General features: G+C 50.5%; 3 protein-coding genes, 1 long non-coding RNA gene and 1 pseudogene across 43 annotated transcripts in view; 4 read left to right on the forward strand and 1 right to left on the reverse strand.

The window, feature by feature from the left end:
• Window positions 1-9477: 9477 nt before the first annotated feature.
• EPB41L1 (erythrocyte membrane protein band 4.1 like 1) lies at window positions 9478-135902 on the forward strand. 30 transcript variants are annotated; one of them, XM_060284586.1, is made up of 26 exons: window positions 9478-9614; window positions 26833-26883; window positions 80523-80713; window positions 81594-81758; window positions 83675-83779; window positions 84386-84428; window positions 87759-87834; window positions 93256-93474; window positions 95810-95897; window positions 96421-96573; window positions 97837-97934; window positions 98203-98378; window positions 101006-101154; window positions 101989-102024; window positions 104402-104584; window positions 107165-107269; window positions 111233-113233; window positions 113740-113847; window positions 114897-115307; window positions 117065-117169; window positions 119213-119296; window positions 123799-123885; window positions 124649-124732; window positions 126730-126810; window positions 127116-127232; window positions 132601-135902. In XM_060284586.1, exons 3-26 carry the CDS (start codon window positions 80537-80539, stop codon window positions 132607-132609), a joined length of 4860 nt encoding a protein of 1619 aa, XP_060140569.1. In that variant the 5' UTR covers window positions 9478-9614; window positions 26833-26883; window positions 80523-80536; the 3' UTR covers window positions 132610-135902. The 30 variants fall into 30 exon arrangements, with proteins under 30 accessions (XP_060140569.1, XP_060140574.1, XP_060140572.1 ...); XM_060284591.1 differs by having other exon boundaries at window positions 123802-123885; XM_060284589.1 differs by having other exon boundaries at window positions 119216-119296.
• On the reverse strand, window positions 59889-64909 carry LOC138842327 (uncharacterized). 3 transcript variants are annotated; one of them, XR_011376725.1, is made up of 4 exons: window positions 64782-64909; window positions 64251-64435; window positions 60635-60686; window positions 59889-60011 (listed from the first exon to the last, which is right to left on the reverse strand). It is a non-coding gene; the product is annotated as an uncharacterized lncRNA (long non-coding RNA). The 3 variants fall into 3 exon arrangements; XR_011376723.1 differs by having other exon boundaries at window positions 64251-64897; XR_011376724.1 differs by having other exon boundaries at window positions 60635-61795; window positions 64251-64897.
• A 3130-nt stretch (window positions 135903-139032) lies between the features above and the next one.
• AAR2 (AAR2 splicing factor) lies at window positions 139033-204711 on the forward strand. Of its 3 annotated transcripts, none has more exons than XM_030830695.3 (4): window positions 139033-139088; window positions 142173-142981; window positions 146654-146883; window positions 158859-161728. In XM_030830695.3, the coding sequence occupies exons 2-4, from the start codon at window positions 142225-142227 to the stop codon at window positions 159024-159026; spliced, it is 1155 nt and encodes a 384-aa protein (XP_030686555.1). In that variant the 5' UTR covers window positions 139033-139088; window positions 142173-142224; the 3' UTR covers window positions 159027-161728. The 3 variants fall into 3 exon arrangements, with proteins under 3 accessions (XP_030686555.1, XP_060141430.1, XP_030686554.1); XM_060285447.2 differs by lacking the exon at window positions 158859-161728 and adding an exon at window positions 204172-204711 and having other exon boundaries at window positions 139034-139320; XM_030830694.3 differs by having other exon boundaries at window positions 139034-139320; window positions 158859-161727.
• A 2990-nt stretch (window positions 204712-207701) lies between these two features.
• The window catches only part of DLGAP4 (DLG associated protein 4), a 210106-nt gene continuing 133881 nt past the window's right edge, over window positions 207702-283926 (forward strand). For all 7 annotated transcript variants that reach the window (XM_060284115.1, XM_060284114.1, XM_060284116.1 and 4 more), the window contains exons 1-2: window positions 207702-207818; window positions 267327-267542. The gene's annotated coding sequence lies outside the window, so the exon portion shown is untranslated. The remainder of the gene's footprint in view (window positions 207819-267326; window positions 267543-283926) is intronic.
• LOC115839212 (inositol polyphosphate 1-phosphatase pseudogene) lies at window positions 250191-251470 on the forward strand (annotated as a pseudogene).

Genomic DNA, 283926 nt, shown 5'->3' on the forward strand with positions numbered 1-283926 from the left:
TGTCTGCAGAAACTGCTGGGCCTGTTCCTACCCTGATGTTTACTTGGCCAGGAGGCCCAGCGTGATGAAACCCGGCCCTGTTGCCGAGCACCTTGGGAGGCCTCCCTCCAGGGTCCCTCTGTGCTCAGACAGTGGCCCTTTGTGGAGCAGAGGAGCAGGACTGAAAGTGGAGCCGCTGGAAACCCTTCCTCCTCACGCCACCCCCCCCCGCCACCCGCCCCCGGCAGTCATGGACCATCCTGCGCCTGGGTGGCCTCTGTGCAAGTCCACGGCTGGGGAAGTGAGGTAGGTCCTCCAGGCAGCCAGCTAGGCTGGGAGGGCAAGGAGGGGTCCCGCCAGGATGGCCTGCTGAAACACAGGCTGCTTCTAATGGAGCTCTCCAAAGAGGAGACTGGTCCCCCTGCAGGCCAGAGCGACACTTTCACCATTCCCACCACTGCCAAATATGCCCCTAGGATTTAGGGCTGGCCCTCCCTTCTGACGTGGGTTGTCCCTTCTGCCCCTGTTTCACTGGACCCTGCGCTCACTCGGGGGTGGGGTTTGGGGGGTGGGGGATGGGAGGGCAGATTGGGAATGCTTAGATGTCCTCCCAAACCTGGTGGGTAGGAATCAAGGGGAGGGACTAGTGACCACAGGAAGGAAGGTCACGTGTGGCGTAGGTGAAAGTGCAGTCACTGGTCGGAGGTCAGGAGGCCTAGTACTCTAGTTCCTGCTCAGCCACTGACTTGCTGGGTGACCATAGCCAGTTGCTTTCCTTTCCTGTGCCCCTGTGTCACTTTCCCAGCTGCAAACTTATGGAGGCAAACTTATGGAGAGTAGATGAATGTCAAAGACTTTTGCAGTTCTGATGTTTCAAAATTCTGTGATCACAGGCAGGAAAAGGAAGAGCTAGGCGTGGGTTGGAGGTAGGTAACTGACACAGTACTCTCCGTGGATTCACCAGCAGTCGCTAAGCAGCCTCTTCTCTGCCTCCAGGATTCCTTCCCCGTCTTGTTTCCACCCCACTTTGAGGGCTTCTTGTGATGAGATCTAGAAGCTGTTTGATTTGGATTTGTTTTATCCCATATTTTGCCCTCAGAGGGAGGGGACTGTGCACAGAGCAGGAAGGGGGTCAGGAAATAAAAGAGAGAAGAAAAGAGGTAAGGGTGGCGGGATTTCCTTGGTGGCGCAGTGGTTAAGAATCCGCCTGCCAGTGCAGGGGACACGGGTTCAAGCCCTGGTCCGCGAAGATCCCACATGCCGCGGAGCAATTAAGCCCATGAGCCACAACTACTGAGCCTGCGCTCTAGAGCCCATGAGCTGCAACTACTGAAGCCTGTGTGCCTAGAGCCCGTGCTCCGCAACAAAAGCCACCACAATGAGAAGCCCACTCACCTCAAAGAAGAGTAGCCTCTGTTCACCGCAACTAGAGAAAGCCTGCGTGCAGCAAGGAACACCCAACACAGCCAAAAATAAAATTAAAAAATACAAAATAATAAATAAATAAAATTTAAAAATAAAAGAATGACATAGCCATAGGACATGACAAAAACTAGTTAGAACCAAGTAGGTCCAAGATGGTGGAAGATTCAACTTCCAGTAAACCTTGAGCCTCATTATATGCTCATTGTAACATATTAGCATACTAAATGACACACCACTAGCACCAGGACAGTTCTGAGGTTAACCATAAAAGGTCAAAACATGGGCGGTGTCCCAATTCCTGGAAATCTGCACCCCTTCCCTGAAATAGTTGGAATAATCCTCCCACTCATTAGCCTATGAAATTACCCAGCCCATAAAAACTAACCACCCGTATTTCAGGGCCTCTTGTCTTCTGAGATGGCCCATACTCTGTCTGTGGAGTGTGTTTCTCTCTAAATAAATTCACTTCTTGGACTTCCCTGGTGGCGCAGTGGTTAAGAATCCACCTGCCAATGCAGGGGACACGGATTTGATTACTGGTCCAGGAATATCCCACATGCCCCGGAGCAACTAAGCCCGTGTGCCACAACTACTGAGCCTGCGCTCTAGAACCCGTGCTCTGCAACAAGAGAAGCCACCATAATAAGTCCGCGCACCACAACGACACAACTAGAGAAAGCCCGTGCACAGCAACGGATACCCAAATCGGCCAAAAAAAAAAAAAAAAAAAAATCCGCTTCTTACCTATCACTTTGTCTCTCACTGAATTCTTTCTGCGATGAGACATAAAGAACCTGAGCTTCATTAAGTCCAGAGACCAAGTGTGTGATCTCAATTAAGAGATGGTAGGTTGGGCTTCCCTGGTGGTGTAGTGGTTGAGAATCCATATGCCAATGCAGGGGACACGGGTTTGAGCCCTGGTCCAAGAAGATCCCACATACTGTGGAGCAACTAAGCCCGCGAGCCACAACTACTGAGCCCACATGCTGCAACTACTGAAGCCCACGTGCCTACAGCCTGTGCTCCACAACAAGGGAAGCCACCACAATGAGAAGCCTGAGCACCACAGTGAAGAATAGCTCCCGCTCATTGCAATTAGAGAAAGCCTGTGCGCAGCGACGAAGACCCAGCACAGCCACAAATAAATAAAATAAATAAATTTATATATATAAAAAAAAGACGGTGGGTTCTGGCTGGGTTCGAGTCCTGGCCTATGGGTTCAAGTCCCATCCGAGTCGCATGGTTTCATAACCATAGGAGTCAATTCCTTATAATAAATCTATCTATCTATCTATTGATATAGACATAGATATATAGAATATATATGCTACTGGTTCTATTTCTATGGATAACCCAGAGTAATACAATTTGTGATTTTTATGTCTTGTTTAAGAAATTCCTCTGTACCCTGAAGTCCTAAATATGATTTTCTTTAGATACTTATAAAGATTTTAAGGTTTTGCTTTTCAAATTTAGGTCTTTAATCCAACAGGTTATTACTATGTATGCTATGAGGTAGGAATCCAATTTAATTGTTTTCCAAATGAATAACCAATTGTTCAGTATCACTTAAAAATAATCCATCTGTATTAATTTCCTAGGGCTGTCATAACAAATTACCACAAATTGGGTGGCTTAAAACAACAGAAATTTATTCTCTCACAGCTCAAGAGGCCAGAAGTCCAAAATCGAGGTGTGGACAGAGTTGGTTCCTCATGGGGGGAGGGAGAAAATATCCATGCCTTTCTCCTAGCTTCAGGTGTTTGCCAGCAATCCTTGGTGTTCCTTTGCTTGTAGACACATCACAGTAGTCTCTGCCTCCATCTTCACATTGCCTTCTTTTTGTTTCTACGTGTTTTCTTATATGGATAGCAGTCATTGGATTTAGGGCACACTCTAAATCCAGGATGAGTTCATCTTGAGATCCTTGACTAATTACATCTGTAAAGATCCTATTTCCAATAAGGTCATATTCTTTTTTTTTTGGCTGTATTGGGTCTTCGTTGCTGCACACAGGCTTTCTCTAGTTTCAGTGAGCAGGGGCTATGCTTCGTTGAGGTGAGCAGGCTTCTCACTGTGGTGGCTTCTCTTGTTGTGGCTCATGGGCTCTAGAGTGCAGGCTTCAGTAGTTGTGGAGCTCGGGCTTAGCTGCTCCGAGGCATGTGGGATCTTCCCGGACCAGGAATCGAACCCGTGTCCCCTGCACTGGCAGGCGGATTCTTAACCAGTGTGCCACCAGGGAAGTCCTAAGGTCATATTCTGAGGTTCTAGGTGAAATGAATTGTGGGGGGATACTATTCAACCTGTGACACCGTCCTTTGCGAGGCTTTTGCAAATGTCGTTTCTGTTGTATATCAAATGTCCATATATGTATGGGCAGAGTGATCATTTTATAATGCAATTTCTGATGAAATGGTTATACATTTTTCACAAGATCATCTTATTTAATCCTCACAACAGTTTTATGAGGTAAGTACTACTAAAATCACTAGGTTATGCTAAGTTATGATGTGATAACAAACAACCCCCAAATCTCAGTGGCTTCCAACAAAGTTTTCTCCCTCAGATTACACAGATAGCTGTGGGGCAGCTGTGTGTTGGCTACAGCTCTGCTTTCTGCATCTTTTCATTCTAAGGTCCAGGCTGAAGGCACAGCCCCCATCCAGGTCATGCCATTCCAGGGCAGAGATTAAAGAGTTTGATTTTAGACTAAAAACATGCAATGGTTCTTCAAGTTTCTGCCTAGAACTGGCATATATCTCTCCAGCTCAAATTCCACTGGCCAAAGTAAGTCATGTGATCAAGTCTGACATTGGTCTGGGGAAGTGTACTCCTTCCTCTGGAGTCACATGGCAACTGGCTAGAATGTGTAAGCTTACTGGGAAGGGGGAGAGCAAATAATAGGAGACAATGATATCTCTCCCAGAGGGGTTAAGTAACTTGCCCAAGGTCAAATAGCTGAGAAGGGACAGAGCCAGGATTCAAACTCAGGCAGTCTTTCTCAAATCCATAGTGCACTCCATACCTCCCTATTGCCTGCTAGATGGTGTGCAAATACATCTAAGCTTTAGCGCTTCTGCCTGTGCGTTCCTGCAGCCTGGAGTGCCCCTCTACCTCTGCATGTTCAACTTACCCTTTAAGACTCCACTGTGATCTCAACTCCTTTGTGAACTTCTCTCCTTGGAATTCGTCACCACGTACCCCCATCACTTTTTATAAATATATATTATTTTGTACTCACTGTCCTATCCCCTCTGAAGGGTGGGAATGCATTCTGATTTCTCACGTCTCCTCTGCCTCCGGGGTTTGCAGTATTTGGGGATGAGATGTGGGGGGGGGGGCCTGAGCTGCAACTGGGCCGTGCTCCTGGGGATGAGAACACTTGGCCTACTTTTCCACCCTTCTAACCTAAGCTTAGCACCTGATGCTCCGGTGACTGGCAGGTCAGCTCTGCGTGACTCACTCTAAGCCTTCAGCACTGTCACCTCAAGGCCCTGGGCTGGGGTGTGTGTGGGCTGGTGGTGGTGAGTGAGGAGATGGGAGCTAACTTTTACCTTTCAGAAATTCCTCCCTCCCCATGCCCCAGAAAAAGGACAAGTAAAAGTCCTTCTCTTAAATGGTCTGGGCAAGTACCTACCGATCAGGCCTAGGAAGACTGGGGAGGCCCTGGAAGGTGCAGGGAAGGAGGAAAGCACTGCTGGGTCATAGGAGAGGAACAGAGATCAGGAAAGAGTGTGAACTGCACATTGAAAGCCTTTACTAACTTGTCCAAGTGACTTAATTTAACCTTTCCGAGCTTCCGTTTTCCCAGCTGTACCCTAGAGACCGTACTCATCTTGCCCTCTTCCCTAAGCTGTTGTAAAAATACATAGTAAAATGTTAGAAGCCTCTAGGAATGCAGCCTTGACATCACACAGACCTGTATTGGAATCCCCTTCATAAACTATGCAACTGTGGGAAAATTGCGAATCTCCATGAGCCACGGGTGTCCTCATCTATAAAATGGGGATAATAATTAGAGCTACCTCCCAGGGTGAGAAAGCTATGTAAGTGCTTAGCACACAGTGCTCAATAATATTGGCTGTTTTCATATGCGTAGATGATACTTATTATTTAAGGGAAGGACCACAACCGGTGTCATTTGGGAACATTAAAAGGAGGGGAACAGAGTCTAACTTTTCCTAGAACTGATTGCTTCCCTTAGCCAAGTATGAGGTGTGGCTCAAAGGAATGAGGAAGCAGTTCATGTGGTGACAGCACACAGCACGCTGTCTTCACAGATCTTCGGGGAGGAGTAGAGAGGTTAGCTGACGCTCCCCAAAGATCAGAGGTCCTTGTCCCCTGAGCCCACGCCCTACACATGCAGTCCATTGACTCCTTCTTGTCCATTCCTACCAATCTAGTCACCAAGTTCTGGGGAGGCAGCCTTTGTAATAACAATGATAGTATGAGCCTAGTGATATTGTTCCTTTGAAGTGTATAAAGGCTGTCTACTACATTTTCCCAGTTAGCCTTCATAATCTCTTTCCCATAAACAGAATCCAGAGTTAGCAGGGACTTGGAGATTATTCTGCATTTCACAGATGGGGAAACTGAAGTCCAGAGAAGGGGAGGGATTTACCCCATACTCCACAATAAGTTAATGGCAGAGGCAGAACTAAAACCTGTAGCTCCTGACTTCCAGCCCAGGGCCAGTGCTTCTGTCACCACACACCTGTCCTTGGCCTTCCATTCCCACTGCCACCTAATGGACCACTGCAATGGTTCCTAACTGGTCCTCCCTGCCTCTGGTCCCTTCATATCAATCTGTTCTATATATACAGCCAGGTAACTGTCTGGAAGCATGGCCTTGATCTTGTCTTTCCCCTTCTAATAGAACTTGCTCATTTTTCGGTTTGAAGGGTCATCTGATTCCTAGTTCAGCCTCCAGTTGAAGACCCAATCTTTCTTTGAATACATTTATTGGCAGGGAGTTCATCACTCCCAGGGTGGTCCATTGTTTTCTTGGATCGTGTTGACTGTTAGAGATCTTTATAATAAGCTGAAGTTCTCCTCCTGGATGTCCACACACCTGAGCTGAGTGGAATTCTTTCACATCCATTTGTCAGCAAATCTGTGTTTAATATGAGCCAGGTCCTGGGTGGATTAAGTGCTGAGGGGAACAGAAAGAGGAATTAGACATGGAGAGGGGGGCTTAGGGGTTCACAGAATTTTTAATTTTGTTTACTAGACCTAAATGATAAGAAACAAATCAAATCCCCTTTCTGTATGACAGCCCTTCAGACGTTTGGAGACAGCCACTATATCCTCCAGTGCTTTACCTTCTCAAGGATAGTTAACTCATTCACCACACAACATGGCATCCAGGTCCTCAGCATCTGGTCTCTTCTAGACTTGCTCCAGTGTGACAGTGTACTCCTCAGAACGTGGGGCTGAGCTGAGCCCCGTGGTCCAGGTGTGATCAGCCCAGGGCAGCATAGAACCTCTAACAGAGGCTAACAGAGTTAGAACCACAGAGGCTCTGCTCCGCGGCATGTGGGATCTTCCCAGACCAGGGATTGAACCCGTGCCCCCTGCATTCGCAGGTGGATTCTTAACCACTGCGCCATCAGGGGAGTCCCTCCTCTTCTTCCTTTTTTCTTTCCTCCTTCCCTCCCTTCCTTCTTTCTTTTTTTGCAGCCACATTGCATTGTTGAGCTTGAGGTCAATTCAAACCTGTAAGTCATTTTCACCGGAACTGCTCTTAATCTGGATTCTTTCTACCCTGTATTTTGGGCACTTGTCCAATATGGCAGCCACTAGCCCCATGTGACAATTTACATTTAAAGTACTTAAAAAGAAAAAAAGAAAAAAAAGTTAAAATTTTAAAATTAATTGAAATTAAAATTTTAGTTTCTCAGTTGTAGGAGCTACATTTTAGGGGCTCAACAGCCACAGGTGTCTAGTGGCTACTACATCAGACAACGCCAATTTAGGACATTTCCATCATCCCAGAAAGTTTTGTGGGACTGCTGTGGTTTGGACTGAAGGGCAGGAGTTTACATTTATCCCTTGTGGTACCTCATCTTGTTAGTTCCAGCTCAGCTCCAAGGCTGCCGAGACCTTTTGGAAACTAATTTTGGTTTCTGGAGTGTTTGAGGGCCCTCCCAACTTCCTGATGGCTGTAGATATGATTAGCGTTTCATGCCTTATTCTGCTTCATCTAAAACCACTGATAAAAATGCCCAGCACAGCAGACAGAGCTGCAACCAAGCCCTGCACACGGCCCTCTGCACTCCAGCCTCAGTCATGCAATAGTTTAACAGATGAGCCTATATTCCAGGCCCTGTGTACTGGGTACACATAGCGAGACAGAAGACGGCAAGTAAAGAGTCATGCTGCGGTGGGTGCCCTAAGAATTCAAATGCCTTTGCCTCGCATTCAGGCCTGCTTCTCTCTGGCCTGTGGTAGTTAAGTGCAGGCTTGGGAATCAGCTTCCTGGGTTTGGATCCTGGCTCTGCCACTTTATAAACTATGTAATATCTTTGTGTTTCAGTTTCCTAAAAAATAACCTCCATCCCACAGTGTTGTTATAGAATTAAATGAGTTAGTGCAAGTAAAGCTCTTAGAACAGTGCCTGAAATACAGTAAGTGCTCCAAACACATTAGCTATGATTAGTTCTCATGATTAATTATAATTTTCCCCTGGACAAGCCATACTCAGTCCTGCTTTGGGGTCTCAGTGCCCTCACTTCTGCCCTCTTTTAGTTTGTGGAAGTCTTTCCAGGCCCAAACTAGGCCTGCCCTCCTTGATTTCTTATGTTCTTAGCTGCTCACCTGGCACTTAGTATCCTATACTGGAGGGGGGATCGCAGTGAAGAACTTGAATAATTGTTGGGCTTCATCTTGGTTCTGCGCTGCCTGCTGGAGAGACCTAGGACACGCTTTCATCTATAAAATGGGGATGATCACAGCTGCTGCATAGGACCACGGTCAGGGCTAAGTGAGACAAAGTAGGTGAGAGTTCCTGCACTTAGTAGGCCTTTTCATCCAGTAAAACCTCTGAAAGTGCTTCTTCCACGTCTCTGTGTTTTATGTAGTATCTAACAAAGGAGGTCAGGCTCATTATTCCCTGCAGCTCTGGAGGGCCTGTCCCTGTCCCAGGAGCCCTGGGCAGGAATTCCCCGTTTCTTCTTCTATGTAATGTGGATACCTAATCTGTTCCCCACCTTCTCCTCGCTGCTATCTCAGGCTTGCTGACCTTGGGGTGGTTCCTCCCCGCCCCCCAGCCTCAGTCTTTACTAGGACCTGAAGGAGCACCTATAAGGGCAGTGGTGATTTTAACTCTAATTTAGGAAAGCTCTTTACTTTGGGCGTGCCTGCGATTGTGGAGAGTGGGCGTCGGCGCCCAGAGCCAGGGTCCAGCCCTTGGGGGTCCCCTCCCCAAGGGTCCAGAGGTATCGCCACCTGAGGTGGGGTTGGAATGCGCGGCGCGGTCTTCCTCGAGCTCGGGCCGCGGGAACAATGGGAGGGCGGCGGGGAGGCGGGTGGGCGTCGGCCAGGTCAGGGCTGGAGGTGGAGGAGGCCGGCGAGCTGGGCGCCGGGCCGTGGGGTTAGCCCGGGGCACCGGGCCGAGAGCCGAGGCGTCTGGGCCAGGGAAAACCGAGGTTGGCGCTGGCTGGGACCAGGAGGGGGCGGGGGGCGGGGCCCGAGCCCACCGGGCTGGGACGGGAAGGGCAAGGGGGCCCAGGGTGGGGTCTCCTCTTCGTCGCCCCGCCGCTCGCCCCGGCCTCCGAGCTCCGCGGCGACACAGGTAGGCGCCGGCCCACGTTGGGGAGCGGGCGGCGGGTCACCAGCGCCAGGCGGGCTCGCAGGGCTCAGCCCCCTCCTTTCCTCCTCTCCCCAGGGGCCCGCGCGGCTCCTCCCTACGCGCGGCCCCGGCTCAGGCGGCGCTCCTCCGGGTTGCTCGCTCGCTCGCCCGTGGCTGCCGCGGCGGCCGGGATCGCCGCCGCTTCCTCTTGGGGAGCCGGCCGGGGCGGGGCGGAGGGGGGAGACCGGGTGAGGGGGGCGGGCGGGGAGGGGGCTGCGCCGCGGGAGGGAGGGAGCTAGCGAGCAAGCGAGCGAGCGGGGCATTTGTGCGCAGCTCAAGTGCGCCTCGGAGCCCGCCGAGCGGCCGCGGGACAGACCGACCGAGGACAGACAGCGCCCGGAAGCCGCGCCGCCGCAGCCAGGTTAGCCGCCTCCTCCGGGCCCCGGGGACCCCGCCGCGTCTGGGCTGGTGTGTGTGGGGAGGGTGATCACCGAGGGCTCCAGGCTCGGTTTCCCGTCCTCGAGCACTGACAGGCCGGCGGGCAGGCTCCGGGGGGCTGGACAGCACCGAGGCGGGGGGCGGGCGCCTGAGCCGGGAGGCGGGGAGCGGGCGCCCGAGCCGGGAGGCGGGGGGCGGGCGCCCGAGCCGGGAGCCCCGGGCCTCGGTTTGTGTGTTTCAGTGCTGGCGCGGTATGTGTGTCGGGGTCCACGTCGCCGGGTGTGTGCTGGGTGTGAGCGCGCGTGTGCCCGTGGGTCTGTGCAAGTGGATGATCGGTGTGTGCGCGCGTGCGTGTGTGCAGCGGGTGTGCATCTGTGTGTGTGTGAGAGGGTGTGTGCCCTGTGTGTCTCCGCGCGTCTGGGCTGGGCGGTGTGTGTGCGCGCGTCTATGCGTGAATGTGTTTATGAGAGGGTGTGTCTGAAAGTGTAGCCGAGTGTGTGTACATTTGGATGAGGGTGTGTGCCAGTGGCTTCGCTTGTGGCTGGAACCTGTGGCGGAGTGTGTGTGTGTGCGCGCGCGCCACTGTGAGTCCCCGTGTGTGCGCGTGTGAGGGCGGGTGTGCACCCGCGTAGCCCCGCGTAGCCCCTGTGTGCGTGTGCGCGGCTTTGTCTCCGCACAGCCTGGAGGAAGGGGTGGGGGCGGCGGCCGAAGCGCTGCCGTCGCCGGGAACCGGGCACCTGGCCGGGGCAGAGGGCGGCGGCAGCGGCGGGAGCGTCCCCGCTGGGCCTAGACTCCTTGCCGGCAGGTGGGCGGCCACACCCCGGGGGCCGGAGGGAGCCGGGCTGACAGAGGGGCCCGCTGGAGCGGAGGGCGTGTCCTGCCTGGAGCCCGGGTGTGTGTGTTGGTGATGGTGGAGACAGCGGTCCCCAGGCTGGTGACCCAGTCGGTTCAGGGATCCATTTCCTGTCGTGGTGCGGGGACAGTCGGCCAGAGCCAGACTGGGCCTGGCCAGCTCAGCCGCACTCCCATCCTCACCCCTCCCAGCTCCCTGGGGTAGAGCGGCACCTTAGGTGCCCTGAAGGGAGGAGGGAGAACCACTCTCTTAAAGGGCCAGTGCCCCCCCTCCAAGGAACGCCCCCTCAGATGTCTACTTTGAGAGAGATCTCTGGGTGTGTCTTACTCCGTTCTTCATGTATCGGTGCAGCGCATGCATTTGGAGATGTGTGCATGTGTGTGTTTCTTGTGCATTTGGGGGTGCAGATGTATTTTATCAGTGAACAGTGAATAATGCATCTCTTGAAGTCTATGTGTATGTGTTTCTTAATGAGTTTTAGTATATTTGTTTTTATGTACACATAACTGTTTGTATGTTAGTGAGTCTGTGCATGTGGGTTTGCAAGATAAGTGGCATTTTGCTGCCAACTGGAATAGGATAGAAAAATTTTGTCCAGGGCCACCCTATTTTAGAAAAACTGGGTGAAAAGGTGGTTTGGAAATTTAGCCCCCGGCTTTGTGGGTTTCAGATGCTGGTACTGAAATGTAGGTAGACTGGGATTAGACTGGATATGAGGATAGAAACCGAGACTCTTACAAGAGGAAGGAAGTGTTCTGGAAGAAGGCTATCCAAGTGTAAGAATTCACCCTCCACTTCCAGTTTTTCTTCCCTAGAACTTCACCTCCCCCTCTGCTACTCAGCTTGCCAGGATAAAGTGCACAGGATTTGGAGTGTAAAGGGAGGGAGCTGGGAGTGTGAAAGGAAGGAGGGTGGATGGGTGATAGGATTGGGGGCCAACAGCAGATTTTTGCAATTTTAAAAATGTTTCCCTACTGAAGGCAGCAGAAGCTGGGGGAAAGCTGAGCTTGCTGTCCCCTTTCCTGAATCCCTTTCCCAGGGTAGGAAAGGCTCTGGTCTGCAACTCAGGAGCCCTGGAATTTGGTGCAGGGGTTTCCTTTGGACTTTGGTCAAACCTTTCATGTTTTTACCTGTTCACTCAACACATTTTTATTGAGCTTCTCTTATATAAGGGTCTAAACCCCCTAAGCCTCAGTTTCCCTAGCTGAGCAGCTAGTAGGCTGGATTCTGAGACTTTGAGTCCCCTTCCCTTTCTCAGAGTGCTAGAGTTTGTCTCATTGTTACCCACATTTAGGAATCTACCCTTTTAGCTCCCAAGGATCCTGGCCATGGGCCCCACTCACCACTCCTCCTTGCCCTCGTATATTCTAGTCTAGAGCAGTGGTTCTCAAAGTATGGTCACCCCACCAGCAGCAGCAGGGTTACCTAGGATCTAGTTAGAAATACAAATTCTTGGGGCTCCCGCCAGATCTACTGAATCAATAACTCTGGGGGTGGGGCCCAGCAGTCTATGTTTTAACAAACACAGGAAATCCTGATTCACATTAGAGCTCAAGAGAGGTGCAGGCAGGGAGCTGGAACCTCCTATAGGATGAAACACCTGGAAAGCATCTCCTGCCCCCTTCCACACACATACCTGAAGTAGCTGACAGCCCTAACCTGGCAAGTAGAGGTTCTGGCTTCAAGTCCCAGGTCTTCCTTGTGATCTTGGACAAATCACGCCTTTACAAAATAATTCAATGACTTGTTGACAGCATCTGCTCTGGGCTAGGTTCTGAGCAAGGGGTTTCCCTGCTCTGCTTCGTTTCTCCATTTCTTACGTTGATTTACAAGGCCTGCCCACCTCTCTAGAAACCAGTCACTCTGGCCTTCTTTTAGTTCATCTAGGCAGCAGGAGCTCTTTTGCCTCTGGGATTTTGCACATGCTGTTCCCTCCGTCTACCACACCCTTCCCCTGCTTCTTCTTTTTTTTTTTTTTCAGTACGCAGGCCTCTCACTGTTGTGGCCTCTGCAGTTGCGGAGCACAGGCTCCGGACACGCAGGCTCAGCGGCCATGGCTCACGGGCCCAGCCGCTCCGCAGCACATGGGATCTTCCCAGACCGGGGCACGAACCCGTGTCCCCTGCATCGGCAGGCGGACTCTCAACTACTGCGCCACCAGGGAAGCCCCCCCTGCTTCTTATGTTGGTTAACTCCCACTCTTCAGATTTCAACTGAAGAATCACTTTCTCAGGGGAGCCTTCACCAACAACTCCTTTAAGATAACTCAGTTTTTCCTGTTATACCTTCTTATAGCTCCCTGTATTTCATAACACTTATGAGATAAGTAATTATACATGAACTTGTTAGTTGTTTGTCTCTCCTCACTGGATTGAAAATGCCATCTGGGCACAAACTTGCTTATCAGTCTTCCTAGTGCCACCACACCATGTCTGGCTTATGACTGGTGTTCAATAAATTTGTTGAATGGTTGACTTTCTAATATGGGAGATGGTATTAAAGGATACCCTTTGTCCTCTCGAGGCCTGACATTGTAATATCTAAGCAGGCTTCATACTTTTCTTTTTTGGCTGCGTCAGATCTTAGTTGCAGCACGCGGGCTTCTCTCTAGTGTGGCGTGTGGGCTCCAGAGCGCATGGGCTCTGTAGTTGCAGCACACAGGCTCTCTAGTTGTAGCGTGTGCTCAGTAGATGTGGTGCGCGGCTTAGTTGCCCCGCAGCATGTGGGATCTTAGTTCCCCAACCAGGGATCGAACCTGCGTCTCCTGAATTGGAAGGTGGATTTTTAACCACTGGACCACGAGGGAAGTCCCCAGGCTTCAGACTTTGTTGAAGTAGATTCATCTGGTTTTTTTTACTGCTAAGTCGCCTGGCTATAGATTTGAGCCCCTGTTGTGTGGCCAGGCCTATGCTGGGCTCTGCTCTAGGGGAGACGGGAAAAAGCTCTCTAGGAGATACAGCCTACCTTGTTTTCTGTGTCCTCCTGGATTAAGATCCTGCAAGAATGAGAAGAGGAAGAACATTGAATAAGGAATCTAAAGATCTAGGTCCACATCTTGATACCTGACTGTGGGCAAGTCACTCTTCCTTTCTTGCTTGTTTCCTCTTCTGTAAAATGAGGGTATTAGGATGGATGGTGTACCTAACATCGGTTACTAGCACTGGCGCTAGAGTATGGAGCACTGTCTTCGCTACCTACTAGTTGCGTGGACTTGGACAAGTGACTTCATGTCTTCATTTTCTCACCTGTAAAACAGGATCAGTAATAGCATCCGTTTCAAAGGGTTGTCTTGAGAGTGAAATGAAGTAACATACGTGGAATGCTCGGCACAGTGCTGAGCACATAGTAAATATTTGGTAAATGGTAGCAATTGCTACTGTTATGGCTACTCCACAGTTCAACATTCTTGAATGCCTTTATACTGGGCCCTAGGCCTACAGTGACAGAAATGAATACAACAGTGTTCCCAGGCTGAGTGTGCAGGGCAGACCTGTAATGATGAACAATGTACAAGGTGGCAAGGTATGGCTGTTCATGGAGGTAAATGTGGTTGGGCTGGATTTTACTTTCCAGGTAGTTGGAGCAGCATGTGCAAAAGCACCACGACTTGTTAGGGGAAATACAAATAGTTCCATGTGGTTGGAGCAGAAGGCGGTGAGGGGTGGGGACAGGTGGGGTGAGTGGCTGGAGATAAAGAGGAATTTGAGGCCAGATCTGACACAGGCTCTGGGTCCTACAGGTTGTGAAGAGTTAGGGAAGAAGATTAAGCTAGCCAGGAAGGATCGGATTTGCATTTCAAAACCACAGCTCTCCAGGTGGTGGTAGAGGCTGGCCTGGGTGGAGGGGGAGGATGGTCCATCTGGAGTCGGGGCTCAAAGGGTGCTTATGTGCGTGATGGAAGGGCCCAGTGGGATGGCTAGACACCTGGGACATGGAAGAAGCCCAGTTGATGGACTTCAGGCCAGCCTGAACCAGGGAAGTGAAGGAGAGATGAGAAGGACTCCTCCATGGGCCCCAGGACTCCATTAACCTCCAGGGCTGCCTAATGAGTGGGAATCTGAAAAATGGAATTTAAGAGTCTCAGGTCTGCTGCTCAATGGACTCACTGTGTATTAATTTCCTAGGGCTGCTTATTGAAATACCACAATCTGGGTGTCCTTAAAAAGCAGAAATTTATTCTCTCGCAGTGTGGAGCTAGAAGTCAGAAAGCAGGGTGTTGGCAATGTTGGTTCCCTCTGAAAGCTCTGAGGTGGGTGGCAGGGGCATCTGTTCTGTGCCCCTCTCCCAGCTTCTGGTGGCGGCCAGTAATCCTTGGAGCTCCTTAGCTTGCAGCTGCATCTGCCTCTGTTGTCACATGGCTTTCTTCCCTTTCTCTGGTGTGTCTCTGTGTCATCTCTTCTTCTAAGGACACCAGTCATCTTGGGTTTAGGACCCACCCGTATCCAGCATGACCTCATTTTATTTTAACTCATTGCTTCCACAAAGACTCTATTTCCAAATAAGGTCACATTCTGAGCGTCTGTGTAGACATGAATTTGGGGGGACACTATTCAACTCAGTACATACAGGAAGATGGAAAAGACTGCAGGTCTTGGAGTCGCACAAGCCCAGGTCCCAATCCAGGCTTTGCAATGGAGCAGCCATGAGGCTTTTTCTCAGCCTCAGTGTCCTCTTCTCTGAAACGGGGACAGTAGCACCTGCAGTGCCGGGTTGTGGTGGTGACACTTGGTCAAGATAACAGATATGAGTGAGCCTAGTGAGGTGACGCACAGCAGGCATCCCGTAATTACTGCTTCTGCTTTGACTCCCCCTTCTCTGCACTTAGTAGCCTGGACAAGCCACTTAAATCTTTTTTTTTTTAAATTAGTTTATTTATTTTTGGCTGTGTTGGGTCTTCGTTGCTATGTGCGGGCTTTCTCTAGTTGTGGCGAGTGGGGGCTACTCTTCGTTGCGGTGCACAGGCTTCTCATTGTGGTGGCTTCTCTTGTTGCAGAGCATGGGCTCTAGGTGTGCGGGCTTCAGTAGTTGCAGCACATGGGCTCAGTAGTTGTGGCTCACGGGCTCTAGAGCGCAGGCTCAGTAGTTGTGGTGCATGGGCTTAGTTGCTCCGCGGCATGTGGGATCTTCCTGGACGAGGGCTCGAACCTGTGTCCCCTGCATTGGCAGGCAGATTCTTAACCACTGCGCCACCAGGGAAGTCACAAGCCACTTAAATCTTGCTTCACTTTCCTTATCTGCCAAATATGAATAATCATCGTCCAGCTCTACTTAAGTCACCAGATTGTGAATCCCAGGGGATAATGAGAAAGCTCTTTGTAAACTGCTTTAGAGTTTGTGGCTGTGTTTTTAAATTATAATCGTCATCTTCATAATAACCCTTGGCCATTGCCACATCCACGGCACTCTCAGCAGAGCCCAGCTCGGCACACTCCTCTTCTGAGGCAAGTCCTCTTTGCCCCTTTGTGCTCCAAGGTATCCTACCAGTAGGATAGCTGCTGTCGGAGTTGGGAGAACCTTAGAGAAACTCCTCGTCCTCCGTTGCCCTCATTAGCCAGAGGAAGGAAACACGCTCTGAGGGAAGTGACACCCCTCAGGTCACACAGCTGGTCAGTGGCAATCGGAACACCTCGTTTGTGGTTCCTGTTTAGAGTCTGAATGGTGCTTTTTCCCTAGTCGCAACTTCAGCCTCCGAAGCAGGACCTTGGGGCAGGTAGAGGCCTGGAGAGGGCTCCGCATGGGACCCGGAGGTGGGGACCCAGTGGGGGGAGTCCTGCTGAGTCAGGATCAGAATCCACAAGGGGGTCCCTGAGTCCTAAGTGAGCGAGTAGTGCCTCTGCAGGCTGAATGGGCAAGTGGTTTTGTTCTCAGCCCGGCTCTGGCCGTCTCTGCCTGCTCCAGGGGAGGAGGCCGTCATGGGCAGGCAGCAGCCGCGTGGGGAGCCAGAGCCTGGAGGTAACCCAAGGCTTCAGTGTCCCTGCTGACAGCCAGGGCGGTGCTTCTCAGCAGACTGTGTCCCTTTAAGCCTTGCCTTGGCGGGCCTGGGGAGGCTCCGGGAAGGAGAGAAGGCTTATCCTGTGTTGGCAGCTTCCCTGAAGTCATCTTCCTTTCCCCCAAGCTGGGGAAGCCAGGCCGCCCCCACCCTTGATTTTCCTTTCCCTTCCTCCCTCCTCTTCTCAGTCTTCTTTCTCTCCCTTCCCCTACCTCCCCCTCCTCTCTCTCCCCATCATCTCTCTGGGTTAAAGCTCTAAAGATAAAGCCTCCAGACCCAGTTCCGGTGGGTGGTTTGGGGGTTGCTTGAGGCCACCTAAGAATTAGAAAGCCTAGAGTCTTCCTCGTCAGAGGCTCGCTCTGGTGACTGATAAACAAGTGCTTATGTTTATTGGCTCACCATGTGCCAGGCCCCGTGCTCAGTGGTTTATGCGCCTTACGTCTTTTAATCCTTGCAACTACCCAGTGAGGCAGAGATTACGGTCCCCACTTTATTAAAGGAGGCTAAATAACTTGCCCAAGGCCTACCCAGTCCTCAGCCAGCAAGTGGCACAGTTGGATTTAAAGCCAGATCTAGCCAAAGCCCACAGGTGGTCTGGAGTCTTTCCTATACTGCCCCGGATGGAGGCTGTGAGAACGTTTAGGGGTCCACAGAGGGATGCACACTTGCTCAAATTTGGAGAACAGATTCTTGGCTCAGAGAGTGGGGTCTCCTGCTTCCTAAACCTATGCTGTCACCCCATCAGGGACTGGCCTTCCTACCAGGAAGGACAAGGCTCTGAGCCCCTCTGGTTCTAGGCAGCTGCCCACCTGTTGGAGAGATGCTGCGTCAAGAGCAGGTAACAGGGCAGGACTGCAGGCGCTTGGCTTTTTCTTTAGATGTTGTTTTGTCACTGGCCACCTCAGTTCTTCATTGATTATCTTGAGTCTCCCAATTAAATGAGCTTATCATCTGCAAAGCATGATAGTTTTATCTCCTCAGAAGGGTGCTTGGGGGCTTGGAGGTCCTCTGTCAGGCTCGGTGATGGAGGGGAGGGAGGCAGAGGCTGCAGCCAGGAAACGGAGATTCAGGAGCAGAGTTGTGTAGAAAGGAAAAGGAAGGGAGCCGGACCTGGCTGAGGGCTGGAGTGAGAATCTGGAGAGAGGAAAAGAGCCTTTAGGCTGGGGTTGATAGGAACCCTCCTCCCGCCCCAAGTGCAGCCCAGGAGTCCGGACTCTCTCCCAGGCAGGGCTGCTGATCTCAGAACGTCAATTCAGAACCTAGCCAGCTGCAGTCAGCTTGCTGGGCCTCCTCTCACCCTCACCACGACCATGACCATGACCAGGGCCAGCTTGAGCAGGTGGCTCAACCAGAAGGGACCTTGATTAATGAGCAGTGGCTTTAAAACTTCTAGCCACAGAGCCCTCTCTATGTTCAATCTGTGAACCAGCTAAAAGGAGAGCGGCTGAGCACCACGTGGTGGGGGCCCTGGAATCAGCCTGTTTTAATAGGTTCCAGTTGAGGTGACTGGGACACAGAGGGTTCTCAGACTGCCCTGGGGGAACGCTGGTCTCAGATGTTTGTGAACTTCCGAAACGGCATGCACAATTCTCAGAGTGTTCCCTGTCCTTGGGAAAGGATCCACAGGCACCACGTGAGTCTCTGAGTCACGACCCAGAAAAGTTCAGAACTGCCGACTTCAGGGCTGTTTTGTTGAGTGGGAGCCTAATGACTGGAGAAGGTCGCTGGGGGGTCATGGCAGAGTGAAGCATTGAAGGCAGATTTCTCCTACCTCTCAGCACATGGCTGGTTCTGCTGCGAAGGGACTGCGAACCGGTCTCTTCCCCTATCTGGGCCTCAGTTTTCCCAGCTGTAAGTATGAGGGTTGGACAGGATAAGCCCAAGGTCCCACGCAGCTTTGATCTGTAGTTCTGGAAGCCAGGTCTACTGCTGCCCAGTTCACAGTCTTTGCCCCTTTCCTTGTTTCCTCCCCAGCATCACCCACTTCTGGTGGGGCCACTTCCTCCCTTCAGCATCTCCCATCTTGAGAGAGTCTGTACAGAGCCTGGATTCTAGCCCCTTGAGCCCCTACTGGCAGACCATGCGCCCAGGCACTCAGCACTCTCTCCCTTTCCACGCCCGCTTACCAGAATGAATCAGCTGCCTGGGAGTCTGGGGACGCTCATGGTGGCCTCTCTTCAGGGCCAGACACCTGGGACCAGTGCCAAGGGGAGGGGCTTGGAGAATGCATTTGCTGTGGCTCCTGGGACACGCCCAGTGCTTACCTGTGTCTTTGCCCCAACTTCCTGGGTTCATCTCTGCCAGGAATGCCACACCCCGTCCTTCCCCAGTCACTGTTGAAATCCAGCCTGCCTTGTCAAGGCTCAGCTCAGATGCCAACCTCTGTCCCCCAAAGCCTTGTGAGCCCTCCCGTCCCCAACCCCACAGGGAGATTTGTCTTGCTGTCCTCTGCATTCCCTTAGCACCTTATCGGGTCTCCTCTGGGGACAAGTTCTGCTTGCTCTTGACTTTATCCTGGGACGTGGCTTGTCTCTCTTGCTAGATTGTGAGTTCCAGATGTCTCATGTAATATTCTGTGCTCCCAGCACCTAGCATAGGGCTTTGCACAGAGTAGGTACCTAATAGAAGGTTGTGAAGTTTTATTTATGGAATCTGCCTCTGGCCCTGGGCTGGGCTGGTTTCTATGGGACCCCCATAGCCCCATCACTGGCAGGTCACAGCTTCTCACATATCCCCTCCTTTATGTGTGGATTGGAGGGAGGCCAAGTAGGGCGGTGGATAAGAACTTAAATTCCAGTCTTATGACTGCCATCTCCTGGCTATGTGACCTTGGGCAAATCATTTCACCTCTCTGAGCCTCAATTTCCTCAGTTGAAGACAAAGGGGTAGGAATGACAAGTCTATGGGGGGCTTGGGAGGATGAACTGAAATGATACCTGTAAAATGCTGAGATGTGAGCATTGTAAAGAATGAATGGTCAATAAGCAATTATAATTCATTATTTTTCAGGTAATGGTTATTATCGTTGTTTTAGCAGGCACCTACTGTGTTCTCACGGTGCTGGGGGGCAAGGGTGAGGGACAGAGACAAATAATTGCAGGAGTTCCTTGGTCTGCAGGGTCTTAAGGTCACATAGGGCTGGTAAGCCTCTCCTCTGGGGAGCAGTGTCTGGGAGAGACATGGCTGAGTGACTTGAGGAGTGAGTGATCAGTGTAGACTCCGTGCTGGAGGTTTGAGCTGGATGGGCAAGAGTGGGAGGGGGCCGTGGGGTGCAGGGAGACAGGTATTCCCTGTGGAGATAAAGGAGGCGAGTGCCAGGCCGGGCATGGGAAAGTGGGGCGCATTCTTGGAGCGATGCGGGCAGGATGCAGGAAAGGGCAGAGTGGAAGCCGAGGCAGCTCTAGAACCTCCACTTAGAAGGGCCTTAGGGTCAGCACCCCAGATGGAGGGGGAGCTTCAAGCCTTGTTTCACCAAGAAGAAATTGGGGGAATGGTAGCTCATGATGCCGCTACTGAGAACGACAGAGAGAAGACTGGAAAGGTGGGGCAGAAATAAAAAGCTGGGGATTTATGGTGGAGGTAGGAGAGCCCAGTGAGCCCTCAGGGCCTTTGTCCCTCTGCCCAGGCTTGAGCTGAGAATGCTCAGGGGTGAGCTGTAGCTCCGGGCGTCTGCGGGCCTGTTCTCGGAGTCTTTCTCATAATATCAAGGCTGCCTGTTTCCCTGGCCAGGATCTGAACTCTGGTCTGTCTGAAGTTAAAACGCAAACTGATCCCAGAAATGTCAGAATCTCTAAATATCTGGAGAAGCGATCTCTTAATCCACGCCCCCTCACCACCACATTACACAGATGGGAAGCAGAGGTCCAGAAGCGGGAGGCCCCGCCCAAGGACGCAGAGTGAACGGGCCACAGTGAGTTTTGCTCCAGCCTGGTGTGGGCTTTTGTCGTTTGTAGGCCTGGGTTAGGGGAAGAGGGTGAGGAGGGGGCCCGAGGAGGGGGCCCAAGGAGGGGTGTAAATGACAAACAAATGCCAAATTAGGAGCCGTCGGTTGCCAGGGTGTGTGTGTGATCCCAGGTGAGTAGGATGTGAGTGGGCTGGAGCCGTCATCATCCCGGGCTTTCCTTCCCGGAAAGGAAAAAGGGCCACATAGGTGGGATCCAGGGGAATATTGGGATGTGGGGGAGTTCAGGGGGTGGCCTGAGAAGAGGAGGCTGTTGCCAAGCAGCGAGAGACAAGACTATATTACAGCGGCACAGAGCATCCCAGCCTCTTGGGCCTGGCCTTGTACAGCCCTGTAGGTGATACCGTAGTGTTATCTGTCACCCCTTGTTTATGGGGAAGAATGAGGGCTGCAAAGGTCACAGCTAGGAAGAGCAGCGCCAGGGCTGGGGGACTTCAAAGCCATTGCCTGGCATGTCCTGGGTGGCTGCCCTCCTGGTTCTCAGCCCAGCTTGGTCTCAGCAAGGACCCAGGACAAGTGAACTTTTGCCTTCCTTCATTTCTCCTCCATCACTCCACCCCCTTATTTGTTAATTAGAAATATTTATTGAGCACCTACTATGTGCCAGGAGCTGTCTGTGACCTTATAGAACTTATGCTGTCACCCCTTAGCTGCCCCACACTGGTAGGTTGGGACCAGAAGGAGGAAGTGGGTTGCTTCACTAAACACCCCTTTCTCCCTTCACACCAAGCCCTTCCCCTCTATCCCCTTCCAAGTCCATCTACCCCAGATGGGACTTTTTTTTAAAATTTTTTATTTTTTTGCTGTACGCGGGCCTCTCACTGTTGTGGCCTCTCCCGTTGCGGAGCACAGGCTCCGGAGCGCAGGCTCAGCGGCCATGGCTCACGGGCCCAGCTGCTCCGCGGCATGTGGGATCTTCCCGGACCAGGGCACGAACCCGTGTCCCCTGCATCGGCAGGCGGACTCTCAACCACTGAGCCACCAGGGAAGCCCCAGATGGTACTTTTTGCTGGAACTGCCTCCTGCTGAGATGGAAACCAATCAGAGTTAATTGTTAAACCTAATAACTGGCGAGAGTTTCACCTGGTTAGGCTGCAGGGAGAGGGCTGACTGCTAGCTGTGCCCCCCAGGAGAGGGGTGGAGCTGCCCAGGTTTTTCTGGCCTATACCTGCCACCCTGTCCCTACTCTGGAATCTGCCGCCAGGGCCTGCTCCTCCCCTCCTCCCCGGGGGGTGAGAGGTGGACTGCCCCTTGGATCCTTTCCCTTGACTCCAGCTGAGGTGACCCTGGGAGGTGAGTACAGGCTCTGGCCCTAGTCCAGGGGCCTCTGGGTGAGTGTTCTTGGGCGAGATGTGGGGGAGGGCATGGCGCCGAGCCTAGGAGACCCAACCCAGAGGGCAGGCAGCCAGTGAACCTTGCTGGCTTTGCCTCCTGCTGGGTAGGGGTGGGGAGGGTTGGGAATTGTACCCTAGCGCCCTAAGCCCTGTGTGCAGGACCGTCACCCAGTGCAGCCCATGCCACTTCCTTCCCTTTCCCCTCTTCACTGGTTATCCTGTTAGGGGCCATTCTTTGCCATTTAGACTGGGACAGGAGGGAATTTAGTGGCAAAGGCTAGAAGCCTGAGCCCCAGACCGGGCCCCTGCCAAGCTTTAGGGACAGAGCTTAGGCTTCCAAGTCAGACAGGCTGTGGGTCAAACCTGGGGGACCTTGGAGTGATGGCCCATCTCTCGGAGCCATAGTGCCATCTGAGCAATGGGTACTCTGTCCCTTTGTCACCCGCGCTGTAAGTATAAAGGCACCAGAGGTCGATATTAATATCAGGCTCCGTAGGGGGTTGGAATAAGTAGACACCATTCTATTGACATTCAACTTTATTTTGGGAGGCCTAGCTCTGGCTTAGGGCCAAGGAGGCCACCAGTCCCGCCCTCTAGGACTTGACTGTTAGAGCTGCCCCATACGGTAGCCACCAGCCACGTGAGACTACTGAGCACTTGGAATGTGGCTGGTGTCACCGAGGAACTGAATTTGTAATCTTATTTAATTTTAGTTAATTTAAAAATTAAAAAGAATATTCCAGTTATTGGAAAACTTCTGTGTATGTTTGTGAACTTAGATTTGTGCAAACACTTTTTCAATTGTCAAGGCTAAGACACTGTAAATATCTGATGAAAATTTAGTGTGAGAATCGAGATGTGCTGTAAGCGTAAGGTGTACACTGGATTTAGAAGACTTAGTATGAAAAAAAAGATTGTAAAATATTTCAGTAATACTTTTGGATTTTTTCTTTTTTGGTGGGGGTGGGTCTCAAGGCTTGTGGGATCTTAGTTCCCCAACCAGGGACTGAACCTGGGCCCCCAGCAGTGGAAGCGCAGAGTCCTAACCACTGGACTGCCAGGGAATTCCCTCAATAATACTTTTGATATTGATGACATGTTAAATAAATATACTATTAGGGCTTCCTTGGTGGCGCAGTGGTTGAGAGTCCGCCTGCCGATGCAGGGGACGCGGGTTCGTGCCCCGGTCCGGGAGGATCCCACATGCCGCGGAGCCGCTGGGCCCGTGAGCCATGGCCGCTGAGCCTGCACGTCCGGAGCCTGTGCTCCGCAACGGGAGAGGCCACAACAGTGAGAGGCCCGCGTACCGCAAAAAATAAATAAATAAATAAATAAATATACTATTAAAATTAATTTCACCCACTCCTTTGTACTCTTTTAAATGTGGCTACTGGAAACTTTTAAATTACATATTTGGCTTGTATTATGTTTTGATTGGACAGCTCTGTTCTACCCTAAGTTGAGTTGGACACATTTGAATAATCATACAAGAAAATAGAGCCTAGTTATTCGGGGAGGTTTGGGGGTGAAGGTGAAGTCGAGATATTCCCCCACTCACCACCCCCCATACCTGGGCCACACTCCATGGTGGAATGTTACGCAGAATAACTCCATAGCCTCAAAGATAAGATCAGGGCTTCTGGTGTCAGATGAAGAGCCCCTGTCTGGGTGGCCATGCTATGCACTTGCTCTGTGGGTGACCTTAGGCAAGTCACTTCACTTTGCTGAACCTTAGTCTATCATCTGTAAATCTAGGCTAAGGGTGGGATTTATCTCGTTGATGGAGGGGATCACCTGAGATATAATCCAAGTGCACGCTTAGCACAGTGCCTGCACATTTGCACGGCAGAGTCTTAGCTGTGGCAGTGGTGACTACTACTCCTGGTTGTGGGAGTTGTTGCTAGTGCTGTTGCATCTATCAGCTTGGATTCAGTTATTCCATTTGTCCAAATGGGACATGGGTCAGAGGGAAAGGAGGAGTTAAAAGAGATTGAGGGTGGGAGCTGGGGTGGGGATTGCTTGCCTTTAGGGGTAGCTCCTTGGATCTTCTGGTTCTATAGGTGATCAGGCAAAGATGTGTGCCCATTTTATAGATGAGGAAGGTGAGGCCTGTTGAGGGGAAGTGACCTGGCTATATAGCCAGAACCTGAATGCAGGACTTCCCATGCCTATTGTAGGAATATTGGAGCCAGCGTTAAGAGTCCCCCTCTGGGGCTTGTGAGAGCAGGGCCTGACCAGGAGTCTGGCGCTTATGAGAAATGGTTATGAATAGTCTTCTATAACTGCAAGGGATCTCGACACCATTCAGTACAACTGTCTCATTCTTGAGTTGAAGAAACAGAGACCTGAGTGTGTGTATGTGTGTGTGTGACCTCCCTAGGATCAGCCAGCAAGTTGGTGGCCAAGCTGGAACTGTTTCTGTTTGTTTAGATCCAGCCCTCAGCTCGGCCCTGGCGGGACGGATGGCCCTGCTTGTCAGCCCCTCCTCTCCTGCCCAGTCCCCAGTGAGCGCTGAGAAAGAGGCTTTTGTTTCACCCGCTCCTTCTGGTTTCCTCTCAAGGTAGCTTCACCACCACCCTCACTCCATCTGCCCAGATTTGCATTTGTCCCTGTTCCAGGTTTAAAGGGCCCTGAAATCTGAAGCTTCTCCACACACATCTACTTTCTGGATAGCCGTGGGGGAGACCAGGGGATTTTTCATCAAGAAGGCCTAGGTTCAAATCCTTCTTCTACCATGAATTCCCTCTGTGGCTCTGGTCAAGTCACTTGTAATTTTTTCGTCTCAACATCTTCATCTAAAAAAGAGGAACCCAGGGGCTTCCCGGGTGGTGCAGTGGTTAAGAATCCACCTGCCAATGCAGGGAACACAGGTTTGAGCCCTGGACCGGGAAGATCCCACATGCTGCGGAGCAACTAAGCCTGAGCACTACAACTACTGAGCCTGCGCTCTAGAGCCCACGAGCCACAACTACTGAGGCTGCACGCCACAACTACGGAAGCCCGTGTGCCTAGAGCCCGTGCTCCGCAACAAGATAAGCCACCGCAATGAGAAGCCCACGCACCGCAGCGAAGAGTAGCCCCCGTTCGCTGCAACTGGAGAAAAGCCCGCACACAGTAACAAAGACCCAACACAGCCAAAAATAAAATAAATAAAATTTTAAAATAAATAATAAAAAAAGAGGAACCCAAATGGTTAGCATATAACCGGGCAGTTAAGACCCTGAGCTCTGGGTCTCACCCCTGTGCTGATTCTCTAATGATCTTCAGTGAGTCATTTCAACTCCCTGGGTCCCAGTGTCCACATCCGTAAATGGCGACTCCTCCTGGATTGTTGTGATAGGGAACTGTGCTGAGTTCTCCACATGTAGCGTCTCATTTAATCCTCCCATTAGCCCTGGAAGCAGACACTATGTCTCCTTTCCAAATGAGGAAACCGAGGCTCAGAGAAGTGAGGTGACTTGCCCCAGGCCACTTTGCTAGAAAGAGGTGGGGGCAGAATTCAAACCGGTCTGCATGGCTGCGGAGCCCCAGCTTAAACCACTGTCCTGCACTGCCTCCCAGGTCCCTCGGTACCTGGCCCCCAGGGTGAGCCTGGGCTCTGGGAAACAGTGGATGGGGAACCAGGTCGTAAGCCGCTGGGTGATGGATGTTACAGCTGCAGTGACAATGTCCTGAGGCCCCTACCGGCCTCTGGAGCGGGGGCAGGAACAAGTTGCTCGGGCACACAGCTTCTGCTTCTGCTGTTCCAAGCTCAGCCCAGGTGGTCTTCCTATTTGCTCAGTTCTTGTGTTCTACGTGAAGCGGAAATACTTCATCTCACCTGGAGATAACTGTTCTAAGTGTGTGACTCCAGGGACCCCGAGGATGCTCCCTCCAACGATCCTGCCCACTGTGTACTAGGCCAGGCCTGCAGTTGGGGCTTAAAGATGATTGAAAAGGGGCTTAAATACTCTGTGAGTGAATTAGACCAGAACAGAACATTAATGCTAAAAAGACCTTAGGGACCCCTGAGTCCAACCATGTTTATTTTATTTTAAAATTTTTTTTAAATTTATTTTTTGGCTGCATTGGGCCTTTGCTGCTACGGGCCGGCTTTCTCTAGTTGCGGCGAGCAGGGGCTACTCTTCGTTGTGGTGTGTGGGCTTCTCATTGCGGTGGCTTCTCTTGTTGAGGAGCACGGGCTCTAGGTGCGTGGGCTTCAGTAGTTGCAGCACGCGAGCTCAGTAGTTGCGGCACATGGGCCCTAGAGCATGCGGGCTTCAGTAGTTTTGGAGGCGGGCTCAGTAGTTGTGGTTCATGGGCTCTAGAGCGCAGACTCAGTAGCTGGGGTGCATCGGGCTTAGCTGCTCTGCAGCATGTGGGATCTTCCCAGACCAGGGATTGAACCCATGTCCTCTGCACTGGCAGGTGGATTCTTAACCACTGTGCCACCAGGGAAGTCCCCAACCATGTTTATTTGACAGATGGGGAAACTGAGTTAAGGATAGGCCAGGTTGAGAGAACAATGGGTGTGGCTCGTCCTGGGTGCTGGAGACCAGGGGACTGACATGAAACAGGCACCTGAGAGGTTGGCAGACCTCTCTCTCCCTTATCCCCCCAGATCTGGTCCACCGCCGAAGTCTGGAGATACCACCGCTCAAAAGAGCTCTGGAATCCATCCACCTCATCCGAGCTCTGCTGTCCCCACCCCAGCCTGGGCCCTTGTCACATGTCCCCAGACAGCCACAACAGCCTCCTAACTCACATGCCTAAAGCTACTCTTGCCTGTTTCCAGTCCATTCTCGACCCTACAGGTCAATGGTTTCTCATTGCTCTTAGACTCAGGACTGAATTCTTTACCTCGGCCTCCAAGGCCCTTCATGGCCTGGCCCCTCCTGGCCGCTCCAGTTTCATATTTGTTACTTTCCCTTTTGCTCTGCATCGTCACACAGGCCTTTCTGTGTAACAGGTTCAGCAACTTCCCAAAGGTTCCTCAGAGAGTCAAATGCCAGCCTCTCAGTTTCCAGCTCCACGCTGGGTCCACGAACTCAGTTCGGAGGTGCTAACACCGTTTCCTCCTTCCAGGTGCCTGACTGCCGTCCTTACCCCCAGGGAGCCGGTGTGGTCGCAGCAGGGGTGAGTGTTACAGAGGCTCAGCCTCATCCTGGCTCTTTTGCTCGGGTTGGACAAATTTGGTCTGTCAGCCCTCAGGCTGTTTTAATATATTTTACTGCTGGGGAGGCGAGAGGATTTGTCTAGGCCACAGATTCCTGGTGGGTTTGAAAAAGCGGGGCGGTGCTGAGGGTCATCTCTGGTTTTGGCTTGTTTTGAGGAGGGACTGCAGTGGGTATTCATTAAGCACCTCTGTGCTAGGCAGCACGCTTTGCCCAAATTGCTGATCTGTCCACCACGGCTGGGGACGGGTGGCCTCGGACCTGGAAGCCGGATCTGCTGACTTGCAGACCTTGTTTTCTTTTGCTTAACCACTGTGAGGTTGTAGACTAGATTCAGAAGAGGGTGTTTTCGTTCTGTTCTGCCACTGACTCCTGCGTGACCTGGGGCAGCCACGTCCCTCTCTGTTGGCCTCAGGGTCATATATACATTGTCAGGGCGGGGAGGTGGGCTCAGAGTAAATGAGTTGCTTTCAGACTTTCCAGCAGTGAAATCCCCTTTTCAAATGAACCCCAGAGAATCTCAGTGTACAAAACAATAGAGGGGTGGGATTGCAGCCGTGGTCGAAGTTGGGGTGGGCCGGGGGACTCTAATTGGCTAAGTCCACAGCACCAGCAGCCCTCAGACAATGACGGAAACCCGTCCTGGGCTCTGTGCAAGACACTTTGCAAACTGCTGGCCTGGGACATGTCAGAGCCCCTTTCCACCTCCCGGGTTCCGTGACACTGGCAGGGTGAGGGTGTGGAGAGGGAACTGGGCCAATGAAGTTATACTGATTGGGAAATTGTGAAGTATTATGCAAATGTCATTGTGGGGTTACTAGTAAAGCACAACTGCCAGGGCTGTGATGTTGTCATTCTAGAATCCTCTGGTTTTTACTGTTGATTAGATGTGAGGCACCTCTGTACCTAGGGGAACTCTCCTGTGTGTGTGCGTATGTGTGTGTGTATGTGTAGGGAGCAGAGGCTATGGGTGTTGAGGTGGGGCTGAGCCAGGCCAGGGCAGGTAGAACAGATGCCTAACAGAGCTGGGAGCATGTTGCTCCCGGGGGTGGTAGGGACAGAGATGCTTTAACGCCAGTTTAAAGGAGAGATTTGACTCTTTCCTGCCAGCGCATGGGCCCCACAGAGATCTCTGGGCAGGAAGCACTGCGAACAAGGAATCCTCTGTCCACAGTCACGGAACAGCCAGGACAGAGGAGGTGGATTAGGAGTTCCCAGGAGGGGGCCTGCCAGGCTTTCCCTGACGTTTGGGCAAATGGGTGGGGAGAAGGGGAACTGAGTGTCTGTGTACATGGTAGGGGGAAGGTCGCGGTCGGTTCATACATTTATTCCACAAGTTCCTTGAGCTTCTGGAGCCCTCCCAGGAGCCAGGCTCAGAGGCAGGCAGCTCTGCAGGAGTCAGAGCTGAGAAAGGTGAGACTCTAGATATTAACTACCATCAGTTTACCGGAGGAGACAGGAAATGTGAGAGATGATAGATTTTCACAGGCAGCCTGGTGCAGTGGAGTTCGTTTGGCCTGCGAGTCCAGAGCCCTGCGTTCAAGTGCGTGCGCTGACACTGACGTGCTCTGTGGCCTCGGCCTCATCGTTTCCCCTTTCTGGGCCTCAGTTTTCTTTTTTGGAGAATGGGGGTAGACACAGCAGTCTTGGTTACTTCTTAATAGTCTTCTGAGCGTCCGTTAGAATAAGGTATTTCAGATCTCTGGGGGCAGCAGAATCCCGATACGTACGCATTCGCGACAGAACTGCTGTGGTTGAATTCGCAGCAATTTACACAGAATCTTGTTGCCCTCCTTACTGCCCTTTGTTCTGTGGGTGTTTTTGGAGGTGCCTCTGCAGATTCCCAGGGCTCTGGGAAGCAGTGTGTGAAGGCCGTTGGGTCAGGATGATTCTTTAGAACATGCTTTGCGGACTGTCCTTTGCAGCCCAGATGACAGGGATTGTGCTGGAACACACAGGAGCAGTCATAATGCTGCCTCTGCCCTGCCCTGCCCATGGCCAGCACAGACTAAGTCTTGGTCAGAGCCTGTATAATTGGGCCTGGATTGTTCAGAGACAAATGACAAAAACTCTATTCAAAGTGGCTTTGAACTTCAAAGTAGACTTCAGTGGATCCTGGGGCAGTTCATAGAACTGAAGGATGAAGAATCAGATAGACTCCCCATCTCTCTCCCATCACGGCTTGTCTCTCCTCTCTGCCCTTATGAGGAACTGGCTGTCCACTGCCCCAGCTTAGCAACCCAAACAGAAAGAGGGAACTATTTTTCTTCTAGGATCTATATATCAACCCAAGGGAAGGACTCTGATTGGTTCAATCATTGTTGCTGGGGATAGGGACGTTCCCTATAGTGGCCCGGCCTGGGTCAATTGTCTACCTGTGTAGCAAGTGGAGGAGCAGAGCTAACACCAGAAGAAGGGGGAGTGGACAGAGCCATGAGAACATACGCACATGTTAGCGGAATCTTGGGTTATAGGAGAATGAGTAGCTTATAGGCCTGCAAAGTACCATAACTCCTCTCTTCAGTAATAGTAATACAAATATCAACAATGATAACAATAGGTAATGTTTATTGAATTACTCTCTCTATGCTGAGCATGGTCTATTGTTTTTCATGTATTATTTCATTTAATCCTCATGACAATCCTTTGGGTAGGTGCCATTACTCTCCCCATTTTATAGATGGGAAAACCGAGGCATAGCTAGTGAAGGTCACACACTGAGTAAGCGGAGAAGCTGGGGTTCAAGTCCAAGGAGTCTGTCTTCAGAGCTCACGCTCTGATCACTATGTCTACTGCCTCCCGTCAGCAGTTCAAGTGGATCCTACATCTACTTGCATGCTGCTCCGTGACATGGAGCTCATGATCTGCAGAGACAGCCCAGGCCCAGGTTATTCTGCTCTGGGAGTAGAGAAAGTCTTCCTTATGTTGCACACAGATCCACCTCCATAGATATCCATTCATCCGTTGTGTATCTCTGTGGTAGGCTTTTCAGGAGATGTAAAGAAAACTCATCTGTGGGACTTCCCTGGTGGCACAGTGGATAAGACTCCATGCTCCCAATGTGGGGGGCCTGGGTTCGATCTCTGGTCAGGGAACTAGATCCCACATGCATGCTGCAACTAAGAATTTGCATGCCACAACTAAGGAGCCCGTGGGCTGCAACTAAGGAGCCCACATGCTGCAACTTAAGGAGCCGGTGAGCTGCAACTAGGGACCCCGTCAGCCACAGCTAAGGAGCCCATCTGCTGCAGCTAAGACCCGGTGCAACCAAATAAATAAATAAATATTTCTTTTTTTAAAAAAGTGCAGATTATTAAAAATAAAAAAGAAAGAAAGAGAGGGAGGGAGGGAGGGAGGGAGGGAGGAAGGAAGGCAGGAAGGAAGGAAGGAAGGAAGGAAGGCAGGCAGGAAGGAAGGAAGAAAGAAAGAAAGAAAGAAAGAAAGAAAAGAAAGAAAGAAAGAAAGGAAGAAAGAAAGAAAGAAAGAAAACTCATCTGTGAACTTGCCTGAAGGGTCACCATAACAAATAAGTCACATTACTGAGCTCCCAAGCTGTGCCAGGCTCTGTGCTGAGCACTTAATGTTCATTGTCTCATTTAATTGCAAGAACAGCTCTGTGGAGTAGGTACTATTATTGCCCCCATTTTCCAGAGGAAACTGAGGCTCAGAGAAACAGGGGGGCAGCGTGGGGCACAGCAGTCAAAATGTGCTTCCGGGAGGAGGGGACATTTGATCTAGGCCTTGGACGGAGCTGGATTGGGACGTTTGGTTCAGGGAGGGCTCTCCAGGAGCTGCCTGGGAAAAGGCGTGGAAGGGAGAAGCAGCAGTGGTTCAGTTTGGCCAGAACTAAAGAGCTGGGGTTGGGGAGGGTGACTAGCCCATCTTTCAGGCTTCCCAGAAAGACCCCTCCTTCCATACTATTCTCTTCAGAGATGTGAAGAAGTTTGATCATCTCCAGCTGCACACAGGTGTCCAGATCCTTCACCTTTTATCCCACATAGATGGTGGACAAGGGCATCTGGGCACCAACAGGTGTCAGTCCTTCATTCCTGGTGGCGAGTGATGGGAAGAGTGCTCCCCTGTGGTCCATTGCCCAGAGGTCAGCCTTTCCTCCAGGCGACACAGGCTCAAGGAACCAGGATTGTTTCTAAGAGCCTTGGTGAACAGTAGTATTCCCCATCCCCTCCCCAGCCAGCAGGCTGAAACATGTACCTCTGACCCACGGAGGGGCCCCCTTTCCTTCCCCCCGCCCCTTCAACACACAACAGATCTCATCTACCTTGTCAGGAGATGGATAACGCCCTCAAGGCCTGGGCTCTGTCCTGAAAGTGCCTTCAGATTTTTTCTTTAAATAACTCAGGTGGAAAATTGGGGGAAGAAGCTGTCAGCACTGGGAGCCTCCGGGTTTCATAGGATGGGAGAATGACAGGCATGTTTACTGAACTGGACTCACGGCGTGTCAGAGGCTTCATCACCCCCATTTTACAGAGGAGGAAAGTGACACAGGTACAGTTGTCACATGAAAGGTAACATCATTGTCTCTTGCAGGAGGGATGGAGGTGGGGGAGACTCAACAGGGGAACACCTCCCACCCACAACAGCCTCCTCCCTGCTCTTGCCCAGAAACTCCTCTCACAGTGGTGGCTCGGAAATGCTGACTCTGGCTCCCCTGTCTGTTCCCCAGCCTCTCCCCGACATGGATACTGACCATTTCCCCTGGCTTACTGCCTGCCTGAGAGCTAGAGGGGCTGTCTCGGGGACAGGGGGCCAGGCTTCACAAATGTCATACTGACAAGACGCAGATGTCCAGTATTCCTTCTGTGACCCTTCTTGTCTCTGGGATCCCTGGATTTCTCCGACCCTTCTTGGAGGGATTCCAGCATTGCTGTAGGGGGAAAAGAGGTAGAAAAGGGCAGGGGAATTTTTTCTTGTGGTGGGTGGGGTGTTCTTCATCGCCATGGCTCTTATCACCTGGACTAGAATCAAAGTCCCTTATATTTTTCCTATAAGGCCTTTTCTATTCATCATCTCATCAGATTTCCCCCATAATCCTGAGAGGTAAGGCAGGGAGGATAGAATTACTCCCATTTTGCGGATGGGTTAACTGAGGCTCAGAGAAGGTAAGTGACTTCTCCAAGGTCACACAGCTAATGAGTGGCAGAGCAGAGCTAAAAGATAGAAACCAGTGTCTGGAATCCTGACCTTTCTTCCTGTTGCTAATGGCTGTAAGGACAGCCCCCTTTCTGGCCCAGTCTGTGGGGGTCATGTCCCCAGTTCAAACTTTCCCAAGCTTCCTAAGGCCTGCAGAATAAAGCTTCATCACCAGTTCTGAATTTGATCATCCCCTAACCCAGCCCAAGCCTACTGCTCTTGCCAATCTCGGCTGACATAAGAGGATGGCCTTTATCTTCTGATAAGGTGGATGAGATTAGACATTTGTTGGGGAAGATCCCTCTGTGGAATGTTGGAGGCACATGTTTCAGCCTGCTGCCCAGGGAGCAGATGGGGAAACTGAGGCCAGGGGCAGCACAATCGTTGCATTCAGGGCAGCTACAGAGGCAAGGCTGGGAAAAGGCTTGGGCTTGGGCTGGCCTGATATAGTGGGCCCCTTTCCCAGAAAATCCACAACTTTGTTTCACGAAGTGGAACACAGTGTCCACTGAGTGTTTACATTTTGCTCCACTTCTGCCCCAGAGAAATTCTTCCAGGGGCGCCCTGGCCTTTTGGCATCTGGGCCAAACCAGGGAGGAGCCCTGTGTTCCTAGGAGCGTTGGGGCTTGAAGCTCAGCACTTGCTAAGTATAAATGGGGTGCAGGCAGGAATTAGTGGTGATGGTTGCACAACTCTGTGAATACAGTGTGGGCACGTTCTCTACCTCCAGACCTCCCTGGATTGGGGGCAGCAGGAAACAAAGGCGCTGAGACTGGCTTCCTGGGCTTTATGGGGGCCGGGGGCAACTGTTTTGGCCTCTAGAACTCTTTGCTGACCAAGTTAGTTTCCCCATTTGTAAGTTGGGGACTAAGACTCAGACTAGGAAAGTTAATTGGCGTCAGTTGCTGGCCCTGGATGCAAAGGGGGCGGGGCAGCTAGCCGTGGAGTGGGGGGCAGCATTATAAAACTAGAAGAGCAGACACTGCTTTCTTCATATGTGTGTCTCACATATGAAGAAAGGTCTCAGGAAAGGTCTGAACGAATGACCTGGGCAGGTCCCTTTCCCTCTCCAGGCCTCAGTTTCCCCCTTGGGATCCACTCTCCACAGTCCTTTGTATTCCTGCTTTTCTATGATCAGTGAGTTGAGATACATGGTTGCCAAGTTTTCCTGGGGGTCAGTTGCCTCATTTGTCAAACAGGGATGACAAAATCAGCCAATCCTACCCATCTCAAGGATTACTGCTGCAAGGGTCAGAGAAGTGACTATGTTGCTTTGGGCCACGTCAGGCTTTGGCAAATGGGGAGTTGCTTTAGCAAGGTGACATGCTCCCACGGGGCAGTGGAATGAGCTGCAGCTCCAGACTCAGACAGACTTGGGTGCAGTCTGTCCCTGCTCCACCACCTATGGTGTGAATTTGAATATTTCATTTCTCAATGCCTCAGTTTTACCATCTGTAAAATGGACACAATAATAATTCTTGCCTCAGAGGTTATGGAGGCCAAATGAGAGAAGGCAGGCAACCTGCCTTTGACAGATTCAAGTGTTTAATAACTGATAGATTTTCCTATCAGTTTTTGGTGGCCATAATGATGATGATCACTGACCTTTAGAGACTGGGATTCTCTGGGGGCCAGCGGGGCTAGTGGTGGCAATGTTATTGTTATGAATAATCTCTTATATCTCTTTGACACTTTACAAAGCATGTTCACACGCATCACTGTATGTGGCTTTCAGAGCATTCCTTAAGAAGGCGTTACCATCTCCATTTTATTTATTTAAAATTTTATTTAGTTTTGGCTGCGTTGGGTCTTCGTTGATGCGTGCGGGCTTTCTCTAGTTGTGGCGAGCAGGGGCTTCTCATTGTGGTGGCTTCTCTTGTTACAGAGCACGGGCTCTAGGTGCACGGGCTTCAGTAGTTGTGGCTTGCGGGCTCCAGAGCGCAGGCTCAGTAGTTGTGGAGCACGGGCTTAGCTGCTCCGCGGCATGTGGGATCTTCCCAGACCAGGGCTCGAACCTGTGTCCCCTGCATTGGCAGGCGGATTCTTTAACCACTGTGCCACCAGGGAAGTCCCCCATCTCCATTTTATAAGTGCAGTCGTGAGTTTTAGGAGAAGTGGCGTGCCCCTGATTTTAGCTCAGGTCTTCACGCTTTGGGAGCTCGACTCCTGGCCAAATGTGTTACGGGGGTCAGCTCTGGGTCTGGCAGCACCGACAGGGAAGTGGGGGACGATTGTTACTGACCCTCATTTTTACCGCATAAGTTTTGGAGAGTGAGGGAGCAAGTGACTGAGTTAAATGACAGAGTGGCTGGCTTGGTGGCCTTGCCAAGTCACAGAAACACACACACAGGTCTTTTATGTTGGCTGCGCCGCGCAGCATGCGGGATCTTAGTTCTCCAACCAAGGATCGAACCTGCGCCCCCTGCAGTGGAAGTGCAGAGTCTTAACCACTGGACCGCCAGGGAAGTTACCCGCCCCCCCGCCACAGGTCTTTAAGTCCATACATTCAGGGTGATTGGGGGCAACCTGTCTCTCACTTTGGGGCCCAGGATTTCTGAAGCTGTGGGCCAACAGTGTCCCTGCTTGTTCAATGCAGCCTGCCTGGATCCTGAGCCTCTTCCGTTTCTCGCTTCTGTTTCCGGCTCCCCACCCCACCCCCAGGGCTGGGGCCTAGAAGTAGATTCTGCTTCCAGTCAATCCGCCACTGAGTCTTGATTTAGTCAACCAGTGTGCACTGAGTTCCTGCCCTACGCCAGGCACTGCCCAATGTGCTAGGACACAGAGGCAAACAGAGCAGGTATACACATGATCCGTTTTGAACGGCAGAACTTCGTAGCAGTCTCTGGCAGTTTCCAAGCAGTGGCGAGGAAGGTGTCTCTCGGCTCCCCCGTGGGATGCATGATTTTGAATTTGGGAAAATGTGCTGTGGGAGGAAGTAGGTTCTGGAAGCCCTGGGCTGAGGGGTTCCCTCTCTGCCATGGCCTTGCTGTGTGACCTTGGTCCGGTCCCTGCCTCTTTCTGGGCCTCCTCCTCCCTGTCTACCAAGGGAGGGGATTGGTTGAGATACGAGAACAGTCTCTGACGTTTGTAGGGCACCTGCCTGGCCCATGTGTCCCATGCTCACAAAAGCCCAGACTGATGCCAGGGTCCCTTCCTGCCAAGCGGTTGGCTTCTGAGTCTTGCAGGCCTTGGGAGTGGTCTCTGAACTGGGTTCTGAGCCCTTGGGAAAAGTTGATAGAATCATCAGCCCCCCAAATAGTCTGGCCTGTGGGCCCCGTGTCCCCGGCTGGCACTAGTGCTGACAGAACAGATTCCGGCAAGGCAGCCCCTGACACAGAAGCCCTGTCCAGCAGGGGCCCTGCATACTGGTGGGTTTAACCTCTTATGCTTTCCTTTGGGCAGGAGGTGGTGAGAGGTGGGGTGGAGGTGGGGTGAGAGCAAAACTTAAAGGCTCCCTGAAACATGGAGTTGACCTAGCACCTCCAAGGGAAGGGTGGCGAGATTGGAGACTGAGAGGGCAGGTTTTCCCAAGTCCACACCGAGTGTCAGTGCTGCAGAGCTACCTAGGAACGCCGATTTCCTGCCCCCCTCCTCCAACAGTCACATCTTGTGCTCAGCTATTTCCTGGGTCTTGGTTACTGAGGTTGGGGGAGAGCAAGGGGTAGAGCATGTGTGTCCCCAACAGAGCAGAGAGGGCGGGACTTCATCCTGGTGGCTGTGGTTGGGAGGGGAGAAGTGTTTGTGTGTCATTTTTGTCACATTTCCCTGCCTCCTGTCATGTCTCCCAGATAAGTTCCTGGGTCTCTTGCCCTGGTGGCACTGACAGCTGACACGTTGAGAGTCCAGAGGGGGAGGGGAAGCAGAGGGCAGGCCCTTGTTTGGCCACAGGAGGCCTGGCAAGTCCCAGCTGTGCCTGATTCCGGGTGACGGAGCAGTTCAGCACTGAGCGCCCACCCTGGCCCTGGGGCAGTGCCTGTGTGGCCTGGCTGGCAGGCCAAGAGGCCTCTGTGTCCTCCCTGCCGCTTAGCTCCTGGTGTCTGCAGCCTAGTCACACCCCTGTAGCTCTGGGCTCTGCCCCTTGGCCTGGGTACAGGCACTGGTTTGGCAGGTTTTGCTGCACCCATGAACAGTGGGAGGGTTGCAAGCTGGAGCAGGGCCGGCCGGAGGAAGCAGTGCTGCTCTGTCCTTGCCTCCCTCCCCACCCACAAGGCCAGCCTCACCTCTGCCCCCTTTGCCATCTTTCTCAAGGGAGGCTGCACGGGGAACTGGAAAGCAGAAGATGCTCAGACTCCTAGTTCTTTTTTTTTTTTCATTTATTCATTTATTTATTTATTTTTGGCTGCATTGGGTCTTCGTTGCTGCACGTGGGCTTTTCTCTAGTTGCGGAGAGCGGGGGCTACTCTTCGTTGCGGTGCACGGGCTTCTCATTACGGTGGCTTCTCTTGTTGCAGAGCACGGGCTCTAGGCGCACGGGCTTCAGTAGTTGTGGCTTGTGGGCTCTAGAACTCAGGCTCAGTAGCTGTGGCGCATGGGCTTAGTTGCTCCGCGGCATGTGGGATCTTCTCGGACCAGAGCTCGAACCCGTGTCCGCTGCATTGGCAGGCAGATTCTTAACCACTGTGCCACCAGGGAAGCCCTAGACTCCTAGTTCTGACTCTATCACTTACTCAGCATGTCACATCTCTTTCCCTTCTTGGACCTTAATGTCTTCATCTGTACAACAGAGTTTTCAGCTCAGTAATCCTCAAACAGCCACATACTATGATTCTAGTTCAAGCTCTGCCATGTTCTTTCCATCCTTAAGCAGGTCATAGCACACTGAGTGCCTCAGGTCCTGAGTGTGTAGAATGAGGGCCACAACCCTTGTCTGTTTCCTGGGGAAGGTGATAGGATCAGCCAGCATCCTAGCAAGTAGCCCGTCTCCATCTGTAGTCTGGCCTGCCCTTATCTGGCTCAAGCAGAGGGAGAGAGTGTACCTAGACTGGGGGCTTACTCCAGGGCACCCACCACCCCGCCATCCTGAGCCCATGATTGCCTGGGAACCAGGCTTTCAGAGCTTCTCCATGAAGAGTTTGGGGGAGAACCTAGGGGGAAGGCCTTAGCACTTGCTGCCTCCTCTTCCTCCTGACTTTTGCATCAACTGGGGGTCCAGTTCAGGGGGAAGAGAGAAGGCAGGAAAAGTCCACCACTGCTGCAGCCCCGCTCTGTGACAGTGGGTACATTGCATTCTCTCACTGGTCCGTATCTATACAGATCATTATATCCTCAGAAAATTCAAATTATGACAATGTATAGGTCAGGAGAAGGAATAGGAGTTAAAGAGGACATTTCCAGCCTGGGAAGGGAGGAGGGAGAGAGAAGGAAAAGAGGATTCACATTTACAGTGCCAGTTACTTTGCATACATTACATACGTTATCTATATTCTCAAGTCTCCTTTCCAAGTGGCAGGCAGAGTGGTCTTCGTAAAATACACATCAGACCATGTCACTCAGTGTCTTTCCTCTGCTCCTAGAATAAACTCTGAACTCCTTACCATGGCTACAGGGCCCTGAATGAGCCTGTCTCTGCTTCCCCCTCTCCAGTCATGTATCTCCTCATTGGTCATTTATTTCTTCCGTTGATTTAACAAATTTTTCCCCACCTCAGGACCTTTACATGTGCTGTTCTTTCTGCTTTGAATTCTCTTTCCCTGGCTCTTTGCAGTCTAGGATCCTTCTTATCCTTTACAACTCAGCTTAGTTAGACACCTTCCTTGCCGGCCCCACCGCACTGCTCTCTACCTCCGCCTTGATTCCTCACAACGCTTACCACAATTTGTAACCATTTGTCTTTTATTTTTAACAGCACGTTCGCTCCACATTGCATGGCACCTAGTAGATATTCAGTAGGTATTTGTTGGATGAATGAATGAATGAGTTGTAGGGAAATGAGATGCTAGTTAAGTGCCTGGCTCAGGGCATGGCTCTTAGTAGGTGCTCGGTAAATGGCAGCTTTTAGTGACAACCAACGTGGCTGGGATGGTAAATACCAGTTTATTGTGGCTAGAGCACGCATGCATGGGGCCAGGGGATGCAGTGGGAAATTAAGGTTGAAAGGGTGAGCTGGGGGCCTTCTCTGGCTGTCCAGTGGTTAAGACTCAGTGCTTCCAATGTAGGGGGCATGGGTTCGATCCCTGGTCGGGGAACTAAGATCCCACGTGCCACTCAGCATGGCCAAAAAAAAAAAGAAAAGGTAAGCTGGTACCAGATCCTGGTGATTCCTTGATGCTAGGCCAAAGAGTCTGGACTTCCTGAAAGACATTGCTGGGAGTCACAGCTGGGCCATTTCTGGGAACTGTAGAGCTCTACTTCTGAGCTGGGGGCTCAGACTCTTTATACTTGAAGAGGTCGTGCTGTGTGGTTGGGGGAAAGTAGGGTTGGAGGCAACCCCAGAGGAACAGGCTGGGCCCTCTCCAGAGGCTCTCTGAGGCAGGCTATTCCCAAAGCCCAGAAAGAAAGAGCACTGCCGGGAACAAGCTGTGTTGCCACTACACTGTTCCTGGGGTCGCAGAGGACTGGGGCCACCTAAGAGTCTGATGCTTGGACTGCTATTCTGGCTCATCGCCTTAACAACCATGTGACTTCTGCCAGCTTCATTCACATCTCTGATCCCATTTCTTCAGCCGTAAACAGGCTGCGCTAAGTACCTGCCTCATAGGGTCTTGGAGAGGATAAATGAAATGGTGCCTGCACAGGGCTTAGCAGAGAGCTAAAGGTGAGCTGTTATCTCCATCCAACAGTGGGGGCTTCAGAAAGGACATTCCAGGCAAGGGGAACCACAAGTGCAAACAAAAAAATGCACAGGCATGAAACAGGAGGGTGCTTTGGAGTGGTGGGAGTTTGCTGCGCACGCTGGGGATGGCAAGAAAAGAAAAGTGGACCACAGGCCGGCCCAGGTCCTGCAGCGCATGTGTACTGGGCCAAGACCTGGAACTTATCTGGAGGGTGATGAGGGCCACTGCAGGGTGTTAAATTGGGAATGGCGTGATGTGATTTCTGGTGGCGGGAGGATGGGTTGGAAGGGCAAGGCTGAGGCCTGGAGGCCAGTGGGCAAGCTGTTGGCGTGGCCCTCACCACTGTTGGCAAGCGGCAGTGGTGGGAAGTGATGGGCCTAAACTCGGGCATGTGGAAGGACAAGAGGGAACAGATGAGAGACTGGGTGACAAGGGTGAGAGGATGCAGCACAGGGCCTGATGGGTACGGGGCTGGGTGGGGAGAGCAGCCGTGTCCTGGATGGTGGCAGGCTTTCTTTCTTTCTTTTCTTTTTTTTTTTTTTGTGGGATCTTAGTTCCCCGACAGGGATTGAACCTGCACCTTCGGCAGTGAAAACACAGAATCCTAACCACTGGACCACCAGGGAATTCCCTTTTCTATCTTTTTTTTCTCTTTTTTTTTAGGGTTTCTTACTAGGTGCCTGAGGGATCGTAGAGCTGAAAGCACGACCAGTGCATGTGGGTTTGGATGTCAATAGTTTGGCTTTTCTGGGAATTGAGAAGCTTCCTAAAAAACCTTTTTTTTTTTGTTTTGACTCTCGGTGTGGAAAATCTTTCTAAAATCTGAATGATTGATTCCTCCCTGAGTGACAAGAGAGCCTTCTGTGGGGATGCTGCGCACACCTCGTCCCTGCTGGGCTAGGGACTGGGCAAGGGAAGGGGTGCTGGCTTGGCCTGTAGGTGGCCAAAGCTGGGGGTTTTATCTGGAAGTGGTTTTTCAGCGTCCATCAGTTTTCTTGTGATTTTCTTCCTTCTTCTCAAAGTGTGTACAAAGAGGTAATTCCGGGGAGTGGAATGATTTATGTATTCCAAGGCTCTGGACCGGGGGCCAGGCAAACTTTCAAAAGTGGTATAAGGGGGACTTCCCTGGCGGTCCAGTGGTTAGGACTCTGCGCTTCCACTGCAGGGGGCACGGGTTCAATCCCTGGTCAGGGAACTAAGATTTCGCAAGCCGTGCGGTGTGGCCAAAACAAAACTAAAAAATAAAACCCCAAAGTGGTGTAAGGTAAGCTCCTGCCTATGCCCTGCCCTCAGTAATTTTTCTGGTGAGTGTGGACTGGGCGCTGTCATTCCAAAGAACCATAGGTCTTAGATTTTACACTTTACAGATGGAGGAAATGAGGCCCCAAGGGGAAGCGGATGAGACTTGCTCAGGTCCAGTTGTGAATGAATGCCGGAGCTGGGCCTGGACCAGGCGCCACCCTTCCAGCTCCAGGCTCTCCTGTGGCTCCGCAGCTGGCACGGCCTCTCAGAGGAGTATGGGGCTGATGAGCTGAGGAACATCCACACAGGGCCCCAGCCCAACTCAGGGGCACGCACCTGGTGAGAGAGGACCCCCGCAGACAGGGCAGGACTCAGCTATTGTCCTAAGTCCCCAACTAAGAGGCCCATCCCTACTCCTCCTCCTGATCTGAGATGGGTCCAGAGGCCTGGCTGGAGGTTGGAGGCTAAAACGAGAAGGGTTGGGTTGGTTCCCTCCTTATGAGAAAAGGAGCAGAGAGCCCAGTCTGAATGGGGTGGAATACAGTCTGCATCCTACTTCAGCTGATTGCTGTGCTGAGCAGAGGCCTTTGTCTGCGTTGCCAGGGGAACCAAAGCTTCTGCCTCCTTCCGGGGCTGTGATTGGCTCCTGGTAGAGCTTGAGCTTTGGTGAATGGAGGGGCTTCCCTCCTGCCTACGTCTTCCATGGAGGTGAGAGACTAGAGCGAGGCTGCGGTCCCCATGGAAGCACCGCATAGGTTTTTGTGCTCTGCTCCTTCAGGTCTAGCGGCGATGGGTCCCCTTGTTCGTTCACTCTTTCATTTATCCCAGCAGCATCCGCTCCAGGGCCCTTCATTCTTCCAGGTCTAGGAAAACTAACCTATGAGTCAGAGGACCTGGCAGAGCCACAGACTCACTCTTGGCCTTGGGCGGTTCCCTTTGCCTCCCTGGGCCTCAGTTTCCCTACTGTATGTAAAAACAAAGGCATTGGGCGAAACTCTCCGGTCCTTCCAGCTCCAACTTCCCTGACCACACAGCTCATACCTTCTCTTTGACTTCCCATCCTCCCGTCTGGCCTCTTGTTGAGCTCTGATCATGTTCTTTTTTGTAGGTGCCCATGCAAGATACAGGGCAGAATAGGGAGTTGCAACCAGCTCTTAGCATTGGTTGGTTTTTTTTCCCCCTAGGAAAATTTTGTTCTCTGAAGCCTCTCCCAGAAGCCCCAAATCCTGCAGCGCCTCTTGTCTCATCCCTTTCACTTGGACCCAGGCTCAGTGTAATATGCCAAGGAGTAGCTAACGATGGATGCCCATCTCTGCTCAGGGCGGGGCGGAGCATCAGGCAGGGCAGAGCGGGCTGGGGCAGGTGGGGATGGTTGGAAGAACCCTGGGGCTCAGCAGTCCTGGGTTCCAGGCCTAACTCAGCTACATGCTGGCTGGGTGACGTCGGTCGGGTTGCTCAGCTTCAGTTTCTGCATCTGGGACACAGGAGTGGTAATGCCACCCTTGGGGTTTTGCAAAGGTTGAACGTGATGACACGCCTGCCCTACAGTAGGCACCGAGTCCCCTTCCCTGGTCTCTCCCCTAAAAAAGGTAGGGAGCTGGGGAAAGTCCAGACCGAGGAGGGCTGGGGGTGGCAGGGCCTGTGGTGCCACGTGGCAGGCTGTAGCCGCTGGTCTTTCCTGGCAGCGCCAAAAAGCAGGGAGCAAAGCGTTGCCTTGGGCGGCTGATGTCTGAGTGGGGGAGGCCGCGTGTCAGAGCTAATGTTTGAATAACACTTTCAAGATCCTCCAGGGACCTCAGATAAGGATTTTTCAGATGAGCTGAAAATGGAGCAAAGTAATAAGTCTGAGCTCACTGGCAGGAAAGGGGGCAGCCTAATTGGTACTGGCCTTGTCTCGCCCAGCCATGCTCATTACCACAGGCTGACTGGGAGAGTGGCCCCTGAATCTGGACTGTGGGCTACAGTAAGGAAGGTCAGTTTTCTCAGAACGAGGGCGTAATGGGTGACTCGGCCCCGCTTCTTGTTGACTCACTAGATTGATGGTCAGAGGTGGCTTCTTAGGTCATTGGTCTTCAGAGGCTGGTTCAGCGTTTAGCTCTATGACCCAGCCTCGCGCCACCACTGGGCTGTGGGAGCTGCCGCCTGGGCCGGGCCGCTGCCTGCCCTGGGTGTGGTGGGAGGCTGGGATGGGACAGTGAAGTGGGATGTGCGCGCTGCTGGGGGCCCTTCCCTCCTCTGCTCAGGTCTGCCGGGCTCTGTGATGAGGTGGGTGGACAGAGGAAGGGGCTTCTCAGGCAAAGAAAGCAGGCTGGTGGTGTGACTCTGGGCATGCTGGGTGTCTGCTTACACCAAGGAGGCACAGCATCTACGGCATGGGTCTCAAAGAGGCTGAGGAAAGGCCCAAGAAGTGAGTGTGTGTGTGTGTGTGTGTGTGTGTGTGTGCAAGTGCACCCGTGTATGTGCCTGTGTAGAATGTGGTCCCCACGAAAACAGGTGGCAGAATTGGTGTGTGGTTGTGGACCAGGAGTGCCTTGTCCTGAAGACAAAGAAACTCCTGACCGGGCTCTTCTACCTGAAGCCTCCTCTGCTTTGCTGGGCCTGGGCTGGGAGTGGATGGCCGTGGGGCAGAGCATCGCTGCTTCTCCTGGGTGCCTGGTTTCCACTGGAAGTCCTGCTCCTGGGACACTGGCCACTCTGAGACTCCTCAGTGGGGAACGTGTGCGGGTGGATGACTGATTCTTCCTGGTGCCTGGGTTGCCTTGTGAATGCTGTTGGGGACATAGGGACGAGCATCTGGTCACCAGCGCCTCCCAGGTGCCTCCCGGGGATCCCCACTTCCTTCTCTTCCCTCATCTCCGTGACACCACGCCCTTCTTTCCAGCTTCCCCACTACCTCCCTGGCCGGCTCGAATTTGCCTGTTCCCCCTCCTCTCCTTGACTGCTCAGTGTGTGGCGTCCTCAGGGCTCCATTGCAGTTTTTTGTTTTTTAATAATCCCTTTTTTTTAAAAAAATGAGCAAAGTAATAACAGTACAGAGATTTTGGAAAACAGGAAGAGGAAAAAAATGACTCCTGAGTGTTGCTGAGAGTTTGGTTTCCTTCCAGCTCTTTTTTTACACAGTCATCGTCCTCCCCAGTTCATCTTCAGGGCTGTCCTGTGGTTTTCACTTAACGGTGGATGCGAAACCGCCTTCGGTGTCATTACAGAGGATTCCGTTAAATACGTGATCCATTCACCCCTTTTCCTGTTGATGGATAGTCAGGTTGTTTCCAGTTTGTTCTCTTGTAAATAACATGGCAATGAATATTGCCTAAAAGTGTTTTTTCTTCATTTCAGATGATGTCTCTGAGAGTGGGGACCCAGAAGGGGAATTCTGGGTCAAAGGCTGTGGGTGCCTTTCAGGCGCTCAGTAAATCTTGCCCAACTGCTGTGCCACTTTACAGCCCCAGCGTTCAGGGTGATGGAACAGGAATCGCTTTGGATTCCTTTCAGGTCTGCAGAACCTGTTCCTGGTGTCCAGCCCCTCATTCACTCTACGATGGGGGCAGAATAGGGCTGTGGAGTGAGGCTGCCTAGGTTCAGACCATGCTCCCCGCTTGACCTGCTTGACTCTGTTTCCTCGGCTGTAAAATGGGCATGATGGGAGTGACCGCCTCGCAAGGTCATCGTGGGGCCTTTTCAGTCCGTGTAAAGTGTGGAAGCACACAGCCTGGCACTTGATAGATGCTGAGCCATGGTGACAGTGGCTCAGAGAGAGGAAGCTACCTAGTGACTCAGACTGAGCTGAGGCCAGCACTCAGGCTTCTGCTTTCCGGGAAGTCTCTTTCCCTGAAGCCACCCTACCCCTGCAGATGGTCTGCCTTACGGGGATGTGTCCCTTTGTTGGAGAATGTGGTCAAGGGGCTGAGTCCGAGCGAAGCTGTAAGGTAGTGTCTCCCTTTCCTCCCAGAACCATCCGTTTTTCTGGAGTGCTGTTTCCACCAAAGGTGTCTCTCTGGCCTATTCCCTAGAGATGACTCAGGGTATGTTCTGGCCCTAGGAATCTCCCTGGCTGGCCCTTGAGGAGAAAATTTCATGGAGGGTTTCAATCCTGGAGGGAAAAGTGGGCTCCAAGGCTATATTAATTTTCTTTTTTTTTTTTTAAGGTTTTTTTTTTTGATGTGGACCATTTTTACAGTCTTTATTGAATTTGTTACAATATTGCTTCTGTTTTATGTTTTGGTTTTTTGGCCACAAGGCGTGTGGGATCTTAGCTCCCCGACCAGGGGTCCAACCCACATGCCCTGCATTGGAAGGCAAAGTCTTGCCCATTGGACCGCCAGGGAAGTCCCAAGGCTGTATTAATTTTCTATTGCTGTTGTAACAAATTGCCAGGGAAGTAGTGGCTTAAAACAACCTGAATTTATTACCTTATAGTTCTGGAGGTCAGAAGTCTGAAAGTGGACCTTATGGGGCTAAAATCAAGGTGTCGACAGGGTTGTGTTCTTTGTAGAGGCTCCAGGGGTGAATCCGTACCTTGCCCTTTCCAGCTTCTAGAGGCCACCCACATTCCTTGGCTTGTGGCCCCCTCCTAGTAATGGCATCATTCCAACCTCTGCTTCCATTGTCACACCTCCTTCTCTGACACTCACTCCATCGCTTCCCTCTTTTACTTATAAGGACCCTGTGGTTGCATTGGACCCACTTGGATAATCCAGGATAATCTACCCATCCCCAAATTATTAACCTAATCACATGTACAAAGTCCCTTCTGCTACGTGAAGTAATATAGTCACAGATTCTAGGGATTAAGATGTGGTCATCATTGCGGGGGCCATTATTCTGCCTACCACAGTGGCCAATTCTGGAGGCATCTCTGGATTAGTGGACCCCCAGGTACTGCTGGAATTGTACCACCAACCTCCACGATGGAGGAAAGGTCAGGGGAACCCAGATCTAATTATGGTGCAGTTGGGGAGGGGCCTAAGAGACCGTATCACCAGGTTCTCTGTGGTGCAGGCCCCTGAGGGGAGGCAGTGTACCCTGCTGCAATGTGACAAAGGTGTTCCACAATGTAAGCATCAGAGGATGTAGCCCCTGGCCTTCACTGATAGGTGTGGGCCTGCTGTGAGGCACAGGAAGCCCAGCAGCCCCGTCCAAAAAGCGCCATCACTGCCATGTGTATATGTGTTTGTGTGTGTGGTTGGTCATCTCATCTGCGTCTCTGCAGCAATACTCTTGGGAGGGGCCAAGGAACAACTCTTTAAAAAAGCCCTTTCTGTTCTTGTTCTAAGCAAAATAATTACACAAGTGACTAATTTTATCCCTAATCCCGTAATTACTTTATTCTGTAACTGGTGAGAGGACTCCGAGCTGTGCCTATAGTGCCACTTTCGCTGGCCAAGCTGGCCTGGTCTGCCAGCACGGAACCCCGCCTTGCTTCTGCCCTGGGCCTTCCATGATGCCAGGGTTGCTGCTCTAGTTCCACTCTGGCTGAAGCCAGCTATACTTTGGTATTTGGGGTCTAAAAGACCATCCTCCCTTTCCCCCAAATCCACGCACAAACACAGCTGCCTGGAGAGTAAGAGCTCGTGATTATGGAATTAAGTCCGAAGGAGTCAGGAGATCTGGGCTCTCATTCAACGTTCTCATTAACTTGCTCCATGACCTTGAGCTAGTCATTTCCCTCTGGGTCTCGATTTACCTGTAAAATGGGGCCCTTGCCAGCTTTAACATTCCATGATTCCATGAGGGGAGCTGAGAGAGCAAGAGCTTTGAGACGGAGGTACCTTCTTGCTATCTGCTGGCAACATGATCCAATCATAGCATTAAAGATCGCAGTACTAACAAGAGACATCATTTATTGAACAAGCACTGTACCAGATCCTTTCTTTTTTTTTTTTTTGCGGTACACGGGCCTCTCACTGTTGTGGCCTCTCCCGTTGCAGAGCACAGGCTCCGGATGCTCAGGCTCCGCGGCCATGGCTCACGGGCCCAGCTGCTCCGCGGCATGTGGGATCTTCCCGGACCAGGGCACGAACCCATGTCCCCTGCATCGGCAGGCGGACTCTCAACCACTGCGCCACCAGGGAAGCCCCAGGTCCTTTCTTAATATTTTTCTCATTCTATATTCAAATGACTGTATGAGGGAGGCTTTACAGAAGAGGAAATGGAAGCAATGATTGTATAGGGACTTACCCACCAGGAAGTGGCAGAGCTAGGACTGTAAGCTCTGCTCTTAGCTGCTGCCCTCCCATTCAGCTGGGAAGTGGTGGAGCGGGGCTTTGCACCCAGGTATATCTGTCCCCAAAGTTCTTGCCTTTCCCATGAAGCGAACACCCCAGGGTTAGGCTTATCGGGGTGACTAAACCTCTTGAAATTTTAATATTTAAACAAAGTTGACACAACAAAAAAATAGGGAAGGCAAAATAGGAAACTCCAGTAGAACAGGGAGACAGGTACCTCAGGGTTGTGTTCCAGCTTTGCCGCTGGCTCACATTATGACCTTAAGCAGGTTCCCACTTATCTCCAGGCTTCAGTATTCCCATCTGTATGACAAGGGATGGAATTAGATGGTCTCCAAAGGCCTTCCTGGTGTTGAGGCTCTGCAACCGTAGGTCACCTGGTTCCGGAAGTTGCCGTGGGGTGGGGGTCAGCCCATGGTGTAGGCCAGTGGGTAGGTGAGTTGGCAGCCCTGGTAGTTTCTATTATGTCCAGTCCCGTGAGAACGGAGACTGCTCAGGTTTCATCCCACAGAGCATCTGCAGAGCCACTGAGGTGGACCACGGAGTCAAGAACACAGTGGAGGAGGTCATTTCCTGATGCTCCTGCATGGTTCCTGCCCAGGTTGGGCTCTTCGCTCTCTCTGGGGTCTGGGTCTGGCCTCTGCCTTTGCTCCAAAGACTGCACTAGCCTCAGCCAGGGACAGACAATGGCTGCAAGTCTGTGTGTGGTTTCTCTGGCGGGTGCCTAGAGGCCTAAGCATAATGAATAATAAAAGCTACTTTGTGTTTCTTAGGATGACCGCATGCAAAGCACTTTTCTTGCGTTATTATGTTTGATTCTCTTAAAACCATATGACACAGGTGCTTGGTCATTCCCACTTAACAGTTAAGGAGACAGACGCTGAGAAGGTTGAGTAATTTTCTCCACATCACACAGCTAGTGAAGGATAGAGTGGGATTTGGGATTCTGACTGTAGAATCCTGGTCTTGGTCTTATGTCTTGGTATCCCATGGGCTGAAGGAATAAGCATGAGGTTAGGAGTCAGCTGGTTTTTAAATCCCTACTCTCTGTTTACCATCTATGTTTACCATCTGTGTTTCCTTGGGTAAGTTACTTTATCTGTCTGAATTTGCATTTCTTTCTCCATAAAACATTAATACCTGCCTGTTAAGATTAAAGGTTACTGAGATGATGATGTAGGACAATGCCCAGCATGTGGTCGGTGGTCCCTAAAGGCCTTTTACCATTTGCCCCACTGTCTCCTTCCCACTTTCCTCTATTATACCAGAGGGTCCTGCCACCCTGGAGTGCTCCCCACATGTAGCACATAGCTCAAGGCCTTTGCACATGCTGCTCTGCTGCCTGGAAGTTGCCATCTCTACACGTTCTTTCTTCCTTCACTTCCTCTGGGCTTTGATCCTTCCTGTTTCTCTGAGGATCCTGGGCAGTGGTGGAGGAATGAGGCTAAATTTTCCCACAGGCTTGTGCTCCAGTGATGACGAGAAGCACCACGCGGTGGGGACAGAATTGAGGATAGAGAGCAGACCCTGAGCATCCTGGAGGTGCAAGTCTCTACTGAAAATTCCTCCATTTATGCTCCATGGCTTTACAAGGGTGCGCATGCAAAGTGTGTGTTTCCTCTTTGGGTCACCCCATTTCTGTATTAGTATACTCTCACTTTTTCAGTTCTTTCTCTAGCTTGGTCTCTTAGTCTTTTACTCTCTTCCTTGGTTTTCAGACTGGCACTTTTTGTTAAACATTTTTTATTGTGGTAAAATGCTCATAACTTAAAATTTACCATCTTAACCGTTTTTAAGAGTAGAGTTCAGCAGCGTTGGGTACGTTCACGTTGTTTTGCAGCCGTCATCACATCTCTCACCAGAACTTTTGTCCTGTAAAACTGAAACTCTATACCCATCAAACAATAACTTTCTACTCTTCTCTCCTCTCAGCTCCTTGTAACCACCATTCTACTTTCTGTATCTACGATTTTGACTACTCTACATATACCACATAAGTAGAATCATACAGTGTTTGTCCTTTGTGATTGGTTCATTTCACTTAACATAATGTCCTCAAGGTTCATCCATGTTGTAGCATGTGTCAGAACATCCTTTTCTTTTCCTAAGGTTGAATATTCCGTTGTATGTATATACTGCGTTTTGTTTATCCATTCATCTGTTGTCGGACACTTGTGTTGCTTCCACCTCTTGGCTATTGTGAATAATACTATGAACATGGATGTACGAACATCTCTTCGAGACCCTGCTTTCGATTCTTTTGGGTAAATTTACCTGGAAGTGGAATTGCTGGATTAGACGGTTAGCACTTTTTTTTTTTTTGCGGTACGCAGGCCTCTCACTGTTGTGGCCTCTCCCGTTGCGGAGCACAGGCTCCGGACGCGCAGGCTCAGCGGCCATGGCTCACGGGCCCAGCCGCTCCACGGCATGTGGGATCTTCCCGGACCGGGGCACGAACCCATGTCCCCTGCATCGGCAGGCAGACTCTCAACAACTGCACCACCAGGGAAGCCCAGCACTTATTTTGAAAGCCACTGTTTATTGTGTGCTTACTATGTGCCAGGAACTGGGTTAAGCACTGACATGTCTTGCCTCATTCAGTGCCTACATTCACTCTGTATCGTGAATACAATCCAGTGATAGAATTATCTGCAATTTGCAGCGGAGGCTGCAATTTGCAATAAAGGCTCAGAGAGGCGAAGTTATTTGCTCAGTCTCCCAGCTGGGAAGCACTGGAGCAGGGCTTGGAGCTCTGACCTGCTGCCAGTCCTTGACCATCGTGCTGTACTGCCTCCCAGTGGCTTCTTGTTCTCCACCTGTCCATCACGTTTTCTGCCTCTGCTGTGTAGTTTCTCTCGTTCGTGCTCACATTGTCATTCTCCTGCTTTGTGTGTGTTTATTCTCTCTCGAGACTGTGTTCACCCTCTCTGGAAACTTTGAGCAACTTGAGTAAAGCCCCTCTGATTATTAAGAAGTTTTTGTGACTTGGAAACCTGCAGAGAGAGGCCTGTAACTTGCTTTCTAATCATGGTTCTCTGGATTTATAGCTGCCTCTCTCCCAGTGGCCTATGGGATCTCCTTCTGCGTCATGTGGTTGCGGATCCACAGAAAACCTGCCCGGTAGGGTCAGTTCCCCTGGGGGCAGGGGCACTGTATCCCCCAAAGGGGCAGTGTGGGAAGAGAGAAGGCCCAGCCAGTCAGAGTGGGATTCTCCTGGCTCACTGGTTTCCTAGCAACAACACAGAGGCAGAGAATTTTACAGAAGAATGGAGAAAGAGAGGCTATGATGTGGGTTCCAGCACACTTGCCTTTTCCGGAACTTCAAAACAATCAGCGCAGACTTCCCTAGTGGTGCAGTGGCTAAGAATCCGCCTGCCAATGCAGGGCACACGGGTTCGAGCCCTGGTCCGGGAAGATCCCACATGCCACGGAGCAACTAAGCCCATTCGCCACAACTACTGAGCCTGCGCTCTAGAGCCCGTGACACAACTACTGAGCCCGCGTGCCACAGCTCCTGAAGCCCACGTGCCTAGAGCCTGTGCTCCGCAACAAGAGAAGCCACTGCAATGAGAAGCCCGCGCACTGCAACAAAGAGTAGCCCCCGCTCACTACAACTAGAGAAAGCCTGCATGCAGCAACGAAGGCCCAATGCAGCCAAAAATAAATAAATAAGTAAATTTATAAAATGGGACAGCCTGGTTAAAAAAAACCAAACAGAGCAAAATATCCCCAAGTTTGGGTGATTTACTGATTATCTAGTCCAGCTAGACTTAAAATTTACATATTAATCAATCAATTTCTTTAGTCAATCTATAATCAATTTCTGTAGTCCTTTTAAAACTTTTTTATTCCCTGAGAAAACCAAAATTCAAAAAGAGTCATGTACCAAAATGTTCATTGCAGCTCTATTTACAATAGCCCAGAGATGGAAACAACCTAAGTGCCCATCATCGGATGAATGGATAAAGAAGATGTGGCACATATATACAATGGAATATTACTCAGCCATAAAAAGAAACGAAATTGAGCTATTTGTAATGAGGTGGATAGACCTAGAGTCTGTCATACAGAGTGAAGTAAGTCAGAAAGAAAAAGACAAATACCGTATGCTAACACATATATATGGAATTTAAGAAAAAAAAATGTCATGAAGAACCTAGGGGTAAGACAGAAATAAAGACACAGACCTACTGGAGAACGGACTTGAGGATATGGGGAGGGGGAAGGGTGAGCTGTGACAGGGCGAGAGAGAGTCATGGACATATACACACTAACAAACGTAAGGTAGATAGCTAGTGGCAAGCAGCCGCATGGCACAGGGATATTGGCTCGGTGCTTTGTGACAGCCTGGAGGGGTGGGATAAGGAGGGTGGGAAGGAGGGAGACGCAAGAGGGAAGACATATGGGAACATATGTATATGTATAACTGATTCACTTTGTTATAAAGCAGAAACTAACACACCATTGTAAAGCAATTATACCCCAATAAAGATGTTAAAAAAAAACTTTTTTATTATGGAAAATTTCAAACATGCAGAAGAGTACTAGAGAGAATATTATAATGAACTTCCATGAACCCATTGCTCAGCTTTGACAATTTTCAGTAAATAGTCACTGCCCATCTATCCAACAGTGTGGAATTGAAATAGTTTATTATTCACATTTCTAGCTCCATGCATCACACACAGTAGTTGCTCAGTAAATAAGTAAATGCTGGATGATTACAAATCCTTTCCCCTCTCTGGGTCTCAGTTTCCCTATCTGTGTGGTAAGAGGGTGGGACCAGATGATTTCTAAGAGATGCGGCGTGGTACGGTGGTCAGAGCATACGCTTTGGTGTTAGACACACTTGTTCAAATCTCGTGCATTCCTTAGCTGAGTGTCTTTAGGCAGATTTCATCTCAGGTTCCTCATCTGTAAAATGGGGATGCTAGCTCCTGCTTCTCAGGGGTGGTTTTGAGCACTGAATAAAGTAACTCTTTTGTGACTAGTACTTATTACTGCTATTTTTAATATTAATATTCAGATGGGAAGATTCCATGTATTTCAGAAATGCAAAAGTACATCGGAATTGACCAGAATTCAAACCCTAGGATTCAGCTTCTTTTTTTGTCCCAGTCGGCAGATAGTCAGGAGCTCAAGAAAAGGGAAGTACAGCCAGAGCCAGTGCCCCAAGTGTGGAGCTGGGAGCAGGCCCAGAGTGGGGGCCATGCAGGCTGATGCCATCTCCTCCTCTCCCTGCCCCTACCACACATGGGTGCCACAACCCCTGTGAGAGGAGCCTGCTGGCTGCCCCCTCCCTCAGTGAGACAGGCCCAAGCTGGAGAGCCCAGAGGTGGAGAGAGAGGCGCCACAGGATGTCGCGTTGCTAGGAGACCCGAGGAGGCAGCAAGGACCCGTTGCCAGAGCTGGAAGGGAATGATGGACTGGTGTGGAGATGCAGGGCATGTGGCCCCAGAAGGGCTTTTGTGGGGTTCTGGGCAGGGGGTGGTGGTATAGCAACTGTGAGCTCAGCTGGGCGGAGGGGCTCTGTAGAATTCGGCTCCTAAGAAGTGGGCTCAGGGTAACCTGTTCAGTTCTTCCATTTAACTCCTTTTGTGTCAATCTCAGACCTGCATTTGAATCCTGACTCACTCTGGGACCTTTGGCAAATGTTGTGCAGCTATACTTGCTGGGCCTCATCTGTACAATGGGTATAATAATGCCTGCCTCACAAACCTTTGGGAGGGTTCAGTGAAATGTGTATAATAAAGTGCTCTATAAAAAGGAAGACAAAGTGTAAATGTGAAGGTTCACTACCACTCTTATCTTTATTATAATAATTATTATTTCTCTTACTGTAGAATGAGACACACTCTCTCCGGGATTGGACTCTCCCTGTCTGCATGAGCTTCATGAACAGGGGGCCTCGGAGGAGGGGACTTCCACTGTGGAGGCCTGTGTCAGGGGACTCTGGGCAATGGCTGGATGGGGCCCCCAGTTAGTGAAATCCCAGGGGGCAACTTGAGGAAGGCAGCAAATTTCAAAGCCAGAGGGAGACTTGATAAGAGTGGTGGCTGAAGTGGCGGGGGGCAGGGGGGCTCTGCTGAGATTCCAGGAAGGGCTAGGATGGTTCAGGCCAGAACCTGTGAGTGAGCTGAGGGTTATGGGCCTTTCTTGTTGCCTCTCTTATATAAATAATATATGTCCACACACATACACACAGCAGAAAATAAACAATGAAATAAAACCAAACCCAAACAAGCACAGAAGAAATTCCGCTATCATAAAACAATCCCTGGGAACGTTATGTTTTGAACATTTCCTTCCAAGTTTTCTTTTTTCTATGCATGCACATACTTTATAGAAATTGGGTCACATGTCCCATATGCTTTTAAAAACTCTGCATTATGTTATGAACATTATTACATAGAATCATATAGATCCATGACACTATATTTTAACAGCTGTATAGTATTTCAGGATATGTGTTATCACTATTTATATAAAATACCCACTATTTTTGGACATTTATATTAATTCCAAATTTCCACTTCACTCTGGTATACAAGACTCCTGTATACAACAGACAAATGTTCTTATGGCTACATCTTTGAGTATATCCACTGGTCTCACAGATAAATTCATAGAAGAGGAATTTCTGGATGAAAAGGTATGCACATTTTTAAGGCTTATCATGCACTTTTCCAAAGTGCCCTCCAGAGGGGACTTCCCTGGCGGCCCAGTGGTTGGGACTCTGCACTCTCACTGCCAAGGGCCCCTTTACTCCAGAAAGATGAAACCAGCTGATGGCTGCATTGACACTATCTAAGTCTGCCTGGTTGACTAGGTGCCCATTCATAACCAGATTGCAGTGGTGTGGGAGTGGGTAGCTTACAGATAGACTGGGCAGGGGAAGAGGTATCAACAGCCACTCTAAAAGGACTTGTGCAGAGAGAGGCCCCTGGTGGCCTGGTGGCACTGGCTGGACTGGGCTGGGCTGGGAGAGGCTGTCGGTCTGGATCGGCTGCACTAGCTCAGGCTGGGCGTCTTGCCCCTGGTGTGATCCTGGGCTCATGCTGGTGTGATCAGCATGGTCACCAATCCAAGGCATTCGTTCCAGAAGCCAAGGCAGCCTGTCTGGCCATGCTGACAGACGTGGACATTCGCGTAGTGGGTAGTGATTCATCGGAGCTGGTGGTGGCAGCGGGAGCTCTGACAGAGTGGAACGGCTCTCACCCGTCCTGTCACTCAGCCTTTAAAAATAACCCTCACCTGTTCCAAGTGGCCACACCACCAAGTGTCTGGAAGTGCAGTCCCTTGGCTGTGGCTGTGCGAGGGAGGGCATGGGCGTGGCGCTGTGTGTGTGTGTTTTGGGGGGGCTGGAGGTGGCATCTTGGAGCGTCGTTAGTGATTGGCATCTGAGCCAAGGATTTGGGGGTGGGGTAACAAGAGGCCAGACTCCTCCTCTTCTACCTTCTCGTGGCCGGGGACAATCTGTCTACTCTTTGGGAAGTGCCAGAGACAGCTGGTGGGGCAGGGGTGTCTTTCAGGACCATGTGCTCACTCTCTGCTGAGTCGGGGGGGACAGTGTGGAGAGACTGCCAAGGCCAAATGACAAGGGTGGAGGTAGGCTCTTGGAGGGATGCATAGCATTTAGCCGATCAACAACTGAATCTTATGAAAGCCCATTTCACATCTCATCTTTTTGGTGAAAATTTTAACATAGGGTTCCTTTAAATTAGATACAAATATAGCTGACTTCTTATCATGATGACTAGTGACCATCTAGCCAAGGTTTCTTAACCAAGTGTCCACGGACCCAAGGTGTGACCTATGCATGGGTTTCATGAGGTTTCTTGATGCTTGACATCGTAATAAGGTGTGTGTGTGTGCATGCACGTGTGCCTGTGTGCGTGTGTGTGTGTGTGTGTGTGTCTGGATGTGTGCCCATGTGCATTTTTCTGGGAGAAGCTCTGCAGTTTTTATTGCATTTTCAAAGGAAACCATGACCCATAAAAGGTTAAGAACACACTAGTCCAACACTCTCACATTAGAGGCAAGAAAATTGAATCCAAAGAGGAAAATGACTGCCCGAGATCTCACAGCCGAGATCAGAAACCAGGTTTATTGACGCTGTCCTCCCTGGCTAGTTCCCCGAGTCAGGATTGAGCCACCTGCAGTAGACAGAACCCCAGGCACCATTTCCTATGCCCTTTTGGCTGGCATGGGTCCAAATGAAAAGGCTTGAGGCTTTCAGTGGCAGTGGGCAGCTGGGTGCTCACCTCCAGACATCCTATTCGCAGGTGGTCTTGTAGGGGAAGACTCCTGGGGCATCTCCTGACCTGCTTCCTACCGGGACATCTTAGCTCAGGACATTCAATCTGCCCCTTTTGCCTTGACATTCTCCCCTGGTGGAAATGCTCCCTTGACACAGGAAGTGCCCCTGCCTTCCGGGAGAAGAACTGGCACTCTGGGCCTGGAGAAAAGTAAATGGTGGGATGGGGAGTGGGCCTAGGAATATTGTATGATGGACAGGCAGGTAGAGACAGATGCTGGTCCATTGTCTGTGGGAGGAATTCAACTTTGTACCATAGGAGTATAGATGAAGTGACCCATGAGGATTAAAAATAATTAACATTGGGCTTCCCTGGTGGCGCAGTTGTTGAGAGTCCGCCTGCCGGTGCAGGGGCCGCGGGTTCGTGCCCTGGTCTGGGAAGATCCCACATGCCACGGAGCGGCTGGGCCCGTGAGCCATGGCCACTGAGCCTGCACGTTCGCAGCCTGTGCTCCGCAATGGGAGAGGCCACAGCAGTGAGAGGCCTGCGTACCGCAAAAAAATAATAATAATAATAATAATTAACATTCATTGAGCACTTCCTATAGGCCAGGCACTCTTCTCAGACAAATACATGTATTAACTCCTTTAATCCTTATAAGACTGAGGCACAAAGGAATTAAGCACAGCTAGTAAACAGCTGAGCCAAGACATGCACGACATGGAGGCAGGTCTTCCGACTCCAGGGTGTAGAGGTGTAGAGTCTGGAACCAGAGTGGGCTCCTAGCCTCTATGCCAGGAGCATGCATCAGAATCAGGAGAGGGCTGATAAAAGCACAGGCTGCTGCTCTGAACCCCCAGTTTCTGACTTAGTAGATCTGGGATAGGGCCCAAGGATTTGCATACCGGGAAGTTCCTGGGTGATGCTGCTGTTCCAGGGACCACACTTTGAGAACCATGGCTCTCTGCTTTCCTGCTCACTGATAGGAAGAGAGGAACCCAGGGAATAGACGTGGTTATTGATCTCACCTGGATTATTGCAATGCCTGCCCTGGGTCCAGGCCTCTCTTACCTCCAGGTACCTACCCTTTACCGGGGACAAATTAATCTTCCTAAAGCCCAGCTCCGATCATGTCGTACTTCCGCTCAAAGTCTTCTGGTGTCTCTGCTGTGTGTACCGGCGCTGTCCAGTGGAACTGGCTTTGGTGATGGAGATGTTCTACGTCTGCCCTGTCCAATATGGTAACCATCAACCACACGTGGCTATGACTTTTACATTTTATCCCATTTTAACTAATTTAAATGTAAATAGTCACGTGTGGCTACTTGCTGGACAGTGCAGGAAACCCTTGGTGTGCCATTTGAGGCTCCCATTGGCACTATATGCCATTCCAGCCCCAGCCTCAACCTTTGGCATCCTTGGTTCTGGGTCATTCAAGGCCAGTTTCCTGGGAATTCTCTGGCAGTCCAGTGGTTAGGACTTGTCGCTTCCACTGCCAGGGCCTGGGTTCAATCCCTGGTTGGGGAACTAAGATCCCGCAAGCCACGAGGTGCAGCCAAAAAAAAAAAAAAAAAAAGCCAGTTTCCTGAGTCTCCCTTGTACTTCCCACAACCCTGTGCCTCGTTTTATGCTATCTCCTCCGTCTGGACTGTCCTTCTGGCCTGCCTTTAATGCTCAACCTAAATGCTACCTCTGCCTTGAAGCTTTCTTTGACACCTGCTCCTCTCTCATTTCTTTCCCCTCTGAACTCCCAAAACATTTTTTCCCTTTCTGACAACCTTTAGTATTTTAGCCTTCTATTGCGGTTGGCTGATTTGTTGTTTCCTCTCTTTCCTTAAACTTTCAGCTTCCGGAGAACGTGACCGTGTTTTCTAGTGAGCCCATGCCCCCAACACAGGTCCCTCCAGGCACACAGAGGCGCTCAATAAATCCCACAAACCTTTGCCCTGGTGCCTTGGGGAAACAGAGATGGATAACGTGCCCTTCCTGTCTTCAGGCTGCCACAGGCTCTCACGAGAGTCTGATTTGTGCCCAGAGGACCACTGAAGCTAATGGTTATTTTGGGCAGGAAGATAAAAGCCACAGAGGGCCCAGTTGGCCAGGAGAGTCTGGCAAGAGCTGCCCAAGCAGAAGCCTGGGTTTACATACACAGACGGCTTCTCTCTGCCCAGCCTGGCCTGGTGCGAGGAAATGGGAACATCCAGACGTGGCTGCCTGGCCATTTCATGAAGCTGGGGATTAACAGTGATGCAGCGGCTGGTCTAGCTGTCTGGGGCAGATGGGTGGATGAGGAGAGGATTGCAAAAACTGCAGAGCAGTGCCAGCTCCTGGAAGTTGAATATTGGCTAGGTGGCACCTGGGCTGGGAATGTAAGTGCAAGAAAATGTTTGTAGTCTGAGCAGCGGACAGACAGCAGGTGAAATTTTGCTGGTCTGGCTTGGGGGTTTATGAGTTCTTTAGGACAGTCCCTATTGAAATGGAAAGATGGTTGGAAAGAAAAAAAAACAAAACCCAGCTTTCTAGCTTCAGACTAAGAGTATTTCACACCCCAAAAATCTCTAGCATAGATTCATCTCTGGGACAAAAACATTAAAAAAATAAACCTTATTGAAGTTATAATATAAATGCAGAAAAGTACACAGATCATAAGTTTACACATATTTATGTAACTACTTCCCAGACAGGAACTAAAGCATGGCCAGCATCTTTAGAGTAAATTTGTGTTAAATCAAATGTATGCAGGATTAATGGTGGACAAACAAGCTGTGGAATCAGGCAAACCTAGAATTGAATCCTGGTTCCCCCACCTACTAGCAGTGTGACTTCGGACTAATGGCTTATCTGCTGTGAGCTTCATTTCCTCCCCTGTAAAATCAAGGTGGAATATATAATCTCTGCCTTACAGAGAAGTAAGAAATTAAAAACTGAAAATGTACGCATATTGCTAGACACAGTGCCAGCACGTAGAGGGGTCCCAAAGGCTCTCTGCGATGGTGATGTTGATTGATGGTGTCGCTGCAGCATCTTCTGGCGCAGGGGACCACAGACAAACACACATAGCCTCTCTCCTGTTGCCTCCCACTGCTCTCAGCCTCAGTGTGATCCTCTCCAAGGTCTCTTCAGACTGCAAGGGATCTGTGATGCTGTGATGATGCAAACCTCAGCTGACACTTCAGGCACCCGATGGGAGGCTGGGTGGATGTCTGAATCCAGTGGGAACGTGGCCAGATCTTTTATGTTCAGGCCCCAGGAGTATGGCTCCCAGACGTCTTAGGAGAGGGCTGATTTACCCGGGGCAGCAGGAGCATGGAGATCCATTAAGAAATGTAGCCGAGGTGGAGTTTGGGTCAGCAGGATTCAGCATCGGCAGGGTCCTGGTATCCTGGGTGAACTCCTGACTCCGGCTTGCTCCCTGGCCTCTGGCTCTGAGAGTGCAGATGTGTCCCCAGGGACCTACACCATGCACGTATTTTGAGCTGGGCACTGGGGGGAGCAATTCACACATCCCAGGGCTGGAGGGCAGAGTGTAGGGGGGAGGGGGGAGGCCAAGAGGTTCCTTCTAGCTGGGAGGGCTTATTGTAAAGGGGAGGGGATCAGGAAGGACTTCCTGGAGGATGGCTGAAAGAATGACCGTGGGAAAGGGAAAGAGGGTCGCCCAGGGAGAGAAAAGAAGCTCTGCAAAAGCAGAGGGGCAGTGCCAGCACCGCCGCGCCCTGGGGGCCCAGAACCATTGAGTCTGACTGAGCTTCCCCGCAGGGACCCTGAGGATGAGGCTGAAGAGGCAGGTGAGACCAGGCTGTGAAGGACTGCAGAGTCAGGCAGAGAGATTGGAGTTGCTTCATCAGAGAATTGTGGCCACTGAAGGCTCTTCCCACGAGGGAGCAGAGCGGGACCAGCTCCTTAGAATATGCACAGTCATCCGACCCACATTGTTTTTGGCCAAAGATAGTGGCCAAGTGTTCAAGCCACTAGAGTGGGCTGTGAGAGCCTCTGGGATGCGCAGCCCTGTGCAGGGGCCTGGCTGTGGGGGAAGTGCCGGGAGAGGGAGAAGGGGAGGAGCGATGGAAAGGAAGGGACGGGCAAGGTTCCCATCTTTGACAAACTACAGTCTTGTTGGAGAGGTCAGAGAGCCTCATCACAGCTGAACTCCAAATTCAGAAGTAGAGACAAGAGATGTGTGGTGGGCCCAGCAGGCTAGAGGAGGGACAGACTGGGTGGCAGAGGCATGGAGGGTGAACTTCCTGGAGGAGAGGTGACCTTTGGATGCTTTGGAGGGACTGAGGGTACCGCAGGGGCCTGCTAAGCCCTTCCTGGGTATTCTCTCATGTCATGGGAGCTTGAAGAGGTGGTGCGGATATTACCCCCATTGTACAGAGGTGGGAACTGAGGCTCAGAGAGGTTTAGGCCCTGCCCAAGGTCACACAGCTCCTGTACTATTAGTGTAACTCCCCTGTCCCTGCCCCCGACCCCCTCCCCGGAGGTAACCATTGCCCCCAGGCTCTTCACCACACTAAGGATGGACAAGTGCTTCGTGCTGTGTGACCCTCTGCAGCTTCATCATCATTCCAGGCCAGAGCATGACCGAAGGCAGGAGTGTGTAGTTCCCACGGTCTGGGCTGGAAGGTTTGAGGGGACGGCAAGGTCCCTGGGGACTGTAGTGCTTTGGGAGGCTTCTTGGAGGAGACTGAAGGAGAGGCGGTAGGGGCAGCTGGAGCCGGGAGGTCCCCGTCAGGTGGGCATTGCTGCCCATCCCTCCACCTACACCCGGACACAGCTGCCCTGCAGGGCCTTCCAGAGAGCACCAAAGATCAGTGAGAGCGGCCTTGTCAGGCAGAACCTCCCAGGCCTGTAGATCACGCCGATCTGGAAAATTTGGCTTTGGTAACTTCCCTCCACGAGCTGGCCCAGCTCTCAGCTCCTGGGGCTGCAGCACAGCCCACCCAGGCCTGGCCGCCCTCTGGGGCCAGAGCCAGAGGCCCTGCAGCTCTCTTGCCCTGGCATACCTTCCTCCCCATTACCTTGCCTTTAACCCAGTTCGGTTTAGGTGTCCCCTCCTGCAGGAACCCTTTTCTGAGCCCCATGGGCTGGGCTAGGACCTCAGAGAATCTAAACCTGTGCTGACCAAAAGAAATACGTGAGCCACACATGCGAGCCACATATGTGATTTTCAATTTTCTGGTAGCCACGTGAAAAAAAAAAGCCAAAAGAAACAGATGAAATTATTCTAATGATATATTTTATTAAACCTAATACATCCAAAATATTATCATTGCAATACAAAAGTTATTAAGGAGATATAGTACATTTCTTTTATTAAATCTTCAAAATCTAGGGACTTCCCTGGTGGTCCAGTGGTTAAGACTCCGAGCTTCCACTGCAGGGGGCGTGGGTTCAATACCTGGTCAGGGAACTAGGATCCCGCATGATGCTGCGCAGCGCGGCCTAAAAAAATAAATTAAAAAGTAAATCTTTAAAATCTAGTGTGAATTTTACACTTACAGCACATCTCAACGTGCACGAGCCACATTTCAAGGGCTCAGAAGCCATATGTGAGTAGTGGCTCTCTGACGGGTCAGCAGAGCCTTAGAGGCAGGGAGAAAAGCATAAGGGTTGAAGCTCAGTGCTTGGCATCAGACAGATCTGGCAGTCACACCCTGGCCCTGCCATTTACTAGCTGGGTGAACTTTGGGAAGTCGTTAACCCCGAGCCTCAGTGACTCCAGCTATGAAAGGAGTTAATAATTTCGAAGCCAAAGAATTGGTCTAAGGATTAAACAAATGTGTGACTGGGGCCAGGCACAGAGCTAGTACTCAGAAAGTGGTGGTGATTCATCTTACAGTACCCTCTGATGTGCGGGTCTGTGTGCCTTTCTCCGCCGCTGGACTGACGGCGAATTCAAGGACAGAGGCTACCCAATTCCTCTTGCCTTCCCCAGGCTCAGCGTGCACATCACTGATTGCTAAATGAAAGAGTAAATCCTTGCACTACGAATGCTTGCCACCCCACCCTGCCGACCCAGGAATCAAGGGGCCCCTGGTGTCCGGGAGTCGGAGACCACTGACTACCTGGGGTGACCTTGGCGAGGTGCTGCTTTGCTCTGGGCCTTGGTTTCCTCATCTGAAAGATAAAAGGGGAGGGGTGGGAGGGGCCTGCTGGAGTATTTTGTTTGGTCTCTGCCCCACCAGTGGCCTTGGGGGACTGTAGCGGACACCATGTGTTTTGCCTTCCTAGCCAAGGGACAGCATCACTTCCATCCTATTCCTGGCTTTCCTGTATCCTAGCACTTTTGCACCATCAAGTACCCTCCAGTTAAAATTTAAGAAGAAAGACTTTCTCCTGCTTCCCAGGCAGACCCGAGAGGGGATGAGGAGTCCTGTCCTTTCTCTTCTGCCAGCATCTGCTAACTCATGCCAGCAACTCAGCGACAGAAGCAGGGCAGGAAGAATCTCTCCCACTTTATAGGTGAGAAAACTGAAGCTCAGAGAGGTCAAATCATCTACCCAAGTAACACAGGAAGAAGTGGCAGAGCCAGGGCTGGAAGCCGAATTCAGAAGAGCCCCTCTTTACAGGGGGTGGGGTGGAGGCTCCCATCCTGCACCTGGGGCCCTAGCATTTCTCCATGGGGGCTTTCACAAGATGTGGTTCTGGGTTGGTCCTGTGCCTCAGTTTCCCTGCCCTGGGAATGAAGGCAGCCAAGTAACTGGGGAAGTGATTTCAGCTGATGCCTACAGGGGGCCGTGTGTTCTTCAGAGAGTTCCCCCACCCCCCTTCCCCACCACAATCAGATTTCTCTGGAAAAGGTTATTGTGGGGTGAAGTGGAAGATGTCTGGTCCAGAGAGTCAGTGTTACTGTGCAAGTGTGACCTTGGACAAGTCACTCACCGCTCTGGACCTCAGACCGCCTGTTTATAAAATGGGGGGGGGGCGGTGACAAGATGTGAGAATGGAACATGAAAGTACTTTGCAAACTAGAAAGTGCTAATAGAAATGTTAGCCAATAATAATAATAGAAAGAGAAATAATGATAACAGTAGACGAAGCCCAGTTTTCTGTGTGGTCCCACTGACCTGAAGGGAATTGGGCCCTTCGGGTATAAAACCAGAAGAATGTTCTGCCTTGGTTTTTGGAGTGTTGCCTGGATTCTTCTGGGAAAGTGAGAGGCTCCATCTAGCTGAGGAGGGTGGGAAAGTGGTCCTGCCCCAGGGGAGGTAGGGGAAGGCTCCTGCCTGGGGAAAGAAAGGAAGGGGAGGAGGGTTGAGGGAAGGAGAGTTGAACTAGGAGGAATGGAGGGCTCTGGCTGGGCAGCTCTGTCCTGCCCACAGGAACCCAGGGTCGGAAAAGGCGGCAAGCAGAGGAGGCTAAGAATCAATTTGGAATAAAAATACTTGAAGCAGGCAGTCAGAAATCTCTTAGCAGATGTGTGTATGAAACAATAAGTCCATCTGGTGTAACTCCTAAGTTTTACTGGTCCTTTCACTCATTCATTTGAATAAATGTGTGGTGAATTGAATTCAAGCAGAGCACCCCAGAGTGGCAAAGTGACTTGCCCAAGGCCTTCCTCCTGAGGGCCTGGGGAGTTCCTGGGAAGAACTGAATTTTGGAAGCTGGGGAGCGAAAAGTCCAAAGGCAAAGGAGAACATCTACAGGGAAGTCCGCCCAGCAGGACTCTGGTCCTTCTGGGAATTGGCCCTGTGCTGGTTTGTCCATCTTCCTGTCTCCTGTCTGGAGGGAGGGCATGTTCTCTAGGACTGGGAGAATCTGGTTTCCTTCGGCTCTCTGCTCTCTGACCACCCCTGAGCCTAGTGGGCAGCAGAGAGGGTGAAGGCGCCAGAAGCTGTGTCTTGGGAACATTTGGTGAAGGAGTGCGTGACATTTAACTTGGAGAAGAGACGGCTTGATTTGGGGGTGGGGAGAAGGGACATGGTTGCTATCTTGGGTTCTCTGAGGGGGGCTGGGGAGAGGGCATAGCCTCGTTCTGTGGAGGCCCTAGGGTTGGTACTAGGACCTGGGGTGGAAGGTCACTGTGACGGAGCATCCACCTTGGGAGAGAGGAATGGAGGGGGGCGTTGCCTGTTGCTGGAGTGTGGGAGTTCAGATGGATACTGGTGAGGCTGACACCGAAGGAAATGCAGCCTGCCGTGGGGAGGGGGTGGTGGCGTCCCAGCTTTGGGCCTCTGTAATTTCCAGTGTGGTGGATTCTGCAGTGCCTAGAACAGTGGCTGGCACATAGTACGTCCTCAGGAATGATTTGAAGAATGAAAGAATAGATGTGTATGCCTGGGACGGTGGCGGTGCTGGCTAGGGAGTAGGGGTCATGTGGCCTGCAAATGCGGACCCATGGGCAGAAATCTTTGGGGATCATGTTGTGGGTTACACAACCATCTCTCAGGACTTCCCCACAAACTGGGAACCCTAGAGATAGGTACATCCACCCCTTTTTTCACTGTTGGCAAAGTGAGGCCCAGAGCAGTGTGCCCAAAGGTACTGGTTGACCCATGACAGAGCTGGACTAGAACCCAGGCCGTTGGAGGTCCTCACTGTGGATCTCCTAAGTTGGTCTGGAGGGCTTTCTGAGACAGCGCTGCTGGAGGGGAGGAGCAGGGCTTCACTTGGTTTTGAGCCAGGACCTCAGTGCCACAGGCCAGCTGGCCACCCCCCAACCCCACCTTCCTGGAGCCTGGATGCACATCCAGAAACATCTGTACACGGGCCCACTCCCCACTGTTACACTTATGGCCATTGTCACCGAAGCACATATGAACAAATGCACACATACACACACGGGATCCCAGGAGACATTTGCATGACCTCCTCCACGGTGGGGGAGGAGCGCTGAGTCCCAGGGAAGTTCTGACCCGCGCTGTGAGCTACAGGGGAGGTGAGGGTATTCGGCTGGGCTCGGTGGGCTGAGGCTGAGTCACCCCTTCTGAGTCAGGGATCCTCTCCTCTTCCTCTCCCCTCCGCCCCCTCCTCCCCCGCCGAGCCCCCAACAGGGGTTGGCCTGAGCGGGGACAGGGGCTGTCCAAGGCCAGGGTGGGGTCAGCGGAGGCGCCGGGCTTGGCTGCCGATGCACAGTCCCGCGGTGGACCGGTAACTGCCGCTGTGGCAGCGCCCGGGAGGAGGTGGCCTGGGAGCCTGAGAGAGAGGGAGAGGGAGACCGGCAGGGAGGAGGCGGAGGCAGGGGCAGGGCCGCCGCGAGGGAGCAGGCAGGCGCGCGGCGGCTGCCCCAGGGCTGGGCGCAGAGGCCGGGCGGGGGCGGGGACTGGCCGCGCGACGGGCGCCAGGCCCGGGGCTGTAGGCACGGTGCCCAGCCCCCGGCGCACGCCGAGCCGCCGCCGCCGCCGCCGCCGCTGCTGCAGTCGGCATCCATCAGCGGGCGGGGGTGTCGCGGACCAGGCTGCTCCGCAGAGCCCAACGCGGCCCGGCGCGCCCGCCCCGCCCCGCGGCCTGCCGGCCCGCAGGAGCCGAGGGGGCGCCCCCCTCCCAGCCTGCCCGAGATGGGGACCCCCAGACCCAGGTAGGCACGTGCGGGGGATCAGGTGGCACGGGGGGCTAGGGGCTCGGTACCCGGAGGCCCAGCCTCCAACCCTGGGGGAGGTCGGGACCGACCGGCAGGAACTGAGTTTGCAGGCTCTTGGCCCTCCGACCAGTGCGGGGGAGGTCCTTGCTGTTACTCCCTACCTCCCAGGTCTGCAGCCTCCCCGAGGCCTGGAGAGAGAGGTGGGCAGGCGAGGGGGCTGACGCTTGCTGTAGGGATGAACGATTGCGCTGGGTGCTGGGCTGGCCCGCTCCGTTCTCCGAGACCACTCCTGCCGCCGCCGTGGAGGCCGAGAGCGCTCCGGATGTCTCCGTCCAGGCTTCCGATGCTGCAGGACAGTCTCTTGGCTGAAGATTGGGGTGCTGGGGAGCTCTCGCCCTCACCCTCACCCTCTGGTTACAGTCCTTTCCCCACTCGGGGCTCACTTCCCATCCCACCTCCCTTCCGAGTCTCCCAAAGCTGGGGGGATAGAACTTAGCCCTAGGACCACTGAGGTTCTGGCCTGGTGTTGTCCTGACCAGAGGCTTCCCCTACCCGTTAGAGGGAGAGGACTTGAGGGTCCCAGTTGTGTCTGGCACCTTCACACTTGGGGACATCCAAGGCCCCAAGAGGCTGGGATCTTGGGGGCAGGCATGGTTGTGGTGGCGAGTGACTACAGCCATCAGGGTACTTACCAGATCCTAAGGCCACTGTCTGGCAGGGCTATGGCTGGGGGTGGTCCCTGGGGACCGTAGGAGGCTGGACAAGGATGAGGAAAGAGTTCTGAGGATACTGGTCTCCTTTGCGGCACTGGCCGTGGTCCTTGCTTCCCAGCTCCCACCCCCCCCTCCCCCCCCCCCCCAGAGCTCTGAGAATGCATTGGTGAGGGAAAGACACTGCCGTGTGTTCCTGCCTCCTCTGCACCCAGAGGTGGGAGTGTAAGAGGGCTGGGTTTAGGACCTCTCTGAGGCCCTGTGGAGTTCAGCTGCTCTATCTCTCCGCCACCTCCCAGCATTAGGAGTCTTCCAGATTCAGTAGCAGCTGGGCCAGGTTGAGAGCTAGGGACGCGAATGATGCCCTCAGAAGCTCCTGGAAGAATCGCGGTGCTGCCTGTCCCGGACAAGGGTGTGGAGAAGAGAGGCGACTGTGTGCCCGCCTGCCCACCCATTCCTCCATATGGAGCCTGCGGCAGTGGCGGCCTGTGCCAGCCTCCTCTCTGAGCCACTGTGGCCCAGGGAGGCTCTGCCAGCTCCGTGCAGAGATGAAGCTGGCTTCTGCTGGCCAGTCTGAGGTCATGCCTGCCTGCTGATCCCATGTACCAGATTTGTGTATGTGCAGAGCATGGTTCCTTGAGGGGCCCCTCAAGGCAATCCTGGAGAAGGAGATCAGTGCAGGGGGCATTATTCCTATTAAACCCTTCCTGGGCCCCATGGCCATTCCCTGGGCCCAGGTCTGTGAGCTTCATGGAGGACTGCTTCCCAGAACCGGCATGAGTGGAATACTTGGTCCTGTAGTCCTCTCTCAGTAAATATTGAAATGTTGAATGAGGCCTAGAGAGGAAGAATGACTTGTCCAAGGTCACAGGCAACTGGGTGAGAGAGCCAGCACTAACGTACCCAGCTCTTCTAACTGGTTTGGGGTTTTTGCAGCCCAAATGCCTGCTTCTCTGCTGCTGCGGCTGTTCCATACGCAGGACTCTGATGGGCTGGGCATTGTAGCCTGGAGCCTGAGTCTGCCTCTTAGGAGGCGCCTTCCGTTGGTCTCCCAGTCCTTGCCCCCAAAAGGTGAGAAGGAAAGAAAGGTCAGGCTGCCTCACAGATAATGGGCCAGGGCTGAGGCATTGGTGGCTGGTAGCCCTGGTCCCTCTTGGGAGGATGCAGAGCCAAGAGGATGCTGGTGCCCAGGCAAGTTCTGGGTCTGAGCATACGGGGGCAGTAGAGAGGGTCTCCTGACTAGGCCGGCTGAGGTAGGAGGTGCCTCTGTGTTTGCTCCAGCATGGGTGTCCTTGTGAGCCTCTTGGGCTTCTGTGTCCCCATTTATAAAAAAAAGGATAATAGGGGCTTCCCTGGTGGCGCAGTGGTTGAGAGTCCGCCTGCCGATGCAGGGGACACAGGTTCGTGCCCCGGTCCGGGAAGATCCCACATGCCGCGGAGTGGCTTCGCCCGTGAGCCATGGCCACTGAGACTGCGCGTCCGGAGCCTGTGCTCCGCAATGGGAGAGGCCACAACAGTGAGAGGCCCGCGTAGCGCAAAAAAAAAAAAAAAAAAAAAGGATAATAATCTTTATCTGGAGTAATACCAATGATTACACAATCAGAGTGAGGACATTTATTGAGCACTTACTGTATGCCATGCACTGGGACAGTAAGTGCTTTGCATTATCTCACAGCAACCCTGACAAGTAGGTGCTATTATTATCTTCTTTTTACAGATGAGTAACTAAGGCTCAGAGAGATCAAGTTACCTGCCTGAGGTTACACAGCTGGAAGGTGTGTGGTTGAGTCCAGAACCCCTCTCTCTACCATGGCATTGTACCTGGGGCAGTGTCTGGGAATACCAGGCCGGTGTCCAGCAGAGCCAGACATCTGATGTGCCAGGGCTGGTCCAGGTGGAGAGGTCTACGTGTTGCATCTTGCGAGGCAAGGGTGGCTCTGTGGCCCGAGTGCTCCTGTGGTCCTGAGGGGTGGGGGCAGAGAGGTACTGGCTGGGAGCCTGAGAGAGGGGTTGGCTGTGGCTTTCTGCTTCCTGGCCAGGATCCCCCGGAAGTGGGGAATGCTCTGGACTCCCTGCTCCCATTGGCTACGAGGGAAGACTGGTTGGCTCTGAGGCTGGTTGGCCCTGACACTCACCCCTGCCACATTTGATAGGAACCCAGTGACCAGAAAATGCAAGGGAGGGAATGCAGGGGCACCAGCTGGGACTGTGAAGAGGAGGCCCTGAGGGGAGGGGACGGAGCGTGGGTGGGCCGGTGGGGGTGGGAGCACGCTGGCACTGCTTCCTTTGTGGGCGGGAGGCTTGTGGGTAAGAATAGTCACAGCCAACATTTATCGAGCACTTACTACATGCCAGGCACCTGCTTTAAGGGCTTAACTCATACAATCTTCACAAAACCCTTTGAGGTAGGAATTCTTCTTCCTCCCATTTTACAGATTGAGGGAACTGAGGCTTAGCCAAGAAAAGACAGTTGCTCAAGGTCACACAGCTCTGGTCGGTCGTTGGGGAGCCAGGATTCAAATCTAGGCAGTGTGAGTCAGAGCCACATTCCTGATGGCAATGCGAGCTGCCCACAGTTTCTTCTCAGAGGTCATACTCAGTTTTGTTCAATTTGAAAAATATTCCCTGAGTACCTCCTGCAGGTCGTATATGGCCTCTGGGGAAGCATCCTCTCCTCAAGGGTCTCCCAGTCTAGCCTAGAGAGACACGGACATGACACAGGGAGGGTAAAGGAGGTGCTATGGCCTGTCTCAGCGTGGATTCCTATTCTGGTGATCAGGGGAGGCTTCAAGGAGATCGGGGCCTTTGTGCTGGGCACCAAAGGCCAAGTGGAATTTTGATAGCTGTGGGGGTAAGGGCACCCACTCCCCTGGAACAGAGGGGAGGGAAATAGGGGTGTCTTTGAAGAATGGGCAGTCTGGTGTGCATGCAGCAGATGGTGCAGGGAGCTGGGGGGTGCTGGGAGGTGACTCAGAGTCAGCTTGTGTTTGGGTCTTTGTCAAAGCTCTGGAATCTGCGGGACCTGAGTTCTAGTCCCAGCTCCACTGTGTACTAGCCACGTGCCCTCGGGCTATCACTTAGCTGATCTGAGCCTCCGCTTCCTCATCTGTCAAATGTGGACAAACACACCTATCTGATTGAGACCACATTAGGGTTGTTACGTAAAGGACCTAGAGCAGTGCTGGCACACCACAGGGGCACAGCTAACATCAGTTCCCTCCCCCTTTAGTCTCGCTCAAATGTCAGACACAGGTGTTTCCACTTGACAAGGAGCCTGGAGGCTGCCGGAACCTTTGCGGGTGTTTGGTCTGCATTGGGGCACGCGTTTGGGACATGACAGAACCATGTCTGGGAAGGTCCCTTTGGCGACTGTAAGGACCATAAGTAACGGGTGGGCTCGGCCTTGCAGGAAAAACATCTGCACTGTGGGGCTTCTCTGGTGGCGCAGTGAGTGGTTGAGAGTCCGCCTGCCGATGCAGGGGACACGGGTTCGTGCCTCGGTCCGGGAGGATCCCACATGCCACGGAGCGGCTGGGCCCGTGAGCCATGGCCGCTGCGCCTGCGCGTCCGGAGCCTGTGCTCCGCAACGGGAGAGGCCACAGCAGTGAGAGGCCCGCGTAACACCCCCCTCGCAAAAACAAAAAAATCTGCACTGTGGACCTCGAGGGCTGGCGAGGAAGGAAGGTGGAAACCGCACTGAGATGTCCCCTGGAGTGGTTGGGGGAGGAGCAGGTTGGGGTGGGGGTCATGCATTTGGTTTGCAGCCTCATGAGTTTAAGATGAAGGACTGGTCTCCCTTCAGTCATTCCAAAGGTTGTGCAGCGTCTTTGTGCATCTGGTGTTTTTTTTTTCTTTTTGCATAATTTCCTTTGGATGAATCCCCATCAGACTTCTCCCATAATAGTAGCAAATTGGGACTAAGTGCCCGACAACAGGAAGATGATTGAGAACGTTTGGGAACATCCAGTGGATAAAATAATATGCAGCCGTGAACAGTCACAGAAATACTTATGGAGTTGTGCACTTGTGAAGCTCCTTTGCATCCTTTCTTCATTTCATTTCATGTCCCTGTGACAGAGGTGGGACGGAGGTTAGAGCCTTCCCGTGCATGAAGAGATTCAGGCTAGGCTCTCATCTCTTTGAGGGCAGCGTTCATGTTTTCTTCATTGTTCTGTCTTCGGCGTGTGGCTAAGTGATTTGCAAATGCTTGTCTGGTGAAAGAATTGATTGAGTGGACAAAGCAGAGGGGAAGTGACTTGTCCAAGGTCATGCAAGTAGGAAGACCCAGGACCTGGGTCTCCTCATCTCTACTTGCTGCATTCTTCTCACTCACCACTCAGTACCTGGGAGGGGAGTAGGATGGAGAGGTTCGCAGCGAGGACTGTGGACAGACCAGGGTTTAAGTCTAGTTTCTGTCCTTACTGACTGTGAGGTCTTGGCAAATCAGTTCATCTTCTTAAGCCTCAGTTTCCTCATCTGTAATATGGATTGTCCAAGTACCTGCTTTTAAGCTTGTCGTGAAGACTAAGTGATTTTAGGTTTAGGCATGTAAAATTCTTAGCATGGGAATTCTAGCACATTCTAGCATACAGTGAAGCACCCACGAATGTTAGCTGTGTAATAATGATGATATAATAATGTGGAACTATTTCTGATACAATTAAAGTTTTTTGTTTTTTGTTTGTTTGTTTTGGCCACGCCATGTAGCATGCGGGATCTTAGTTCCCCGACCAGGGATCGAACCTGTGCCCCCTGCAGTGGAATGGAGTCTTAACCACTGGACCGCCAGGGAAGTCCCTCTGATACAACGAATGTTAAATAGAAAGAAACCCATTAAAACTATGAGCACTCAGATTAAAGTGGTATAAAATTAGGTCTGACCATAGATACAGATTGGAAGAGAACAGGCAGAAATGGCATTACAGCAGGTACTGTGGGAAGTAAATGACTGATCCAAACAAACCTTTTTTTAAAAAATATTATATTTACTTTTTCTTTCTTTTTTAAACCAGAATTTAAGGCCACATTTCCACTTTTATAAATTTATTTATTTTTGGCTGCGTCGGGTCTTTGTTGCTGTGCGTGGGCTTTCTCTAGTTGTGTTCTGTAGTTGCGGCAAGCAGGGGCTACTCTTCATTGCGGTGCGCGGGCTTCTCATCACGATGGCTTCTCTTGTTGTGGAGCACGGTCTCTAGGCGCACGGGCTTCAGTAGTTGTGGCTCGTGGGCTCTAGAGTGCAGGCTTAGTAGTCGTGGCGCACGGGCTTAGTTGCTCCACGGCATGTGGGATCTTCCCAGACCAGGGCTCGAACCCATGTCCCCTTCATTGGCAGGAGGATTCTCAACCACTGCGCCACCAGGGAAGCCCCCTTTTTCTTTCATTTTAATTACAAAAGATTTATGTGAAGAATCCTAATAATTCAGAAGCATATTCTGTCCGTGGCTCCCCAACCAAAATCCTTTTCTCCAGAAGTAGCCAATGATAACAGTGTGATGCGGGTCCTTCCGGAATTTTTTTCTATGCCTACATAAACATACAAACCAGAATGGGACCATAACTTGCATTATTGTTTTACAATGTACATTTTTTCATTCTATAGGCTGACATCTTTTCCCTGCCAACGTATATGAAATCCATCTCAAAAATGTTCACAATAGATATGTAATACTTTTGTAATTCATTTTTCTTTTTTTTTAAATTAATTAATTAATTAATCTATTTTTGGCTGTGTTGGGTCTTCGTTGCTGCATGCAGGCTCTCCCAAGCTGCGGCAAGCAGGGGCCACTCTTCTTTGCAGTGTGCGGGCTTCTCATTGCGGTAGCTTCTCTTGTTGCGGAGCTCGGGCTCTAGGCCTGAGGGCTTCCGTATTTCTGGCACGTGAGCTCAGTAGTTGTGGCTTGTGGGCTCAGTTGTGGCTTGCGGGCTCTAGAGCGCAGGCTCAGTAGTTGTGATGTACGGGCTTAGTTGCTCCGCGTCATGTGAGATCCTCCCGGACCAGGGCTTGAACCCCTGTCCCCTGCATTGGCAGACGGATTCCTAACCATTGCGCCACCAGGGAAGCCTCTGTAATTCATTTTTCAATGGATAAATCCTAGTTCATTTGGCCATCAACAGGGGGTTGATGGACATGTAAAGTTGTTTCCAATTTTACTCTATTCGGAATAACGCTGACAATGAAATTTCCTAGTGTTTAAACAAAATCAAGTGAGAGAGATTCAGAAACTGCGAGATCACGAAGCGTTGCCAAGGAAGGTCTGCTGCTTCTCCCGTCTTCTTTCCCCTCCTCGCCTCCCTTCTCAGCGGAGCCCGGAACCCGAGGAGGCAAGGACACTGCTCCAAAGCCCATGTTTGTAACTTCAGCTCCGTGCTCCCTCTCACCAACTGCTGATTGGTGAGGTCCAAGCGAATGATGATAATAAACGGATCTTTTAGAATGTAAAGCACCCTGCATGTGGGAGAGGTTGATACTGCTGTTATTATTTCTACATCCAGAGCAACGGTAGCTTTGGTTACGTGGTTGACAGCAAGTCGGAGGTGGTGGGATGTAGCAGGATCGAGGGGGAAGGGCATGGGGCTGTGAGTCAGCAGACCTGGGTCCACATCCTGGCTCTACTCAAACTGAGTAGTTGTGTGACCTTGGCCAGCTGAGCCTGCCTGGGGAATAAACCTACCTATCTCGGGTGACCCTTGTGGAGCTCACAGGAGACGAAACCTGGAAGCTCATTGTCCAGCTCTCAGAGGATGTCCCACCAGAGGGAGATCTCTGTCTGCCTTTGCAGTCTTCAGTGTGGTCCAAGTGGGAGGCATTTCCCCTTTCTGATGCTGTTACTCTGCAGTTCTGGGCATGTCATGTGGTCCCCGGCCTACAACTGCACGTCAGTCTGTGGCTCCGCGGTGGCACGTGAAACCTTTGGGCAAGAAGCCAGTGCTGACGGGTGGCAGCCTCTTCACGTTGCTTGGTTTTATTTAATGCGGTGCCCATGGGTACCGCAGGCCTCTGACAAATTGCCGTCTCCCCACTGCCGTGTGCGGACCTGAGCATCAGTGGGGATGACTGCAGGCCCAGCTCCTGTTTCCACGCCTCTGACTCCATTAGGGGACCGGCTGGTAGGGCGGCACAGTCCCCCTCCTCCCTCCTCACAGGCGGTCATTTCATTCATGTCCACCGGGAGATTGTCACTCAAGGAAGTGAATGTTCCGTACTGGGGAGATCCTGGTGGCAATTACCATCATCCCCAGAGGGGAAGGAGAGTAGGCTCTCTCTCTCTCTCTCACGGCGTTTTTTCTTTTAATTCTTTTCTTTTTCTTTTCTGACTCCTAAGTAATACATGCTCATAGTAGAAAAATTGTGTAACACAGAGAACCCCCTTTAAAAAGCCCCCAAAATTCCTGCTCTAAGGGAATGGTATTGTTAACCTTTGAGCCTTTAGACTCAGAACTCAAGATGAGAATTTCTAATATTTCTTGAGCACTAACTGTGGGTTTTGGCATGTAAGTGCTTTACGGGCATGGTCCGATTCTGTTTTCATAGTAAACCTGTGAAGTGGGTGAGATTATCATCATGATTTTACAGATGAAGACACTGAGTCACAGGGAAGTTAAGAGAGTGTTCAAGGTCTCCAGCCTCCTATTTTATCCTTAACCACTAGACTAGACTGCCTCTTCCCAATTGCTCCTCCCCTCCCTCTCTAATTCGTATATCTATTTAGGGTCAGGTGGTGTATCAGTCAGATTCTGGCGGAAAACAGAATTCCACTCAGATGCTTCAACTTGGAGAAGTTAATAAAGCTGCGAGCAGGGTTAAGGGAACCCACAAGGGGTACCCGCAAACTCACAGTGACAGAAGCTATTACCTCCCTTTGGCCTGAATGAACAGAGGGAGGGAATGGTGTTACCAGAATTCAGCGATGGCTGGGCCTGTGCAAGGAGCTGTCACAGAGGGGGGGTTCAGCCACCGCCAGAACCACAGGAAGGGCAGTTGGGAAGATATACCCCTGTCCCTCTCTGCTTCCACCCTCTGACCTCCTGCCAGTGACTCCCATTGGCCAAAGGCAATCAGAGGTTAGCAGGCAAGGGAGTTCAAAGGGTAGTCCAAGGGCTCATCCTCCCGCTTCTTTGAGCAGGGCATGGTTCTAGGGGTGCAGATGAGGACCAAGAGCCCAGGAGATGGTTGGAGGGGGACGGGGAAGATGTACTCCCTGGTTTCCCCCAAAGAAAGAAGGATTATCCTGGTAACTCTGATCATTGAAAACATCATTCAGAAGAGAAGAATCTCACTTTCTGCCTAGCATTCTCTTTGTTTTGGTGTTTTCCACACCCTGTCCATTTCTTTCTCTCTCCACTCCTTCCTACCATTAGTTCCTACCTGGTTCAGCATTCCCACAAACACCTGGGTAGAAGTCGTCAGTGTCTCAACTTTAGAACAGAACCTTCCTGGCTAGGGAGTGATTGTTCATGACCATGGGCACTCGTGGCTGTGTGTGCCCCCATGCTGTTTCATTGCTACGTGTATGTATGCAAAGGCACACTTCCGGTACACATGTCGTAAACATCTGTGATATACTCTCCCTTGTCTTTAGCGTGACTGTAACTTTTGTGTTTCAAAGTCCTTTTGTTCTCTGAAACATCCTTGCTCTACACAGCCCTGCTCTGAAGTGGGAGGACAGGAGCTCTCGTCCTTATTTGACAAATGGGGAAACTGATGCTCAGAAAGGGGAAGTGACTCACCCAAGGCCCATCAGATAGGAAGTGGCAGAACTGAAACAAGAAACAGTGGTCCTGATTTTGAATTCAGCTCTTCCAAGTGTATTTGCCTTTCAATCTTGGGAAGTTTTTCCTTAGCCAGCTTCACCCCTGGGAGAAATTATTCAGCACGAACCCCCTGAGGCTGCTGAAATGTCATGTAGTGGGATGGACTTTGGAGCCAGAGAGACTTGGCACACCTTATGACCTTGGGCAAATCGGTGGACCTCTTTGGGTCTCTGTGTCCTCATCAGTAAAATCAGGAGGAAAATAATCAGGAGTTTGGATGGAAAAGTCAGCTGCGTAAGATCTGATAAGTTGTCAGGACAGGCTGGCTGGCTGGTAGCCAGAAAGGCTCCCGAGGTGAATGCAGCCCAGGTCTCTAGACTTGTCTCATTGGCGTCCCATCCACCCATCACCCATGTGTTTTTCCATTTATCCATCTACCCATCCCTCTGACTCCAGACTCCCTGGGTTTGAATTCTGACACTATTTACTGGCTGCGTGATCTTGGGCAAGTTACGTCACTTCTCAGTGCTTTAGTTTCTTCTTTTGTAAAATGGAGATGTTAAGAGTACCTATTATAGGTTATTATGAAGATTAAATGAGTTAATTGATGTAACATGCTTAGATCAGTGCCTGGTAAATAGCAAACTCTATAAATGTTAGCTTTATTTTTGTTATTTATTAAGAACTGCGCTAAGCCCTGGGGAAAATGGTAAATGAGACAGATAAATTTTTTTTTTTTTTTTTGGGCCACGCGGCACAGCTTGTGAGATCTTAGTTCCCTGACCAGAGATCAAGCTCAGGCCTCCTGCAGTAGAAGCGCAGAGTCCTAACCACTGGATCGCCAGGGAATTTCTGAGATAGATAAATTTTTGTCTTTGTGGAGTTTATATTCTAGAGGAGAAATAGAAAGAAAGAAGTCAGTCAGTCAATCAGTATAAGTTCCGTTTGTGAACTTATGAAAAAACCAAACCCGGCATGCTTGCTTCACGGGAACAGAGTTTCTGTTTGAGGGGTGATGAAAAATTTTGGAAGTAGGTGGCAGTGGTTGTTGTACAACATTGTGAATGTAATTAATGCCCCTGAATTGTTACACTTAAAAATGGTTAAAATGGCAAAAACAAAATAAAGCAAAACTGAAAAACCAGCTATAACCAAAAAAAATAGAAGGAGGGACCCACTTTAGACAGAGTGGTCAAGGAGCACATAGATTGAGATCTGAAAGGTGAGAGATGTCAAGAGACAGGGGACAAGTCCACAGTCCCTGCAGAGGGACCATTAAGGGCAACCCCAAGACAGGGGCAAGCCTGGCGTGGCTGAGGTGCAGACAGAAAGCCAGTGTGACACCGTCATCACAGTGATGGTGGCAATAGGGGTGGGGAAGTAGTGGGAGCTGAAGCAGGGGCTGTGTGCAGGGACTCGGAGCTTTGATAAAGAATTTCTGTTTTATTTTGATGGGAGGTCATTGGAGGTTTTTTTTTTTTTTTGCGGTACGTGGTTCTCTCACTGTTGTGGCCTCTCCCGTTGCGGAGCACAGGCTCCGGACGCGCAGGCTCAGCGGCCATGGCTCACGGGCCTAGCTGCTCTGCGGCATGTGGGATCTTCCTGGACCGGGGCACGAACCTGTGTCCCCTGCATCGGCAGGCGGACTCTCAACCACTGCGCCACCAGGGAAGTCCTGGAGGTTTTAAAGAGGGCATCCAATGGAGGGTTGAAGAAATCCTTGTGGCTGCTCTGTGGAGAATAAACCCTAAGAGGGCCCGAGTGGCTACAGGGAGGCCATGGAAGAGGTAGGGCAGCCATGCAGGCAGGAGCTGAGAGTGGCTTGGACCTGGACGGAAGTGGGGATGGAGAAAAAGAACAAATCCAATTTACTGGGCTCAGAGATGCTGAGTCATGCGAACCCTGGTGGGACAGCTTGATGTATAAACCGGTCGATTCATTTTTAATGAGAGGTACAACTGCAAGCCAAGTGGATGTTGCCTCTTCTGGGCAAGGACACCCTCCCCCTTCAGGCCACCGAGACGGAAAGCCACAGCGTCTGAAGGCTGCTTAGTGACTCCGGAAGGCAAACCCGGGGATCCAGCCAGTGGTTGCAATGTTGAAGAGCATCAGAGGCTGACAGCCTGCTGAGCTGGCCCCAGAGGGGGCCAGGCAAGCATGCTGGGCCTCACTGGGCCCCTCTCTTCCAGACAGGGCTGGCGCAGGCACTGTCAGAATTTACCTCTCTGGCTGACCTTTCCCTTTTCTAATCCTGTGCATTTGGGTTTTCATAGGTTAGTGTCATCAGTTAGGCTTTGCCGGCCTCTGTCTCCCTCTATCCATCTGTTCTGGGTGGCCACTTCTTTTTTTTTGTTTTTTTTCTGGCTGCACCATGCAGCATGTGGGATCTGAGTTCCCCGACCAGGGATTCAACCCGTGCCCCCTGTGGTGGAAGCATGGAGTCTTGCCACTGGACCACCAAGGAAGTCCCTGGGTGGCCACTTCTAAACTCCTGCTTCGCAGACCACTCCCCACTCTGGCTTCCCATTACTGCTTGTAATTCTGGACCCTCTCAGGGTTGTTTTATTGGGTGCCGTCTTTATGTTATTTTCCTGAATCTCCATCACCCCCCTGAGAGGGAGGGAAGACTATCTCTGTTTTATAAGTGAGGTGACCTAGGCTCAGAGGAGTGAAGTCTCTTGCCCAAGGTCCCAGACTGAGCTAGTGGTGGAGCCGGGCTCCGTGTCTAGGTCTGACTGACCTGGGTCTGCCCCCTGCCTTGCTGCCCTGCATGGAGGGGTCCATGAGATGACTGTGTATGGGGTCCCTGGTGCTGGGCCTGGCCCGCAGTGGCTCAGCAATGGGAGTCTTGCCCTTTCCAGCAAAGTAACACTTCTGACTCTTGCAAAGCTGCCAGCCCCCATCCCCCCACCGCACTCCTTCCCTTCTCCCTGATTCCAGCCTGTCCCTCCTACCAGGCTGGGTGGAGCTCACCTTTATAGGCTTCTTGTTCCAAGGAGTCAGGATGTCAAGGCTCCTCCTTGTCCTCCGCACAGCCCTACTTATTCCCACATCTGGGCGTTTGCCCGCGTAGTGACTCAGCCCAAATGCCCTCCCTGCCATCTCCTGTCTAGATTCTCCCTTTTTTCAAAACCTAACTCCCTCACCCTGCACCCCCTACCCTCTAAGTCTTCTTTGGGAACTCCAGGCCATACTCCTGATCACCAGGTCCCAGAATCTTCTAGAGGCTGAAATGTACACTGGCAAATCTAAGTCACATCCTGGGTGAGTATCATCCTCCCGTGTTGCGATGAGCTCCACGGGAACCAGCACATGTCCCTCCAGGTCCCCTACGGTGCCTGGCCGGCTTGACCGCACAGCGGGCTCCATCAGTCTGTGCTGACCTGGGCCTGGGCAGCACCGTGCCCACGTGACTGGCTGTGGTAGAAGCCAAGGCCAGGTTCTTGGCTCGCATTCTGTGCCCCAGTGAGAGAACCATGCCATTATCCCTGGATTTGTGAGATACAGAAGGATCTCATCATAGGTTTAAAAAATAATAACGTGATTTTTCTTTTTAATTCATAACTTTTTTTAGAATTTAAACAGATTTTATTTATCCCTTTCTCATCCTGTCATACCAGGCCATGTGCATTGGAAAAATTTATTTTTTAACTTCTAGTTTTTTTAAATCATTCAAGAAATCTCCAAGTATAGTAGAAGAAAATGAGAACTACAGTTAAACAGAAAGAAGAAAAAAATGATTTGTAGACCTGCCTTCTAGAAGCAACCATAGTTAATATACTTGGCTGAAATTTCTGGCACTATATGTGTGCATTAATCAAACTAGGGTCAATCTGTACAAACTGTTGTGTATCATGCTTTTTCACTCTGGTGAAAATTTTCCATGATTCCATGATTTAAAAAATATATATATATATTTATTTATTTGGCTGCATCGGGTCTTAGCTGCAGCACACGGGATATTTCATTGCAGCACGTGGGCTTCTCTCTAGTTGTGGCGCACGGGCTCCAGAGCTCATGGGCTCAGCAGTTGGGACACATGGGCTCTCCAGTTGTGGCGTGCGGGCTCTGCAGGGCGCAGGCTTAGTTGCCCCGCGGCATGTGGGATCTTAGTTCCCCAACCAGGTATTGAACCCACATCCCCTTCGTTGAAAGGTGGATTCTTAACCACTGGACCACCAGGGAAGTCCCTTCCATGATATATATATATATATTTTTTTAATTAATTAATTAATTTATTTTTGGCTGCGTTGGGTCTTTGTTGCTGTGCGTGGGCTTTCTCTAGTTGCAGCGAGAGGGGCTACTCTTCGTTGCGGTGCACGGGCTTCTCATTGTGGTGGCTTCTCTTGTTGCGGAGCATGGGCTCTAGGCGCTCGGGCTTCAGTAGTTGCGGTACATGGGCTCAGTAGTTGTGGCTCACAGGCTCTAGAGCGCAGGCTCAGTAGTTGTGGCACACAAGATTAGTTGCTCCACGGCATGTGGGACCTTCCTGGGCCAGGGCTCAAACCCTGCATTGGCAGGCGGATTCTTAACCACTGTTCCACCAGGGAAGTCCCACTCAAGCCTCTTTTGCTCTCTGTGTCTCACCTGTAAAAGAAGAGGAGAAGACTAATTATCTCAGAAGGCTTCCAGCTCCTTTCCTCTGAGGTTCTCCCAGCACCAGGCAGTCGTGCCAGCAGCCTCTGCTAGAGACCTGGGTGGTGAAAGCCTGGGATATTTATTTAAGATTACTCTCCTGGCTATTTCCAAGATGATGCAGGCCCAGGGAAGGTTCAGAGAGTATGGGCTGAAATCAGACTGAGGCAGAGGTGGGAGCAGATGCGCTGGGCTCCCTGGACCCATGAGGGGCATGTGGATTCTGCTTCTCCCAGCACAAAACATACAGATTAGTCTATGGTTCTGGTTTTTTTTTTTTTTGAAGCAAAATTAAGCAGGCATTTATTTTAAGGGCTCTTCCCTGTAAGCCTTATCTAGCATTATGGCTGATATCCTCCAGTGAGGGCTTAGAAGAAAGCCAGAGCCAGGCAGATATGTCTCAGTTTGACACCATGAGGCTGTGAGCCCCCCTGAGCAGCTCTTCTTGCTTTGAGCTCTGGCACAGAGTCAGCACTTAGTGTCATATAAGCAACAGAGAGCCTTTATTTAACTATGGCTTTAAATTATACCCTTAAAGCCCGGGGTAATGACGTGAGTGGAAAGCATTTTTGGGTGGGGTTGAGGCAATGTGGACCAAGACCTTCCCTTCCTCCTCATCTTCTTAACGGCGGCATCTGTAACAACAGACCCTCTCATTTGTGCTATGAGCTCCAGCTTACAAAGTGTTCCACTCATTATCCACGAGGTGGGAATTGAGGATGCTCGTGACCTCTCTAGGGCCCTGGAGATGTTGGGTGGCTGAGTGGGGTGCTCAGGGCCCCTGACTTTCTGTCCAGTGCCCCTTGCTTTGGGTGGGGCTGGTGGCCCCTGGAAGGCAGGGGGAGAAACTGAAGAATAAAAAGAAAACGTGGGGCTGGGGCTTGGAGCATGTGCACAGCCCAGGGTGAATCCTGTGTCTGTCTGTCTAACTGCCCATCCAAGGCGCCATGGTGGGTGGGGTGAGGGAGGGACCTGCCAAGTCTCATCTGGATCTTTCTCATTTAGTATGATGGATTCGGAGGAAGGCTTTAGACTCACGGGTGCGGGTTCCTGCTCATTTCTCTGTTACCCGGTTTTAGCTCCAAATTTTTTTTTTTTTTGAGAGGTTTGTTTTGATCAATGGGGGTCAGAAATGGGTGCTTTTGCCTTCCTAAAAACAAACAAACAAACAACATGGGTTAAAAAAATATAGATGTATTTTTTAAATTACACAAGTAATTCCAAAGTGTATGAAGTAAAAAATGAAGCTCCCTCTCTTATCCCGCCCTCTCTCTTTTTCCTCTATCTACTTCTGAATTATTAACCTCTCTTAACAGTTTGGTTATCCTTTCAGATCTTTTACTACATGTGTACAAACACAAAGATGTATTGTTGAGGTTATTGGTATTTTTTTTAATATAAAAATGGGGCCATGCCATTCTCTCTTTCTTTCTTTCTCTCGCTCCTTTTCTCTCTTTGCAATTTGCTTATTCCAAAGAGCAGCTGGGCAACAGGTCCTTGATTCTCTGAAATCTCCTCACTTCCTGCTCTGAGGGGGAAATGATAAGAATAGTCGGTTGCAGAGATAATTTCTCAGTCCCTCGCTTTTTGGATGAGTCCTAGTGAGACCAACCGGCTGCCCATTTGTGGCGGATGTGGAGCCCGAGTCCAGTTCGCCTGACTTTGACATCATCAGGGCTATGCGTTTTTTTTTTTTTTTTTTTTTTTTTTTTTTGGCTATGCGTTTTTTAAGAGTACCTTCCTGCGTTATCCCTTTAAGTACATCCTGACAACATCCCTGTGAAGTCAGGGGGCAGGAATTATTGAGGCTTGGGGCATGGAGAGCCTTGTCCGATGTCAGGACTGGAAAGGCTGGGAGCACAGGGCTCTTTGGGTTGAGTTCCATTTATCCCACATTGATTGAGGGGCTACCGTGTGCCAGGTGCTGTAGTGGGAGAGACAGCCTGGCCAAGGGCCTGCCTGGAGGTGGTCACTGACTGTCCCTGGTGCTCTTGGCAGAGTGGGGCCCCCTGGAGAGACTCTCCTCGCCCTTAGGAAGGGCCCTGATTCCAGACCTGGGCCAAGAGCTTGGAGTCCCTGAGGAGCTATATGGCACAAGGGTGGGTGGGGGTCTGTGACCTCGGCTGTTGCCACCGAGCCCTCACTTCACATGACTCTGTCCCCATCCTCACTTCCTCTGTCTCTCCCTCCCTCCCTCCTCCTTCTCTCTGTGGCTTTTTGTCCGTTTGTCTCCATCTGTCTCTCTCCACGTGTGGTTCCTGTGCCCCTCGCACCGTTCTGTCGTACCACTGCTGCCCCTCTCCCCCATCATGTGCTCTCTCCTTTGTGCCAATGCAGGCGTGCTGGTCACCATGACAACAGAGACAGGCCCAGATTCTGAGGTGAAGAAGGCTCAGGAGGAGGCCCCGCAGCAGCCTGAGGCAGCCGCTGCAGCTACTACCCCTGTGACCCCCGCAGGCCACGGCCATCCCGAGGCCAACTCCAATGAGAAGCATCCGCCCCATCAGGACGCCCGGCCTGCCGAACAGGTGTGTGCCTGAGAGCACGGGGTCCCTCTTTCTGCCCAGCCAGTCCTCCAGAAGGGAGGCAACAGGGAAACTGAGATGTATTATTGACCCATTACATGCCAAGCACTGTGCAGGGGGCATAGTGTTCATTTCTATAATTAATTCTCTGAGACCTAAGAAGGTAACTGTTGATTTCCCCATTTTACACTTGGGGAAACAGAGCCTCAGCAGGATGAAGTGAGTTACCCAAAGTCACATTGCTATAAAGCGACAGAAGTGCAAGTCAGATCTAGATCTGATTTTGAAAATCGGTGTTCTTTCAACCTTATTTTCCTATCCCCCGAGGCTGTCCATTCTAGCGGGGCAAGCCCAGGGTGACTGCAGAGCAAAATTCATCACCCTAAAAAGAGACAGAGGACTTGGGGGTTCATCTAGCCATTGAATTCACACCTCCCCGAATTCACAGCTGGACCAGAGAGGGCAGGGACTTGGCCAAGGTCATTGAGGGTGTCAGTGACAGAGTTAGGACTAGTGGGCAGGGCTCTGACCTCCCTTCCCTCCACTAGATCAGTCCCAGCCCCATGCTAGACCCAGTGACAGACTGAGGAGGAGGAGACCATGTCCTGATCACTCGCGCACTGTTCTCGGCAGATAGGACAGCTCCCGCCTGCAGGGGAGCAGTGGACCCCTCGTATGAGCCCACCCATTGTACGCAGAAGCTCTGGCTCTCTTCCTGCACACACCCACCATTGACCGTGGTCACCTGGGGGGTCTTAGGGGGCAGTGGCTCTCATTTTGGGGTCTGTCTGAGCCCCAGCTGCATCCTTATTGCATCTCATTTGGACGCAATGCTATGGTTTCTAGCCCGCTGACTAAACCCTTCCCTTGGTTGGACCTGTAGAGCCTAGACATGGAGGAGAAGGACTTCGGGGAGGCCGATGGCCTGTCGGAGAGGACCACGCCCAGCAAGGCCCAGAAGTCGCCCCAGAAGATTGCCAAGAAATACAAGAGTGCCGTCTGCCGAGTCACTCTGCTCGATGCCTCTGAGTATGAGTGTGAGGTGGAGGTAGGGAGCACCACAGGCCCCGTCCTTTGTCGACCGTCCTCAGAGCCAGGATAGGCCTCTGTGCGCATGCAGCCTGGGCCAAGCCAGAGGGCATCCACTCTTCAAGGAGGCCTGGACCGACTGCCGCGTCCTGGGGAGATGACCCGGCCAGCCCTCCTTTGCACAGATGGTGGCACTGAGGCCCGCAGAAGGCTCTTCTCATTGCAGATAGTGTTAGGCGAGGCACAGGGCTGGTGCCAGGAATCAGGGTGGCTGTACCTCGGCAAGGAGTCACCGTTTCGGGGCTGATCTATAGCCTGGTAGGACCTGGGCTCTTTCATCTCACCCAGCAGACGCTGAGGTTTCAACCAGAATCATTTTCATTTATATAATGGGTGTGGAGAAGGCTTCTCCCTGTGAAGTACCCTATCCAGGGCACCAGGACAAACTGGTCACTCGAGGCTTCCATGGTGAGGCGTCCCCCAGGCATAGGGAGGTGGCCCATTGGAAGGACCCTCCCCCCCAGGCTGTGGAGACACCCTGTGGCATGGCTCTGGCCCACAGTGGGTGGCTGGGCAGACACCTCCTCTCTGGGATCAGCCCTCCTGGTCCCACGTGTAGCATCTCCCTTTCCTGTACAGGCTGGAACTCCCACCCGAATTCTAAGCTCTCACTCGCCCCCTTTGAGGTTCTGCCCCGGTCCAGGCATCATTCCTGGCCCATCCACGTGTATGGAAGAGTCCAGAGGGTGGCTTTACTGCTGAGAGTTACAGGACCCACCTCCCTTTCTCCCCCGATCCCTGGTCTTAAGGGACCGAGTTCTGAGACCTGGGAGGCTGGCTCTGTCGTCTTTGCCGGGTTGGGTTTTTTTTTTTTTTTTAATGTTTATTTCTTCCATAGAAAGGTTGCAGGGTGGACATCTTGCCTACTCCTGGGCAAAACAAAGGGATATCTTCTCCCTCTTTCCTCCTGCCCATGGTGGCCCCAAGGTGCTCTTTCAGTTACCCTAGAAGAGTGGAAGGGTTTGGCCAAGGCCACTCTCTCTGAAGCTCCCCTCCAGGCTCAGGAATCCCTTGGTTTCCCAGCTGCTCCCCACATTCAGGCCTGGTGCCAGTCCCCAGTGACCTAGCCAGACCTTGCAGGGACCTCACCTGCTCCCTGGAGTCCGCTGCCTCTTTGGGTAGTGACTGCTTCGCGCGCCCCCTGCCCCGTGATCCCTTTATCGATGCTCATCCTCACCCCTGTGGGTTTGGGGTACCCAGCCAGGTTCTGGGCTTTGTCCTTCTGAATCCTCAGGCCCAGGTGGTGTTCAGAGAGGTACCACGCCTTGCTGATGGGAGTTGGGGGGAGAAGGTGGCTTGAACAGTGCTGCTTGCAGCTGAGGCTGATTTAGGCTCTGTGAGCCCCTGTGGAACTTCACTTGCTGCCTGGGTAGAGGAGATGCTCCCTTAGTGTAAGGGGAGGGGCCAGTGGAGGACAGTCACGCTGTGACCCTGAGTCCCAGGCCCTCCCCTCCTCCCCTGCCCATGTCCCTCACATGTCAGGTGGCTTGTCTCTTCCTCTCACACTCAAAACTCAGACTTTTGGTTTTCTGCTCCTTGGGTCCAACTTAGCCTGTTTCTCCTAATCACTGTACAGGAAGGAAAAATCAGTCACTCCCCCACCCCACTCTGGCTTTCCCCCAAGCACGTCTGAGTTCTAGGAGGGCCCCAGGAGGGCTTGGAAGAAGGCAGTCGATGGGCTAGGCATTAGTTTCCCCCCAGGATTCCTTAGGACTTGGAGAGCAGAGCCAGGTGGGTGGCAGGAGTGCTGAGATCCTCCCCAGATGCTGGAAACCTCTTGCAGGTTTTCAGGTCGTCCTGGTGGAGCCTGGGGCATCTCCCCGCCCCATGCTGAGGTGTGTTCCGGCCTCACGGCAGCTCTGCTCTTCTCTTCAGAAACACGGCCGGGGCCAGGTGCTGTTTGACCTGGTCTGTGAGCACCTCAACCTCCTGGAGAAGGACTACTTTGGCCTGACCTTCTGTGATGCCGACAGCCAGAAGGTGCCTGGACTGGGGAGCGGGGCTGACTGGAAGGCCTGCCCTGGGTGGTGGTGGGGTCTCTTCCCTTAAGCCCCCATTGGCCTGGCCACATCCCATGGCTTCCATCAGTCCTCAGATCTTCATTAGGTACCTTCTGTCTGCACGCCTCCAGGGTTCACCCTGCCCTGTCCATCCTCAGTTCTCCGTCTCCTCTGTGCCCCTTCCTTGGGGGCCTGCAAGTCAGCCCCAGATGGGTATCTGGAGAGCCGTGGCATGGCTTCCTGTGGGAGCTGAGGCACTCACCCCCCAGCCCCTCTTCCCCACCCTTGGGAAACTCCTGCCCGAGTTTCCTTCTTCTCACCAATCCCACTGCAGCTGCATTACCCATTCACCGTGCTGCCTCCAAGCACTGCCAGGCCCAGAGCCCCCGGTCCCAAACCCTGAGTGAAGCCAGGCCTCATTCCCTCACCTCCCAGTCCCAGGGGAAAGGACCCAGACAGCTCAGCCAGGGAAGGGTGTTCCCAGCTAAGGGGCTGTTGGCAGGCCATTTCGGGACGTTTCTCTCTCCTAGCCCTACCCAAGTCCCCTCCTCCATCTCCCTCTAAAGAACTCTATCTTCTCCTACAGAACTGGCTGGACCCCTCCAAGGAAATCAAGAAGCAGATCCGGAGTGAGTGGCTTGCTGTGGTTGGAACTGGTAGTGGAAGGTGGCGGCGGGGGGGCTCCGGGCCTTGAGGGCCCTAGGTGCGCTGCTCCCTCCTCCTTTGGGAAGTGCGTTCGGACCCGTGAGTTCGTTTGCTGTGTGTGGCACATCTTGGGGAAGGCAGGGTATTGTTTTAGAGATGAGGAGCCTGAGGCCTGGACAAGAGGAGTCACCCAGCAGGTTAGCAGAGGGATCACAGCTGCCTTCAGGACGTCAGCCCTAGAAGGGACCTGCAGAGTCATCTAGGGCAAGGGGACAGACCGATGGCCTCAAAACAGCCACCTTCTGTCCAGGGCCAGTGCAGGCTTCGGTGATCAGTGACCTTTGACTCAGCTCAGAATCCTTGTCCCTACAGTACTCTAGGCCACTGCCAACTGAGAGGAGCGAATGTGTCCTGTGTTTAATGATGGGTGACCGAGGCCCAGAAAGAGGCAGTTGTTTACCCAAGATCACAGAGTGAGGTATGGGCCACGCCAGGTCTTGAGCCCTGGCCCCCTGGCACCATCCTGCACTCTTTTCAGGGCCTGGGTCAAAGACAGATGAGCAAGCCAAAAACCTGTCTTTTCTGGCCCAGAGGAAAAAAGGGTTGGGAGGGGGGCGGGGCAGCCTTCAAACGCCAGAAGGGGGAGGTAGGTGGCCTCAGCCAGGGGGCATGCGGTGAGTGGGGACTTGGAGCCTAGAGGCAGTGATGCCTCCACTGGGGGCTCCTCCCCTCGGCTGTGCTTGGGCTTCCTGGTCCCCTGGCTGGAAAGCTAGAGCCAAGCCTGTTGCCGTGACAGCAGGCAGCTGGGCCTAGGGATGCCAGCTGACTATGCAGGAGGGGGCTTGAGGGATGCTTTCTGTAGCCTCCTGTAAGTTGGAGATAGAGGCAGGCTCACGGACAGAGCCCCCTCTCTGGGGCCAACAGGGTCCTAGGCCTGACCTTTATGCTGTCCCCAGGAACCCCAGCCCAGCTGGGAGGCCTGGCTCTCATGCCTGAAAGAATCAGAACACACACAGTGGCTGAGAGTGTTTGAGAAGGACCAGGACCTTAGAAAAGAGAAGCTGCTGACAGAATCTTTGGGTCTCGACTCCCTCCCCAGGGCAAGAAGTGATCCCCTTGGGTTATGAAGGAGCAGGCCTCCCTCCTTTATTTAGTAAAGCCACAGTCTCTCTTCCTACCCCTGCAGTCTCCACCCACTCACCCCAGTTCTGGCTTCTGGGGCCCCCACAGAGCAATTTTTTACCCACTTTCTTGATTTGTGACAACTCCTACCTTCTAAAGGTGGCACCTGAGTCCTTATGTCCTGGCCTTCAGAGTTGGGTATACTTCCTCCCAAATCTCAGGGCCCATCACCTAGGGCACTGGGGGCAATTCCTCCACCTCTCTGGATTCCCGCATCTCCCTAGCACGTGGATTAGTGATTACTGCCTCACTAGGTGGGGATGAAGGTTCAGTGATGTGAGTGTGGACAACAGCCAGCACATAGTAGGTGCTTCACATAGTAGGAGGCAATCTGGTGTGATGGTTGAAAGGACAGATGCGGGAAGTAGACTGCCTGGATTTGAATCCTGACTCCGTCACTGCTTCTCGTGTTATTTAATTGCTCTGTGCCTCATCATCTGTAAAGTGGGGGTAACCTTTATCTTTAGGGTTGTTGTGAGGATTAAATGAGTTATTAGGTGTTCAACACCTAAAAGGTGCCTGCCCATAGTAACACCCAGTTTGTATTAGCCATTATTATTATTATTAATTGTTACCATTATTCTCTCGCTCTCTTTTTTTCTTGGCTGTGCTGTGTGGCTTGTGAGATCTCAGCTCCCCGGGATCGAACCCGGGTCATGGCGGTGAAAGCCCGGAATCCTAACAACTAGGCCACCAGGGAACTCCCCCATTGTTATTCTTGAGACAGGGATTGTTTCCCCTTGAGGCTGCTGTTTCCAAGGAGTCAGCTGCAGTCAGGAGCCTAGGTTGTGGAGTCATATGATCAGAGGCTAGACCTGTTTTCTATCGCTGACTAGCTGGGTGATCCTGGGAGAATGACTTAACCTCTCAAAACCTGCATCTATTAAAAGGAAAGTCTACCTCAGGATCACTATAAAGATTAAATTCCAAAAACACGTGTAAATTTCTTAGCAAGCCAAGCGACCGGCACTTAGTAAGTGTTGGAGACATGACATCTGTAGGGTGAAGATGGTGGTGCCTGCAGCGACAGGATGGTAGTGATGGCATGGCCTCCAGCCCTTCCTGTCCACAGCCCTGCCCTGGATGGGCCTCTCTTTCTCACTTTGTCAGAGGTCCCTTTAGAGCATGGAGCCCAAAATGTCCCAGGGGTGGTCTGACCGTTGTTCCGGATTATGGCCTTTCATCAAGGCCTCCTCCCTCCCCCCTCTTCTTAAGTGGTCATCCCTCTTCTTGGTTTGCAGAGCTTGTTTCCAGCCGAAACCGCAGCGTTTATTTTTCTCTACCTTGTAAATGTGTACCGTTGATTTTTCATATCTAAACGTGGAGGTTAACATTTATCCCTGGGAAATGTTCTTTGTTACTTTTAGCCCATTATATTTGCTTTTGGGTCTTGTTTATAATCCAATTCTGCCATCTGAGATGGAGTCACCATTATATAGGGCAGAGTTTTGCAACATGTTCTCTGAGAAACTTTAATCTGGAAGGATGCCCTGTGACAAATAGATGCAACAGGTCAGATGGATTCTGGGAACTCTTGAATGCATGTCCCCCTTCAAGAGGTACAATGCACAGTAGCAGAGTGCGGGCTCTGAGAAGCCCAAAGTTAGGAACCCTGTTTAATGTGGTATTTTCTAGATTAATTATCTTCCCATTGATGTCCTGGGGCACAGACTTTGGTGTAGAGGGAAGAGCATGGGCTCTGGATCCAGGTGGCCTGGGTCTGAACCTCAGCATTGCCACTTCCTAGCTTGTGACCTTGGACTGGCCACTTTACTGCCTGGGCCTCACCGTCCTCATTTACAAAATGGGGATAATCATTATCAAGGACTTACTTACAGGGATGTTGTGAGGTTTAATGAAGCAATGTTTGTAAAGTAATTAACAGCATGTCTGGCATGCACCATTGTTTTCTTTCTTTCTACCTTCCTTCCCACTGCTAGTTCACAAGTCTGTTAATCTGGGCCTCAGTCTCCTCATCTGTCAAGTGGGAATAATGTGCCAACCTCTCTTATTGGATTGTCCTAAGATGATTGTTATGGGAAGACTGAAAAATTGCCCATGGCATGGTGCATCTGGGCCACCCACGGGGGAGATGGGGCCTCTCTGATCTCTCCTCCATCTTCTCCTCTCAGGCAGCCCCTGGAATTTTGCCTTCACAGTCAAGTTCTACCCCCCTGACCCTGCCCAGCTGACAGAAGACATCACAAGGTGAGGGCTGGGGAGGGGTGGTGGTGGAGGGGGATGGACACAGAGCCCTGGGAGACACAAAGTGGTATATGGGTACATGATGGCAGGTGCAAACCCAGATGCCTACTGAGGCCAGGCAGACAGCATCAACAAGGGAAGCCAACTCAGTGCAAGAGAAAGTGATGCAAATGGAGTGGTCCATGGCAACTGACCCTTGACTTCAGAGGGGGAGGTGTCACAGGGAACAGTGGGGCTCAGTGTGAATTCAAGAGGACAGATGCCACTTAAAACAGTTGCTGTTCTGCTCGGGCAGTCACTGCCATGTGGGAACCAGGCCTGATAGTTGGAGTGAAGCTAGAGATTTGAGAGTAAAAACCACACTTTTTAAATATTGGCAACTAATTTAAACTCTTCAAAAGCATGGGGTGGGCCATCTCTGGGTAGGATAAAGCAGACATGTCTGAAGGCCGATGTGCTGGCTGGACCGCCAGGTTTTAACTTTGGGGATAGGAGGGATTAGAACACAGGTGCCTTTGCAAGTGGGAGTTTGGTCCTGTGTGCTACTCTGTGCACATGGCAGGCGAGCGGGAGTCAAATGAGGCATGTGACCACCCCAGGGAGGCAAGCCCAGGCTGCTGGGGTGAACGTGGGTTGTAGGTGCAGGCCTTGTGCCTCAGTGCCAGTAGATAACAAGGCTTAACGATTAGAAGGGGGTGCAAAGCATCTCTCAGGATGAGAGCTTCCATGGGGCTCATCCTGCCTCTGAAATCCAAAACAGGGAGGGGCCTTTCTCTTTATCTAAGCCCCTTCCAAAGAGATAGTCTTACTTTACAATATCCTGGGGCTGTGTCATCCTTGTGCTGGGCCCTAAACACCCACCAACCATAGGATGTGGCTTGGAGTTATTCCTACGGCAGGAGAGGGAGCTACTAAGCCATCCTCTGTCTCCCATTGGGTCCCTTCTTAATCTCTGCCATTTGCCAGGCAATGGGCCAAGGTCAAGATATGGACTCTGGCCTTGGGAGATAAAACAGATATCCCTGGAATAGATCAGACCTGAGGCCTTGGCCTCATTAGCCCCGCTCTAATCCCTGAGGTCAGCTTGGGGCCAAGGTGGCAGCAGCAGGGTCTAAACTTCATTCCCGAAAGGGCTGAGAGCTTTAGACCAATACAGCCCCCATCCCCTGGTCTTGCCCACTGGTGCCTCTCCTCTTTGTGCTGGTCCCTGGACATTGGGCCTCTAGGGACACCAGGAAGGAAGTTAGCCCTGCCCGGTGTGGCTGGCCTCAGAGGATGGGGTGGTAGTAGCAGCTGATTTAGTCAAAAATATTTAGAACCCAAATAAACTGGTCAGAATGACAAAGTGACTGAAATGAAAGACTGATCAGTGTGCTTGGTAATGATTTCTGAATTTGGAGACTTTTGAATGATATGCTTATAAGCCCACACTCGATGCCTGTAATGTTTGAGCAGCTGCTGGCTCTGAGCCTCTGCCATGGCTCTGAGCACACACTGAGGCCACATGTATTGTACTTTTGGCCAGAGCTTCAGTTCTGACTGCAAAATAATGTCGTGGAGCAGTAAAAACTATATTAAGTAAAAGCCACTTAAAAGGAAAAGAAACAAGTCATTGGAAAAAAAAAATGGTGAAACATAGCAAAGTGGGCAAGGAGGTATTGTAGGCTGAGCGTGAACTGGAATATTAAAACAAATTACACAGTAACTTAAAAAGCAATAAAAAGTGCTTTGAAATGGTTCTAAAAGTTGTAAAATCATCCAAGTGTGCATGAAAGTTATAAAAAAAATCATGGCCTAGTGGTTGGAAATGTTTCTTTTAAACCAATTTGGACAATTCATTTAGAGCTGGAGCCAAATAAAAAAGTTTTGAGAAAACATTGGCAAACAGGTTAGTCCAGACAGTGGAATATGGTGCAGAAGTTAAAATGAATAAAGGGGTCACGTGTGCTGACATGGGAAGGGCTCTAAGGCACATAGTTGGGAGTGAAAAAGCAAGCTGTGTGGTCAGATATAGCATTTGATAACATTTACATGGTAAAAACACCCATGAACCAAAACTACATGCATTTAAAAAAATTTATTTTATTGAAGTATAGTTGATTTACAATGTTGTGTTAATTTCTGCTGTACAGAAAATGATTCAGTTATATATACATATATACATATTCTTTTTCATATTCTTTTCCATTATGGTTTATTATAGGATATTGAGTATTGTTCCCTGTGCTATACAGTAGGACCTTGTTGTTTATCCATTCTATATATAATAGTTTGCAACTGCTGATTCCAAACTCCCATTCCATCCCTCCCCCACCCCCTCTCCCCTTTGGCAACTGCAAGTCTGTTTTCTATGTCTGTGAGTCTCTGTTTCATAGATAAGTTCATTTGTGTCATATTTTAGATTCCACATGTAAGTGATATCATGTGGTATTTGTCTTTCTGTTTCTGATTTACTTCACTTAGTATGATAATCTCTAGTTGCATCCATGTTGCTGTAAATGGCAATATTTCATTCCTTTTTATGGCTGAGCAATATTCCATTGTATACATGTACCACATCTTCTTTATCCATTCATCTGTCGATGGACATTTAGATTGCTTCCATGTCTTGGCTAATGTAAGTAGTGCTGCTGTGAACCTAGGGGTGCATGGATCTTTTCTAATTACAGTTTTTTTCTGGATATATGCCCAGGAGTGGGATTGCTGGATCATATGGCAACTGTATTTTTAGTTTTTTGAGGAACTTCTGTACTGTTTTCCATAGTGGCTGCACAAATTTACATTCCCACCAACAGTGTAGGAGCGTTCCCTTTCTGCCACACCCTCTCCAGCACTTGTTATTTGCAGACTTTTTAATGATGGCCATCCTGACCGGTGTGAGGTGGTACCTCATTGTAGTATTGATTTGCATTTCTCTAATGTTTACCGATGATGAGCATCTTTTCATGTGCCTATTTGCCATCTGTATGTCATTTTGGAGAAATGTCTATTTAGGTCTTCTGCCCATTTTTTGATTGGGTTGTTTTGTTTTTTTGTTATTGAGTTGTATGAGCTGTTTGTGTATTTTGGAAATTAAGCCCTTGTTGGTTACATCATTTGCAAATATTTTCTCCCAGTCCGTAGGTTGTCTTTTTGTTTTGTTTATGGTTTCCTTTGCTGTGCAAAAGCTTGTAAGTTTGTTTAGGTTCCATTTGTTTACTTTTGATTTTATTTCTATTGCCTTGGGAGACTGACCTAAGAAAATGTTGGTACGATTTATGTCAGAATGTTTTGCTATGTTCACTTCTAGAAATTTTATGGTGTCCTGTCTTATATTTAAGTCTTTAAGCCATTTTGAGTTTATTTTTGTGTATGGTGTGAGGGTGTGTTCTAACTTCATTGGTTTACATGCAGCTGTCCAACTTTCCCAACACCACTTGCTGAAGAGACTGTCTTTTCCCCATTGTATAGTCTTGCCTCCTTTGTCGAAGATTAATTGACCATAGGTGTGTGGGTGTATTTCTGGGCTCTCTATTCTGTTCCATTGATCCATATGTCTGTTTTTGTGCCAATATCATGCTGTTTTGATTACTGTAGCTTTGTAGTATTGTCTGAAATCTGGGAGGGTTATGCCTCCTGCTTTGTTTTTTTTTAAAAAAATTTTTTTTTAATTAATTTATTTTTGGCTGCATTGAGTCTTCATTGCACTGTGCGGGCTTCCCATTGCAGTGTCTTCTCTTGTTGCAGAGCACGGGCGGGCTTCAGTAGTTGTGGCTCATGGGCCGTAGAGTGTAGGCTCAGTAGTTGTGGCGCATGGGCTTAGTTGCTCCGCAGCAGGTGGGATCTCCCCAGACCAGGGCTCTAACCCATGTCCCCTGCACTGGCAGGTGGATTCTTAACCACTGCCCCACCAGGGAAGTCCCTCCTGCTTTGTTCTTTTTCCTCAGGATTACTTTGGCAATTCTGGGTCTTTTATGGTTCCATATAAATTTTAGGATTATCTATTCTAGTTCTGTGAAAAATGTCATGGGTAATTTGATAGGGATTGCATTGAATCTGTAGATTGCTTTGGGTAGTATGGCCATTTTAACAATGTTAGTTCTTCCAATCCAAGAGCATGGGATATCTTTCCATTTCTTTGAATCACCTTCAATTTCCTTTATTAATGTTTTATAGTTCTCAGCATATAAGTCTTTTACCTCCTTGGTCAGGTTTATTCCTAAGTATTTTATTTTATTTTTGATGTTATTTTAAAAGGGATTTTTTCAGCAATAATGGAGCTTCTGCATGTAGAGGATTGGTAACTTGTTCCATGGTGGCAAGAAAGAAGTCTTTTTTTTTCTTGCTGTATAACGTTTCAGTTTTAATAATTTTGAAGCACTTGGATGCATTCAGAAATTAAAAATAAAAACCATAGATTAAAAAAATAAATAAAAGGGATTTTTTTTTTTACATTTCCTTTCTGATATTTTATTGTTAAGTGTAAAGAAATGCAGCCAATTTCTGTATGTTAGCCTTGTATCCTGCTGTCTTGCTGAATTCATTTGTCAGTTCTAGCAGTTTTTGTGTGGCGTCTCTAGGGCTTTCTATATGTAGTATCATGTCGTCTGCGTATAATGACAGTGTTACCTCTTCCCTACCAATTTGGATACCTTTTATTTCTTTTTCCTGACTGATTGCTGTAGCAAGGACTTGAAATACTATGTTGAATAGAAGTGATGAGAGTGGGTATCCTTGTCTTGTTCCAGATTTTAGAGAGAAGGCTTTCAGCTTTCACTGTTGAGTATTATATTGGCTATGGGTTTGCCATAAGTAGCTTTTATTATGTTGAGATATGTTCCCTCTATATGCAGTTTCATAAGAGTTTTTATCATGAATCGATGTTGAATTTCATCAAATGCTTTTTCTACATCCATGGAGATGATCATGTGAAAACCACATGCATTTCTATATGTCCATGGAGGAGAAAGGTCTAAACACCACAGGGATAACAGGAGTGACCTCTGGGGGAGGGAGTTAGGACTGAGAATGGACATCAAGAGGAAATTTAGAATTATCTCTAAAGTTTACATTTTTCCCACAATAAGAGTATATTAATAGTATAATTAAAAATACATCACATTTTTTAAAAAATGGTTAAACCAGCAAAGCAGTCCTAATTTAGCTTGAAAATGAGTTAGAAATCGAAAATGTTCCTATAGTAGGAAAAATCCTTCAAACTTAGAAATGAACAAAAATGCTTAACGTTGCACGAAATGTTACATAACCATCTTCTAGGATACACCCAAAGTATTAACACACGACATGCCAGTGTCTGGGAACATTTCTCTTCTGCTGCCCTGAGCGTTGATCAGTTGGTGCTGATGGATCGGTGGGCAGCTATGCTTGGGGGAATCTAGGGAGGGAGTGGCCCCCGTGCCCATGCCAGCTCTCCCCTATGTCCAGATACTACCTGTGCCTGCAGCTGCGGGCGGACATCATCACAGGCCGCCTGCCCTGCTCCTTCGTCACGCATGCCCTGCTGGGCTCCTATGCCGTGCAGGCTGAGCTGGGTGACTATGATGCTGAGGAACATGTGGGCAACTATGTCAGCGAGCTCCGCTTCGCCCCTAACCAGACCCGGGAGCTGGAAGAAAGGATCATGGAGTTGCACAAGACGTACAGGTGAGAGGGCCTCCGCCCAGTCCTCCCCTTGCTCCTTGCCCTGTTGGCCAGAACCTTCCTGGCTAGGCCACCGGATCGTATGCTGTAAGTACCCCACCTGGCTCTGCCGTCGACGTGAGGTGTGTCTGAGAGCACATCATCTCATCAGATGGGAATGATGGTAACTTGCTATGTGACCTTAAATGACTGCTTGGAACTTCAGGTTCTTAAGCTCTTGTACTGGTATGGTAATTCCCTGTCCTTGGCCTCTGAGAATCGGTCTCTTTAACTGCCAATTGGAGATGATAATAATGATTGTGTGTCCCTGGGTAAGTGTCCTGATGTCTCCGGGCATAAAGTTCAAAAGTTTACATTCTAAAGCCAGACCGTCTGGTTCACCTTTTGGCTTTGTCTATTTCTAACCGGAGGATCTCGGGCTGGTCATTTCACTTGCCTGTGCTTTAGTTTCCTCATTTGTTTAATGGGGGCGCTAATAAAACCTATGCTGTAGGGTCCTGGAGGGGCTAAATGGTGCATATTAGAGACACACTGCATGGTGGCTATTACTGTTGCTCTGTGATTTGAGGGGTTGGGTAGTTGATTGTGCAGTGGAAAGCAGCTTGTGCCAGGAGTTAGAAGATAGTTAACTGGTTGTGTGATTATGGGCTGGGTGTTTAACCCATCAGCCCCATTTGTTACCTGTATAAGGACTAATAAGGACTTAGATTATCAGTGTTTCTCAACTACTGGTATTCGGGGCAGGAGAATTCACCGTGCAGGATGTGTGGCATCCCTGGGCCCCAGGCATTAAATGCCCATAACACCCCCTCAGTCATTGTAACAACCAAAATGCATCCCCCATTTCCAAATCCCTGCCGTGAGGGTGATACCCGCGCCCTGGGGGGACCCTTGGAACTAAATGATCCTTTTAAGCTGGAAGTACTTTGGACTCTAAGTCCAGGCTTGTCAGGGGAACCCAAAGTGATAAATGACGTGGAAGTGCGTTGTAAACTGTAAAGTGCTATGCATGTGGGAGGGGGTATGGTGATATTATCACATTGCTAATAAGGATGGAGGGAATGAGGAGGGTTGCGTCCTGGGGAGAGAGGCCATCTGGAGATAGGCCCAGGTCCAGAGGTGGAGGGATCATGGACGTGGGGAAGAAAGCCTGCTGGGGTGTGATGGGACACGAGGTCTGGGTGGCAAATGTGTCTCTCAGAGACTTGCACACCAACGCTGATTGGCTAGTAACGGCTGCTGTTGTATTGTGTTGAGCAGGATACTGAAACCGTGCAGCCGGTTAGCAGTGTCCGCCTGGGTTCTTTGTCATCCCTGTTGTAGGCAGCAAGGTGTGTTAGGGATTCGCAAGAGTCCTAATAATTCAGAGGGGGAAGTTCAGATCAATATGGGCTGGAGAAATTCTAACGGCCATCCCTTCAGCTGTAACAGCTCTTTTGACATAAAGCAGATGGACTTCCAGTGTCCAGGTATTCTGCACAAAAGCTCCCCGAGGTAGACAGAGCACAGGAAACTGAGGCTATGAGACAGATGTAAACGAAGTGGCTGGGAACGTGAACCATGGAGCCACATTGTCTGGATTCAAATCCTGACTTTGCTACTTAATAGCTGTGTGCCCTTAGGCAAGTTATTCAACCTCTCTGTGCTGTAGTTTCCTCATCTATAAAGTGGGAATAGCGATATCTACCTTATAGTCCTGTTATGAGGATTCAAATGAATTAATACATGTAAAGTGCTTGGAACAGTAACCAGCATGTAGTACTCAATACATGTAACTCAGTAAATGCTGTGAGAGTGTACAGTTTCCTGGCAGCCAAAGCCAAGAAGGAACTTGATGAGTTACGTAACTCTTCTTTTCAGAAAGGAGAGAGATTCCTCCTTTCCTCAAGGGCGATTAAGTGGTTTCTGATACAAAGTTCTGCGAAAAGTAGCCTTTATGGGTAATAAGTTAGGAGCCCCGGGTGATAACGATAAGCAGTGTCATCCACAGTGGTTTCACTGTCGTGGAGAAACAGAATTTATGGCCCCCATTTAATCCAGGGGCAGAATGAGGCAAAAATCTGGACTCCCGGCTGAGGCCTTGAACGCTTCCTGGAGAAAATAAGGCTGGACCTGAGCTTTGGCAGGAGATGAGAGTTCAGTGGGCTGAAGCGGGGGCTAGGGGTGCACTGTCCGGCACTGAGAGCAGAGGTGAGGGACCGGGGAGGCCCAGCTGCACTCCTGCTCCAGAATGCTTGCCTTCCTGGAATCACAGGTTCTGCTCACGGTCATCTTCGGCTGGCAGGACTCAGGCCTTGGTCCTTCCACCGGCCACCAGCGATCACTTTCTTTCCCTTAGGGGCATGACCCCAGGAGAAGCAGAAATCCACTTCCTGGAGAACGCCAAGAAGCTTTCTATGTACGGAGTAGACCTGCACCATGCCAAGGTATTGCTGGGTGCCAGGGTTCCCCTAGGTTCTGGGGCATGCTTCTGAGGAGCTACCAGGGTCTTCTGGAGGGCTTGGTGTGCCGGACTCTGTGCTACCTCCAACCTGAAGCCTTTTCTCTTCTCATTTCTCATAACTTGACCTTCCATAACGCTTTATTTCCCCATGATCCTTATGAATTTCTCCTTATATTATATTTATTGATGAATCTGTCTGTGCCACCGCTAGATTGAGAGCTTCATGAGGGAAAGACATAGGCCTTAACTTATTTCTGTATCCTGAGCATATAGCATATGACCTAGTATGCATAGGTACCCCTGACTGTTTGCTGGGTGAATGAATGATTGAGTGATTGATAGAGAAAATGATTGAACAAGTGAGTGGGTGAATAAAGGACAAAATGAATGAACAAATGGCTCTGTGGGGCTCCAGCATGGAAGCTCAAACCCTGCTCCTGAGGGCTCATTACAAGCAGAGCTCAGAATGGGGTTTCGGGGTCATTCCACGGTCCCTTCTCACACAGGACTCTGAGGGCATCGACATCATGTTAGGAGTCTGTGCCAACGGCCTGCTCATCTACCGGGACCGGCTGAGGATCAACCGCTTTGCCTGGCCCAAGATTCTCAAGATCTCCTACAAGAGGAGTAACTTCTACATCAAGATTCGGCCTGGGGAGGTGAGCCTGCCTTGGAACTCCCTTCTTCACCAGGATCAGCTAAAACGGAGGGGACCCCGGCAGCTGGGCCTGGGTTTTTTCCTACCCGGGATACATGGATGGAGGTGCTGGGTGCTGGGTGGGGAGACAGTCCTCTTTTGCTGGGGCTCTCTACATAGACTTTGCACTTTAGGTATGTGCCTGCACACACACACACACACACACACACACACACGGGAGTATACGCATAAAGAAAACCACATATATTCAGGTTATACAGATCAGGGAATGTTATGTCCATGTCCCTGATTTGCTTACATGTGGTACTCATACGAAGATACACACAGACACACGACTACACACACATGCAAACATGAACATGCCCACCCTCCACATCCCGCCCATCACAAAGTCCGCTTGGTTCTACCTCTAGAATAAACGCGAGCCCGTCTGCTTCTGTCCCTCTGTCCACTGCACCAGCCACCGTCTCTCCCCTCCATCCCTACACTGTCCTTCTCACTGGTCCCCCGGCCTCCACTGCCACTCCAGGCCATTTTCCTCATAGCTGCTGGAGAGAGCTTAAAAGTCCCTTGCATCAGTTCATGTCAAACCCACCCCACTCCCACTCCTCACTTGAACCTTCTGAGAGCTCTCCTTAGCTCTTGGACTCAAGTCCTAACTCTCTCTGGCCACCTGCCTCTCCCACGTGCCTCTGCCCCGCTGCCCCACGCCCACGCCCACGGGCACTCCAGCCCCTTCACCCTTCTCTGAGATCCTTGAATAAGCAAACTCTTTCCTGCCCGAGCCCTTTGCATTTGTTGTTCCCTCCACCTGAAATCCTCTGCCCCACCTTCTCACACAGCTTTGGTTCCTTTCCCATCCTCCAGTTCTCTGCTCAGAGATCCCCCGTGTAGAGGGCGGTCCCTGATCACCCTTTCTAAAGTAACAGGCGTTCCCTGTCACATCACGCATCTCTATCCATTCCTTTGTGCCCTTATCAGTATCTGAGATGAGCTTGTTTACCCATTTATCATCCCCCCCCCCCCCCCCCCCCCCCCCCCCCCCCGCCAAGAATCTTCTGTCTTGGTCACCCTGGTGTCTCTGTTGCTTAGCTCTGGATCTGTCACAGAGTAAGGGCTTAATCCAGGTGATTGATTAAATGAACGAATAAATGAACAAACAGGCCAGAGTCATACAGGCCTGAGAAAGAGGTTCAGAAAGGATGGACTGGTGGCGAGAGTGGGCCCAGGCCTTCCTTCTGACCCACCCTCCCTGGTTTTGCAGTATGAGCAGTTTGAGAGCACGATTGGCTTTAAGCTCCCAAATCACCGGTCGGCCAAGAGACTGTGGAAGGTCTGCATTGAGCACCATACGTTCTTCCGGTGAGCCTGCCCCTGGGGTGTGGTAACAGGGGCTGAGGCCGAGGCTGTGAGTGGATGTGGGTAACGGCTGTGTTTTGTCAGTAGGAGGAGTTAGTAGGGACTGTAGGAAAGCCCTCCTCCTCCTCTTTCCCCAAGTCTCTCACCTTCTGGACCACTTAGAGTTGTCGTAGGTGGTGGGACAGCGGGACGGAAGGCCAGCTGTAGTCCAGCCTTGGGCCTGGCGTTGCGCATCTGATCCTCTCTCCTTGCCTCCATCCCTCCCCTGCAGGCTGGTGTCCCCTGAGCCCCCACCCAAGGGCTTCCTGGTGATGGGCTCCAAATTTCGGTATAGTGGGAGGACCCAGGCACAGACCCGCCAGGCCAGCGCCCTCATCGACCGGCCCGCGCCCTTCTTTGAGCGTTCCTCCAGCAAACGGTACACCATGTCCCGCAGCCTTGACGGAGGTATGTCCCACGCTGGAGGTGGCGGGGAGAGTGGCGTGTAGGGGGGGATGGGAGCATGCCGGGTCCTGTAGAATGAGCAGTGGAGGCGGTAAACACATGACAGTTGATTTGCACCAGGCATGGTGGCCCCAGAGCACTGCTGCATCTGGGGACTCTCCGTGGGTTAGTCTAGCCTACGGTACCACTTCTGCTGGAATGTGACACTGACACTCTGGGCTTCTCACAACTTCCCTGAGTTGCGGCCTTTTGGGGTCCCAGGTTCAGCCATATGGTTTTCTGGGCCCCCTTCCCGAGAAGCTTAGCAGTTCACAGCCTGTCACCATTCTGGAATGGTATATTGTAACTGCAGTGTGGAGCTGGTGATGCCTTACTGGAGGCGAAGGAGTTGTTCCCAATCATTTTTTTGGTTCCACTGGGCTCTGGGCTGATTGACATCTAACTGCATGTTAGTCTCCACTGCCCCCGTGTCTCTTGAGTTGATAGGTGCCCTGACTATTAATGAGAATTGGCCATACATTGCCCTGTATCAAGCAGACCAGGGCTTCTCAAAATGTGGCATCAGAACCAGCTGTGAGCTTGTAAACATGAGAAGTCCCAGGCCTTTACCTAATCCTACTAACTCGGCACCCTTTAGGGCCCAGAACTCTCCCAGGATATGCTCACAAGTTTATAGGAGAGGGTCAGAGGCCACATGGGGCATTGGGAGTTAGGCAGAGTTAGGCCTCAGCCTTGATACTCACCAGTTGCTCCACGGATGCAGGAGGTGGTCCATAAATATTTGAATGAAAGCATGGGAGGCCTTGAGCAGCTTAACTCCCCTGGGCCTATTTCTTCTTCTGCAAAATGAATAATACCTACTTCATTGTGTTATAGGGAGAACTGAACAAGTAATACCTCTACCACACCCAAAACAGTTCATGGCACATAGTAGGACCTTAATAAATTGTAGGACCACTAATAAATTATTATTGCTTTTAGGTTTGTAGGGGGTAGTTTGAAGGTAGGAGATGGGGACTTTGGTGGGGGACCAGCAGATGCTCCCAGAACATATTGGGGCTGGCCTCCAGGCAAGGCAACAAATATTTTCTTAGTGTTAGATGTGTGCCAGGCCTTGTGTTAGGTCCTGGGTACGGTTTTTAGTATAAGTATGGCCCTTTCCTTTGAGGAGCTCACAGAATAGTAGGTTTGTCAGCGTCCAACATGATTCAGCTGGTGGGAGAAGTGTGTACAGAATACAGAGCAGCCCTGTGGAGACAGGGTTGGGCTAGGGTCTTGAAGGATGCTTAGGAGTTTGCCAGGGGATCAGGAGAGTCTGATATGTTTCCAGTAGTATGGAGGTGAGTCCCGCCCCAGGACTCCCTGGCCGTGTTCGGAGGACATGCAGTTTTGCAAGGGTCCATTTGGGGCTCAGGAAGCTCCCTATTCTCCTTGAGTAGGTACAGTGCTGAGAGCTGAGATTTAAGCAAAGGGCAAAGAGGGCTGTGCTGTCCTTCTGTCCTCCCCTGCAGCTCCCATTACCATGCTGGGGGCTGAATGAAACCCAGATTGTTCAGGGCAGCAAAGGTTGGCCCAGAACTGGTGAAGTTCATTATCGAGGAAGCCCGGACTCTAAGCCAGGAGGCCTGGGTCCCTGTCCTGATTCACTGAAAGGTTACCAGTGAGACCTTTCTCCTTTCAAGGTCTCAATTTATCCTCTGTAAAGTGGGGATAGTAATTCCCATCCTAGCCATCAACACAGAGTAGTATGTGGATCTAATGAAATAATGGGCATAAATGGGCAGTTTGTCAAGTGATATATACGAATAAAAGGGATAATTATTCTTTAAAAAAATCTGTGCCAATCCTGAGGATAATCTGTGCTCTGATGATTTTAATGCAGTATTTTCCAGCCATTTTTTCCACTGAGACACAAGCCCTGGGCATAGTCTGGGTTTTGCCCAGTGTCTGATATAAAGTCTATAATTCCATCCCTTTCTTTCCTGTGCAGTAAAGGACTTTGGAATGCCAGTGAGTGAGAAAGATGTTAGTGCAGGGATCCCCTTGATTTCTCCCTAATTTAAAAAGAAGGTAAATCATGTGCAAACCTCAGGACTTTAACTTTCACTAATGAAAGCTAATCTCACAGTATCTGTGTCTCGTTAAATAACGGTCAAGTGAGTATCTGCTACGACCACCACAACAAAGACATTTGTGAGCCAACACTGATCGAATTGGCTCACTCTGAGCCAGCCGCTTCTCTGAGACACATTAGCTTCTCTGTTCCTCCTCCCAGTTGTCTGAATTAGGTACTGTTTGTAGATGAGGAAACTGAGGCCCAGAGAGGTTGTATAACTTACCCAAGATCACACAGCCAAGAAGAGATGGATTTGAGATTTGAACCCAGGCTCGAGTGCTGTAGAAATCAGGTGAGGGCCTGGCGCTGGAGGTAGCTCTGGCTCTCACCCCCTGAGTGACCTGGGGAAGGCCACGCCACTCCTCTGGGCACTGGCTCCTTATCCCCAGCGTGTTGAGGCTGTGGTGGTATCTGCTCTACACCAGGCATGGTTGGGCGGGCGGTGGGTTGGCTCCTGTTCCCTGTGCCTGGGAGGTGACTCACATGGACGCCCGGCCATCTCTGCCCACTTCAGCAGAGTTCTCTCGCCCAGCCTCGGTCAGTGAGAACCACGACGCAGGACCTGACAGTGACAAGCGGGAGGAGGATGGCGAGTCTGGGGGGCGGCGGTCAGAGGCTGAGGAGGGAGAGGTCAGGACCCCCACCAAGATCAAGGAGTTAAAGGTACGAGCCCCGCTTTCTCGTACCCTCTGACCTGGGCGTCAGGAGGCTGATCCTGGGTCTAGGCTCAGCCTTGACCTTCAGGTGCCCTCAGCGGTGGCCGGGCACCCTTGCTGTGCGGCGCACCACGGACGGGGCCTTGCTCTTGGGCCGTGCTCAATACCTGGAATCCGCGGGTGGGGGTGGGGCACGCTGCCCACCCTGTACCCTTCCTGGTGGACTCTGGCCTCCTCTTGCTCACTTCTAATTTGCCCTTTTGCCTGTGATCTGGATCTGCACAGCCCCCTCTCACCCATGATAGGATGTCCCTGCAGGCCACAAGGGTGAGGTTCAAGTTCCTGCCGCCCGCCCCCATTTCCCACCAACCTGTGCGCACGCTCACGCAGGCCCGTGTGGCCTGAGACTCGCAGGTGTTCACTCACAGACGTGTACCCCCTCGCCCATAGGGTCATGCCCCCAGACGTGCAGACAACGTGCGCACGCACACGGGCATGTGCACACACGGGTGTGCTGGTTTCCATCATGCACCCCCACCTTGGGAGCACAAGCCCCTGAACACACACTGACAGCAAGAAGCATGACTCTCCAGAACCCCACGTCCCATCTGCCGAGTGTGATGGGCCGCTTTGCCTCCAGGCCTCCCGCCCCCTTCTTCGCCTTCCTGGGCTCCCTGCTTCACGCCCCGTACCTTCTGACGACCTCACTGCCCTGCTGGTGGCCCACCCAGCTTCCCAGAGTGCTCTGGGCTACCTGCTGGACCAGGCCAGTCGCGGTATCTCTAATCCATTTGCTCTACTGACCCTGCTGGTTCCTTTTCCTCCTCCCACGTCCCGCTAGCCGGAGCAGGAAACCACGCCGAGGCACAAGCAGGAGGTACTGCATGGGGCCTGTCCCCACCCACCCAGCCATTCACCCACCCCAGCTCATTTGTCATCACCCCACCATCCATCCCAGGCTCACATCCCAGCACCACCTCAACTTAAGCTTCTCCTCCGCTCCCGGCCATCCTCCTCCCTCACCCAACCCCACCCTCCATCACCCCCTCCCCAACTTAAGCTCATCGAGAGACTCCAGCCCCCGCAACCAACCACCCATGTTTTCCTCCCTCCCCACCTCTCCCCCCCTTTCCCAGCCTCATGCTCTGCCTCTCCAGACCACGCCGTGCTTGCTTCCCACCCACTGCCCATCCCCCACTGTGTCCCCCCGTTCTTCCAGGCCATTCTGTGCTTTCACTGAGCTCATCTCCACCCCCATCCCCCACCCCCCCACTCCCACCCCTAAGCCTTCTTTTGACTCTTCTCCTCCCTGTACCACTGTCTTGTCATGCCTCCGCATCTGTGTCCCCTGTGTCCCCCCCCCCAAGCTTCTTTTTGTATCTATGGGCAACCAGATGTGGGAGTGGGGGGGTGTGGGGAGGGAGGGGCCTCAGAGCACATCTGTCTTCTCAGCCCCAGGTGCATCTCCCGCGGGCGGGGCCCCTGCTGCTCCAGCTCTGCCAGGAAAGCCTCCTCCTCCCGTTTGCTGCTTCTCTCAACACCCTCATCCTGTGCTAACCACTTCTCCTTCCCTTTCACATGGTGTCCAACTCTTCCTTTGATACTTAACTGCAGGAGAAGTGGGTCTGTTCTTGGGCTGCTGAGGGAAAGGCCAGAGGCTGGGGCATCAGAAAGGCCTGGCTCTTGGGTTTCAGCCCCAGTTCTGCCACTGACTCTTTGAGGGTCTTGGTAAAGTCCCCTCAGGCCCCAGTCCCCCATCTGCACAGCAAGGCATTTGGACTAGGTTTCCCCCAGGCCCTTATCCTTCAAGGATCCACTGCTCCCTTCAGCCTTGGGGAACACCACATGCTCACAGGACCAGTGTGGCAGGTTCAAGATGGAAGGTCACCAGCGACATCTTAGGTCTGTGGCGGCCCAAACCCACCCACCTGTGCACCCTCCATCGGGTTTGATTTCTCAGACAGACGTTGTCCTGAGACAGCTGCTCAGGAAGGGATGCAGGAGGTACAGACAGATGACTAGAGGGAAAGCAGAGCCTCAGTGGCATCGGTTTCCTTCCTTAGTTAACTTAGGAGTCAATCATAGTGGATCCTCGGATGCCAGAGATAAGCCCAGGGGAACTCTAGCCTTGTCCAAGGGCAAGCCTGCCTTCCAAGTAGTTGTTCCAGAATCACTGATCTGACTTTATAATGAGCTGAGGTTGTCTATTTCTTGTCCTGAGTCCTCAAACAGCTTTGCAGATAAGGGTCCTTGGGCTGCCAGCGCACCTGCCCTGCCTCCAGAAGTAGGCAGACTACTGCTGGTTCCCGTGCAAAGGCTGGTCCTCACTTGACCTAAGGGCAAGGGTACCTCTGTACCGCCCAGAGCTCCGACTTGGCAATTTAATAGCGACACTTCTATGACTCCAGCTGTACCTGGCTCGGTTCTTGTGTCCAGCCTTGGGACTTACCTCCCTTCTTCCTGGTCTCTAATTCTAATCTTCCTGAACACGCCACAGAGCCCTAGTTTCTCTGTCTGGCTGTATCTCACCCTGTCTGCCCTTGAGGAGTTGGTACCCACAAGGAATCTGGAAGATCCTGGGTGGTTGGGGAAGGTAGTGGCTCACGGCAGAGCACGCTAAACATCATCTCTTCCTGGGCCCTGGTGTGGAAGCAGGGCACATTTCTCTGGATGTCCTTGGATTTAGAAGGGCCCTACAGGGCCTGAGCAGTGGCACACGTTGGACTAGGAGGGGCCTAGACCGAGGATCCTGCTAAGCACAGTGGTCCAAGTCGTGGCCAGAGGTAGGCACCAGGATCCAGGAGGCCGAGCAGTGGGCCAGAGCAGCCCAGTGAACAGGACTGGTGATTTCTCACTGTGCTTTGGTTGTAACCAGAGGGAAGTCACCTCTGCGCCTTGTGAAACTAAAGGGAACTTACCCAGACCTGTGGGATTTGGGTTGACTTAGGTGTTCCAAGACCGGGAGCCAGGCAGGGGAGAAGAAAAGACGGTACTTGGCCAGAAGTCTCCTCTCCTTAACCTCAAGTGCTTTTTGCTCTTCTCTTTAATCTTGAGTGGTTTGTGTACCTGTTGGGGCTAGTCATCCCTGCCCTGCTTGGCTTATGGGACGCTGTGAGGGTGAGACAGGGCCGTGGATGGGAATCACCTTGCTGATGTAGGGCGGTGATGGGGACCATTACCATTTTCACCACGCCTTGCATCCTCTTCTTGGAGCTGTTCCTCTGATGCCTGACTGTCCTCTCTGTACACCCCAGTTCTTAGACAAGCCAGAGGATGTCTTGCTGAAGCACCAGGCCAGCATCAACGAGCTCAAGAGGACCTTGAAGGAACCCAACAGCAAACTGATCCACCGGGACCGAGACTGGGAGCGGGAACGCAGGCTACCCTCCTCTCCCGCCTCCCCCTCCCCCAAGGGCACCCCTGAGAAGGTCAACGAGGTAGGTCTCACCCGAACCCCTCACCTGGGGCCTTGGGTAAAGACGGTGGGGAAGGTTGCTATGTACTGACTTACCCTCCCCCTCCACGCCCCGTTGCTGCGTAAGGTGGTGATGGAGATAGGGCAGCAGGTTAAGCTGAGGAAGACAAATTCACTCACTCTTGGAACCTGGGCCCCAGGGACCACCTTGAAAAACTCAGAAGACTCACCGTAGTATGGTGTATTTCCCTTCCATCAGCCAGAGTGTAATGGGGAAAGGGTGCTGGTTAGAAATGCAGGTTCTGGGGCCCCAACTCGGACCTACTGAATCAGAGTATTTGGAGGTAGAGCCCTGGAATCAGTATTTTAAACAAGTGCCCCAGGTGATTCTCACACACACAAAATTTTAAGAATCCTGGTAGTTCTGTCCAGTAACCAGACCCTTTTGTGCCTATTGTGAAAACACAGATGGTGGGAGGGTTCCTTCCTAGGAAGATCCTCAGAGCCCACCAGAAGGGAACAGATCCTCTAGGAAAGTCAGAGCTGTTCCTGGTGCTCCAGAAAAAGATCCCACATGACCTGTCTTTCAGAGTAGAAAGCATGGGGTGTTTTCTCATTGAAAAAGAGAAAGATAGGATCTTGAGAATTCCTGTATTTATAATCCCAAGCTGGTATTTTTAGCACTGCTAAATCTTGGCACTCTTTACCCCCGTTTTTTTGTTTGTTTGTTTTGTTTGTTTGTTTTTTGCGGTACGTGGGCCTCTCACTGTTGTGGCCTCACCCGTTGCGGAGCAACAGGCTCCGGACGCGCAGGCTCAGCGGCCATGGCTCACGGGCCCAGCCGCTCCGCGGCATGTGGGATCCTCCCGGACCGGGGCACGAACCCGCGTCCCCTGCGTCGGCAGGCGGACTCTCAACCACTGCGCCACCAGGGAAGCCCAGCCCCCGTTTATATTAGGTGTTTTCTCTCCAGTGCTGCTGCTTCCTGGTCCTAAACCCTTCTGAGGTCTAGCCTTACAGTGCCTGGGTTTGAATTCCGGCCCTGCTGCCTGCTAGCTGGATGACTCTGGGCTTGTTACTTAACCCCTCTGAGCCTCCGTTAGATAGATATAATAAAAGCACCTAGTTCCCAGGACTGTTGTGAGCATCCAATGAGATAAAACATGGAGGGGGCAGCAGAAGACCTAGATGCTCAATGTGAGTTACTTATTGTTTCATTTGGAGAGCCTTGGAACTCTCCCACAGGAGGTTAATTTCAAATCAGAATCCTTTTTAAAGTTGGGAAGGACCCTCGGAACCCAGTTGGCTCGAGGTCCTCATTTTACATATGGGCACGGAAGCTCAGGAAGGGGAAGGACTTGATCAGTGTCATAGCTGATAGAAGACGGGCCAGAATCTTATGTTCTTATGTCCCAGGCCACTGTATTTGCTATTAAATCACAGCTGCCTGGGAGCAAGACCAAATCATATGAAGCTCAGGAGACAGTCAATTGTGCCTGTGCTGCCCTTTAGAGCTTTGAAAATTGATGATGCAGCTGTGATCTAATAAGTGAGCCTTTGATTGAATCAGCACTCCCGTGGCCTCAACATGCCGGGTACCAGGGCCTTGTCTAGCAAGGCTGCTGTGGTAGCTGCTTGGCTGGTGATTCACGACGTCAGGGATGCCATGGGGGCCTCTATGGCTGGTGCCATGGAAGGAGGGCAAATCTCTTCACCCACTGAGGGCTTCTGTGGTCACCGCTGGCACAATCAAGACACTGAAGACCCTGGATGGGGCCATGGGGCTGGTCTAGTGATCCAGTTACACACGCCCCTCCTCCTGCCCTGAGAGATGCTTGACCAGAGTGGCCTCTAGTCAGTCCTGAAGTCGGTGAGGTGGATGTAGAGGCTTCCAAAGGGGTCAGACTCCGGCAGAGAAAGGAAGGCTGGGCCCTGGAGGGCTGGACTCCGGGGAGCTGAGATGCTCTGAGCAGCCTGGCATGGGGGTGCCCCACCTGCTGGTGATAGCTGGAACTGCCAGAAGATGCGTCTCATTAAAAGGTGGAGTCTGTTCCACCTCCCATCCCCCCTACTGCCTCCCCGCAAGAAGTGTAGTCCATTGCTGGAGAGAAGTCTGGTCCAGGAGCTCACCTTGGAGCGATGGACCTTTTAACTGGCTTACAGGTCCCACTGGCATTTAGAGGCTCTTGAAAATTTGGGAGAGGAGAGGAGCTGTCGCCAAGGACTGGACTGGGTCCTTGGGTGAGTGACATCACTTCTTGGAAGCCTCACTGCCTTGTCAGTCCATCTAAAAGGGGACCAAAATTGCCACTCCACAGTGCTGTGGGGAAGGTCGAGTGAAATAATGGATATAAAATCACTTTATAAACTGGAAAGTGCTGGACAGTCCTGGGGCCACTGCTGATGGTAACTGGAATCCCTTATTCAAATATGGGCTCTCATGGCGTGGCTCCTTCCTGACCTAAGGATGCGGGATTTACAAAGCTGGGCTATTCACGGACTCTGTGTGTGTGTCTCTCTCCTGCTTTCTGTCCCTCCCTCTCTGTCTCTCCTTCCCTTCCTCCCTCTTCCCCTCTCCTCCGGCCCTGGGCCTCCCCTGCAGTCCCAGAGGACCCAGGACACCTCTCAGCAGGACTTGGCACCTGAGCCTGGAACGGCCACAGGCTTGGAAGTGTTCACTCAGAAAAGCCTCGCAGCATCTCCTGAGGTTACTGTCGTCACCTCCCCACCCACCCAGAACCACCCTAATAATCTTAAGAAAACCCTTTCTCTGGGCTGAGGGGGTGGGCCAGACTCTGCCCTGCAGGTGGGAGCAGTGGGTAGCTCATGTTGGCCCCATGCTGTGACAAGTGAGCGACCCCTGTCCCAGGGGTCCATAATGGGCCAGCCCGTCCCTCATCCATGGTTTCTCAGGAAGGATAGGACTGAAACCATTCAAGGAAGACGGAATGGTCTGAGTCGCCTCTGGCTTAAAAAGGGCAGGTAGAAATGACCTCTCAGGTCCCGCTGAGGCAGGTGACCTGGAGGCAGGTTCTGACTGCTAAGCTTGGGATCAGGGATCATGGCACCTAAATACCTCTGCTCTGAGGTCTTGTCTCTGTTCAGAAGCCTGAGTAAGGTCTAGCAGTGACTAATTAGCCCCTCCATCCCCTGCTTCCATTCTCTAAACTCCCCTTGGAGTTTGGGTCTGTCAGGGTCCCCAGGCAGGCAAAAGTGTGTGTGTTTCACCAGGGAGCATCCTTGGGGTTGTACAGATGTCGGTCCGGCAAGCATTCTAAATGAGGAGAGCATCACTTCTCTGCCCAGGATGGCAGTAGGCCGAGGGTCCTCGGAACTTCCTGTGCCCCTGCGTGGATGCCGGGTGGAATCCAGGCCCAGGAGCAGGGGGCTGCATCCTCCCTCTTTGCTGGGACTTCATAGACCGTCGGGATTGGAAGGGACCGATTGATCATCTGGGTGAAAATTCCTTCTCTCTGATAACCAACCCTGCTCCGTTGGCATAGTGTGTATGAGGGCATATACCGTTCTCCATTCCCAGAGAAAAATTTTGTAGCTGCTAGAAACGTCCTGAAACTGTAAGAGAGCCGTGAGTCAGCTACGTAAGTGGTAAAACATAAATCACAGTTCTACCCTGAATTTTTCCTAAATGTAAAATTAAAAACAAAGCTAGGAGCACTCTTGAGAGAAGTCGGACAGGAGTCAACAGCATCCCCAGGTTAGGGAAGCATTGGTGCCTTGGAGCACAGAGATTCGCATAGAGCCAAGCACAGGTGCCCTAACTTGGGGGGTTGCAGGGTTGGGAGGGCAGCATGCGCCCTTCACCAGCATCCCTGAAAATTGTCCGTCCAGCCTGTTCCACAAGGGGGCTCTCCCTGTTCTTCACAGCAGTCCATTTTGTCTTCTTCAGTCATGTGTTGGGAAGTTTCCGTATTGAATTATAACCTGCCCTTCCGAGTCACCTGCCTGTGGGCCTCGCTCTGACCCCTGGCGCCTGTAGTCCCACTCTGCATCCTCCTCCAGGAAGGCCCTTCAGAGTTCAGCATCCCCCCTGCCCCCCAACTCCCACTTTCTTCCGCAGCTTCTCCCGTGGGTTCTAGAGGGCTCCTTGTCCTGGACCCCTTTTTCTGGGGGTCTCCTGTAAAGAGCAGGGCCCAAAATGTAACCCAGAGTTCCAGGTGGACCCTGAACAGCCCGGGGTCAGCAGAATCCTGGCTGGAGATTTTCTTCTGTCAGCTTGTGTGGGAACAGAACTGGCCCCACTCCAGCTCCCAGCTCCCGTTTCGCGGCCAGTCTTGCTGCAGTGGCTCCAGCTGACAGCAGGGGGTGCTCTGAGCAGGCACTGAAGGTCCCCTGGCTCAGTGGAAAGAATGGCCCGGCGGCTTCCCTGACATCTTTTATCCTGTGAATTGGGTCAGAGAGCCAAAGCTTTCCTCTCTTTGTTCAGGCTCTTTCTCTCTTCAGGATTTTTACTTGTTAGATGCAGAGCCTCTTCTTCCCTCTGGGAGCCTCAGTTTCCCCTTCTGAAATGAGGGTAACAGGACCTGCTTCACAGGTCGCCATTTGGATTAAAGTTAATAACTTCTCCAAAGGGCTGACACTGCCTGGCACATAGTAACTAAATATAAGTACATGTTTCCCTTTTTCTTTCTGCAGAAACTTTCTGTTCTGTGCCAGCTCCCACCCCACTCAACCTAGTTTCTAAGCTTCTGGTTGCTAGAAACTAGTTTCTAGTTAGACGTGGGCAGGAATGTTCCACAAGGGGTCTCATGGACCATCTTTGGCCATCCTTGCCGGGCTGATGGTGTCAGTACAAGCTGAAATGGGAGCAGCTAAAGGCGCCTGCTTCCCAAGTAGAAGAGAAAGGAGGCTTTGTAGGCTCTCAGAACTCTTCCCTCTGGGATGGTTCCAGTGTTGTTGTCCTGAAAGCTTAACAACCTGAAGTAGAATCTCCGAAACCCACGCAGGTTTTGTCTGGGCCTCCCCGCTTCCTTTTCTCTCTCTTTCCTGTTGGCAAGATTCTCTTAATGAGGTTTGATTCCCTGACAATCATGGAGATTTTGCTAAAATGGAGCAGGGGGAGGGGTGGGGGAGGTCAGAGGGCTTATAATGCTCCCTTGAGTCTTCAGAATCCTTCAGATCTTCTGGGATCTGACAGACTCCTCACCAGGTCATAACCTGCATTGGAGCCCAAGCGCATGGGAACCTGCCCCCTGCTGCAGTCAGGAGCAGTTTTCGGCACATCTTACCGTGGAGCTTTTCACAGGACACAGGATCAGAGACCGGGTTCTAGGCCTGCCTTTGCCACTGGCTCACTCTCTGACCTTGGGCACGGTGCTTACTTCCCCAGCCCTCAGTTTCCACATCTGTGCCATGAGGGACTTGGGTCAGAGCAGTGGTTTCAAAGGAGGGAGGCACTTTGGGGCACTAGGGCAGCCCAGGCCTCCAACTTCCACGGGGGGGGGGGGCTGTATCTGTGTTACATATTGGATTGCCATCAAGATTTTGTGTGAAGAAGGTATTCTGTAGTTTCGAGAAGATTTGAATCCCATTGGCCTTCTCGCATTGTTGTTGTTGTTTGCACCTCGCGGCTTGCAGGGTCTTAGGTCCCCAACCAGGGACCAAACTCGGGCCCCCGGCAGTGAAAGCACCGGGTCCTAACCACTGGACCACCAGGGAACTCCTGGCCTTCTTGCTTTTTGAACAATTCTAGAAGTCCATCCTTCCCTCCTAAGTGTTGCTTGAAAAACTCTAGGGGAGGTAGAGGGCTGTTTTGTTGATGGTTGACAGTGCTGTACTCTCAGTGCTTTGGACCAGTGATGATGCTTGGATATTTAGATCTTTACCTTCTGTGATATGTTCAGGTCAGTCCTCTTCCAGTCTTTCTGTGGATTTTGTTAGAATTCTCCAAGAACAGGCCTTGGTATTTGTTTCTTTGGGAATGAACCCCACAGAGTTCAAGCTGTTTCAGCCACTGCAGCGACTGGCACTAACCTCTAGAGCTGGTCGTTTGGTATATTTTGATCTAATCTCTTTCCTTCCAATTAGCGCTTGCAGAAAGGTCCGATTTCAGGCTGTGGCCTGTGAAACTTAACTCAGTGCCTCCCCGACAACTCGACATTAGATCGCAGTTGGGACCCATATTCCATTGGCTGTAAGTCAGCAAGGCTCTCAGGCATTCTTTTCCTGACTCGACTGACTGTGACCTTGAAAAAGTCACTGACCTTCTCTTGGCCTCAGTTTACCCATTTGCACAAGTGGGAGATTGGACTGCAGGAAGTCTTAGGAGTTCTTTTGGCTCTAGCCTTCAAAGATTCCATGTGATGTAAGCTACTTTCCCCTCTGACACTGGCAGCTCTATTATTAAAAGAGGAAGAGTCCTGGACCATCTGTGGATTTCCATTCCCCGATGGTTAACACGGGGAGGGTATGAGACCGCATCCCATTTTACCCGGTTAGGGTGGTGGTTGAGGGCATCAGTAGATAATTTGTTGAGTGCCTTGATGGGAAGAGTAGCCTTGATGAGGCTGACCTGCCTTCCTGTCCCCAGCCAGCTGACCTTGACCAAGGGGGCAGGTGGACCTTGGTCCCTTCTTGCGGAGGGAAAAAGTGAACCCATTCTTAAGGTGCCTGATATTTCATGTTAACTCTTCTTGCTCCAATTAAAACGCAGGGTTCAGAGCATTGGGTATTTATAGAAAGAGAGTACATTAGGCCAGAAGAACTCAGTCTCCTAAAAGTGACCGCCACACAGCAGGAAGAAAGGGAGGCAGGCCTCGCAGACATGCTTGCTGACGGCAGACTCTCCAAGGTAGACGTCCTGGTGGACAAGTTCACCTTTCAAATGGCCACAGAAGAAAAGGTGGGAGCCAAAGGAGCAAACACACAGCGACAAGGAAGAATGATCACGAGCCCTGAAGGCTTCAAGTCAGTGTGGGAGGAAAGCCCCTGGGTCAGGGAAGGCCCAGGAGGGGCTTCTCTGGCTACAGGCCGCACGCTGGCAGGAACGCTCCCAGAGGGCTCCTGGTTCAGGGTGGACCCTGGGGAGGCAACCATCAGGAAGCAGCGGGCCTCCAGGGACCAGCTGGAGGGCCCGGCAGAGCTAAGGCAGAAGTGGGAGGAGTTCCAGGCTTGCGGAAGACCCGCCGCCCCGGCCACTGGCCCTGCAGAGGTGGATGTCCCCTCTCCAGCCTCCGACACGGGAGGACTCCGGTCGTTTCTGCTGGACCCAGCCTACACAGAAGCCAGAGCCGACTCGAGCGATGAAACCGACACTTCCTTTGCAGAGAGAAGCTTCTATTTAAACTATGGAGAGAAAGAGTCTGAAGACCAAGTCCTCCCTCCGGCCCTGGAGGAGAGAGAGGAGCACTTAGATGCCCCACCTGGCTGCGAGAGCAGGCGGAAGCTGTCGGAGGAGCTCACGGAGAGCTCAGAGCTGGACTCCTCAGGCCCATGGGGCTCTGCTGCCACTGTCGGCAGAAACAAGCACCACGAGGGTGAAGCCCACTCAGCTTCCTCAGAGGGAGGGGCGGGGCCCCCCAGGAACCAAGGACCAGATGACCTGGAGGTCTTTGTCAAGCAGCTCGGAAAGGGACCTTCTCCAGGGCTGATGTTTGCTGAGTACGAAGCCCGGTGGGAGGTGGAAGGAGAGTCTACCCACCCAGCATCCTCAGTAGCTGCAGAGGAAGAGGCCCCCCAGAGTGGAGATTTGATGGGAAAGGCTGAGAAAAGTCCCCCAGGAGAATGGAACCACTCACCTCACAGAGGAGGGGGCATGCGTCCAGACAGCCAGGCCTGTGTCCTTCCGTGGGCCATCCCTCCTAGCGATGTCAGGAAGCCAGCCAAGCCGGACAGAGGCAACTTCCTGCCCAGAGAGAGGGGACCAGTTCACACCCAAACAGGAGAACCTGTGACAGGGGACAGCAAGGCCCCAGCGTTTCTTCAGATGGAGGAGGTGATCACCCCGCTCCCAACCTCGCCCCGTCCCTTTGCGGCTCAGACGTCTCCAGAGGAAGCTTCTTCAAGCCCAGCCCCTTATGGGTCGGGGGAGCCTGTGCAGCTCAGGGACCGCTTTGGAGAACAGTCCCCCATATTTCTCAAACATGCCCATCCTCCTAAAGAGAGCCCGGAGCCCAAGGACCGAGTAGGGCTGGCTGTGACCCCAGACGGAGGTGAGCGCAGGGCCCCTCCCATCGCCAGCAGGAAGCCCAGAGTTGTCCCTGAAGAAGCCCAGGGGTTGCGGTTCCCTTCAGGGAAGCAAAAGGAGATGACCTCTTTCCAGGCTGGGGGTCAAGAGGGCTCCCTGGAAGATATTAGCAAGACCTCTGTGGCCAACAAGATTCGGATCTTTGAGACCCACGGAGCTGAAACTCGCTGGGCGAGTCAGGGTGAAACCAGGGCCTTTGCAAACGAGTTGTCTTCGGAGGCCTCTGTGGGGCAGGTCGAGCAACAGCGGAGTAGGCGTTTAGACCTGGGATTTGCTCAGTTTCAGCCCCCAGAGGACTTTGCTGCCCCCAAAGCCACACATTCCTCCATGATGCCGCCAGCTACCAGACACTTCTGGGAGGGCATTTCTACCCCATCCCCCCGGGAAGGATGCATGGACGTCGAGCTCGTGTCCCCCAGTCCAGGCTGCGAAACTACACTGGAGGAAGCTACTGGGGGAACTGGCCACGTGAGCCCCCGCCCCCATGCTGCCCCCAGCCCGGGAGCTGACCGCATGCCGCGTAGTTCTTTAAAAGCATGTTTCTGTGGCCCCTCGTCATTACTGCCACCAGAGGCTGCTTGTCCATCCCTATGAGTTCTTTTCCCTAAACGGGCCTGAGCGTAGCCCAGGCGGAATGACGGGTTCATCTGCTTGGCCCATGTTAGCTTAGCCACACAGACCCTCGGCTTTTGGTGTGACCTGGTGCCCGGAGGGTCACGCAGCGCCGGTGGAGAAAGTGGCACCGCCTCCAGCTAACTACACATTTGCTTTGCCTTGCTGCCCGCACCTGCTGGGTTCCCACCGTTTTGCTTGGCTTGTCCAACGATCTTCCTTCATCCTTTCCCTTCCCTGGTGCTCCTGCCTCGGGGAAGCTGACAGTCCAGAGGTTTCCATCCTTCACTTCCGGCTCCCTCTCGGTCCTAGTGCCAAGTTCCTTTCTGCCTCCTTAAGACTAACTGTCTTCTCTAATCCAGAACAAATCCGGAGACGCGGTCAGGCAAGAGAAGCACGTTACCAGCTTAGCAGCGAATCCCCCAGGAAAGGGGGGGCACCTGAGATTCACCAGCCCCTCAGGCCCGCAGGTCTCTGCAGCCCCTCGGTGCCCTGATGACCTGGTCATCTTCGCCTGGCCAGGGTGCATCGCTGCCTTAGATCCCCACCTGCTCTGGCAGCGCCTCTTGTGGCAGCTCAACTCTGGCTTGTCTGGAATGAGTCCTCACACCTCTCAACCTTCCGGAAGCTGGCTAAAGGGAGGCTTGTCTAGCAAGTGAATCTCTAAGTGCACTGAGTCTCTGGAGCCTGAAGCCAAGCACTTTAAAAATATTGGGTGGGGCTTAGATTGGTCTTAAAAAAGAATGTCGTAAAACAGCCAAAAATGTGTGTGGTGTTTAATCCCTGACAGGCCAGTTGAGAGGTATGTATGTCGGACAAGAGTTGCTGGTCCCCCTCCAGCACTTCCTTGGCCTGCTGTTGTCAATTACACTGATGGGAGCAGAACCTCCACTCACGGAGCTCAGGGTTGAAGTGATATAGCGCCCAGCTCCCACGAATTACCCGGTGTTGCTCCTCCCTCTAGACGATGCTGACCCCTCCCACGGAGACTCAGTGGAATTGACAAACCGTGTTGGCTTCCTCTTTGTTCCTCAAAGCTCTTGGCTCCAGCCTCTCTGCCTCCCTGTCCTGGGTGGTCCTGAATCCCTGGGTCTCCCTCCTTGGTTTTTGCCTCCTTGATGTCCGCCTGCACGGATGGGCCTGGGGTCCGGGCTCCCATCCCTGCCTTGTGCGCAGTGCCGCTTCTGATAAGCTCCCAGATCCAAACCTTGGATGGGGCCTCCTGTCCAGGACCAACTGGCAGGATGTTTGCTTTGTACTTGCTTCTGCCGTCAGCCGGAGACCCTCGGAAAGGAGTGTCCTCGCTCTTGAGAAGTGTTCTTTTTTTTTTTTTTTTTAACCTTATTATGGTGTCAAAGAACCTTTCCGGGGGTGTTTTTCTTTTCCTGACCTCCTCTTCCATTTGGGGCATCGAATGGCCCCGAGATTTCTTCTGTCATTCACCATCTTGATTTCTCTCTTTCTCTCTCTCTCTCCCCACATCCCACACCCCCATTCCTTTGATTTTACCTGGCCATAGAGAGCAGGGCTGAGGGAGGGCTCCGAGGAGAAAGTCAAACCGCCACGGCCCAGGGCCCCAGAGAGTGACACGGGAGACGAGGACCAGGACCAGGAGAGGGACGCGGTGTTCCTGAAGGACAACCACCTGGCCATTGAGCGGAAGTGCTCCAGCATCACGGTCAGCTCCACGTCCAGCCTGGAGGCCGAGGTTGACTTCACGGTCATTGGCGACTACCACGGCAGCGCCTTCGAAGACTTCTCCCGCAGCCTGCCTGAGCTTGACCGAGACAAAAGTGACTCAGAAACCGAGGGCCTGGTGTTCTCCCGGGATCTCAACAAACGGGGCCCGAGCCAGGATGACGAGTCTGGGGGCATCGAGGACAGCCCAGACCGACGGGCCTGCTCCACCCCGGATATGCCCCAGTTCGAGGTACAGTGGAGCATCATCGGGACCCGGGCCCACCGGGCACTGCATGTTCAGAGGGCCCTGGGCCATGTGTGAGAAGACTGAGCCACCAGCCTGAAGCTCTGTTCCGTGTTGCATGACCGCCCCTCCGCAGAACAGCATGGTTCTGTGCTCGCATGTTCGGCAGCTCGGTTTACCCCTAACGTGCACTCCTGGGCGCTTTAACCCTGTGACCCCATCTCTTGCCTGAGGTCAAGTGATGACAGGCAGTCTGGTCCTACGCGACTCCTCCTCCCCCTGTCTGTGTTGCATGGCACCTGCAGAGACCGTGTGCTTGTGGACTCACGGGGGCGCCTGCCGCCTGCTCTGAAAGCCAGATGGTGTTTTCTGATCGCGGCCCTGGCTCCCCTCCCCAGGGCCTGGGGTCTTGGGGTAGTGGTGGAAACTCTTAGAGAAGAGGAACCGTCATCACCTGGGGGGGACACGGGTAGACTGCGTCTGGGCGTCTCTGCTCCCTGTCCTTCTTTCAGAGGATCTTCGATCACATTTTTCCTTCGCTCTCCCACCTCTTCCAGCCCCAGCTCCCTCCCACGTTCCAGGCATTGAAACAGGAGCTCGTCTACTCTGGGCTTTCACTCCATGCTATACCCTCTGGAGAAGGTGTCTCCTCCCTTTCTCTGCCTTGCAAACTTGTCACGTTCCAGGGCCAAGTTCAGATAGCACTTACCTAGCAAACGCTTTCCTGACAACCCTGGGCAGAAGTGTTGCTCCCTGCTCCGCCCCCTTGCTCTGCAATGCTTCTGCTTCCAGCGGTATCACAAGTAGTCAGGTTACTGGCTGACAGGTCTGCTTTCCTACCAGGTGGCAGCTCCACTAAGCTTGTACGTTCCAGGCACTAATGATTAACTGAATGAACGGCTAGATCTCCGAGTTACAACCATCTAGAAGAATCCCCTCTTAACCACCCTCCCAACAAGCTAACTTTCATTCATTTATTCAGCTCACATATGTTAGCACCTGCTGTGTGTATAGCCATGAACTAGGTTCTGTGGAGGACTCAGAAGAAACTAATCATTTAACATAAGACTTCTAGAGGAGGCGTGGGAAACTGGTGGCCCTGGGCCAAATCTGGCTAGCAGATGTGTTTTCTTTGACTTTGATTTAAAAATCAGGACACTGAATATAAAATCCAGGGATTTTTTTTTTATATCATTAAAAAACAAAAATCAGATGATTCGGTCACTCAGGCCAAACCTGAGTGGACCCCATGTGCTCTCCAGTTCACCCCGGTCCTCAACAAGCCCGCTTCACTCGTTGACATCTCTTGCCTGGCCCCCCCGGGCCTCCAGGTGTGACTCCTACTCTAAAGAACAGTTCAGAGAAAGCAGCTGGGAGGTGGTGGCATAACCATTGAAGTCATTCAGGACTGTGTATTATCAGGAAAATGCTGAGTGTGTGGCACGGCACAGAGCATGTTAATTGAATGGTGAATGTTTTCTTAATGGTAGCCTGAAACCCAGCATGCAGCCACCATGAGGTGGTATGGTGGCAGGGTCATGGGCAGGCTGTCCTGGCGCTGCTGGTGGTTCTGGCTCCCCTCTTGGGCTGTTTGTCTGTGACATCATACCAGGCCTCTTTGACCCTGGCCTTCGACCCCCTCTGGAGACTTGGTCAGCGGCAGTGGTGGGAGGTAGCCTGCTGACCCCGCGCCGCAGTTGCCTGTGAGTAGGAGTCGTGCCGGGGCTTGAGATACAGAGTGTTCTTCCCTCATCTGCCTACAGCCTGTGAAAACGGAAACCATGACAGTCAGCAGCCTGGCTATCAGGAAGAAGATCGAGCCGGAGGCTGTACTGCAGACCAGAGTTGCCACTGTGGACACCACCCAGGTAACCTGTGCCTTCCTGTGCACGCTGGGCCTAGGTACTGGGCATTTAAGGGTGGGGTCTCCGTCATGGCCAAGCCCCCTGGCCAGCTCTTGCTACCTTGGCTCCCCCGGAGCCACCATTTTAACCCTGATGCTCTTCTGAGCTTCGTTGTCCTCCCTGAGCTCCGGGTGTGGGTGGTGGGATGGGTTCTTATCCTGGGCAGACTACACCTCTTAAAGCCTCAATTTTCCCATCTGTAAAATGGGGAGGCTCACGTCTCCTTCATCCTCCTGGGAGTGTTCTAAGGACTAGCGGTTAGCGGATTAGACCATGGCTTTCAGATCGCTTGAAGGAGGTGGAGAGGTTTCTTAAGATATCCCAGGGGAAGAGGAGAGAGAACCCAATTCAGCTTGGGTCAGAGCAGCTCACATTGGGTCATTTTCGTGTGTGTGCACGGGGGTTCCACATCACATTGACAAAATGAACAAACTGAAAAAAAAAGATAAAATGTCATTTGTCTTAGCAAGATGAAACATACTCAGTCCCCTGGAGACGCTGTTGTAATGTACAGTGCATTTCCCAAGTTCCTTTTGTGGTTTTTAAGCTTTGAAAATGGAGACTAAGGGTCTGATAGATGCCCTCTTGGTTCTTTCTGGCCAGAGGAACCGCAGTGCTGGGGACTCTTTTGCCCTGGAGACCAGTCTTTGTCTTAAGAACTAAGGAAAGATGTAAATCTACAAAATGTGGGCAACTCTGTCGTTTCCAGACTTTTTTCTCTCACTTTTATAACATGCATAGAGGATTATGAGGCTGCTAGTGCAGCTGTCGAACCTCTTGAGTTCTGACAAGCTGTGTGACCCCGGGGCAACTTACTCCCTCTCTGATCTATTTTGTTTTAGTAATGTGTGTTGGTTTTGTTTTTATACAAAGAAATACAAAGAAAACTAAAAATGGCCCCAAATTTTACAGCTCAGTAACCCCTATTGACATCAAAACAAAATAACAACAAAATATTCACAGTTATGAAATTCAAACAGAACAAAATGAATTTTTTTCTGAGTGCTCCCAGAAAAAAAAATATATGCATATACCAACATACGTTCTTGTGTCTCTAGGTATTTAAATTTTTTACACAAAAGAGATCATTCTCTTTTACACTTTACCTTTTTTCTTTTTCTTAAATAAATTTATTTATTTTATTTTTGGCTGCGTTGGGTCTATGTTGCTGCGCACAGGCTTTCTCTAGCTGCGGCGATTGGGGGCTACTCCTCGTTGCGGTGCACGGGCTCCTCATCGCAGAGGCTTCTCTTGTTGCGGAGCACAAGCTCTATGCGCACGGACTTCAGTAGTTGAGGCATGCGGTCTCAGTAGTTGTGGCTCGCGGGCTCTAGAGCCCAGGCTTAGTAGGTGTGGCGCACAGGTTTAGCTGCTCCACGTCATGTGGGATCTTCCTGGACCAGGGATCGAACCCGTGTACCCTGCGTTGGCAGGCGGATTCTTAACCACTGCGCCACCAGGGAAATCCCTACCTTTTTTTTTTTTTTAATACTTACCTTGGAGATCACTCCATGTTGGCACATGTGGCCCCACCTCACTCTCCTTGTTCCCCCTTAGGAGTGGATCCTGATTTAGCATGCCTTTATCACCTATCAATGGACCTGTGATGGTTTTTGTCTTTTGCAGTTAATGTTGAATGCTGCAGTGAACTTTGTTGTTCAGACTTCCTGGCGAAATTTTCGAAGTTTGTGCCTGAAGGGTGAATCCCTAGCAATGGGCTCGCCCAGTCAAAGAATACAGGCATTGAAATTTGGATAGGATGTATCAAATTATATGGGATTATTTTCCCTTTGTGAAATAAAACGATTGGAATGAGCTGGAGGACCTGTGAGACCCCTTTGTAGTTTGGTCTGTGTGTGGACGCACCCCCTCCCCAAGTGCATGTCTGCTCACGCTGCCCGTCACTTGGTACCTGGGGATGCCACGAGCCCAGGTGGCAGACGTTGCAGGCGTATCTGGCACTCTCTCTCTCTCTCTCCCCTCTCTAACGACTCCTCCTCTGGCCAGCAGGTTGACGGGACTGCCCCAGGGGGGAAGGAGTTCATAACAACTACTCCCTCCATCACCACAGAGACCATATCAACCACCATGGTAAGTAGGACCCGAGACCTCCCTCTCTGACCAGCCCCATTGGCCCTGAAACGGCCAGATAACAAGCTAACCTCGCCAGCTATGGCAGGAAGTCCTCATCCGCCCTCACAGCATCAGGTGTGGCACACACAGTCAGACTTTTATTGTCTGACACACAGTCCAACTTTTATTGACTGGCCACAGGGCATCCAGTCAGACCTCAGCTTTGCAAATTGAATAATGTAGGAGGCGGCATCCCTGAGTCTCAGTCATCTGGACCATCTCAGCTACGGCAGGGATAAAGAGAGGACGGTACTATTTGATTAACTGACTGTCGGCAACACAGGAGGATTGTGCCCGCAAGTCCTCCCTGAGTGAGGTCCATCCTCCTGGCAGCCATGGCTCAGGATTTGGGACTGTGTCCTGAGGGACCCTGTGGTTCTGCTACCTATTTGCTGCCTGACCCATGAAGGAAGGTCTTTAGGTGTCCTCATCTATAAAATGGGAGTACTCCCATTCTGCCTGGTTCACGGGCTCTTAAGAGAGTTCAGTAACATCAGATTCTTCAAATGATGACACAGCACAGCTAGCTTTCAGCCACAGGTTATGATACCATGCAGTGTGCTCATGGGGTAAAACCAGAGCTGTGAAGTGGATGCTCTTTTTCCCACCCTTTACAGATGAGGAAAATGCAGTTCAGAGAGGTACAGTGACTTACCCAAGGTCACACAACCAATACGTGGTAGAGCCAGGTCAAACCCAGGCATTCTGATTCCCGAAGCCCCACTGTCCACCTCAACCACTCTGCTCTGCTCCCTCATCCTGACCGTTGTGAACAGTGGCTGCGTGGGGCTGGGGCTGAGGCTGGGGCTGAGCAGGTATCAGTGCCTGGGCCAGATCTGTCTTGAGCTGTGGGAGGTTGTTTTCAAATGCTTTCTCTTGCCAAACCCCTCATATGCACATAGGAAGAAAATTACATTAATTTAGACGACCCAGCAGGAAGGTTTTGAGTAAACAAAGATTTTAAGAGAAATAAGCCCAAACCAGTTATCAGCTTGCACACTCTCCCCTGGTCGCTCAGTTCCTCCTCTCCCCTCACCCCTTCACCACGTGGCATCAGGATGCTTATCGGGCTAAATGTAAATTCGCACCATGGTGAGCAGGCAGTCATATCATTCATTTACTCATCCATCCATCCATCCATTCATTTGTTCTAAAAACATTTCTTAATCTCTCCTCTGCCCAGTATGGGGAGTGGAAGAAAAGATACTGCCTGTTAGAACTCATTCATCGAAATAATAATCACAGGCACATCTAGTGGGCTGTGCCTTTGTGTTTAGGTCCTGGGCACACAGTGGTGAACAAGGTCCAGCTCTCCCACTTCCTGGCTGGATGACCTTGGGCAAGTTACCCAAACCTTTCCAGACCTCAGTTTCCACTTCTGGAAAATGGGGTGAGGGGAAATAATAGCATATCTCCCAAAGGGTTGACGTGAGGCTAAACTAAGGTAATCTATGCAAAGCCCTCCAAAGAGTGCCTGGCACATTACAAGTGGTCTGTAAATGTGAGCGGCCGTTACTTTTTCCTGCCTTTCCTAGGGGGCATAGGGTGTGGAGTGACACTGTAGGAGCTGGGGAAGGCTTTATCTAGGCGGTGACATCTGAGCTATTCTTGAAGGATAAATTAGGGTGCAGTCATGGGAGGAGGTCTCCTAGGCTGTGGGAACAGCGGATGTAAAGGCAAGGATGTGAAGGAGCATAGCATTTAGGGAAAGGAAGTGGTCAGCGAAGCAAGATGTCAAGTGTGTGGGGGGGGGCAGGGGGAGAAGAGGCTGGAAAGCAAGGCTGGGCCAGGGCTTGAAGGGCCTCGAATGCCATGTATGAAGTTCAAACTTCATCCTGGAGACCATGGAGAATCACTTCAACTTTTTAAGTAGAGGCATGATGTCATCAGATATGTGTTTCTGTGTTTTAGAAAGATTACTCTAGCAGCCCGTGTGGGACATGACTGGAGCAAAAAATTCCTTCCCTTGGGGGCGTGGGTCTCTTTTTTTATTTCTCCTTCCTTCCTTCCCCTCCTCCCTCCTTCCCTCCCTCCTTCCTTCAGCAAATATTTATTGAACACCCACGATGTGTGAAGTAGTGTGCCAGGCGCTGTGAATCCAGCTCTGCGGGAGACAGACAGCATCTCTGAGCCCACATTCTACTGGGAGAGACCGGAAGAGCAGGCAGGGAACTAGTTTAGGGGTGGGGGCAGGGCCAGGGTGCGAGGAGTTGGAGGCTGACCAGGAGGTCAGGGTTGAGGGTGCCTGGAGGGAGGAAAGTACCGGATTGGGTCACTGGTAGAACGTTCAGGTGATAGGAGGAAAGACGGGCCGCGACGCCGCGCACCAGCCCCGCTGGTCTCCGAGAGCGAGCTTGGCCCTGGGAACCTGTTAGAGAGGAAATTCCCAGGCCCCGCCCCAGACCTATTGACTCAAAAGCTCCGGGGCGGGGCCCGGGGGGGGGGGTGGTCTCTGGTTTCACAAGCCCTCCAGGTGACACCCCTCAAGTCCGAGAAGCACTAATAGGAACAAGGAGCACAGAGGGGGGTTGCTCTTTAGCGGCAGGTGTATGTTGGGGGTGGGAGGCAGCGAATTCCATTTTGGGTCTGATGAGTCTGAGGCGCCTGTGGGACGTTTCCAGGGAAAGTGTCTAGGCAAGTCTAGGGTTCAAGCAAGATCCGAGCTACAGATAAAGCGAGAGGGGACAGTGGCCTCGATGAGGCAGTGGAAGCCTTGAGTGGCTGAGGCGTCCCAGACAGAGGCGGCGAAGAGGAGAGCCCGGAGTCCGCCGGAGGAAGGGCCGGGGGCGGAGATGGCTGTGTCACCTTAGCCACGGAGAGGGGCTGCGCCTCCTAGAGGCGGGAGAGGGAACTGGCTGAAGATACAGGAGAGGCAGGCGGAGCAGCTGGCACCTTGTGGTGCCTTGGAATGACCTGTGTCCCCATCAGTGTGAAGGTGGAGGTGAGGCTTTTCCGGGAAAGAGGGGTCAATGGGAGAAGAAGAAGCTTGAGGGGAGAAGGGCCTGGAGGGACAATAGGATTCAAAGGGGCTAGTGGCTGTTTCCTACCCTGGGAGAAAGGAAGCATTGAGCCCAGAAGGCTGCCCTTTTAAGACCTGCTGCTGGGCCACATTCTGGGACTGCCTCTGAGAAAGTAAATGCCTTGTGGATGGAATGCCAGGTAACCAGGCCACCGACAGCCTCAGCTGGAGGCAGGCCTCGGGGAAAGGTGGGGCGAAGACAGAGGGCTTCTGTCCTCACCTGTCGCCTGTCAGGCAGAGGTCCAGATCTACTACCCTGCAGCCCACTGGGGAGCTGCAGAATGGACACAGCTTCTGGACCCCAGGACAGACAAGACTGATCCCTAAGACGGGGCAGGAAGTAGGAGGTAGAGGCCAGCAGCTGGTCCCCTTCCAGATGTGGGCCAGTAAGTCTAGGGCCAATTCCAGGAGTATCTAGCAGTTAGACTCCAAGGTAGGACCAGGAGAGCTGGCTCAAGGGCAAGTGTTCCAAGGGCAGAATGGCATGGCAGAAGGAGTGCATTGAATTTGGAGTCTGACCAACTTGGGTCTAAATCCAGACTCGATCACTCACTTTCGGGGGGCTTGAACAAGCCACTTCACATGCCCTGACCTTCCAGTTTCTCAACTATAAAACAGGAATATTAAAACAATTTCCTATGGTTGTTCAGAGGCTTAAATGAGATCATGCATCCTTAACACAATACTTAGCACATAGCGAGTACTCAGAAAACAGTAGTTAGTATGTTCTTAGTAGCCAGCCTGTACTCCTATATTAACCTGACAGATTTCCATTTGCAAAGCCCTTTCTCCTCTGTTATCTTCATAATGTCTCTGTGAGAGTGGGACAGGGGGTCCCCTTTTTAAAAAATTTCTTAAGACTTTATTTTTTGAGAGCAGTTTTCAGTTCGCAGCAAAATTGAGAGGAAGGTACAGAGATTTCTTGTAGACCCCCTGCCCTGGCACACATACAGCCCCCACCACCAACCCGTTATCAACACCCCTACCAGGATGGGACATTTGTTACCACTGATGAATACACACTGCAGGGGTCCCTTTATGTAGGTGAATCCATGAGGCCCGGAGAGCGGAAGTGGCTCCATCCAGGTCACGTGGCTGGAACGTGGCAGGACCAGGACCAGAACCTGGATGTCTTGACTCCTTTGTTAGTGCTTCCAGGGGGCAATACCGCGTCTTGTTCACCACAGTGTCCCTAACGCCAGGCACTCAGTAAATGTTTGTTAAATGAGTGGGTAAGTGTGTAAGCACGTGTGTGAGTGAGCGAGCGAGCGAGGGATGAACAAGAGCAGACTGGACTGAACGATGCCTTCAGCTCTCTGCTTCTGAGAGAAGAAGCACTATTCAACCTTGTGGCCGTGAGAGCTGCATGGCCACGTGCGCCAGCCATCCTGAGGGCCCGCCCACCTGAGACCTGGCCCTCTGAGCACTATTGTTTCCCCAGGAGAACAGTCTCAAGTCCGGGAAGGGGGCAGCTGCCATGATCCCAGGCCCACAGACGGTGGCCACGGAAATCCGTTCTCTTTCTCCGGTAAGTGGGCAGGGCCAACCCAGGCTAGCGGACTCTAGGCAGAGAATGTGGACGCGGGTCCACAGGTGGCCTGCAGCAAGTACGGCGTAGGGCGTGGGAGGCTGCCCCTTTAAGTGCAGCACCAGGAAACGGCATCACATTCAGATGCCCACAGGGCTCCCTGGTCCCCACCAGAGTCTCATCCGTTGGTGGTGCCTGTGATGTGCCAGCTGCTTTGCATCTGCTCTCCTTACTGACCAGGAGGAGCAATGGACGAGGGCTCCAGAAGCTTGGACTCTGGACCCAGCTCTGTTGGTGGCTGCCTCAGTCGCCCACATCTGTCACCGTGAGGTCTCTTGCAGCTCCTGTGTTCTCCAGATCTGTTGTTTTCGTCATTTAGTCCCAGAGAGAGCACGTTCCCAGCCCTGACAGGGTGGGGGATTGGGGGGGCTCTGTGTCCACCTTGGATCCCTCTGTTCATTCTTGTAAGATGCCAGGATTCTTAAATTCTAGGGTCTTGTTAGGATTCTGGACCTCAGGAATCTCAGGTCCTAGGAATCTTAGATTCCAAGGTTTGAGGATATCATGGATCTAGCATTCTGAAGATTCCAGTATTCCTGAGTTCTTAGACTCAGTGGCTCAAAGCTTCTTGGCTTCCAAACTTCACCTTCATGGGACCCCCCACACCCCGACTCCTCCCTTGGTTTACCCCACCCCCGCCCCCGTCCTGCAGAGTCCAGTGTCCTCACCTGAGCCCTGGGTGGGGGGTGGTTATATTCTGCAGATCATCGGGAAAGATGTCCTCACCAGCACCTACGGCGCCACCGCGGAAACCCTCTCCACTTCCACCACCACCCATGTTACCAAAGTGAGTAGCAGCAGGATGTCGTGTGCCCCCAGCCTGGCTGTGGGGCTCGGGAAGGCCATTGCCATGGCTCTGCCTTGTAACGTGGACAGAGAAGACCTGCGGTATTCCCAGTTTCTGGGAGCTTTGTTCTGTGATAAGGGTTGTCCTAGGTGCCGACCTGCCCTTCAGTGTTGACAGCCAGGCTGGGGGGATGAGACCATCTCCTTGGAAGAAATTGTGAACCGTGGCGTTTGCGCCTTATAGATCCTAAGTGCTAGAGGGATTTAGAGGGGGGTGATTGAAGGAAGGCTCAAAGAATGAGGAAGGGTCTTCTGGAAAAAATGGGGTTTGTATAGGGTCTTGGAAAGCCAGGGCGGACTCGTGAGGGAGGATGCAGACGTTCTAAGCCACAGGGAAGATGGGAACAGAAACCGTGTGTTTGCTTATTCATTCACTGAGCAAATGTTAGTGAGCATCAACCTCACGCTGGCCTCTGGGCTGAGGGCTGCTGGAGGGGCTGCAAGCAGTGCACATGGGGAAACAGGAGAAGTGGTCTCTGTCAGGAAGAAGCAGCACCTAGGGGACGTAACTGGGAAATTAGGTTGGACTGGAGGTAGGGGAAGCAGAATAGAGGCAAAAGACAAATCCCAGGACAAATGTGATAACAGAGGGTCTGAGTCTGAGAGCCATTGGAAAGCCATCAAGGTTTTCAAGATGGGGAGTGACCCAGTGAAAAGGGGTTTAAGGAGAAGAGATTAGGTCCACCAGGATGTGCAGGCAGATGGGAGAAAGAAGAGAGAGAGAGTCTCTCCATAGAGAGACTAGGGATGGAGGGCCTGGTGCAGGGTGCGGGGAGGAAGAGGCAGGGCCAAAGAACGGAGACATTCCTGGTGAGACAGCCATGACTTAGCCCGTGAGGACAGAGGGCTGAGGACAGGCTGGCCAGCATGTCCATGCCTGAGTGGCCAGGGCCCAGGCAGGGATGGAGGCCTGGAGGAGAGAGGCCGGAGAGCCAGGATGAGTTGGAGGTTTTGCTCAAGCACCAAAGGAGGAGTCTGGTAGGCAGCGCTGGCCCTTGAGGAGCACAGACTGTCCCAGCCCTGCCCACTCCCATGCAGCACGGTCCCCGGAAAGCACCCACTCCTACCGAAAGCATCAGTGAGCAATGATGACTTCACTGAAAGCTTTATGGGAAGGTGTTCCGTCACACACCCCACTGCATACAGCTCAGATAACTCTTCTTCCCAAAGTCCCTCCTAGCCCTGCCAACTGGGAGCCCCCCTCTTCTTTCTGTCCACTCCTGACCCCAGCTGGGGTTTCCCTTAGCCACCACCCGCCTTTAATATGCCAAGCAAGTAGGTCCTGCCCTATCTTCTACTTCTAAACTTGCACCCGAACCCCACCCCTTCGGAAAACAGTGGCGGTTTTAAGCATATGTATAAGCGTCATCAATGCAGTTTTCTAGTATTGTTTGAAGTCATTTAAAGTAGAACCTTGTCACCATTCACATTTCATTCATGTGTTCATTCGACAAATCTGCATTTAGCACCTGCCCTGGTCAGGTTGGACAGCGAAGTGGGGGAGGAGGGGATCCAGAGATGAACAAAACACAGCCCCTGCCCTCATGAGCCCCAGCCCAGTGAGCAGGGCCAGGTCACACACACAACGTCAGTACAAGGCAGAGAGGCCCAGGACCGTGAGAGATACGAACGTGCCGCTCAGGGAGTACCGAGGCAGGACGGAGGAAGGATCGCTTACCAGGGTCAGAGTGACAGCAATTGAACCGGGCTTGGAAGAGCTAGAGGGGGCAGCTTGGTAGTTGGGGGAGTGGTGGCAGCCAGGCAAGATGTGCAGTCTGAAGTCCCAAAACCAGAAAAAGGAGAAAACCGAGGGAGCCAGGAGAGAAGGCGACTGCTGGTTCCAGCCTTGCCCTTGAGGGATGCTTTGGACCGGTCCCCTGTCGAGGCTGCTGCCCCAGCAGGACCCAAGGCTGACCTCACCTCCCTCTCCCTCTGCAGACTGTGAAAGGAGGATTTTCTGAGACGAGGATCGAGAAGCGGATCATCATCACCGGGGACGAAGATGTCGATCAAGACCAGGTATGGGGATGCAGAGCATGGTTCCCAGTGGCACTGCCCAGGCCCCAGGCGCCCCCATATTGGTTTACCCATGGACGGCTGCATCTGTGAGCAGAGATGTCTACTTCCTACTGACCCTGTCCAGAGGAGAAGCCGTCAAGGAAGGGGCACTGACTGGGAGTCAGAAGGAGCCAGAAGACCTGAGCTCTGGCCTCTCCCCTTAACTCCTGGTCCTCAGCTGTGTGCTGGAGGGGCCTGTTGGTCTCCGTGGCCTCTCCCGTATTCCATATGCTCTGACTCCTCACTTTGCGGTTCTTTTCCTCCAGGCCCTGGCTTTGGCCATCAAGGAGGCCAAACTGCAGCATCCTGACATGCTGGTAACCAAAGCTGTCGTATACAGAGAAACAGACCCATCCCCAGAGGAGAGGGACAAGAAGCCACAGGTGAGGCTCATGGGGCTCAGCAGCCACGAGATGGAGGAGAGAACAAGGTCCTCCGAGGGGCGTTTCCATCTGAGGACCCACCAAGGGGCTTGGTCCCCAGCACAGCTCTGACCTCCCCAAGCTTCCTGGTTTGGGCCTCCAAGTGGAGAGGTCGCTCCCTCAGATATGACGAATCAGAGTGCAGAGGGGAAGGAAGGCTGGTTCCTTGGTTTCTTTGGGGTTTCAGGCTCCAGACCCAGAAAAGTAAATCCAGAAGTGGTCAGAACAGGGGAGAGAGGATTGACAGTGGGTACTGAGGTGGGACAGACAGAGACAAGTGTACCCTCACTGACCACTGCCTGTAGGCTGGAAGTCGGAAAAAGTCCTGCCAGGCCCAGGGCCACATTCCTGTCCCTGACTCTCTGTCTCCATCACCGGTCACTGGATGTTGCCAGGGAGGAATTTTTTTTTTTTTTAATTGAAGTATAGTTGATTTACAATGTTGTGCCAATTTTATTTTATTTTTTAATTTTTTAAATTGAAGTATAGTTGATGCCAAGGAGGAATATGATGGCCAGAGCCCTCGATCCCATCTGTCTTGCTAGATTGGAAACCCTTCTCAGGCCACCAGGGGCGAGAATCTTAGGGACCCCAATCCTTACTCTTTCCACTGAAGGGCTATCAGTGCCTTCGTGAATAAGAGGAATGAGATGGTGCCGGAGCAGAGAGGTCTTTTAGCAGATGAAATTGGGGGAAGGGTTCTGGCCCGTCTAGAAGTTTACTGAATTTGGTCAGACCGATAATAACAAAATCTCACAGACACTGAATTGAATGAAATAAGTCAAACACAAAAAGTACATACAATGTGAGTCTATTCATAGGAAGTTCAAAACCAGGCCAAACTAATCAGCGATGATCAAAGTCTGAATATCGGTTCCTCCTGGGATGTGGCATTGACAGGGAAGAGCCGCAAAGGGAACTTCTAGGGTGCTGGAAATATCAGCGTCTTGAACTGGGGGGGGGTTGCATGGGTGTGTATGTATGTAAAAGTGGACCAAGCGCCACACTTAGATTTGTGTACTTTACTTACTTCACACCGTACGCCTCAATGAAAAATAAATGCATTTCAAAGTCCCCCACAAACAGCAGGTCTCCCTTTTGTCCTCTTCCCTGATGAAGAAACCCAGTGTTTTCTAGGAAGATACAGAATGTTTCTTTCTCATCCTTTGATTACCACCCCCTTCGTGTCAGAAGGAGAAGCACTGAACTTCCTGCAGTGACGGAAATGATTTTCTGTGCTGTGCAGTGTAGGGGCCACTAGCTGCACACAGCTGTTGAGCACATGAAACTGACTAATCTGAAATGAGATGCACCTTGAGGGTAGAATAGGTGCCGGAAAAAGGAGTATAAAATAACTCAGTAATTTTTATATTGATTACATGTTAAATGATAATGTTTGGATATATTGGGTTAAGTAAAATACATTATTAAAATTAATCTCACCTGTTTCTTTTTACTCTTTTTCATGTAAATTAAAACATATGAATTTTAATTTAGAAATTAAAATTTTCTATATAGCTGGAAAATTTTAGAAAACCAGAAATACTAGAAAATTTAGAAAATACTGTCTAGAAAATCTGTTATCTAAAAAATTTTAAATTCCGTCTGTGGCTTCATTTCTGTTGGACAGCGCTGGTCCAGAAGATGTAAAAACTGATCACGGGCAGAGCCTGCCTCCCAGCCTTCCTCAGACTTTCAAGTAAATTGTCACTCCTGTCCTGTCAGTTGCCCAGTTACTGTTGCTTTTTGTCCCCTAGATCTCAGAGTGGTAGAGTGTAGGTCACTTGCCAAGCTGGTGCTGGGCTGGCAGTATCAGCTGGGGAACACAAATACTAGAAAACTATTGCCATAAAGTCTGACTTAGAAGTGCTGGGCCAGGACCTGGGAATCTTTATTTATACGTTGGTCCTTAGGAAGTCCATGCTCAGCCAGGTGTAGGAGCCACTGACGCAAAGAACTCTGTGCTGGGAATCAGAACCCGACTCCACTCCCAGCCATCCTGCTGACATGGCTGTGTGGCCATTGGGGTCTCAGTTTCCTCATTTGCAAAAGGAAGAGATGGACAAGCCCCCTTCCAGTTATGTACAGTCCTCTGGCTGTGTGTTTGCTTTCCTAGCTTCTCGTATCTTCTCCATTCCCCGTCTCACTCCTCCTCGTCTTTCCTGGGGCATCCCAGCCAGCCCCCCAGGCTCCTGCCCACCCGCGTTCCCTGGCCATTTGGAGCTCTCGTCCCAGCCTCCACGTCCTGCCCACCCCATGCAGTCTTTCACATCTGCCCACCTCACTGCTCCCTTTGCGGTCCTTCCTCCTCGCCCCTCTTTTAGTCCTTTGTTTGCTGCCATTGTCCCACGCCTCACTACACACCCTCTCTCTCTCTTTTGGATCCTTCTGTAAAGGTCACCTTGCTATGTTGTCCTGGAGAAACAGAAGTTTCTCCCTTGCCTTTTCTGCCCACCTGCTTTCCCATTAGTTATCGCCAAGTAGGAACCACCTCTGACTTTTAATATAGTCAGACTCACTGATTCTGGGGGAAACGTCTTCTCTGAATTAGAAAACTCTTTTTTAAAGTATTTGAAAAATGTTGGTTTGATGGATGGATGCATCTTGGCACCCGGGATGGTAGTCCTGACTCGAATCTCAGTCCTGACCGTTATTAGCTGCGCAACTTTGAGCAAGCTATTTAACCTTCTCGGCCTGTGTTGCCTCATCAGCCAGATGACAATGACATAGTAACAATTGCGGTAACTTATGGAGTCCTTACACTCTTCCAGGCACCTGGCTGTGCACTAGGCACAGTACTGTCACCTGCTCATTCATTTTACAAAGAAGGGAACTGAAGCTCTGAGATGTTAGGCGATTTGCTCACAGATTTGGAGCTGGGAACACAAAGAATTGGTTAGAGAGTCGAACCTCATCTGTTAGACTCCAAAGCTGCCTTATGGCCTTAATCTCCTGACCACGCTGACTGTTCACAGTATCTATCTCATAGGGTTACTGAGATCATACATCTACAGTAGTAAGCACCGTGCCTGGCACATAGTAAGTGCTCGATAAGAGTTAATTATGACCATGATTACTATTAACACAAAGTAAGCTAAAAAAATGCTGCCCGTTTGGACTCTGCTGTAATAAACAGAAAAATACATGATCATACAGTATTGTTTAGATGTCCCCGGTCCTTCTGAAGTGTCTGTGGGCTTTAGAAGATATCCCACAAACCCAGAATCATGTGTACACTGAGTTTTGGGCAGGTACTTTATTAATCGATGAGGAAACTTAAGGTGAAGCCGGCACTGTAGGAAAAAATCCTCAGAAAGTAGCAGAATGGAGTAGCAAGAACACACCCAGCTTTGGACTCAGAAAGTGTGCCCAGAGGAACCTGCCTGGGCCTCAGTTTTCTAACCTACAAAATGGAGTTAATCTATAAACTGGAGCTGCTGTAATAATTAAACAACATCTATGAGTGTCAGAGTCCTCTCAGGCTGCTATAACAGAACACCGTAGACTGGGTGGCTTAAACACACACTTAATATCTCACAGTTATGGGGGCTGGGAAGTCCAAGGTCAAGGTGCTGGCCAGTCTGGTTCCTGGTGAGACCCTCTTCTGGTTTGCAGACAGCCATCCTCAAGTGGTGGAGAGCAGAGAGAGAAGTTATCTGTCTCACGTCTCTTTTTATAAGGGCACTCATCCTATTTATGAGTGCCTTCTAAAGGCCCTGCTTCCATATACCATCACCTTGAGGGTTAGGGCTTCAACATGTGAATTTCAGGGGGACATAAACATTCAGTCCATAGCAATGATGTACCAGGTGGTATCTCACATACAGAAGGTGCTCGGCAATGTGAAGCTGCTTCCTTGTCCCAATAGTTTTGTCATGTTGAGGGGTTGATGAGAGCCCTGAGCAAGTCAGACCCTAAACTTCTATCACCAGCCTGGTGCACGAGGCCCTGTTTCCACGTGGGCATCCATCTTACCAGTCATCTTCTCTCCCCTCCCTGAATCCTCCAAGAACACCTGTCCCTGCTCCAGTAGATTTCTTTATGAAGTTCTTCCTCCTTGAAGTTCTTGCTGTGACTGTGAAATCACGCCCATCTTAGAGTCTTCTCTTCTCTCCCTGCAACTCACAGGCCAGATGTGTGGCTTCTGCTCCATCTTTGTTCACTGGCCCGTCTCCTCCACGCAAGACCTGTCTCCCAAACATTGCCAGCAAGAGGGCAGCATCCAGCCAGCTTCTCAGAGCTTTCTTACTTTCAAATTTTTAATTAAATGGGGGTGGGGATGACCTATTCCAAAGCAGGAGCCTAGGGTTCTCGTCTTGTTTCTGCCACCAACTTGCTAAGTCATTGAACCCTGTGGGCTTCGGTTTTCCCATTTGTCAAATGAGCTGAGAAGGATCAAATTTCTACAACTCGGTTAGCACCTGACCATATGTAAGTGGCAAAGGGCAGGGACAACATGCCACTTGTTAAATGGTTTGGGGTAGTTGCTGTGTGTCAGTCATGGTGTTGGGCCCTGGAAAGACAACAATAAGTAAAACACAGCCCTTGCCCTCAATGAGATCAAATGTGGTTAAGTTAACAACAATAGTAATAAGCACAGCCAGTATTTACTCAGCACTTACTATATGCTGAGCCTTGTCTTGAATCCTCCCTACAACTTTGTGAGGTGGAACCCATTTTACAGAGGGAGCAACTAAGGTCTAAAGAGGTTAGGAAACTTGCCCAAGATGACAGAGCTAGTAGACTGTGGAATGGGATTTGAAACTAGGATTGTCTGATTTCAGAGCCCATGCCCCTTAACCACTGAGTTTTGGAGTCAAACCTGAGTTGGAATCCAGACTCCAGTTTCTTTACTTAAACACTCCTCTGTGGGGTTTAACCCCCAGGACACAGCAGGCAGTGGCAAACAGAAGGGAAAGACAAAAAAAAGATCTGCAATCATGACTAAACATTTCTTAGAACTGAGAGCAGATAGAAAGACAAAAGGAAACAAGTATAATCTTAGCTTTCAGTGTTCAAGGAAACTTGGACAAATTTTCCAGCCAAAGTAAAAGATACCACCTGCCTGGAAACAACCCAGAAAACACGCATGGCCTTTGGAGTCAGAGAGTCAGACAGAGGTGGCTTCAGTTCTCAGCGGCCACTTTCTTACAAGCTGTGTGGCCTTGGACAAGTCACTCTATCTTCCCTAGTCATAATAAATGGCACACGGTAAAGACAGGGAAGACAACCTCTTGCCATGTATTTAAAGATGAGTGACAAAAGTTACTAACTCTTCTTGTTCTCCTCCTTCCTTTGCATCTTCTCCCCGCAACACCTCTGGCTTCAGGAATCCTGACCTCTGTGAAGAGATGCTGGCGTTTCTGGTCCAACCCAAGCCAGAGAACCGTAAAGAAGGGGCCTTCATTCTGGATTCTCCAACTCAACACCGACGTCCCAGCTGCGACGTACTGTCCCTGACAAGAGACTGGGAAAGGAAAAGCATATATATATAGATATATATAGATATAGATATATATACAGGAAACATCACGTCCTTGCACTGCTGCCGGGGCTGGCCGAGCATTCGGCCGACAGCAACGGCCAACATCTGAACGCCTACATTTCCTTTGCAGACAAATTGAAGAATTGGTGGGATTGTTCAGGAAAAAAAAATTATAACAACAATAATCCCTTGCTCCGCCCCCCCACACCCCCTGCTGCGCCTGTCCCAACCCCCCCTTGAAGCCCGCGGAACAACCAAGACAAGCCAGACCACGCTGATTGTAGAAGTACAATGCGACCCGGGTTCTACATGTTCCATTCAGTGGACGAGCATTCCATTTCTTCTTCTCCTGCGTCTGTTGCCCACTCAAATGCAAAGGAAAACACTTCTGCAGCCAAGCAAGAGAAGCTGCAGCAGCAAGACACGCCCCGTCAAACGTTTTCCAAGAGAGAAAAGTCCCTGCTCGGAAAGGAGGAGGAGGAACACTAGATTCTTATTTTTTGGGTCTTGACACTGGGCTGCAAAATCCACCTTCCTTTCTTCCGCCTCCCCTCCCCGTCGACTGTCACACATCTTGTCAGTCATTTTCTGTCTGGGTTCCCTCCTCCCTCTTCCCCACCCCACCCCCGCCTCACCTTCTGTGTCCTGGTCCTGCTGAGGGCCACTGCAGATGACTCTCACTGGAAGCGAGAAAAAGCAAAGCAAAGCAAGAATGTGAAACCAAGCCGCAGGAGGTGAAGTAGACATTGTGTGTTATGGGTTCTCATTATGAAGGTGCAGCTCGTAGATTCGTACGGATGTGCTTTTAAGTTATGTATATTACATATAACAGGAAACAAATATTAAAATAAACAGTGCTGGTAAGTATGAAGCTGACATTTTAAAATTATAATTATCTGACTGTGATTGATGTATCCCAAGGTTCCTAGATCTCACCGAACCGACCCTGCCAAGGAGACCCGGACTCTGGCTGTGGGTCGCTCACAGTAGGAGCCGACGGTTCAGTGTAGAAATACAGTGTGTGGTGTTTGTAACTGACTGATTGGTGGGGAGGGGCGGGGTCCCCAGGTGGAGAGGCAGGGATTTTGGCAAGAAGGGAGCAACACGGGTGTGGTTCAAGATGCCTTCTCCCCCTGGGCAGTAGCAACCGGGGGGCTGGTCTGTGCTCAGGCGTGGGGTCCAGAGTTAGGATTCTGCTGCACAGGTCTCCCGGCCCAGCGCCCCCGCCTCCCTAGGAGGCTCGCCTCCTTTCTCAATCTCTCTTTGTTTTGCCACGTCTTGCCTTTTCCTGACCGCATTGTGACAGCTGACTCCCATCCCGAGGGAGGTGACATACCCAGCTGCCGCGGAAGATGGTGGCTTCCACCTGGCTGTCTGAACATCCCCAGCCCAGTCTTTTCCTTTACCACTCCTGTATTCTGTCTGAATCATTCTCTGCTTCCTGGGCCAAAGCAGCCATGGTAGAGACTGAACACAGGGCAGGCCCTGCTAGGTCAAAACCGCACTCCCAAAGGCTTCGCCTGCCCCAGAGTAAGCCGAGGAGGATCTACGTATAAGACCCTGGCTTTAGAGACCTCGCCTTCAGTCGGCGTCTGCGCTCTGAGCCTGTGGCCTCGGAGTCCCAAAAATGGCCTTGAGCCCACAGAAGCCCTTGGAGAAGACCCCCATCAAAAGCTTGGCATTGCCCTCTGGCACACGTGGGCCTTCCCAGGCTTACTTGACACAAGATGCTTCCCTGAGCTTAATGAGGCCCCTTCTGAGGGAGTTTTTCCACACTGCCCTTCACTTTCTCAGTCCCATTTCATTTCCCCCATCCTGCTTCTAAAGCACGCGGCAAATTCACTCAACAAATATTTATTGAGTACTTACTTGTGTCAGGCACTATCGTTAGGCTCAAGGAGAAAGCGTGGGGGGGAGCAGAGGGACCTGGGAAGAGCCCTGAGCCAGGCTTACATCTCTAACCGCTCTGAGAACATTTCCGAATTCTCTCCAATTATCAGACATTGCCTAGGGATGTCCCAGAGAGGGGCTTGGCTTGCTTATTAGTTACCCCGGTGACACATATGCTTAGCTGCTTAACTGGTGCTGACCTGAGGCAGGACAAGAAACCGGAACGGTGTTTGCCTCTGTGGGCAAAAATGGGATGGAGAGAGGGCGGAGAGAGCCCTGCACCTGGGGCCCAGGTGACACAGTCAGCCACATCCCCTCTGGGGCAGGCTGGTGGCCCACTCCAACTCCCCCTGAGAGCGAAGGCACACTTCGAATGCACCAGGTTCTTTTTACAGTCCTGGGAGAGAAGCCACAGAACCTCGTTCCTGTCCTCCTCAGCCTGAGAGCCCCCAGCGTTTCTGGGCCAAGAGCTGGAGTGGCTCCGCCCTCTCCGGGCCACCTGGAATTGGACTCAGGCATCCCTGTCTTTGCAGGAACCAGGTGTCCCGAGAGCACTGGACATACCTCAGAGAGAGAATATTTGTTCTGGGTCTGTGCCTGCCTACAGACCCTAAGGGTGTGGCTTTAGGGCAGGGAAGATGTGACCAGGCTTATTAGCTTGTGGGCCAGCCAGGGTTTGTGGAGCTCTCCATCCCACAGATGTTCTGACCTTCCGCCGAGAGGCAGGCAGTGCCAGCAGGGAGGAGGGGAGCTGCAAAGCTGAAATCTAGGGCACTGTTTCCTCCCCATCCTCCTCTTCATAGGGAATATAGACGTTTGTCTTGTCTGTCTTCAACCTACTTTTCCTTTTTACATTTCGCATCCTTTCTGTGCCACCTCTCCACCCAGGAGACCATGTAGCATGGTGGAAAAAGTCCTGGAGGGCAGTCAGGAGTTCTGGGTGGCCATCCTGGCTCAACCCCTAACTCACCACGTGCCACTGAGCTAGTCCCATTCCCGCTTCGGGGCCTCAGTTTCCTCACATGCAAAACGAAGAGGAGAAAGCAGAGGGTCTCCATGCCCTTTTGCCACTCTGCCAGCCTACAGATCTTTGTTTTCCCTTCTTTTGCTTTCTTGGGATCTTTTCCATCTGAGGGTATAGGAAGTGCCAAGACCTGTTTCAGTTTTTGAATCCTGCAAGCACATTCCAAGACTGGCCTGAAACTGCATGAACAACATCACTCTAAATATATACTTTTTTTTTTTTTTTTCCAAAAGCACCTTCCCAACCAACTGCGATGCTGTCCTGGTCCTTTTTACTCGCACCCTTCTCTCCTCTCTTGTCCCCGCGCTCCCCCACCTCAGTGCTCCGTGCTGTATGCGTGTGCTCTCTGTTCTTGTATACTCAATAAAAGTGAAATAAATGTGTTTGATGCTGAACCACAAACTGCCTTGGCATCTCTCTCTCTGTCTCTGACCTAGGCTACCAGTACAAGTTGGCATCGTGGGAAGGGCTAAAACTGGGTGGAGAGATCCCAACTGGGACACTTTCATTCAACCTACAACACTTTCATTCAAATATTTGCAGATCCCAACGTGGTCCAGGTCTTGGCTTTGGCTTTACACGTACAACAACAAATAAGACAAAGCCCCTGACCTCCAGGAGCTCACAGCCTAGTGGAGGAAGCTGATAACAAAACAGGTGAGCACTCAGAGATGATCCCAGAGTGATCAGCACCAGGAAAGAAGTGCATCAGGGAAGGGGATCGTCACTGAAGGAGACCACTTTAAATAAGGTGGCCAGTTATGGCCTCCCTGAGGACATGATTTTTGAGCTGAGTGAAGAGAAAGATCGAGTAAGGTGAAGAACTTGGGTGAGAGCATTCTAGGCAGCAGGAAGAGTAGGCGTGCAGACCCAGGACACAGAGGGGCTTGGTATGTGGAGACACACTTGAAAGAAGAGCACCGCCATTGGGGTCTTTTCCCACATCCTCCTTCATGGGAGCCGAGTGGATAATGTATACAGCAAATGTTGCCATAACCCCATACATGCTACCCGTCCCAACATTGACATCATCTTTCTTTCAATTGAGTCTCTGTAAAAAAAAAAAAAAAAAAAATTATTTAAAAAGGAAACTATATTACTTCCACAAATGAAAAACTAGCGTCACTTGGCAAAGGAAGGAGGTCTTCATAAAAGTAAATGCAAGAATATTAAAATTTAAAAACCATAATCCATGTGAAACCTAAATGTGTCCCTTGGGCTACCTGAGGTTCATGTACCAGCACTTTGCTTTCATTCTACCAGACAACTCACCCCAAACCACCTTTCTTTACTACCCCAAATCTCACAAGCAAGAACCACTGCTAACTCTCTGGTCCATTTTCTTCCAGTCTTTTCTCATGTACATGTATTTTATCAGAGTTGAAGTCACCTTGTACATGCTGTTCTAAACACTTTTTTTGGTGGGAAGGCTGTGACACAAGGCATGCGGGATCTTAGTTCCCCAGACAGGGATCGAGCCTGGGCCCCCTGCGGGGGAAGCCCGGAGTTCTAACCACTGGACCGCCAGGGAAGTCCCCCATTCTAAATACTTTTAAAGACTTGAATCCTGAGCATTTCCCTATAACTTCAAACACTAAATACTGTCTTTTCTTTTTAAAGGTAATTCATTAAATGCTACAAGATGCTATGCAGTGAAAAGCAATTCTTCAACTCTCTCCAGACTCCTGTCCATTGTCAGAGGCAATTGCTTCCCGGAGTTTTGTGAATCCTTCCCTGAATTTTCCCTGTAGGTTTCCTTTAGTTATCTGTCACACCTGGGGTCCTGAAATAGGACAAGGTTTGCAAACATTGGGTTCCCACCCACCCTGGATCTGTGTCTCTGTCTCCCATAAATACAGAGTCAGCCTCCAAGCTGCTTAGGAATAACCTGGCTGATTCATTTAGATCAGTGACTCTTAACTTGTGTGTGTGTGCGCGCATGTGCGTGACTTTGTCCCTCGAGGAACATTTAGCAATGCTTGGAGATATTTTTGGTCGTCACAACTGAGAGGTGCTACTAGCATACAGTGGGTAGAGACCAGGGATGCTGCTAAACATCCTACAACACACAGGACAGCAGCCCTACAACAAAGAATTATCTAGCCTGGAATCTCAATAGTACCAAGGTTGAGAAACCTGATCTGGGTGGACATGCAACCCACCAGCTGGGATTCCTGAGCTACCACCTATGGCTCCTGTGCCCATAGTTCAGTGCCCTGGAGTCTCAGAAGAGGGTGAGTCCTGCTAGAATAGGGAGCTCTGAAAACAGACCAAGGAGCTCAGCACCTAAGGCTGGAAATGGGGAGGGGTGGGGAGGGAGCTGAGCTTCTTCATGCAGGAAATGGAACTGACATGACAGACAGATTGACACGCATGACTGTGACTGATGGAGGCCATCTCTGGCTAATCCAGCAGCAGCTCGTTGTGATCAACCATGACTGCAGGGCCCGGTCTAGTCTGTAACCCACTAAGAGATGAATTTTGACTGAGACAGATTGGCATGCTTAGTAGGGTTAGTGCAAGGATTAGACATCATACACCAAGTGGCCTGCCCTATGGATCTTGCACTTACCTAGGCAGCCCTCACAATCATGTAAGCCAATTCCTTGTAATAAAGCTCTTATATACCTCCTGTTGGCTCTGCCTCTTTGGTTGAACCCTGACTGATACAACCACCCAGCACAGGGCTAGGCTCCAAAATAGAAGCCATTAATTAATAAAGAATTACTGTCATTAATTAAATGCATAATATATGTATTGAGCTGGGCCTTTGTGCCTGGCTTTGTGCTAGGTTCCAGGAAAACAGTGGAGAACAAGACAGGCAGGTTTCCTCCCTCAGGGTGCGTTTACAGCCTGACTGAGATATCACAGTAGGCCTGCACTGTCGGAGGACACTGGGTGGTTATAGCTAGAGGGACCGATGTGGTGACTACTGCTGTGAGACTGGTTCTCTCTGGGCTGGGTTTCTGAAGCTCTCCTCTACAGCTGAGTATGGTTGGAAGCTGGGACCGGGTGATAACGGGCCAGCTGTGACACTGTCACTCGGATAGAGATCGACTGAACCGAACCACGACTGAGCCTCTGTCTGTGGCTACTGGGCAGCCATGAACTTGACCCCAGCCTCAGAAACCATGACTGATTGAGACCGAAAATCCATGGCTGGTGGATGTGTTTCTGGAGCGGGATATAAAGTGCATCGTTTGATGAAAGTTATTATCCACTGTTCAGAAGCTAAAACCAGTAACTAAAAGTAGCAAAAGGCAATATTTTATGGGGCGGAACCTGCAGAGGCGGGCCGTTCCTCCCGCGACCGAGAGATCCGCCCGGCCCCTTTTCCCATTGCTCCAGTCCGGCGCCCGAGAGGGAGAACTTCCGGTGCGCTTCCGCGGTGCCTGAGCCTGAGGCAAGACCCAAGTCGGTGAGCGCGGCCTCCTGTCCTCTTTTAACTCCTCTGCTTTCTTTGTCTGTGTGGTCCGGCCACCCCTCTTCCCAGCTTGGGATCGCGGATGGCCCTGCACTAGGGCACCTAGCGGGGACTGGGACATCCCCGTCTGTGGGCCGGTGGTGGGACCCACCTGTCTCTACAGGCCTTGCTCCCTGAGAAACCGTCACCAGATACACCGTCGCCAGGACTTCCTGGGGCACCCGCGGTAACTTGCTTTTTTTCGTAACTTTAGAACTTGCGGGCCGGAGGCCGTGGCTCCGCCTGACGTGGTTCTGAGCTACTCTCTGTAACTTCGGCTAAGGTCTTTTCTCCGAACCGAGGCTTTGTTTCTTCTCTACAAAATGGGTATCATGCTTTTATTAAACAGATGTTTACCAAGTGTCTAATATGTGCTAGAGATACAAAAGACCCACGTCTCCTGGAGATGACAGCCCTCTATTAACATTTGCAAAATTGCAACTGTGATAAGTGACATGGAAAGATACGAGGCGCCGTGAGAGCGAATTACAGGAGAACTGACTTAGACCCGGTCAAAGAAGCTTTACTGAGGAGATGAATATTGAGCAGAGATCAGAAAAATGATTTGAGAAAGAGGGGAGGGAAGAGTTTTCTATCAGGGAAGCCTCCTGTTTGAGGGTCTGAAAGGGGTCAGTTTGGCTGCAACAGAGAGCGTGTGGGGGAAAGCATGGTATGACACAAGCTGGAGGAGTTGCCAGGGACCAGACCACGCAGGCCTTCCTTGTAGGTCATGGTAGGAATTTAGTTTGCCAAGAGCCACGTGAGAAGCCTCTCAGAGGATATTAAGTATGGGTGGTGACATGCTTAGATTAGTGCTTTGAGAAGGTCACTCCAGCTATTGGATGGAGAAGGGATTGAAGGGGCGATCGCTCTCTGGGTGAGGGATGTGGTAGCTTAGCTTAAGGAGGTGGTAGAGAGAAGTGGGTGGATGTGACTTTCTGCCTCCCAAGGCATCTTCTTTGTGCCAGGCCATGTGCCAGCTGCTGAAGATATAGTGAGGAGAATTACAGTCTGGTGGAAATAGAAGGAAAGGAATGGCATTATCAAGGAGGGGCATACAGATGCCACCAGGGAAGATGGCTAATTGATGAGCAGTTATTCTAAATGCGATAGCTGTTCATCTAGCAAATATTTATTAAGTACCTTCTGAATTCAAGATTAGGAATAGGAAAATGATATAAATTATTCAGAGCAGTGGCTTTCAGACTTTTTTGATTGTGACCTACAGTAACAAATACATTTTATGTTGTGACCAAGAGTCCATTCAAACACACAAAGCTTCCGAAAACAGTACTTAGCTTTAATATTTATGATGTACTCTGATTTTTAAAAATTCTGTCCTTTTATTTTAAAAAATTAATGCTGGCTGAGATTCCCTAAAATGATCTCTTGACCCATTAACAGGTTGTGACTTGCAGTTTGGAAAAATAATGCTGATTTAGAGTGAGAGTCATTTGTGGTGGGTATTGGGTTAAGACAATAAAATATGTCCTTAACATTTTTGGAAAAGGGTTGCTCTTCCTTTCCTCATGGTTTTATTTTGTTTTGTTTGTTTAAATAAAATGAGTAAAAAGGATTAAACAGGCAGCTGGTCCTTCTGTTTGTGAAGTTTTGGGGCCTTGTTTGTATGTCTGGCTAGATTGGAAGTGCCTAGAGGGCAGTAACTGTCTTTCTCTGTGAATGTTTCTGTTAGTGCCTGGCAAAGATCCTGGCACAGTGCAGGCATTCCAGGGTTATTTGTTGAATTGAATAGGTAGGTGTCTTGGACTAAAGGGTTAGATAATTGTCCTGTTTAAATTAGTTCATGTTGGAACCATTCTTTTTTTTTTTAATTAATTAATTTATTTATTTGGCTGTGCCAGGTCTTTTTTTTATAACAACACCTTTTATTAATTAATTAATTATTATTATTATTATTTTTTTTTTGCTGTGTTGGGTCTTGGTTTCTGTGTGAGGGCTTTCTCTAGTGCGGCGAGCGGGGGCCACTCTTCATCGCGGTGCGCGGGCCTCTCACTATCGTGGCCTCTCTTGTTACAGAGCACAAGCTCCAGACGCGCAGGTTCAGTAGTTGTGGCTCACGGGCCTAGTTGCTCCGCGGCATGTGGGATCCTCCCAGACCAGGGCCCGAACCCGTGTCCCCTGCATTAGCAGGCGGATTCTCAACCACTGCGCCACCAGGGAAGCCCTGGAACCATTCTTATAAATACAGAGGCAGTGTGTGTCTGCTTACAGAAGTTTTATCAGTGTGTCCTCATGGGTAGTTCAGAGGTAGACAAAATAAATGTTCTATGGTCTTTCTCTTCGGATCCAAGGCCAGCTGTGCTTCCTGGATCCCTTCTGGGTGAGCAGTCCAGAGCTGCTACTGACTGTGAACCCTTTGGGAAGTCGTTTCACTCTCTGGACTTCAGGTTTTTTATAAGTAAGAGAAGAAGGGTGTGGTTGTGGTTGAAAAGCTCTTTCACTGCCCAAACCTTTTGTGAATTTTAGATACTGAGCACCCACTTTCCACCTTTGGTCCATTTCTGGGCCTTCCCTGAGGCTTACAGGAAACTGAGTGGGTGCTTCTCAACTCTTCTGGGGACTCTCCAGCAATAGGTTTTAGACAGAGTTAGAGTTTAAGACAGTTTAGGCAGAGTTATAGTTAGAATGGACCAGCCAAGCTTTCTCTGCCTTCATCCTCTGTTGTGAGAAGGAGATCTGAGAGTAGATCCTGAGTGAACAGTGGAAAGAACACTGGCCTGGAGGGCAGGGTACCCAGGTTCTAACTGGGTCCTCTGTGACCTTGAACATGTCACTTTTCTTTAACTGATGTCTTTCCAGCTGTGAAGTGAGTGTTCTTGCTCATTAAACCAAAACACAAAACCCCTCTTCTCTTTGAGTCTTATTTTCTTCATCTGTAAAACAATGCGGGGTTGTGGTGAAAATTAAGGGAGATAATTATGTCAGGGGTCTAGTTCAATATCTAGCACATAGAGAATGCTCAGCAAATGAAGCATCCTTCCCCAGGTTCTGATTAACTCTGATATATTTCTTTTTCAGCTGTTCTGGAAAACTAGAAAAGTTTTCTTTTTGGTCACTCACCACTGGTCCCATGGCTGCCATGCAGATGGATCCTGAGCTTGCCAAGCACCTCTTCTTTGAAGGGGCCACTGTGGTCATCCTGAATATGCCCAAGGGGACAGAGTTTGGCATTGACTACAACTCCTGGGAGGTGGGGCCCAAGTTCCGGGGTGTGAAGATGATCCCTCCAGGCATCCACTTCCTCCACTACAGCTCTGTGGACAAGGCCAATCCCAGGGAGGTGGGCCCCCGTATGGGCTTCTTCCTTAGCCTACAGCAGCGGGGGCTGAAGGTCCTGCGCTGGGATGCAGTCCAGGAAGAGGTAGACCTGTCCCCAGCCCCAGAGGCTGTGGTGGAGGCCATGAGGGCCAACCTCCAGGAGCTGGACCAGTTCCTGGGACCTTACCCATATGCCACACTCAAGAAGTGGGTCTCACTAACCAACTTCATCAGCGAGGCCACAGTGGAGAAGCTCCAGCCCGAGAGTCGGCAGATCTGTGCCTTCTCAGATGTGCTGCCTGTGCTCTCCATGAAGTACACCAAGGACCGGGTGGAGCAGAATCTACCCCGCTGCGGCACTGAGTGCAAAAGCTACCAGGAAGGCCTGGCCCGGCTGCCCGAGATGAAGCCCAGACCTGGCACAGAGATCCGGTTCTCCAAGCTGCCCACACAGATGTTCCCGGCAGGTGCCACGCCGGCTGAGATAACCAGGCACAGCATGGACCTGAGCTATGCTCTGGAGACGGTGCTCAACAAGCAGTTCCCCCAAAGTCCCCAGGACGTGCTAGGTGAGGAGGAACGAGGCTTTGAGAGTGGGCCAGGGGAGGTGTATATAGTAGGAGGGCTTGAGAACAAGGAGTACATCTTGGGTTATCTAGTCCAGTGGTTCCTAAACCTGGCTAGGAGGCGGTCTTGCCCAGAATGCTTGTTAAAGATACAGATCCCCAGGTCTTACCCCTGGAGGCTGATTCAAGAGATCTGGATTGGGGCCCCAGCAATTTATCTCTCTGTCTACCTAACAGACAAGCACTGTAGGTGAACCTGATGCAGACAGTCCTGTGTTTGTGTACTGATGGTGTGGCCCAGCCTCCCTGCCACCGCGTCTTACAGATTGAGGTCCATAGAGGGAAAGGATTTGGCTGCTAAGTGGTGTAGTCGAAGTGAGACCAAAGCCTAGGGCTCCTGGTTCCCAGGCCCAGCCGTGTTCCTGGGGGCCTCCCACCTCCCCGCTCAGTTTGCTCCTGACTCTCTCAAGGCTTCATCCAGAACAGTGATTTTCTTTTTCTTTTTTTTTTAAAGGTCCAATTCTTTTTCTTTAAATTTTTAAAATTTTATTTTAAAAAAATTTTGGCTGCATCAGGCCTTAGTTGTGGCACGTGGACTCTTTCATTGTGGTGTGTGGGCTTCTCTCTAGCTGTGGCACGCAGGCTGCAGAGTGTGCGGGCTCAGTAGTTGTGGTGCACGGGCTCTCCTCTAGTTGTGGGGCACGGCCTCCAGAGCACGTGGGCTAAGTAGTTGTGGCGCATGGGCTCAGTTGCCCCATGGCATGTGGGATTTTAGTTCCCCAACCAGGGATCGAACCCACGTGCCCTGCATTGGAAGGCGGATTCTTAACCACTGGACCACCAGGGAAGTCCCAGTGATTTTCTTTTAATTGTCATAGTTTTTATTGTTGTTTTTCCCCCTTATTACAAAAAAATAACATATATTCATCCTAGAAGAAAAACAAAAATAAAATTCCAAATCCCACCACCTAGAAATAACCATTGTTTTGCACTTTGTTGTACTTATTTTCCATCTTTTAGGTATATATTTATATGTATTTCTCAGTTTAATATATTTTTGTGTTTCCTTTTAGTCTTTTTTAATTCAGTTATGTGTTTTTGTATATATAATATTTTTACAAAAACAAGACTGCAGTATATTATTCTGTAATTTGCTTTAATGTAAACATTTTTCCATGTCACTGAAATGGTCACTTCTCTTTAGTGGCTACTTATGTTCCATAGTAATTGAACCAACCCCTGTTGATGGATCTTTAAGATGTCCCTATTTTCCCTATTATAAGTGGCGTCTAATGAATGTCCTTGTGTGCCCTTCTGCATACATTTCGGGGTGAAATTGTTGGATCAGAGTGTGCATGTTGCCAGGAGAAGGTCATGCATCCTTGCCAGCTGGTGAGGCTGTTGCCCATCACCTTTGACATGGCATTTGATATGGCAGTTTAGCAAAGGTCTCTTCCAACTGGATAGTTGAAAAATGACATCTTGTTTCAATTTATATTTCTCCGATTACTAGTGACAGCAAACATTTGTCACATCTTTAATAGTTGTTAATATTTTTTCTTGTATAAGTTGTCCAATATTTACATCTTTTTCTATTGGAAGATCAGTGAGAATTTTGAATATGGGGCCTTTTACATAATAGGCTTAGCTGATAAAAAGGGACATTTTATGGGGTGTATCTATTTTCATTTAATAAGTAACACTTGAAATTCTGGCTTAAAAATAAACAGAAAAAAAAAATGAACAGAAATCCTGTTTTCTACCTCTTAAACATTTCAGTTCTTCAAAGTAATCTTGTGAAAAGGTCTGTTTCAGGGATTACTGTGTCTTCATGACAGTCCTTTGAAATTATTTCTGATCTCATAATTTAATTTTAGACTGAGCCAGAAATGTATGAATTTAAACAAATGCCCTAAATTCAGAGAATAAGCTCGTATTTTCACAAACTAACAAGGTAAAGCCAACTGAAGAAGCAAATCATTAACCTCTAGAAAAGGTTAAATTTTCTAACCTATAGAAAGTTTAACTATATTTTGAAAATATTGATCAAATGTTCAAAATATCTAGACTAGGTAGCTATCCACACAAATCAAACTTTGTTCCACGAGCCTGGGAACAGAGAACTAGTTTTTCCAGGTCTCCAGAGGTGACAGATCAGACACCATGCATTTAAAGAGGTATTAGTGTTGAGTACATCTGTTCTTTTTATGGCCCACACGTAGATATACCACAGAAGCCCTCCTTAAATTTGAAGCCAGAGAGAGCGTCTCTGATCAGCAGCAGTTTATCTTGGCAACTAGAGACCCAGCTGCTTGCCCAAGGACAATGGCTTCTGGATTACCAGGTCTCTGAGACAGGGATCTGGTGGGAATGTGGGAATAATAACTAAGATTTCTTGAGTGATACTGTGTGCCAGGCATTATGCTAAATGCATTATATATACTATATTGATTCATTTAATCTTCACTACAACCCTCAAATAAGGAAATTGAAGCATAAACAGATTAAGTAACGTGCCCAAAGTCACACAGCTGCTGAGTGGTTGGAGCTGAGATTTGAACCTATGCATTTTGGCTCTAGAGCCCATGCTCTTAACCACAGGCTGCTCATAGAGATCAAATCACAGAGCCCTGTGATTAAACTAGGAAAAATAATTTGGCTGGCAGGCTAACCCTGGAACAAGTACTCATGAATTTTCTTGTTCAGGGAGGCTCTAGGACTGTTCCCACCCAGTAGAAATCTGTTTTAGGGCTTCCCTGGTGGCGTAGTGGTTAAGAATCTGCCTGCCAATGCAGGGGACATGGGTTCAAGCCCTGGTCTGGGAAGATCCCACATGCCACGGAGCAACTAAGCCCGCGAGCCACAACTACTGAAGCCACACTACTGAAGCCCATGTGCCTAGAGGTGGTGCTCTGCAACAGGAGAAGCCACCACAATGAGAAGCCCACGCACCGCAACTAGAGAAAAGCCCGCGCACAGCAACGAAGACCCAATGCAGCCCAAAATAAATGAATAAAGTAAATAAATTTTAAAAAGAAATCTGTTTTATCTTTCCATTGTTCAGTTGCTAAGCATTAGATGTGTGACCTTGGGCAATTTGCTTGACCTCATCTATGAAATGAGGCAAATACCACCTTCCCTGATCACCTTGCGGAGTTGGGCTGAGGATTATGTGGTGTAATGCAGCATTTCCCTGACCCTGAAGCAGACCGTGTGCATCAGAAGCACCCGGGAAGCTTGTTAGAGCTACAGATACTGAGGCCCCATCATCTGTCCTCAACCAGGATCTCTGGTGGTGAGGCTTGGGCAGCTTTATTTTTAACAAGTTCTCTTAGTATTTCAGATGGGCAGCCAGTTTGGGGATCCACTTGGCATAATATCCATGGACACATTTGTAAACTTGTTAAATGCTAGGCAGATACTATGTGTGCCTCTTCTCTTGCACTCAGATATCACAGAAATCCAAAACCAGTTTGGTTTCTCATGGCTTGAGTTTATAGCAGTTCAGCAAACTTTTATTGAGCAGCTGCTAGGTGCAAAACCCTGTGCCGGGCTCTGGAAGAGTGACAAGGATAGAAAGCCACTTATTGCTGAGGCCCAGTGGAACTGGCGGCTTAGTAGTGTCAGCCAGTACTCCTGTCCCTCAGGATCATTTCTCCTCTCTGCACCTTTCAGGTGAACTCCAGTTTGCCTTTGTATGCTTCCTGCTGGGGAACGTGTACGAGGCATTCGAGCACTGGAAGCAGCTCCTGAACCTTCTGTGCCGGTCAGAAGAGGCCATGGTGAAGCACCACACCCTTTACGTCAACCTCATCTCCATCCTGTACCACCAGCTTGGCGAGATCCCCGCCGACTTCTTTGTGGACATTGTCTCCCAGGACAACTTCCTCACCAGCACCTTACAGGTGAGCAGGCTTTTGGCTGACACCCAAGTGGGTCAGAATTAAGGCCAGGGTGTGTGAAAGTACCCTTGGAGGCTTATCTTTTTTTTTTTGCTGTTCTTTCCTGAGCCAAGTTGTCTTCATTTCAGTTTCCTAATAGTAGGCTGTTCCCTGATTCTCTCTCTCCTACTTGATTATAAGCTCCTTAATTCCAGAGACCCTCTCTCCTTCTCTCCGCCTCGCCCCCCAAGGTGCCTAGCACTGGGGTACTTGGAATTTGAGTCAGCCCCACCCCTTGAGCAACTCGGCTCAAAACAGTTTTTATTTCTGCCTCCCTGTAGCTGTAAGTTGCTGCAAACCAGTAGGACAGAGTTTTGAAGCTAGTTATTCCCAGGGAAACATCTGCAGCTCCTTAGATCTCATTTAGGCATTAAAGTAACTTTGATTTCCTGTTCAAACAAAATGTGCCAGTTTCTTCAGAGATTCTCTGACAGAAAAAGTGAAATTTGCTTTTAACTCAGCAATTAAATTTTCATTATGAGTGATAATTAGGGAAGAAGCTTCAAACAACTTACAATCTCCATCCTGTGCTATTTCCTCCCTTTGCAAACAGATTAGCTTCCTTTATGTTCTTGGGACAGCCTCTGTCACTCACATTGTGTAACTTTCTCAAGTATAGAAGAGGCAGAAGCTGCAGGCTGTCAGTTTCCCTACTTTCTGTTTCATGACTTTTTTTTCACTGTGTGTGAGACCCCCACAGGCCTGCTCCTTAAAAGGTGGCTATTCACTAACCTCTCACTCCCACCCATGGTAAGGGAAGGAATGAACGGTCATTAAATGCCTGTGGCATTTAATAGGCACCATGCTTATCTCTTTATATGGGTTCCCTCATTTAATCTCTCTGGAGCACGTGAGACAGGGAGGATTATTCCCATTTTACAAATGAGAACACTGAGACTCAAAAAGATTAAATCATTAATATAAGGTCACACAGCTGGTAGGTGGCAGAGTCAGGATTTGTACCCAGGCCTGAGTCTTGGTTTAAGGCCTATGCTTATGCCCCTACATACCGAATACAGTGTAGATCCCCCGCCCCCCACCGAAAAGAGTCTTGATTGACATTAGTGGACATACCTATCAGGGGCCTGTTTCTCAGAGATACAGAATACTTTTCTAAAACCAGCATTCTGTTGGAAGAGTCCCTGTGATCAGGCAGCTGACATAAACCTCTGAAGTTGAAGGACTTGTGTGGACCATGGGGATGAGTCAGTCAGGCTGATGGTTTGAGCCTGGTGTATTCCACTTCATGGGAGTTATAAAACTGCCCTTTTATTGGTTCTTGATATCACAGAGAAATTAAATCCCTTTAGCCTTCCTCTGCAGGGGAAATCGCCCCAGTTACTGGGTCATGGGTTGCGGAGCAGTAGGAGGCAGCAGGCTGCTAACTGGCCTCTGGCAGCGGGAATACGTGCTGCCCTTGTGATATGCCCTAGTGCTGTCGTGCAAACATAGGAGGGCCGCAGTGTGTCGTTGGCTGTCCAACCATTGTCAGCATGACCAGCAGCTGAGCTCTCATTGCTGAGGCTTTGTTGCCAGCAATGATTTACAAAGCAGAAAGGGCCCAGCTGGATTGCTCAATGTCCAGGTAGGGTGTGCAAAGCTGATGATTAGAAGAATTTTGTCTTTGGACTTTTCACCAAGAAAATTTGATGTCATTATTTGGAAAAATCCAGGACATGTGCCTTAAAAAAAATATATCAACACCTGTTTTTTGTTTTTTGTTTTTTAAAACACATTCTCTGCATTCAAAGACCTTATTCTTTTTTTGTTTTTTTTAATTAATTAATTTATTTTTGCTGTGTTGGGTCTTCGTTTCTGTGCGAGGGCTTTCTCTAGTTGTGGCAAGTGGGGGCTACTCTTCATCGTGGTGCGCTGGCCTCTCACTATCGCGGCCTCTCTTGTTGGGGAGCACAGGCTCCAGATGCGCAGGCTTAATACTTGTGGCTCACGGGCTTAGTTGCTCCGCGGCATGTGGGATCCTCCCAGACCAGGGCTCAGACCCGTGTCCCCTGCATTAGCAGGCAGATTCTCAACCACTGCGCTACCAGGGAAGCCCCCTCAACACCTGTTTTTTAAGCATCCTTTCTTTATATACAACGTTCTTCTCAGAGTGTTGAGGAATATGTATATGAGTTAGCCTGTTTCTTAGAGGTACAGAGCACTTTTCTAAAACCAGCATACTGTTGGAAGAGTCCATGTGATCAGGCAGCTGACATAAAACTCTGAAAGTTGAAGGACTTGTGCAGAAGCATCTCTTCATTGATTTAGCAGGCGTTTGCTGTGCACCTGTTGTATACAAGGCCCTGTTCTAGGATGGGAAATGTAGCTCTGGGCAAGACAGACAGAGTCCCTGACTTGGAGTTTAGATTTTGGTGGGAAAGTAAACAAATGAATTAACCAGATAACTCCAGGTAGCCCTAAGTGTTTTAGAAGGCAGTACCATTTTCCTAACCCGGGCCTTTTGGTCTCATCTAGACTGCATCAGACTTTATCAACTTCCATGTTTACCCCCATCAGTCCATCTGTCTCCCACACTGCCACCAAAATGCACCTCTGATTCTATTTCTCTGTGGTCCTCGTTGCCTAAAAAGTTAAAAGCCCAAACCTAGGTGATAATACCCATTCTGATCGGGCTCCTAATCTGTTCTCCAGCTTTTCCTTCCTTTCCCTATTTTCCACCATCAACTCCAGCAGCAGTGGTCTCCTTGCAAGTTGCCAGACATGCCATGCTGTTCCATGCCTTCCACTTTTTTTTTTAATTGTAAAGAATATGTAACATGAGATTTACCCTCTTAATTTTTTAAGTGTACAGTACAGTACTGTTAACTGTAAGCAGAGAGGATCTCTAGAACTTTTTCATCTGGCACGACTGAAACTTTATACCCATGTTTCATGTCTTCTTAACTGAACCTGATTTTCCCTCCGCCTGTACTTGTTGATCCTACAGGATGCCCTCTAGGCATCCCTCTCTGTGGTGCCATCCCTGATATCTCCCTCCTTTCCATACTATTAGCCTACTTTGTACGTGTCACTATTATATTGCACAGGCTGTGCTTGTGAAATGTATATATTGTCTGCCTGACTTCCCCACTGAGCCATGGGCTTTTACCAGAAGCCTATTTTTTGTTCATCTGGTTATATTCAACACCTACTTGAGGCCTAGCACTGATCTCACTTTGTGTTATTGGGTGTTTTTAGTGCATAATTCCTGTGGCAGTGTGAACAGATGACCCTGCTATGACAGGTGTAAACAGTGAAGTCTGGTCAAAGGGCATTAGGAGCACCAGAGAGGGGTTGGTTGGTTCATTCAGGCTGGAGTTGAGATTTGAGGAGACAGAGAGTCAGGAATGGCGTTTTTGTGAAGGGGGGCATTTGATCATGAGCTTGAAGGATGACACAGATTTCAATGGGCAAAATGCGGAAAGGGTATTTCAAAACTTTTCTCTTTTTTGATGGCAAGTTTCACTGATGCCATCTTGGCAGTGAGATCCTGTCACCCTACACACAGGCACTCACTCCGGGTGTTTGTGAGTGAATGAATCAGCCCATAAAAGCCTTCCTTAGCCAGCCGCCTGCTCTCCCCGCAGGTCATCAAGTAAGTGGAACTGGCTTTCTTACTTCAGAGTTTAAATGGCTGCTACACCTGGAGAGGGACTGGTGTTTGTGTGTGAGCACTTAAAGACAGCCACATTAGCTTGTGTAAAATCAGCGACATAATGCCCTCTGCCAGTAGAGGCCCCTTTGAATAGATGCCACTGATTTTTACAAATCCCATGGATTAGCTTGAATAAAAATTGTTTGTTTTATAAAAATAGATACAGTTTTTTCTTTTATTTGAAGCAACTTGAGTCATCATAATTTGTTTAAAACCAATGAAAGGATAATCTGAATTTAATAGTATGTTATAAAGTGAATTATGTACAAAATAAGAATTCTTATTACTGATTGCATAGCATTTAGGCATATAGTCATGTAACCTGGTTTTTTTTAATACTTTTAGTCGCAATAGACCACTAAATAGGCTCTCCAGCTTCATTTCTTGCCAGTATTCGAAATACGAGTGTCCACCTTTAACTCTCGAGGGAAAACACTAGCTCTGACAATGATGTCTGTAGTACCGGCATACCTTGGAGATATTGCGGGTTCGGTGCTGGGCTACCACAATAAAGTGAATATCACCAAAAGTGAGTCACATGAATTTTTTGGTTTCCCAGTGCATATAAAAGTCATGTTTACTCTATACATAGTCTATTAAGTGTGCAGTAGCATTATGTCTTAAAAGAAAATACCTTAGTGAAGCACTTTATTGCTAAAAAATGCTAACCGTCATCTGCGCCCTCAGTGAGTCGTAATCTTTTTTTTTTTTTAACATCTTTATTGGAGTATCATTTCCTTACAATGGTGTGTTAGTTTCTGCTTTATAACAAAGTGAATCAGCTATACATATATATATATCCCCATATCTCCTCCCTCTTGCATCTCCCTCCCACCCTCCCTATCCCACCCCTCTAGGTGGTCACAAAGCACCAAGCTGATCTCCCTGTGCTATGTGGCTGCTTCCCACTAGCTATCTATGTTACATTTGGTAGTGTATATATGTCCATGCCACTCTCTCACTTCGTCCCAGCTTACCCTTCCCCCTCCCCGTGTCCTCAAGTCCATTCTCTATGTCTGCATCTTTATTCCTTTCCTGCCCCAAGGTTCTTCAGAACCTTTTTTTTTTTTTTTTTTAGATTCCATATATATGTGTAGGCATACGGTATTTGCTTTTCTCTTTCTGACTTACTTCACTCTGTATGACAGACTCTGGGTCCATCCACCTCACTACAAATAACTCAATTTCGTTCCTTTTTATGGCTGAGTAGTATTCCATTGTGTATATGTGCCACATCTTCTTTATCCATTCATCTGTGGATGGACACTTAGGTTGCTTGCATGTCCTAGCTATTGTAAGTAGAGCTGCAATGAACATTGTGGTACATGACTCTTTTTGATTTATGGTTTTCTCAGGGTATATACCCAGTAGTGGGATTTAGTTTTTTAAGGAACCTCCATACTGTTCTCCACAGTGGCTGTATCAATTTACATTCCCACCAACAGTGCAAGAGGGTTCCCTTTTCTCCACACCCTCTCCAGCATTTATTGTTTGTAGATTTTTTGATGATGGCCATTCTCACTGGTGTGAGGTGATACCTCATTGTAGTTTTGATTTGCATTTCTCTAATGATTAGTGATGTTGAGCATCCTTTCATGTGTTTGTTGGCAATCTGTATATCTTCTTTGGAGAAATGTCTATTTAGGTCTTCTGCCCATTTTTGGATTGGGTTGTTTGTTTTTTTGATATTGAGCTGCATGAGCTGCTTGTAAATTTTGGAGATTAATCCTTTGTCAGTTGCTTCATTTGCGAATATTTTCTCCCATTCTGAGGGTTGTCTTTTCGTCTTGTTTATGGTTTCCTTTGCTGTGCAAAAGCTTTTAAGTTTCATTAGGTCCCATTTGTTTATTTTTGTTTTTATTTCCATTTCTCTACAAGGTGGGTCAAAAAGGATTTTGCTGTTATTTATGTCATAGAGTGTTCTGCCTATGTTTTCCTCTAAGAGTTAGATAGTGTCTGGTTTTACATTTAGGTCTTTAATCCAGTTTGAGTTTATTTTTGTGTATGGTGTTAGGGAGTGTTCTAATTTCATTCTTTTTTTTTAGAAATGGCTTTTATTTATTTATTTTTGGCTGTGTTGGGTCTTCGTTTCTGTGCGAGGGCTTTCTCTAGTTGTGGCAAGCAGGGGCCACTCTTCATCGCGGTGTGCAGACCTCTCACTGTCGCGGCCTCTCTTGTTGCGGAGCACAGGCTCCAGACGTGCAGGCTCAGTAGTTGTGGCTCACAGGCTTAGTTGCTTCGCAGCATGTGGGATCTTCCCAGACCAGGGCTCGAACCTGTGTCCCCTGCATTGGCAGGCAGACTCTCAACCACTGCGCCACCAGGGAAGCCCTCTAATTTCATTCTTTTACATGTAGCTGTCCAGTTTTCCCAGCACCACTTATTGAAGAGGCTGTCTTTTCTCCATTATATATTCTTGCCTCCTTCATCAAAAATAAGGTGACCATAGGTGCTTGGGTTTATCTCTGGGCTTTCTGTCCTGTTCCATTGATCTGTATTTCTGTTTTTGTGCCAGTACCATACTGTCTTGATTACTGTAGCTTTGTAGTATCCTCTGAAGTCTGGGAGCCTGGTTCCTCCAGCTCTGTTTTTCTTTCTCAAGATTGCTTTGGCTGTTCGGGGTCTTTTGTGTTTCCATACAAATTGTGAAATTTTTTGTTCTAGTTCTGTGAAAAATGCCATTGGTAGTTTGATAGGGATTGCATTGAGTCTTTGGGTAGTATAGTCTTTTTCACAATGTTGATTCTTCCAATCCAAGAACATGGTCTATCTCTCCATCTGTTTGTATCATCTTTAATTTCTTTCATCAGTGTCTTATAGTTTTCTGCATACAGGTCTTTTGTCTCCTTAGGTAGGTTTATTCCTAGGTATAGTCATAATGTTTTTGGTTTGAAATATTTTGAGAATTACCAGAATATGAGACAGACACAAAGTGAGCAAATGCTGTTGGGAAAATGGTGCTGATAGACTTGCTCAATGCAGGGTTGCCACAGACCTTCATTTTGTAAAAAATGCAATACCTGAGAAGTGCAATAAAACAGCATATGCCTGTGTTTTTGTCATAACACCAGCTCTGATAAATTTCACCTGCCTACTCCTGCACCTCCTGCCATCAACTATCACTTCTGCACACTTACTGTGCATTATTTCATTTAGCCCTCACAACAATGCTAGAAGTTAAGTATATAATCCCATTTTATAGATGAGAAGACAGGAACAGGGAGGTCACATAATTTTGCCTGAGTTTGTCAGAGCTAGTGGATGGCAAGGCTGAACTTTGATTCTAAAGCCCACTGTGGTGGGCTCCCATATATGATTAGAGCCCCAGATGAAACATCCCAGATTCTTTAAACTGACCTCAGAAAACATGATTCTGCTGCTTTTCGCCTTCTTGGTAATTGTTGTGAAGTGATAGTCTTGCTTTTAACACCACTTACTTCTTCTGCAAGTGGAAATAAAATGTACTACCTCTGGCTAGTTTCATTCTAAGTTGAATAATCATGTGGGAATTGAAAAAATTAGGAAATTTCATCTTTTTGGTCTAGCCACAAAATAGGATAAGCAGTGACTCAGCTATCTACCGTGGTATTTTGAATTTCTCAAGGTGACCTGACTGAACTCAATTTATTTAACTGGGGTTTAAAAGAAAGCTTTCACATTTCTGACTAAAGTACAATTTTACAATATATAGACTTAATGGTAAAAGTATTAATACCTTTTTTTTTTAATTTGAAGAAAAATACCCAATGGGTGTGCTTTTAGTTCTAAAGTGCAGATGTTTGTGAAATGTTATTATCCTTTTTCAAAAGTATTTTTAAAATATCCAGGATTAATATTCCCATATTAAGATGATTCATTTCTCAGTGATTTTAAAAAGTTTACTTGTTTCACTTAAGTAAATAAAATAACCATATCATTACTAAATTTATATAAGAAGGCATACAATTAATCTAAAAACAAGAGAATCAAAGTAAATTGTTGTTTGGAAACCAGATACTGTCTAAACATCTCTTCTGAATTGTGAATTTTTAAAATCACAAGTTTGTAAACTATAGGGACAAAAATAGATCAATGGATGCCAGGGGCTAGGGTCAAGGGGAGGATATGGGCCTTTAAACTCATAGACTGGATACCAAAAGAAAAAGCTATAAACAGATACCTATCTTGATTACATCATATAGTGGTTGCATGGCTGTATACATTTATCAAAACGAATTGAACACTTAAAATGGATGAATTTAATTGTATGTAAATTATGCATCAATAAAGTTGGTTTTTTAAAACGGGCAACCTAGGCTGTGACCTGGGTCCTGGAGGCCTCCAGAAGGGACAGTTCCAGAAGCACCTAGTCTCCAAGCCCCTTGGTTCCCCATAGGACACGGCTGAAAATATCAAGGATGTATTACATCTGTGTCAAGACGAAAAGAAGGTTTTGGTAGGGAAGAAGGATTTCGATTTGACTACTGGGACTGGATCTTGCTTGACATTTATCACTTGCTCAGCATTTATCACCATCCTTATCTGTACAATGGGAATAGTAATTTCCTATCCTACCTCCCAGTTTGTAGTAAAGATTAGACTGACAAGTTCTTTAAAAAGGACATAGCGCTTTTCAAATTAGAAGCCTTATTTTTCAGACTGAAGCCGTCAGTTATACCTGCCTCTAGTTGATGTTACCCCCATGGCGACGTTGGAGAGGTGGGTGGGAAGGATGAATGACGAGTATGCACCCAGCCTGTTCCAGTCTCTCACTGCTGGCCATCCCTACATCTCATTCATATCCATTCAGTGAGCATCCTGTGGGCCCCAACTCTATGCCAGGCCCTGGGCGATCTGCTGTGTGGGTCACATTGATAATTAGGAAGTGACCCCTACTCTGAAGGGGCACAGATCACTGTGATGCAAGCAGAGTGTGAGAAATGCCATAAGGGATGCTCAGGCGCAGTCCTGGGGGAACAGAGGTTGGAGCAGTTCCTTTCAGCTTGGGCTTTCATAAGAGAACTGTCACAAGGAGATGGCTTGTGAGCCGGTGGCATTCAGGGGCCTGGTAAATAAGCCACGTCCTCCCCAGGACGAGTCCCTTATTCTGTCCAGCACCATCATGTAATTATCGAGCAATCATTTGGTACAGGCACTGTGCAAAAGGGACCCAGAAATAGATTTTCGTAGAACGTATGATCTTCTTCGTTCTTTTGTTCATTAAACATCCAATGGGTCCTTTTTATATGGCAGACTCTGTGCCAGGGGAGTGGGATGCAGGTAGGAAAAGGAGTCTCTGCTTTGGGGTTGCTCCTTGTCTCTTGGGAGAGCTCAATGGTAAATGGACGGTTGCTGACTGAGAGTGAGGCTATGTCCCAAGTAACCCTGGGCACCGGGGGAGCACAGAGGAGCACCTGTTCTGTCTTTGGTCTGGGAAGACATCCCAAAGGAGGTGGCATCTGAACTGAGCTTGGGTCACTAGTAGAAATTAGTAGGTGAAGGAGGAGAAAGCAGGGGTGGAGAAGCGTGTCATAAGCAGAGGGAAAAGCCTGTGTGAGTAGAGGCACAGAAGAGGCAATGGAGCATGTTTGGGCAGCTGCTCAATGTGGCAGGAGAGGAAGGGCTGTGTAGAGAGTAGTACAATTTACCATGTAAGGAGGGAGAACAGGAAGAGGCTTTTGCTAATTCAGCCAGCAGGCCCCCGCCCCCAGGACCTCTGGGGGCAGACCCATGGGTGCACAGGGCCTCCAGCACTAATGCTGTTTGAAACAAGGCTTCTCTGCTTCCCATACCAGGCCCCTCCCCAGGGTTCAGCCAGCCTCACGTTCAGTGCTCCAGAGCAAGCTCCATTAGCTGCCTATGGACAGGCCACCGGCTTCCCCACTGCCCTCTCACCAGTGAGCTCACACAGCCCCTCTAATTAGTTATTGATCTGGTATTTTGTTGTAGCTGTGCTGCCTGCTCCTGTATTTAGTCGATTCCCAAGTAATGAAACTAAATTCTGTAACCCCCCACCTTCTGCTTCTGAGCCTCCCCTCCCCGTCACTTCAGTCCCTGCTACCACCCCAACAAAGTGTCTCCAAGCAAAGACCACTGACCATGAGCCTCACTCCTGCTAACAGAAAGACAGTGGAGAGGCGGTTAGGAGGCGTGTTGTCCCTGGAAGCAGCTGCAGAGTACACCTGTTACCTTTGTCAGGTCAAGGCCCTGGAGCCCAGATTCCTTCCTTGGTGGCCTGCGGGCCAGCTGTGACACGAAGGTGATGTGGATCAGATTGCTGCTTTCACCCTCATGCTGCTGTGTCTGGGGTGGTCTTGCAGGGAGCCAACGGGTAGTCTGGGAAAAACTGCTCCTTCCTTTCTGGTAATTTTGACCCAGCCATTTAACTCCCCTCAGCCTCCACTTCCATAAAATAGGCATCCTAGTGTGTCTTCCCAGGGCCTTGTGAGGATCCATTGGACTACTCTATGAAACTTCTTTGAGAACAATAACATAGTGTGAGAAGGAGTAATGGGTTTGCTGTCATTCTTAGAGAAGCGGTTGAGATCCGGGACAATCTGGAATGGAGTTTCAGAGGTAGGGAAAATTACTCTGTTTGCCCCTGCCCATGTTTATATTAGATGAAACTGAATTTAAAAGAACATCAAAACAAGGGATTAATATCCAGAATATATAAAGAACTTCGATGACTCAACAACACAAATAAAAAAACCTGATCCAAAAAGGGCTTCCCTGGTGGCGCAGTGGTTGAGAGTCCGCCTGCCGATGCAGGGGACACGGGTTCGTGCCCCGGTCCGGAAAGATCCCACATGCCACGGAGCGGCTGGGCCCGTGAGCCATGGCCGCTGAGCCTGCGCGTCCGGAGCCTGTGCTCCGCAACGGGAGAGGCCACAACAGTGAGAGGCCTGCATACCGCAAAAAAAAAAAAAAAGGGCAAAGGACTAGAATAGACTTTTCTCCAAGGAAGATATACACATGGCCAATAAATACATGAAAAGATATTCAGCATCACTAATCCTTAGGGAAATGCAAATCAAAACCACAATGAGACACCACACCCATTTGGGTAGCTATTGTAAACAAACAAACAAAAACAAATAATAGATACTGAAGAGATTGTAGAGAAATTGGAACCCTCGTTCATTGCTGATGGGAATGTAGAATGACACAGCCACTGTGGAAAACAGTATGGTGGTTCCTCAAAACATTAAACAGAATTACCTTATGATCCAGAAACTCCACTTCTGGGTATATACCCCAAAGAATTGAAAGCAATGAGTCTGTAAGAGATATTTTTATATCCGTGTTCATAGCAGCATTATTTATAATAGCCAAAAGGTAGAAACAACCCAAATGGCCATTGACAGATGAGTGGGGAAAAAACGTGGTATCTACATACAGTGGCATATCATTCAGCCTTAGAAAGGAAGGAAATTCTGGCACTCCCTACATGAGTGAACCTTGAGGACATTATGTTAAGTGAAATAAGTCAGGCACAAAAGGACAAATATTGTATGATTTCACTTATATGAGGTACCTAGAGTAGTCAGATTCATAGAGAGAAAGTAGAATGGTGGTTACCAGGGGCTGGAAGCAGGGAATGGGGAGTTAATGGGTGTCGTTTCAGTTGGGCAAGATGAAAAAGTTCTGGAGATGGTTGGTGGTGACGGTTGTGTAATAATGTAAATATACTTAATGCCACTGGGCTATACTCTTAACATGGTGAATATTATGTGTATTTAGTACAGTCGTTTAAATTATAATTTTTTTAATGTTTAAAATGGTAGATTTTGTGTTATGTATATATTACCACAATTTAAAAAAAACAAAGCTTTTAAGGGGAATAGAAACCTCAGATTGGCAGCCTGGGGCCCATTTAGATTAGAGCAGCAATTCACCCTCACTGGGTTAGGGCCTGGGATTTTATGGGATCCAGGGGCTTATAAGCACCCCCATGCCTTTCTTAGTACCAGCTGGTGTAGCTACTGCCTCTTTTTCTAAGTTACTGTCCAGGTGCCCAGTAGATCTCCCCGGAGAGCAGGGCCAGGGTGATGGCCCCGCTGGACTTACTCTCAGTGGGGCATCTCTGCCCAAGATAGTAATTTTCCATTCTGGTCCTGCCCGAGCTTCTCAGCTGGGCTTAGACCTTCTTTCTTGGTTTGGGGGGAGCACAGTAGGTGTCCTGAGCCTGTGCCAGCAGCGGCTGATCCACCCACCCTGGAGAGCTGAACACCACGAGGAAATTTCCACAGCTTTCTCAGCCCCTCTGTGTTCTCAGGAGTGACTTATCCTCTGTTCTCTGTAGGTTTTCTTTTCATCCGCCTGCAGCGTTGCCGTGGATGCCACCCTGAGGCAGAAAGCTGAAAAGTTCCAAGCTCACCTAACCAAGAAGTTTCAGTGGGACTTTGAGGCGGAGCCTGAGGACTGCGCCCCGGTGGTGGTGGTTCTTCCCGAGGGCGTGGGGACTGGCTAAGTGGAAAAGCTCTCAGCCAGAGGAGGCCCCTTCCCCACGGCTGCGGTCCTGGCTCCTCCATTCACCTGTCCTACTGGGACTTACTGGGGCAGCAGCCCTGCCAGGTTCTACAAAGATGGAGCCAGAATTCCCTCCTTCACCAATAAATAAGTTCCTTCAGTGCCAGCGAGGCTGTACCCCATCTAGAAGGCGCATTTGTGGGTTCGCCGTCAGCCTGGCCTCGGTGCTATAACCTAACTGAATTCCAGATGAGCTCTTGGGAGAGACCTGCCTCAGCAGCAGCCTGCTTCCTCCCAGAAGAGAAGAAGTTGAGCCAAAAGCCCAGGAGAACCGATTGTTTATTCCGTAGAACGGTTAGAAACCCTGGAGTGCCCAGGAGTCTGAGATGTCAGTTGGTGACTTTTTAAAAGTTAATCAGAGGGTAATAGGGAGATGAGCCAGGATTTCTGCCTGCCCCTTGTTGGATGGGAATACGTCACAGAAAACATGGGTGTGTGACCACCCTGGAGCCCCAGGTTGGGGAGGGCATAACAGAAGACAGTTGGGTTGAATCTGACGAGTGGTCAGCTTTTGCTTTAAGTCCCTTTCTCCTGTCCAGAGGTCCCAGTGGATAATCTTTCAAGATCATTGCAGCCCCTGACCTCAGAGGCGTTGCTAGTGCCACACCCCTCCCATCTGCTCCGTTCTGAGGCCTCAGACCCAGAAGTGGGCCTTGGTGACCCTTTGTATGGCCCCATTCCTCACCAGAGCCAGCACGAGTGTTTCTGATGACCTGGAGATTCAACGACAAAGAGAAAGGTTCTTGCTTTATACAGGCTTCTTTGGCCCTGTTGAAGTTCTGTGCCCTTATTCAGAGCTCCAGAGATGACCTGGTCAGCCTGGGTCCGCCCCCCCCCCCATCCTGCTGTGGGGCTGTCAGCCACAGGAGTGATGGTGCTCCGGTTTCCTGGGAGTCCTGAGGGCCCGCGCATCATACACACAGGCCCTGCCACCCTGACCTCACACTGTTGTACTGTGATCAGAGTCCCTGTGCTGCTCTCTCCCAAGGCTGCGGCTCACACTAGGTTTCTGAATAAGAATCCCCTCCGGTTAAGACTTTCGGTTCCACTTGTCTCCTTGGAATTGTTTTTCCAAGAGCATAACGTACATTAAAGTCTTGGAGTTGAGACTAAATCCCCTTGTGTGAGTCTCATAGTTCATCTGCCCAGTTCCCACCGCAGCCAGGCACTGTCCTTAGATGCACATGTCCTCCCTACCGGGCACCAGGAGACCCTGCCCAACCTCTGCAGGCTCTGGAGGAGGCAAGTGACCAGCGATGTCTCCTGTCACCAGCGGGGCTTCTGAGATGGGCACACCTGCAGGAATGATTGAGGCCCTGTATCTATATAGCAACCAGAAGGTTCACCTTGTGTGAATTTGCTGTTCTTTTTCTCCCCAAAGCCCAATCATCAGAACTACTGGGGAGCTTGTTAAAATTGCAGATTCCAAAGGAATAAAGCCCTGATCCATGCCGCAGCATAGACAAACCTTGGAAACACTGTGCAGAGTGAAAGAAGTTGGACACAAAGACCACATGTTGTACGATTGCATTCTTATGAATCGTCCAGAGTTGACAAATCCTTAGAGACAGAGGGATTAGTGGTTACCAGGGGATGGGAGAGTGGGGAAGGGGGAGTGACTGCTAATGGGTACTGGGTTTCTTTTTGGGGTGATGACAAGGTTCTGGAAGTAGGTAGTGGTGGTGGTTGGCCAACCTTATGAGTATCATAAAAACCCATACAAGTGTATGCTTTAAAATGGTGAATTTTATGGTGTGTAAATTATATCTCAATAATTTTTAAAAGTTCAGACTCCCAAGTCCCACCATACAGGAACTCGGAGGCAGTGAATCTGGGTGCAGCCTGGGTTCTGAGGCACACTCAGTTTTGAGTTACTACCTAGAAGTAACAGCATTGCAATTTAGTACCTAGAGCTCCATTGGGACAATTTGTCTCCCACTGGCCTTGACAGGGCAGCACCTGGAAGTTGGATCATGTGACCTGTTCTCTAAGCTTGTTGGTCTTATGTCTACACAGACACATACACCCCCCAACCGCGCCCACTCACACAAATGGGTTAAAGAAAAGCAGCTACAATGTATAAGTGCTCTGTTCTGTTAGTTCACTTAATCCTCACAACAGTATGTGGTGAGTGCTATTATTATCCCCATTTTACTGATAGGAAAATGGGCTCAGAGAGCTTCCGTCGTTTTGCTAGGGTCCCACAGCTTGTAAGGATTGAGCTCAAGAGTCAAACCAAGCCCATTGGTGTCCAGGGTCCGCACTCAGTACTGCATTCACTACTGTGGTTTACTCCTTCCCTACCCTTGCATGTCCAGGACAGCCTTGCTTTCTTCCTGCTTCCCCGGATCTAGCCTTGGCCCTGTTGACAGCCAGCTGTGTGACCGTGGGCAAGCCACTTAGGTTCTCCGGGCTTCAGTGTATTTTTGTATAAAGTAAGAGAGTTTGCTTGGACTGAAGATTTCTGGTAAAGATACTCCAGGCTCCTTCAGGCTCCCTCCACTTAAAAATGGAACCTTGTGTTTTAAATGTTTTCAAAGGGAAACTACATTTACATGAGATAATATGGCTGGGCTGACAAAAAAAAAACAATAGGTCTCTTGTTGGGGGCTAGAGTGACATAGATGCTGTGTCTTCTCCTTCTCCCAGCTGGCAGTCCTCTGTGTCTTTGATGAATAAAAAATGTGAAAACAAATTAATTATTACTTAATACTTGCAGTATTTTTGGAAAGCAGAAACCTTGAAAACTGAGAACCAGTGGCGTTGCTGATCTCTAAGCTCCCTTCCAGTTCTAACACATCTAAAAGTGAAGCTATTGGCAGGAGCTGGCCTGATTTTAAAATCCCCTCAAATGCAGGCCTCCTGGGGTCTGGCTCTTGTTTGCGAGGCTGCTTTATCCTATTAACAGAATCAGCAGAGGTAGCGACTTTCCAACCCCTTCTGCTGTCCCCGTGACAAACCCTCGCTGCTCATAGCCCCGGTCCGTCTAATTTCTTACCACTTGAGCAGTGGAGGAGTTCCCGCCGCTGATTGCCTCTTACCATCGGTAATTATTTTCCCAACGTCATCCCTTTATAAATATTATTGAATATTCTCAGGGTGCTCTGACATGTTGGTTTCTCCAACTAATCAGACTTTGGCTTGACCAAGATGCCATCCCCTGCTGAAACGGGGGCTGGCAATGCAGAGGATGCCGTGGCAAAGCCATTGCTGAGTCACGTCCGCCAGACTTAAAGCAGGACAGAGTTGGGCAGCTCACCTGAGCCACCTGCTAATACTGGGGGCCGCGTGGTCCTGTGATTCTGCAGAGCCACCCCCGCTGACCACGGCACTGCCTAACCTTGGAGTTCACCACATCTGGCCCAGGCAGTCTTTGTTGTCAGTAGGCCCTTCTAGACCCTTCTCCTCAGCATCCAACGTCTGTCTCCGAGGTGGTTCATTCTCCCCACAAACCCTGGGCTCCTGCTCTGGACTGGCCTCCCTGCTGAGATGGGGTTGAGAGCCAAGGTAACATCAGCTGCTCCCTGGTGGGGGGTGAGGGAGGAGTGTGTCCAGCCCTCCCCCACCTGCTAGGCCTTCTGTCCTGTGTCCTCAGTCTGGTGCTCACCTGTGTAGACTCAACAGATTTCTCTGGAAAACAGGGATCCTCAGGGTTCTCAGGCTGTCAGTTAAAATGCTCGGTGGGAGGAAGGTGGGAGAAGTCGGTGGCTTCCCAGTCCAATGTCAGACGCCTGTTCGAAAGGAACTCCACAGGGGTCTCTTCCTTGGATCTCTGTCTTGCTTCTTCCCTCCGCACAATTTCTCCATTTTCCCTCTGTCCGCCTCCAGACGTTCTTACCTGGCTCAAGTCTGGACTCTACACCGCTAAGGGTATGCCGACAGATGGAGTTTCATCTTGAGGAGAGGGAGCCATCCCATGAGAAGCAGAGAAAAATGTGGGACCTACACCAAAGAGCAGAGAGGCTGGGAGAGCTGTCTTCAAGGAGGAGGTCTCTGCATCCTTTAGAAGGGAGAGCTGGGACCCGTGGAAGAAACTGCAGGGGGCAGAGCTTGGCTTCATTCCTTCTCTACCCAACTAATACTCTCTGAGCTCCTGCCCCTGGGAGCTTACATTCCAGTGGGGCGAGGGACAGGCAATAAGTGTAATAAACAGACTGAAGAGTATGTTAGTTGTGAGAAATGCTCTGGAAAAAAATAGAGCAGGATAAGGGAAGTTGGGAGTCCTGGCAGGGTAAGGGGACATGTTGCAATTTAAATGGGGTGACGCTTGAGCAAGGATTTGAAGGGGGTGAGCAAGGGAGTCATGTGGTTATCTGAAGGAAGTGTTCCAGGCAAAATGAAGTGAGTGCAAAGGCCCTGGGGCAGGAGCATGTCTGATGTGTTGGAGGAGAACCAGGGGGTCAGCATGGTGTGAGTGGAGTGATCAAGAAGAGAATGGAAGGAGAGAACATCTCGGAGGGTACAGAGCAATCAGATTGTCCAGGGCTTAGGGACTGTTGTAAGAATGTTGCATTTTAATCAGTGAAATGGGATCCATTAGAGGGTTTTAAGCAGAAGAGTGGCGTGGTCTGACTTTTGTTTTAACAGGGTCACCAGCTGTCCTGTTGGACATAGACTGCAGGGGGCTGGGTAGAAGCAGGGAGACCAGTAAGAAGGCTAGTGCAGTGGAGGTGAGGGACGACGCTGGCTCAATCAGAGTGATATCAGGTATGCGCGCTGGGGCTATTCATGACTCAGATCAGGGATGGACTGGATGTCTTCCAAGGGCCCTTCTAGCCTGATAACCTCGCCTCTGAAGTCTCAGAATCTGGGCAGAATACTGACTCGTTGGGTCCTCCCACCCCCACCCTACAAGTCCCCTGTCTACTGTGCCATCAGGGATCTGCCAGCCCTGCCTGTTCCCAGATGTCCATGGTACCTTAGGGCAGGCGAGGCAATGGTGAAGGACTGGGGAGGAACTCACAGGAGTTCTGGGCTGTCGGGGTGGAGGCAGGGCACTCGACGGCTCTGTTGAGAAGCCATAAATGAGTCAGGGCCGCGACAGGCTCTGGTCACACTGCCAGCGAGTGCTGAGGAGGGTCACACTTGCTGTTCGGGGGTTCTCGTGACTCACAGAGTTGAGGGCTGTTGGTACTAATTTGTCTTGGTCAAGAAGCGTTCACGCACCCATTTCCACCAGGGAATGTCCATGGACTTCGAGGTGACTAATGTGAGCCGGCATGGAGGGGAAGGTGCTCCCTCTTCTCTGCTGGGAACATGCTGGATCCTTTATTCACCTTATTCAGGCAGAGCCGTAGGTCTTCAAGGAAGGTCTTATCATTCCTCATCGTACAGACAAGGAAACAAGGCTCAGAGAGGTGAGGCACAGGCTCACGAGTCTCAGAACCAGAATCCCAGCCTGTCTGAGTCCGGCACGGCCCTGCCACCACACAGCTCTCCTTAATAAGAACGGTTACATAATCTGTGATAATTACCAGTGGATCCAAGGCTGCCAGCCTGATAACTGACAGTGTCAGCCACTTGCAAGGGTGGTGGGCAGGCCTCTTGGTTCATGACAGCTTGCTAATGTTTCCACCCAGACTCTTAGTGTCCGGAGCTGGCCTTGGGTACAATGGACTGACTGGCTCAGGCGAGGTGGCACCTGGGTGTGGTAGGAGGGGGAGCCGCATCTGGTCCAGAAGGAGTCTGCTTCTAGACTCTTTGTGGACCACTGGGGACCCCGAGGGGCTGCTCCGTCTGGGGCGCACCTGAGTAGAGGCCTCTCCCACCCTGTCCTGCCAGAGTTGCTGTTGAATTTGCAAAAGGTCTTTGCTTTACTGCCAGATGTGAGGCCTCTGAGGGGCTGATTTAATGCCCAGACATCCTCCGTAGATCAATAAGCTGTTTTGTTCCGAGTCTAGGAGCCCAAAGGTAGAGAACAGGATGTAGGGGATGGAGGGGGCGTCTCTTCTTCTCGATTTTTGAATGGAGAAGGCTACACCATTGTTCATTTCCCTTTTGGAAGTTGTCTATTTATGGCCTCTGCCCATTTTTCTTTTGCATCTTCTTTTTTTTTTAATATACATTTGTCTTACATCTTAATATTAGAAATATTTCCCCCAATTTGCCTTTTAATGTTATGATGTTTTGAAATGTATACTTTACTTTTTTATGTCAAATATGCCAAGCTTGTTCTTTTTGATTTGATCTTTTTCCCACTGCTTTAATGCTTAAAAGTCTATTCCCATATCAAGATGAAATTTATACTAACCTATACTTTGTTCTAGTATTTCTCAGTGTTACGGTTTTTTATTGTATTTTGCCAGAGTCAAAACCATGTTTCCTCGGCCCCACTTAATCCATCCCCACTCCTACCTTTCACACCTCACATCCGTTCTCGATTTTTCCTCTCCAGATTTTAAGTCCTAACTACCGCCTCATGCCTCTGTCCTTTTCCTTTCCTCAGCCACCGAGGGCTTCTCATAAGCCTTCCTGATCCCCTCACAGCATCTACAGCCAGAACCACGCCCATATCTGGCCCTTGGCTTACAGTCTGGTGATGTGGAGTGCTTTTCTTGTTGCTTCCCAAGGCTAGAATCATTTGTTCATGATGCTATACTGCCTTGCTCCAAACATGGGGCTAAGTGCAGCAATGCTTTGGGTTTTTCTTTTTCTTTTTTTTTTTAAAGAAGATAGAATTTAGTAGAGGGAAGGGTCTCTTCCAGAACCAGCAGGCTGACTTCCTAGTAGTCTGGGAGAGTCGAGCCTGAACATGTGCTATAGATCAGTTTTTATAGCCAGAAAACAAAAGAATGGTCCGAGGTGAAAATTTTGTTTACTGATTGGTCGAGGCACATATACCTTCCTTCTATAGGGTGGGAGTGGGACAGGGCATATGCCTTTCCTTATTTGGGACAGGTCCCGTTGCCCAGGTGGGCATCGCCCAGGTGGGCTCAGGAATTTCGTAACCATCGCAACATGATGGGGAGGGCGATTAGGCGTCCGGTAGGGAGTGTAATGCTGAAACTTTTTCAGGCTGGTTTTCTTTGTCCTTGAAGCACCATTGTCCTTGGAGCACCACATTCCCCCCTGTATTTATAGGGCCAATTCCTTGGCCCTGTTGTATACCCTGCTCGTATCTACCTAACTGCCTAATTGCCTCTCAAGCATTCGGGGAACCCTTTTGTGAGAAGGGACAGTGAACTCTCTGGCTGCTTCCTGCTGAGCGGAGGCCTCACGGGGCCCTGGGTTCCCGTTGCCTGCTCTGTCAGGGTGTATCTAGGGAGGAGTGCGGGCCCCGTGGAAAGTGATGGCGGCCTGTTCAAGCGTTGTACGAGTGTTGACTGGCTGGTATTCTTGTTGCATCACCATTTGGAGGTTTATTTGTTGTATTCTGGAAGAGACAAACTTAACAAGGAGGTTAAAAATACATGGCCCGAAGATTAGTAGAAGTAGAAAAGCCACTATAGGGCCTAGGAAAGGGGTTAGCCAAGAGAACCAGGACCAGATATTAGTCTTGAAGTCCCACCAGTCGAATCCCCCTGAGACTCCTTGTAGAATCCACTTAGCTCTTTCAATAATGGCTCGAAGATGAGTCTGGACCCTGCCTGATTGGTTGACAAGAAAAGAGCAATCCTCCTTTAACATTGCACAGGTCCCTCCTTGATTAGCTGTTAGGAGGTCCAGAGCTCTTCTATTTTGTAAAACCACTCCTGCTAGAGAATTTATTTGCTCTTGTAGCATGTTAATTTGAGCTGCTAGGTTGGCAGTCTCTTGTGTGAGTTCAAGAGAGAGCTGTCGGGCAGTGAAAATGGAGTTTAAAAGTCCAGCTGAGCCTGTTCCCATCCCTGTTAGGAGGATTGAAGAATGGCAAGTGGGACCAGAGAAGGAGGTCAGGGCTGAATAAGTAGCCCCAGTGTCAATTAGAAAGTTTACAGTAGCCCCTGCTACATCCAGGGTTACCCGGGGCTCCTCTGGTCTTATGGGGAACATAGGGGCTTGTAGACTGAGCCTCGGGCACCTTCAGTCATCTGCTTCCAGGAGCCCCAGATCTAGAGTGCAATCCGGTTCTTGATCCTGATAGTCAATTACCACTCACAGGGGCAATTGGCCTTGACCTCGGCCCAGGGGGCTGGGACCTGAAATACCCCGGGGTGTTGAGTGGTTGTGGAATTGGCCTACCCGCTTGAGGGTGGGAGGGACAACTCCTCTTCCAATGGCCCTTTTGGCGACGGTAAGGGCACGGCGTAACGGGTGGTGGGGTGCAGCAGTTCCTGACAGTGTGCCCCTAGTGACCGCACTGGTAGCAGGTTGGCGGTGGCTTCTGAGACGGGAGAGGGGCTCCCATGGGTCCCTGCTGTGGAGGGACTGAGTAACGGCAAGAGCCATGTACTGAGCGTGGCGTTTTAATTTTTCCTCCTCTCTTAGTTCTCGTCTGTTCCTAGAAGCCTCCTCCCTGTTGTTGAAGACCTTAAGGCTGTGTCAAGTAGGACAGAAAATGGGGTCTGTGGCCCTTGCTCTAGTTTCTGTAATTTCTGTCTTATCTCTGGGGATGCCTGGCTTATAAAGTGAACTGCAAGTATAGCCTGACCTTCAGGGGTCTCAGGGTCTAGGTTGGTGTATTTCCTCATAGCCTCTACTCATCAGGCCTGAAAAAGGGCTGGATTCTCAGAGGGTTCCTGTGTGACTTCTCTGAGTTGATTATAATTGACAGGTTTGATGATTGCCTTTTTCATACCTCCTAGTAGACAGCTAATCATGTAATTTCTCCTAGTGAGCCCTCCTGCTGGCCCATTTTCATTTGCCTGGTATCTCCACCCTGGGTCTGCCCATGGGACTCCCCCCACTCGGTTCTCATTAGGATTTTGGGCATGTGTCTCATCTGCCCAGGCCTGAGCCAAGGCCCAGATCCTGACCCTTTCTTCGTGAGAGCAGCAGGTAGTTAGGACCACATGAATATCTTGCCAAGTTAAGTCAAAGGCTATAGTTAGGGCCTGGAATTCCCTGATGAACACGGAAGGGTCCTGGCTAAAGGAGCCCCGTTTCCCTTGAATATGAGAGAGATCAGACATGGGGAAGGGGACCTGAACTCTGATAGTACCTAGGTCTCCGGTAGCGACCTCTCACAGGAGAAGCATACTGGGACTCGATTCAGAGCGTTGGGCTGCTTGTGACCGAGTGTGGGGAGGGGAGGGAAGGTCTGCTTCCAGGTATGGAGGTGGGGTTGGGGAGCAGAAGGTTGAGGAGGAGGCTGGGGAGACTGGGGACAAGAAGGCTCATCCAAGATACCTGGTGGAGGGGGAGATGCGGAGGGACGAGGTAGTGAAGCTGAAGGAGGAGGAGAGGGGGGAGGGCGAGGCATTAAAGTGGTAATGGAGAGACACACGCGACAGGAGTCCCTTGGGCTCGGATTCTGACTGAGGGCCATGATGGCCTGGATATATGGAACCTCGGAATCCTTTCCTAGTTTCCGACAATAGAGATCAAGTTGGAGGATCGTGTTGTAATTTAGTGTCCCATTAAGAGGCCATTGTTCTTGTTCTCTCAGTTTGTATTGGGGCCAAGCCATATTACAAAAGAAAATGGCAACTTCCCTGGTGGTGCAGTGGTTAAGAATCCACCTGCCAATGCAAGGGACACGGGTTTTATCCTTGGTCCGGGAAGATCCCACATGCCACGGAACAACTAAGCCCGTGCGCTGCAACTACTGAGCCTGTGCTCTAGAGCCCACGAGCCACAACTACTGAAGCCCGTGCACCTAGAGCCTGTGCTCCGCAACAAGAGAAGCCACCGCAATGAGAAGCCCGCGCACCACAACGAAGAGTAGCCTCCACTCGCCACAACTAGAGAAAGCCCATGTGCAGCAACGAAGAGCCAATGCAGCCATAAATAAATAATAAATAAATAAATAATAAATAAGCCTCTTTTTTTTTTTTTTTTTTTTTTTGTGGTACGCGGGCCTCTCACTGTTGTGGCCTCTCCTGTTGTGGAGCACAGGCTCCGGACGCGCAGGCTCAGCGGGCATGGCTCACAGGCCTAGCCGCTCCGCGGCATGTGGGATCTTCCCGGACCGGGGCACGAACGCGTGTCCCCTGCATCGGCAGGCAGACTCTCAACCACTGCGCCACCAGGGAAGCCCAAGCCTCTTCTTTTTAAGATTGTCTGGGTCAAATTCCTTCCAATTTGTGAGTCTAAGGGGATAGACGTACCTGAACACATTCTTAGCCTCAGTGCCGTAGAATGGGGGTACTGAGAATTACTGATGGGCAAAAAGGCATCCCTCTTTGTCTCAGTGACATTTCCGTGTGACTAAGGCACCAGTGACCAGAAAAGGGAATTCCCGGAAGCCAGCAGGAAATTGACTCACCGTTAGAAGACGGGAAGGAGCTCTTGGGACGATCTAGAGGTGGTGGGGTCCTTTGGAGTCAGTCCGAGCCTAGGAGAAAGAAGCAGAAGCAACAGAAAAGAGGACTGAGGATTCCTCTTCTAACCCTACCGAGGAGGCGGTGGCCAAGGGACTGGGGGCTTTGTGTTTTGCTTTGTCCATGATGTGCCTCACGTTGCACAGAAGTTGTCTTGACGGGGGCAGACTCTCTAATAGCCTGGTCCGTTCCGTGACCCCCTTATCCTTTCACGGGAGTCTTCAAGCGGCAGGCGCCCTAATGGCTTTTAAATGCCTGACCCGTGCCCTCACGATACCCTTTGGCCTAGCCCTCAGTCAGAAGGAAGACAGAGGGGTCCTCACCCGTTCTGGGCGGCAGTTACTGGGGTGAAGTGAGTCTTCGGAACACACCAGGGTGTGGCCCTGGCCAGAGTTCCTCCATTGCTTCCACAGCAACTTGCCTGTTCACAGAGGGTCCCAAGGAATGAGGAGAGGAGGTGAGGAAAGAGATCCCCCCGGAGATACCCGTACAGGCCACCAAATGTCGTGGTCCGAACGTGGGTTGGAAAAGAATCTCCAGACACAAGGCAGATGTAAAGAAGATAGAATTTATTAGAGGGAAGTGTCGCTGCCAGAACAGTAGGCCGACTTCCTAGTAGTCTGGGAGAGTCTATCCTCAGTGCTTTGCTGATGGGAAGATTACCTCTCCCTCTTTGAGAAGGCCCCATCCCTGCACTAAAGGCCATGGAATGGCCAGTAGTTGCTGTTTTGTAGACTGCACAACCCATTTCTCTTCACCGCCCTTCTGATGTCAAGCCTTCTTTGCTTTGAGGAAGATTTTTCTACTCCATGTCATCTTTGGTAGGAGTGCCAATCATGGGACCTCATTCCATCCTTCTACCTGCAGAGATAGACACATAACTTCAGCTAAGCCACTTGTCACCTTCCCTGGGATGCTTCTTCTGGAAGGTGCAGAAAGATACTGCATGCTTTTGGAGTTATGGTGGTAGAGGACTCTCACCTGGACCTAATAGGGCTCATCATACCCATAAAAAAAAAAAAGAGCCCTTGCACCAGAGGATGAGGACAGCACAGAAGGAAGCTGAGATGAGAGATGAGAGTGAGAGAGAGAGAGAGCCAACAACATCACTGGAACACCTGGATCCAGCACCACCTGCAGCCCACAGTCCCCAGGATTCCTTCAAATGAGTCAAAATAACACCTTTTTTTTCTTCCCTAAATTTTATTTTATTGTGGTAAGAACACTTAACATGAGATCTACCTTCTTAAGAATTTTTTAGGTGTAAAATACAGTATTGTTGATTATAGGTACAATGTTGTACAGCAGATCTCTTAATCATCTTTCTTAACTGGAACTTTATGTCCATTGACTTGTAACTTCTCATTTCTCCCTCCCCCGACCCTCTGGCAACCACTATTCCATTCTTTGATTCTATGAATTTGACTGTTTTTGATACTTCATACTATTCACAATAGTATGTGGAAACAACCTAAATGTCCATCCACAGATGAATGGATAATGCAAAGGTGGTATATGCATACAATGGAATATTATTCAGCCTTAAAAAAGAAGGAAGTTCTACAATATGTGACAAGCTGGATGAACCTTGAGGACATTATACTGAGTGAAATAAGCCAGTCGCAGAAAGACAAATACCTCTTTTCTTTAAGCCCCTTTGTTACAGGTTCCTGCCCTTTGCAACCAGAAGTTTCCTGACTAATTCATTCTTGCATTTGTGAGGCTTTGACCTTCATTGCCTTCCCATCTGCAAAACTCCCAAGATGTCAGAGCTCAAAGGAGCACTAGAGACCACAGGCTGACCCTGCTGTTAGTGAAACCAAGATCCCAGGAGGAAAAAAGAACTCATTCAAGGTTACATGGTAAGTTGTTTTCTGCCCAAACAGAAAGCGCTTGAACTCACTGGCCAGCAGCCTGGACCGTGGCACGGGCCTCAGCCATGGCATTGGAGTGCTGAGTGGCTATCGATCTGTTGTTTTCGGATGCATCACCCAGCCAAGATTGCCACCACCCCACAAGCATTTGTGCAGCCGAGGGAGAGCTCCAGGATGGGCCCAGGCCAGGCTGGGGAGGGCGTCAAGTGCTGCTGTTTCTGCTGTTCCAGACCCTGCGGCCCCTGTCGGGAGGGGGTGGCCATGATTGAGACCAGGGTTGCCATGTACTGAGCGCTCACTATGTGCCAGGCAGCATCTTCAACCATAGCAGCAGCTTTACGTACATCTGCCTTCATATGGAAGACTTGCTGCGTCCATATGAAGGAAGTACTATGGGAATCCCCATTTCACCAGCGAGGAAACAGGCCCAGAGAAGTTAAGGAACTTTCTGATAGTCACACTGTAATTGAGCCACCCGCTTGGATTAACCCAGGCCGGCCTGACTCCAGAGCCCATGGTGTCACCCTTTGCATCAGGGGAGACGAACTCGGATGCTGACAAGGGGTCAGGCAGGCCCGTGGCTGAGTGGACGGGAGTACACCTCTGCTCCCCAGCTCTGGCCCGGGGCGGCCAATTCAAGGCAGACTTGTCAAAGCTTCCAGTTTTTCAAGAGAAGCCAGCAACCTGGATTTTTATGTGAAACTTCTCTATTTTTAAGTGTTGGCAACAAATTCAGATTAAAAAAAAACAACACTGTGCAAGCCAACCAAAAGCACATTTGCAAGCCTGTGGATTGCAACTTTTCTACTTTACTCTACTCTGTGTGGCTGGAGAACGATATTCTTACCCACAGGGGTCTCTGTCCATCCTCTGGTGGGAGAACTGGTATTGTTAGACCCTGACCCTGCCCGGGCCCACACTCATTTGCTCTCGAATATGCCTCAAAGGCGAAGCACCAGAAGTGGGGGCTGGGTGGGAGCTGAGACAGCAGAAGAGACTTAACTATTCAATTTTACAGGTGAGGGCGGAAGACCAAGTGAGGCAATGTAAATGGTCGACATCCCACAGTAACTCAGCGAAAGAGCGGCTGGGACTAGATCTGAGGTCCTTCTGAGCCACAGGTGAGGTGCTCTTATCACCGTATTACCCAGCTGATGGCCATTTGGCTAGAAAGAGGAAACACCTGGATTCTGGAAAGGACAGACTTCCAGCCTTGCTCATAATGATAATACTAGGGAGGTTACTGAACCTTTCTGGGACTCAGTTTTCTCATCTGTAAAATGGGGGTAGTAACCACCTCTCAGGGTAAGAGTGAAGAGCAAATGAAGTACAGAAAGTGGGAGTGCCTGGCACACAATAAGTCTTTTTCTTCCGGATCTGTCCAGGACAGTGCCGAGAACCTGTAAGGCAAGGGGAAGACCTCGCTCATGCCCTTCACTCTCAGTATAGTTCTTACTGCCTCCACGCAGACTCTTTACTTGTATTCAGTCCACACTGAAGTCAGGCAGTGTCTGTCAGAATCGATGAGAGGGGAAGGCGATGGGGAACTGGCCGTGCATCAGGGCTGTGTCACTGTGAAGATGGCCCAAGATCACAAGCCAACTGGGCTCAGTGGCCTTTGGGGGCAGGGCTGGGCCATAGCACACGATGCCCTGGGTGCTCCTCAGAAAGAGGTTCAACGCGTTTCCTGCCTCCCATGGAGTAAGGAGGGTCCCTGGCGGGCATTCGTGGAGGCTTCAGGCTTGTGGACTCGACGCCGACGCTGCCCAGAGGTGAGGACTCCTGGTGATTCTCTGATCCAGACAGGTTGTGCCCCGACACACGCTGCCGCTCCGGTCCCTCACCGGAGATGTGACGAATTGATCATGACACCCTTTCTTTCTCAATGTGATGCCCCAAGCAGCCCCAGCCAATGCAGGAAGCTGACATGTGAGGGGAAATCTGCTTGTTTTTCCCGATCCAGTTGAAGTGCCCTTGTCTTAGGGCAAGGGGGAGACAGGCCCAGAGAGAGCAGAGGCTTCGTCCAAGGTCACCTGGCATTTTCATGTCAGGGTGGGCATCCCAGCTGCCCTGTGTAGCCCAGAGGGTGGGGCTGAGGCTGCTCAGTAGGGCAAGTGTCCTGCGGCCTCATCTACCTGCCGCAAGCTCAAGATCTGCATTCTCACCTGCGTTCCCCACCAGGAAGCCACGGCTCTGCAAGCATGTCGGGAGTCTTAACCCTGCTGTAATCCTTGGACCAGTCCTTCCGCTTCTCCGGGGCTTAGTTTCCTCCTCTGTCACATAGGGTATTGGCTGTGCCCCAGGCTCCCGTGAAACCCCAGTGCCCAGTCCCTGAAGGATAAGGGGTTGCGTGCTCCCCATCTCCCCAAGCAGGGCACTGAGCTGAAGATGCTCACAACCCCTTCTGCGCACTGCATCTGGAGCCGGGGTCTGTGTGCCGGGCGTGCACTGATGCACGATGACTCGCCAGAGCGGGGTCTGTCCCCTCCCGCCTAGTCCTCAGGGACAGGGGTGGGGCTGCACCTGCTTCATCTCCAGGTCACCAGCCCTCAGCCCTGGGCCTGGCGCAGAGGAGGAGAGTGAGTGAATGAATGGGTGGATGGATGAATAATATCCTAACAGCAGTGCTCACCCAGCGCCCTCCGTGTGCCAAGCTCCCTGCACACATCATAGCTCATCCTGGCGGCCTCCTTGCGCTGTGGAGGGAACCACACCCCCTCCCCATCATCTGTTCACTACGCACACATGCCCTTCTCTCCAAGCCGTGGTTCCCAGAGACCCCCAGAGCTCAGAGCTGTCCCTGAGACCCTGACCCAGCCCCGGCCAAGGCAGCCACCCCCAAGCTTCCCTCAGGCATTAGCGGCCTCACCCTGCATCCTTGGCCTGGCAGGACCGGGGAGTCTCATCTCCTCAGCCATGAGATCAGCCCCTAACAGAATGATCAGCCCTTGGCCTCCCCGTGTCTGCTCAGCTTGGCGTGTCTTTGAGGTTCTCAACCTATCACCTGGCCTCAGAAACAGCCTCTGGACCTGAGGGTCTCCACAAGGCTTTGTACTGACTTACCCCGACCTCAGCAGGAATGATCAATGTTGAGCCTCATGGGCCTCAGCGGGCAGGGCTGAGACCCGTGGGGTGAAGCTATGGGAGGCAGATCTAAAATCTCAGTATGAGGTAGAACTTACAGTTAAAGCTGCCCGGAATGGAATGGGCTCTTTGGAAGTAGTGAGTTCTCCGTTCTTAGAGGTATGCAAGTAAAACCTAGGCAGCTTAATGGGGCTAACAGAGATATCCACCAGGAGAGTAGCTTCACTAGGTGGTTGTGAAGTTCTCTTCCAGTTCTTTGACCACAAATCTCCTTTTTTCTAGGACTTTCTCCTCAAACCACCCCCCGCCCAAGACAGACACAAGCAATAGCAGACCCAATTCAGGGCAGAGGAAAGGGGAGTCCAGAGGCTAAAGGAAAGTTGTCTGTGAACACACAGCTGGGCTCAGAACCAGGGATTCTGGAACCCAGCTGCCTTTTTGCAGGGGCTTAACTGGTCCTCCCTGGATCAAGTCCAAGGCTGATGCGGGATCCTAATCTCCAAGAGATTCCCCTGCTGGTGCTGGGTGTGAGGGCCAGGGAAAGCAATGGGCGTGGGGACTATGGACTCTGGGTTCAATTTGGCAATATGTGGGGATACCTGGGGGACAGGCAGCTTTTCAGGGGCCCAATGCCATGGACCTCTGAAGGCCTCTACTTCCACTCCTACGAGCAGGACGGGAGGGAGCATAGCCCAGAACTCTCTGGCACCGGCTTCCTCTCGCGGGCTCCACAGAGCTCACACTCATCTGTCTCTCTCTCACACGCTCCGTGCCGGGACAGACGCAGCAGCACCCACATCCAAACCACTCACACACATCAGACGCACACACACGTTGGGCACAGGGACACCCACACAGAGACAGAGACACACCCTCCCGGAGCCACGCAGACACCACGTGCAGGCACAAACGTGGACCCCCTGGCTGGGGAAGGTGGGCAGGCCGGGGGTTGTGCGCTGGGTCCTAGTTCTGGAAGTCCTGATTGTGTGGAAGCCATTTCCTGCCTCTCCCCATGACTGACTCCGCATCTGGGGCCAGCAGGGCTGGGGTCTGCAGGGAGGCGGCAGAGCAATTCAGCAGGCTCTCAAGTCAGGTAATCTGCGTTCAAGCTTTAGCTCTACCTCCTTCTAGCTCTGTGACCTTGGCAAGTCATTGGACCTCTCTGAGCCTCAGCTGCCTCATCTGGAGAATGGGCATAAACATGGTACCACTTAGATCCAGTAATCTCTGTAGCCTGCAGGCCTGGCACATAGTGGTGTGGAGTAAATGGAGATATTGCTGTTGGTTCAGGGCAGAGGCTCAGCTACCAAACGGCAACTCACTCCTTGCAGCCCCACATACGGTGAGGGCCCTTATTCATGAGCTGTCATTTCCACGTCTCCTTCAGGAGGCTACCTGAGGTCTGAACCCATGTGTCTCCCTTGCAGGGGCCCAGGACTGCGAATGTGTGTTCCCCACCTGGTGAAGACAGCTCCCAAGCCCCTGGCAAATGTGGCGCTCGGCCTGGGGGGCTAGGAGAGGGATGTCCCCAGAAACACTCTTTGATATTGAACAGTGAGCAGCCCCTCCGTTAGAACCTGAACTAGACTCCTAGCAATTTCATACCATTGCATTCTAGACCCATGGACTGCAAAATCCAGAGTCTTTGCCAGCGTATGTTAGACTCTCAAGGATCTCAAAGCACAAATCTCAGAATCTTAGAGCTGTAAGGAGGCCTAGTAGATATCTGGTCCAGCTGCCTCACTCCTGGGATGGGATCTCAAACACAGAGCCTCTGAGTGGGAAGAGAAAGTTGAGTCCATCCTAGTCCAATTTGACGGAAGTGGCAACTGAGGCTCAGAGAGGGTGAGCCACTGGTGCGAGGTTGCACAGCAAGATAGTGGAAGTGTTGAGACCAGAACCCTGCTCCTGGCCTCACAGGCTTAGACTTGGCCCATCTATGGAGGCCTGGAGGAGGTGGGGGTAGATGGAGGAGGAAACATTTGGACCAAAGCAAGGATTTTCCAGAGACTGTTTTTGAAAAATCAAACCAAAAAGAAAAATGGGAAAGGGTGCTGGCTTCCCTTTATTTTCTGCCTTGTCTTCCTCTGGGCACTCATTCTCTGCAGCTCTCAGCCGGCCCCCAGCTCTGCTCACAAGCTGCTTCCAACCGCCCACAGGCTTCCTAAAACGGTCTCTGCAAGCTAATTCCAGAGGGTGAATGGCAGAGAGCAGGCCTGGGGGGTGGCGGGGGGGGGCGCGCTTCCTTAGCTAGCGCAGGCGCAGGGAGTCTCCTTGGGCAGGCGCAGAGCTGGCTGCCCCCACTCCCAGCCCTCTCCCCAGGTGCTTCAGCCCCTGCCCGCCCTGCAGGGGAGTAGGGATGGGGTCCAGCGCCCACCACTCACTGTCTGAGCTCTCAGAATAGGCTATTTATTTTTGCTTCTTCAAAAATTAATTTTTAAAACTCTGTATGTAATAATACATATGTAATAATAAATATGCAGTAATATATATTTATCGTATAATAATTGGGAAAGTGTAAAGAAGAAAATTAAGATCACCTGTAATCAACTTCTGTCAGTGAAACAACCATTAACATCTAAACATATATCCTTCCAGATTTTGGATCAAACATATTATAGAAAGAAGGGCTGATTTCAGTACATAATGTTCTAAAACCTGTTTTTTCTTCCAATCATATATTCACAAACATCTGTCCTAGTCAACAATTGAACTTCTACAGCATGATTCTTCGTGGCTGCATAGCATGCTACATATGACTACACCACACTTTACTCAACCAATCCCCAGTGCTGAAAATTTTAGCTTATGTCCCTTTTTTTTCCCCATGAGAAGCAACGAATCATTGATTCTTGTGGTTAAATCTTAGTGTTTATCCTAATTATTTCCTTAGGACAGTGTACTGGAATTGGTACGACTGGTCAAAGGACTTACACTTTTTTTTTTTTTTTTTTTTTTTTGGCGGTACGCGGGCCTCTCACTGTTGTGGCCTCTCCCATTGCGGAGCACAGGCTCCGGACGCGCAGGCTCAGCGGCCATGGCTCACGGGCCTAGCCGCTCCGCGGCATGTGGTATCTTCCCGGACCAGGGCACGAACCTGTGTACCCTGCATCGGCAGGGGGACTCTCAACCACTGCGCCACCAGGGAAGCCCGACTTACACTTTTTAAAAAACGATCAACGTAAAATATAGCTCTATTCTCTCCTCCTACAATGAACGTGTGATAAAGAAAGATTAGAAAATACAAATGATGAAAAAACTCCTTAAGTTCCCCTGATTTTTTTTTTTAAGGTGATGGGGGTAGGCGTTTATTAATTAATTTATTTGTTTTTGCTGTGTTGGATCTTCGTTTCTGTGTGAGGGCTTTCTCTATTTGAGGCGAGCGGGGGCCACTCTTCATCGCGGTGCGCGGGCCTCTCACTATCGCTGGCCTCTCTTGTTGCAGAGCACAGGCTCCAGACATGCAGGCTCAGTAGTTGTGGCTCACGGGCCTAGTTGCTCCGCGGCACGTGGGATCCTCCCAGACCAGAGCTTGAACCCATGTCCCCTGCATTAGCAGGCAGATTCTCAACCACTGCGCCACCAGGGAAGCCCAAGTTCCCCTGATTCTTACCACCAAGCTGCGGTTAAGAACTTTGCTGTAAAACACTAGGCTTTTTCATATGCGTGCACGCACGTGTGTGTGTGTGTGTGTGTGTATACACACATATAAATAATGTGATTCCACTGAACATGCTGTTTTGTAAAATTCTGACTATTTGTTCATGTCAGTAAAGTTACATTCACAGCGTCACTTGTATCAGCCACATAGTATTTCGTTGTAGGTACGTACCCCGGCATAACCGCTTTCCTACTGCTGGGGAACAGATTTCTGATTTTGCTCCAGTATGAACAGTTCTGTAATGAACATGCTTGGAGAAGCAGCTTTGCTTCTTGTCCACGTGCATTCTTAGGCTCGATAGTAGTGAACTTGCTGGGTCAAGGGCTTTGTGTCCTTGATATTGCATCATTTCTGACCGTAACTCCAAACACCAAGCTGGCACAGAGGCTTGACCAGGCTCTGCTGGGGGCTACAGGGAAGGCCCCGCGATCTGTAGAACAGTCAGGCCTCCTCTCTTGGGTGGCTGCCTCTCCTCTCCTCCTCCCCCTCCCTCTTCCTCCCCCACCTCTCTTTCTCCCTCTCTTTCCTGTTGGCTCTAAGCTTGCCTTTTTCTCAGATGGCTCTTTCCTCTCCCAAGTCTGAACAGAGTGAGACCCCAGAGAACAGAGCAGTGCCATGAGGGATGGAGGAGCACCGAACGAGGAGAGGAAGTCCTGGGCTGGCCTGGTCCCCAGCAGCCAGGAAGCTCTAGGCAGAGCCCCCTCCACGCTCTCTCGCCTTGTTCTGCCCCACTGTCCAGGGCGGCTCCTGGCCCTTCCTGCTCTGAGCACCTCAGCTAGGCAGTGTCACCTCCCTTCTGTGTTGGCCACCCCCATTCTCTCCTCTGCCCAGGGTGACCTTCAGCCTCTGGTGGAGCTCAACCCCCTTCATACACCCCTCAGGCCTGCCCCCCGGGCCCCCCATGCCCTGCAAGGCCAGCGGCTCCCATCTGCCCTACCGTCTCTAAGCACCAGCTGCCAAGTGGCAGTATTCTGGCTGCATCTTTCCCCTCCTCAGAGCAATGCAGACATGTCACACTTGCTCTCCAGCTGTCCACAGTCTCAGGTGAGTGCGGAGCTGGAGGCACAGAGAGGGGAACATTGACCCTGCCTCCTGTTATTATGCCCATTTTATAGATGGAGAAAGTGAGGTACAGAGAGGTTAAGGAACTGGCCCAAGATCTCATAGCCAGCAGGTAGCAGAGCTGGATTTAGAGCCCACGCTTGTCACCCAGAGCCAACCAAACGCTAATCAGGCTTTATATCATCCGAGCTCTGTGAAACCCTCCAGTCTGTCCTGGGCTCCCCCAAACCTTTCTTTCTCTGGCCTAGACCTTGGAACCCACCCCTTGTCTGGGCCAGAGAGAGGAAATCTGTAAGCCACCCATTTCTATCCAGTGCAGTATGCTCCCTGAAGGCAGCTTTGTCTGTCTCACTCCCTGGCATTTCCAGTGCCTAGAATAAGTGCTTGCAACGTAGTAATTGCTCAGTAAATCTTTGCTGAATGAAAGAACAAGACTTGCCCCGAGAAGAGGCGCTGTTTTGACGAAGCGGTGCCATCGCAGGCATGCGGTGCGGTTAAGAGAGAGGCCTGGAGCCAGGCTGCCTGGCCCAGTCCTCCCTGTGTGACACTGGACAAGTCACTCCACATCTCTGAGCTTCACTCTCCCCATTTGTGGGGCCACTGCACAAATGCTCTGGGGATATCTAGCTGCTATTATTACTATGTTATTACCCAAGGACACCTACCGCCCATATTGGAACTTGGGTCTGGACCAACGTGGTTCTCTCCCCACACGCCTGTCTCTGGATGCTGCCCGGGGCTTGGGGTAGGGGGTGGGGGCTGCTGCTGGGCTGGACCATGCCCTCCCCTTCATCCCTTGTCAGGAAAGAGGCCCTGTTGACACCCGATCCCAGCCCCAGCAGCTATTCTTGGTCCCTCCCCATATCACTCATCGCCAGGCATTTTCCCTCCTAAACTCGTTCTGCGTTTCCATAGGAACCGGGGGGGGGGCGGGGGGGAAGGGGGGAGGGGCCTCTCCCACGGAAGGGAACTTCATTTGAGGCCTTTCGGGAGCAGCTGGCAGCGCCTGGCGGAGCTTTTCCCACTGCTCCTCACCCCACTTTACAGACCCCTCCCTGAACGGCGTGTTCCTCCGACCGTGATTTTTAATGCATTTATCCTGGCGCTTAATTTATCCCGCGTTGTGATCAGATTTAGCCGAGAGCGCTCTGTGCGCGCGGGCCTGCCTGCATATTCATGAGCCGGTTCATTCATGCCACCTGAGAGGATGCCAGGTGCCGGGCGCCGTGGGCAGCGGCCTGGGCCCACGGATCCCACCCGCGGCAAGGGCGCCCCAGGGTCAGCGATCAAGGGCCCGGACTGGAGCGAGGCAGGTGGCCTAGGGTACAGCCTGTGTGGGGAGTCACCGGGCGCAGGCTCTGGAGTCGAACTGGCTTTAAGTCCTTCTCTGCTGTCGCTAATGAAGTCGCTTCACCTCTCAGTTTACTCATCTGCAAAGGGGGCTGATAACGGCACTGCCCTGGGTCACTGGAAGGCTTGAAAGAGAGAATACACGTCAGTGATCACGGTGGTGGGGTGGGATGGGGTGGGAGCGGTGTAGGCAATCAACACATTCTACCATCATCATTATGGTCACGGCTGAGCAGTCGTTCATCTGGTCTGGTTCCCCAGGGAGAAATAGGGCAGCAGCAGGGTGGTGCCTAGGTCTGTTCTGGTGGGGGAGGAGGGGGGGGTTGTATTTCTCCCCAGCCTGTGCCTGCCTGCTGATACCCTTGATAACAGCATTGGGAGGCCAGTCCCCAAGAAGGCAGGAGAAGCCCAAAGAAGCCATCCAGCCTCTGAGGAAAGGCCACACATGTGGATGTGTGAGCCCTTCCCTGGGCCAGCAGGTCCTCAGGAGGCTGCGGCTCTGGAAGGAGGCCAGGCTCTTGGCTCCAGGTTCTTGTTACCCGTGGGAATTTTTCTGTAGGTTTACTCTGTTTACTATTCATTCTGTCAGTTTACTGATGCCAACCCCTGCTGGGCTCTGGGGACATGCGTCCTCAAAGAGATCTCATCCTGTGAGGGAGGTGAGCTCAGGGTAGGGAATAGTCAGGACTTTCATATGAAGCCAGATCAACTTCTGTGGAAATTCAGAAGTGAAGTGGAAGAAGCCACCCCAGCTGGGGCATCAGGGAAGGCTTCCTGCAGGAGGTGGCATTTAGGCTGAGCCTTGAAAATGTGGCTGTAAAGAGACAGGATGGAATAAGAAGATGTCTTGGTGTCTAAGGGACAGCAAAGGCCTGGAGATGGGAACTCGGCTTGGGAGGTGTGGTTCAGGTGGCGCTGGGAGAACCACGAGCCCCAGGCGGAGGGATCAGGACTGATTTCAGTTCGTCCCTGAGGCAGGGAGCCAGAGGGGGATCACCTCTGTCCTTCACGTGTGTGTGCACTCAGAGGTCACGTTCCAGCTTGCTGGAGGAAAGAGGAGAGCTCCCGCCCTGGCTCTCCTGATTAATCTATAATTAAATCAGCACAGATGCCACAGAACCATGTTGTCATTAGGGGGCTGGTGAGGGAAGCAGTGATTTCTCTGTGAACCAAGAGCCCTGCCAGGTGGCGGTGTATTAGGCCACACACAGGCAGCCATCAGGGGTGAGGGGCAGGCAAGGGAGGCCAGAGCTTCAGCCAGGAATAAGAAAACCAGCAGATCACAGTTGGCCATTTACATAGTCTTCCCATCACTATCTTGGTTAATCACGACAGTGCTACGAGGGGATTACCATTATTTGCTTCCATTTTACAGATAGAGAAACTGAGGGGCAGAGAGCAAAGGGGTGAGATAGCCTGGTTGAGGACGTGGGTTTTGGAATCAGAAAATCTTGGGTTCAGAATTCCCAGATTTGCCTCTTGCTGGCTGTGTGGCCCCAGGCAGATTGCTTACCCTCTCTGTTCCTCAATTTCTTCATTTGTATATTGAGGACAAAATACTATGACTTCAAAATAGTATTGTTGTAAGGATTGAATGAAGCAATCCATGCAAAGAATTTAACACAGTGGTTGGCACTCAGCAAGTTCTCATCAAATGCTACTACTTATCCTCACGATTTGTCTAACTGCTTGCTTCTTGTCCATCTTTCTCACTAGAATGTGGGCTCCATGAGGACAGGGACTACGTCCACCTTGTTTACCTCTGTGACCCCAGCAACGGTCACTTGGTAAATTATTCGTATCTGAGCCCGCAGTTGGTAGGCTGCAAAATGCCAAATAAACGTTAGATACTATTTTCTCTGTGTTCTGCCTTGCTGTAAAAAGGATTCAAGGAGACAGGTATTGTTATTATTGTTGTTATCTTTGTTATTATCACTGTCATGTCACAAGTCTGTTATTTAGAGCTGGTCCTTCCTGAAACGGGTTCAGGAAAAGTCTAGAAAATGCAAGAAGCCTCAATCCACAGGTGGCTGCTAAGAAGTAAGGGAGCGGGTTGGAGGAGACCTGGCTTCTGGAGGAGTCATCTGGGCACAACTACAGAATCTTATCGAATCGGGGGTCCCCTTGCTCACCACTTACCAAATTAATACTCACAGGTGCTGATAGAAAGGAAAGATGCCTTTACTCAGAATGCCGGCAATCTGGGGAGATGATGGACTCAATGTCCCTCAAAAACCACCTCAGAAGATTCTGCTCGGCCATGAAAGTTTTAAAGGGAAGAAGGGAAGTAATCTCAGTTAATCACTGAGCTGGGAGGTCAGAGTCATCGCCATCCCCCTGCTTGCAGGCTCGTGGACTACTTGTGATCTTCCTCTAGATGTTATCTTGTTCACACAGTTTGGTCACACAGTTTGTTTGCGAGATTACTGAAGGGGAATCTAGGGAAGAGATCTGGTCATCTGTTAATGCCATTCTTCTGTCATCTGTCATTCTTATTCTTCATTTCTACTTCTTTGATCTATGGAAATAACCGACAAGTTAGGCAAACTATTGTGTGATTAAAAGATTTGAAAGGTGTACTTGGGCCAGAGATGAGTAGAGCATGGGGGTGCCTGGTTTAAAAGTTAGTTACTGGGACTTCCCTGGCAGTCCATTGGCTGGGACTCCGTGCTTCCACTGCAGGGGGCATGGGTTCGATCTCTGGCTGGGGATCTAAGATCCTGCATGCCATGCAGCCAAAAAAAATAAAAATAAAAATTAGTTACAATATAGCTTTGCTAAAGTGACAAGAAAAGGGGCTTCCTGCTGAGGGTGGTTTCCTGGAAAGACCTGCTTACAAAACCTCTGGGCTACCCAGCAAGCCACAGCCTGGGTCGGGGGGTGCCTGGAAGAGCCTCTTCCTCTTGTCATCTGGGGGACTTTGGACTTGAAGAGAGATCAGAGGGGCTGGAGCCTGCAGCCCACTTAAAGCAGATTGGATCTAAGGGAATCAAACCGGTGATTCAGAGGGCGTTTGGGAATCATTATCATCTCTGGCCTGTGGGGCAGTGGTTTCCAACCTCTCCACTGGGATCTATGGTTTGTTATACGAATAAGTGTTAAAGTCCTAGACTCTCCAAGTGACTTACTTTAAGTATGATCAACTTGAGTAGATTCAGAGTCACAGAGATAACTGTGAGGCCCCGCTCACCTGCGTCCTTGAGTGGACGATAAAGGAATAGAGTTACCTGGAGCTTGCAGGACCTGGCGCCTCTCACCTGTACCTCAAGCCATGAGTAACGGATGTCTGCTGGCAGTCACTTACCTGTGACAAAAGGGCGTGTATGAATATGGCGCCGTCAGGGGCTGGTGTGCCCTGCCCACGTTCCCGGAGGTGCCGGCTGATGGCCTCTCTGCCCGAAGGTGTTCTCCACCGTGTGGGCACGCTCAGCCAGAAACGCCGGGGCCTTAACGCCCCAGGAGCCACCCTCAACCATGGGGGATAGGGGTGGTGGAGAAAGACTTCCTCGCCCCTCAGCGGGACAATCGCCCACAGCGGTAACTTGAGTATTAGCTCCGTTGTTGACGTCCCCCCCTTTCCTGGCTCATTCTCCTCGTCGCAAGCAGACTATCGCACCCCAGTCCTCATCCAGGATCTGCACCGGGGAAACGTGGGCTAAGACACCCTCCAAAATCATGTGTGCTTTCCTGACCTACAAAAATTTTTGAGAGGTGTCAAGGGCCTGCAGATGCTCAAGGGACTGCGTCCATCATGGGGGCTGTGATGACAAAAATGTGGGAGCCTGTGGCGCTAGGTGGGGACGTGTTGGTCAGCAGATGGTTCTGATAAAGAGAAGCTGATGGTAAATGGAAAGCCGGGTAGCAGAGAGCTCTGTATTGTGGCAGCTTCACCTCAAACCCTTGTCGGGAGCCCGAGGCGGATCCTGAACTGAGGACTCTGTGCCGAACCAGGAAGGCACTTGCTTTGCTTTAGTAATCACCGATTAAGCACCTGCTGTATGCTGGGGATACAAAAGGATAAAAAAGGTGAATAAGAGTGAGTATCCTTGCCCCTGGGGACGTCAGTGTCAATTGGGGAAGAGATATGTCATCATGTGAACTGAGGTTAGAGAGGAGCTGAGAAGACTTGAGAGGACTTTGAGAAATTCATCCATTGATTTAAGATACATTTATTGAGTGCTTAGGGTATACAAGGCACTGAACTAGGCCTTGTGGATAGAAGAGAGATGGGTTACAGCTATACTCCACTCAGGAGTGAGGAAAGGTAACTGAAATGTAGAGCTCTTCCTGTGTGCTGAGTAGGGTGCCTTCCAAAGTTCATCTCATTTCTTCTCACAACAAACCCATGACGAGGTAACTATTCTTATCCCCACTACACAGAAGAGGCCCAGAAACGTGATATAACTTATAAGACCATACGGCTGGCAAGTGGCAGAGCTGGGATTCAACCTAGATCTGTCGATTCCTAGACCCCAATACTATTTTTTCCCCTTGAATCAGCCTGTGGTTTTTGTCTTAAATACCCACTGAGTGAACCAGTTTTAAAAAGAACAAAACCTGGGAGCAAACCAGGCCAGTCTCAGATGGAGCCAGAACATGCTTTTGCTGGAGTCGAGCTCCTGCTCAGAAGCCCCGTCTCATCAACAGGGGCCCCAGCCTGGTCTTGACCCCTGTCTGTAGGGAATCCAGGACACCTGGAAGCCGACCTCATTCCACCCTGAAAAGTCATGGAGGGAGAGCTTGGTAGAGGCCCTCTCCCCGTGCTCACTGGGCCTCAGGTGCGACTGATGCGGGATTCAGGGCGGCTCAGGGCTCAGACCCTCCCCCTCACCTCCCCAAGAGTAGTTAAGGCAGGGCCTGGCTGGTGGAGGGAGGATGTTCCAGTTACTGTTACTGCAAAATAAACCACCCTGAAACTTAGAGGCACACAATATCCATTTAGTTATGCTCACAGACTCTGTAAGTCAAGACTATGAACAGGGCACAGTGAGGATGGATGCCTCACTACGTCTGGGGCCTCCTCTGGGAAGACTCAGTAGCTGGGGGTGACTCGCCAGCTGGAGGCTGGAATCACCTGGAATTCCTTCACTCACACGTCTGATGGCTGATGCTGCCTGTCGGCTGGGACCTCAGTGGAGCTCTGAGCCAGATCAGCTACCTGCGGCCCTTCCATGCCACCTCTCCCTGGACTACATTGGGCTTCCTCACAGCATGGCAGCGGGGTTCTAAGAGTGAGCACCCCAAAAGAGCCAAGTGGAAGTTGCAGCACCTTTTATGACCTAACCTTGGCAATCACATAGCCTTGTGTCACTTCTGCAATCATCACAAGCCCACCCAGTTTCAAGGGAAAGGAACATAGACCTTACCTCTCGATGGGACAGCATGTGGAATTGGAGATGTTGTTGTGTCCACCTCTGTCACATGATCTGCTACAGACATCATTTGCTACTGTAGGGTGTAGGTGGGTGTTGGCTGTCAAAGCTATTAGACCCGTTTGAGTGAGTGGCTGCCCTGAGTGGAGATGGGGCCAGCGTTGTGAATGCTAGAATGGGAGGTGGGTAGCCTGAGTGGGTCAGACAATAAGTAGCTTGACTGAGGTTGACTTCTGAGGTCTAGGCAACAAGGCTGGAGGTAACAAGGCAGGGCTTGATCTGGCAAAGAGGAACAGAGATTATTTTATTTGTTTATGTACCATCCCTGCCTCAGTACAGCCACCCTTTCACCCATCCATCCATCCGTCCATCCAACCATCCATCCTTTTATCCATTTACCTACCTACTCTTCTATCCACCTGTCCTTTCCTTTGTTCAACAGTACAGTTGGATCATATGCACATTGAACTTGCATAAATTCAACCATATCCTTAGCCAAACAGAGAGAGGGAAAACTAATTTTAAAAGCACAATTGACTCTACCTGCCATTCCACTCAGTGGGTGTTTGCCCCTGAGGGAACGTGAGCTGAGCCATGAGACTTTCCAGATCATCATACAGGAACATGCTATCAAATAGGGTGGTGAAAGCAAAACCACAAATGCCACAGTTCGGGGGGATTGATTGGATCTCATAGGGCAATTTTAACTGTTCATGTTTCACCTTTCACGCTGACTTTCCTACTTTCTGTATGGGATGGGACCCACCTCTCTGAAATGGGCTGGTCCCTGGTGGCGCAGACACAGTAAGACCTGGTCCCATACCTCAGTATGCTCTGTCTATGGCGAGTGCAATGGGACAGGCACGCAAACGGATCATAACAGTGTAATATGGAAAATACCATGACAGTATTAAAATACAAGTCTGTATAAAATTGAAGAAGCATCAAAGGGCACAAGACCTCTGGTGGTGGGACAGGAAGAGCGTGAGGAAGGGCTTTGTGAGTGTAGGATGTTTGAACAAAATCTTTTTGTTTTTGAATTTTATTTTATTTATTTTTTATACAGCAAGTTCTTATTAGTTATCTATTTTATACATATTAGTGTATATATGTCAATCCCAATCTCCCAATTCATCATACCACCACCATCCCCACTGCCACTTTCCCCCCTGGTGTCCATACGTTTGTTCTCTACATCTGTGTCTCTATTTCTGCCCTGCAAACTGGTTCATCTGTACCATTTTTCTAGGGTCCACATATATGCATTAATATACGATATTTGTTTTTCTCTTTCTGACTTACTTCACTCTGTATGACACTCTCTAGGTCCATCCACGTCTCTACAAATGACCCAATTTTGTTCCTTTTTATGGCTGAGTCATATATTCCATTGTATATATGTACCACATCTTCTTTATCCATTCCTCTGTTGATGGACATTTAGGTTGCTTCCATGTCCTGGCTATTGTAAATAGTGCTGCTATGAACATTGGGGTACATGTGTCTTTTTGAATTATGGTTTTCTCTCTAAGAGTTTTAAAATTCCTATTATTATATTTTTCACTTCTGGAAGTTTGACCTGGTTCTCTTTCAAATCTGCTTGTTCTTTTGGGAGAGTCTGTTCCTCCATATTCATGTTTTCAACTGGCTCTATTACTTCTCTAAACACATGGAATGTATTTATTTTATATTTTCAACCGTAGAATACAAACATCTGAAGTCTTTGGGGATCTGATTCCATTGTTTGTGGTTTCTCCCGTCTTGCTCAGGGTGGCATGTTTCTTGAATGCTTTGAATCTTTTAAATTGTCAGTTGGACCTATATCTGTGGGGATTCACTGAAGACTAGATTGAGGGTATTTTCTTCCAGGGAGGATTTAGTTTTGTTTCTGTTGAGCACCTGGGAGCACCACAGAATTTATTTTTGTAACTTTTATACTTTCAAAAATTGAACTATTTCCTATAAAAAGTAATGTCCACAAGACTTTAGAGGGAACCATTATTCTAACTTCTACCATCACTAATTAGTTGTGAAACTTTATACAAATGGAATAATTCAGGATTCCTTGTCTTGATGTAACATTGATGTGATCCATTCATGCTATTGTATGTTGTGAGAATCTGTGTACTATTCTAGTGTATGAATATACCACAATTCGCTTATCCATTGTCCTGATAATGGACATTTAGGTTGTTTCCAGTTTGATGCTATTATGAGTGAAGCTGCTGTGAATATTCTTGTATATTACCTTTGGTGAACACAAGCACTTATTTTTATTGGATAAATATACCCAGGAATGAAATTGGTGGGTGACGGAGTATATTGGATGTTTGGTTTTAGTAGATACGGACAAAGAGTTTTCCAAAATTGTTGTGCCAGTTTACCCTCCCACAAGCCATGTATGAGAGTTCCCAGTGCTCTACATTCTCACCGACCCTTGGCCTTGTGTGTTTTTAATGCTTGCCATTCTGGTGGGGACGTAGTGGTATTTCACCGTGGCTTTAATTTGTACTTTCCTGATGATTAATGCTGTAGAACACCTTTTATGTTTATTGGCCATTTTGATATCCTATTTGGTGTGTGTCCACATCTGTTGCCCTCCTTGTTTTGAACTTAGGCTTAATTGGAATTCATTGGAAAAGTAAAAATGGTGCATTTTCCACCTTATGTAACACTTCCAGCAGCGCGTAGGGCAGTGGTGCACTGATACTGGCTCTTGGAAGTAAAAAATAGCCTGATTTGTAGCATTTTCTGATTTCTGTGGTGTAAATACTCCAACCATAGCCGATTTCAAGCTACCAACTGAATGGCTCACAAAATTCCTGAATATTTAACAAGCAGCTCTCATGAGCCAGCCTTGATCAGCTCTGGGACACCACTCTGTCTGGGATAGCACCTCTAATGAAACTAATTGATATTTCTGCGGCAAAATATGTAAATATTCACAGTAATTGGTATAAAACAAGCCTCACATCAGTTGAGGTCAGTTTTTTTTTGCCTGCACATGAGTCAACCACCAATTAACCGTAAAAGAACTTTCGGTTTACAGAGCTCTTTGGATTTTCGCATTGCACATAAAAGATGTGGATCTGTAACTGCTTCTAGTCCACTGTTTGAAGGTTTGCTGGTGCTGTTAGGGCACGTCAGGAAATCCTCTTGGACTTGTGTGCACAGCAGCAAACAATGATTTTGAGCTAACTGACCTCCGAGGTCCCTTCTAGCCCTGGAAGTCTACAGCTTAAAGTTCATGAAATATTCCATTAATTGTCCCCTTGGCTTTATTTCTATTTTAGCATTGCTGTGGAATAGAGATTTTCAGAACATGTATCCATATTTTTTTCTGGAACTTTTATTGTTTCAGTTTCCACATACAGATCTATGATCCTCCATCTTGAATTAATTTTTGTGTGAGGTAAGGATCAAAAATCTTTTTTTCTTTTTCATACGGATATCCAGTTTTGACAGCACTATTTATTGAAAATAAAAAATAAATATACGTTTTTTGTAAATATTTTTTAATTGAAAAATACATATCCTTTCCCCCACTGAATTTCAGGGTCACCTCAATAGCCAGGTGTTCATATATGTGTGCGTCTGTTTTTTGTACTCTCTGTTCTGTACTCCTGATCTACTGGTCTATCTGTGTACTGATGGTACACTGTCTTAATTACTATAGGTTATTTTTAAATTAAACTTTTAAATTCACTTTTTATTGACATATAAGATTATATTAGTTTCAGGTGAACAACATAATGGTTTGATATTTATATATATTGCAAAATAATTGAACATTTAATTGCAAGATAATTGTAGGTTCTCATACAGTTGTAAGAAATAATGCAGAGAGATCCTGTGTGCTCTTTACCAAGTTTCTCCTAGTGGTAACATCTTGCAAAGGTATAATACAATGTCACAACCAGGATGTTGATATTGATACAATCTACCAATCTTATTCAGAATTCCCCAGTTTTGTACTCATTTGTGTGTGTGTGTGTGTGTGTGTGTTTTCAGTTCTATACAGTTTTATCACACGTGTAGGTTTATGTATCCACCACCGAGATACACAACAGTTCCATCTCCAGAAGAATCCCCGTGTTTCCCCTTTTTAGCCACATCCACCTCCCTCTCACACTCTCTCCCCACGATATCAACCATCCCTAACCCCTGGCAATCACTGATCTAGTCTCCATTTCTATAATTTTGCCATTTCAAAAATGTTGTATAAATGGAATCACATAGTATGTAACCTTTTAGGATTGGCTTCTTTCTCTCTGCATAAATTCCCTTGAGATTCACCCAGGTTGTTACACTATCGATAGCTTGTTCCTTTTTATTACTGAATAGTGTTCCAGGGTGTGGATGTACCCTTTTGTTTAATCATTCACCCAGTGAAGGACATGAATTGTTTCTAGTTTGGGGCTATTATCAATAAAGTTGCTATGAACATTCATATACAGGTTTTTGTGTGAACCTAAGTTTCTATTTCTCTTGGATAAATGCCCACGAAAGTGCAATTTCTGGGTTGTATGGTGATAGCATGTTTAGTTTTTTAAAAATACAGACTTTATTTTTTAGAGCAATTTTAGATTCACAGCAAATTGAGTGGAAAGTACGGAGAATTCTCATATACCCCCTGCCCCCCCATTTGTACAGCTTCTCCCACTATCAAAATACCCCACCAGAATGGTACATTTGTTATATCTATGGATCTACATTGACACATCATTATCACCTAAAATGAATAGTTTCTATTAGGATTTACTCTGTTGTACATTCTATGGGTTTGGACAAAGGCATGACATGTATACCATTATAGTATCATACAGAGTAGTTTCACTGCCATAAAAGTCCTCTGTGCTCTGCCTATTCATCCCTCCCATTTCCACCTTCTGGCAACCACTGATCCTTTTATTGTCTCCATAGTCGCCTTTCCCAAAAAAGTCATATAGTTGCAATTATACAGTATGAAGACTTCTCATAGTGGCTTATTTCACTTAGTAATATTCGTTTGTTTCCTCCATGTCTTTTCGAGATGAGCTTGATAGCTCACCTCTTTTTTGCACTGAATAATATTTCATCGTGTGGATGTACCACAGTTATTTTTCCATTCACCTATTGAAGGACATCTTGGTTGCTTCCAAGTTTTGGCAATTATGAACAAAGGTGCTGTAAATATTTGTGTGGAGCTTTTGTGTGGACCTGACTTTTCGGTTTATCTCGGTAAATACCAAAGGGTGCAACTGGTGGATCATATGCTAAGAGTATGTTTAGTTTAGTAAGAAATTGTCTTCCAAAGTGGCTGCACCATTTTGCATCCCCACCAACAATGAAATGAGAGTTCCTATTGCTCCACATCCTCATCAGCATTTGGTGTTTTCAGTGTTTTGAATTTTGGTTATTCTAATAGGTGGGTAGTGGTATCTCCTTGTTTTAATGATCAATTTCCTAATGACATATGATGTTGAACATCTTTTCATATGCTTACTTGCCATCTATATATCTTCTTTGGTAAGGTGTCTGTTCAGGTCTCTTGCCTATTTTTAATTATTTTCATTTATTTATTATTATTATTGTTGGCTGTGCCATGAGGCTTGTGGGATCTAAGTTCCCCAACCAGGGATAGAACCCAGGCCCTTGGCAGTGAAAGTGCAGTGTCCTAACCACTGGACTGCCAGGGAATTCCCCTCTTGCCTATTTGTAAATTGGATTTTTCATTTTCTTATTGTTAAGTTTTAAGAATTTTTTGCATATTTTGGATAACAGTCCTTTATTAGACATGTCTTTTTCAAATATTTTCTCCCAATCTGTGGCTTGTCTTCTCATTCTTTTGACACTGTCTTTCATAAAGCAAATATTTCTAATTTTAATAGAGTCTAGCTTATTATTTCTTTCACAGGTCATGCCTTTGATGTTGTATTTTAAAAGTCATCACCACACCCAAGGTCATCTAAGTTTTCTCCTATGTTGTCTTGTAGGAGTTTTATAATTTTACATTTAGGTCTATGATCCATTTTGACTTAATTTTTGTGAAGGGTATAAGGTCAGTGTATATACTCTTTTTTTTTTTTTTTTTCCTGTGGGTGTTGTTCCAGCACCATTTTTTGAAGACTACCTTTGCTCCATTGGATTCCCTTTACTCCAACACCAGTTGACTATATTTATGTGGTTCTATTTCTGGGTTCTCAATTCTTTTCCATGGATCTGTTTGTCTATTCTTTCACTAATACCACACTGTCTTGATTACTGCAGCTTTACAGTAAGTCTTAAAGTTGGGAAGTGTCAGTTCTCTGACTTTGTTCTTCTCCAACAATATTGAGTTGGATATTCTGGGTCTTTTGCCTCTCCGTATAAACTTTAGAGTTAGTTTGTCAATATTCATAAAATAACTTGCTGGGATTTTGATTTGGATTGTGTCAAACCTATAGATCAGGTTGGGAAGAACTGACATCTTGACAGTGTTTTCTTCCTATCCATAGATGCGGAATATCGCCCCATTTATTTAGTTCTTCAATTTCTTCTCATCAGTTTTAGAATTTTCCTCATAAAGATCTTGTATATATATATATATTTTTAGATTTATACCTAAGTAATTCCTTTCGGGAGATGCTAGTGTAAATGGTATTGAATTTCTTAATTTCAAATTCCACTTGTTCATTGCTGGTGTATAGGAAAGCAATTGACTTTTATGTATTAACCTTGTATTCTGCAACCTTGCTAAATTCTCTTATTAGTTCCAGGAGTTCATGTGTAGCTTTATTTAAAACAACAACAACAACTGTCAAAGTGTTTTCCAGAGGAGCTATACCCTTTTACATTTCTACCAGCAATGTCCGGGCCATCCAGTTTCTCTGCTCCCTTGATCGCACTTGGTGGTGTCGCTACTTTATACTTCAGCCATTCTGATAGGCATATAGTCATAGCTCACTGTGGTTGTAATTTGCATTTCCTAATGGTTAATGATGTTGAACATCTTTTCATGTGTTTATTTGTCATCTGCATGTATTCTTTGGTAAAATGTCTATTCACATCTTTTGTCCATTTTCTAGTTGGATTGTTTTTTTACTGTTGGGTTTTTTACTGTTAGAGTTTTATATACTCTAGAACTTAGTCCTCCAAAGTATAGTTTTCAATATACCCTAAAATCTAGTATTTTTTAAAGATTTAAAACATTTTTATTTTATATTGGAGTATAGTTGATTTATAATGTTGTGTTAGTTTCAGGTGTACAGCAAAGTTATTCAGTTATACATATGCATATATCTGTTCTTTTTCAGATTCTTTTCCCATATAGGTTATTACAGAGTATTGAGTAGAGTTCCCTGTGCTCTACAGTGGGTCTTTGTCGATTATCTATTTTATACACACAGTAGTGTGTATATGTTAATCCCAGCCTCCTACTTTATCCCTCCCCCTCCCATCTTCCCCCTTTGGTAACCATAAGTTTGTTTTCTGAATCTGTGAGTCTATGAAATGTAGCATTGTCAGTCCTACAGCTGTATTCTTCTTCTTCAATATAGTCTCTACAGTAGAAAGTCCTTTGAACTTTCATATAAATTTTAGAATGTGCTTATCAGAACCTTGAGAAGATTTTGATTTGGATTGGGATCTATAGATCGATGTGAGGAGAAATGACACCTTTCCAATAGTGAGTGGGCCAATTTATGAACATAGTATATTTCTCAACTTATTAAGGTCTTATTTAATTTCTCTCTGAAAGGTTTTGTAATTTTCAGTGTAGAAGTCTTGCACATCTTTCATTAGAGTTATTACTAGGTATTTTATAGGCTTTGGTGCTATTGTAAATGGTATTGTTTATTTAAATTTTATTTTTAATTGTTTATTGCTCATACATGTAAATACAACTAATTTTTGAATATTGACTTTTTATACAGAGATCTTGCTAAATTCACTCATTTTAATAGTTTGCTTGTAGGTTCTTTGGATTTTCCACATACACAAAATGTCATCTGTGAATAAGGATATTTTTACTTCTTCTGTTCCAATTTTGTACATTTTTCCCTTCCTGATTGCACTGGCTAGCCTGTAATGTTGAATAACTATGGTGATAGTGGACAGTTAATCTAAAGGGAAAAGCATTCAGATTTTCACCAATAAGTATGATGTTAGCTGTAGGGTTTTGTAATGCCCTTTGTAAGATTAATGAAGATGCTTCTATTCCAAGATTGCTGAGAGTTTTTATTATGAATGGGTGTTGAAGTTGATCAAATATATTTTCCACATCTTTTGAGATGATTATTTAACAAACTCTATTAAAGTGGTGAATTACATTGATAGATTTTTGAATGCCAAACCAACTTTGCAGTCATGGAATGAATCATATTTGTTCATGATGTATTGTGATTTTATACATGATTAGATTTGTTATGTCAATATTTTGTTTAGTAGTTTTGCATCTACATTCATGGAGATATTGGCTTATAATTTTCCTTTCTTGTAATGTCCTTTTCAGAAGTTGGTAACAAGTTTAGGCTGAAATCATCAACCAAGTCACGAAATATTCCCTCCTTTTTTATTCTCTAGAAGAATTTATAGAATTGATTCTTTTTATTTTCTAAACATTTGAAAGAATTTGCCACTGAGATCATCTGGGTTTAGAATTTTCTTTATGGTAAGTTTTGTTTTGTTTTGTTTTGGCCACGCCGCATGGCATGTGAGATCTTAGTTCCCCAACCAGGGATCGAACCTAAGCCCCCTGCAGTGGAAGCATGGAGTCTTAATATGGTAAGATTTTTAGTTACAGATTCAATTTCCTTAATAGATATGACTATTCAAAACTGTCATTTCTTTTGTGTCTGTTTTAATAAGTAATATTTTTTGAGGAATTTGTCCACTTCAATGAAATTATCCATTTTTTGGCATAAAATTGTTTATAATATCTTGTTACCTTTTAAATGTCTGTAGCATCTGTAGTGATGTCCTTTCTTCATTCCTGATGTTGATAATTTGTGTGATCTTTTTACCTCTGTCTCTTCTTGATCTTTTTTCAGAGAACCAACTTTCGGCTTTGTTAATTTGGAGGTCCATTTTATTTATGTATTTATTTATTTATTGGTTGCATTGCGCAGCATGTGGGATCTTAGTTCCCGACCAGGGATCGAACCCATGTCCCCCTTCAGTGGAAGCACGGAGTCTTAACCACTGGACTGCTGGAGAAGTCCCTGGAGGTCCACTTTAAATTAAAATTCTCAGCTTGAATTTTTTTTTTGGTAGCTCATCAATACTTACAGTTCAGACCTAAAAGCCATGTGAGGGCCAGTCAATGTCCATACCTTCGCAGGTGAGATTTTTCTTTAAGCTCACACAGATCTCAGGCTGAGACAGACAGTTGTCTTTGCTGCCTGCCTCTGTGAGGCAGAATCTCTTTTTAAATTCACCATTTTTTTCTGTGATGTAGCCCTTCCTGAATCCATAATTTATGCAGGATGGTCTCTGACTCATTTGGCTCTCTGCCCTGTGTGGGCCATAGACTTTGTATTACCTGAGCTGTAGGTGTCTGCGTGGCATCTCACAGCTTCAGTGTGGGTTTCTCATTGGTCTCATGTTCCCAATTTGAGGATTTCTCTACTTTCTTTAAGACTTATCCATTTCCATATTTTTTTTAATCTAGGATTTTTAGATGTTTAATAATAGGAAGATTTTAGTATCTCAGACCTTAGGGCATTTGCAGTGGCTGTTCCTTCTATCTGGAAAGCTTTTCCCCCAGATACCTGCAAGGATGTCATATCCCCTTCACTCTTTTCCTCACATATTACCTTCTCAGTGAGCACTACCTGACTACCCTATTTAAAATTAATAATCTGCACCAATTCTCCAACTCTAGCACTTCCTACTCCTCTTACCCATATCTACCTTTCCCTTCCTTTTTTCATAAAACTTATAATCACCTAATGAACTGTATCATGTCTTTCATTATGTTTCTTGCTTATTGACAAGTCCCCTATGCTCTAGGAAGGCTGGACCGTTATCTTTTTCGTTTACTGAAGTCTCCCAAATTCCTAGGACAGTGTCTGACACATAGCAGGTTCTCAGTAAATATTTCTTGAATTAGTTGAACAAATAAAGGAATGCTTCCAGAAACTGGAGCCCTCTTGTTAGACAGAGAGAGAAACAGGGGTCTCGAGAGAGAAAGGGATTTGTCCAAGGTCACCTGGAGAGGTGGTGGCAGAGCCAGGACCAGAACAATTACCCTTGACCTTTGTCCAGCACTCCACAGTACTGAAGTACAGTCACAGTCTCCTTGGAGCTTTGCCCCAGCCCCCAAGGTGTGGGCAGCGCAGGAAAAACAGTCCTCACTTCACAACACTGTTGGCCACTTTCTCCTGGAAGCATGGCCTTCCCCAGTTCGGCCCCCCAGCAGTCTCTTGGTCTTTCTTCTGCTTCTCTGCTCACATCATTTTAGCCTCTTCTGCGCAACTCTTTTTTTTTGCCATGAATACCTTTTGCTGAAATACTGTAGGACTCACTTTCACAATAAGGTAACCGAACTGTTTCTAATAGAGGAACCAAGTAACATCCAACTCTCCATGTAGAGCATCTTGTCATTTCTAGAAAAATCCTTTCACATTTTACAATCAGCTTTGGCTGGAAGGCCTGGGCTGTTGATTGAAGCCCAGAGGGTCTCTGGAGATGCTGCGTGAGAGTTTTCACTGCTGCTCTGTTGGCTGGGAGCCCCACCTGCCGCTGAGGAGGCCACAGCCCCACCGATGGATGAGGAGGCCAGGCAAGAGGAGCTGGAACGTAGGCAGGAGCTGGGTTCTGCATGTAGGGATACCCAGACTGTCGGTTTCTCGTCCCTCCTAGATGGGCTCTGGAAGATGGTCGTTTATGTGCACCTCTTGGGCTGCACCCCACAGGCCTACAAGGCCTGTGCTTGCCCAGCTTCAAGACCAAAGAAAGAGCCCAGAGTCAGCAACAGAGACATCAAAAAAAAAAATTCAAGCTGAGAATTTTAATTTAAAGTGGACCTCCAGGGACTTCGCCAGCAGTCCAGTGGTTAAGACTCCGTGCTTCCACTGCAGGGGGCATGGGCTCGATCCCTGGTTTGATGAATGGGGGAGCTTACTTGTCTGAAGCAAGTCCTGGTGCGTGACACACGGCCGTGCGCGGTGGCCTGGGGGCAGGACGTGGCAGCAGTCTTCACTCTGCTCAACTCTTGAAGGTTGCCGATTCTTAAGATTCTGCCCAGGTGATTTTCTTGTCTCTCTCGATGCCCTCTCCGTGAGTGACTTTGTCTACTCCATGCCTTCCCTCTCTCTGTCTCCAGCCCCAGCCTCTCCCCTGATTTCCCATTTCTCTGGACATCTCCTTACAAACCTCTGGTGACTGGGAGTCCCCTTGGGTGCAGGAGAAAGGCCTGGGTATGGAAGGCAGAAGAGCTAGCTCCATCACCCACTTGGATCAGTCACTGCTGCTCTCTGAGCCTTGAATTTTCTCTCCGAGAGAAATGGGGTTGGCCTCACAGGTTGTTGGCGGGCGGTGGCTTCCAGGGAGTCTGTGGATCGACAGCCCTTTGAAAACTGTAAACTACGGAGCCCGCAGGAGGAGCAGCTCCATGTGCCCTGAGATCCCTCACGTGACCCGGGTGCCCATGTGGCCTCCCTCCCGTTTGCCTTTTGCCCAGTCCTCGCCTCTCAAGGCTGTCCTATCAGCCGCTCACACCAGAAACCTGAGCCTCATTTTTGCCTCCTCCCCTCCCGTCGCCCCACATCAGGATCCATCAGCAACAACTCTTGATTCTGTCTCTGACATCTCTCCCGACTATCTCCTTCCTCTCCCTTTCCACAGCTGCAGCCTAGTCTAGGCCCATCACTTCTCTGGATGGTTGCAGTGGCCTCGGCACTAGCCTCCCTGCCTCCAGTCTCACGCTCTCTTGATGGCCATCCTCTACACTGGCCACGATTAAACAACATTGGATCACATCTTCCCTGTCCTCTAAACCCTGTAACAGCACCTCTTTGCCTCCCAGATGAAGTCTGAGCTGTTCACCTGGTACTCAAAGTCTTTCCTGATCAAACCCCTGCTCTGGCCTCAGCTCTGTTGCTCTCCACACGCACCCGCACTCAACTGTTTGCTTTTCCCTGAATCCCCTGTGCCTCCTGCCTTTTGTTCATGCCAGTCCCTCCACCCAGCATTTCCTCCCTTCTTTCCTTGCCTGCTGTGGGGGTTGTCACAGCCCCTGTAGTGCACTGCAGAGCAGGAGAGTGAAAGGTGTACACACAGCATGCAGGCATTTTGATATGACAATGATCCCACTTTTGCCAGAAATCTTTGGAAATAGCCTCTCCTCCCCTAGGCTGAACCATCAGATGTGAGAGTTGTCTCTTAAACCCAAGATTTAGTCTAGTGTGATCAACCAGATGGGCTGGTTTAGGGTTTAGGACACAAGGGTTTAGGGTTGACCAGATATCCACGGGGTGAGGTATGTCTATGAGATGCTTTGAGTGGGATTCACTAGATACTAAGGTGGGATCTGGTCACCTCTTTGCTTGAGCTGGTGGTGTCAGACACCCTGGTGATGTCAGCCTTGGGGCCGGCTCAAGAGGACTGAGGCCAGAAAGGGGCTGAGACCCATCTGTCCACGTCCTTTCATTTCTCCCCCTCCACTCAAGGGTCCTTGAGCTGCCAGCTACCACTCCTTCCCAACCTCACAGCAGCACTTTGTTCAGGTCTCGGGGGGCCATTCCAGCAAGTTTTAGCATAATCTGGGACTTTATCCTGGTTCCACCACTTTCTCCCTGTATATCCTTGGATAAGTGAATTAACTTCTTTGGGCCTCAGTTTCCTTTCTGAAAAATGGGGTTCTTAAATCCTCTTAACTGTGGTATTCAGAGGATCAGCTGAAATGGTCCCTCCGAAGCTTTTGGTGTATGCACAGGAAATAAATGTCCTTCTGTCCATCCCACTCCCCCTACACTCTATTTCAAGGGAGAAGACTTTGTTCCATTCACATCTGAGATACTCTTCCTATTCTGCGTGTGGCCCAGGGCCTAACATATGACAGGTGCCCGTAAGTGTTTCTGAATTGGTCATGTAAGGGAGGGTGACTTGGGGGGATAGGTAGTGCCCTGTCCAGGGCATTCGGACATGGGGTAAGGGCAGCACAAATGCACCTTCCCCTTATGTCACACAGGCTTTAGGTTTTGAACCCTACAGACCCGGGTTCAAATCCTGGCTGTGCTCTTACTTGCTCTGAAATTTGGGGCCTGTGATCACCGGTCTCCATGCCTCAGTTCCTCATCTGAAAAGGGATGGGGGGGATCCCCAGGTCAAAGGGGTGTGATGAGGTTCAGAGCCAACACACAGTAGGTACTCAGGAAACGGAACCCAACTCGTCCTCCTCCCTCCGTCCCTCCCTCCCTCCCTTCCTTTCTTCCATGTGAGAGATGTCTCCAAGGAGACGAGAGGAACTATTTAAGGAAAAGAGCTAAGGCTCTAGTGGGAGCAGATGGTAGCTCGGGCATCTGGGAGGCTGAGGCAGGTGGTCTGGCCCTTTAAGGAGACGGTGGAACCCAAGCACCTCCCGTCCCAAAAAGCACCAGGACTGGCCCTGGAGGTGAATCTATGTTGAGGGGCAGAGAAAAAGCATTTCTGGTGTCACAGAGAAGGGACAGAACACTGGACCTGGCTGTGCTTTTGACTCACTTGATGACCCTAGAAAAGTCCCCACCCTCGTCTCTTGGCCTGTGGGCAAGTTGCAGACCCCACTGAGTGGGGTGGGGCAGGGAGAAGGTAGGACTGCGGGGAGGAGGCTGAGTTCCAGGCTGAGACTAGTGTGAGGGAAGGCACCTGGCAGAAATTCATTCATTCGTTTGCTCACTCATCCATTCATTCCATTCATATGAATGAACGGAGCGCCTTCCTCAGCCAGGCCCTGAGCACACTTCATTTCAAGCCCTCCTCAGAACATCCTTGTTGTGGTATTTTTCCCCCCAGTGTACAGACGAGGAAGCTGAGGCTCTGAGAGGCAAAAGGAGTTGCCCTGGTTCACAAAGGAAGTCAAAGATTCTTTCCCAGTCTTGTCCTCATTTTTCATAGATCCCCACCACCTTCAGCTGAAAATCCTGATTCCTCAGAGGACTTCAAGGTTGTGATGAGCCAGCCCTGGCTGCATTCTGGCTTCATCTTTGAACTCTGAGACTTCAGCCCCAATGAGCTGCCCACAGTGCCTTGCAAGGGCCCGGCCTGGCCTCCAGGCCTTAGTGTACATTGTCCCCTCTTGCTGGAATGTACACTCTGTCCTTCCTTTGCTCATCAGACTAAATCCTGCACAACTTGGGAGTTACCTCTTCCCGGACATCTTCCCACACTCCCCCGACAGTTGGTCAGAGCCCCTCTGGGAATGGTGGGTTTTCTTGTGTCTCCCCTGGAGCTGGCAAGGCTCCTGAGACCAGAGACATTCCTCCTACAACTGTGTATCCCCGGTGCCCAGCATAGGGCTTGGCCCAAGTGGTATCAGTGAGCATGGAATGAATGAATGAACAAGATGAGGAACACCCTGGGGCTCCACTACTAGCTTCACTCCTTGTGTTCTCCAGACATTTCCCAGGCACCTCCTCCATGCCAGGCTTGATGCCAGCCCCAGGGACAACAATAACCCAGGCTTGCAATTTACTCTGTGGTTTACAACGAGCTTCTATCATAAAAGTCACAACCACCCTGCAAAGTAGGTGCTCATGCTTATGTCCATTTTCCAGATGTGGAAACTGAGGCCCAGTGAGGTTGAGTGACTTGCCTAGTCACAGCTAGTACGTGACAGAGCCAAGATCTGAACCCAGGCTTGCTCAGTCCAGAGGTCACACTCCTTCCACACCATCAAGACAAAGCAAAACAAAGCAAAGGAATATGTGAATACTCAAAAAATTGGAAAACATAGGAAAAGAGAAGGAAGAGTGAAGTCCTATATTCCGCCCCCCCGTCGACCCTGGGATATATTTCATTAACGGTCTGGGAATCTCCTACTTTCTTTTGCTGAGCCTCTGTCTTCAAGGAAGTGACTTGGTCAAGGTCACACAATGCAAGTAGCAGGATGTGAACCCAGATTGCTGGCCACAATTTGAGGTGAATTCAATGTGGCCTCAGACGTCAAGGAGCTATATCCAGTTTTATGTAAGAGATGGAAGCAAACAGGTATGTTTTACTTTGGGTTCCCCCAAAAGCAGCAGCCCCTGAGACAGTGACTTGAGCACAGGTAGTTCATTTGGGAGGTGATCCTAGGAAGTGGGAGGGAGGGAGTCTGGAGAGTGAGACAGGAGAGGAGAGAAAGTCAATAAAGTGTGCATTAGCACATGGCCACTGGAATGCCATCCTGCTGGGGACCTTCGGAGGAACAGTGGAGAAGATGCCTCAGAACTGGTTCCCTGAAGGAGGAGCATTTACCCACTGGTTCCTGACCCCGTGATGGAAGGATGCTCCTAAGGGCATTAACTCCGCTGTGTTTCCAAGTTGTCCTGTGCTTGAGCTCTTGTGACTTCAGAAAATGCTGTCTGTTTACAACAGCTAAGACATGGAAGCTACCTTCACATGCCCAACAACAGATGAATGGATAAAGAAGATGTGGTACATATATACAATGGAATACTACTCAGCCATAAGAAAGAATGAAATAATGCCATTTGCAGCAACACGGATGGACTTAGAGATGATCATACTCAGTGAAGTAAGTCAGACAAAGAAAGACAAATATTATATGATATCACATATATGTGGAATCTAAAAAAATAACACAAATGAGCTTATTTACAAAACAGAAACAGTCTCACAGACATAGAAAACAAACTTACGGTTACCAAAGGGGAAAGGGAGGGATAGATTCTGAGTATGGAATTAACAGATACTCACTACTATATATAAAATAGATAAACAGCTAGAAGTTACTGTACAGCACAGGGAACTATATTCTGTATCTTGTAATAACCTATAATGGAAAATAATCTGAAAAAGAATATACATATCACTGAATCACTTTGCCATATATCCGAAACTAACACAATATTGTAAATCAACTATACTTCAATTATTTAAAAAAAGCCATCAGGCAGAAGAATTGGAGAGAGCTGTTGGGTGCCTCCAGTGGACCAGTGTCTGGGAGCTGTCCACCTTGTCTGCTGCTGGACCCCAAGGTGGGTGGCAAAACCATTTGTTATAAGGTGTTTGAGACATGGTGTGTCTTTGCAATCATAAAGCATCTGGGGAGTCTACAGTTAACAATACTGTATTGTATACTTGAAATTTGCTAAGAGTGTCATCTTAAGTGTTCTCACCAGAAGAAAAAAAAGGTAACTATGTGAGGTGTGGACATGTTAATAAACTTGATTGTGGCGGTCATTCCACAATATATACATATATCAAAACATCAAGCTGTACACCTTAAATATATACAATTTTTATTTGTCAATTATACCTCAGTAAAGCTAAAGAAGAAAGAAAGAAAGAAATGCTTGGTAATACCAAGGGGAAAAAATAAAGTATTTGGGGTGACAAACTGGGAATGGGGAATGGGGCGTAGAAGTTAGGGAAGGTTTCCCCAGAGTAGGTGACATCTGAGTCGAATTTCAAAAGATGAGTATCCAATGGGGGAGAGGCATTCCGGGTAGAAGGACCTGCATAGGCTGAGGTGTGAAACAGCTTGTCTTTGGGAGAAACTGCAGAGCCTGTACCTGAGTCATGGGATTTGACCAGAATTGAATTAGGAGAGGGTACAAAAGACAAATGGTGAAGAGTTTTGAATACCAGGCTAATGCTGAATACCAGTTCAAACTTTCACCCCAGGTGGTGGGGAGCCAATGCAGAGTTCTGAGCAAGGGAGGGAGACATCTGTTTTATAGAAAGTTCTCTCTGAGGCTGGTGTGGAGGATGTATTGGAAAGGGAGAGACCGGAGCAGAAGTCCTGAGAGGAGGCTGGAGTGGTCCAGTCAGGGGATGCAGAGGCTGAGCCAGGGCAAAGACAGAGCAATGGGGAGGCGGGGCCAGCCCCAAGGGCTCTGTAGGGGAGAGAGAGTTCATCGCATGCAGTAGGGTGAGGAGAAAGAGGCCAACCCTCACTGCCTGCAGGGCCCCTGGGATTTTCCTCCCTCTCCATTTCCCCCAGGGGCTGACCAAGGCTGACCAGATGCCTCGTTGACCTGGAGAGCAGTGTTGGGGCCAGGCATCCCCAGATCTGATCTTGACGGATATGGACATTATCTGGTTTGGTCACAAGCCAAGACTCATCATTAGCTAGATGTGGTTACCACTCGGATCTAGTCATTACCAGAGCTGGTCTTTACCCAAGGCTGGAGGTTACCTGCTGCCAACTGGACTCTCTCCACTTGGTTTGAGTCATTCTGTCCTCTCCTAGGGTCTTTCTTGAAGTCTGTGGCTCTGCATGGTCTGAGCTGGTGGCCTGATGGCAGGAGTCAGAAGAGAATCTGACACCCAGGCTGCTACAGCCTCTTCCCCATGATAACCCCTTTCTGGACCCTGGCTGGGTCAGGCAAACATCCCACAGTCCCACAACTTCTGTTCCCTTCAGAGCCCTGACCGCTCTGTGCTGTGCTTGGGTTAGAACACACGTTCCCAAATGGACCATGCCTGTCCTCAACTCTCCCCGTCTCTCTCAGTCTCTCCATCTCTCTTTGAGTCTCTGTCTCTATGAGTTTCTCTCTCTCTTTTTAAATACGGACCTCAGGGACTCATGATTGAGTTAACAGCATCCTTGGCTCATGACACAATCTCAGGATTGGTCCATGCACGGCCCTGTGTATATAATACAATACAATACACTATAAAACACAACATATGTGCCTGTGAACCACTGTCCCCTACCCACCCACCCCCGCCCCAAGAACTAGAACAGAAACAAAATCTGACATCCATTTCTGTGCTCCAGCCCATCCCATCTCCCAGCTCTCTGCCAGAGGTCACTAATGTTCTGAATTTTGAGTTTATCCTTCCCTAGTTTCTTTGATTTTAGTCTTCTTACATGTATGAATGCCTAAACAATTTATTTGTTTTTACTTATTATTTTAAACAGTATACTGTATAGAATGTTGTCTTAAAAAAAAAACCTCAATGCCACGTGGTGAGAATTCATCCATGTTGTGTGTAGTTGCGATTCATTCATTTCAAGGGCTGTGTGTGACTATACCACAATTTATTTATTTGTTCCTTCTCTCGTCAATTGATAATTGGATTGTTTTCAGGTTTTCTGATCTTACGAACAGTGCTGCCGTGGATATTCATCCGTATTTCTCCTAATGCTCTTCAAAAATGTGTTGTGTTCCAGGGTCGGCATCACCTGGAAACTTGTTAGAAATGTAGACTCCTCAGCCCTGCCCTAGACCTGCCGAATCAGAACCTGCCTTTGAACAAGATCCCTGGGGGATTCCTATGAACACTAAAGTTCAAGAAGCATTGGCCCAGGCTACGTGTGCAGGGTTCTCTTGGGCACACGTATCCAGGAGTGGATTTGCTGGGTCACAGTGGTGTTGCAGTACAGAGAGCTGCACTGATCTACATCTTTACCCACACTTGGTATTGTCAGACTTTCTCATTTTTGCCTGTCGAATGGGAATAAAGTGGCAATTCATCACTGTCTGGACGTACCTCTCCCTGATGACTAATGAGGTCAGGCAACTCGTGTTTACCGGCCATGTTTCCCTTCTGTGAAATGCCCTGTTGGTGATTTTTGCTCTCCTGGGCTCACTCAGCTCTACCCCTGCCTTTGCACTTGCTATTCTCTCAGCCTGAAACAACTTCCCCCTTCACTGCCCGGTGTCAGTTCTTCCAGGAAGCCCTCCACGACTGCTGCTCAGGCTGTGAGCCTCTTCAGCCTCACTGGCAGGAAAACTTGGTGTCGCTGTCCCTTCATTTCATCTCCTGGAGGCTCTTCCTCACCAAAGAGATCGCAAACCTTATGGCTTGGCCCCCACAGAGTTTTGATTTTTTTTTTTTTCAACTTAGTTCCATCATTTAAAATTTGGAAAATTTTGTATTTTAAAAAATCTGAAAAATTTTGTATTTTAAAAAATCGGAATTGCTGATTTATCTTCAAAAAAACAAGATGTAACCCCACTGGGCCTCTTTTTCTACGTGGCAACAATCAGCTGGTGCTGAGTAGGGGCTGCCCCTGCCAGACCATGTGTCACAGTCCCCACACCTCCATGCTCACCGCCTGCTTAATGACCTGCCTGGGCTCTGTGAGCATTTAAGTTTGTGATGCTTGCCTAAGCACACCAGTTGTTTATTCCTCTAAATCTCTCCCATCCTTTTCCTTCTCCCCATAACTCTGTCTCTGTCCCCCCTCAGGCCTTCACACTTGTCCCCTGGACTGTCACACCAGCCTCCCCACGACCTTGCTTTTCTAATCTTGCCCCTTCCAGTCCACTGACCATGTCACAACCCCACTCAAGAACCAACAGTGGCTCCCCATTGCCTTCCCAGGCATCTCCTGACTTTCTAAAAAAAATAAATAAATAAAGCAGGGACTTCCCTGGTGGTCCAGTGGTTAAGACTCTGCGCTCCCAATGCAGGGGGCCTGGGTTTGATCCCTGGTCAGGGAACTAGATCCCACATGCTGCAACTAAGACCCAGTGCAGACAAATAAATAAAGAATTATTTTTAATTTAAAAAAAAGCATTATTACATTATGAATATTTCATGTTCACAACAAAGTCTAGAGAACAGCATAACAAACACCCGTGTACCCACCACCCAGCTTAAGAAATAAACCGTTTCAAGTGTAATTGAAGCCCCATCACATTCCCTTCCCTTTCTCCCTCTGGGTCACTATTCTCTTGAATTTGCTCTTTATTACTGCCATGTGTGTTTTTATGTAATACACTTATATTACATATGCATGTGTCCCTCAACAATATATAGTATTGTGGGTTTTCAAACTTTATATATCTGGCATCAAACTGTGTCTTCCATCTGCAATTTGCTTTTTTCATCCAATGATGTATTAAAAAATTTTTTTATTGTATTGAAGTATAAAATTCATACAAAGAGTACACGAATCATAAGTGTACAACTCTGAATTTTCACGAATTGCATCAACAGTGTGTTTTTCTGAGATTTCTTTTCATGGACGCATGAGGCTTGCATTCACCTATTTTGAAGATCATGGTGTGGAGAGCTTTCCCACTGCTTGAGTTCATCACTATTTACCCCATCTCTGCTTGATGGATAGCTAGGCTGTGTCCAACTTTCCACTATTACACATGACGCTGCTATGAACATCCTTGTACAAGTCTCCTGGGACCCCTGTGTGAGGTGTTCTCCAGGGCAAAGCCTGCTCATCTTCAACCTGACCATATGTTGCCAGGTCACTGCCCAGCCCTCGGCTCTTGCTGGCCCCAGCTCAGACAATAAGGTCTTCCCAACTGCTCCAGGCGGCACATTCTCTGTGGCCTTATTGACACTCTGCCCAAACATAAACCACCTCTTTGCCTGCCACACACTCTCCTTCCTCCCCCTGGAACTCCAGACTCACTTCTCCTTCCAGGCCCTACTAAAGCTGCCTCCTCCAAGGAACATGACCTCATGGTGTCATCTCCTCTGAGTGATATCCTCTCACCACAGTTGTCAGAGCCCATGAAGACAGAGACAAACCTAGACCAGGCAGTGGGAAAGGAGAAGGGAGGCATGGATGGGCAGCTAGGGAGTGTGAGAAACTGGGATATGTGACTGATTGCTCAGGGCTTTGATGGATGAATAGGAGTTTGCCGGGCAGAGATGGTGGGAAGGCATTGCAGACACAGGGAAAGGCAGAGAAGCACTGGAACAGACGTTTCTGGGATGAGGATGAGGCAGGGTGGGTGGGCAGTGGATCAAGCCGGAAAAAGAGCTTGTAAGGAGCCTTGAATGCCAACCTTTAACACCATTTTGACTCTGCATTCAACTGGCATTCTTGGGAGATGTGGGAGCCAGGGAGAGTGAACACATTCATTTGACACTTACTGAATGCCAGGCACCAGCAAGGAGCTTAACATCCATTATCTCCTTGTTTCCTCGATCCCAGTTGGGGATACTATACTAGTGTTGTTCCCATTTTAGGTGAAGAAACTGGGGCTCCAAAAGAACAGTCTCTCATCTCTGATCTCAGAGCCTCAGGAGAGGTAGGATGGGTACTCTGCCCGGTCCATCCGACTTCAGGGATTGTTTTTAACCCCCGTGCTGCCATAGGCAAGAAGACACCAGGGAGAGGTTTCTGCAAGAAACAGGTCACCAGGAGGGGGCACACGTTCCCAGCGGCAGGACCCCTAGGTTCGAATCCCAAGGGCCTCCTGACTCGCACGGTATGGCCCAGACCAATCTCGTCCTCTGTGGGCCTCAGTTTCTCTGCTCCACGGGGCCGGCGCTCGTCCACCTACGTTCCCGCTGACCCACTCTGCAGCCTGGAGTTCCAGGTTCCCACGCTACCGCAGCCCGCGCTGTGTGACCTTGTGCCAGTAGCCTGCACTCTCTGGGCGGCCAACCAGGGATCTCCAAGCGCCCTTCCGGCTCGCGCGCGACCCAGCGTCGCCGGCTGCGGAGACCCTCCCCCTCCCCCCCGGGGTTGCGGGGGCGTGAGTGGGGGTGGGCGTTGGAAACGGCGCCCCCCCACCCCCAGCCCCGGGCCGGTGGCTGCATCCGCGCCTGGTTTTGGGCGCAGCCGCGCGGCCCCCTCCCCCGCGCGCCTCTCCCCGCCCCCCGCCCCCCGCCCCCTCCCCGCCGCTCTCGGGGAGCCGGGGCCGCGCGGCTCCTCCTCCCGCAGCCGCATCTGGGGCGCCGCGCCGGTCAGAGGAGAGGCATGGGGCGCCCGCGGGCCGGGGCCGGGGCCGGGGCCGGGGCCGGGGCCTAGGCGAGAGGACCTGCGAGCGGACCTGAGCGGCGGCGGCGGCGCAGCGCAGCGGTCGAGCGGGCCGGAGGCGGCCGGGGCGCCGGGCGCAGGTGAGGGCGCGGGGGTGGCGCGCGGTAGCCGGGACCCCCTTTCCGGGGCCGGTGCGCCCCGTCCCTCTTCAAGACCCCCAAATCCGGTCTCCTCTCGGACAGACCTCCCTAAACCGAGGGGCGGCGCTGGCGCAGAAAAGCCCCCTCCCCCTGCCAGTTCTGTCTTCTGAGCCCCAGAACCGAGGGGGCGGCTCTGCGGCTGGGAAGCCCCCTTCTCTGGGTGGGATCCCCCAATCTAGGTCTCCCCCGACCCTCAAGCCGGGGGGCGGTGGCGCTGGGCCCGGAACCCTCTAGCCGGGGCCGGGCCCCCATTCCACCTCTTCTTCCCGCGGACTCCCCCTTGTCAACCGGTTGCCAAAGCTGGAAAGCCTCTCCTCCGGCCCAACCCTCCATCAGCAGGGTGGACAGGGGGGTCAGGTAGACCCCTCCCCTGCCCACCAACCTTGGAGCTAAGGAGACGGAGGGTTCTGCCGGCTGGCCGGCCCGGGCATTCCTCCATTCAACCCAGCTGCTTCCGATCCCGCCTCAGTAGCCCCGGGAGCCTGCCCGGCCGGCTACCCCCTTCCCGAGCTCTTTCCCCGGACCTGGCATCTGGGGAGGGGGCAGGGGCCACCCCCCCACCCCCGCTGCATAGCGCCCCCTCCCTGTTTGCGTACCCGGGAGGGGCCGGGCTGACCTGGGCACCTGGGCTGGGGGGGTGCTCACATGGCTACTGGAGGCCCCCACGTGCGGCGCCCCACGGTGAAAGGGGGATCGTGTTCAGAGCGGGTGGCGGGTGGACCAGGTGGCCCGAGAGGCCAGCTGGGTTCAGATGTGCCTGGCCTGCTGGGAGGGGATATGTGCTACCTGGACATGTGATGGCCTCTGGCCTCTTTCGACCAAACCTAATGCCTCCAGTCCCCCTCCATCCTTCCATTCCTCTATCCCTTCATCCCTCTCCCTTCTCCCTTCTCCCTTCTTCCTCGGTGCTGCCTGTGTTGCAGAGGGGCTGCCAGAGACTGTTGATGTGGGGAAAAAAATGAAATAGGGGAAGGGCTTATGGGATGGGGAAGGCCAGTTGGGGGATGAGGGGGCGGAGGAGGTGCCCCTAGAATGGGAAGCTTCAAGCTTGGAAAGCAGGGCTAATGGGGGGAGGGTTCCTGCACCCACACCTGCCTGGAAGTGGAAATGACAGAGGTGGAGGGGGCTGCAGTCCCCAGCCTCAAGGGAGGCTGGGCTGGCCTGGCTCTAACCGGTTGCACCTCCCGGCCCAGCCCAGTTCCCTGGGGTCCTGGCTCCCTCTACCTCTGGGCCTTCGCTGGTGGGAGGGGGCTGTGTCTTCTGCCAGGCCAGAGGTGGTGAAGCGAGATTGTACAGGACCGTCCCAGAGAGGCTGTTGGAGGAGCCCAGTTTCTGTCCCACAGCGGGGACTGTGGGCTGCCTGGCCCCAGGGTGGCCTGAGGGGCTGGAGCCAGACTCCTGTGGGCACCAGGACTGGGTGGGGCCGCAGAGCCGGCTAGCCCGTTGGTAGCTGGAGTCGGGAGCCACCGCCAGGCCCCGGAACTGGGCTGTTGGCAGCCAGTCGGCGGCAGATGCCAATTGTATTCCCAGCAGCTCCTGGAGACACTGGCTGTGCACGTGGGGCAGGCGTGTGTGCTCGTGCCTGCGCCGTGGCAGGGGTGCACCAGGGCTCCTGGGTCCTCCTGGAGCTGAGAGACGGCCGCTGGACTTCAGCGAGTGTGCTTGTGTGTGGTGTCCCTGGCACCCGCCCCTCATTCATCCATCAGAGGCCAGGCTAGGCCTGTGCAAGGCGCTAGGGACATGTGATGGCCTGATGTGGTCCCCACCCTCGAGGATCCCCTGTTTTGTCAGGGGGAGGCGGTCTGTGTTGGGCACTGGGGACGGAAGGCAAGGTCCAGACTGGAGAGGAGGTGTGGGGTGGAGCGGGCTGATGGACGGCTGTTATGTGGGACCCGGGGCAGCATCCCGCTAGTGCCAGCCTTGCTATGGAGCTGTGGGTTTGAGGGCTGTGCCCTGAGCGCGAGGCTGCCTGGCAGCTGAGTTGGTGTTTTTGAAGACAGGCTGTGCAGCACTTGGAAACTAAGGATAGATTGTGTACTTTGGAGCTTTCAGAAGACTCAGTGACGTACTGGATGTACCGGGGGCACCCACTGGCATCTCGTTAGGTTCTTATGTGGTTTATGGGCCACTGGCTTCATCAGTGCCAGCGTTTCTCCGTGATGGGGAGGCCCTGAGGAATTGTATAGGGCACTCTGTGTGATGGGGGCAGGTGGTCTCTACCCTCCTATACATCTGTGATTGATTGATTGATTCATTCATTCATTCAAAAAAGCATTAAAAAATAGCACTGTCTGATTACAGTGCATTTAAACACTTTCACTTAAACATTCTGGAATGTGAATTCATAAAATCATGAATGCAGATTTTTTTTTAAGCACACAGTAAGTACTCAGTAAATGCCCACGGCTCCCAGGATGAAGCCCAGCCTCCTTCCCCAACTCGCTACTCCTCTAGCCACATCTTGCACCGCTGCCCCGCCCCCCACCTTTTGGCTCCCATCCCCCTAGCCTGCTTTCAGTTCCTGGAGCCTCCAGGTTCCCTCCAGCCTCAGGGCCTTTGTACATGCTGATTCCTCTGCCTGAACCTCCTGCCTTCCTTCCCCTCATTTTCCTACTTAACTACTACTAATCATCCAGGTCTCCAGAAGAAAGCTCTCCTTGGTACCCAGGCCAGGTGTGTCCCTGTCACCACCTTTACAGCCCCACGGGCCTCTGCCTTCACTGACCCAGTCACCGTTCCTTATTATTGGATGTCGCTCGGTGTGGTTGGTGTGGGGAGGGCCAGGGTTATGCCTGCCTCTTCATGCCATTCCCCTGGGGCTGAGGACAGGTCTAGGCCATTCTCAGTCAAGGACTGGGTGGTGGGGTATGGTGGGACCCTTGGCCAGTCCCAGTCGCCACCTTGACCATCCCTGTGGGTTCCTGGCCTCCAGCTGGGTCTGCAGACCTAGAGGCATTTGGCTGGGCTCTGATAGGCCTGTGGCCTCTAAAATCCCAGTACATCTAGGAGCCCCCAGATGCTCTCCATGAGGGTGAGGGGCCGCACGTGGGCAAGACCCTACATCTTCGGTGGTGTGTCCGTGCCCATCTTCCCAGGCATTTATTCCTGAATCAGCTCATCTGCTCACATCATCACCTATTTACTGGTTCATCCCTTCTTTCTTTCACTAGGCCACCAGCTCCTTCCCCTCTCCAGTTCCTCATCCTCCATTCTGTCTTTGGGCCACCAGTGCTTCCTGAGGCCTGCTGAGTGCCCACCCCTGTGCCAGGCATGGGGACCCAGAGGCCCCCCACAGGGCCCTGCTCTGTAAACTCTAGTCATCTGCCAGGCCCCTCTCAGTGATGGAGGCTGGGGCTGCTCGAGTGCAGGGAAGGGGCCACTAGTTAGGACCTGCAGGGAGTGCTTCCTGGGGGACACACACTGGATCTGGGGTGGATTCTGGAGGATTCGAGGGATTTGGGTCGATGGAGAATGGCGGGGAAGGGCGCTGCTGGCTGAGAGAACTGCATGGTTAGAGGCAAGGAGGCAGCCAAGTGCTGGGCAGGCTGGGGGTTGGCGTGGGTATGTGTCCTTCTAGGAGGAGGGGGCCTCCTGAGCAGGCTGGCCATGGAGGTAGGCAATGTACTGTCATGGTGGGTGTCCAGCCTGTGCCAGGAGCCTTGTTGCTGCCTTGCTGTGTGCTCTTGGATGAGACATGTCCCCTCTCTGGACTGCCTTAGTAAAGTGAAAGCTAGGGCCTGGTGAACTCAGAGGGGCCTTGCGTCTACCCACAGTCTGGAGTCTGTGATCCTGACGTCCCGGGAAGGGAGTCCTCAGGGGCCCTGCCTCTTCTTTGCGCGTGAGGAGGGCTGTCCCACATTGGGGCTTGGTGGCTTTGAAGGGCTGGGCGTGAGGCTCCGAAGTTCCTTCTAATGGAGGATCCTGATGGTTTAAGGGAGTGTGGAGGCCGGCTCCGCTGGGAGGGGGCCCCTGCCGTGCAAACTGTCACCCCACCCTCTTTGGGAAAGGCTCTCACTAAGGAGGGGCTTCCTGTGTTGCACCAAAGACAAGCCCGCTCCCCTCTTCATCAGACTCTTGTGGGGGGAACCCTTTAAAACTCAGGTGACTAGATTTTCTTTTGTTGTGGCCTCTGGGGGGTGGGGGGTGGAGCCTGTTCTGCTCCCACACCCACTCCACAGTGTCTTCTGGGTTGCCCCGGGCCAGGACTGAGGCCTGTAGGGTGTGTGCGATACTCTCCCCTCACCTTCTAACCACCCCCAGGGAGGGGTACGCATGAAAACAGAAATTGTCTCCATTTGACAGATGAGGAAACTGAGGCTCAGAGCAGCTGGGTGGCTGCTCAGGGTCACTCAGAGAGTGGGGATAAACCCAGGAGTCCCCTGGACCGAGCCCTGGGGGTGCCGGCTCCGAGGGCCCCCTTGCTCACGGATCGCAGATCATTTCCCGAGCCGAGGAGCGGGGCCCAGATCCCTCTGTGCTGGGTTTCGCAATGCCGCCTCCTCCTTGCCGAGCTGTCTGACGTGGCCTTTTCAAAAATGAATGGAAGCAAATTTTGTTTGGAAATTTTTGCTACACCCTATAGCAGGGCTAGTTGCAAAACCAGGCTTGGGGATCCCTGCTGGTGTTGATGATGATAATAGTAATGGCAACGGATCATTGACTAACACCCATTCATGCCACAGAGCATCAGTGACCGTCGCCTAGGAGCCATGCACAGTGCCCTCTGTTGAGCGAGCACCGCCTCTGAGCACCGTAAATCCAGGCCCTCCTTTTGTCCCATCCCACCCTATGATTACTCTCCCCACTTTACAGACGAGGAAACTGGGGCAAAGAGAGCTATAGTAGGTTGTCCAATGCCCCACAACTGGTGAAGTGGTGGCACCAGGATTTGAAACCAGGTGGGTTAGAGTTTAGAGTCTAGTCTTAGCCCTGTGTTATGGAAATTCTGAAGCTCCCATTTGTTCAACAGAAGTGATGGGTGGAGGGCATGGAAGGCGGGTATTATTAGGCCGTGGGAATCAAATGTGGGTGGCAGACCCAGATCCTGGTTTGAGGGCACCTGGACATACACTGCAGGTGGAGCTCAGCCTGGTCTGAGAGCGCCTGATGTCACTGGTCACTCACTCAAGCAGCACCTCACCTCCCAGGCCCTGCTGGAGGCCCCGGGGGAAGCATGCTGTTAGTAAGAGAGCCGTGGCCTGTCCCAGCTCCTTTAGTTGCCACTAACACACAGTTCCGGTAGGTGGCCCATCCCCCCGGCTTCCGGGGGGGACGGGGAGGTGACATGGGTCCTGAGAAGTGACCGTGACTGCAGAACAGAGGGAGAACAAAGCGCTTGGTTCCTGGGGCCGTCCAGTGACGGGGCAGACCCATCTCACACAGACACCGCAGCCCCCAGGGCCCAGTCACAGGGGTGCGGGTGCTCCTGAGAAGGCAGAAAGCAGACACAGCATTTGTATTCCTCTCTTCAGCGTAAGAAGGCCTGTGCAGGTGATCCGTCTCCCGGAGTTTACTTCAAAAGTGGCTAAAGCGACATTTGGTACACGAGGGGGTCATCTTTAGAAAACACATGATGTGGGCGGGTTCTGTCTTTGACAATGTAGAAATGGGGCCAGCATCCCGGCACATAAATGGAGTACAAGACCACTTATTGAGCGCCTGCTGTGTACCTAGCACTGTGCTGCGCCCCACGACAGGGGCTCAGAACCACACCCCACTGAGGTGCTTGTGATCGTGCAGGTGGGGGTCTCTGTGATTCCAGGTGCCAGGGCCGGGGAGTGAGAACTAGGCCTCTAGTTCAGACATTTTTCTTTCTGCAGTGACAGATGAGCCCGTGGTGACAGAGGTGGGTCCAGGAGGCTTTTGCTTTGCGGTTGCTAGGAGATAGGGGTTTGGAGTTCGAATGATGAGCTCGCTCACTGCTGTGTGTCACCGACTGAATCCCAGCCCCTCTCTGAGCCTCATAGTCTCCATCTATTTGTGGGACACTAGGGATTAAGTCTCCGAGGCTCTCCCAGCTCAGCCTTCTGTGATTCCAGGGGTGAATCCAGCTGGGCTTCCCTCTGGGAGCAGTCAGGGAGCCTTCACTGTCCTCACCCCTGACCCTCTGCCTGGCTCCCCACCACCCCCCTGCCCCCCAGCCCCTGCCAGAGGGAAGGAGCCTCCCCTTCCGCCCACTGCGGGCTGACTGCGTGCAGTGACGCAGCAACTGAGGCCTCTGGAGCGCAGCTTGGAAACGGGGACCCGAGTTTGCTAAAGACAGGGGAAAAAAAGGTTCTTCCCACCACCTCCAGCTGCCTGCCTGCCTGCCTCCCTCCCTCCTCCGGCTGCCGCCAAGCCCTGGCACCTCCTTGGCTCTGCCAGATCCGCTTTGGGGTGGGAGGCTCGGGGCTGGAGTTTCAGCTGAACAGGGCCCAAGTTCAAGTCTCTGCATGCTGGGGTCTTGCTGTGTGACCCTGGCATGGTTGCCTATCTTTTCTGGGCAGGGTGCACTGTGAGAGCCGGGCTTTGGGACACTGGAGCTGAGCAGGCAGCTTTGCAGTGATGGCTCTCGGGAGGTGTCCTGGCTGGACTCGGCCTGCTGTGGGAGGACAGGGCCCTCTGCCACCTCTGTTCTCCACGTGTGCACCCCGCAGTGAAGGGGGCAAGGTGCTGTGATCATCCCCATCTTATCTCCGAGGATACTGAGTCTGTACAGCTGGTGCGGGTAGAGCGAGGATCTCAAGCCAGGTCTGTGTGACTCAGGCATCCAGGTGAGAAGGCAGGAAAGTCCCAGGCAAGAGGCCAGCCTGGTGACCATGACCGCCCCCCCCCCCCGCCATGCCCTCTCTGGGTCTCAGTTTCTCCATCTGTGCAGTAGGAGTGGGATGGGGTAGGAGGGGTTGAGGCTGCCCCGGCCCACCTCTGGGCCCCCACCTGGCTGTGCTGGGAATTTTCTGAGCTGCAGCTCCGGTCCTCGAAGCTGAGGTGAGACGTCAGGGAGAAGGTGTTAGTGTCTCATGCCTCTCCTGGGTAGTGGGGGGGAAACCTGCCACCTTTGGGTGTGAGAGATTCCTGGAGGACTGGGAGTGTGCAGGGCCTTCCAGGGACAGAGTGGGCGGGGACGGAGGCTGGTTGGCTCTGGGCAGCCTGGTGGTCTTGGCGAGTCATGGGGCCAGACCCACCTCTGCCACTCTGTGCATCTGACCCTTGTCTGTCTGGTTCATCAGGGCACTCGGGGAGGGTGTGGGCGTGGACAGGAAGGTATGGCCGCCCGTGGGCCCCTTCCCACCCCTGTGTGCGATATGTGCATGTTTGGGTGTGTGGGGCTGGTGTGACGTTGCCTTCACTCAGGCCAGGCCTTTTGCATATTGTCAGATCATCCTAACACTGGGAGATAGATATTATCATCCCTCTGGACTTCCCTTCCCTTTCTCCCTTTCTTTTTCTAAGTATTCATTCAACAGACAACATGGTAGGTGCCTGCTCTGTGCCCAGAGCAGGTGCCAGGTACGTATCAGTGAACTGAGCCCCCGGTCCCAGCCCTCTGGGGCCCACGATCCTCTTGGGAGGCCAGCGGTCATAACCTAGCCTCCCAGATGAATGTAAACGCACATCAGTGACAGGCGCGGCTGCTGCAGAGAAGCACAAGGAGATCTGCCCTAGGCTGGGGCGGTCCGGGAGGGCTGCCCCAGGGAGGTGACACTCAAGCTGAGACCTGCAAGTGGGAGTTAACTGGTGCGAAGGCCCTGACCTGGGGGCAGCATGGGGAGCGTGAGGGTCTCAAGCCTGGAGGGAGCTTGGAGGAGCTCGATGTGAGGGGCAGTCAGGGCCTGGAGGACCACACGGTGCACTGCTGACGTACAGTGAAACTGAGGCTCAGAGAAGTGAAGCAGCCTGTCCAGGTGGGGCTCGAAACTTGGCCGGATGTGGGTTGGATCCCTGAGGGGTCCCTGGGGAAAGCTTTTGGCTCTCACTGAGTCCAGCTCAGGTCGTTTGAGTGACTTGCCTGAGGCTCTGCAGCAAGTCAGAGTGGAGCTGGGCCCCTCCTCCCAGCCTCTTGGGCTCCCCCTGCAAGGGTGCTTCCCCCTGAGAGAAACTGGGGAGCCACAGAAGGTTCCGGAGCAGGGCAGACCCACAGTGTTCTCCTGGCCAGCCACGCCTCAGGCCTTCCCGGCACTGGCACGGAGCGTTGGCCATCTGCCTGCCTGGTGAGGCTGAGGCCAAAGCCGACTGACTGCTGACCCGGTGTGTCCTCACCCTCTGCTGCCACTGGACGGGGCAGGGGCAGAGGCAGCCGGCAGCCCGTTTGGGGGGTGGGGGGGTGGGCAGGGGCACAGCCAGCAGCCCCAAGGCTTCCAGGAACCATTTGCCAGGCTGGGTTTGATAAATGACAAGGCCACTCCTGGAGGCTGGGGGAGGGGAGGCAGCCTTAGGCATGGAGCCCTTGGGGTGGGACTAGGGGTTTGGCTACGAAGCAGAAGTTGGGCTCCTTCCCTGCCCCTTGTCCCCTTCTCAGGCATCTTTTGACTTCAGAACGTCGTGGCCTCTCGTCAAGGTGACTGTCCCGGCCCTCTCCTAGGTCTCCTGCCCATATACCCTCCACACACAGGCAAAGAGATGGATCCAGAACCACACCCGGCCCCTTACACCCTGTCACGGCCCAGAGCCCTGAGCAGTCCATGCCTCTGTCACCTGCGCCTGTCACACCCTCACCTACGGATCAGCTGAAGGACTTGGGACCCCCAGAGCACACCATGTCCCCTGGCCCCCAGCCTCCCTCTGCCTGGAAAACCCTTCCCCAGAGTCTTTGCTCAGGAGTTCCTGTTTGTTATTTCCCACTCGGCTTAGGCCTCATCCTTCCAGGAGATGGTCCCACTCGTCCCACGTGGGTCACTCCTGCCCTCCAGGCAGGGGCCAGGCTGGTGCCTCTTGGTTCGCCTAGCCGTGCCCAGCCTGAGGCCTGGCACACAGTAGGTGCACAGCTCATAGATGTCAGCCAAGCACTGTTGCGCCCAGTGACCAGGTGCAGCCTGTGCCCCCTCAGGCTCCTGTCCCACAGAAATGTCCGGGTCAAGCCCAGGTCACGTGGCAAGTGCCTCAGACCAGAGCCCAGCCCGTACATCCCACTGTGGCCCCTTGCGCCTCTCCTTCCCAACCAGGAGTGGGGGTGGTGGCTGCATGAGCCCATGTGGGGCGCCAGGGGGGTGCCCAGGGGCTGAGCAAGTGGGGAGCTGGCTGATTGGTCTCCCTCCTTTAGCTTGTGGACCCACCAGGGCTGTTTTTTGCCAACCTGGGGAGAAGCCCAACTGTTTGAAAGGAGTACAGTTCTTGTTCTTTAAGCCCCTGAAATTTGGGGTCTGTTTATCACTGCTGCCCAGTCCATACAGAGTAATACCAACACCTATTATGTGCCAGGTATTATTCTAGGCACTGGGCATAATAAAGAATTGAATGACAACTGATATGCGAAAGCCTTTATCTTTTTAAATTAAATTAAATTAATTAATTATTTAATTTTTATTTTTGGCTGCGTTGGGTCTTCGTTGCTGCGCGCAGGCTTTCTCTAGTTGGTGGCGAGTGGGGGCTACTCTTCGTTGCAGTGCGCGGGCTTCTCGTTGCGGTGGCTTCTCTTGTTGCGGAGCACGGGCTCTAGGCGCGCAGGCTTCAGTAGTTGTGGCGCGCGGGCTCTAGAGCGCAGGCTCAGTAGTTGTGGCGCAAGGGCTTAGTTGCTCCGCAGCATGTGGGATCTTCCGGGACCAGGGATCGAACCCGTCTCCTGCACTGGCAGGTGGATTCTTAACCACTGTGCCACCAGGGAAGTCCAAAAGCCTTTAGCTTTGAGCTGGCGCATGGTAGGCTCTGTGGGTTAGAGGAGTTCTTTCTGATCTGTACTTGTGTCTATAAACAGTCATAGGAAGCAGCCATAGAGGGAAGGCTGAGGTCGGGGAGAGGCATGAGAGGAAGGCACCCCTGCATGCCCAGCCTGGGAGACATAAATTGCACCCTCTGGAACCAGCCCCCAGTTGCTCTCTGCCCTCTCCTCTACCCCCTCGCAACTGACCCTCTGTGTTAGTTATCTGGTGCTGCGTAACAAATTATCCCAAAACTTAATGGCTTAAAATGATAATAAACATTTATAATCTCTCTCATACATACACACACACATTCTATCTCCAGGAGCCACTCTGAGGGAATCTGGGGATTTTTTAGGGAATCTTACGCTGTCATCAGTGATAGGTTAAACCAGAGTGATGCTGGCTGTTTCCTGTGGGACGTGGGCCAGAACTTGGCCTTGGCCGTCTCTCCAGTACACCCAGTGACACTGGGTCAAGGGTCCCACTGTCCTCTCACAGGTGGGGAGATGAGGCACAGAGAGGGAGAGTGACAATCCGAAGGTCACCCAGCCAGCAGCTGGTAGAGCCAGGATTTGAACCCAGACCAGCTGTCCTCAGATCCAGGCTCTGCGCCATCCTGCCTAGGGTGAGAGTGGGTGAGGGCCGGGAGGTAGGCTTGGCTGTGTGGGGCCTTAGTGCCTGTTGAATAATGAAGCAGCGAGTGTTAATGTCCAGCTGTTTCAGTTAACAAGTTTTTTTTGTTTTTTTGTTTTTTTCTGCTTTTGTTTTTAATTGAAAGAGCAAGACTGAGTGGAAAGGCAGCGACTGCCTCATCCCTGAGGACCCTGGGAGGCTTTCTGGAGCCACGGGCGGACCTCCCTGCGTGGCCACCAGTGAACTCTTGCACCCACAGGAGGAAGTCAGCCGACTCTGAGGGTTGGCTCGAGTTCGAGTCTGGCTCTCCTTACCAGCTGTGTGACCTTCAGCAGGTCACAGAAACCTCTCGGAGCCTCAGTTTCCCCATCTCTTCCCCGTGGGATAACACGTCACTGCCTGTCTTGGAGGCTTGGTGTGACGTTGAGGTGATGTAAGATGTTATGGAAAAACGCAAACAAACTTTTTGGCCAACCCAGTACCTAGGACGGGGCCTGGCACATAGCAGGTGGTCAAGAAAAAGCAGCTGATGCTGTTGTGTTCTCTCATGACTCCCCCACCCCTACGCACACACACACTCTGGAGACTTCTGGCGTTCCTTCCCCACACCCCAGTGCAGACCAGCTCACAGAAGGTTGGCCCGGGCTCCCAATGAGACCAGCTTGGAAGGGAGGGCCAAGAAGTGGACACTCCTACGTGCAGAGTGCCTGCACACACGGGGATGCGTGCTTATGGCCATTTTACAGATGGGGAAACAGGGGCCCAGAGAGGACTTGCCTGAGGGCCTCAGTGGTAGAGATGGGGCTGAACCACAGCCTCTTTTTAAACATTTTTTATTTATTTATTTATGCTTTGGCCGTGCCATGCGGCATGCGGGATCTTAGTTCCCCGACCAGGGATCAAACCCAGGCTCCCTGCAGGGGAAGCACGGAGTCCTAAACCACTGGACCACCAGGGACGTCCCGAACCACAGCCTCTTGACTCTGAACCTAGTGCTCTTTCTGCTATCCCACTCTGAAAGATCGTTGGGAGAAGCTGAAGAGAATTCTAGAAGCCCTCGGTGGCTGGGAGCCAAGACACTTGGGTTCTCCACCCCTCACTGCCCCCAGACCCCCATGTGACCCTGTTGGAGTTGCCTCCCTCTCTGTGCCTTTGTTACAAGGTGGTGGGGAGAGTCTGGACTGCCTGGGACCAAGGCCTCTTCCCCCAGCTCCGTGTCCCCCTCCCCCAGGTCCCTCCTCTGCTGGCCTGGTTTGTGCGTGGCCCACATTCAAGGCAGCTGCTTTTGGGGAGGTCAGGCATTGGGAACCCTGCTTGGAAAAGCCCACCCAGGCCCGCCCCTGGCCCTGGGCCCCAGGGTGGATTTCCCCTGCCGGGGCAGGGGCCATGGGCCGGGCGAGTGAGTGAGGCTCTCCCAGCACTCAGGCCCACCGTGCCCCTGACTCCCTCCCTGTGTGTCCTGTGTTGGGATTAGATATATTTAGACAGAACGCTCTGTTCTGTACAGATTCCACGTCCACTGCGCCTGTCAGGGCTGGGGAGGCGGGGCCTGCGGGCAGCCACACCTGGTACCTGGAGCTCTGGGGCCGGCTGGCTTGAGGAGGGCAAGCCCATCAGACAGGGGTTGCAGCTGACTGTGGATGCCGCCCCACCCCCCAGGACCACACCTCTCTACCCTCGGCCTCCAGGTCACAGCCACACTCAATCACTGGCTCTCCTCCCGCTCCCCTGTCCCTGACTTCCTCTGTCCCTCTCAGCACCTGGAGCACTTTCTCCCTCTTGTAGTCAGTCAGCAAACGTGGATTCGTGTCTGCTATGGGCCACTCCCTTGCTGGACTCTGGGACATGGAGATGACTATGGAGGACCCACAAGGTGGCCACATCACAGGCTGGGAGAGGGATCACAGGCCACCAGGTCATCGGGATCTGTGTTGGGATAGCAGGCAGCGCTGGGACAAGGGCTGGGGGATGATCAGTGAAGGTTTCTTGGAGGAGTTTTCCAAGCTGAGACCCACAGGTTAAGTGGGAGCGAGCCGACTACTGGGGCCGAGCAGGCATTCCTGGTAGAGGGAACAGCACGTGCAAAGGCCAGGAGTTGAGTGGGGACCTGGCTGCACTTGGGAGAGTGGAGAGCAGGAAGGTGGGCGGGGACCTTGCTGAGCCTCAAATGCCAGGTGGAGGGTCTTGCCCTCCCCTTCCCCCCCCACCCCCCCGACCCTGGGTGCTGGAGAGCTAAGGGACGGTTTTCAGTAGGTCAGTGGCCAGGTCTGGTGTGATGAGTGTGCAGGGTAGCTGGCCAGCGGTTCTACCTGCCGGGCAGCCCCGTTTCCTGCGGCTTCCTGCGGCAGATGCACTGTGCCCGGCCAGGTGGGAATCAGAAATAGCTCACACGTGCTCAGCGCTCGGGGAAGCGGCTCCACCCCCCTCCCCCCCTCGCCCGACCTCCCCCGCCCCCAGCGCATTTCATGTGCACCTGGGTCAAGGACGGCTCCGCTCAGAGCTTGCAAGCTGGGTGACCTTCTCCCTCCGTTTATTAATACACCGCCCACTGGGGCTGCAGGCAGAGCTGGGAGAACTCTGTAGGGGTCAAGGAGGGTGGCAGACGGGGGTCCCGCAGACAGGGGAAGTGCTGAGGGGTTGGAAGATGATATCTGCCCCCAGGAACACTATCCAGCCAGATAAACCCCAAAGTACAAAAATGAGAGTAAAAATTCCCCGGAATCCACCTCCCTGTGGTGACCATCCTCGACATTTTGACGTCAGCCTTCCAGAGCCCCCTCCAAGTCGATCTGACCTGGCAGGTGGATTCATTCATTCACTTATTCATTCCTTCAGCAAATATTTGTTGAGTGCCCAATCCACGCCAGGCCCTACAGTGGGCAGAGGGGACCTGGATCTGAGTGAAACAGACACTTCCTCACTCTCAGGGGACTCAAAAAGCAGGTAGAACAGTGATGAGGTCCACAGGGGAGAGTCATGGGAACGATGGATGCAAATGAGAGGTCTCAGCCCAGGCTGGGGGTCCGGAAGGCTGCCTGGAGGAGGTGACACTTGGGCTGAGACCGGAGGGATGAGAAGACACTCCTAGTGGAGAGAACGGCAAATGTGCAAACCCTGCAGTGTGAGGGCAGTGGTGTTTTCAGGGAAGAGAAAGGAAGAGGAGAAGCCTGGAATGTTGGGATGAGGAGGGAGGATGAGTTAAAGCATGGGGGTTGTGACAGGGACCAGACTGTGTGCAGCCTCAGGGGCTGTGGTCAGGTTGTGGTCAGGGTTTACATAAGAGCATGGGCACTGGTGCCATAAGGCCTAAGTTCAGATCCCACCCTGCCACTCAGTTAGTTGACTTCAATCAAGTTACCTAATCTCTCTGTGCCTCGGTCTTCTCATCTGTAAAGTGGGGCCAGTAATGGTCCCAACCTCATAAGACGGTTGTGAGGATGAAATGATGTAAAAAAGTGCTTAGGCCAATGCTTGGTGTACACAAAGTACTCTCATAAATTTTAGTGCATGTAGTTTTGAAGTCATCTGCAGGTGAAATGCATATGTGTAGACGATTTTGCATAAATAGGGTCATGTGAGTCCTGTTTGTCTGTAGCTACCTTTCCCCTTGATGCTGGCCATCTTTCTGAGTCAATGACTACAGAGTATTATTATATTTAAAAGTTTTGTATTGAGGTGTAACATATGTGTGGTAGAGTACACTAACCTTAATGTACATATAGTGTGGCTTGATTCATGTGTATATGTATATATAATGGAAAATAATGGAAGTAACCAAGATGTCCTTCAATGGATGACTGGATAAACAAGTTGTGGTACATCCATTGAATGCAATATTGTTTAGCAATAACAAGAAATGAGCTATCAAGCCGCAAAAAGACATGGAGGAGCTTTAAACACAATTACTAAGTGAAAGAAGCTAGTCCGAAAAGGTTACATACTGTCTGATTCCAACTGTATGACATTCTGGAGAAGGTAAAACTGTAGAGAAAGTAAAAAGATCAGTGGTTGCCAAGGATTCGAGGGGAGGAAGGGGGGATGAGTAGGTGGAGCACAGAGGATTTTAGGACAGTGAAACTCTTCTGTATGATACTGAGGTGGTGGATACATGACATTAGACATTTGTCAAAACCCATAGAACTTTACAAAGAGTGAACCCTAGTTTAAACAATGGACTTTAGTTAATAATAATGTATCAATGTTGGTTCGTCCATTGTAACAAAGGTACCACATTGATGCAAGGTATTAATCATGGGGAACTACAAGGAGGAAAGAGAAAGGATATATGGGAACTCTGTAGTTTCTGCTCAGTTTTTCTGTAAACCTAAAATTGCTCTAAAAAACAAAGCCTATTCATTTAAGAATGAAAAATTAAATTAAAATGTAAAAAATTTTTAAAGGGAAAAGATGAAAACAAAAATCACTAGTGGTGTCTGCGGTAGCTTTGGAGCTATGTCCCGTTGATCGTTCTGTCCGGGGAGTTTTTTCTTCCCCGTGTGGGCTGACGCTCCAGAATACCTCTGTGTTTCACTTCTGTTCCCTCTCCCTGCTCATGCCTGTGGTGGAAGCACATCCCCGTATTACTTAAAACTCTTCCGAAGCATCATGTTCAGTGCCTCCCTAAAGCGAGAGGTGATTTAAATTCTAATGATGGAGTAGGAGCCATTCTATTCCTCCGTTCATGCGTGTTTGAAGAAAAGAATGGAGATGGAGAAAGCGATGGAATCATGCGATCTCAGGTTATGGGTGTTACATTTCAGGAGAAATGATTTAGCATCACAGCCTCTTACTTGGTACCAATGCATCTCAGAACCTCAGTATAGTTATCTTCAAAATGACAGAATGAGGTATGTTTATACTCCGGAAATAAATGATTATGAATCCTTGAACAGATGAGACTTAGCATTTCAAGATTCAAAAAATGATAGAACCTCTAAGTTGAAAAAACCAGTCAAAGTATTCTAGTTTAATCCTTTCCCCCCCGCTTCCAGTGTAACTCTCACTGTTGTGGCCTCTACCATTGCGGAGCACAGGCTCCGGGCACGCAGGCTCAGAGCCCAGCCGCTCTGCGGCATGTAGGATCTTCCCAGACCGGGGCACGAACCCGTGTCCCCTGCGTTGGCAGGCGGACTCTCAACCACTGCGCCACCAGGGAAGCCCTCCAGTGTAACTTTGATTTATTTTCCTTTTAAAAAGCAGCTTTTATTGAGGTATAACTGACATAACAATAAATCACACATAGTCAAAGTGTTCAAATTGATAGGTTTTGACAGATGTATACACCCTGAAACCATCACCATGATCAAGATAATGAACATATCCATCCCTCCCAAAAGTCTCCTCATGGCCCTAGGTAAGCCTTCCTCTTCCCCCCTTCCCCCCTCCCACTCTACTCTTGCCCCTCCCCATCCCCAGGCAAGTATTCATTTGTGTTCCCTAGAATTCTATATAAGTGGACTTATACGTACTCTTTTTGTCTGGCTTCTTTCACTCAGCATAATTATTTGGATATTCATCCATGTTGTCGCATGTATCAGTGGTTTGTTCTTTTTTATTGTATTGAGTAGTATTCCATTGTGTGGATATGCCACAGTTTATTTCTTCATTTACTTGTTGATGGAAATTTGGGCTTCTTTCCAGTTTGGGGCTATTACAAATAAAGCTTCTATGAATTTGTGTGTACAAATCTTTGTATGAACCTATGCTTTCATTCCTCTTGAGTAAACACCTGGGAGAGGAATGACTGGACGATATGGTTGGTGTATGTTTAATTTTTTAAGAAACCTATCAAGGTGTTTTCCAAAGTGGGTGCACCATTTAAAATTCACACTAGCAGCGTGTGGAAGTTCCAGTTCCTCCACATCCACACCAACACTTTGCAGCATCAATCTTTCCAATTTTAAGTATTCTAATAGTTGCAGTATCTCATTGTGGTGTTAATTTGCAATTCCTTAATGACCAGTGATGTTGAGCAACTTCTCACGTCCTTATTTTGCCATCTGTATATCTTCTTTGTGCAGTGTCTCTTTGTACAACATCTTTGCCCATTTTTATCTTTTATTTTTAAAAATATTTATTTATTATTTATTTTGGCTGTGCCAGATCTTAGTTGGGGCAGGCATGTGGGATCTAGTTCCCCGACCAGGGATTGAACCCAGGCCCCCTGCATTGGGAGTGTAGGGTCTTACCCAGTGGACCACCAGGGAAGTCCCTTGCCCATTTTTAAACTGGGTTGTCTGTTTTCTTACTCTTGAGTTTTGTGGGTTCTTTTTGTATTCTGGATACAAGTCCTATAAAGGATATATGTTTTGCAAATATTTTCCTCCAGTCTATGCATTGTCTTTTCAAAGCACAGGCATTTAAAATTTTCGATGAAGTCCAATTTAACAATTTGTTCTTTTCTGGATTGTGTCTGTTGTTGTCTGTCATATCTAAGAAATCTTTAGCTCGTCCAAGAACATAAAGGTTTAGTCTATGTTTTCTTCTTGAAGTTTTATAGTTTTATGTTTATAACTATGATCCATTTTGAGTTAATTTATATAGTGTGAGATATGGATTAAATTTCACATTTTACTCATAAATGTTCTATCATTCCAGCACCATTTGTGGAAAAAACCCTTATGGCTCTGCTGATTATCTCTGCTCCTTTGTCAAAAGTCAATTTGAGAATGAACATCTTAACAATATTGAATCTCCTAATCCATGAGCAAGATATCTCAGTTTATTTAGGTGTTTTTTAAAAACTTAGCAATAATTTAGTTTCCTGTATCCAGGTCTTTCACGTCTATTGCCATATTTATTCCTAGTTCATATTTTTGATGCTGTTGTATATGGTATTTAAAAATTTTAATTTCTGGTTGTTTGTAGCTAGTATATAGAAAAATTGATATTTGTATATTGATCTTATATCCTGCACCTTGGTAAGCTTACTTATTAGTTATAATAGCTTTTTTGTGTGTGGCTTCTATTGGATTTTCTTTATAGGTGAGCATGTTATCTGCAAATAAAGATAGTTTTATTTCTTTCTTTCTAGTCTGGATGCCTTTTGTTTCATTTTCTTGCCTTATTGCCCTGGCTGGAAACTCCAGGGCAGTGCTGAATAGGAGTGGTGAGAGTGGACATCCTTGTCTTGTTCCTGATCTTAGAAGGGAGCTTTCAGTCTTTCACCATTAAATATGATATTAGCTGTGGGGTTTTTGTAGATGCCTTTTTCAGGTTGAGGAATTTTCCTTCTATTCCCAGTTTGCTGAGAATTTTAAAAACCAGGAATGGTTACTGGATTTTGTGAAATGCTTTTTCTGTGTCTTTTGAGATGATCCCATGGTTTTTCTCTTTTATTCTGTTATGAAGTACATTGATTAATTTTCAAATGTTGAGCCAACTCTACACTCCTAAGGTGAGACCCACTTGACCTTTTAACATATTGTTGAATTAGATTTGCTGAAATGTTGTTTAGGATTTTTTTTTTTTTTTTTTTTTTTTTGGCTGCGTTGGGTCTTCATTGCTGCATGCGGGCTTTCTCTAGTTGTGGCGAGTGGGGGCTACTCTTTGTTGCGGTGCACGGGCTTCTCATTGCGGTGGCTTCTCTGGTTGTGGAGCATGGGCTCTAGGTGAGTGGGCTTCAGTAGTTGCAGCACACAGGCTCAGTAGTTGCGGCACATGGGCCCTAGAGCGTGCAGGCTTCAATAGTTGTGGTGAGTGGGCTCAGTAGTTGTGGCGTGTGGGCTCTAGGGTGCGTGGGCTTCAGTAGTTGTGGCTCATGGGCTCAGTAGTTGTGGCTCGTGGGCTCTAGAGTGCAGGCTCAGTAGTTGTGGCGCTTGGGCTTGGTTGCTCCACGGCATGTGGGATCTTCTCAGACTAGGGATTGAACCTGTGTCCGCTGCATTGGCAGGCGGATTCTTAACCACTGCACTACCAGGGAAGTACCAGGATTTAAAAAAAAAATACATCATATTCATTGCACAGCGTTTTAGTACTGTAAAGCAGAGGGGTTTTGGGTTTTTTTTTAAAGATTTATTTATTTATCTTATTTATTTTTGGCTGCATCAGGTCTTAGTTGCGGCACACAGGATCTTCTTTGAGGCATGCGGGATCTTTCGTTGCGGCGCGCGGGCTTCTCTCTAGTTGTGGCGCACAGGCTCCAGGGTGTGTGGGCTCTGTAGTTGTGCCACGTGGGTTCCAGAGTGTGTGGGCTCTGTAGTTTGCAGCACCTGGGCTCTCTAGTTGAGGCATGCGAGCTCAGTAGTTGTGGCGCCCAGGCTTAGTTGCCCGGCGGCATGTGGGATCTTAGTTCCCTGACCAAGGATGGAACCCGAGCCCCCTTCATTGGAAGGCGGATTCTTTACCACTGGACCACCAAGGAAGTCCCTGTTTAGGATTTTGACATCTATATTCATGAAGGCTGTTGGTCTGTAGTTTTCACTTATTGTATTGAGTTTGTCTGGTTTTGGTATCAGGGCCCCATAAAGTGCAGTGGAAAGTATTTCCCTCTCTTCAGTCTTTTACAAGAGTTTGTATAGAATTAGCATACAAATGTTTGTTTAGAATCACCAGTGAAGCCATCTGAGCCATGAGTTTTCTTTGTGGGAAAGTTTTATCTAAAAATTCAACTTCTTTAATAAATATAGGGCTATTCAGGTTGCCTATAGCTTCTTCCATGGGCTTTGGTAATTTGTATCTTCAAGGAAATTTGTCCATTTTATCTAAGTTGTCAAATGTATTGGCATAAAGTTGTTCATCATATTCCTTTGTTATCCCTTTTAAAAAATAACAGCTTTATTGAGATATAATTTATATATATTATAAATTATATTATTATATATTATATTGAGATATAATTTATATACCATACAATTTACCTATTTAAAGTATAAAAATCAATGTTTTTAAAAAAATTTTATTGGAGTAAAATTGCTTAACAATGTTGTGTTAGTTTCTTGCTGTACAGCAAAATGAATCAGTCATTCATATACATATATCCACTCTTTTTTAGGTTTCCTTCCCATTTAGGTCGCCACAGAGCATGGAATAGAGTTCCCTGTGCTATACATTAGGTTCTCATTAGTTTGTGTATTTCATACATTAGTAGTGTACATATGTCAGTCCCAGTCTCCCAGTTCATCCCACCCTCCTCCCCTCTTGATAACCATAAGTTTGTTCTCTACCTCTGTGACTCTATTTCTGCTTTGCAAATAAGTTCATTTCTACCATTTTTCTAGATTCCACATGTAAGCGATATTATATGTTATATGTTTTTCTCTTTCTGACTTACTTCACTCTGTCTCTAGGTCCAGCCACGTCTCTCTCTGCAAATGTCACTATTTTGTTCCTTTTTATGGCTGAGTAATATTCCATTGTATATATGTACCACATCTTCTTTATCTGTTCCTCTGTCGATGGACATTTAGGTTGCTTCCATGTGCTGGCTATTGTAAATAATGCTGCATTGAACATTGGGGTGCATGTATCATTTTGGACCATGTTTTTCTCTGGATATATGCCTATAAGTGGGATTGCTAGGTCATATGGTAGCTCTATTTTTAGTTTTTTAAAGAACCTCCGTACTGTTCTCCATAGTGGCTGTACCAGTTTACGTTCCCACCAACAGTGTAGGAGGGTTCCCTTTTCTCCACAGCCTCTCCAGCATTTATTGTGAAAATCAGTGGTTTTAATACCATTGTACACAGTTGTACACCAATCATCACATCAAGTTTAGAACGTTTCATCACCCCCAAAAGTAACTGTATCCTTATTAGAAGCCACTCCCCTTTTCCCACTACCCACTCCCCTACCCTCAGTCCTGGGCAACCACTAATCTACTTTCCATCTCTATTGATTTGCTTATTTGGGACACTTCATGTAAATGGAATCATACAATATATGGCCTTTTGTGACTGTCTTTTTACACTTAACATAATGTTTTCAAGGTTCATACAAGTTGTAGCATGTAACAGTACCTCATTCATTTTTATTGCTGAATGGTATTCTATTGTATGGATACACTACATTTTATCTATCCATTCTTCAATTTATGGACATTTATGTTGTATCCACTTTTTAGCCATTACAAATAATGCTGCTATGAGCATTGCATATAGGTTTTTTAAAAATAATTTATTTATTTTTGGCTGTGTTGGGTCCTCGTTGCTGCGTGCGGGCTTTCTCTAGTTGTGGCGAGCAGGGGCTACTCTTCATTGCGGTGCGTAGGCTTCTCATTTCAGTGGCTTTTCTTGTTGCGGAGCACAGGCTTTAGGCGTGCGGGCTTCAGTAGTTGTGGCACACGGGCTTAGTTGCTCCGCGGCATGTGCAATCTTCCTGGACCAGGGCTCAAACATGTGTCCCTTGCACTGGTAGGCAGATTCTTAACCACTGCACCACAAGGGAAGCCCTGTATATAGGTTTTTGTGTGGGCATATGCTTTCATATTGGGGTTATATATCTAGGAGTGGAATCACTGATTGATATGATGTGTTTAAGCTTTTGAGCAACTTCCAGGATGTTTTCCAAAGTGACTACACCATTTTTCATTTCCACGGCAGTGTATGAGGGTTCCAATTTTTCCGGATTTTCACCAACATTTGTAGCTGTCTGTCTTTTTAATTATAGCCATCCTAGTGGATGTGAAGTGGTGTCTCATTGTGGTTTTGACTTGCATTACTTTAATGGCTCCCGGTGTTGAGCATGTGTTGATTGTCCACTTGTGTCTTCTTTTGAGAAATGTCCATTCAAATCCTTTGTCCATGTTAAAATTGGACTACTTATCTCTATATTATTAAGCTGTGAGTGTTCTTTATATACTTTGGAATATAAGTCTTCTATCAGATATATGATTTTCACATTTTTTAAAATATTTATTTATTTTGGCTGTGCGGCATGTATGTGGGATCTAGTTCTCTGACCAGGGATCAAACTCGGGCCCCCTTCATTGGGAGCGCGGAGTCTTACCCACTGGACCACCAGGGAAGTCCCCGATTTTCACATGTTTATCCCATGCTATGAGTTGTCTTTTCACATTCTTGGTAGTGTCTTTTGTAGTCCTTTTCAATTTTGATGAAGTCGAACTTACCTATTTTTTTCTTCTAATGCATGTGCTTTTGGTGTCATATATAAGAAACCATTGCCTAGTTCAAGGTTGTAAAGATTTACACTTGTGTTCTCTTCTAAGAGCCTTATAGTTTTAGCTCTTACATTTAGGTCTTTGATCCATTTTGAGTTAATTTTTTGTACATGGTGTGAGGTAGTCCAACTTCGTTTTTTTTTTTTTTTTGCACGTGGATATTCAGTTGTTCCATCTCCATTTGTTGAAAAGGCTGTTCTTCCCCTCTTTGAATGGTCTTGGCACCCTTGTTGGAAATCAGCTAACCATAAATGTGAGGGTTATTTTTTTTCTGGACTCCTAATTCTGTTCTATTGATCTATCCTTATAACAGTACCACCCTGACTTTATTACTATAGCTTTGTAATAAGTTTTGAACCTTATTATCCTTTTAATATCTGTGTAATCTGTAGTGATGTCACCTCTTTCATTCCTGACATTGGTAATTTGTGTCTTCTCTCCCTCTCTTTTTATATTTTCTTTCTTTGATCCATCTGGTTAGAGATTTTTCAATTTTATTGACCTTTTCAAAGAACCAGCTTTTGGTGTGTCTGATGTTTCTCTATTACTTTTCTGTGTTCTTTTTTTTATTGATTTCCCATCTAATCTTTATTATTTCCTTGTTCTTACTTAGTTTGGTTTAATTTGTTCTTCTAGTTTCTTAAGGTAAAAGCAGAAGTCATCGGTTTGAAACCTTTCTTCTTCACTAATACAGGCCTTTAGTGCTGTAAAGTTTCCCTGAAGTACTGCTTTAGTAGCGTCCCAGACATTTTGATATGTGATGTTTTGTTTTCATTTTCATTCAGTTCAAAATTTTCTAATTTCCCTGTTGATATCCCTTTGACCCATGGGTTATTTAGAAGTGTATTATTCTGTTTCCCAATATTTGGGGATTTTCCAGGGATTTTTCTGTTACTGGTTTTTACTTTAATTCCATTGTGATCATAGAATGTATTTTGTATGAATCGAATCTTTTAAAATGTGTTGAGACTTTTTTAATGGCCCAGAGTATGGTGTATTTTGGTAAGTGTTCCATGAAAGGAATATGTATTCTGCTGTTATTGGGTGGAGGATTCTATAAATGTCAGGTCAAGTTGGTTGATGGTCTTATTCAAGTCTTCTGTATCCTTATTTATTTTCTGTTTCACTTGTTCTATCAATTATTGAGAGAGTGATATTGAAATCCCTGACTATAATTGGGGATTGTCTATCACTTTTTGCTTCATGTATTTTGTACTTTTGTTATTAAATACACAAATATTTAGGATTATTGTTCCTCTTGATGAATTGACCTCTTAATCATTATAAGATGACTTTCTTTATCCTCTAAACATACTTTTTCTAATGTAAATATAGCCCTCTAGTTTTCTTCTTTCTTTTCTTTTAATTTTTTTTAAAAAAATATTTATTTATTTGCTGCCTGAGGTCTTAGTTGCGGCACGTGGGAGCTTTCATTGCCGTGCACGGGCTCTTCGTTGCGGTGCATGGGCTTCTCTCTCGTTGTGGGCCCCAGGCTTAGTTGCCCCACGGCGTGTGGGATCTTAGTTCCCCGACCAGGGATCGAACTGGCATCCCTGCATTGCAAGATGGATTCTTAATCACTGGACCACCAGGGAAGTCCCCCTCCTATTTTCCTTTAATTAGTGTTAAAATGGTCTACAGTTTTCCATCCTTTTACTTTTAACCCACTTGGTTTTATTTTTATATTTGAAGTGCATTTCTTATAAGCAGCATATAGTTAGGTCTATTTCTTTATCCAATCTGAAAATTTCTGCCTTTTAGTTGGAGTATTTAGACCATTTACATTTGATGTGATTGTTAATATGGTTAGGTTTAAATCTTTTATCTTGCTATTTGTTTTCTACTTGTCCTGTCTGTTCTTTGTTCCCCTTTTCCTCTTCTTCTGCCCGTGTTTTAGGATTAATTAAATGTTTTTATAATTCTATTTATCTCTTGTTGATTATTAGCTATAACTCTTTGCTTTGTTATTTTAGTTATTCCTGTATAGTTTATAGTATACATCTTTAACTTATCACCATCTACTTTCAAGTGATATTATATCACTTCATGTATAATACAAGACTCTTACATTCTTATTCTATTATATTATGCATTTTACTTTTACATATTTTAAATACAACATGACATTATTATTATTTTCGTCTAAAGAGTAAGTTATCTTTTAAAGAGATTTAAATAATGAGAAAAATAATCCTACATATTATTTATGTAGTTACCATTTCCAGTGCTCTTCATTCCTTTTTGTAGCTCCACATTTCTCTCTGGTATCGTTTTCCTGAAGCCTGAGGGACGTTGACTTTTCTTTTAGTGTGGGTCTGCTGGTGATGAATTCTTTCAGCTTCTCTGTCTGAAAAAGTCTTTATTTTTAACCTTCATTTTTGAAAGTTATCTTTGCTAGACATAGAATTCTAAATTGACAGATTTATTTCTTTCAATACTTTAAAGACGTCGTTCCCTGCTTTCTCACTGCATTATCTTCGGCAAGAAATCTGTTGTCATTCTCGTCTTTTTTCCTCAGTATGTAACTTTTCTTTTTAATCCGATGGCTTTTTTAAAAAAAAATATTTATTTATTTGGCTGCACCAGGTATTAGTTGCAGCCCACGGGATCTTTGTTGTGACATGCAGGATCTTTAGTTGCGGCATGTGGGCTCTTAGTTTCGGCATGCGGGATCTAGTTCCCTGACCAGGGATTGAACCCAGGTCCCTTGCATTGGGAGCGTGGAGTCTTAACCCTTGGACCACCAGGGAAGTCCCTTAACCTGATTGCTTTTAAGATTTCCTCTTTCTCACTGGTTTTGAACAGTTTGATTATGATTTACCTTGGTATAGTTTTCTTCCTACTTCTTGTCCTTGGATTCATTGAATTTACTGGATCTGAAGGTTTACAGTTTTTCACATGATAGAGTGACACTCAGGAACAGAGAGGAAGTACCAAGCCGAAAACTTGGGGAAAGCCACTTCTGACTTAGTTTCCCTGTCAGGTAGGCTGAGGGATACCTGCATTTGAGGGCATTCTGTTTTCCTTATAGGACTTGCTTCTAAGATCAAAGTACACAGTGACAGAGTGGCTAAGGTGTCAGGTAACTGGGTACAACTCTTAACTTGTTGACTCAGCATCTCTTCTGGTTCCTTCTGTGTTGAGACATGGGGCTTCCAGCTGGGAGAACATTAGGCCCTGGCCAGTCATGCCCCAGATCCACAAGGGTGCAAATTGAGACCCCCTTTTTTTAGGACAGGTTGGTATAGAATTTTTTTAAATTAGGATTTAAAAAGCTTAGAATTTTACATATGCTTGACCTGGCAATTCCAGCACCAGGAAGTTATCATAAGAAAACAGTTCAGATTATTAGAGCCAAAAGATGTGAGTTTGAACCTGGCTGGATCAGTGATCAGCTTTGTGACCTTGGACATATTACTTTACCTCTCTGAACCTACATTTGCTTATCTATAAAATTGGGATTTTAATCATTGTATTATCTTGCTGTAGTGAGGATGAAATGAGATCATATGAGGGTTAAATGAGGTAATGTGTACCAGATACTCAGCACAGGGCCAAGTACAGAGCAAATCTTGTGCTGCTGGGCAATGTTTTGATAATGATTATATATGGAAAATAAAAAGACTAGAACAACATGCCCAGAATATCAAAAATGGTCATCTCTGGGAGAGGAATCATTTTATTTTCTAAATGCTTTTCTGTTTTCTTCTAGTTTTCTACAGTGAACAAATATTGCTTTTATAATGAGGAGAAAAAAATAGATGGCAGTTAAAACACAATGTGTGTCATTCTTCCAAAACTTCTTTTGAAAGGGGTGAGAAACCCAATGGGCCAGGCTAGAGGTGGGAGTGGCAGGGCTGGAGAAGGGCCGGGTGACCGGTCCTCCACCTCCTAGACCAGAGCCTGGGTTGGAATCTGAAAGGAGGCTGTGGAGGGAGGTGCTGGAGCAGATAGAATTCAAGGTCCACTTACGGTATGCCTCAGTCAAGCATCTTTGCTGCTCTGTGCCTCAGTTTCTGCATCTGTAAAATGCGCATATAAGAGGCTCTGTCTCATAGGGTTGTTGAGACTTTAGTGACTGTTTAGTTTTTAGCACAGTGCCCGGTGAACAGTAAGTGTCAGCTGTTGTCATTGTTATTATTACTATTCTTATTATAGTCATTCACCATTGCCTCTAGTGTAGGTGGTGAGGGGTGGGGACTGTCAGTCCAAAGTGGGGCTCCATCTCCCTCGCAAGATGAGAGATGTGAGAGAGACGGCTCAACCCAGCTGGAGACCCTTGGGCAGGCCACCCCATCTCTCTGGGCCTTCTCTCTGGGCCTCTGGTTTCCCCTCTGACCAGTGGGGACACTTGTTTCCACATGTGAATAATAAACGGGCCCCCATGTCCAATGCCTGCACACCAGTGGCATCTACTGTTGGTTTCCTTCCCTTCGTGGATGACACCTGTGTCAGGGAGAAGAGTAGGAGAGGCCATGTGGCCAGGCTGGGTGGGGTCAGGCACCCCAGCCACCCAGAGGCCGGTGCCCCAAAGCCCCAGATGTCCCTCCTCCAGCTCCCTGATGGCCGTGGAGGGAACGGGAGCAACATGGGAACATTAATCTTCCTCATTAACTCACTTTGCTCTGGAGTTGTAGCTATTAGCCCTGCATGCAGTCAGAGCAGCAGTCAGAGCCGGACAGGGGTCACCCAGGCTGCTGGCCCACTGCCTGCCCAACCTCTGCCCAGTACTTGCCCTGTCCCCAGGGAGAGGGGCCAGAGGAGGGGGGTTCTCTAGCAGCAGAGTTCCTTACGTCACTAAAGACGGAGGCAGAAATGGAAGCTTTGACTTCTGTTCACTTACTGACTCACAGTCATTCGAAGGCTGTTTCTAGAGCACCTACTGTGTGCCAAGGAGACCGCATCTTCCATATACTTCGCATGTGGCTGGGAAGAATGGGGGGCAAGTAGCAGGAGATGAGGTCATAGAAATAAGGGGGCATATAGCTGTAGGAAGGACTTGGCCTTTTCCCTGAGTCAAGCCAGAGTCGTTGGAGAGCTTGGGGCGAGGAGGCGACGTGATCAGATTTGCATTTCATGAGACTTTTCATCTGGAGAAGGGGCGCCATGAGGAGGCTGGCTGGGCCAGTCATCCCAGCAGTGTGGAGACTGACCAGGGAGGCGTTGAGGGTTGAGGAGTGCGGTTACCATGGGGATGAAGGACAGATCAAGGAGCTGGGCAGGGCAAAGGGTTCCCGTCCTTCCAGTGAGTCCTTCCTAGTCTTTGCGCCTCATCTTCTTCACCGAGAAGTGCGCTGATCTACAAGGCCCCTCTTCTGTCAGCTTGCAGCCTTTCCGCTGCCTGGCCCGTGCCTTGTCCCACCCATCCCAGGCCTCGGCTACAGCGAGGAGCCAAAGCCATGATCGTGAACCTCAAGGACCATAAGATTGGCTTTGTATGTTAGTGTTGACCAGAGTTTGCGTATATCTTAGCTCCTTTCATCCCCACAGCACCCAGGGTAGGTAAACAGAAGTCTTCACGTTTTACGGATGAGGAAACTGAGGTGCAGAGAGGTGATGTTTCTTACCCAACGGCACAGAGCTAGTGGCAAGCAGAGCAAGGACTTGAACTCAGGTCGGATGGATTGCCAATCCCATCCTTCTCCATTATTAACTGTTCCAGTGGTCCCTCCCAGCTCTGGGTTCAGTGAAATAAGCACCGGCAAGTGTTGGGCGCCTACTGTGTGCCAGGTGCCATGTTGGGTGTGTCACTTAGCATCATCTTCTGTCCCTGCCAGCCCCAGGAGGGAGTGTTCCCATTTCACAGGTGAGAAAATGGAGGCTCAAAAGGGAAAGGAGTTGCCCAAGGTCAGAGCTGGCCACCCGGGTCTCCAGTCTCTCCAGCACCTGCTATCTCATCCTAGCTCCCCCCGCACCATTCGAGGTCCCCTCAAAGCCAATGACCCCAATTTCCCAAAGTAAGGTAACCTGTTAGCATCTCAAAGAGCCTTCTGCCTGCCGCCATGTATATTCATGGAGGTTCAAAGAGGAAGCTCCAGACAGGAGACTCTTTTCTTTCCTTCCAAGAGCAAATTCTCACCCTCTCAGATGCAGGAAATGTAGTCTGGCTGGGAAAAGACTTTCTTTCTTTTTCCTTTTTCACCAGAGTTGGTAAAAGAGAACTGCTACCTCCAGCTCTGACGTCTGAACATGATTGGTTCAGACTTTGCCTGGTTGGTTCTAGGAGTTGGGAGGGCATGAGAGCTGCTGGCTGAGTAGAGTCCTCTGTCCTCTCTCCAAGGCCATCTGGTCTCTCTTTAGAGTGACAGAAAGCAGAAGTCAGAGTGCGAGGGGGCCCCGCATGCCAGGGTTACCTACTCACCCAGCTTAAAATACACCACATAAATGGGGCTCTTCTCCCTGCCTTCGTGTATGTTTGAAAGTTTTCATAAGAAGTTAATAAAGGCGTTTTTTTAAAAAAACACTAAAAGAAAAAACAAACAACCCAACTCTGTAGGCGGATGTCCTTTGGGGGGAGGGCCACCCCTTCCGGGTGTGTGGCAGCCCAGGCTTTCATAGTCAGGCTTCTCTAGTGCTCGGGCTACAATGAGGGTCTGCTCCCTGACACTCCCTCTTCACTCCACCCTTTGCACGTGCTTTCCCCTCAGGCCTCACGAACTCCTGTTCATTTTTCAAGACATTTCCCATGTCACCTCCTCTCTGAAGCCTTCCCTGATTCCTTCAGGCAGTCACACCTGCCTCTCTCAGAGCCCCTTGTTCATCTTCCCTCACCAGCAGCCCCCACCAGTGCACGAACAGTGCTTTAGGCTCTGTGCTCTGTTCTTTACCCAGGCTGTGGCTTTGATTCCTCATGCAGTGGTCCCACATGTTCATGAGGAAACTTAAGGCTCAGAGAGGTGAGGTCACTTGCCCAAAGTCACACAGCAAGTGAGTAGTGGGGTGAGGATCCAAATGAACGTGTGGCTACGTGGCCCAGCCCCCAAACCACTCCCCGCTCTGCCCTGCGTTATTACACCATGGCACTTTGTAACACAGATCTTTCTGGCTTGATCACCCCAGCTGGCCTGTAAGCCCCCCAAGGGTGGGTCCCAGGCCCTGGACCCTGTGTACCCAGCTCAGTGCTGGCACCGGGGTGGCCAGCGAAAACCTAGATCCTAAATGGGTGAAAACCTAGATCCGAAATCTTGGAGACCATTTTCCCTGGTCCCTGCCATTACAGAGTGAAAGCAAAGGCTTGAAAGTCTCATGGAACCACCTGTAGAGGCCTCAGGAGCAAGAAACCCAGGGAGGCTAGAAAGCCACCGCCCCCAGCTACCCACAAGGATGACCAGATATTTGGGGAGCAGTGGCTCCTTGGACTGCAGGGAGGGAGGGAGGGCAGGGCTCAGTAGACAGCAGGGAGGTCATGGTTGCTGGATCGTTCAGGAAGCATTGATTGAGCACTTACTGTGTGCCAGGCACAGTGCGAGGCACTGGGGCAAAGCTGCAAACAAGCCAGACCCGGTCCGTACCCTCACAGGGATCTCACGTGTGAGGCGGAGCGTAGGCAGTCAAGAAATTGACAGAAATGCTCTAGCCTTGGAAAGAATGATGGGAGGGGTCTGGGGAGGGGGGCAAGTATCAGAGGCTTTCAGGAGGTGGTGTTGAGGCTGAGCTCTACCAGGTGAGGGAGTCTGTCAGGGAGGTATGGGCTGCAGGGTCTCCCACGTGGACTGTGCAAAGGCCCTGCGGTGGAGAAAGTCTGGGCTCACTCAGGGACAGATGAGAGGGGGGTGTCCCTGAGGGCAGGGGCAGGGGTGCTAGAGGAGGTAGGGAGCCACTGGCGAGATCTGAGGGGGTGACAGTAGAGGCAGCATTTGGCTTGAGCTTAGTTGCAGGGACCCAGATGAACATGGAGACCCCTGGTAGGAGGCTGGTGTGTTTCTCGGGGGAGATAAAAGTGGACCAAATCAGGACAGGGGCTGTGGATGTGGAGGTGAGGGGCCAATTAGATTTTAGTGGCAGGGCCTGTTGGCTTTGTGTTGGGCTGTGTAGGGGGACAGGAGGGAGACACTGACTCCCAAGACGGGGGCTGGGACACGCAGCTGAAGCCCTCCTTGTGAGGGTCCCCAAAGTGGCCCGGGGGCAGCTGAGTCCCTGGCACAGGGTGGTCCCTTTCTCTGAATCCATCCCATCCCAGCCTGTGTCTGGAACTGACATGTCTATTGGAGGTGAAAATTGTGCCTCCCGCCTGCGCCCCAAATAGCCCCCTGGGGGTGGCAGAAAGCCAGGTGCCCATTTTAATTCTCCGACTGTCGTACTGTTTTATTGTTCCTATTTGGGGTTTTATTATTATTGCTGCTAATGGTTTGAAAAAGCCTTTTAATTAAAGCTACAGGTTGGAGCTGGTGCCCAAGCCCCTGGGGTGGGTGGGAGGAAGCCTTGCTGAGTACTTGCTCCCTGCCTTACAGAGCTGGGGGCCTCTGCGCTGGGGTCTGGGGTCTGGGGTCCCTTCCACAGGAATACTAAGGCAGGAGGCCCTGCCATTGAGACCATGGCAGCAGCCACTGTGGGGCTTCAGCCCTCCTGTGATGCCACCAGAAGATTGTCCCAGGACGAAAGTCACATGACTTTAGTTTCCTGTCCAGAACCTTCTGTGGCTCCCTAGTGCCCTCTCCTACAGGAGGCTGTGGGCCTGGTGGTGGAGAGCTTTTGGGACACATCTGGGTTTGAGTCTTGTCTTTGCCACATACTGGCTGCAGGCCCCTGGGCAAATTGCTTAACGGCCCGCAGCCTCAGTTTGCTCATCTGTAAAATGGGAATGCCGAGTTCTTGCCTCGTACATAAGGTTGTTAAAAAGGACAGAGAAGATCCAAGCGTCTGGCCCATACTGAGCACTCAGTGAGTGCTCAGGGTTATGTGGTTGTGATTGTCAGGACTGTGAGGATCACACGGCATATGCTCTATAAACATGAGCTGCCATTTATCACTGATGTCGTCACTCTTCTCTTTCTCTCTCTTTTTCCTCTTCTTGTCCCGGAACACGCAGGAGTCTGGACCTGCGCTTTACCTTTGCACAGGCTGTTTCCCCATCTTTGGTGCCTCCCTCCACCCTTGCCCATCCTTTCTGGAAAGCCTTCCCCACCCCCTCCCTGGGACCTGGATTCTCAGAGCTGCCCCCTCTTAGGGGCCTGGTCTTCTGCCTTCAATTGCTGGTTTATTCCCAAGAGTTGCAAACTCAGGTGCCTGCATTGACCTAGCAGATCAGGTCAAGAGGAATGTTATGGAGGGAAGGACTATAGCCCTTTTGTAAGACTCTTGTTTCTAAGAGCCGCTCCCATCCTGTGGCCATCCTCCCACCTCCCCAGTTACATTTGCCAATCCAGTCCACACTTACTGAACATCTATTTTTGTGTTGCCCTGAGCTACAGGGCGCTTCCTCCACCGACTTCCTCCATTTTCATCCTTGTAACCACCCAAGACATCTTTCTGTGCTCATTTGATGGATAAGGAGACAGAAGCTACAGAGCTGAAGTTTTTCACCACCAAGGTCACCCAGTTGACAACTGTTATGCTCCATCTGGTGCTCACTCCCTCGACCAATGTTGGCAACTGCATCAAAATCAAATTTCTGCCCCAGGGCCCTTGCACTTGCTGTTCCTTCTGCCTCGAACTTTCTGCCCGCAAGATACCTGCAGAGCTTCCCCCCTCACTTCATTCAGTCCTGAGTTCAAATGTCACCTCCTCAAAGAGCCCTGTTCCATCTTTTATCCTGCTTTACTTTGCCTCATGACAGAGGTCACACCCTGAAATATTATACAGTTGTTTGTTTAATTTCCATCTCTCCCAGTGGACTTCAAGGTCACTAGCCACGTTCATTTTGCTCACGTCTTATCTCCAGTCCCCAGAATGGTGGCTGGCATACAGTACCAATAGGTTTGTGGCTGAGTGACTTTCCTGGTTTGCACACTCTCCATGTGAGTGGGACTTGGGTGGGGGGGAGGCATTGGGGTTCGCAATCCCAGGGGCAGGGGAACTGGAAGGCCCAGCTGTGCCCCAGAGGAGGCTGCACCATCAGCATCTCCTCCCTGCACTGGTTTCCTTTGCTCCCTCCATGTGCCCTGACCTCACTGTGGCCCTGAATCCAACCAGAGTGGACAATGGTCCAGCTTTGCTCCTACCTGCTGGACCTTCTGGGGCTGCTGGAGCCCGGCAGACCCCACACAGACACCCCACCAGCACCTAGTCTCTGTCTCTGCCCTCTCCCTGCTGTGCCCACACCCCTGCCTCCCCTTAACAGCTAATCCATTGGAAGCTTTTGGACTTGGGGGTAAAAAAGGGGAGCTGGGAACATGGGGGAGAGGAGGTGGGTAAGACTCAGTAGCTACAGCGTTTCCCACATTCTCAATCAGGATGACTAAACCCATTTTGCAAATTAGAAAGTAAGGCCCAGAAAGGTTAAGTTACTTGCCGAATGGACAGAGCCCAGATTCAAGCCCCACATTTTTTTATTCACACGCCCATGGGAGGTCAGACATGTTCCAGGCCTGAGGGCAAAGCTAGAACCCATGGAGTGTTTTAGGAGTTACTGCCCAGTCACCCAAGAATTCATTCAAGTCACATTGTTGGGTCCAGCGCCATGCTGTGGGGAGGGATCAGAGGGCAGCTGTAGGTGCAGTGGAGGCCGCTGGGACCGCTAGGGGTGGGCTCCGAGAAAGTCCAGATTTGGGTCTTGAAGGATGATCAGGCATGCCCTAGCAGTTGAGGAAGGAGGGGAGGGAAGTCCAGGTAGAGGGGAGGCTTGAGCCTTTCAGCCGTGAACAGAGACGCCTGAGGGGAAGGTGGGTCAGCAGCCCCTTCTGTTTCGGGGCTGCTGGGAGCTGGAGGGTGGGGTTTGGGCTCCTCTGGCGTTTCCCGGCTCTGGGATCCTAAGGGTTGGTTGCGGCAGCAGAGGTAGGAGTTGTAGTGATAACCCCTCCCCTCTGAAGGAGGAGCTTCCACGCAGGGGTGTTTTAAGCCCAGCCTTCCCTTCCCCGCTGTGTCCCATGAGGGCCCACAGGTGGGCCCACTCCTCTCCCCTCTGCGCCTCTCCCAGGGGAAGAAGGCCCAGGCTGGTGTTGCCTTCCACCTGGGCTCAGGCGTGAGGGGAGCTGGTGACGCCGTGTGGCACCCAGAGGCCCTTACTCCGCCCAGGAACTGGGGGTCTGGCAGGCCTGAGTTCCTGCCCTGGGCTCCGCAGCCCGCATCGTGTGGGCCGGTGGTTTACGCCTCTGAGCCTCAGGGGCCTCAGCTGTCCAGGAAGCGGGAGGGTCAGAGGATTGAGGCGTCCACTTCTTAGACTGTGTGTGCAGTGGGAAGCACTGTCTGCTCAGAGCTGGGTGCTGGCGGAGAATCAGCCACGAGTGCGAGGGGGAGGCAGGGAGGCCCATCTGGAGTCTGCTGGAACAATAGTAAAAATCACCAATTTAGTCAACATGTACCGAGCACCACCTGTGTGCAAGGCCCTGTGCAGACTGGCCTCTGCCCTCAGAGAGCCCGTCCAGTGGGGGAGACAGTCATCCAGTTACCACAAAAATAAATAAATGCAACTGTGCGATAAAGTGGAGGGTCCCAACCTAGTCGGGGGTTGGGAAGTCGAGCTAAGCTCTGATGAGTGACAGCTGCCCACGTGGAGACGGAGGGAAGGGCAGGGGGAACAGTATGTCAAAGGTGCTGAGGCAGGAGCAAGCAGGCCAAGTTCGAACCCGGGAAAAGCCTGTGAGGCTGGCGCGCGGTGAGCCAGGGGAGTGAGAGCGAGAAGGATGAGGCTGAGGGGGGAGCCTGTGGCCACAGCAGAGCTGGAGGCAGGAGCAGGGAAGGCAAGGAACCGGGAGTAGCCAGTGGTGTCTGATTAGCATATTCATGTTCATGCCAACCCTCATGAATATGCTAATCACTCAGGGGAGGGGAAGGTGGGGGGTGGTGTCTCCTCTCTGTGGTAGAGGGAGGCCTAAGATCCCAACCCCCTCACCTTCTGGAAATGGAGCCCCAAGTAGGGGTGCGGGCCCCCCAGTCCCCAGGGTCAGCTCCTCCCTTCTGGCCGCCCGCCAGTCCCTGCACACCCTCCCTCTCTCAGGAAATCCCAGCTGTTCAGGAAGTGGGGATGGTACAGGAGAGGGGTGTCCCTGGGACACCCGCACACACGCTGAGGGCTAGGCCCCATCTTGTGACTCGCCTGCATGTGGCCGGCTTCACTTCAGTGACTCACGCTCCGTGGGGCACGTGGGGGCGGTGGGGGAGCTCAGGGAGGAAGCCAGGGCTCCCTACGTCACCAGCCCCAGGCCCAGTGCCTTGGACACGTGCACCCAGCTGAGTGCACCCCGAGTGCACCCAGGGGTTTCCGCTGGTCTTGAGGCACTTCGGTCCCTGTGGCCACACCCACCCGGGCCCCTGACTGTGAGTCCCCAGGGGGCAGGGCTGAGAAAAGTGAGAAGAGAGAGGAGAAGCTGCTTCCCAGACAGCGCCCCCCTCCAGCCTCCCGTGAGACCCCAGGCGGTCCTCGCGGCTAGGTCTGGCCCCTCAGGGGGCAGTCAGGAGGCTAGATGGGTGAGGGGGTCAGGAGCCAAAGTGCTTTGATGCAGGGGCTGCGATTCAGTGGGTGGAGGGGGTAGCATTATTAGCTGTCACCCAAGTAGTGAGTCAGGCACCCCTCCCCGCTTTGAGTCAGCCCCAGGGGGTGAAGGGGAAGGGGACTGGTCAAGGTCACATGAGAGCAGTTCGAGCCAGACCTCCCCAAACTCCTCCCACTGCTCCCCCAGGCTCCTCCTGGAGCAATTCGTCTGCTCCTTGGTAGTTCCTAGGAGAACCTGGGGCATTTCCGTCACCCTCTTTGCGTAGAGAGGGAAACTGAGGCCCAGAGAGGGGACACGCGCCCCGCTGCTCAGTCCTCTGCCTACACAGCCCTCTTTTCAGGTCCTTGAACGCTGCACTGAGCTGCTCCCTGCCCCAGGGCTCTTGCCTGGCGCTTTCCTGTCCCTGAAACCCTTCCCTGTTCCTTCTTATCCATCAAGATTCTCAGCTTGCTGTCCTTTTCAGAGGGGCCCTCTGTAACCCTGTCTTGGCCCCCTGGTTTTCTCTGTCCCATGCCTTTGGGACACTTATCACGATTTATAACAGTTTTTTTTTTTTACCAGTTTTGACTCTCCCCTTTGCTGAAAGGTAAGCTCTGTGAGCTCTAAGTCCACATCCATCCCGTTCAGGGCGCTAACCCAGCACTTGCCGTAGAACAACAATGACAATAGAAATACCCAGCATTTACTGCGCAAGTACTCCATGCCCGGCACAGTGCAAACCCCTCCAGAGGCCTTGATCTCTCCGTAACCCTTTGAGAGAGGCACAGTTCCCATCGCTCCTGTTTTAGAGATGAGGAGTGCTCCTGCAGGAAGGAGACAGGATTTGGTCTTGGGCAGTCTGCCCAGAGCCTGCACTTCCATATAGGCCACTGGGCTCTCCCCCGTCACTCCCTCTGCTCTAATGCACACAGTAGGTGCTTGATAGATATTGGCTGGGTGAATGGACGGGAAGACAGGCTTCTCCCAGGGCCACCCAGACTTTGAGGGAAGAGCCAGCCTGTCACCCCAGCTTCCGCCTCCCAGTGTTTTCGGATGCTACTGGGGCATCGTCCTCAGCACCCAGTGGGCACCACGACAGTTTCCCTGCTTCCTGCCTCCTGGCAGTACAGGCTCAGCTCCCCGGGAACACCTCATTAGACTTTCTCCTCATTACTTTGAGCAGATTGAAGAGTGGGAATGGAGACAGCCTGTTGGATCCGGATGTCGGGACAAGAGGTTTAATTTCCCAGGAGCCCCTGGCAGCTGGAGCAGACCCCTGAGGTCGGAGAGGGGGCTGTGAACACAGGCACAACAGCCAGTTGGGGTCTTCCCAGGGTTGAATGGAGCTGGGCGGTGGCCCTGCATGCCTTCTCCCTGGGCTGGGGTCTCCCTGGTGAAAGGGGCAAAAACAGAAGTTTTATGGCCAGGGGCCTCCACACACTTGCTGTGTGACCTTGGGCAAGTCACTCCTCCTCTCTGGGCCTCAGACTCCTTTTTGATAAATGGCAGGTGCAGGATGGCTCCAGTCTTCGCACACTGTGAGGACCTGGGAAGCTGAGGGGCTGCCTCCAGAGGGAGTAATGGGAGCACTTGTTGACTGAAGGGTCAACAGGGTGGGCACGTGGGTGCGGCTGGGCGGAGGACCTGTCAGGACAAGGGGAGTCTGTTAGGGGCTAAAGTCTTAGATTGGCAAGCACCCTAACCTTGAAGGCCAAAGCCGCCTGGCAATAGCCTCAGTCCCGCCGATGTTGAGTAATGGCCACGAGATGCCCGGGCGCCAGCAGCCGCCGCACTTGGTGGAATTATCTGTGATTTATGGGTTTGGGCCCCTCAGGAAGCAACTGTCTGAGCTCAGAGAAGCCTCAGAAAAATGGGTCAAGCAGGGTGGGGCCTGGATGGAGGCAACCACAGCCAACTAGAAGGGGCTCAGAGACTGACTCCTCTGACCCATGGTCCTGGTGGGGAAACTGAGGCCCACGGAGGGCAGGTGACATGCCCAGGGCCACTCAGCAGAGGAATTCCTCAATGTCAGGACTTGTTACTCTGCCACTTGTGTGCCCCAAGCTGCCTGGCACACCCATTTTGTACCCTTGTCGTTTGCCAGCAAAGAGGCTTCTCCCTCTAACTGGCAGCAGAAGCCAAAAGCCAGAGCTGGTGTGTGGTGCTGGGAGGTACTTTAGACGTCAGGGAAGGCTGCTCAGAGGAGATGACCTTTTGGCTAAGCCCTGTGGGATGAGAGGGAGCCAGTTGTGTGAAGGTAGGAAGAGAGTGCGCCGAGTGAGGGGACCAGCACAGGCATGAGCTCGGAGGTGAGACAGGGGCTGGTGCGTTCAGGGAAGAGCGAGTAGGGCAGGGTGGCCACGGGGGCTGAGGGGGAGGGGCAGGGTTAGTGATGCTGGTGAGAAGAGCGGGAGCTGGTTAGACCCCCGAGGGGTCTTCCAAGTCCCAGCCAGGCATTCGGGCCTCCTCCTAAGTGCACTGGGAAGGCTCTGGAGGTATGTGAACAGCTCTGCTTTACATTTTCCAAAGACCCCTCCTGCCTCTATGTGAAAAGTGAATTGGAGGGGCCCACGGGGAAATGGGGAGCCTGGGATGGTGGCTGCTGCCGACTCTGGGGCAAAGGCAACCAAGGAGGACCCAACCGTGGAGCTGGGATTTATCCCTGCGATTCTCCTTTAAGCCTCTCACCACTGTGTGAGTAGCAACCAATTCTAATGTCTCAAAACCCATTCCAATCCATGATCCCCTTGATGCCCTACTCTAGGGCCAAGGACCCCCCTTTTGTACAGGCAGTACCACATCAGACAACTTTTTGACTTGCTCAAGGTCACCCAGCTTGGAAGGAGCAGAGCTGGGACAGGAAGCCAGGTTTCTGGGTCCTCCCACTCTTTAATGCCTCCCCTGCCCCTTATCCCCCACCAGAGGTCAAGGCCGGGCCTCCTTAAAGGAAAACAATTGGGGTTTTGAGGCTACCGGGAGCCCTCTGTTGGGTGGATTTGAACTATAGCTGCATGTGCACATGTGCGTGTGCGTGCATATGTGCGTGCATGTGCATATGTGCGTGCGCACACGCTACACTCAGCAGGGAATTGGGGACGGGAGCAGCTTGGGTGCATGTCTGGACCTCCTCTTTGCTGGAAAACCAGGCCAGAGCTGGAGGGGCCCCAGCAGTGCTGCCCTGGCCCGCCCTCTTCCTGGCACTTAGATGCCTGCTGGCAAGGGCACTGGCGGGCAGTGAGTGGCCGCTGGCCCATGGCTGCAGCTGACACATGTTGTCTCTGGGCCACTTCATGTCTCTGCTTTTAGCAGAGGACCCTCCAGCAGAACAAAGGGATCACCTTGGAGGGAGCTGCCTGACAGCAGTTCTGGCTGCTGTGGGCACGGGGGAGTCCTGTTCACCTTGCCACGGGGAACTTGGTTTGGAGCAGTGAGAAGAGATCTGCACTGGGAGATGGGACCCTGGGTTTTCTGGGGACTTGTGGTAAGTCAGGTGCCTCTCTGGTTCTGGTCCACAGTTTTCCCATCTGAACAGCTGAAGTGGAGTGGGATAGATCTGGTGATTTTAAAGGCCCATTGGTCTGAATCTCTGCTCTCCACTTCACTAGCTGTGTGATCTTGAGCAGCTAACTTCACCTCTCTGAGCTTCAGAATGTTTCTTGTTTTTGTTTTTGTTTTTGTTTTTTTGGCTGCACTGAGTGTCTTACAGGGATCTCAGTTCCCTGACTGGAGATAGAACCCGGGCCACTGTGGTGAAAGCCCGGAATCCTAACCACTAGCCCACCAGGGAAGTCCCAGAATGTCTGTATTCCTATCCTCATTTTAGTACTTACTTTGCAGGACTTCTGTGAGTAGACGCAGGTAAAATTCTTGGAAGACCGGGCACACAACAGGCACCCAATCATAGTTAGCCTCACGAATAATAACACGCACACAATCTAACATTAGTAGCTAGCATTCATTGGGCCCCTCCATGCACCACATACTTCTGTGCGTTCACTCTTCACTGCAGACCCATGAGGTCAGAATGCTTATTGTCCCCAGTTTACATGGACGGAACTGAGGCACAGAGAGGCAGAGGGCCATCCTGAGATGACACTGCTGGGAAGTGTGGAGCCTGACTGGCCATGGCTCCCTGCCTGTCCCCAGGTACTAATCTTCCTTCTTGAATTCCCAAACCCCAGCAGAGTCAGCTCCTGGAAGTGTTTGCTAAAGGGAACCCTGTCTTAGGAGAGCTGCTGGGATTTCAGCACCATGGATAGAGCCCAGTGACCACGGGGCCCTGAGAAGAACGAAATGGCTCTCAGCTGTGGCTGGGGCCCTGGATGGCAGGTCATCTTCAGCGGGGTGGGACCCTCATCCTCACCATATGGAGATAGCAGGGCTCTGGATGAGCCAGCAAAGCCAAGGGTCCACCCCTTCTCCTGGCTCAACGAGTCCACTGGATACAGAGGCTCGCCTTCCTAGAAGGGAAGGAGCCAGGGCACCACTTCCAGGTCCCAGCATCACCGCATGCCCATCCTAGGCTCTAGCGTTACCATGGCAACAGGTGGCGGTTGCACACCTGAAGACCTGGCTCTAGGAAACTCAGGGTGACTTGGCCTTGGGAAACCCAGGAGCTGAGTTTGAAGGGGTCGCCACTGACTCAGCTCTCCTTCCAGCCCACTGTATAGATGGGGAAACCAAGGCCCAGAGGAAGGAAAGCTGGATTCCTGGGATGTGCTAGCTGGAAAGTTTCCAGGGATCAGCTGGCCCCACTCCTCCATTATATAGATGAGAAAATTGAGGCAAAGGGCAATCATCAGGGAGATCTGCAATAAGTCCTCCTGCAGTTGTCTTCTGGAAGCATTGATTCTTTTCCTTCCTCATATGTGCCATAATTTAAAAGTATGTGTTTTTGCGTGTTTGGTGTTTCTTCCCTGCTGGCAGGCAAACTGGGGCCAGGGTCATTTGTTCGTGGCCATATCCCAGGGCCAGTGCACACCACAGTGGTCACCATGGTGTAGACTCTGGGGCCAGTTGTCCTGGGTTCAGATCGTAGCTCTGCCACTTACTGGGTTTGAGACCTCAGGCAGGTCACTTCTCTGTGAGCCTCAGTTTCCTCATCTGTGAGATGGGGAGAACGATGGCACCGGCCTCATGGGGTTGCTTTGCGCGTTTGCCCAGTTGGTAGGAGCACTGAGCCTTGTGGGTGGCAAGCGCCAGCCAATGTCAGCTGTTGTCTTTGTTGCTCGTTTGCAGGCACTCCAGGAGGGCTTTCCTTCAGGACATCAGGGGCAGACGTTTTTCATTCCAGCAGATATTTACTCCTCACCTGCCTTGTTAGAGGGCCTTGACATTTAGCACATACTGAAATCCCTTGGAGAGACTTGACACTTCAGATTCCTGGCCCCGTCGAGATTCCTGGGATCTGCACCTCTGTGGGCAGAGTCCAGGGTCTGCACCATTATGAGCACCCCACGCTTGTCATCACTGGTGGGAGACTGTTGTGGCTGCCTAGAGGGGTTCGGTGATGAACTGCCCTGCAAGCAAGGGCTGGTGGGCTGCTAAGGCAGCCCTGTTCACCCTTAGCAGGGCCTCGGGCCTCGCTCCACAGACACTGGAAGCCTGAACAGGTGCTGAGCCCAGGGGAGGGAGGGGTAAACCCTAAAGAGGAGCCATCAGGGAAGGCCTCCTGGAGGCAGTGGTGTTTCAAGCAGGCCTTGAAGAGTGGGGAGGATGTTGCCCAGCTGAGATTGGCAGATGGAATCATGGATGGGGGAGCAGCACACGCAAAGTGGTGGAGGCAGGAAAAACAGGTTGTGCCTGGTGTGTGGTGTGGGATGAGCTAGTAGACGATGTATTCAGAGAAGTGGGTGGAGTTTATGCGGCTCACCAAGGACCCCGAAGGCTACACCTTATCCAAGTCCTTTTACTTCCTTTCTCTGTCTTCCTTCCATCACTACAAGGTCTTAGGACCCATTTATTCAACCCCTGACCCCAGTTATCCTCCTTCCCAGCCCCAGGTCTTCCCCATTCACTTTCTCCTCTTTCTCATCCATACCCTGACCTTGAAGTCTGTTCCCTGTGAAATGGGAAGTCACAGTGGCTGAAAATGGGTTGATTATGGTGGGAATGGGGTCCTGGCAGTGAGGGGGTGTGTCTTGTAACAGGACCTTTCAGTACTTTAGCCCAAGACAAGGGCTCTCGTGGTGGGAACTCAGACATGACAGAGGAACAGGGAGGAGGCCAGCGTGGCTGCAGTGCCTTTTCATGGGTCATTATGAGGATAAAGATTGATGATGCCCGCAAAGTATCCAGCGTTCATGCTGGCACATAGTAGGTGTTCAGTAATTAATGTGCCCATGTCATGATTTTCCCAGGTCAGTTCTGGAGTAATTATTAACAGCTTCCCTTTCAATCTTATAAGCTCTTGGTTTGGAAGATAAATTATACAGTCAGTGCATCTATCAATAATTGCTATTTCTTGGGAAGCTTAATTCCCTAAGGTGCTTCTGGGAGAGCAGCATCTCCGGTATCCCCAGGAGATGGCCGCCTTCCTCATACCGACATCCTCCCCGCCCTAGCCCCACTTTCCTGCCCCTGGAGGAGCAGCCCCAACGGGCACAGTGGTGCTCATGCCAGCCCCCCATCCTCAAGCGAACAAGAGTGTCAGCATCTCACAGTTGCCATATTTTCAGCATGGGAGTCCTGGGCGGCTGTGTGATTTCCCCAGCTGCGTCTCTGAAGGAGGTGCCTGGGGACAGGAAAGTGATCTGCACAGGGAGGCAGGACGTTGGCATGTGCACAGCCTGGTCTCTCCCCCTTGCTCAATTTGACCTTGGGCCTGGCTGGCTCCATCCCACCATTGGCACCAGTTTCTTATGTGCTGGAGAGGCAGTTCCCCTGTGGATGCGGGGGGCAGAGACGAGGTAGTGGATGAGTTTCTCGGGGCTGTGGGACTTGAGCAAGTGCCTGGGTTGTGGTGAAGACAGTCCCTCCTGGGCAGGGCAGTGGGGGTGGCCTCCTGCGATCTCAGCCATCATCCTGGCCCTGGGGACATTCTCTCTTCATGCCAGCACCTGCCCCGTCCTGACCCTTCTGAGACTCAGAATTCAGCTTCTTTAGACACCTGGATTGGCAGGTGCTTGACAAAATGTGGGCCTCACTTTCTTGGCCTGTAAAATGGGCCTGATATTACTCAGCTGTTATTTCTATGGGGCGATCAGATGATATGATGGCTGACAAGGGGCTTGCTTGCCCACAGTACCAGCAGGTGGGGAGGGAGTGGGTGATGACATCCTTTTGTTCCCACGGTGTCAGCACAGACCTCTGCACACAGTAGATGATTACTCAGTGCGTCCCAGCAGCAGATGGCAGGGAGGTGACGTGTGCTGAGGGCTCTGTCTCCCCTTTGGAGAGGCCAGAGAGGGATGTAGTCACTGATGCCTGGCCCCTCCTACTTTGGGCGTGAGGCCTCTGCTGCCCCCAGAGGCTGGTCTGGCGGGGAGAGGGGGGCACTGTTCCCATCAGGGTGACTTCACCCTACCTGTCACCTGGCAGCACCATGCGCCCCTAACTCAGGAACCCTGAAGACCTGAGGGCTCAGATGCCAGGCCAGGGAAGCTAGAGTTGTGGTGGGGTGTCTGTGGGCCCAACAGATCTAGATTTTAATGCTAACTCTAATGCATGCTGCCTCTCTGACCTCAGGCAAGTCATTTTGCCTCTCAGAGCCTACAGTTCCCTCTGTAAAATGGGGATAATGGAAGAGGGTTCGCAGAGTTAGGGAGACCTGATTACATGGCACAGAGGAGCGAGTAGCACCTGCTGCTGCTGGGATTACCCTGATCTTCGTGTCAGCTCTGCCCGTTGGCAGGACCTGGCATGTCATTGTAACGATGCTGTAAATGGCAGATGCCCTACAAGACGTTAGGGCAGTGGGCTCCGCATCCCTGCTTAGGTGATACGCTTTCCTCTTTACGCCCCCCTCGCCTCGGCGCCACAACCTCCCTTCCTGCTCGGATCCAGGTCCCCAGGCTGGGCGACCAGCACGCACCCATCGCCTCTCCGGAAGAGTGATGATGGCTAGGTTTCCCTTGATGCGAATGAGAGTTGTAACAAATTGCACAGGATTAAATTCAAATGACCAAAGGAAAATGTTATTTAATATTGCTTAAGCTGATGGCCCGGAGGGTGGGTGTCGATTCCACCAGACGCTGCAACTGAAAAGCCAGGTTCAGAAATGTCAGGTATCCTCCGGGAGCTGCTCTGTGTCTCTGAGAAAGCTGCCAACATTGTCCGGGCGTGCAAGCCCTCTTCCAGCTGCTGATAGAAGAAAAGAAAGAGGGAGAAAAGAACAAGAAGTTTGCAGTTGATTTCAAGCCCCTGGCTGATGTACTGGTACAGGAAGTACGGAGAACAAGTTTCCAGGCTTGGGGGAAAAAGTTTTTGGAGAAGAATCCAATGAGTTTACAAATGATTTGGGGGAAAAGATTATCATGAGACTTTGTCCAACAGTGGAAGAAACAGTAGATCTTCTCAACAAAGTCCTTAATGGTAACAAGTTGGCATCTGAAGCATTAGCCAAGGTTGTACATCAGGACGTTGTCTTTAGTGACCCAGCTCTGGATGCAATAGAGATCAACATTCCGCAGGACAATTTGGGAGTTTGGGTGGATCCTATAGATTCAACTTATCAGTATATAAAAGGTTCTGCTGACATTAAATCCAACCAAGGAATCTTCCCCAGTGGACTTCAGTGTGTCACTATTTTAATTGGTGTCTATGACATACAGACAGGGGTGCCCCTGATGGGAGTCATCAACCAACCTTTTGTATCACAAGACCTAAACACCCTCAGGTGGAAAGGACAGTGCTACTGGGGCCTTTCTTACATGGGGACCAATATCCATTCATTTCTGCCTCCCGTCTCTACAAGAAACAGCAGTGAAACGCAGAGCCAAGTGACCCAAAACCCCAGCTCTGAGGCGGAATGCTCCCACCCATTCTCAGATGTCATTAGTACCAGTGAAAAGGAGACCATCAAGGCACTGTCACGTGTGTGTGGAGAGCGCATATTCCGGGCAGCTGGGGCTGGTTGCAAGCGCCTCTGTGTTGTCCTCGGCCTTGTTGACATTTACATCTTCTCAGAAGATACCATGTTCAAGTGGGACTCTGTGCTGCTCACGCCATCCTCAGGGCCATGGGTGGGGGAATGGTGGACTGAAAAGAGTGCTTGGAAAGAAACCCCAACTCGCGGCTTGACTTGCCACAGTTGGTGTACCACGTGGGAAACACAGGCGCTGCCGGAGTGGACCAGTGGGCCAACAAGGGAGGACTAATCGCTTACAGATCAAAGAAGCAGCTGGAGACATTCCTGAGCCGCCTCCTCCGACACCTTGCGCCTGTGGATGCACATACATAGACGAGCTCCATCCTCAGGGATTCGAAACCCAGCTGTGAACCTAGTTTCCACCTCTCTATCTTTTGAAGACAGCTTTGTCCTATTGACAGTCGAAGTTCACCTTCCTCTTTTGAGGAGCATTTTTCCATTATGTGTTCATAATGTTAATGTCAATAAATGACTGATATTCGTGCTGCAAAAAAAAAAAAAAAGACATTAGGGCAGGTGCTAGGGCTCATCCTGTCATAAGTATTTATTGAGCATCTTCTATGTCCCAGCCACTGGGTTGGGGGCTCCAGATACATCAGTAAGGAAAAGAGATAGTGTCTTCCCTGCTGGGCTTACTTTCGGGATGGGACTCATCGAACCAACCAGTACATATGATGTACTAGAATCCGGGTGGTGTTGCATGCTATAAAGCAGGGCAAAGGGACAGAGAGTGAGAGCACGGCTAGACAGGGGGGTCCAGGTCCAGGATGGCCTCTCTGAGGAGGTGACTTTTGGCAGAGACTTCAAAGAAATGAGGGAGGGTGGGAGTCATGTGGATATCCAAGGAGCAGCGCTCCAGGTGGTGGAAACAGCAAGTGCAAAGGGCCTGGGGTGGGAGTGGATTGTGACAGAAGAACAGCTGGGAGGCCAGTATAGGGGGAACAGAGGGTACTTGATGGGGAGAGTGGTAGGAGGTGAGGTCAGAGGGCACATGGAGGCCAGATGTGTTTGGCCGTATAAGCCAAGGCATGGTCTTTGTCTTTTCACTACTAGTGAGGTGAGAGCCCTGAGGGCTTTGAACAGAGACTTGCATCTTAACAGGATCCTCTGGCTGCTGTGTGGAGACCAGGCTGAAGGGATCAAGGGTGGAGGCAGGGAGGCCATGGGGAGGCTACAGCTCTAATCCAGGAGAGAGACGATGGTGGGTGGGACCAGGTGGCAGGGGTGGAGGTGGCAAGGGGTGTTTGGATTCTGGAGATGTCTTGGAGGTAGGGACAACACGATTTCCTGATGGATTGAATGTAGGAGAGAGAGAATAGGAGGACGGAAGAGGAGGAGGGAGGGGCAGAGAGAGAGAGGGTGTTAAAAGCCACAAGGCTGGGTGAGGTCACCTGTGTGGGCAGAAAGGGGACTGAGCCATGGTCACTTCAGGGAGTAGCATTTGAGTGACTGTAAATATGTCTGGTGAACTGAAAATCAGGATGTGGGTCTGAGTTATAAACATAACACAAAGACATAAAGAAGAATAAAATATTTTCTATCATAAAAACCATTGGAAGGTGTCACAGAAATGAGCTGAGTGGTCAGGAGGCCCAGGTTCCATGCTGGCCCCCCGTGTCTGCTGTGTGGCCTTGCTTAGGCACCTACCCTCTCTGGGACTCTGATTCCTTTTGGAAGGTCTTGACTCTCTGACTAATGGGTCATCCTTCAGGCATCTCCCATGGACACACTAGTGCAGCCGTGAGGCTCCAGAGGGCCTGCAGTTGTGGAAGCAGGGAGGAGGGGTGGGCAGGGGAGCTGAGGGTGGGGAGAAAGCTGGCCTGGAGAAGCTCCTTCACTGGAGGATTGCAGACAGGGAGGCCACAGCTGAAAGGAGGAGAGACTCATGCAAAGCCGTGGCAGGTCCTGCTGGGATGACTGAGACGGGGCAGCTCCTGCAAGAGGCACAATGATATCAGGCTGGACCTTTGTCCCAGCGAAGTGCTGAGCCAGCATATAGGCTGGGCTTGACCATATTCCCTGGGTGCAGCTCCTCCAGGGCCCGGCCTGGTAGAGGAGACCCTTTTCCCCCCACCATGGCCTTTCCCTGCTGCTAACCTTCCCAGGGGCGTTTTTTTGTTTCTACCATAAAGGGCAGAAGTGTCTCCGATAAGCACCTGGTCACAGAACTCAGCATGCGGCAGCCACAAGGGACCTAAGAGCCCATTGTACAGCTAGGGAAACTGAGGCCTTGTGTGGGAGAGTGACTCACCCTGGCCCCAGGAGCTGGGGCAGAACTGGGGTTCCAACCTGGTTCACCACTTTGCCATTCAGAACTCCGGCCTCCCCTCCCCCACCCCTCCTGCCGTCCTCTTTTGTTTTCCACACCCTTTGTCAAGGGTCAGTGGGGGAAAGGGAGCAGGCTCTTGAGGCAGGTTGACCTGGGTGCCAAACCCACTTGTGCTACTCACTTGCTGTGTGACCTTAGCTGAGCCACTCAACCTCTCTGAGTCTCATTCTCCTTGTCAGCCAGATGGATGTAATGATGACAACCTGTCAGGGCTGTGGGGAGGAGCCAGCTGATAGCTGTGTGTAGAATTGGAAAAATAGGCTGACCGGTACCAGTCTCATGCCCCCCGGGCTGATGGGCATCTGGGTTATCAGGTGTGGGGGGGGTGATGCCCAGACCTAAAGTGAAGGTAGTGTCGAGAAGGTTCTCCCACTTGACATTTCTTTTTTTTTTAACCCTCTATTTATTTATTTATTTGGCTGTAGCATGGCTTGTGGGATCTTAGTTCCCTGACCAGGGATTGAACCCGGGCCATGGCAGTGGAAGCGCTGAGTCCTAACCACTGGACCACCAGGGAATTCCCTCCCACTTGACATTTCACACAAAGCTGTCACACAAAGCACTCCCAGAATTTGTCTCCGAGGGCCAGGACCCTGTGGGTGTGGTCTGGAGAAAAGGTCGGAGCGATGCCCTAGAGCCATCCTCTGCTCCATTAAATGCCGTCACCTCCATGTCCAGCCCGGCCACACTTGAGATGCAGCCACACTGCTGGTCAGCGGACAGTGGCCAGGGCAGGTTGGGAGCCAGCCCCAGCAAGAGCTGTGTCTCCCCGGTGTGAGTAGCTGGGGTGGCTTGATGGGGCGTGGCGGCGTGGGTGACGGGCAGGTGGCCCGGTTCCAGGAGTGTCATGGACCTTGGAGTGGCTGCAGCTGCCCCACACCGCCTGTCTCCTCCTCTTCCCAGCCACACCTATCAAGAGTGTGGACTGTGCCCACTGCTTCTGCCTTTGGTTTCCGCCCTGCCCGCAGCTACCCCGCTTCCTCCTTCCCTCGCCAGCTGAGCTTCTCAGCGCTGTTGACTATGCTCACCGACCCCTTGTATTCCTCACCCACTGCAGCCTGGATCACATCTCACCCTTCCGTGGTCGTTGTGCTCTGGGCATTGGCACGTGCCCTGACTGGGACCTCTGCTAGCTTCTCTGGCTATCAAAGTATCTCATGCTTTTGCCGGTTTCCCTTCCTCTGTTGGTCCACGAGATGTTTCTGCTTCTCAGGGCTCTATCGTGGCAGCCTTCTCTTCTCAGACCACACCCTTTCGGGGGGACTCATCCACTGCCACCGCTTCAGTGTCCTTCTGAACACCCACCATCCCCCAGACCCCCAGCTCCATCCCCTCCCTTTACCCGGAGCTCTGCTGGATGGCACTCCCGATGTCCCAGAAGCACCTCCTGCTCAGCCTGTCCAGAGGGACCTCAGCATTTGCCCTCAAGCCTGCCCTTGCCTCTCTGTCCCCTGATTCGTGAGTGGCACCATCGTTCTCTGCGTGGACCCTAATAGCCATAGCATCCTCTTTGCCCCCATCAGCCTTTTTTAAAAACAGCTTTATTGAGGTATAATTTACACACCCTAAAGTTTACTTATGTTATTCATTTGGATGAGATTTAATAAACTTATAGTTACCACAATCCCAAATCCCCTTTTGCACATTTGCAGTCAATCCCCACTCCCATCCCGGGCCCCAGGCAACCACTGATCTGTTTTCTAGTTTTACCTTTTCTAGAAGGTTCCTATAAGTGGAAACATAATATGTAGTCTTTGTGTCTAACTTCCTCCACTCAGCGTATTGTTTTTTATGTTCATCTACGTTGTTGCATATATCAGTACTTCTTTCCCTTTTAGTGCTGAGTGGTATTCATCTTATGGATATATGACATTTTGTTTATCTGTTCAGTGCTTGATGGGAATTTGGATTTGGGGCTATTATGAATAACGCTGCTATGGATATTCACATACAAGTCTTTGGAGGGGCACATACTTTTGCTTTTCTTGCATTCCTCCCTTTTTTCCACCATCCTGCCAGACCCTGATTTTCACTGGGAGACCACGTGGTTTCCTGGAAACTGACTCTACCTCCCCCACTCAGGGATAGAGCACATGACCCAGGCTAAGCCAATCAGTGTTTTCCATCCCCCAGGCACAGTGACTGGTTCCTGGATGGGCATATGACATAAGTAAGTCCAATCAGAGTGACACTTAGGACGCCGGTGCCTCTGAGCCCAAGATGGGCCTCCGGGCACAGCTGCCCACACTAAACATGGGGCCCGAGAGTCGGTAAGCTCCTGACGTGAACGGTTTCCCTCGGACAAAGGAGCTGACGGCAACCCTCGCCAGGCTGCATCCAGAAAGACCACCGTGAAGGAGGCGTGGAGACCAGGAGCTCTGCCATCTGGCGTCACCCAGAGGCGCGTGTAGCCCCAGGAGGGGATCTGAGTCTGAGTCAAGTCAGCATTGTGTTAAAGGGAGTGAAAAGCCGTGTGGCTGACAGGGTCTTGGTGCTCGGGCCGGTGTCAGGCCTGTGCCTCTGAGGTGGGAGAGCCGAGTTCAGGACATTGGTCCACCAGAGACCTCCCGGCTCCACATAATATCAATCGGCAAGAGCTCTCCCAGAGATCTCCATCTCAGCGCTAAGACCCAGCTCCACTCAATGACCAGCAAGCTACAGTGCTGGACACTCTATGCCAAACAACTAGCAAGACAGGAACACAACCTCACCTATTAGCAGAGAGGCTGCCTAAAATCATAAGGTCACAGACACGCCAAAACACACCACCAGACGCGGTCCTGCCCACCAGAAAGACAAGATCCAGCCTCATCCACCAGAACACAGGCACTGGTCCCCTCCACCACGAAGCCTACACAACCCACTGAACCAACCTTAGCCACTGGGGACAGACACCAAAAACAACGGGAACAACGAGCCTGCAGCCTGCAAAAAGGAGAGCCCAAACACAGTAAGAGAAGACACCCCAAACACAAAATGAGAAGACAGAAAAACACAGCAGATGAAGGAGCAAGGTAAAAACTCACCAGACCAAACAAATGAAGAGGAAATAGGCAGTCTACCTGAAAAGGAATTCAGAATAATGATAGTAAAGATGATCCAAAATCTTGGAAATAGAATGGAGAAAATACAAGAAACGTTTAACAAGGACCTAGAAGAACTACAGAGCAAACAGACAATGATGAACAACACAATAAATGAAATTAAAAATTCTCTAGAAGGGATCAATAGCAGAATAACTGAGGCAGAAGAACGGATAAGTGACCTGGAAGATAAAATAGTGGAAATAACTACTGCAGAGCAGAATAAAGAAAAAAGAATGAAAAGAACTGAGGACAGTCTCAGAGACCTCTGGGACAACATTAAACACACCAACATTCGAATTATAGGGGTCCCAAAAGAAGAGAAAAAGAAAGGGACTGAGAAAATATTTGAAGAGATTATAGTTGAAAACTTCCCTAATATGGGAAAGGAAATAGTCAAGTCCAGGAAGCACAGAGAGTCCCATACAGGATAAATCCAAGGAGAAACACACCAAGACATATTAATCAAACTATCAAAAATTAAATACAAATTACTCAGCATAAAAAGAAACAAAACTGAGTTATTTGTAGTGAGGTGGATGGACCTAGTCTGTCATACAGAGTGAAGTAAGTCAGAAAGAGAAAAGCAAATACCGTATGCTAACACATATATATGGAATCTAAAAAAAATTTTTAAAAAGGGTTCTGAAGAACCTAGGGGCAGGACAGGAATAAAGATGCAGAGGTAGAGAATGGACTTGAGGACACAGGGAGGGGGAAGGGTAAGCTGGGACGAAGTGAGAGAGTGGCATGGACATATATACACTACCAAATGTAACATAGATAGCTAGTGGGAAGCAGCCACAGAGCACAGGGAGATCAGCTCGGTGCTGTGTGACCACCTAGAGAGCTGGGATAGGGCAGGTGGGAGGGAGACGCAAGAGGGAGGAGATATGGGAACATACGTATATGTATAGCTGGATCACTTCGTTATAAAGCAGAGACTAACACACCATTGTAAAGCAATTATACTCCAATAAAGATGACACTTAGGGCTTGGCTGGAAGATTACTCCGTCCTCATGCTCCTGACCGTGTGATTTGTCTGGAAGCACTGCGGCTGTTTGCACTCATGTGGGAAGCCAGCCTTAGGATGGAGCTGACGCATGGAGAAGTACTGGGTTGAGAAGATATCAATGAGACGGAACTGGAACTCTGACTGGACTGTGCCTGAAGTCCACCAATTCTGGACTTTTTCAATTATATGGGTTAATCCACTTTATGTTAAAGCCAGCTTAAAATGGGTTTTGTTGCTGTTGTTGTTTATAGCTCGGGCTGGCAAAGTATGGCCATGGCCAGCCTGTTCTTGTAAAAAAAATTTTGCTGGAACACAGCCATGCCCATTCATTTCTATATTGTCTATGGCAGCTTTGGAACACTGAATGGTCCACAAGGCTCAAATATTTACCATTGACCTTTTGAGAAAAAGTTTGTCAACCTCTGTTATAACCCAAAGCTTAGTATTCAATATGTACCCCAGTTACTCAGGATAGAAACCTAGGAGTCATCCCTGACTCCTCTCTCTACTTCATCCTCTACATCTAATCAGCCCCAAGTCTGATTGGTTTTATAGTCTGAATATCTCCTGAATCTGTCTGCTGTCCCCCAGCCCCAGTACCCCTGCCCTAGGTAGACCACTGTCGGCAATCAGTGGGTCACAGCGCCCACCTCTAGGCTGCCCCACAGAACTGCTGGGTGATCCTTCTCCCACCCAAACTTGCTGAGCCCTTGGGCTCCCCACTGCTCCCAGGGTGAAGGCCACACTCCCTGATTGACACTGCAGGACCCTCATGATCAAGTCCCCACCTGTAGTTCCAGCCCTGTCTCCCCTCCCGCTCTACCCTCTCTTCCCAGAGCACACAGACCAGCTCCCACCTGTGTGTAATTCCTCCCAGTTCTCCCCACATGGCATGCTGTGTCCCTCTTCCTTACACTCTTCCCCACCTTGTCCACCTCTGGACTCCTGTGCGTCCTCCAAGGCCTAGCCAGAGCCTCACCTGTTTTTTGATATTCCTCTGATTCCCCCAGGCTGATCGGGGCTCCCGTGGGCCACGCCCGGGCTTCCTTCCACGGCAGCCCAGTCATATCCGCCTCTCATGTCTGTTCACACATTCGCTACCCCCGCTGACTAATTCATCTTCTCGCTTAGCTTGGTCCAGCTCGGGGCCATACACAGAGTAAGGGCTCAAGAAATGTTCGTGGGGCACAATGTTCCCTGCCCTCTGCTCCAAAGCCACCGTGAGGAATCAGGGGTCTCCTGGCTGGACGAGGCTTTGAAGGAGGGACCATCTGGGCTCAGTGTTAACAGAGGTGATGGAAGGATTGGAACTGCCTGGGCCTCCCAGGCAAGAGCGCCTCCAGGAGGTGCAGAGAAATGCCTCCCAGGATTCAGAGAAAGGAAAAGTAGGGCAGGAGAGAGCGGGTCACTGCGGCGGCCCCTTGAGAGTGCGGAAGAGAAATGAAGGGATTACGAGGAAATGTCATTAAAATAAAGATCTTCCCTGGCCTCTCGGGGCGCCAAGAGGAGGCCAAATGGCCAGTGAGGGGGCCACCGGGTCCCGTCAGAGCTGCCGGAAAGTTTAGGGATTTACAAGACTGGCCCTTTGGAGGATTTAGGGAACATCTGATTTCTAAATCCTTGACTGAAAACACATTTGGCCACCAGCTGGCTGGGTGCTGGGTGAACCTTCCCAAGAAGCTTCTGTGGAGGATTCAGGGGAGCACTGCCCTCACCCACTGTGGAGGTCTTGGCTTCCACATGCCAGGGCTCAGGGCTGTGGCCCCATTCAGTGCTCCTTCCAGAAGCGGGTGCTGATGTGAGTCCAGTACACAGAAAACCAGAAACCAGACCAGGCCTGAACTCCCTCATGGGACTAGAGTGAGGAGCAGATGAGACAACGGATGTGAATGTGCCTTGCAAACTGTAAAGTGCTGTCACACCCTGTCAGTGTCTGTCCTTGATACAGCCTTCCCAGAGACTCCCCCAGCTGAGTGAGTCACCCTGTTCTCCCCAGACTGTGTATAAACCTCACTCTTGCACCTATCCCCTCCGTCACAGACCCTAAGGTAGGACGTGTCCCCCGCCAGACTGAGATCCTTGAGGACGGGGACAGGTACATGATTCTTCCACATCTGGCTCGGTTCCTGGCCCAGAGCAGGAGTTTGACAGCTAGTTCTTGAATGACCTTGACTTGTAGAGAAGCAGTTAACTTGAGGGTGCTGGGTAGCCTCAGTTTGTAAAAACAGGGACCAGGTGGTATGTGGTGGAAATCTTTCTAATAAAATGACACAATGTTTCGTAAGTTGTGGCTCAAGCAGTGTGAGCGTCTGGAAATGCAGTCTCAGGGTTGAGAATGCTAAAAGCTGTCTGGTCCTGTGCTGTCCGGTAGGGTAGCCACAAAGCACGTGTGGCTATTTCGATTTCAATTTAATTTAAAGTTCAGTTTCTTAGTTGTACTTGTCACGTTTTGGGTGATCAGTAGCTGCACGTGGCTCTTGGCCACTATAGGACAGTGCAGTTGAGAGCATTTCCGTTACTGCAGAGAGTTGTCTTGGACAGCACTCCTCAGTGCGGGGAAAATTCATGTCCGTGCGATATCTCAGGCCCTGATCATCTTGGGGGCTTACCTCCAAGATTTCTGGGAGAGAGCTGGGGGCTCTGGAGCCTGACCAACCTGGGTTTGGATCCCTGCTCAGCCATCGACGTGTGCAGCCTGAAGCAAAGGGACTTCCGCCTCCTCCCTGAGGCTCATCTGCAGACTGGGTGACCGTGTGCCTGCACAGAGCCGTGACACTTAGAGAAAAAAGCTTGTAAAGGGCTTCTCGGTGTCCTGTGCAGGAGTGAGTGAACCGGCTACACGGCAGCTCTCAGTGGGGGAGCCTCCAGGCTCCTGGAGCTTGGAGCTCAACTGCCCAGGGGCAAGGCAGGCTGGAGCACTTCTGGGCACTGAGGGCCAGTCTGGGGCAGTGGCTGGTGGGCGTGCCTGGCTGGGGGCAGTCGGTAGGAGAGGGCGAGGCTGGAGCTGGTGGGGCTGAGTCTGGGCAGCGGCAATGAAGCTCACTCCTGAGCCCCTAGCTGCAGAGGAGGACGCTTTGCAGTCCGAGTTAGCATGCACTTCCTCTGTGTAAAACTCTCCGCTGTCCACCAGCTGGCTAGAGGATAGTAATTAACAATAATATGAACATAATAGCAACAATATTTACTGAGCATTTTCTGTTTACCAGGCACTGTGCTAAGAGTCATAATACACATATGCATTAGCTCGTTTCCTCCTCGCAACAGCCCTGTGTAATACGTGTATTGCTCTTACCATTTTACAGATGGGGAACACTGAGGACATTTGTTCTAAGTCACACAGTTATGAGGTGGTGGAGCAAGGGTCTGACCCCAGGCTCCAGAGTCTATGCTTTGGATAGAGTACAGACTCCTTACCTGGTCTTGAAGGGCCCTGCAGAGCCCTGCAAAGCCGGCCTTGGTCACCCTTCCACCTTCATCTCGGGTCGCTCCCCACCTGTCTGGTCAAGTTCCTCAGACACCCCAGATGTCTCCTTCCTATGCCTGTGCCGTTGTTTATTCCTTGACCTAGACATCCTCCGCTCTTCCCCTTAACCCTCCACAGAGTCCTGTTCATCCTTCAGGACCCAGTTCTAGTGGGAGCATCTTGAGGCCAAGGACTGGGCCTAAGTCGTTTCTGTGTCACAATGTCCAGCACATGGCTTAGAGCATTGGAGGTCTTGGTAAATTACGGATGGTGGATTGGAGGGGGATGAGTGAGTGGATGGAAGGATGGGTGGAGTAGGTGGATGGTGAGTCAAGGGGAGAGAGTAGAAGTTGGTGGATGATGGGAAACTGGATGGGTGGATGCTCAAATGCCAAGGGGGAGATGGGGCCTGAGCTGAGCGCAGGGCAGTGGTGTGGAGCGCAGCGGCAGTCTGAAAACATTTCGGGGCAGAATCAGCAGGGCTTGCAGGGGGCTGAGGGGCGGGGAGGGGTCCAGAGCGACGGGCAGGTTTCTAGCCTGGAGACTTAGGAGGATCATGGTATTTTCAGGGAGGAGCAGGTCTAGGGGAGATGGTGATGAGGTCCATTTCACGTGTGGGAGCGTGAGGGGCCCATGGGGGGAAGGTCTGGGAGGCAGCTGGGGAGATGAGCCTTGGACAGGTTCAGGGGCAAGGCCAGACCTCACAGAGACTTGGAAGGTCATGTGGCTTCAGGACTGAGGGCTAGAGCACAAGCCGTCAGGAAAGGCGGAGGAACCACGATCCCTGAGGTAGAAGAGCCAGGAGGGACACAGCACAAGGGGGGAGGGCACTGCCACGTCACAAACACCCATAAATCATTGCAGGCGGTGTGCTGCGGGCAGCCAGTGCCGACGGGATGCGGGCAGGAGACTCAGTGCTGGAAATGGGCCGGGAAGGGTGGCGAGGTTTTGACCAGCCCAGGGAGGGGTTACCCTGAGCAGGGAAACTGCACAGGCCGAGGCAGGGAGCAGAAATAGGCAAGTTATGTCCACGTACCCTGAGGGCCTCGGAGCCTGCGGCAGCCAGTCAGCTGGAAAACAGGAGGCTCCACGCCTTGTCTCTGCCCCATCTGGCACCCTGTGACCACAGCCTCCAGGGCCTGGGAGCACTCTGGGTTAATCTGGGTGCTCTGCTACGTGGGACAAGTCACCTCCCCTCTCTGGGCCTCATCTGGAAACTGGAATCAGTGCCACCTGCCTGGTTTGCCGAGAGGAGTGAATGAGATGTGGGAGTGTGAGAAGCCCCCACTTGCATGAGGAAACTCCATAAATGCTATTTTAAAAACCTGTTTTTTCATTTCAATTCCACAAATATTTATGGAACTAAGGTTCGGTGTAAATCCATTTTGTAAATTAAATTTTCATACAACAAATACCATTTTACCTGGGCCTGGGGTGGCAAGGTTGGTGAGGCCGTTCATTGTTTGAAGAGCCCTGAGTCAAATTCTTTTCTTTTCTTTTCTTTTATTATTATACATCTTTATTGGCGTATAATTGCTTTACAATGGTGTGTTAGTCTCTGCTTTATAACAAAGTGAATCAGCTATGCATATACATATATCCCCATATCTCTTCCCTCTTGCGTCTCCCTCCCACCCACCCTCACTATCCCACCCCTCTAGGTGGTCACAAAGCACCAAGCTGATCTTGCTATGCGGCTGCTTCCCACTAGCTATCTACCTTACGTTTGGTAGTGTATATATGTCCATGCCACTCTCTCGCTTTGTCACAGCTTACCCTTCCCCCTCCCCATATCCTCAAGTCCATTCTCTAGTTGGTCTGTGTCTTTATTCCTGTCTTACCCCTAGGTTCTTCATGGCATTTTTTTTTCTTAAATTCCATATATATGTGTTAGCATACGGTATTTGTCTTTCTCTTTCTGACTTACTTCACTCAGTATGACAGACTCTGAGTCAAATTCTTTTGAAAAGCCCCAGTCGTTTTTCGAGTCAGTGAGAATTTCAACTTTCCAGGCTCGCAGAGGGAGGCTTTCATTTGTTCCTTGTGTGTTTTGAAAAGATCCTCCCAGCTGCAGTAAGAAGAGGGACCGAGGGAGACAGCAGGGCGTCCAGGAAGGGGGCTGGTGCAGTGGTCTGAATGAGAGATCATGGTGGCCTGGACAGGGGGTGACTCTGGGGATAAAGAGAAGGGGATTCGAGAGATGTTGAGAGAGGAGGAAGGTGCATAGGAGCCCTTGGCATCTTGGTTACCGAAGAGCGTGAGCTGGTTCCAGGTACCTGGTTAGATGATGCCGTAAGAGACAAGATCTCTGGAGAAGAGACCCTGGACACGTGGCGTGTGACGTGTCCACAGGGTGGCGGGCAGAGCTGCCCGTGGGAATTTGGCTTTGCGGACCTGGCCCTCCAAGGGGTAGGCTGGGCTGGAGAGAAAAATAAATGTCTGTGAGAGGGAAGAAGGGAAAACCCAGAGCTTGTGACAATTAGCCAATAAATATTTTTTCAGCATTGAAAACATTTGTTGAGCGACGCCTTCCCTGAGCACCTCCGTGTGCCAGGTGTTGTGGTGGGCACTGGGGACCTGGCGATAAACCAAGCACACAAACTCTCAGCCTCGTGGGGCTGGCATTTTAGTGGGAGGGGCAGGGTGTAATCAGGATAAATTGCTCATTTGCATATAAGCCTTACAACCTTACGAGGAAGGTGCTGTAATTATTCCCATTTTAGAAAAGAGCAGCTGAGTTCCAGAGACGTTAAGAAACTTGCCCACAGTCACTCAGCTATGTAACTGGCAGAGCCTGGATTTCTACCTCAAGCCCATGCTTTTCTGTTAAGAGTCTTACCTGTTGTGCTGAAATGCATCTCATTGACAAGGTCAGGTCTCAGCAAAGATCTGAAGGAAGTGAGGGGGTAAGGCTCACTGACATCTGGGCGACTGACATTCCAGGCAGAGAAAGAGCAAGTGTAAAGGCCCTGAGGCAGGAGCATACCTGGTATATTTAGGGAACAACGCAGAGGCCAGGGTAGCTGGGGCAAAGGGAGTGAGCAGAGAGTAAAGGGGAGAATCGGACGTGGTGGAGGGACCACCCGTGGCATCTGTAGGGCTGTCAGCTTTTACTTGAGGTGAAGTGAGGCCACGGAGGGTTTAGAGCAGAGGAGGGGCAGGCTCTGACTTGTGTTCTAGCCCGATTCCTCTGGCCTCTGTGTCCGGAGCAAGGGCAGAAGCAGGAGACAAGAGAGGACGTGACTAATCCAGGCGAGAGGTGATGATGGCTCAGTCCACAGCAGTGGTAACATGCAGGTGGTGCGCCAGCTTCTTGATACGTCGTGAAAGTGGCTTCAGTAGGAGCTGCTGATGGCTTGGGTGTAGAGGGTGAGGGAAAGAGAGGCATCAAGGGTGACTGCAGGGCTTGAGCCTGAGTGGCTGGTAGGAGGGGGTTCCATTGACTGCGATGGGGGCAGCTGTGGGGAAGCCGCTTCATAAAGTACTTTCCACGTGCGTTATCCCTTTTAATGCCCTGGCTACTCTCTGCAGTAGGTGTTGAAACTCTCGGACGTTATGTGATTTGCTCAGGATCACTCAGCCAGAATGAGGTGAAGCCAGGACAGGAAGCCAAGTCGCATTATAGCGTTTGGAATTTTGATCCATTCATTCAATCAGCAAACATTTCTGGAGCACCTTCTGTGTGGTAGGCACTGCACTGAGCGTTGACAATGATGACCAATGATGATGGCCCTGCCCTCATGGAGCTCCCAGTCTGATGGAGAAGGCAGTGTCATCTAACGATCATGGAAATGATTTCCTCACATCAGCATGATAAGTAGCGAGGAACTGAGGGAGCCCTAGGAGCCAGTAACTGGGGACTTGGACTGGCTGGAAGGTCAGGGAGGGCTTCCTGGAGGAGGCAAATGTCAAATGCAAAGGCCTCTGGGACAGAGGGTCTGTAGGGGTGTTGGGGGATTCTTGGGAAAATACTCCCTGGTTTCCCAGGCCATAGTGGAAGAACCCTAAGGGAATCACAGGCTCCCAGAGGACAGCTGTCCATTGGGAAGTTGCAGAATCTTTCTTTTAGTGTTGGATTATTCTAACAGCTTTATTGAGATAGAATTCATAGACTGTACAATTCTGGATAGAATTCGTATACTGTACATATACTGTACCCATTTAAAGTGTACCATTCAATGGCTTTTAGTATATTCACAAAGCTGTGCGTCCGTCGCAGCAATCCATTTGAGAACATTTTCATTATCCCAAAAAGAAACCACGAACCCCTTAGCTTTCACCCGCTCCCAGTCCCCCCACCGGCAACCACTCGTCTACTTCCTGTCCCCACAGAGTTCCCTGTTCTGGACGTTTCATATAACTGAAATCATACCCTATGTGGTCCTTTGTGACTGGCTTCTTTCACTTAACATAATGTTCTCGAGGTTCATCCCTGTTGGAAGTCCCTGAATCTTAATCACCATCAGAGCTGACAAGAACCTAAGAGACTGTCTTGTAGGCTTCTCCCACCTGTTGTAAAGTGGGCAGTCGGGAGGAGACTTGCTCCGGTCCCTCAGCAAGGAAGTTGGGCGGACTCCAGGGCAGGTCTTGGGACCCCTTGCCCCACCGCCCTGCACAGGATGCCTCCCTCTGCCGTCACCTCTCTTCCTTCCGCTTTGGGCTCCCACTGATTTTGGCTAAAAGTGACAACTTGATCAGGCACGCATCCTCCCAAGCACTGAGTTTTCACGTACTGGCAATTTTCACACCCCATGGTGCATCTTGGACTCTTTTAAGAATTTGTGTCTGCTAATTCAGAATGTTTTGGAGGTCAGTGTTTTCTTTTCCTTCTGTTTAAACACTTTTCATCCAGACGGTTCTGCCTGTTTTTCTGGGTTGGTGATTTCCCCACCTGGGGAGGCAGGGCCACACTGGGGTTAAATACCAGGTCTTAGAATCAGATGCCCTGACTCTTCCTCCGTGTGGGTAATGACTGAAGTTCTCTGAGCCTCAGTTTCTCCTTTTGAAAAATATGGATAACATTGTAGCACTGTGAGGAGAAAATGAGGTCAAAGGAGGTGTAGCTATAGAGAAGTTAGAGATTATGAGGGCTTTCCAGGGCCCTGGTGTAACCAGGAGAAAAAGATGAACCTCCCCCATCATCCACTGCCCCTTTCTCCGTATTCCTACTGTGAACTGACCCCTGGACTTCTTCTCTCCGGGCTGAGGGGGAAAGCCTGAGTTCAGATCCCAGCCCAACCACTTGGATTCTGTGTCCCCAGATCAGGTAGATGACCCCTGTGTCTCTGTTTCTCCACCTGTAGGATGAGAGAACAGGGGCGGGGGCTTCCACTGAGTCCTCCAAAGCAACCAGGAGGCTCCTGGGAGCGGAGGTGTGGAATGGGGGGGGGGCTTCTTCTTCTCCCAGGAGGGCCCGGTTCCTGCTGATTTAAAGATCCAATCGGGGCTTCCCTGGTGGCGCAGTGGTTGAGAGTCCGCCTGCCGTTGCAGAGGACACGGGATCGTGCCCCCGTCCGGGAAGATCCCACGTGACGTGAATCGGCAAAAAAAATAAAATTAAAATTAAAAAAAAACAAAAACAAAATAAAGATCCAAGCAGAAGCAGCAGCACCTGTTCAGCAGAGGTGGGTGGAGAGGGACCCCTGGCTTTCCTGTGCCTCTCACACGAGACGAGACCTGTGATGTAGGAGGTCGGGGGGTGCTGATGCAGCACCTCCTGCTCTGAGTGCAGGGCACAGGGACCGAGCCTCTTTGAAGGGTCTTTTTCAGGCACATACTCTGTGCCAGGTATTCTACTTGCATTATCTTCTTAATCCTCACAGGAGACCTCAGAGGTGGTTCTCTTATTTCCATTTGACAAGCAGGGAAAGTGAGGCTCAGAAAGGGGCAGGTGCCTGCCCAGTGTCGCCGGGAGAGTGAGGGCTCAACTGGGATTCGAACTCGGGACTGTGTGACTCTGGCCCCTTTCCTGACCGCCCCCATTCAGGGAAAAAGAGGGAGAAGCAAGACGGGGAGGATCTGAGCCTTTGGAACCCCAGCTTCCCAGCTGCTGTGGGGATTCTGTGGGTGGTGGGGAAAGCATTGTACATATGCATGACATGCAAATACCCCTCTGAAAAACAACGTAGGGGCCCTCGTGAGCCGGGATGCCAGAGTGCTTTGGAAAATGTAGTGTTGTACAAACACTTGGGTTTCTATGATGATTGCTCCGTGGTGTCCCCCTCCCCAGCATCCCCAGGGCCAGTCCAGGGGTCTCAGGGTGGAGGGATTATCCCCGGCCACCTCCTAATTGACGTTCTCCTTCATTCTTGCAGGCACCCGTGCCTCCCCACTGCCAGGGGCCTGGTGGCCGGAACCTGGTCACTCCAGGTACCGGAGGGCCCCGTCCCACGTTGCTTCCCGCCAGCACCTCTGACCAAGCGCCCGGAGGGATGTGTGTGCCAGCCCTCGGTCCAGCACCCGCTCCCAAGGTGACGCCTGCTGCTTCCCGACTGGTTCCCATTTCCCCTCCGCACGTAGCTCCGGGGTTGGTAAGTAACTGTCTGCAGCCTGGGCACACGGAATCAGGGCCGCTCATCCACAGACCCGTGCTTGGCACAGTTGGGAAGTGTCCAGCCTTCCCACCCAGCGACACCCATGTGCCGGTGAAGGGACCTCAGTGAGAGCTGTTATACGTCTGGGCTCAATTTATAGTTTAACCACTTGCCTCATCCAGTCCTCCCGACAACCCAGAAGTTGAACACAGTGATTGCACCCATTTTACAGAGGAAACAGCCTCAGAGAGGAGAAAGCACCTGCCTGAGGACGCACAGAAAGCCCAGCTCTATCCATCTCAAAGGCCAGCTCTTACCACACCCAAGGGGCTGGGGGGTTGGTGACACGGGCTCAGAAAGGGAAGGGGAACGTTGGGCTGGGCCGGAAGCCGTGGAGCCTATGAGACCCCGGGGGCGGGGGCTGAGGTGAGGCCATCAGAGTTCCTGAATCTTGGGGAGCCCTGTTGTTCCTGCCCCTCCAGCTTTTTCCACTGGCAACCCTCCAGTCCCCAGCATGCCTGACCCCAACATGGATGAGGGGTCCGGCCCTGCAGCATCTCTGGTCATCCTTCCCACAGCAAGGATCCCAACAGGGTGCCCCAACTCAGCGCTGGCCACAGCGCCGGGCACCACTTTCCTGCATCTTATTCTCCTACCACCTCCCCAGGTTGTGCAGGTGCGACTAGTTCATAGTTGAGGAAACCGAAGCTCAAAGGAGCTCATGGGGGGACTTCCCTGGTGGTCCAGTGGTAAAGAATCCACCTTCCAATGCAGGGGACGCAGGTTCCTGGTCGGGGAACTAAGTAAGACCCCACATGCCGCGGGAGAACTGAGCCTGCGCACCACAACCACTGAGCTGGCACGCCTCAACTAGAGAGCCCACGTGCCGCAAACTACAAAGCCCTTGCGCTCTGGAACCCGCACACCACAACTAGAGAGAAGCCCATGCGCCGCCAACGAAGTTCCCACGTGCCACAACTAAGACCCGACACAGCCAAAAAAAAAGAGGGAGCTCAAGGGGCTCGCCCACGGTCACCCAGCCACCACTCAGCGCTACACGGGGTTGTCGGTTTAAGATCTACCTCCTAGTCTGGCGTCAGCAACCCAAGGGTCAGGAAACATTGCTTCATTCCCTACCGGACAGCCAGCAGCTGTGCCTGGCACGTAGTTGGTATACGTGGGAGGAAGGAGAAAGGGAGAGGAGGAAGGCGCTCTCACCTCCCTCCACCCAGACGCTTGCAGGACCCAAGAGCCCACTGGCCTTTCGGCCAGCCTCTGGTCCCTGCTGACACCAGAGAGCTGGCAGTCCACTCAAGCCTTCAGCAAGGCGGCCAGCCCCTCTGGTCCCCATTCTCTCATCTGCCAACAGCTGATCAACCTCCCTAATGGGATGGTTATGAGAAGGGAAAAGACTCGTAAATATGGATAGTGTACCAATGCCACAGGATAATAAAAACCCGGGAAGTTCGCTGTAGATAATGTATATAGAAGTGCTTCTTCAGGAACAAGGGCTGCACGCTCGTCTGGTGCCCCCTTCTTAGTACTAATAACTGTGAAAGGGGCCCTAGTAATTAGCTGCCCCCCGGCCCAGCTCCCCCAATCTGGCCTGGGCTGTTGTAGTGGCTACACACAGCTGTTACATTTGGCGGAGCAGCTGTCCTAGGAAAAGACGTGATAAGGCCACCTGGTCTGAGAGCTGTGTCTGTGGGATTTAATCATATGCAGATACTCCTGGTGCTGCCCTAGGCCCTGCATGCCCTCCCTAGGGACTAAGTATGTGAGAGGAGCAACCTGAATGACAGCGGCCGTTTCGTGAGCAGTTACTATGTGCCTGGCATTGTGCTAATGCTTCATTTTCTTCATCATCTCAGTTAAGCTCCTAGTGACCCTGTGGGAGGTCGATGGGGAGACCGAGGCATGGACCTGGGGGAGAGGGCTCACCCGGCAACACTCTGGTCCTTCCAGAAAATTACCACCATTCTCTGCCCACCTCCCTGCCCCACCCCGCACCAGCCAGGCCTGGCCGGAGGGGCAGGAGCGTGGCCTCCAAGAACACAGCATAGCTGGCAGCCCCTGGCATGTGTGGCCCAGTGACGGAGAACGGGATTCCTTGGCACAAGCTGGGAGCGCAGCCCTCAGCACTGCGCCGAAAGATGGAGGACCGGGCGGCAGCGAGGGAGGTGTTACTGCTGCTGTTTTGCTAACGAGCTGGTTATTTAAAGAACAGCCCAAGTCGAAGCTGGGAAATTGGATGGGGAGTCTCCGTGCCCAGGGCAGAGGCAGCCAGGGGTCCGGGAGGCTGGCTGGGTAGGGACAGAGTGGCCATACATTCTTTCTTTTCATTTGCTTTCTATTATTAATAATGGTAACAGCACTATAAAAGTCTGGAAAAGGATTACCTTTGTGAAGAAAAGAGGATATAAGGATTGAGAGTGGGGCAGGAGGGGTTCCTGAGGGGTAAGCGGTGTTCTATTCATTGACCCAGGTGGTTTTGTGATCATTTATTGCAGTAGACATTTTTGTTTTGTGTACTTTTCTCTATGAATTAGGTTTCACAGTAGAAAGGCTAAAGAGCAATGCTAACAGTAATAGTTAATACTTCTTGAGCACTTAACTAAATGCCAGGCTCTTTGCAAAACATTTTACCTTATTTCATTGAATTCTCACAGAGTCTATTATTCTACCCATTTTACAGAGGAGGAAAGTGAGGCTTAGAGGGGTAGAGTTAGTTATCATGTTGTCGAAGAGCTCTCAGGTGGGAGAGATGGGATGAGAAACAGGACAGACTGACTCAGGCCGGCATCACTGTCCCATGTTCGAGATTGGGGGCCAGGAAGTTCCCCCCAAAGGGCAGGGGATCCTCCATTTGTCCCTCAGATGTGGATTGGTGCCATTGCGTTCTTAAGGCTTGGGAGGCCAGGCAGTTGTCTGTGGCCGTAGGCAACACATGAGGCATCTGAGAGTGTGACAAGGGGTCAGAGCAGAGCATTTAGCCATCTAATGTGTTGACGGATAGGAATGGGACCTCCCTAGGGACAGGCTAGGGGAGGAGGCCAGGGCTCACCCAGGAATCACTCAAGGTAAAAAGAGATCATCCAGGTGAGACAGGGTCAGACCCAACCTCTGAACTAACTATACGTGGGGCCGACCTGCCATTTCCTGAGGACCCACTGTGTTCTAAATATGTCCATTATCTTCCTCAGTCTTTAGAACAACCCCGAGAGGTCAGTGGTATTGGCCCCATTTTATAGATGAAGGTACTGAGGCCTCCAGAGAGGAGATGACTGGCCCAAGTCCACACAGCCAGTGATGGGTGGAGCTGCTCCACCAGCTCTGCTGTCTCCAGGGCCCTGTGTCCTGTGTGTACAGCAAGCACTGCTCGGGGCTGGGGTCCCGGCCCGGCAGGCACGTGGCACGGAAGCTCCAAGCAGCCCATGACTGGAGTCAAGTTCTAAGGCAGACCTGTGGGTCCCCAAACTTGTGCTGGGAACATGGCCTGGAGGGTGGCACGGCAGAGGGTATCTCCAAGCCCCAAAGCAGAGGCGCCTGCTCTGCAGACGGCACCAGCCCCAGAGGCGTTCCTGCATTCCCGGAACATTTACTGAGCACCAGTCCCTGCTAGTCTGTGCCCCTTGCAGAGCACACAGCCTTAGGGAGGGACAGATATTATACAAACACCCCAGCAGATAAACTGATTACGCAGCGACTCCATCGATGCTTCGAAGGAAATTAATGGTGACGTGATAAAGATGAAGGGGGAAGGGGGCCTGAGTGACACAGAACAGCATCAGAGGGTGGCTGTGGTGCTTTACTGAGTAAAACAGTCCCATTGTTGCATCACTGGTGGCGGCTGCTTTCACCGCGGTGACCTCCAGAGGTGACACCTACCTGCTGCGCACTTGTCACGTCCTGCCTGGACCCTCAGTGGGTCCCAACCGGTCCCCCAGACTCGCCTTTGCCCTCGTTACTGAGAGTCAGACCCAATTGGGGATGAGGCCCAGGGAGGAGGGCAGCTTAACGGGGTGCACATGGCTGGCTGGACCCCGGGCCAGCACCACCCCCCGCCCCCATCCCCAAGCCCCAGCTACATTCCCATCAACTCACTTGCGTCTTCCAATAAGCACTCTCGCCAGAGACACTGCTATGGAGACACCCTGGATTTGCTTTTTTTGATAACCGTTTACACTGCCTGGGAAGACAGATGCTACCTTACAGACACTCAGAGAATCTTAAATATTTGGCAGAGAAACTTATACTGGTGAAGTCAAACTCTTGCAGTCACGGAATCTTAGCCATAAATAATCCAGCAAGAGCAAACATACGCGTTTTACAAGTAGGTTCACTGCACCTTTCCTGAAGACAGTGATAAATTAGAAACTACCCAATTATCTATCAGCAAGAGATGGTTAAATAAATTACGGTCCAGCCAGACAATGGTGTTCTCAGCGGCAGTGGAGACAGTGCCGTAGATATATTCTTGTTGACATGGAAACATGTCCGTGGTGCATTGTTGAGGGGAAAATAGGAGGTTATAAAATGGTGTATGTTGTATGATCTCATTTTTCTTAGGAAATGTATATATAAATATATGCGTGCTCCTGCCCAGAAGGACAACCATTATACTGTTCGTAGCATTTTCCTCTGGGTGTGAGATATGGACAAGCTCTATTTTTATTTTTGCTTGTATCATTCAGGTACTTTTCAGGTACAAGTGACAGAAAACCCAACCCAGACTGGTTGAAACAAAAATGGAATTGATTGGCTCGTGAATGTGAAGTCCAGAGGCAAGTCCAGCTTTAGGCTCAGCTGGATCCAGGGGCTCAGACCTTGTCACCAGGACCTGATTTTTTTTCTACCACTGTTTTTTTAAAACATTTATTATTATTATTATTATTATTATTATTATTTTGGGCACACCATGCAGCATGCGGGATCTTAGTTCCCCGACCAGGGATCAAACCCATGCCCCCTGCAGTGGAAGCACGGAGTCTTAACCACTGGACAGCCAGGGAAGTCCCCACGACCTGATTTTTATTATTTTTTTTAAACACACTTTTTTTTTTTCTATTTTTATGTATTTATTTTGTTTTATTTTTGGCTGCGTCGGGTTTTAGTTGCGGCACGCGGGATCTTTGTTGTGGCATGCGGGATCTTTCGTTGCAGTGTGCAGGCTCCAGAGCGCGTGGGCTCTGTAGTTTGCGGCACACGGGCTCTCTAGTTGAGGCATGCGGGCTCAGTAGCTGTGGCGCGCAGGCTCCGTAGTTGTGGCACGCGGGCTCAGTAGCTGTGGTGCGTGGGCTTAGTTGCCCCATGCACGGCATGTGGGATCTTAGTTCCCGGACCAGGAATCGAACCCGAGTCCCCTGCATTGGAAGGAGGATTCTTAACCACCGGACCACCAGGGAAGTCCCCCCAGGACCTGATTTTTAGTCACCATTTCTCAGCTCTGCTTTCTCTGGGTTGTTCCTATGTTCTCATAGGGCTTTCTCATACAGGTGATAAGATGCCTGTCCAGAGGAACATGCAAGACTTCTTCCCAGATAGCTCAGACACAAGTCCCAGAACAGAGTTCTGGCATTGATTGGTCAAATTTATGGACACGCCCATTCCTTAATCAAGTGCTCTGATTGACAGCCTGGGCCTATGTACCACCCCACAGCTGGAGGTGGAGTTGACACCCAGAACTTTACCAGTGGAGAGTGGGGAAGAGTAGCTTCCCCAAAGAAAATATAGGGCTCTGGCCTAAAGTAGACCCAACAATAGCCAAACACAGCAAATTCCCCCTCCTGTACTTACCTGAATTTCCCAAGATGTATAACTTTCAGATCAGAAAAAAACAATACAACTATTGAAAGGAGTCCTGATCCCAGACCTTACCATCAGAAACTCCCTGAGGCAGCTTTAGACTCTTGGAATCAGAATGTCAGAATCTCTGAAGTGCCAGTTCGGCTCAGGAGACATCGGCTCTCTCTGTGTCAGAGTCCACTCTGGGCCCAAGGGGCGGCGGGGGAGGGGAGCCGTCCTGGCCTCCAAAGGTCTTGTAGTCTTCGGAGGAGTGAGAGGAGCCCACGGATGATTCATCTGGAATGTGGGTGTGCACACCGGGGCTGAGGGAACACAAGAGCTAGCATGGGAGCAAAGAAGGCTTCCTGGAGGAGGTGACACCTAAGCTGAGTAGCCAAGAATACAGGAAGAACATTGTAGGTGGAAGAAACAATGAGGCACATAGAGGCACATGTGGTGGGAGAACAACCAGTGGATGAGCAGCAGCAGGCCCTGATCACAGGGGCTTTGAATGCCGGGATAGAGCTTGGCCTTGATCCTGAAGGCAGTGGGGAGTCTTTGAAGGATGTTGTGGAGGGAGGAAAGTGTCAGCAAGCTCAGTCTGGCTGGTGCTGAGAGTACAGCCGTGGAGGGGTCAGGTTGAGGCTCCATGTGGGGAAGGAGAGAAGAGACCCAGTGGCCCCTTAAGAGGGGGCCTTAGATATCTACTGGTCTAAATTCCTCCCCACCCTGGGTCAGAATTCCTGTCCCGATGTATCCAGCCACTGCTTGCATACCCCCAGAGGTGGGGAGCTCACTCTCTGTTCCCTCCACCTCTAGTTAGAAAACCCCTGCACAGGATCAAGTCCACAATCCTGCCATTGCCTGAGGCACACCCGGAACACTGCCCACCCACCTGCCACTGAGGTCTTTCTCCCGAATGACCTGCTGGGAGGGCTGCCAGGGGCCTGCATTTTCAGGCCAGAGGGTTCCAAAGCCATGGAGCCCTGAGTGTCTGCACAGCCTGCTGGGAGCTTGAAGAGGGACAGGCAGAAAGTGTCACATCAGCCCAACAGCAGAGCAGTGTTTAGGCCTTTGGACACACATCTGCCTCAGCAGTTCTCCAAATGCCCTTTGCATTTTACAAACAAGAAACTGGGCTCAGAGAGGCCAAGCCACTTATACAAAAACACAGAGCAAGTTAGAGGCAGGTCTGGGACATGGACCTAGTCTCTTCCACCCCTGCCCCCTCCAGGGCCCTCCTATCATCCTTCAGGTGAGCCCTGGTTACTTCATCTACTTGGACAGCTTTTTTCTTGGAAGCTCCAGCTACCTCAGATCGTCCCCTGATACCCTTCTACATTCAGAGGCAGCCAGCAAAGTCTTCATTCACCAAAATTTTTGTGTCTGTTTATTTTGACAGCAGCATTTTTTGTCCCCGATACATCAGAGCTGTGATACACGTGAGCCATGTTTTATGGGTCGTCTCTAATACTTCATTGCGTCCCACGGTCCCCATTTAATCGTTCTCTCTCACACTCCACAGATATTTATTAGCACCTGCCATGTGCCAGGCGCTGTACTAGACAGCAGGCTACAAAGATGCATTAGAGCAGACCCTGCCTGGGCGGGGGGAGTTCACAGTTCAGACGAGGAGAGAGATGCCTCCATCACCGATGGCAGGTGACACATGGCAGGTCAGAGGGAGGTGCTGATCACTTGGGGATCTCTGGGGCCAGAGCAATTGATTCTGTCCCTCTGAGCAGAGTCTTGAAGGATGAATAGGGGTTCTTCATGAGAAACAACTGGGAAGGTTACATCAGGTAGAGGAACTGGGCTACACAAAGATCTCGCCTGCTTTCTGCTAAGTGTTTAGGCCACCGGGCATGAGGGGTTGGGGGGAGAAAGGGCTGGAGAGGTCAGCCCAGGCCAAAGCTTGGAAGGCCTCAACTGTTGGGCCAGGGAGTTTGCATTTGATCCTTGGAGTAGAAGGGAGCCAAGGGCAGAGCAGGCTTGGGTGTTAGAAAAGCCGGCACATTGGGCTGGTGACAGTTGGGGGTGACAAGAGGCAGGGCAGGACCATGGGAATGGCTCAGAAGGGCGCTTAGCAAGGAGGTTTAAAAGGACTTGGGGGCTTCCCTGGTGGCGCAGTGGTTGGGGGTCCGCCTGCCGATGCAGGGGACGCGAGTTCGTGACCTGGTCTGGGAAGATCCCGCATGCCGTGGAGCGGCTGGGCCCGTGAGCCATGGCCGCTGGGCCTGCGCGTCCGGAGCCTGTGCTCGGCGGGGGGGGGGCCACAGCAGTGGGAGGCCCGTGTGCCGCAGGAAGAGAAAAAAAAAAAAGGACTTGGGGACTTAGTGGGTGCTGCAGAAGGGGAGAGGGAGGGTTGAGTTTGATCCTGGGAGGGGGGTGGTGTGGGCTCGGGGGCCCTGTGGACCAGATTTGAGGGAAATCCTGGCGAAGCCTGGCTCAGTGTCAGTGAGAGGGTCCCCAGGTGGGGCCAGCAGGGACCTCTTCCGCTTTCATGAGACTTAGAGCAGCAGTCCAGTGAGGCCTCCAGGGTCCCCATGTCCCCGCTGAATGACTGAGGTAAGTGCCTTCCCCCCATGGAGCCTCATTTTGCTTCTCTGTAAAATGGGTGATGATAGTACCTCCCCAGAAATTACGGGAAGGGTCAGGCTTTGCAGAGAACCTGGCACACATTAAGTGCTGGGGGCTGCTCAGGTTATCATGGTCACGGGTGTAGAGGTGGGCAAGGGAACTAGGGTGTGTCACCTGCAGAGGGGAAACCAGAGACCTTGAGGGGGCCTTGCTCCCTGCCTTTCTCTCTCTGTGGGGGAAGGCAGGGGTCTTCCAGACCCTTGGGTCTGGCACTCCAGGGAAGGAGATTCCAGCTAAGGCTAGGAAAACCATTTGGATACAAAGAATTCTCTGCAGATGGGCTAACTTGGTGATAATGAACTCCCCATCACTGGGACTATTCAAGCATCAGCTGCATCACAACTTCACCAAAATGTCTATAGAGTATTTGTAATTCTGCTGAGAATCTGGAAGGTCCTTTCTGGTCCCGAGAGTCTTTGACTTCATGTTTTTTCTTCTCTGAGCCTCAGTTTTCTCATCTGTAATATAGGGAGAGTAGCAGCCCCTGTCTTCGAGTTGATTGTAAAGTTTAAGTGAAATCATCCAAATAAAGCGCCTAACCCAGATTTGGCAGAGCAAGTGCTCTGTGCGTGGTTTTCATCATTGTTGATGTTTTACTAAATTCCTGGGTGTGTCACTTCCATCTGAGGACCTCAACTTGCTGTATGTGGGTCAGATGCTCGTGCCAGCCAAGCTTTCAGGACCCAGTCTCTGGCCTTCTCCTTGCCACTGTCTCTGTCTCCAGCTCCTCCCCTCCCCCCACCCCCCTGGAGGTGGTAGGAATTCCAGACCCTTCTGGGCCCCTTTTAGTTCCTGATTGAGCGAGAGTTGGCAGGTTGGGGCGGCGGGCGCCATCCGCCTCCCATATGCTTCCTGCTACTTAGAGGAAAACTCTCCCCACGTTCCTGCAACCACACGGGCTGACATTTCCAGACAGACGCTGGAATCAGCTCTTCGGGGGACTGGCAGATAAATTTGGCTGTGGCTGTTGGGAAAATCTTCAGCCTTACCGGGGAGGTGGAGCCCAGGCTCACTGACTTCCGTCCACCCCACGTCTCCTCTGGCCTGGCCCTTGGTGGGGGCTAGAGCACTGTTCTACAGCCTTGCAGATTAGGGTAAGTCTTACCAGCCCAGCTCTCCCCCTGGAGAGCCCCAGGTCAGGAAGGGTGGCTTCCAGCTTTGCATTCAGAGGCAGCAATAGTTTGCAAGTGGAAGCCGTGCATCCTCCCTTACGCCGCCGAGGCCCCTGGGTGTGGCCAGATCAGCCTCTCAGAGGAGCAGGTTTTGGTTTAGAGAGACCCGAACTCAAGACTACTTAGGGGCTTCCCTGGCGGTCCAGTGGTTAAGACTCTGTGCTTCTGCTGCAGGGGGCACGGGTTTGATCCCTGATCGGGGAACTAAGATCTGCATGCCTTGCAGTGTGGCCAAAAAAAAAAAAGAAAGAAAGAAAAAGAAGACTACTTATGTGTCTGTGACCTTGGACAGGTGGCTCCACCTCTCTGAACCTCTTTTTCTTCATCTGTAAAATGCGGATAATAATAGCATCTGTCTGAGTAGAAGCCCTTAGGATGGTGTCAGACTCGTGCTAAGTGCTCAACAAATACTCACTGCTGTCATCATCGTCATTATCGTCATCGTCGTCATTATTATTTGGTCTAGAGCAGCGCCTGGCACATAGTAGAGGCTTAGTAAACATTGCTGTTTTTTTCTCTTCTTCTTTCTTACAGTGGCAGCTACCTAGGGAATATCGGAGCGTTTCAAAATGAGCTCCAATAGTGGTGACCAGAGGCAGAAATGCAAGAAAAGGAACATACAGAGGCTGCCACATCCAGGGTAGAGTGTAGGTGGCCAGACACTCCAGCACGTATGCACATACACACACAAACACACACGCACGCACACACGCTCTCTGTCCCAAAGTTTCATTCACCCCCGCTGGAGTCTGGAATGCCCATCTGCTTGAATTCTGTTGGTGCTGAGATATAAGCAACATCCTGAGGACATGAGACACAGAACAGCTTGGTTTTGATGGACGGAAGGGAGAGGAAGGCCTGGCTGGAGGCGGAGTTGGGGGGAAGCTCTGGGCATTGACAGCAATAGGAGGGTTCAGGAAGCCTGAGTAGTGCTGTTCGGCTGGAGTAGAAAGGGGGAGGCGGGAAGGCGTGGGAAGCAAGTCTGAGCTCCATTCAGCACCTCCTGATTGAGCCTGAGTACTGGGCCTCATGCCAGGCATGGGGAAACGGGTCGAAAAGATGGGCCTGCTTCCTGCCCTCAAGAAGCTCTGGTTCTCCTGGGGATGGGGGGAGGTTGTAGATGGCAAACAGCAAACTAACAAGATTGTAGGTTGTGCTCAAATTGACCAAGGGGCTGAGAGAGGAGGTGGCATGGGCTGGTGGTGGTGGGTACCTACTCGAGGCAGGGTGGGCAGAGGGGGCCTCTCTGTGATCTGAAGTTGGAGCTGACCCTGCAAATGCTGGTCAGGGTAAAAGGACAGGGGGCAGACGGAGTGTAGGGAAAGAGGCAGGAGCTGGATCCTGGAGGCCTTGGATACCAGGTCCAGTCAGAACTGCTCTTGCGGACGGTCATTCTGGTGGCGGGTGCAGGAGCCCGGTGGGGAAGAGATGGAAACCAGGACACGCGTTTGCAAAGACTGATTGACAGCCCGCTGTGCACACTGTTCTGGGCCAGGTAGAAGTGGGTGAGCAGAGAGGAGGGAGAGAGCAGTTCACTGGGGTCAGGAGATGAGCAGAATCCTGGGACTTGAGACAGGACCGTTTGCAAGGGAGGATCTGCACCTGGGTGTACTTGAGAGGTGAAGTCAGGTGAGAGAGGAGACATGGGGGAACTTAAAGCCAGACACCAGAGTGGTCAGGAAGAATCTTAGAGGAGAGCCAAGTTCTAGGTGTGGGGTGTCAGGCCTGGGACTGACAGCATACAGGTGAGGGAGTGGGCACAGGCTGAGGCACTTACCTGCACTAGACCTAGAGGCCGATTCCAGATCTGTTTACCTGCTGTGTGACTTCAGGAAAATCACTTGGCTTCTCTGAGCCTCACTTGTTATAATACTGAATCAATTGGAATTGAATTTGGCTGCATTTAACAGAAGAAAAAAAGAAAATAACGGTGATACAAACACCCAGGAGATTATTCTCATGTAACAAGGATCCCAGGGGCAGGCCGGGGCCAGTGCAGCATGTCAAGCAAGTGGTCAAGGGCCCAGGCCTCTGTCATCCTTAGTGTGTGTCTTTTGTTCTCATGCCTGCTCCACCTCCAGATGCATCTGAATTCCAGGTGGAACAAAGGAAATAAAGACTGCATGCTTTCTGAATCTACCCTTCTTAAAATCTGGAAAACAATCGATTTCCTAGAAGCCCCACTCAGTGGACTTTTGACTACATCTCATTTATCAGATGTGGTCACATGGCCATCCTTGCTGCAAGGGCAGCTGGTGAAGTGAATATTTCTAACTGGACACTTCTGCTAATTAGGCAAAAAGAAACAACGGCTAGCAGGATCCACTTTAAAGTGCCCACCTCACAGAGGCTGTTGGGAAGATTCTGCGAGATTATTAATGTGTATAAAATATTTAGCACCTGGAATAGAGCACCCTCTCAGTATATGGTGGCTTCCTTTATTATACTGCCCTACTGTATTCATTCACTCATTCATTGATTCAGCAAGCATATATTGTATTCTGGGCACCGTATACAGTCCTGGAGACATGACAGGGACAATGTTTGCCCTTTCCACAAAGAGTAGGGAAAACAGGCAAGGAAACAGGCAGATTCACTCCAGTCCAATCAGTGTCACAGGAGGATCGGAATGTCCATTTACTTATGTCTGTTTTTTCTTACTGCTGTGGTCCCACCACCTAGAACAGTGCCTGACACACATTAAGCACTTAATAAAGAGTTCTGAATGAATGAAATAATTTAAGAACTACTCATTAGGGGCCTACTGTGTGCAAGGCTCTTTGGACTGGATAGAGAAAGCGGGTGACACATCGCCCCTCCCCGCAGAAGAAGTGGGGAAAGAAAATTGCTGCAGGCCAGGCCTTGAGGTGGGTGCTGGGGACCTAGCAGTGAACGAGAGTGTTGTGGCTCCTGCCTCCATTGAGCCCACAGTCTAGGCTCAAGAGCACTGGAGAAGGAGTCTGGAGTCCTGAGATCACATCTGTTCGTGTATCCTGGAGTAAGTCCCGTCCCCTCCTTGGGCCACAGTGTCCTCATCTGTATGGCAAGTGTGAGGGGCCCTATGTGGGATCTCAGTGATGCTGGGCATGTAGGCAATACATAGGCAGGTGGGCTAGTGCCAGCTTGCCATGTTAGGAGAGGGTGGGGAGGGGACTGCATCTGAGCCCCTTGAAATCTGCTGGGGGCCTGAGAGGGCAAGGGGTTTGGGTTCTGCTCCCATCTTCACCTGCTCCAGTATCTGGGCCCAGCAGCTTGACAACAGCCAAGTGGCTGGGCATGGAGCGTCCAACATTGTATGTGGACAGGTAGCAAATGGGCTGTGCTGGGTCCCCCAGGTGAGAAGTATGACTGTAGTTATCAGAGATCTCCTGGAGGCAGGGGGAAGCAGCCTGGAGTTTGAGGGTGGAGATCTGGTTCTGTCATTTGGTTGGTTATGTGACCTTCGGCAGATTTCTTGACCACTTTGAGCCTTGGTTTCCTTAACAAAATAGATATAATAATCCTTGCCTTTCCTGCCTCTGATGACCTTGACCCAGCACCTGGCATGTAGTAGGCGCTCAATATTGGTAGTGATCATCGTTACCATCGTTATATTTTCCTTCTTGGGAAGGGGGAATGGACATTTACTAAGCCCCCATTGTACGCCAGGCTCAGTGTTGGACACACCACCTCATTTTGTCACAACTCTGAGAAGGTGGCCTTCTTCCTGTTTATCAGAGGAGGGCACTGGTATTCTTCTGTGGCCTCATCTTCCCCTTCTGCTGTCTCAGAAGGACTGAGTTTCTGGCTTTTCTTGAGTCCCTGCTGAACTGAAACTCTGCAGATCTTTGAAGAAGGGCCCGAGGCAGCCCATGATGCTTGCTCTGAGACCATGTAGGTAGCCTATGAGGTCAGGGATGGAGGTGGGTAGGGCAGGAATCTAGCCCTCATCAAATGGACAAGGAGCCTATAGAAGGTGGCCTCAGAGATGAGTGATGGAGTGGGATCCACTCCACTCAGAAGTGCTTTTCCTCTTTATTCAGTATCTTGAGAGTAGAGCAACGAGCCCAGCCCTTGAGATGAGGTGGCAATGGGCCTGGCCCTTGCTGCCACCCTTGGCCATGACACTCTGCCTGGTGGCCATCACTACTTGTGTCTGAAATTAGGCCAGGAGTGAAAAAAAGGAAAGGCTTGGGAGGCTCTCCTGGCCTAGGAATATGGATTTTCCCAGCCGAATACCCCTAGAAAGCCTTCCTGAGGTACCCCAATCACTGGGTGAGAAACAGGAAAACAGGCCGTTGGCATAGATGACTACAAATGGAAATAGAAAAAGAAGTAGCCTGTTCTGGGCCTTACAAATTCCAGAGCAGATAACAAGCTGGAAAACAGAGGCTTTCATTGCCCCCCCCCAGCATGGGTGGTGGGGATTTTGTCACCGACCTTGGCACTGGGCTGTTTGGAGTGCATACGATATGGTTGCCTTGTCCCTGACATGGATGGCAGGAGTGTTGTCCGTGGTGCTGAAGAGAGGGTTTGGCCCTGTCCCAGTGTTTGGGGATGCTGTCCATGGTTCTGTCTTCAGAGAGTTCTCATGAATCATTTCCAGGACTGGTTTTCTGGGAACCCAGTTGGGACATCAGAGGCTTTGGCCTTGGCATTGATAAAATCCAAGCAGTATCTGCGGTAGGATTCGGGACCATGTTACTGTCTACCAAGCACTCTTTTAAGAACTTAAACGTATTACGCTGTTTTATTTCTAAACATCAAACTGCAGGAAAGGTACTAATATGTATCCCCATTTTAGATGTGAGCTAACTGAATCCTAGAGAATTTAAGTGAACTGAGGACTCTGTCTCTCTCTAGCCTCTGTTTCCTCAGTCATAATAGGAAGGTTGTTGGTAGCACTACACAAGCTAATGGGTGGGGCTGGACTTTGTAAACTGATGAGTGGATGGGGTGACCTTAGTCTTACACACAGAGGAAGGCAAGAAGGGATTGTTAAGTATATGCTTTTAGAATCTTATGGGGTTTCCTTAAAGGTGTGAGATTGGAGCCAGATCTGAAAGAGGGTGTGAGGGGCTCAGGGATTGTATGGAAAAGAAGGGGATGCCCATTTACTGAGCACCTACTACGTGCCAGGCCCTGTGCTGGGCACTTGACAAACCCCCACAAGCACACCAGGGAGGAGTGACTGGTTCTATTTTATAGCTATATGAGCAGAGAGGAGAGACTTCCCAAGGTTACCTAGCTAGAACGTGATAGAGCTGAAAAAACCCTTGAAGACTAGAAACCACGCACTTGAACATCAAGGCTGGAAAGGATTCTGGGTGTCATCTGGTCCAGCCCAGAGAAGGGACGTGACCCGCTGGGGGCATAGGGTCGGCAGCAGGACTCAGATGATGTTTGGCTTCCTTTAGTATCTTTCCTTTCCCAGGACTATGGCGCCACCACCCTCCCCTCACCACTGGCCTAGGCTTCAGGGAGGGCACTGTATCACAAACAAGGACTAGATGTCAAAGAGGCCCAGAACTCAAGTCCTGGGTCTGCCATCTGTGAGCTGTGTGGCTTCAGATAAGTCATTAAACCTCTCTGGGCCTGTTTCTCCATTTTTAGCAGAGCAAAATAGTGCCGTAGTCACTGCCCTACAGGGTGGTCTTGAGAATCAGAAGAGACAGTGGGTAGGAAAGAGCTGACAGGTTAGTTGTTAGTAGAAATTAGACCCAGAGAAGGGAGAGAAGCTCCCTGCCTCCAGGCAGCACAGCAAGTATCAGAAGATACAGAGAAGGGCCTAGAACTGCTACTACCCAGCGGGACTGGCAGCCAGGCTGGGGCAGCCCTGGCAGCCCCAGCTGATGGACATTCCTTCAGGCAAGCAGACTTGAGCCCCAGAGCCAAGTGTCCCTGGGGGGTTCTGTGGCTGGGCCAGCCCTGGCTGTTCCTCCACCAGCCGCCCTAACAGCTCCAAGCTTAATGCGCCCACGGGGCTGCCGTCATGCCCGATTAGTCCGTCCTCCAGCACCCTCTCCCCAGGGCCCTGTGTGGCCCTCTGAGGCCCCGGATGCGGCCATGGCTGCTGTCCTTGGCACCTGTTTGGCTTTTGGGAAGAGGTGGCCACCTGCTCTTATGGCCACCTATGGCCTTAGGGATCGAATTCCCCAGCCCAGACAAAGAGGCATTAGCTCGTGGGCCCAGAGATTTGCCTGCACCCTCCCCCTGCACCCTACCCTGGCTCCAAGACATGAAAGCAAATGAAGAAGGAAAGAAGGGAAAGATGCAGGGATAACAGAGGAGGACGAGGTGGTGGAGGAAGGGAGGCAAGAAACTTAGCACCGGGCTTCCCTGGTGGCGCAGTTGTTGAGAGTCCGCCTGCCGATACAGGGGACGTGGGTTCATGCCCCGATCCGGGAAGATCCCACATGCCGCGGAGCGGCTGGGCCCGTGAGCCATGGCCGCTGAGCCTGCACGTCCGGAGCCTGTGCTCCGCAGCGGGAGAGGCTGCGGCAGTGAGAGGCCCGCCCGCGTACCGATAAATAAATAAATAAAAGAAACTTAGCACCACCAGCCGCTCTCCTCGGTGACTCTGGTGTCAGCTGGTGCACTTTATGAGACACAAGCCCGCCTCATCCACACGCTCCTGTGAAGCTCTCAACAGCCTGGGAAACCAGCAGGACGCAGGATCATGTCCATGTCACAGCCCCCGAGAGGTGATGTGACATGGGGTCTGAGGTGAGGGTTTAGTCTGGGGCCAGGCTCAGGGGTCATGGTGGGATGCTTTTCATGGCAAGGGTACAACCTGGGGCCTTGGC

This window comes from Globicephala melas, chromosome 15 (genome assembly GCF_963455315.2).
Source record: "Globicephala melas chromosome 15, mGloMel1.2, whole genome shotgun sequence".
Lineage (NCBI taxonomy): Eukaryota > Metazoa > Chordata > Mammalia > Artiodactyla > Delphinidae > Globicephala > Globicephala melas.

Excerpts from the sequence above, each read along its gene's own strand:
- AAR2 (XM_030830695.3), top strand. The coding sequence starts at position 142,225 with ATGGCTGCCATGCAGATGGATCCTGAGCTTGCCAAGCACCTCTTCTTT. Across the intron at positions 142,982-146,653 it reads AAGTCCCCAGGACGTGCTAG|GTGAACTCCAGTTTGCCTTT; the intron begins GTGAGGAGGAAC and ends TGCACCTTTCAG. Across the intron at positions 146,884-158,858 it reads TCCTCACCAGCACCTTACAG|GTTTTCTTTTCATCCGCCTG; the intron begins GTGAGCAGGCTT and ends TGTTCTCTGTAG.
- EPB41L1 (XM_060284586.1), top strand. The coding sequence starts at position 80,537 with ATGACAACAGAGACAGGCCCAGATTCTGAGGTGAAGAAGGCTCAGGAG. Across the intron at positions 80,714-81,593 it reads ACGCCCGGCCTGCCGAACAG|AGCCTAGACATGGAGGAGAA; the intron begins GTGTGTGCCTGA and ends TTGGACCTGTAG. Across the intron at positions 107,270-111,232 it reads GCCTCGCAGCATCTCCTGAG|GGTTCAGAGCATTGGGTATT; the intron begins GTTACTGTCGTC and ends ATTAAAACGCAG.